At 34.8% G+C, this 288,358-nt stretch overlaps 3 protein-coding genes and 1 long non-coding RNA gene across 5 annotated transcripts in view; all 4 read right to left on the reverse strand.

Annotated features, from left to right (window-relative positions):
* Positions 1 to 27,697, reverse strand: part of LOC136026311 (uncharacterized) — a 40,681-nt gene extending 12,984 nt beyond the window's left edge. Inside the window, exons 1-2 of the mRNA XM_065702732.1 lie at positions 27,677 to 27,697; positions 5,588 to 5,677 (exon numbers count right to left, since the gene is read on the reverse strand). Coding sequence (XP_065558804.1) covers positions 5,588 to 5,671 — 84 coding nt within the window. The 5' untranslated portion in view covers positions 5,672 to 5,677; positions 27,677 to 27,697. The remainder of the gene's footprint in view (positions 1 to 5,587; positions 5,678 to 27,676) is intronic.
* A 14,335-nt stretch (positions 27,698 to 42,032) lies between these two features.
* On the reverse strand, positions 42,033 to 104,146 carry LOC136026314 (myosin-9-like). Of its 2 annotated transcripts, none has more exons than XM_065702735.1 (9): positions 104,112 to 104,146; positions 78,814 to 78,903; positions 74,667 to 75,104; positions 71,974 to 72,113; positions 68,390 to 68,570; positions 63,747 to 63,958; positions 60,924 to 61,187; positions 52,359 to 52,534; positions 42,033 to 43,185 (listed from the first exon to the last, which is right to left on the reverse strand). In XM_065702735.1, exons 1-8 carry the CDS (start codon positions 104,118 to 104,120, stop codon positions 52,390 to 52,392), a joined length of 1,479 nt encoding a protein of 492 aa, XP_065558807.1. In that variant the 5' UTR covers positions 104,121 to 104,146; the 3' UTR covers positions 42,033 to 43,185; positions 52,359 to 52,389. The 2 variants fall into 2 exon arrangements, with proteins under 2 accessions (XP_065558807.1, XP_065558808.1); XM_065702736.1 differs by lacking the exon at positions 104,112 to 104,146 and adding an exon at positions 103,982 to 104,109.
* A 7,769-nt stretch (positions 104,147 to 111,915) lies between these two features.
* On the reverse strand, positions 111,916 to 242,999 carry LOC136026312 (eukaryotic translation initiation factor 4 gamma 3-like). The gene is made up of 17 exons (XM_065702733.1): positions 242,887 to 242,999; positions 228,484 to 228,573; positions 213,164 to 213,432; positions 208,687 to 208,950; positions 198,522 to 198,676; positions 189,992 to 190,170; positions 181,803 to 181,908; positions 170,229 to 170,410; positions 167,532 to 167,730; positions 164,103 to 164,239; positions 162,037 to 162,321; positions 152,410 to 152,547; positions 148,435 to 148,742; positions 145,621 to 145,780; positions 127,800 to 128,099; positions 113,762 to 113,931; positions 111,916 to 112,286 (listed from the first exon to the last, which is right to left on the reverse strand). The coding sequence occupies exons 1-17, from the start codon at positions 242,947 to 242,949 to the stop codon at positions 111,986 to 111,988; spliced, it is 3,306 nt and encodes a 1,101-aa protein (XP_065558805.1). The 5' UTR covers positions 242,950 to 242,999; the 3' UTR covers positions 111,916 to 111,985.
* A 25,657-nt stretch (positions 243,000 to 268,656) lies between these two features.
* LOC136026315 (uncharacterized) overlaps positions 268,657 to 288,358 on the reverse strand; it is an 83,542-nt gene continuing 63,840 nt past the window's right edge. Inside the window, exons 2-3 of the long non-coding RNA XR_010617261.1 lie at positions 286,885 to 287,028; positions 268,657 to 270,961 (exon numbers count right to left, since the gene is read on the reverse strand). This is a non-coding gene — a long non-coding RNA (uncharacterized LOC136026315). The remainder of the gene's footprint in view (positions 270,962 to 286,884; positions 287,029 to 288,358) is intronic.

Here is a 288,358-nt window from a genome sequence, read left to right on the forward strand (position 1 = left end):
AGTGTGAGCCAAAAGACATACAATACCTGTTGATAAATCTAATATTGTAAAATCTCTTCGACGGTTAAAGTCAAATTCTTGTGAGTTTGATGATATTTGTGCGGCTCATCTTGATTCGAGGTCAGCTGAACTTCTATAGCATCTTCAATTATTATTTCAGATGTGCCTTTCAAGATCTATTGTTCCTGATTCATTTTTATGTATAATTCGTACAGGCTGATTACCGGCACCTGTATTCTAAGTAAATCATTTGGGTATGTCCTACTTCAACATATCGATGAACTTCTTAATTATGAGGCTAACTAGTTCGGCTTCAGGTCTGGTCTGAGCTGTCAACATGCTAATCGTGTTTTGGTGCAGCTTATTAAGGAAGCCACTCGGAGTAGTTATAGTCTTCATTTTTGCACCCCCGATATATCTAAAGCATTCGATAGTGTTTGCCATGGTCAAGCTTGGTATGCTCTTAGTCAGCTTGGTGTAAATGCGTCTGATTCTAGTTTTGAAGTTTTAGTATTCAAAATCTTATTTAAGATTAAAGTCAGGAAATGGTGATTTTTTCGGACATATACCAGTCAAGTGTAAAGTTAGACAGGGGAGATTTCTCTCTCCTCTTATCTTTAATGCTTCCAATAAAATGTTTTGTCTGGTATAAGTGGTTCTTGTTTTACAGGATTCACAGACGTGTCATACTTAGTTATGCTGACGACTTGCTTCTTATTAGGCGAACTAAGGCCGGTTTAGCATGTTCTGTGCGATCCGTCGCTGATGCATTTGCAAGAATTGGATTATTGCTAAACGTAGATAAATGTGAATTTCTTATATATAATGGGGTTAGTTCGCCTCATCCTTTGGATAGTAGTTCTTTTTCCGTACCACAAGTCACTTCTTTTTGATGGCTTGGGATTTCTGTTTACAATTCCTTAATTTCTTTTCGCTTTCAGACAATTCGGGATATGCAATTTAAGATAAACTGGGGTATTCTAAAATTGCTGGAAATCGTAGAAATTTCGGGGGACAAGCACTTACAAAACTGTACTCGAGTTTTTGCGACCATTCTGTGTTATTTTGTGCTGGGTTTTATATGCTTCTGAATAAAGGTGACGTAAAGAGGGTCAAGACGGATTACTATCGGTATTGTAAGTTCTTACTTTATATACAACGATCATTTTGGAACCGAAGGTTAATTAGTAATTATCAGCCACAAATATTTTTCATTTTTCTCGGATATTTTTCTCTCAGTGGAAAAACTAAGTTCAAGATTAATTGACAAGGCGCCAATCCGTCTTGGTCCTAACAATAATCTTATTCGCCTTTAAATCTTTAATTTTCTCCTTGTACTCCACTTTTTCCCTTTTGTAAGTGGGTAAGAAATAAATTATTATTTACCATTATTACTTCTCGCTGACACGATCCTGATTTATGAATGGGACCTAAGCACTTCTTCTGGTTATTGCATCGTATGTCAAGTGGAGATCCAGCGTTTGCCATACTTTTTTTTTCGGCATTCATCTTAAGGCCAAAAGGTTTGGCAGCGTCCCTGACTTGATTAAGGCAATGCTAGAGCTTTTTTTTGAAGGACTCTAGGAAGCTGATATAGTAAGCGAAATCAAAATCTCCGAATCTTTTATTATCCAACTGGACTCCATGTCCGTCGCAGGTCCAGATAATATAATCACCGATAAGAATAAACAACAGTGGTCATATCACACAACCCTGTTTCACAACTATCTTGGTAAAAAAAATAACGGTTAATCCCGTCACTTGTCTTCACGCAGCATTCTGTGTCTTTGTAGAAAACTTCATGATTCGAGTGAGCTTATCAGGAATACCGCAGTATTGGAGAACCGCCCAAAGTATTTGAAAATCTGCCGAGTCCAAAGCTTTCCTGAAGTCTATAAAGAACTACCAAAATTTATTGCGTCATTCATTCGCTTTTTCTAGCAGCATTCTAAAAGTAAATACAAGATCAGTGCATGATCAGCTTGTCTGAAATCCATGCTGCTCCTCTCGGGGATGTTCGTTCAACGTTGGTTGGATATTATAAAGGAGTATAGTCGCCAATAGTTTGCTAGGTATGGATAAGAGGCTGATACCTGTGCAGTTTTACCCCTTTGAAGTAACGCCTTTTTTTAATATTTTGACAAGATTAATTTTGGTCCAATCCTTAGGAACTACTTCTGTTCTCCAAATTATAGAGGAAACGTAACCTATACAGTTATACATGCAGCTACTGAGCATTTAATTATTTCAGCAATTCGGTCTTTCAAAGGGGACTTTCCAGACGTCAGATTCTTAGCTGTCTTTAATATCTCCCCACTTGAGGGTTCTTTAATATCAACGGATAGACTTAGAAATGGGGTGTGTGGTATATCTGTATTTCTTGCAGGTGGTGGTCTATTTAACAACTTTTTGAAATGCGTCACCCAGGCTTCGTTCACTTTATCAGGGTTAGTAAGAAGTCGTCCAAATTCTTCTTTGACGGGTGCATCTGTCAATTGGACATTTTTTAACTATCTCATTGGTATTGCAATACACTGACCGTCTAGCAGCTTATTCAGCCTTCTGAGCTTTCTGTTCAAGGCAACGGCGTTAATCAGCACGGACACTCTTCTTCATAGCCTTATCAAGCATAGCAATACTCTAATCCAACAGGGTGTCTCGCATCAGAGGAAAGAGTGTTGAGAGATTTCATTTTGCTAGTCCTCTTCCTGATCAGATTCCACGATTCGATGGAGATCCATTCATCCTTTGGCGACTTTTTTCTACCGAGTGTTTCGTAGGCAGTATTATTGTAGGCTTTTCTGATAGCAGTTCGAGCTGTATCTGGACTTTCATCTAACATCGGACCCAGGGTTTCAAATCTGTTGGTCAGTTTTAACACCAACTGTGACCGAATTTCTAAGTATCTCAGTTTCTCGCAGTCATAGGGCCATTGCCTAGCTGTCCTTGCTTTTCTTTGGGCTGACAACTTTACTCTGATTTTTACAGCCATCTGGCTATGGTCAGATAAGAAGTCATCACATCTAAACGCGCGCACATCACATAACGACGTCTGCCACTTCTTACCAATACCAAAGTGGTCAATCTGGTCTTTGTGAGGCCATCAAGAGGAATAAAAAATTTTTATTTCTAAACAAGTTCACAACGATATTAACAAACCTGTAAACCAGTCAGCTGAATCCTTGTGCAAAAATAAAAGATTAATCAGACAACAATTAGAGTTTTAAACAGTTGCCACAGTTGCATTTTAGTCCCGTTTTCAGAAAAGAAGACTACTTTTTTAAATTGTATAATTTAAGGTGTAAAATCAAGAAAAATACTAACTTTAAGATGTATTAATGCATTTTCTGTCTCTTTAAAGTAAATTGTGGAATTGCAGTTTTTCAGAATAAGCTAACGTTTTGGACTGAGTCCATTGGTGAAAAAAGCCTCGATATAGTCGGAATTGACAAATTCAAAAAAGATTAGTTAATTCTTTTCAGTGCAGATTTTGATCAGTCTTAAAGGACACAAAACCTCTAGTTAAGATTAACAAATTTGAAAATCCCCTCTAATACTTGATGATCTTGGTCTTTTTTATTCTTACATTTAGTCTATAGTAACAAATACATAGTCGAGACGATCTGGACACATTTGATTCAAGTTTACAAATTGTTTTTATTTTAATCAAGCACTGAGACACAATACTGACTTGGGTATAAATAGCCTATATATAGGCGCCCAGGGATTTTCTTACCCGAAAACAAGAGCCAAGAGCTTATATGGCACTTGTGATGAGGCCGGAAGAGCCAAGAACTTCTTCCCACCAAGTTTCATCACGATTTTCCCACTCTAACTGTTTTCCAAGATTTCCGGTTTCCTCCTCCAATTCTTTCTAATGTCACCAGATCCGGTCGAGATTTAAAATAACAGCTCTGATACACAAAGTCCTTCTGATTATCAAATTTCATTAAGATCGGATATCCCGTTCGGAAGTTGAAAATACCTCACTTTTTCTAATTTTCTGAATTACCGAATTATGTACCCCCCAACTCCCCCATGGAGAGTGGATCCGGTCCGGTCTTGTCGATCACGTGTCTAGGACTTGTGCCTATTCTTCCCACCACCACCAAGTTTCCTCTCGATCTGTCCCCTCTAAGCATTTTCCAAGATTTCCAGTCCCCCCCCCCCCAACTCCCCCCAACGACACTGGATCAAATCGGGATTTAAAATGAGAGGCCTGAGTTACGAGGTCCTTCTAAATATAAAATTTCATTAGGATCTGATCATTCGTTCATAACTTAAGAATACCTCACTTTTTTCTATATTTTCTGAATTAGCCCCCCCCCCCCCCCGCAAATCCCCCAAAGAGAGCGGATCCGTTCTGGTTTTTAATCACGTATATAGGACTTGTTCTTATTTTTCCTACCAAGTTCATCCAGATCTCCCCACTCAAAGTGTTTTCCATGATTTCAGATTTCCCCCTCCAACTCCCCCAATGTCATGGGATCCTGTCAGAATTTAAAATAAGATTTCTGAGACACGATATCCTTCTAAATATCAAATCTCATTAAGATCCGATCACCGGTTCGTAAGTTAAAAATACCTTTTTTTCTAATTTTTCCGAATTAACCGTCCTCCCACTCTCCCCTAAATTGTGGAATCGGGGAAACGCATATTTTTAATTTAATTTGGTCTGGTCCCTGATACGCCTGCCAAATTTCATCATCCTAGCTTATATGGAAGAGCCATAACTAGCAAAACCAGGACAGACAGAACTACAGACCGACAGAAATTGCGATCGCTATATGTCACTTGGTAAATAACAAATACCATAAAAACCACTTAGGTCACGAGTTTCAAATAAGTCGGTTAGAACCCTAATTTTGGGGAAAAAACTCGTGTGACGTTAGCGACGACGAAAAACTGAGTGAACTTATGTTTATGTAAATTTCAACAGCATAATTCAAATCATGTTTCCCCTGTGAGTGGTCGCATCGGTTTTAGCATCTATGACGAATGCAAAATTACACAAGAGGGTAAAACAATTTGAAAAAATAAAGAAGAAGGCATGGAACAAGGAACAGCAAAAATCACTCTGAACAGCTAGAGAAAAAGGCATTGAACAAAAAACAGCGAAGATCACATTGATTTGCAAACGAAAATGCTACACAATAAAATCTGAAGTTAGAATTGCAAAACTACAATAGATTCAAGAAAGAGAATTCTTAACTCGTCTGTGACCGATAAACAGAAAGGATGAATTAATTTTTAGTGTTAGTGACGTGTTCAAAATTACAAAAGATGACACATGACTTAGAAAAGTAAAAGAAAAGGACATAGAACAAGAAACAGCAGCAAATCATCACATTGAAATCCAAACGGAAATGTGACTTAAAACTAAAAATAACACAATAATTATTCTATTGCATAATTTAGATAGCTCAAAAATTACAATAGAATAAGGAAAAAAGTGGAAAGGCAGGCAGAATCGTCACTAGAATAACACGAAAACAATGTTAAAAAGTAATAAATTGAAGAAACCAATAATTTGCCAGTTATTAAAAAGGATCCGCAAAAAAAATAATTGGCAGAAAAAGCAGCTTACCTCTAAGATTTTTTCACTGGCAAGGATTTCACGAACAATTGATGTTCCATCCGCTGTAGGTTGATTTCTAATAGAACTATCCATCCTTAACTGTAAGAAGAAACAGTAAAAAGAGATCGATTAGGAAAATACTTTGTTTCTAGCCGTTCTTTCATTTTTTGTTGTTGGGGGAGGGAGTAAGCCCAGTCTGGTTTTATATGAGGGTCCTCGTGGCTTGGGGTCTTTAGGGTGTCTTCAACTGACAAAATTCAAACTGTTTACTGGTCATTTCGTGGCCTCCTAAACCCTGTCAATCAAAAACAAGAATTCTCTTAAATCTATAGTATAATTCTGAAACTTATAATTCAAATAAACTGTCGAGACAAATTGCACCTGAATGGTTTTCTACTTCAACCCATCTGCAAATCCTGACACTTGTGGGTGTCAGTTTCAAATCAGCAACTGAAAAGCTCCTTTTTTGCCCTCTTATTGGGTCCTCTACAGCTGTCTTCCCTCTTCTGTGAAAAATTACTATTCCTTTATTCCTGGGAATGATTGCTAAAAAATTTTACCTAGCCAAGTCTCGAACAGCCAAGCTAAACATGCCCATTTTTTCCTTTTTTTAAATAAGATTTTTTCTACCAAAGTTAGCGTGGTTTTTTTATGAAGGTTCTTACAACACTTTCTAAGGCTCCACATCTATTTTAATTGCAAAGTGTTTGCTTTTTTTGTAAAGATAAGAGTGTTCACTTATTCAGCAGTATATTTAATATTCCCAACTTGGACTTGTTTCTTCTTTGGATATTTGATCTTTTAAATTTGATAAATATTGATTTTTTTTCTTCTTTTAATGATTTCTTAAAATTTAGAGCTCTTTTTCAGTGGCTCAGTTTGTTCATTCCATCATTTTAGATAATACAAAAGAGATGTGCAATGGGACCCGCCTTATTATAACTGAATTATGTAACAACATAATTAAGGCAAATTTAATTACTGGAGAGAAATCAGGAAACGAAGTTTGAATTTCTCGAGTTACAGTCTAATCTAATAAAGTTAAAGTTGGATGTATTGTTCAATGACATCAACTTCCACTTTGACCCGCATATGCCATGACTATGCATAAGTCGCGGGGACAAATTTTTGAATTTGTAGGCGTTGAATTTAGTTCTCTTGTTTTCAATTTTGGTATACGTGGCATTTTCTTGTGTGAAAAAACAATGTACCTTAAAACTTCTGCTACTTCCTGAAAAACAACCGATGAACATATTATGAATTGTGGAAGGAGGTCCTGACAACAGCCAAAAAAACTTCTTCTTATTAGAATTATGTTTATTTTCCTATTTAAATAAATGATTAATAATTATTTATGTATATGTTTATCGATTTTTCCTTTAAATTGGTTACATATTGACATTTCAGGTCACAAAAATGATCTAAACAGGTCAAAACTTTATGAAACAATTTCTGTTTTCCCCAGGTGACGCCTTATTTTACCATCAAACCTATGGTGACGCCCTGACATCCAGAAGAGGCTGTGGTTAGAAGACAAATGACAATGAGAAACCACATACAGAAGCCTGTCGTGTTTTGAGTGTCAGGGCCCAGTAGCAAAGCCGCCGTACTCTTGGTACTATCAGTATATGTATATTAAACTGTCAATCCATTTTCATTTGTTTTTGTACAGTAAATTGCGATTAAATTTTTGGTCTTCAGAAGGCATTTGTGGTGTCAGTCCTTTAGTTTTATAGCTCTTTACTTTTCTTTGAAAAGCTTATTTTCTAGAAAAGTTTTTTTTTAATAATTTATGTTATTTGTTTATTAACGTATACTTTTTTATGAAAAAAACAAAAGAGAATCAATGACAGTCTGTAAAATATTGTCTAAAATTTGAATCTGTTTTCATTGCAGGATCCGATACATACTGTCTCCAGCAGCAGCTGATAAAATAGAATTTCGAAATTCCATGTTTTGGTAATTTTTATTGGTCTAAATGTTGTCCATGCCATATAATTCTACCCATAAACTAAAATTTCGACCCTCTATTGACATCATATTTAACTTGGATGCAATAATGCGATAAGCACGCTTTCCGTCAGGATCTTCAGATAAATTAATTCGTCACGTATCCCGAATGAAATACTCTGCGGACTGATTTTTGAATCTTTACCAAAGACCTCTTGGATCTGCAAGATTTCCAAATACAAGAATCTGTGTGAAGAGTATTCGCATTACAGAAGGCATTATGGACAGGGCCGATTCTACGAATGCATCAAACCACTGTTCCTCGTCGAGTTCAACTCCACGAGCCAGGCATGTAGAATAAAGATGCTTTATAAGTAGAATGATATCCATATCATCATTAGTTACAGCAATCATAATGATTGTATTGATTGTATACATTAATTTATTTGCTCTTAGTTCAAAATCTGCAACAGCTAACCCTGAAAGATCCAACTTACTAATGTAAGTCGTTCCTGAGGTATTGTTGTGTCACCCTTTTGACAATCTACATGCTCAGAGTTCGTTTTTATTTATTTCAAATCTGTATAAGTATTTTATGAAATTAGTTCAATATCCTCCATGACAAACTCTGTAAGTTCTAACTTCTCACACCAAACTGCTCTCTAAAATGTTTCTATTTTGCCGTTTTAACAATTTGCATGCATACTGCGTTGTGTGGTTCAGTTCAATTTTCTTCCTCAATATTTCTTAAAAATTTCACCTTGATACTAGTTGCAGCAGAAGCATTAACATGTTGGCTTTTGGTCAGCTAGACATCCTTCTCAACAAGCTCTGGAAGTTTTACTTTAATACTATTAGCTGTTCATAGAACATTGCCGATATGTCCTTCTGATGACCACTATAACCATAGTTCTAATGTAGTTCAACTTCGGCCTCAGAACTTCCTGAAATTTTCATCTTAAGACTCTTAGCTTTACAAGAAGCTGCAAAAGAAGTAGCAATTGGAGTAGCAGTAGTAGTAGCAACAGTTTTGGTGATAGTAGCGTGCATATATTTTCTTTTGGTCAATTGATCACCCCTTTTAAGCATTCTATGAAAATTAAAACTTGCTACTCAAATCCATTCTTCAGATATGCATTTTTGACAATTTGCATGCATATAGTGTCTCTTGATTTAGTTCAAATGTTTTCTCAATATTATCTCAAATTTTCAAATTTGTATACTTTGCCTCAATTGTACTAGTATCACAGTGGTAATGGTTGTAGTAGCATTAGTAGTGTCGTATTAGTAGTAGCAGTAACAACAGCGGTAGCAGTATTAATAGCAGTAAAATTATGACCATGATACCTTTTGGGCAGGTGAATATCCCCTTTATGATACCCCGAAAATTTCATGTTGATACGGCCAAAAACTCCAAAAATACTGCTGATGCACCCTTGTAACCCCCTTTCACCTTAATATTCTTAGCTTTATAAGTGGTTGTAATATAAGCGGTAATATGAATAGTTTAGCAGTAATAGTAGATGTAGTAAAACCATCAGTGGTAGCAGTATTAGTAATTGCAAGAACGTAGTCACTTTTGGTCAATTGATCTCCCGCTTTAACAGGTCTCTGAAAATTCAACCCTACTGCTAAAATTCATTCTTGAAATACGCCTTTTTGACAGCTTGCATGCACATAAAGTGTTTAGATTTAGTTCAAATTTCCCCTCAGTAGTCTGGCAAATTTTCACTTTTATAAAATTAGCCTTGATAGTACTAATATTATAGCAGTAGTTGTAGTAATAGGAGTAGAAGTAGCAGTAAGTGTTGTATTAGTAGCAATTCTAACATTAGTACCAGCAGTGTTAATAGCTATAGTTGCATGCACATGTTACCTATCGGTCAGTAAAAATTCACCAAGATTCATCTTGATACCGTAAGCTGTTCAAAAATATTATTGATATGCTCTTTTGACAATCTGTATACACGTAGTATGTTTTAATTTAGTTCAACTTTCCCTCCACATTTCCTCAGATGTTCATTTGAATATACTCAGCCTTGGAAGAACACGCTAAAGAAGAAAAAGTTTCACTGGTAGTGATCATAGTGGTAGCACGAGTAGTAGTGGTAGCGTGCAAATATTGACTTTTGGGTCAACTGAACATTTTCTATATCATTTCCTGAAAATCCCAAATTAATATACACAGTCACTCCTGAGTAACGACCTTTTGAAAACGCGTTTGCACATAAAATATTTTGATTTAGTGCTACACTCTCCTCTAAATTCTCTGAAAGGCTCACATGAATACCTTTTTCATTTTTGGAAAGTAAAGATCAAGCATAAACACTTTTCTCAATAGCATATACTATATGCAAATGGATGAATTACATAAATTACAGCCCATGCCCTTTGAGCAGTGGGGGGTAGGTTTGACATACCCAAAGACACAGTTATTGGACCTTTCAACCATGCTAAACAAAGTAAATCTCAAAATTTACATTGGACATACTTGGGAAAAAGTATGGGGACTGGTTGCCCTTCAATCATGTTTGACTCTTTAAAATAGGACTTTGAATTTCCAATCGAATGAGCTCCTTTTGAAGTTTGTAAGACAACTCCCTCTGTTCAAAGTGCTTTAGTGAAAAGAAAATAATAAAACAAATAATGCAATATGCCCACATTGCTCTTTACTTAGAAAGGACTATAGCGCTGCCTATGATTACTTTGTGGGCTTTAGATATCTATTATATATATATAAATAAGTTGTGTGTCTGTCTGTCGACTAACGTCATGTTTGTGTGTCGACTGACGTCATTATAAGGATTGAGCATTATGCCGTCATGAAGTTGTTTGTCCTTTCACGTCATGTTTTTCGACTGACGAAATTACAGACCGAGACACAGATGACGGCCGGGACACAGGGAATATAATTTATCTATCTATATATATATAAATAAGCTGTCTGTGGATGTGTCTGTCAGGTGACGTCATGTTTGTGTGTTGACTGACATCATGAAGTTACTTGTCGTCATTGTTGTTATGACGTTGACGTCATTAAAGATATTTAAGACATGTCGTTCACGTAGAAATCTATTAATATTTAACTTTAAAATGACTGATGAACTTACAATGGCAACAGCCGAGGAAGATGCTCAAAGAGTCTATACCAAAAAACTTGCGGCTGATAGAGAAAGTCAGAAAAGAAAGCGAGCCGAGGAATCAAAAGAACAGCAAGGAAACATGCTTGAGGCTGATAGAGAAAGAAAGAACAGAAAGCATGCCGAGGAACTACCAGAGCAACACGAAAGCAAACTTGCTGCTAAAGGAGAAAGTGAAAAAAGAAGGCGTGCCGAGGAACTACCAGAGCAACATGAAACCAGACTTGCTGCTAAAAGAGAAAGTGAAAAAAGAAGGCGTGCCGAGGAATCACAAGAACAGCAAGAAATCAGGCTTGCTGCTGATAGAAAAAGTAAGAAAAGAAAGCGTGCCGAGGAATCAGAGCAACCTGAAAGTTATCGTCTGGCATTCAGGTACAGCCCAGTCGATGATTATAGCTTGAGTAAATGTGTTCAAATCGGGACTATGTCTAAAATTTGTCCCTATTGCAAGGCCTTGAAATTCAATGGTGAAACAATGGAAATGTGTTGCGCCTCAGGAAAAGTTAAACTTCCTCTATTGGCTGCACTACCAGAGCCATTGAAGACTTTCCTTACTGGAACTACATCAGAATCTAAGCGTTTTTTGTCACAAATCAGAAAATATAACTCATGTTTCCAAATGACGTCGTTTGGAGCCCAAATCGAAAATACAGATCAATTTATGTCTACTTTCAAAGTAAAAGGGCAAATTTATCATAGAGCAGGGTCCCTTCTACCATTCTCAGGCAAGAATCATAAATTTTTACAATTGTACTTCATCAGTGATAGAAATTCTGAATTGAATGCACGTTGCGAAATTTCTCCCAACGTTGTAAGGACAATCGTTTCCCAATTACAACATCTTTTCCACGAAAATAATAATTTAGTGCGTCTGTTCAAAACAGCCATCGATTTGATGCCTACTGATACGCATAAAATTGTTATTTCCGCTGTCAAAACGCCTCCTGGCCAACATGTGCGTAGATACAATGCTCCAACTATCGACGAAGTGGCAATCGTTATGGTCGGTGATAAGTTTTTACCTCAAGATATTATTCTTAATAAGCGAAACGCTCAGTTGTTAAGAATTGCTGAAACTCATCGATGCTACGATGCCCTACAATATCCTATCATTTTTTGGGGTGAAGCCGACGGCTATCACTTTAATATTAAATTGATGAATCCAACCACTAACAAAGAAATGAATAAGAAATGCAGTGCAATGCATTATTATTCCTATAGACTAATGATTCGGCAGGATGAAGAAAATTATATTTTAAAATGCCGTGAATTGTTTCACCAATTCGTCGTTGATATGTATGCTAAAATTGAATCAGAACGTTTGCTATATATCCGCCTGAATCAGACCAAGCTCCGCTCTGAACAATACATTCATTTGCGAGATGCAGTTATAAATGACGGTAATACCACAAACGTTGGAAGATTAACAATTTTACCTTCGTCATATGCTGGCAGTCCCCGTCATATGCATGAATATGCTCAAGATGCTATTGCGTATGTTCGTCTCTATAGTCGTCCAGATATATTTATTACATTTACATGTAATCAATCTTGGGACGAGATACTGCAGCTTTTGCTTCAAGGACAATCGGTTTTGCAAAAAAACTGCTGTATACTGAAGTGCCTTCGTATTACACGTGGAATACTAAAAATAAAGTATTTGAACGTCGAAAACAGGGTAAGTCAGTCGACGGCCAACCTACCATCTTCAAAGATACCACGATAGGAAAACTCTACACCGTTCACCCCAATCAACAGGAATGCTTCTTTCTACGCCTGCTTTTGGTTAATGTACCCGGTCCGACATCCTTTGAGTATTTGAGAACTGTAAACGGTACTATACATGATACTTACCGTAGTGCATGCCAAGCTCTGAATTTATTGGAGAATGACCAACACTGGGATAACTGCATCAATGACGCGTGCGAAACGTCAACCCCAAGTCAAATTCGTGCATCGTTTGGCATCATTTTAACAGCTTGCTCTCCATCAGCTCCTACAGAGTTATGGGGAAAATATAAGTCAAAAATGTCCGAAGATATACTCCATCGAAAACAGTTAGAGACGTCAGATATGAATTTTGATTTTACATCAGAAATTTATAACTACACTTTAGTTATTATAGAAGATTTGTGCGTACGTATGGCAAACAAACCTCTTCAGGATTTGGGAATGCCTTCACCTAACCGTATCGCTGCTGTTTCGACATGTGTAGAATTCGATCATGAACAAAGTTACAGTACGAGTGATCTATTGTCGTATGTACAAAATAACATTTCCAAGTTAACGTCGGAACAAAAAGAAATTTATGATACGATAATGCATTGTGTCGATAACAACGTTGGAGAAATTTTCTTTTTGGATGCGCCAGGAGGTACTGGTAAAATGTTTGTGATAAAACTGATTCTGACATCAATTCGATCAAAAAGTGATATAGCGTTGGCAATTGCGTCGTCCGGAATAGCCGCAACATTGCTGCCTGGTGGAAGAACTGCTCATTCCGCTTTGAAATTGCCTCTGAATTTGCATTCTACAGAAACTCCCACGTGCAATATTTCCAAATCATCTGGGATGGGTAAAGTATTGCAGCAATGCAAACTTATTATTTGGGATGAGTGCACAATGGCACACAAAAAATCGCTCGCGCCTCTGGATCAATGCTTGAAAGATTTGCGAGGGAAGTCGAAACCCTTTGACAGCACATTAATATTGCTTGCGGGAGATTTCAGGCAAATATTACCTATAATACCTAGATCAACTCCTGCAGACGAAATGAATGCTTGCCTGAAAAAATTCTAATTTATGGGCACACTTAAAAACATTAAAATTAACTACAAATATGCGTGTCCGATTGCAAAACGATGACTCTGGTCAAACATTTTCAGATCAATTGCTGGCAATTGGAAACGGAAAGCTCCCAGTAGACTCAATTTCAGGACGTATACAACTACGTGCTGATTTCTGTAATTTAGTGACGTCCAAAAATGAATTGATTGAAAAAGTATTTCCGAATATTCTAAAAAATTATAAAAATAATAAATGGCTAAGTGAAAGAGCGATTCTCGCACCCAAAAATATAGACGTCCACGAAATCAACAATATTGTTTTGACCAAGATTCGAGACCAAGCATTCCTTTACAAGTCAGTCGACACAGTTTTGGAACCAAATAAGCGGTTAATTATCCATCTGAATTTTTAAATTCCGTGGATCTTTCAGGGTTTCCACCACACGTGATACAACTAAAAATAGGCGTACCAATAATACTTTTAAGAAATATCAACCCACCAAAGCTTTGCAATGGCACGCGACTTGCCGTAAAAAAAAACAATGGAAAACCTAATAGAGGCCACAATCTTGACAGGGCCTTTTGAGGGTGAGGCTGTTCTTATTCCTCGCATTCCCATGATTCCAACGGATCTGCCTTTTCAAATTAAAAGATTGCAATTCCCAATTCGATTAGCATTTGCAATCACCATTAACAAAGCTCATGGTCAATCATAAGAAAAATGTGGTATAGATCTTAATACTGATTGTTTTTCCCATGGGCAATTGTACGTTGCATGTTCGAGGGTCGGTAAACCTGACAATCTATATATATGAAGCGACAATTGGACAGCAAAGAATGTTGTATATTCGCAAGTTTTACGCAGTTAATTTGTATTGTGTCTATCTATCTGTCTATCTATATAAAAACGAGTTGTGTGTATGCATGTTTGTTTGTTTGTAAAAAGAGCGTTTGTATATGACGTCATTATTAGTACATACGGCTTTGTATATGCACAAACAATGGGAAAGCAAAGAAAGTTGTATATTCGCAATTTTTACGTAGTTTGAAACAAATATATAAATCTATCTTAATTCACAGGTGGGACACAACTACAATGGCACGCAACTAATATGGCGCGTAACGACTTACGCGCGCGGGTTTTTGTAGTTTTTACCTTCTTTTTAGTTTTTTTAGTTTTTTTTTTACTTATGTCCTGGTCGTCATTTATACTCCCTGTGTCCCGGTGCTTTGTTGATTGCTAATCGAACATTCCTTTTGTCCCGGTCGCTTTCTCTTTGAGTGTCGTCATTTATTTTTTTCTTTTTTAGTTCTTACCTTTTTTAGTTTTTTTTAGTTTTTTAGATGAAAATTTTTTTTTCGTTTTTTTCCTTTTTTTCTTTTTAGTTTTTTATTGGTTTTTACCTTTTTTTTTAGCTTTTTTAGTTTTTTTTCGTTTTTTCTTTTTACTTTTTTTTTTTAGTTATTATTTTTTTTATTTTTTTTTATTTTTATTCTTAATTTTATTAGTTTTCTTTTTCTCTTCTATTTTTCAGTTTTTTCCTTTTTTTTTAGTTTTTTTTTTAGTTTTTAGTTTTTTTAGTTTTTTACCTTTTTTTAGTTTTTTTAGTTTTTTTTAGTTTTTTAGCCTTTTTAATTTTTTTTTATTAGTTTTTAGTTTTTTTTGTAGTTTTTGCCTTTTTTTAGTTTTTTCAATTTTTTTTTTTAGTTTTTAGTTTTTTAAAATAAGTTGTGTGTCTGTCTGTCAGGTGTCGTCATGTTTCTGTGTCGACTGACGTCATGAAGTTAGTTGTCGTCATTTTTGATATGACGGTGACGTCATTAAAGATATTTAAGACATATGTTCACGTAGAAATCTATTAATGTTTAAGTTTAAAATGACTGATGAACTTACAATGGCAAAAGCCGATGGAGATGCTCAAAGAGTCTATGCCAAAAAACTTGCTGCTGATAGAGAAAGTCAGAAAAAAAAGCGTGACGAGGAATCAAAAGAACAGCAAGGAAACAGGCTTGAGGCTAAAGAACGCAAAACCACGTAGTTAGATGAAGATCCACCTGGACAGCGAGAGGCAAAACATATCAAAACTGAAAATGATAGCGATGATGATTGGGTTTGGGATTTTGACTTGGATAAGGTCATCAATGCCTACCAGATTTTAGTTAAAAAAAACAAAGGTTCGGCGATATGTATTTCATAGTGAAGCTGAAAAATAAAGAAGAAAAAGAAAACTGAAAAAAGAAAAAATGTAAAAAACTAAAAAATACTAAAAAGAAAAAACACTCAAAGAGAAATTACAGACCGGGACACAAATGACGACCGGGACAGAGGGAATATAAATAACGACCGGGAAACTCAAAGAGAAATTACAGACTGGGATACCGGGACACAAATGACGACAGGGACACAGGGAATATAAATGACGACCAGGACACAGGTATTTAAGAATATCGTTCAAAGACAAATTTTTAATTGTAAGAAGACCGTTGAAAGAGAAATTTCTAATTGTAAAATGACTGGAGAACCTACTATGGCAACGGTATCACCATCGAAGTAGATAACCAGTGGGTTGTTCCATATTCCCCATTATTATCAAAAACATTTAATGCACATATAAACGTTGAATACTGTAACTCCGTAAAGGCAATCAAATACATACGTAAATACGTCAACAAAGGCAGTGACATGGCAGTTTTTGGCTTGCAGCCCGAAATCAAAGATTTCGACGAAATCGTACAATACCAGGCTGGAAGATACATAAGCAGTAATGAAGCTGTTTGGCGAATTCTTTCATTTCCGATATATGAACGTAGTCCAGCTGTTGTTCACTTAGCGGTACATTTACAGAATGGTCAACGTGTTTATTTCTCGGAAACCAACGTGCAACAAAGAGCCCTGAATCCACCGGATACAAAATTAACAGCTTTTTTTCGCTTTGCAAAAATGATTCTTTTGCAAAAAAACTGCTGTATACTGAAGTGCCTTCGTATTACACGTGGAATACTAAAAATAAAGTATTTGAACGTCGAAAACAGGGTAAGTCAGTCGACGGCCAACCTACCATCTTCAAAGATACCACGATAGGAAGACTCTACACCGTTCACCCCAATCAACATGAATGCTTCTTTCTACGTCTGCTTTTGGTGAATGTACCCGGTCCGACATCCTTTGAGTATTTGAGAACTGTAAACGGTACTATACATGACACTTACCGTAGTGCATGCCAAGCTCTGAATTTATTGGAGAAGTGACCAACACTGGGATAACTGCATCAATGACGCGTGCGAAACGTCAACCCCAAGTCAAATTCGTGCATTGTTTGGCATCATTTTAACAACTTGCTCTCCATCAGCTCCTACAGAGTTATGGGAAAAATATAAGTCAAAAATGTCCGAAGATATACTCCATCGAAAACAGTTAGAGACGTCAGATATGACTTTTGATTTTACATCAGAAATTTATAATTACACTTTAGTCATTATAGAAGATTTGTGCGTACGTATGGCAAACAAACCTCTTCAGGATTTGGGAATGCCTTCACCTAACCGTATTGCTGCTGTTTCGACATGTGTAGAATTGGATCGTGAACAAAGTCACAGTACGAGTGATCTATTGTCGTATGTACAAAATAACATTTCCAAGTTAACGTCGGAACAAAAAGACATTTATGATACGATAGACCCAATTTCAGGACGTATACAACTACCTGCTGATTTCTGTAATTTAGTGACGCCCAAAAATGAATTGATTGAAAAAGTATTTCCGAATATTCTAAAAAATTATAAAAATAATAAATGGCTAAGTGAAAGAGCGATTCTCGCACCCAAAAATATAGACGTCCACGAAATCAACAATATTGTTTTGACCAAGATTCGAGACCAAGCAGTCCTTTACAAGTCAGTCGACACAGTTTTGGAACCAAATGAAGCGGTTAATTATCAATCTGAATTTTTAAATTCCATAGATCTTTCAGGGTTTCCACCACACGTGCTACAACTAAAAATAGGCGTACCAATAATACTTTTAATAAATATCAACCCACCAAAGCTTTGCAATGGCACGCGACTTGCCGTAAAAAAAAAACAATGGAAAACCTAATAGAGGCCACAATCTTGACAGGGCCTTTTGAGGGTGAGGCTGTTCTTATTCCTCACATTCCCATAATTCCAACGGATCTGCCTTTTCAATTTAAAAGATTGCAATTCCAAATTCGATTAGCATTTGCAATCACCATTAACAAAGCTCAAGGTCAATCATTAGAAAAATGTGGTATAAATCTTAATACTGATTGTTTTTCCCATGGACAATTGTACGTTGCATGTTCGAGGGTCGGTAAGCCTGACAATCTATTTATATGCAGCGACAATTGGACAGCGAAGAATGTTGTATATTCGCAAGTTTTACGCATTTAATTTGTGTTGTATCTATCTATCTATCTATCTATATAAAAACGAGTTGTGTGTATGCATGTTTGATTGTTTGTAAAAAGAGCGTTTGCATATGACGTCATTATTAGTACATACGTTTTTGTATATGCACAGACAATGGGAAAGCCAAGAATGTTGTATATTCGCAATTTTTACGTAGTTTAACTCCTGCAGACGAAATGAATGCTTGCCTGAAAAATTCTAATTTATGGGCACACGTAAAAATATTAAAATTAACTACAAATATGCGTGTCCGATTGCAAAACCATGACTCTGGTCAAACATTTTCAGATCAATTGCTGGCAATTGGAAACGGAAAGCTCCCAGTAGTGGGAAAGCCAAAAATGTTGTATATTCGCAATGTTTACGTAGTTTGAAACCCATATATAAATCTATCTATATTCACAGGTGGGACACAGGGACACAACTACAATGGCGCGTAACTAATATGGCGCGTAACGACTTACGCGTTCGGGGGGGCTTGGGGGGTGCGAAGCGCCCCACCAACTAGGTGGGTGCAACAGCTAGTATATATATATATATATATATATATATATATATATATATATATATATATATATATATATATATATATATATATATGTATATATATAGTTGCCAAACCGTTGTGAAATGTGGCATTTACTTTTGATTGTTGGCTTACTGTTATTATCACATAGAATATTTATAGACAGAAGCATACTTCACAATGAAAAACTTCATTGTTTGAAGAAGCATCGAGGCATCGAGGCATTAGCTTGGTCTCTATAGATAGCAAATTAAATAAAAAAAAACTAGTTTTTTTAACTGAAAGTAGGGAGCGACATTAAAACTTAAAACGAACAGAAATTACTCCGTATATGAAATGGGTTGTCCCCTCCGCAGTCCCTCGCTCTTTACGCTAAAGTTTGACTCTTTGCCACAATTCTACTTTTTAAAACAATTAAAAACTTTAGCGTAAAGAGCGTGGGACTGCGGAGGGGACAACCCATTTCATATACGGAGTAATTTTTGTTCGTTTTAAGTTTTAATGTCGCTCCTTACTTTCAGTTAAAAAAACTAGTTTTTTTTTATTTAATTTCTGAACGTTTTTGAATTAATGCATGCTTAATTTTGGCTCTCCGCACATAAATTATAGAAATGAAATTAGTATATTAATTTTTTTTTGGCTAAATGGCTTTCTCTTAGTTTTGATCAGACGATTTTGAGAAATAAGGGGTGGGGAAGGAGGCCTAGCTGCCCTCCAATTCTTCGGTTACTTAAAAAGGCTACTAGAAATTTTAATATTCAACGAACGTTTTTATTAGTAAAAAATATAGGTAACTTAAGAATTAACTTACGTAACAAACTTTTATATTCTTATATTTTTATTATGTGTACGAGGGGGTTTGTACCCTCGTTACTACCTCGCTCTTTACACTAAATCGTAAGTTTTGTCCCAATTCTTTAAGAATGACCCCTGAATCAAAAAGGCCGTAGAATAAATAGTTGAAATCACTAAAAATATTTTAGCATCAAGAGCGAGGTATCTATCTCCTCCTAAATACCTCGCTCTTTATGCTAAAGTATTTTTAGAACCCCTCATATGCGTAATTATCTCTGTTCGTTTTAAATTTCAATGCTATTCCTTACTTTCATTTGAAAAAACGTTTTCATGTTTATTTTTTCATTGTTTTTTTTATAGTAATGCTAGAAAATCCTGCGCCCTTTTCATTGAATTTTTCTTCCCCCGTGACATATTCCTCAAAGGAAAGATCCTCCCACAAAGCCCTCTCCCATCAACCCCACCCCCCAAACCAAAAAATCCCCATGAAAACGTCTGTACACTTCCCAATAACCATTACTATATGTAAACACTGGTCAAAGTTTGTAACTTGCAGCCCCTCCCTCAGGGATTGTGGGGGAGTAAGTCATTCCCAAAGACATAGTTATTATGGTTTTCGACTATGTTGAACAAAAGGGCTATCTTAAAATTTTAATCTGTTGACTTTTGGAAAAAAATGAGCATGGGAGGGGGCCTATCTGCCCTCCAATTTTTTGGTCACTTAAAAAGGGCACTAGAACTTTTCATTTCCGTTAGAATGAGCCCTCTCGCGACATCCTAGGACCACTTGGTCGATAAGATGACCCCTGGGATAAAAAAAAAAAAAAACAAATAAATAAACACGCACCCGTGATTTGTCTTCTGGCAAAAAATACAAAATTCCACATTTTTTAGATAGGAGCTTGAAATTTTTGCTATAGAGTTCTCTGATATACCGAATGCGATAGTGTGATTTTCGATAAGATTCTGTGACTTTTAATGGATGTTTCCCCCTTTTTTCCAAAATAGGGCAAATTTTCTCAGGCTCGTAACTTTTGATGACAAAGACTAAATTAATTGAAACTTAACATTTAGAATCAGCGTAAAAATTCGAATCTTTTGATGTATCTTTTAGCATCAAAATTCCGTTTTTTAGAGTTTCGTTTACTATTGAGCCGGGTCGCCCCTTACTACTGTTCCTTACCACGAAGTGTTTGAAAAGAAAATAATTCGGTATTTCGGGGCTTCTGACATTATTACTCCTTTGCGGAAGTTAGGCTCAAAATTGAAAAAGGATTATATTTTTTCTCTGGGCCCCTTCCACCTCTTAGTTCGTTTATTTTCCCGTTAGTTTTCACCTGTTTTCGCTTTATAGTTGTGTTATCTTTTAGCAGTTCTTTCGTTAGTTGAGTTATGGTTGTGGTATATATGTTTTATCGCTCGTATAGTTGTGTTATTTTCAAATTATACTCCATAATAGAGAGGCTCTGAACACCCAGCATTGTATATTAAGCTCTTAATTTGACATTTTTTTCTAACGTGACCAGATTCGTCCTGCGCCCTTTTCATTGAATTTTTTTCCCCCATGGCATATTTCTCCAAGGAAAGATCCTCCCACATAGCCCCCTCCCTCAACCCTACCCCCAAAACCAAAAAAATCCCCCTGAAAACGTCTGTACACTTTCCAATAACCATTATTATATGTAAACACTGGTTGAAGTTTGTAACTTGCAACCCCTCCCCCAGGGGCTGTGGGGGAGCAAGTCATCCCCAAAAACATAGTTATTATGATTTTCGACTATGCTAAACAAAATGGCCATCTCAAAATTTTGATCCGTTGACATTGGGAAAAAAATGAGCGTGGGAGGGGGCCTAGATGCCCTCCAATTTTTTTGGTCACTTAAAAAGGGCACTAGAACTTTTCATTTCCGTTAGAATGAGCCCTCTTGCGACATTTTAGGACCACTTGGTCGATACGATGACCCCTGGGAAAAAAAAAAACAAAAAAAAAAACAAACAAACAAATAAACACGCACCCGTGATTTGTCTTCGGGCAAAAAATGCAAAATTCCACATTTTTGTAGATAGGAGCTTGAAACTTCTACAGTAGGGTTCTTTAATACGCTGAATCTGATGGTGTCATTTTCGTTAAGATCCTACGACTTTTAGGGGGTGTTTCTGCCTATTTTCCTAAATAAGGCAAATTTTCTCAGGCTTGTTACTTTTGATGGCTAAGACTAAACTTGATGAAACTTATATATTTAAAATCAGCATTAAAATGCGATTCTTTTGATGTAGCTATTGATATCAAAATTCAATTTTTTAGAGTTTTGGTTACTATTGAGCCGGATCACTCCTTACTATAGTTCGTTACCACGAACTGTTTGATATGACACATTTTAGACTGAGATGTGCTGTAGACAAGCTATAAGAGAAGAACAGTGCGGTCTTAGAAAGGGTCGACGATGTGTCGACCAAATTTTCACTTGTAGGTTAATAATTAAGAAGTGCCTAAGTTATTGAACACCTTTGGTGCTCAGTTTCATATATCTTGAGTAAGCCATTGATTCTGTTGATAAAAGAGATTTAGCGAAGGTCTTATCCTTGTATGGTAAACCATACAAATAAATTAAAGTGATTAATGCAGTGTTCAAGGATAACACTGCTGCGGTTAAAGTAGCAAATGCGGTTAGCAGCTGGTTTAGTATTAAATCAGGAGTTTAGCAGGGTTGTGTTCTATCCCCCTTTATATGTATCATTTTTATGGACTTTGTCTTAAGGACAAAGGAAAAATAGGGGAGGAAAGACTTTCCTGGACTTAGATTACGGTGAAAATTTAAGCATCCTAGATGAAAGCGTAAGCAAAATGAATGAACACCTTTAGAGGTTTTGCAAGTTCAGGAAGCTAAAAAAAGTTTTGCACAGATAGACCAGGCGGTTCCGGTAAAAAATTTGCTTATAAGAATTTATACCACTTTCTAAGTGGAAAAAAATCACCAATTAAAATTTTTGGCCTATACAGGAATAGCAACAACTGTATTGCCATTTGAACAAACAAAATACAATACCTTTGTCTTGAAAGTCCCCCTTTCCTCAAATTCAATTTTCGGCATAAGACCTGATTCAAAGAAAGGTTTATAATTGGCTCAACTAAAAGTTTCCCTAGTCGAAGAAGCAGCCGGGCTTCCCACAAATGGCTTACAAAATATGAATTAGTTGTTACGGTCCATTGTAAATCCAAAATTGCCATTTGGTGAGGAAATTCTAATTGCTGGAGGTGATTTCCGATAGTGCTTACCAGTTCAACCTCGAAGAAACTGCAGTAAAACCCTCGATTTGTCATTAAAAAAATCATCTTTGGAAGTATTTCAAACATACTTTCCTTTGAAAAAACTTTGCAGGTCGATCTTGAACGGAAAAAAAATATAGAGGTTGATACTGAACAGAAAAAAAAGAGGGGTCGAAGCAGAACACAAAGTATTTCAAAAAGACATCCTCAAACTGGGAAATGAACATTTTTCTGAAAATGACCTTATTGATATCAAATTACGGGAAGACATAATTTCCGGCGGCAATCTAATTGAGAAAATTTTGAAGAATGTTTGTCTAAACAAAGTATTAATTTAATGAAGGATCGACTTAATTCTAGTTTCAATCAACAAAGAAGTTAGTAAAATAAATGTGATAATTGTGAATCACCTCGCAGAAGAATACAAGTCATATGGGAGTTACGATTCTGTAAAACATAAATAAAGGAGGTATTGAATTTACTCCAATATTCCTAATAAAATAAAGAAAAATAAACCACTTCACATAAAATTAAAGAAAAATACTACAGCTATGCTTGTGCGTAACTGTAATATTTACCACCACTTGATATAAAAATAAGGATAAATATTACAGTTATGCTTTTGTGTAACTTAGATACTACAAAAGAGATGTGTATTGGGACCCGCCTTATTATTACTGAATTATGTAACAACTTAATTAAGGCAAATTTAACTACTGGAGAGAAATCAGGAAACGAAGTTTGTATTTCTCGAGTTACAGTCTAATCTAGTAAAGTTAAAGTTGGATGTACTGTTCAATGACATCAACTTCCGCTTTGTCCCGCATATGCAATGACTATGCATAAGTCGTGGGGACAAACTTCTGAATTTGTAGGTGTTGACCTTAGTTCTCTTGTTTTCAATTATGGTATACGTGGCATTTTCTTGTGTTAAAAAACAATGTACCTTAAAACTTCTGCTACCACCTGAAAAACAACCGATGAACATATTATGAAGTGTAGAAGGAGGTCCTGACAACCACCAAAAAAACTTCTTATTATTAGAATTATGTTTATTTTCCTATTTAAATAAATAATTAACAATTATTTATGTATATGTTTATCAATTTTTCCTTGAAAATGGTTACATATTGACATTTCAGGTCACAAAAATGATCTAAACAGGTCAAAACTTTATGAAAGAATTTCTATTTTCCCTAGGTGACGCCTTATTTTACCATCAAACCTATGGTGACGTCCTGACATCCAGAAGAGGCTGCGGTTAGAAGACAAATGACAATGAGAATCCACATACTGAAGCCTGCCGTGTTTTGAGTGTCGGGGCCCAGTAGCAAAGCTGCCGTGTTCTTGGTACTATCAATATATGTATATTAAACTGTCAATCCATTTTCATTTGTTTTTTTACAGTAAATTGCGATTCAATTTTTGGTCTTCAGAAGGCAATTGGGGTGTCAGTCCTTTACTTTTATAGCTCTTTACTTTTCTTTGAAAAGCTTATTTTTTCATATAATAATTTATGTTATTTGTTTATTAACATATACTTTCATATGAAAAAAGAAAAGAGAATCAATGACAGTCTGTAAAATATTGTCTACAATTTGAATTTGTTTCCATTGCAGGATCCGATACATACTATCTCCAGTAGCAGCTGATAAAATAGAATTTAGAAATTCCATGTCTTGGTAATTTTTATTGGTCTAAATGTTGTCCATGCCATATAATTCTACCCATAAACTAAAATTTTGACCCTCTATTGACATCATATTTAACTTGGATGCAATAATGCGATAAGCACGCTTTCCGTCAGGATCTTCAGATAAATTAATTCGTCACGTATGCCGAATGAAATACTCTGCGGACTGATTTTTGAATCTTGACCAAAGACCTCTTGGATCTGCAAGATTTCCAAAAACAAAAATCTGTGCCAAGAGTATTCGCATTACAGAAGGCATTATGGACAGTGCCGATTCTACGATGGCATCAAACCACTGTTCTTCGTCGAGTTCAACTCCATGAGCCAGGCATGTAGAATAAAGATGCTTTATAAGTGGAATGATATCCATATCACCATTAGTTACAGCAATCATAATGATTGTATTGATTTTATGCATTAATGCCTTGCGCTTAGTTCAAAATCTGCAACAGCTAACCCTGAAAGATCCAACTTACTAATGTAAGTCGTTCCTGAGGTATTGTTGTGTCACCCTTTTGACAATCTACATGCTCAGAGTTCGTTTTTATTTATTTCAAATCTGTATAAGTATTTTTTGAAATTAGTTCAACATTCTCCATTACAAGCTCTGTAAGTTCTAACTTCTCACACCAAACTGCTCTCTAAGATGTTTCTATTTTGCCATTTTAACAATTTGCATGCATACTGCGTTGTGTGGTTCAGTTCAATTTTTATCCTCAATATTTCTTTAAAATTTCACCTTGATACTAGTAGCAGCAGTAGTATTAACACGTTGGCTTTTGGTCAGTTAGACATCCTTCTCAACAAGCTCTGGAAACTTTACTTTAATACTATTAGCTGTTCATAGAACATTGCCGATATGTCCTTCTGATGACCATTACAACAATAGTTCTAATGTAGTTCAACTTCTGCCTCAGCACTTCCTGAGATTTTCATCTTAAGACTCTTAGCTTTACAAGAAGCTGCAAAAGGAAGTAGCAGTTGGAGTAGTAGTAGTAGTAGCAACGGTTTTGGTGATAGTAGCGTGCATATTTTTCCTTTTGGTCAATTGATCACCCCCTTTAAGCATTCTATGAAAATTAAAACTTGCTACTCAAATCCATTCTTCAGATTTGCATTATTGACAATTTGCATGCATATAGTGTCTCTTGATTTAGTTCAAATGTTTTCTCAATATTATCTCAAATTTTCAAATTTGTATGCTTTGCCTCAATTGTACTAGTATCACAGTGGTAATGGTTGTAGTAGCATTAGTAGTGTCGTATTAGTAGTAGTAATAACAGCAGTGGAAGCAGTATTAATAGCAGTAGTATTATGACCATGATACCTTTTGGGCAGGTGAATATCCCCTTTATGACACCCCCAAAAAATTCATGTTGATACGGCCAAAAATTCCACAAATACTGCTGATGCACCCTTGTAACCCCCGTTCACCTTAATATTCTTAGCTTTATAAGTAGTTGTAATATAAACGGTAATATGAATAGTTTAGCAGTAATAGTAGCTGTAGTAAAAGCATCAGTGGTAGCAGTATTAGTAGTTGAAAGAACGTAGTCGCTTTTGGTCAATTGATCTCCCGCTTTAAGAAGTCTCTGAAAGTTCAACCCTAATGCTAAAATCCATTCTTGAAATACGCCTTTTTGTTAGCTTGCATGCACATTAGATTTAGTTCAAACTTCCCCTCAGTAGTCTGGCAAATTTTCACTTTTATAAAATTAGCCTTGATAGTACTAATATTATAGCCGTAGTTGTAGTAATAGGAGCAGAAGTAGCAGTAAGTGTTGTATTATTAGTAGTTCTAACATCAGTAGCAGCAGTGTTAATAGCTGTATTGCATGTACATGTTACCTATCGGTCAGTAAAAAATCATCAAGATTCATCTTGATAACGTAAGCTGTTCAAAGATATTATTGATATGCTCTTTTGACAATCTGTATGCACGTAGTATGTTTTAATTTAGTTCAACTTTCCCTCCACATTTCCTCAGATGTTCATTTGAATATACTCAGCCTTGGAAGAACTCGCTAAAGTAGAAAAAGTTTCACTGGTAGTGATCATAGTGGTAGCACGAGTAGTAGTGCTAGCGTGCAAATATTGACTTTTGGGTCAGCTGAGCATTTTCTATATCATTTCCTGAAAATCCCAAATTAATATACACAGTCACCCCTATGTAACGACCTTTTGAAAACGCGTTTGCACATAAAATATTTTGATTTAGTGTTACACTCCCCTCTAAATTCTCTGAAAGGCGCTCAATAACATATACTATATGCAAATGGACGAATTACATAAATTACAGCCCATGCCCTTTGAGCTGTGGGGGTGGGTTTGACATACCCGAAGACACAGTTATTGGACCTTTCAACCATGCTAAACAAAGTAAATCTCAAAATTTACATTGGACATGCTCGGGAAAAAGTATGGGGACTGGTTGCCCTTCAATCATGTTTGACTCTTTAAAATAGGACTTTGAATTTCCAATCGAATAAGCTCCTTTTGAAGTTTGTAAGACAACTCCTTCTGTTCAAAGTGCTTTAGTGAAAAGAAAATAATGAAACAAATAATGCAATATGCCCACATTGCTCTTTACTTAGAAAGGACTATAGCGCTGCCTATGATTACTTTGTGGGGTTTATATATATATATATATATATATATATATATATATATATATATATATATATATATATATATATATATATATATATATATATATATATATATATATATATATATATATATATATATATATATATATATATATATATATATATATATATATATATAGTTGCCAAACCGTCGTGAAATGTGGCATTTACTTTTGATTGTTGCCTTACTGTTATTATCACATAGAATATTTATAGACGGAAGCATACTTCCCAATGAAAAACTTTTGTTAACTACTGCTAAAAAAAATTCCTGAATAAATAATCTGCAAAATTTTTACCGATTTCTAAAATTTGTTGACTTCTAAATCTTCTAATCCTTGTTGGCTAAAAGACAAGCTATTTGAAAATACTAAAGTTCAAGTAAAATTTGTAATACAAAACTTAGACTAACTGATAAGATAGCCATGGTAACATAGATAAAATGAAAGTGATACATATGTTTGGTTAAATATGTTGTTTTTTTATAGTACTTCAGACCAATAAATCCTTTTGAACTGAAAAACAAAATTGTTTTGATGTACTTCATTAAGAACACAAACCCATCAAAGTGATATGCTGAGTTGACTACAGGTTAGAAAACTGCTTCTACTAATGACTGGCGAATGGCAAGTGTATATAAATATATATATATATATATATATATATATATATATATATATATATATATATATATATATATATATATATATATATATATATATATATATATATATAAATATATATATATATATATATATATATATATATATATATATATATATATATATATATATATATATATATATATATATATATATATATATATATATTTATATATTTATATAGATAAATTTAATGACTTACCTCACTTTCCTTTTGTCCTAACCTGATTCATCAGTAAAAAAAAATTTGTACAAACCCTTTTTTTTCTGTCTAATATTGGAGCTACATTTCTCTATTTTTTCCCTAAGAAAAATATATTACTGCACGAACTAGTTTCCGCAAAATTATTCCACGTATCTTATACATTGTCGGATTTGGAGCTTTTCCCTTCCATATCCAACTATTCCTGGAAATTTTCCTCTGAAATTTACGTCCTGTAGTCTACAAATGCCAAAACTTCCCGGACACTAGCAACAACTTCCTAAATGATTAGTGTTTTAAAACATTCAAAAGAGAAATTTAATTCAATTAAAATTATAAATATTATAAATTTTAAATATTATAAATTCAAAATATTGGTTTGTTTTCAGTTTTAGTGCTTCAAAAAAACTAGCTTAGACAGTTAGAATCGTAAAGTAATTAAAAGCTATCGAGAATCAAAGTTCATTAGGAAGCAATAGTGATCAGCCCTATGTTGGATTATAAGATCGTATCAGGGGCGTATCAGCTCCACAAGGAAGGTGATATGTTTGGCCATTTCAGGGCGCCTTAAAAGGGTGGAGGGGAGCATCTAAACCCCAAGAAATTACAAAGTCTAAGTTTTTTATATTAAACAACAATCAAATGACCTAAACTTTATTGTTTCTCTTCTGTAGTGCTTAAAGTGCCACATGAGAGATTATTTTCAATGTCCTAATTCCTTTGATTTAAATAACCCCGTCTTTCTGACTGTTAAAAATCTTTTTGCACTTTCTCATTTGGTATTAAAATAGACAGAAACGTTCATGAAGAATAAGAAAGCTATGAATACATCTTAAAATAAAATGTAAAAGATGGAGGACAATGTTGACAAGAACGTTCTCATAGAAAAATGAACTTAAAAATAGAGAAAACTTACGAAAGGAATATGTCATTTGAGTTCTGATATATTTTGGGGATTGGTTTTCCCTATGGATCTATCCAAAGAAAATTGAAATATTAATTCAGCCTTATCTATTCTTAAGAATGTGTTTCTTTCATCACCAGTGACATTTACCCTTTCAGTCCAAGACGGAGCGACATTTAAAGCAATTATTGTCATTGTCGTCGTTTTTACCATTGCTTTGACATCGGTTGTTTGGGTCTATTGTATCTATCGCTCAAAAAACAAAGAATCGTACCAGACAAAATGCTACCACCGGGTCTGAAGCTCCTTTACCTGAATTTACGATGTTTTATCCAGAAATGGTATTTTACTCCTTATGTCTAATGTATTGCTAGTGGTGTTGGTAGTGTTGTTAGTTTTGTTACACTAACCTTTGTTTTATTAATATAAAAGCAATTTTTACCTTGGGACCCTTAAGATAATAAAAATTTTTGCCTTTAGGTATAATAATTTGTTTATATTCATATAGTACAAGGTGCTTATATTATAGTCTTAAGAAAAAAAAATCTGAAAAAAGAAATAAAGGTGGTGGTTCAGGGGCAACGTTCACAAACTTCACGGATCACTTCCCTGTCCCCTCGATTTAGCAAAAAAGCTTGCTTGCTTGGCATTAGTCACACAGAGCATCTAAAACCTTATTACCGTAAAACCTTTATTACCGGCAAGAGGTGCCGTATTATCATGCCTAGTCCCCAGTACACTGCATATCATCATGGCACCGTTTAAGCGAAATAATGAATACGAAATAAAGTTAACCTACATCAAGGATTCTGAGGAGGAGAAATGGTGGCTGCTGCAAAAAAAAATGCGTTGATATCTATTCTAAAAGCAAAAGAAACAAGCCAAAACTGCACATGATCAAGTGCTGTTTTTTTAGTTTTCCCCGGATTCTTTTTTTTTGTTCTGTGATTTTTTTAACCTAGGATTTTTGATAGCCAGCAGTGGGCTTCTGCAGGGGAAACTACCAAAATTGTGAATAAACTTCAGTAAAAAAAAACAAGCACCTCCAATAGCCTAATAAGGACAGTAAGTTGGCTATATTGCTAATCTTAAAGTTATTCACATAATTTTAGAGAGCTTCCATATAAACAGGAATCAATGTAGGATAGGCCTAAAAACTTTAAATTTTGTTTACACATTGCAGGCTTTTCAAAATTTCAAGAAATATCACAGCCGTTGCTGCCAATAAAATGGCATTACGGAGGTGTGTCACGTAAATAAAAACTGATGTCTTTGGGGTATCCTTCCTAACGAAATGGGGTAAACAATTTTGTGAATTTTCTTGTAACAAAAGTTTGCTTTTTTTCACAGTGACAGATTTTAAATTGAAAAATGCACAGAAAAGTGAAAATGGCAGGGGAAAATAGAGCCTAACCCAAAAAATTACAGTGGGAAAATACAATCGCTAATACTAAATTTAGGTTTTTCCTATCATTTTTTGGAATCTTCATCAGTGTTTGGTCACTAATAGCTTGTTCACGCTATCCATTTTTTTGTAGTTATATCTAGTAGTAGTTATATCTAGAAAAAGTATCTATAAAAAGTATCTATATCTATAAAAAGTAGTTATATCTAGTCTTTATTTATTCTGGGCCACATTCGAAATATATTGGTAGTTTTTAATTTTCTTAATGGTACTTTTTTTTAAAACCAGTGCCTACTACCATTTTTCTCAATTTCTTTTCATTTTCTGCCCTTCTGATTTATTGGTTCAGACAGATATCTGACACTCAACTCTTTACATTTTCTAAAGAAGTGGGTAGTCTTCATGTGTTCTAAAAGATGAGAATGCTAGATAGTTGCCACCTCAGCAATTATGAAAAATTACATCTCCCCAATACTGAATTTTTTTTTCTTTTTTTAGCTTTAGACCCTCCATAACAAAAAAATAGCTTTTACCAAAGCTGAAAATAGTTTAATTCTTAGTAACACTTTTTTACAATTTTCCTTGTTCCGTGGGAATACACTATATGCAAGCTAAAAAAAGAATCAAGGCAGTTTGAATTTTGAAGGTACCCAAATAATTTTCACCTTCTTTCCTCCCCAAGAGAAAGTAATTAGTGATGTCTTTGTCTTCGGTTATAATTACCGAAGTTTTGCCAAAGTTTAATTTTGTTTCATAATAGATTCCCACTCCCCTCCCCTTCCTTTTTTGCAAAGCCTAACCATACAAATTGGGTTTTGTAGTAAAAATAACTAAAGCGCGTTTCAAAACCAAATTTTGAAGATTTTGAAGACATGAGGACTAGGTTTGGAAAAAATGCATCGGATTTCATGTACATCAGTTGTTTTTATTAGCCCATGGGTTATTTCTTTATATCAAATATCTATTTTTCACAATTATTGAGATAATGTGCACAAAGGCCCTGAGATAGGATGTTGTCTGGAAAAGGGGAGGGAAAAATGAAAAAGGAAACAAATGGTAAACTACTGTTAATATGAACATGAATAAGCTCTACGCTTGTCGGTTCTGTAGGGGCATACACTACTATGGCTGAGACCTTGCGCTTTTTAGTCCCAATTGAGCCATTAGCATTCTATGACTAAGACCTCCCCAGTTTCAGCAAGATTTAGAGATTTTGTTGTTCATTAAAAGCCCTAATACCCATCTATGCACCTCAGCTTTCCGGCCTGATTAAATAATTTCTACATCACCTAATTTCATGTTTTCTATTCCTGGGTTGTGATCCGTCCATGGAGATGCAAATGTTCAGCTAGAGCTTACCTCTTATTTTGCTAATATAGGGAAGGCAATTGCTTCCTCTGCAAGCTTTGCAACTTCTCGTTGTGATTTCAGAGGCTATCTTGGACCCTCATGTTTAAAGTGGATGGTCTTGAATTCTCTTTCTGAATTCAAGGTAGCTCGTATCATGAATGCTCTTAAAGGATCATCCTCTTCAGGACCAGAAAAAATTCCCACAAGGGTTATCCGTGCCATTCTGCCTGCTATTCTGTCACTATTGATTAAGCTTGTCACTCTATCTTTCGAGAAAGGAATTTTCCCGGAATCTCTCAAGGGAGCTAAGGTTAGAGTGCTGTATAAAGGTGGTTCTCGGATTGATTCTGCTAATTATAGGTCAATTTCTCTCCTATCTGTTTTCAGCAAAATTTTTGAGATGGCTATTCTATCCAGGCTTCTTAGTTTTCTGGATGCAAAAGAAATTTTGCATGATTTCCAGTTTGGATTCCGAGCGGGTCACTCTACGGAGCATGCTCGCGCAGCTTTCTCAAATTTCATTCATTCGGCAATAGATTCTGGTCATATCCCGGCAGCTTTATTTTTGGATGTTCGTAAAGCTTTTGACTCCTTGACTCATCGGATTCTTCTTTCGAAACTATCGCATATTGTTATAAGATCAAACGCTTTTTCTTGGTCTGATTCATATCTTTCTGGTAGGCTTATTTCAATTGATCCACTTTTCCGGAGCCCTTCTGAAGTATATTATGGCGTTCCTCAGGGATCTGTTCTTGGTCCCATTTTATTTCTGATTTATTTTAATGATCTGAATTCGGCGTTAAAAAACACCAGGCCTCTGGTATGCTGCAAGCTGTGTCATCTTGATGTTCAGTCGTGTTCCAATACTACTTCTAATGAAGATTTTCTTGTTGCTTGTGCTGATGATACCTCTCTTGGGACCCTTGGGAAGACGGAATGTGATATCAAGTCTAACCTTGTGGCACTATTCGAGAGAGTTATTTCATGGTTTAATTCGAATTACTTGGCCTTGAATGTTGGTAAGTCACATTTTCTTATTTTTTCTGGAATTGGTATAGCTTTCCCTCAGCTTAAACACCTTCAGGTGTCACAAGGCTCCTCATGTAGACCATAGAATCGGGTGGTCCGGTTTCTTGGTAACCTGCTTGATGAGAACCTTTCATCCAGAAACCCTATAGCCATGATTAGGGTTAAGGTTTCACGGAGTTTGGGTATCATTAGAAGACTTAGACACACATTTCCTGGTTCGACGAACCACAAAACAATCTGAAAATCCAGATGGATCATGGTATGGGAGTTGGATACACTGAGATCTTTTAAAAAGAACATTAGCAAACATACGTACAGCAAATTGATGGGCTCCCATAACCTTAGCCTCTTCCACTACTACATTATGGTTAAGACTATCAGAAGCCTTCACTATATCAGCAAATAATGCATCAACACAAGCCCCATTTTTTTTAAGGATGCTATCTAACAAAGCAACCGAATAATGAACAGTACTATATCCGGGTCTAAATCCAAATTGTTGGGAATCTATGTTATCTTTTATGTCCTCAAATAAACAATAAAAAATAAAACTTTCAAACACTTTTGAAAGAGCCGGTGTTTTTTAAATCGGCCTCATATCAGTAATATCCTTCGGGCCCTTACATTTGGGGATTGGGGTATATTATATACAATTGTATTTATGTTGTATCAGATCCCGAATATCTTGAGTAGTCCATGGTTTTTCATTAGATTTCACATATTTTGTTTTTGTGGGAAAATTTCAGGGTATTTTTCGAGCAGTTCCCAACAAAATAAACGTGCCATTTCGCCACCATCAGACAATGAGAGGATATCATGCTAGTCACGATTTTTGAGCCATTTCTTGTAGAGATTTACTAGCTCAGGGATATACGGCCTGTACACCACACTATTTTTGTCCATTTGGGATAAAATGATTAGGTACCCAAGCAACACACAGCTGGTCACTCATATCTAGTGGGGGTCATGTAACTGGGTTAGTATAATATTCCGTACAGTTTCTAAAGATGAGACCTAACATGCGGTCACCTCTTGTTGGCACATTAACAATCTGCTTAAGTGACCGTGAATTGCTTATCCATTTGAGATCCAAGTCATTAATGTCACCAGTCATTATGATACCAGCGTTAGGATACAAGGATCGTACATTGTCAGTGCAATTCAATAAGTAATTCACAAGGTCTTTACAACAAGGGCCACGGGGTGGATAATAAACAAAACATATCACCATTGATGCCACTTCCTTAGGTAGCCTATTAGACCTGCATCACAACCATAAGATTTTGAAACCGTGTTTATTTGGTATACTGTTGAAATTGAGAACTCTATTTCTTATAGATGATCGACAAATAATACTAACACCACCACCTTGTATTACTGTAATATCATCGGGTGTCATTCTTGGTTTAAAATAGGTATCATATCCATCAAATGCAACATACTCTTCAGTCGCAGACCACTATTCACAGATACAAGCAACATCAATAAGTTTATTTTTCAACCATAGTTCGACCTCTTCTATTTTGTTCATAAGTGACCGGACAAGTGACACTAGTATTTTCGGAAAGGAATAAGGATGAATTAAGGGCTTTACACTGCGGTATTGACTTAGCTTGCCAGCACACTGAATCGGTTCCAAGTTGGAAAACACGGTTTGAATGGTGGGTGAATCTTTGATTTCTTTAAAATTCCAACTTCGTTGTTTGTTTGGACCGGACAAATTGTCGAAAGGCTGTCGAATTGTCGAAAGGCTACTGTTGGTTCTTGCTTGTTTTTCCAAGGTTTCAAGAGGGGAGTCTGATATGATGGACGAAGGATGTTCATTGGCTGATTTAAGACAGGCGGTATGAGATTCCAACTCATTAGAGGGACTGGATATGCCTGTCTTTGGCAGCCCTGCATCAAGTTTTTGGCACCAGTTTTTGGACTTTGCAATTCAGTCTTAAAAACTAGCTTCTCTGGAAAGTCAGATTTACATTAGGACAACAATTCATGAAACAAAATCCATGAACAAACTTTTTACACAGAGATTTGTGTGGCAGAAGACAACACCCTTCATGACAGCTACCTTTAAAAAAAAATCCAGCAAATATGAAGTAACGTGCAATTCTCCCCCTTTCTGCAGCCTCCACTAATTTGAAACGCTGGTTTAAGCACTTTTCACAAGTAAAAAGAAAGAATCATTATGAGGGCTTCTGCAGAGCAAGAACTGTGTCTGCATCAATAGCGTCAAAGGCCGCATGATGCGGTGTAAGCATTGTTGACAATGAAACGAGTGGCTATCTTTAGTCGTTCCGTCATATATGAGATAACTCAAATCAGAACCTGGACAGTCTTTTCTTTCCACCGTTACATTTTCTACGGCAGCCAAAAGTCTTGGTGCTATGCCAGGAGCCGCTGGTGATTTGTCAACACGTTTTCACTCGGGAAAATAATATTCGTTTTAAACTGATCATGGTTCTTCTCGTTATTATTTGGCTGTCTTGGACTGTAAGTTTTTGACTTCAATTCAGTCAGGATATAGTTTTTCGGAGAACCTTTTTGCGCACAAATTACGCAAACAAAGGTCTTCTTCAAGTCATTTGAGTACTTAGTATTTCCGCAACTAAAATGAGACAATTTATTGTATTTAATACACTGCATGTCACTTGTTTTGCTGGTTATTCTTTTTGAGCAGATGCCGCAATATTCTGGATCCTTAATAGATTATAATACTATGCACAATGAGTTCAGTTGAGTTCAATGCTCTAAGTTAATTAAATCTCTTAGTCCAAGTCTCCGCAGTTAATAAATCACTAAATCCTGAGGGAAGTTATAATAAGTAGCCGAAATGTCAATAGCAAGTAAAACAATAATCTGATCATAAATGTTTCTGGGAAAATCACACAGGTTGAATCTTACTTTATTAAAAGGTTATTTTTTTTGAAAAGAAAGAATAGTAAAAGTCTAGGACACAAATCAAACAGTCCTGAATGTAGAAAATCAAATAAACAAGAGCTAAGAGCTTATATGGCAATTCTGACTAGGTCGGAATAGCCAAGAGATCATATGGCATGAACTCTAGCAAAATTCTAAGAATCAATAGACTGATTTAAAAAGTAAATCAGAGGCTTAATGCCGGGCGGGATTTAAAATAAGAGCTCTGAGACACGAGGTCCTTCTATATATCAAAATTCATTAAGATCCGATCTCCCACTCGTAAGTTATACATACCTCATTTTTTCAAATTTTTTCTCTCCCTTCAGCCCCCCAGATGGTCGAATTGGGAAAAACGACTTTATTAAGTCAATTAGTGCCGGTCCCTGACACGCCAACCAATTTTCATCGTCCTAACATGTCCAGAAGCACCAAACTCGAAAAAGGCCGGACCTCCCACTAACTCCTCCAAAGAGAGCAGATCCAGTCCGGTTACATCAATCGCGTATCTACGAAATTCACTTATTTTACCCACCAAGTTTCATCCCGATCTCTCCACTCTAAGTGTTTCCCAAGATTTCCGGTTTCCCCCTCCAACTCCCCCCAATGTCACCAAAACTAGTCGAGATTTAAAATAAGAGCTCTGAGAAATGAGTTCCTCCTAATTATCAAATAGCCCCCCCCCACAACTCCCCAAAGAGAGCAGATCCATTCTAATTATGTCAACCACGTATCTAGAACTTGGTCTTATTCTTCCAATCAAGCTTCATTCTGATCTCTCCTCTCTAAGCGTTTTCCAAGATTTCCATTTTCCAAAATTTCGGTTTCCCCCTCCAATCTCCATGTCCCATATCCGATTTGAATTGAAAATGGAGCATCTGAGACATAAGATATTTCTATATTTTCAAGTTCATCAAGATCTGATCACCCATTCGTAAGATAAAGATAACTCAATTTTCACGCTTTCCATGATTTCCGGTTCCCCTTTTAACTGTGTCAATGTCACCGGATCTGTTCGGGATTTAAAATAAGAGTTCTGAAGCACAATATCCATCTAAATATTAAATTCCATTAAGATCTGATCACCCGTTCGTAAGTTAAAAACACCTCCTTTTTTCTAATTTTTCCAAACTACCCCCCCCCCCCCAAAAGAGAGCGGATACGGTTCAGTTATTTCAGTCACGTATCTTGGACTTGTGCTTATTCTTCCCACCTAGTTTCATCCTGATCTTTCCACTTTAAGCCTTTTCCAAGATTTCTTGTCTTCCCCAGCTTCCCCCAATGACACTGGATCTGGTCGGGATTTAAAATAAGAGATCTGAGTTACAAGATCCTTCTAAATATGAAATTTCATCAAGATCTGATCACTCCTTCGTAAGTTAAAAATACCTAATTTTTCAAAATTAACCTTCCCCCAAACACCCCCAAAGAAAGCGGATCTGTTCCAGTTATATCAGTCACGTATCTAGGAATTGTGTTTATTTTCCCCACCAAGTTTCATCCTGATCCCTCCACTCTAAGCGTTTTCTGATCACCCGTTCCTGAGTTAAAAAATACCTCATTTTTTCTAATATTTCCGAATCAACCATCCCCCAACTCCCCCCCCCCAGATAGTCGAATCAGGGAAACAACTATTTCTAATCTAATTTGGTCCGGTCCCTGACACGCCCGCTAAATTTCATCGTCCTAGCTTATCTGGAAGTGCCTAAACCAGCAAAGCCGGGACCGACAGACCGACATAATTTGCGATCGCTATATGTAACTTGGTAAATACCAAGTATGATAAAAATAATCAAATCATTGGAAAATGGTTGGTCAAAATGTATGGCAGTACTTTCAAACTTTTAGGAAAATTCTTTTTTTAGAGTCATTTAAATTTCTGTTGTTTTAACTAAACGTTTTTGCACTGGTCTAGGGAAATTCCACACATATTAACTTGTTTACTTCAATTCAAAACCTTGAACTTTGTAATGAAACTTTTCTCCTGAAAGAAAAAACATGATTTGAAAAAATTTAACTTAACGTAGATATTTGATGTGGCTTCTTTCTTTCAGCCAGAAAATTTTGCTTCATCTCTCAACAGTAGGTTCTCACGTGTACATACAAGAAAACCCGTTGTTTTGGCCTCTAAGAGCATTACACAAGTACTTTCAAAGCACAATGTACTATATATCAGTCTAGCTTGAGGTCCATACTTTCTGTGTAAAACTAACAAAGGTTAGACTCCACTTTTTTGTGATAAACTGGAATTGTTGCCAAGAAAAAAAAAAGGCAAAAGCCAAAACACTGGTTCCTTAACATTACTAACTTAGTCCTTGATTCTCAAAGCATTGAGTTAAAAAAAAAAACATTTTATAATCTTAAATTTTTTAATATTTAATATAGTAGGTTGATACTTTTAAATAATGATAGAAGTATGAAAAGATAGGGGAAATATCTCCCCTTGTAAATTTTTGTTTTAGTTTCTATTTGGTTAAAACTCACTTTTTTAGTTTTAATTCGTTTGTTGTATCAAATTAAGGTTTATCCTAATATGGGATGCTTTTCCCTTATTCCCTTAATATATTTATTTTCAATGTCAATGTTTACATAACAATGTCCTTAGAATTATAAATATTCGTTGAAAGTGTGCCACTCAATAGAATCTTTTCTTGTGTCTGTTTATGTGTCTGAGCGAGGGTTCGAAAATGCCGTGAATACATGTTTTAAATATTATTTGTGCTTTTATACGAGGGGTTCTTTGAGTACGTTTCGTCCAGACAGCAAGCTCCTGTTCCGGGTTGTTTATTGGGCTCTTGTTCCCGTCTCCTGTTCCCATTCTTTGCTAATAAGCACACGAAAAGGATATTTCCATTTAGAATCAAAACGTTTTTATAATAACTAGGAAGCTGCCAAAACTCAGTACCAGCATTTTATATATTCATTTTATATATATTTTTGACTAATATTTGAGCTACATTTCCATTTTTCCTCCCTAAGAAAAAATCTATTACAGCACAAACTAGTTTCCCCAAACTGATTTCACGCATCTTCTACATTGTCAGATTTAGAACTAATATCCATATCTAACTATTCCTGGAGAGTTCCTCTTAAATTTACATCCTGTAGTCTATCAATGCCAAAACTTCCCGGACGATAGCAACAACTTCCTAAATCTTTAGTGTTTTAAAACATTCAAAATCAGAAATTTAATCCAATAAAATTGTAAATATTTCAAAATATTAGTCTGTTTTCAGTTTTAGTGCTTCAAAAAAACCCTAGTTTCAACAGTTTGTATCGCAAGGTAATAAAAAGCAATCGAAAATCAAAATTCATTAGGAACCAATAATGATCAGCCCTATGTTGGATTATGAGTTAGTATCAGGGGTGTATCAGCTCCAAAAGGAAGGTGAAATGTTTGGCAATTTCAGGGCACCTCAAAAGGGGGTGGAGAGGATCTAAACCCAAAAAATTACTAAGTTCAAGTTTTTTATATTAAACAACAATCAAATGATCTAAATTGTATTGTTTCTCTTCTGTGGTGCTTAAAGTGCCACATAACCGATTATTTTCAATGTTCTGATTTCTTTGATTCAGACAACTCCATCTTTCTGACCGTTGAAAATCTTTTCGCACTAATAATAGAGAAAATTTACGAAAGGAATACGTAATTTGAGTTCTAAAATATTTTGCGGATTGGTTTTCCTTTTGGATATATCCGAAGAAAATCGAAAAGATTAATTCCGTTCTATCTATTCTTAAAACTTTGTTTCTTTCAGCACCACTGAAATTTGGCCTTTCAGTCCAAGACGGAGCGATAATTGCGGTAATTATTGTCCTTGTCGTCGTTTTAGCCATTGTTTTAACATCGGTTGTTTGGGTCTATTGTATCTATCGCTCCAAAAAACAAAGGACCGTACCCAAAGAAACGCTACCACCGGGTCTGAAGCTCCTTTACTTGATTTTACGATGTTCTATCCTGAAATGGTATTTTATTCCTTATGTCTAATGTAAAGCTACTGTTTTTACATTAACCATTGTTAGTGGAGCAACACCATTAGTGCTTAGGTACCAACGACATTAATATAGAACAATTTTCGCCCTCGAACCCTTAAGGTATAACTCTGAAGATGATAACAATAACTGCCTTAAGGTATAATAATGTGCTTATATTCATATAGTACAAGATGCTTATATTATAGTCTTTAAAAAAATCTGAAAAAAGAAACATTAGAAAAAACGCGTTGAGATCTATTCTAATAGCAAAAGAAAAAAGACAAAACTGCACATGATCAAGTACTATTTTTCAATTTTTCCTCAGTTTCTTGTTTTTGTTCTGAGAACAGCAAAATATCGGCAAACAAGTTTCCTCTAGTTTTAAACAATCTTCTTTTTTTTAATTCGTATTTCATATTTTAATTCTTAACAAAACTACGTATATCTGGTAATAATTATTTAAAGCTTCATAAAGCATGAGGCACGTCACCAGCAAAGTTCTAGTGCAAAATAAATCATTAAGAACATTTCAAGCAGTACAGCAGAAATTATACAGAAGCTATGAGTGCGTCTTAAGCCTAATAACAATTTAAAATTTGTCATTGATAAATCGTTTATTATTAATTTGAAAATTTCGAATACAGCCATTTGTAAATCACTTTAAGATAGCGTGCCACCGATCAATTTAGATAGCACAACGAACAACATTGGACGTGAAAAAAAGCATATGAAAAAAAAAAAATCACTTTCAAATAATAAGCCCAAACTAAGTGAGAGCATCCTAGCCTAACATTTAATATTAGAAGTCAAGTACGGGTGGAAAACCATTTTAATAGTAACAAGGAAATGATTTTATCAGGAAGTAACCAATTCCCTGATACGCATCAATTGTTGACAAAAACCCCAGTCATCTATAAATCATTTGTAGATAGTGTGCTGTCTATTACTGTGGATAGCACAGCAAACAACAATGGACATGAAAAAACCTCCATCAAATTAGGAGACAGAAGGAAAATAAAACTTTAAATAATAAGCCCAAAACTGAATGAATGCATACTAACTTAATATTGCAATAGAAGATCTCATATGCTAGTACAAAACGGCTTTGATTTTTAATAGGAACAAGGGAATGACTTTCCCAGGAAGCAATCAGTTCCCCGGGATTTATATGTCTTTATAACAACCTTATCAATCTACTCTCTAAAGCCTAAAAGATATACTATACATTTTATCACTATTAAATTCTAACCAGTTAGTCAAAAATCACATTTACTGAAAATATATTTTTTCTATTCTCTTCCATATTTTCAGTTATATATTTTAGAGGATATTTTGTTCGATTGCTAAACTTTATGTGAAGATGATTCTACATTTTTCCGATTAGTAATTTATTCTTTACTTTCCCAACAGTCTTGAAAACAGAATGCAGAAAATTGAATGTGAATCCTTTGATTAAGTATACCACAAACAGGATGCAGTAGCTGTTTTTACAGGGCTGTATCGATCATTTTATTTCTCAGTTTCACTTTTTTGGTGATTTTGGACAGTATTATTTTTTGTACTTGCCACCCTTTTTGGAATAGCCTCTTTTGATGAATGAACAATCAAGAATATTAAACAAAAATAGTTGGAAGAAAAAAAATATTTGATATAATGTGTAATATCCTTAAATTAATACCAGAGTTTTATTTCAAAGAAAGGAGTCGGAAACTTTCACTTTGGGATTTCTCTATCAATAGCCAATTTGGCTGAACATTCAACCTATGAATGATTTAAATAAAAAAAACTAAGTTTTTTAGCTGAAAGTAAGGAGCGACATTAAAACTTAAAACGAACAGAAATTACTCCGTATATGAAATGAGTTGTCCCCTCCGCAATCCCTCGCTCTTTACGCTAAAGCTTTTGATTGTTTTAAAAAGTAGAATTGTGGCAAAGAGTCAAACTTTAGCGTAAAGAGCGAGGGATTGTGGAGGGGACAACTCATTTCATATGCGGAGTAATTTCTGTTCGTTTTAAGTTTTAATGTCGCTCCTTACTTTCAGCTAAAAAACTTTTTTTTTTATTTAAATTTCTGAACGTTTTTGAATTAATGCATGTTTGGTTTTGGCTCTCCGCACATAAATTATTAAAATAAAATTTGTATATTAATTCTTTTTTTGGCTAAATGGCTTTCTCTTAGTTTTGATCAGACGATTTTGAGAAATAAGGGGTGGAGAAGGAGGCCTAGTTGCCCTCCAATTTTTTGGTCACTTAAAAAGGCAACTAGAACTTTTAATTTTTAATGAACGTTTTTATTAGTAAAAAATATACGTAACTTAAGAATCAACTTACATAACAAACTTTCATAACCTTATATTTTTATTATGTATACGAGGGGGTTTGTACCCTCGTTAATACCTCGCTCTTTACACTAAATCGTAAGTTTTGTCCCAATTCTTTAAGAATGACCCCTGAATCAGAAAGGCCGTAGAATAAATAGTTGAAATTACTAAAAATACTTTAGCATAAAGAGCAAGGTATTTATCTCCTCCTAAATACCTCGCTCTTTATGCTAAAGTATTTTTAGAACCCCTCATATGCGTAATAATTTCTGTTCGTTTTAAGTTTCAATACTACTTCTTACTTTCATTTGAAAAAACGTTTTCATGTTTATTTTTCATTGTTTTCTTATAGTAATGCTAGAGAATCCTGCGCCCTTGTCATTGAATTTTTCTTCCCCCATGACAGATTCCTCCAAGGAAAGATCCTTCAACATAGCCCCCCCCCCCCAAACAAAATAAATTCCCCCTGAAAACGTCTGTACACTTCTCAATAACCATTACTATATGTAAACACTGGTCAAAGTTTGTAACTTGCAGCCCCTCCCCCAGGGATTGTGGGGGAGTAAGTCATCCCCAAAGACATAGTTATTATGGTTTTCGACTATGCTGAACAAAATGGCTATCTCAAAATTTTGATCCGTTGACTTTGGGGAAAAAATGAGCGTGGGAGGGGGCCTAGATGCCCTCCAATTTTTTTGGTCACTTAAAAAGGGCACTAGGACTTTTCATTTCCGTTAGAATGAGCCCTCTTGCGACATTCTAGGACCACTTGGTCGATACGATGACCCCTGGGAAAAAACAAACAAAAAACAAACAAATAAACACGCACCCGTGATTTGTCTTCTGGCAAAAAATACAAAATTCCACATTTTTGTAGATATGAGCTTGAAACTTCTACAGTAGGGTTTTCTGATACGCTGAATCTGATGGTGTCATTTTCGTTAAGATCATACGACTTTTAGGGGGTGTTTTCCCCTATTTTCCTAAATAAGGCAAATTTTCTCAGGCTCGTAACTTTTTATGAGTAAGACTAAACTTGATGAAACTTATATATTTAAAATCAGCATTAAAATACGATTCTTTTGATGTAGCTATTGATATCAAAGTTCAATTTTTTAGAGTTTTGGTTACTATTGAGCCGGGTCGCTCCTTACTACAGTTCGTTACCACGAACTGTTTGAAAATTCAGTCCTTTTATTAAGTCTAAAAAAACATGGTGCGTTAGCTGTTTCCACAGAGATTTGTTGATTATTTTATTTCCTGATTTTGCTTTTCAGTGATTTTGGCGAATGTAATTTTTTGTACTCACAGCCCTTTTTTCAATAGCCTGTTTTTTTTATACCGCAGAATATCCTTAAATTAAGACCAGAGTTAATGGAAACACTTTCATTTCAAAAGAAATGAAATTTCATTTCATTTCTAAAAAAACTTTCATTTCAAAGAAAAAAATTGAAAATGTTTCAGTCAAGATTTCCCTACAAATAAAGAAAAAAATAGAGTTGAAAAAATAAAGTTCAAGTTAGAACATTTGAATTTCTTTTGGCACATCTTCACCTGGTTCAAACATCACATCACTATAATACGAGCCAATTCAAGCCAATTCTGAATCCTGAAAAATAAACAGCTTCAATTAATTAGTTTATCTTTTTCTAAGAGAAAGACAATTTATGCATTGCTTTAATTGCGTATGAGACACTTTACTAATTGTATAACACAGTTAACAAACAAAACCCAATTGTCATGTAAATTGTATCAATTAGCTAGTGAGTTTTATTGGCACCAACTGGATTTTCAAATTACCACCCAGGTCTTATTTGAGAATTCTGTAAATTTAAAATTAGAATTAATCAAAAAAATATAATTGAACTTATATTTACTAAAAATTAGGACCTGACCGATATATCGACCGACCAATATTATTGGGCTGATATGAGGGTCAGTGTCATTATCGGATATCGGTAAGAGATAATCGGTTATCGGCCGTTTTTTTTTATCCGTAACTTGTCCAGAAGACGGCATCAGATTTCCTCAGGTAATTTTTGCCCGTCTAGTCTTGGGGGGCGGAGCCACCAGCTAAGTCTGCCCACGGTTGAGAGAACAGCAGAGGTGGGGTGAGTCAAATGAAGTCAAAATATATTTGTTGTCAATACACACCCGGTGCAGAAATGTTCTAAATGTATGGTGACTTCAAGAACGTACATCTTCTATTAAAACAACTAAAAAGAATACAATAAACCATACAATTCTGTTTGATGCATGTTCCCTTGCGTGGGTGAAAGATCCAAGGTTCAATCGGTTAAAACCAAAATGTCGAGTCAAGGGCACAGTTAAAGGAGAGAGGGGATGTTGTAAGGGGGAAGGAAGAGTTCCAAAGTGTCACCATCACGTTTCAAAACCTTGGAAGATTTACCTATTTACCTTCGAAATTTAGCTCGTGTGTCTGCATTTGTCAGCATACTTGACGATTTTGTCAACATATTCCTTAAATCACTCCTCAAAACTTAAACTCTAGCTCTACCCTTGCATCCAATGGTATTGAGTCCCTGGTATTGAGTCGTTTGCGGTCAGTTGACCAAACTGTTACCATAAAATCCAAAGGAATTTGACAACCGGTTGCATTAACAATCTTAGTTTTATATTATCCCAACTGGGTTTGGAGAACTATGCTCCAACCATGAATAGCATATTGTGCACAAAGGAAAAAACCTTTTACTTTTTCTTAACTGGAACCTAGTAAACAGCGAACATACATTAATGATGGCTGTGCTTCCGAAAATACCCTTTTAACATAAACTGTATCCCCTGTTTGAGATGGGCTTTCTGTCTATTTTAGCCCTTCCTCATACATTTCTTCAATATTTACGTCCTGTACCCCTCCCTTTTTTGTTCTTGTGTTTGATTCTTCGCGTCTTTTTCCAATGATTTGTCCAAATTTTGCTTATCTTGCTCCTGTATTGATCCTGTGTTTGCTCCTGCATTTCCGTGCAGGATTTGAATTTCAGATTCCATGCTAGGCAGAAAAACGTTTGATCTTACATTAAGTTCAAATATTAGTAAGTCCTCTTTTCTTAGTTTCAATTATTAGGTGTTGACAGCGGTATGATGTCCTAATAACTGTTAGTGGTTTCATGATGAAAAGTAGACAGTTCAATGACAAGTGTTGGTTTTGTTATTATGGAAGGATTGTGTTCTTGAATAGGTGTTGGAACAATGGTCCTAATTATCAGACTAACATCCTTTTCATAACTTAACTCCCTCTCTAAAGTTAGTGCTCATGCATGGACTTCACTATCAATTAAATTTAAAAAAATAAGAGTTTTTTTTTAACTGCAAGTAAGGAGCGACATTAAAACTTAAAACGAACAGAAATTATTCCGTATATGAAAGGGGTTGTCCCCTCCTCAACACCTCACTCTTTACAATAAAGTTTGACTCTTTGTCAAAACTTTACTTTTTAAAGCAATAAGAAAACTTTAGCGTAAAGAGCGAGGCGTTGAGGAGGGGACAACCCCTTTCATATACGGAATAATTTCTGTTAGTTTTAAGTTTTAATGTCGCTCCTTACTTGCAGTTAAAAAACTTGTTTTTATAATTTAATTTCTGAACGTTTTTGAATTAATACATGTTTTGATTTTGGCTCACTGCAGATGAATATTTAAAACATAATTTGCATATTAATATTTTTTTGGCTAAATGCACAGTTTTGATCGGGCAGTTTTAAAGAAAAGGGTGGGGGAGGAGGCCTAGTTGCCCTCCAATTTGTGGTTACTTAAAAACAAACATGAACTTTTGTTTTTTTTTGAACGTTTTTATTAGTAATAAATATACGTAACTTATTTATAACGTAACGAACTTCTAAATTTATATATTTTTATTACGTATATGATGGGGTTCGCCCCTTCGTCAATACCTCGCTCTTTACTCTAAAGCTTGAATTTTGTCCCAATTCTTTAAGAATGACACCTGAATCACAAAGGCCGTAGAATAAATAGTTGAAATTACTAAGAATACTTTAGCGTAAAGAGCACGGTATTGTGGAGGAAACGAAACCCCTTATATACATAATATTTTCTGTTCGTTTTAAGTTTTAATGCTGCTCCTTACTTCCAGTTGAAATAATTTTTTTGTATCTATTTTCTTATTATTATTTTTTTTTTAATAATGCTAGGAAATCCTGCACCCCCTTCATGGAACTTTTTTCCCCTCATGATGAATTCCTCCATGGAAAGATCCTCCCACGTAACTCCTTCCCCGACCAACCCCCACCCCAACACAAAAAAGTCCCCCTGAAAACGGCTGTACACTTCGCAATAACCAATACTATATGTAAACAATGGTCAAAGTTCGTAACTTGCAGCCCCTCCCCGGGGACTTTGGGGGGTTCAGTCGTCCCCGGAGACATAGTTATTAGGTGTTTCGACTATGTTGAATAGAATGGCTATCTTAAAATTCTGCTCCGGTGACCTTGGAAAAAATGAGCGTTGGCCTAGATGCCCTCCGATTTTTTTGGTCACTTGAAAAGGGCACTAGAACTTATAATTTCCGTTAGAATAAGCCCTCGCACAACATTCTAGGACCACTAGGTTGATACAATCATCCCTGGAAAAAAAAATAAATAAACACGCATCCGTGATCTTTCAGCTCGTAACTTTTGATGGGTATGACTAAACTTGATGAAACTTATATATTTAAAATAAGCACTAAAATTTGATTCTTTTGATGTAACTATTGGAAGAAAATTTCCGGTTTTTAGAGTTTTCGTTACTTTTGAGCCGGGTCACTCCTTACTATTGTTCGTTACCACGAACTGTTTGATTAAATATCATTTTCCATAACTTTGAGCAGAGTGTAAATTCAAGCCCATTACTCCCTTTGCCGTACCAATCTTTAAAAAAAGCAACAAAGTAAAATAAGGGTAAAAATTCGAACGGACAGTGACCCATCCAACTGATTATAATATTAAAATTTTCAAATTTTCTAAAATAAATTAACCACACTGATACGATTGTCGAAACATAGGTGTTATAAAGAGTCTTTCGAAGAAGCTCAAAATTCTCCTCGCAAAACATGATCTTTAATTAATTTTTTTATAAAAAAAGAAAGGAGGTCTTAGTTTCCTAAAGTTATTAGTTTAGAAGATGGATCGACTACTATTAAATCGGAGAAAGGGGCTGATATTTTGAATACTTATTTTGCTAACATAGGAGAGGAAATTGTTTCATCAGTAATGAGCCAGTTTGATTCCCGTAGTAATAAACATTTTTCTTCATACCTTCTATCTCCTTAAAGTAATTCATTTTTTCTCGGGTCTATTTCCCAGTCTGAAATAACAAAAATAGTATGTGATCTAAATCCAGGTAATTCAGTGGGAATTGACGGGTCTAGTTCTAGAATTGTTAAAGAAATATTGTCTGCAGTAATATTACCATTACATCATGTCATTAATCTTTCATTTAAAACTGGACTTTTCCCAACTGCTTTTAAAGAAGCGCGGATAATTCCGCTTCACAAAGGTGACTCTCCTGGAAACTCATCTAGTTCCTGCCCTATTTCTATTTTGTCAGCATTTTCTAAAATATTTGAGAAGGCAATTTATAAGAGGTTTTATGACTTTCTTAAATCGTCTAATTTCTTCACAAATTCCCAGTTTGGTTTCTGGTCTGGACACAATTCTGAACATACTATCGTTGCTCTCATCCAATATATTCATGAATGCTTAGATAGAGGTGATATTCCAGCAACAACATATTTCGATTTTAAAAAAGCATTCGATACAATATCTCATTGTATTCTTTTTTGTAAATTGGTTAATTGTGGTGTGCATAGACCGGCGTTGGATCTAGTTAAATCTTATCTTAATAAGAGAAAGCAACGATTAGATGGAGGCAATCTCCTCTCTGTACCTCAGTCTTCGAAGGTTGGGGTACCTCAGGGCTCTGTCCTAGGTCCTTTGCTTTTTTTAATTTATATAAAAGATCTTCACCGCGCGTTTAGAATCCGTGTCTCAACACACATTTTGCTGATGATACGGCAGTTTCAATTTATGAGAGGAATGACGAAGAGTTGGATGCAAAACTGGATAATGAATTTTCTAATGTTCTTGATTGGTGCTCTTCAAATTTTATTGCTTTAAATGTATCAAAAACTAATTTCGTAATTTACGGCAGAAAGTCAAATATCTGCCCTCGTATTATCCGAGTTACTTCTTCAAAGTATCTATTATCAATATCTCGGGTGAAAACGATAAAGTACCCTGAACTTGTCATTGATGAAAGCTTATCTTTTAAAACACACATTCAAAATCTACGCTTAAAGATTTCAAGGTATGTTGGTTTAATGCGAAGGTTGAAGCTTTATTTGCCCTACTCTGCTTTACGAAGTATTTATTTTGCTCTGATTCAGACTAATATTAATAATTGTTCTCTAGTATATTTATTTACATTTAAAAGCCATATTAAAATAATACAGATTTTACAAAATAAAGCCCTAAGAATCCTTAAGCTTTTTATTCAATTACCTATTGAACTTCCAAATAAGTCTTCTACAGCATCGTTATATACTTATCTAGATATACTTCCAGTTTCTCAAAAATTTACTTTGGGAGCAATTCTTTTCAAATTCAATTATGACATTAAGAAATTACCGCCATATTACCTCAATCAAAGTTTGTTCTCGCAATCACAAGATTTACTTAATTATAACACTCGACAAAAAAGAGTATCTACATTGACAAGTATAGTACTGAGAGATCTAAATTCGCTCCGTTTGGGTCAATAGCTCGGTGCTGGGATGCTCACAAGCATCTTATTGATAAATTTTTCTCTATCCATTTAATAAAAAGGAAACTTAAATTTTATTTAGATCGGTATTATTTTTAATTAAGCATCTTATTAATAGGGCAAAGTTATTTGTATGGTTTGTTGCTGTCATTTGTGTATATAGTTATTGCCGTTTGTATATCTATATATATAAAAATAAGTTGTCTGTCTGTGGATGTGTGGATGGATGTGTGGATGGATGTGTCAGGTGACGTCACCTGAAAAAACTGGATTAGGTGACGTCAAAACTGAAAAAACTAAAAAAAGGCAAAAACTACAAAAAAAACTAAAAACTAATAAAAAAAAATAAAAAAGCTAAAAAACTAAAAAAACTATAAAGGTAAAAACCAATAAAAAACTAAAAAAAAAACTGAAAAAACTAAAAAAAGGCAAAAACTACAAAAAAAACTAAAAACTAATAAAAAAAGTAAAAAAGCTAAAAAACTAAAAAAACTAAAAAAACTAAAAAAAGGTAAAAAACTAAAAAAAATAAAAAATAAAAAAAAACTAAAAAAAAGGAAAAAACTGAAAAATAAGCTAAAATAAAGGTAAAAACCAATAAAAAACTAAAAAAAAAAAGGAAAAAACTAATAAATGACGACACTCAAAGAGAAAGCGACCAGGACAAAAAACTAAAAAAAAAGGCAAAAACTACAAAAAAACTAAAAACTAATAAAAAAAATAAAAAAGCTAAAAAACTAAAAAAACTAAAAAAAGGTAAAAAACTAAAAAAACTAAAAACTAAAAAAAAACTAAAAAAGGTAAAAACTAAAAGAACTAAAAAAGAAAAAAATAAATGACGACACTCAAAGAGAAAGCGACCAGGACAAAAGGAATGTTCGATTAGCAATCAACAAAGCACCGGGACACAGGGAGTATAAATGACGACCAGGACACAAGTAAAAAAAAAAATTAACAAAACTAAAAAGAAGGTAAAAACTACAAAAAAACTAAAAAGAAAAAAAAACTAAAAACTAATAAAAAAACTAAAAAATCTAAAAATCTAAATAAACTAAAAAAGAAAAAAAAAGGAAAAAAATAAAGGAGAAAAACAAAACTAAAAAACGAATGTATATACAGACCGGTACACCGGGATACAAATGACGACCGGGACACAGGGAATATAAATAACGACCGGGACACAGGGACACAACTACAACGGGGACACCGGGGGAAACAGGGGGATAACCTGACAATCTATTTATATGCAAAGACAATGGGACAGCAAAGAATGTTGTATATTCGCAAGTTTTACGTAGTTAAAACCATATATATATATATATATATCTATATTCACAGGTGGGACATAGGGACACAACTACAATGGCGCGTAACTATTATGGCGCGTAACGACTTACGCGCGCGGGGGGGCTTGGGGGGGGCGCGAAGCGCCCCCACCAACTAGGTGTTGGGGTGGCGCGAAGCGCCACCCCAACAGCTAGTATATATATATATATATATATATATATATATATATATATATATATATATATATATATATATATATATATATATATATATATATATATATATATATATACACACATATATATATATATTTATATATATATCATCAGTAAAAAAATACTGATATCATCAGTAAAAAAAAATTTGGATATATATTTTTATATATATATATATATAAATATATATATATATATATATATATATATATATATATATATATATATATATATATATATATATATATACATATATATATATATATATATATATATATATATATATATATATATATATATATATATTTATATATATATATATATATATATATATATATATATATATATATATATATATATATATATATATATATATATATATATATATATATATATATATATATATATATATATATATATTTATATATATACATGTATATATATATATATATATATATATATAAATATATATATATATATATATAAATATATATATATATATATATATATATATATATATATATATATATATATATATATATATATATATATATATATATATATATATATATATATATATATATAATATATATATAACATATATATATATATATATATATATATATATATATATATATATATATATATATATATATATAAATATATATAGTATAGTTAATATATATAGTATAGTTAACTATATATATATATATATATATATATATATATATATATATATATATATATATATATATATATATATATATATATATATATATATTTAAATATATATATATATATATATATATATATATATATATATATATATATATATATATATATATATATATATATATATATATATATATATATATATATATATATATATATATGTATGCATTTTTTTAAGTTCTATTTTTTTAGTAAACTTAGTAGTCTATAATATATCCAGAAATGTGGCAAGTTTAGTGAAAGCACCTTGGAATCCTTTTTTTCCACCCAGTTTTTCTACTAGTTTGTTTAAATTACGAGCTCCTCCTGCACAAAATATTCATGGCAACTAGCTGGATTTACTCATAATAATCTAAACCCTGTTAAATGATGTATATGACGTTCCAACCTATATTGCAATTCAAAGTCACTCAAAGATCAGTCTTAGCAGTTGTAAATTCAGCCACTGTGCCTTCTATCTCAGATTAAAATTCTTTCTCAGCCACTCTTAATCAAAATTATCCCTTCAATGTTTTTCAAGCAGTTTCAGATTTTTTCTTCTCTTCGTCATCTGGTTAGGTTCGGTTTCCTGTTTCTCTATCAAAACCTTCTTGAAACATTAATCTCCGTTTCAATCTTTTTTCAGTTACTACATATACATCTTACCCCCCTGTAAATTTTTACTCCCTTCTAAATTTCTTTCATTTCGGTTTATTTTACCCTTTTTTATCATTTTGCTTTAACTTAAATTAATTAATGGTTTCTGTATTATTTTCTCCAATTTCTTTGGAAAATTGTTCTTTTACATAGTCATAAGCCAATGAGAATTGTATTAAATCTCAGTGTGGCATTAAATCCAATCACTGATACAGAGTTCCATAGTTATTTCCAGTGATTTAGAAACAAACCAACTTACTTTTATCTTTTTCATCTGTAACCGCACATTTTGTAATTTCTCCAATTCTATTTTCAAAACATTATCTCGAGCGAGGGCTTCTTCAAATGCATGAACTGTGGCAGTGTTTTTTTCCTGAAGTTCGTCGTACAATCTTTAGAATTCATAAATGTTCAAATTGACAAAAATTGATAAGCTAAGCAGTAAAAAGATGAACATATCATTATTTAAAGTAGTATAACTAGGCATAAGCCAAGAATCTTAATGTAAGAAAGGGAAGATGATTAACAATTAAGAGACCTTATTAACCACGAAACCACCTAAAAAGTGAGCAGTCTTATGAGTTTTTTATGCCTCAAGGGAGGGGGAAAACTGAGATCTGTTAATCTATGGGCATAACAAGATTATGGGAGTAGGACAAAAAGGTTATATAATATCCAGCAGGGGAAATGCAAATGATTTCAAACTATTTAGGAAATGCAAACCCCGCGCTTGTTATAGCTCATTTCAATCAATTACAACTAGTTCTCTTTATCGACAGCTTACTAAAAACATTCTCTTTCAAAAAGAATAATTTTTTTTCAAAGGAAATATTTTATCTTATCCCCCTGTAAATTTTCACTCCCTTCTACGTTTCTTTCATTTCGGCTCATTTTGTTTTAACATGAATTAATTAATGGTTTCTGTGTTACTTCTCCTAATTACTTTGAAAAATTATTCTTTTAAGTATTCTTAAGCCTATGAGAATTGTATTAAATCTAAGTGAAGCATTAACTCCAAACACTGATATAGAGCTCCGTAATTATTTCCAGGGATTTAAAATAAACCTTCTTACTTATATCTTTACTACTTACTACTTTATCATCTACATTACAACAATACTTGATCATCTTACTTAGGATCATCTTACATAGGGCTTCTTCAAGTTAACCCTCAGTTTTTTCCAATTGAATTAGAGAACTTTCTAATGAAGACTTTAGTTGACTTGCCTCTGTTTGAGCTTGTTCTAACGCATGAACTGTGGCAGAGTTTTTTTCCTCGAGTGAGGAAATTTCTTCTGTGTGTTTGTAACTGAAATAAAAGATCATGGTACAATCTTTAGAATTCATAAATGTTCAAATAGACATAAATTGATAAGTTAAGCAGTAAAGAGATAAACATATCATTAGTTAAAGTAAAACAACCAAGCATTAGCCAAGAATCTTAACGTAAGAGAAGGAAGATGATTAACGATTAAGAGATCTCCATGGCAACAAAATCACCTACAAGTGAGAACTCTTATGAATCTTTTATACCAGAGGGGAGGGGGGGGAATAGAGATCTGTTAATCTATGGACACATCAACATTATGGGAGTAGGGCAAAGAGGTTATATAATTTCCAACAGGGATAATGCAGATATTTTCAAATTATTTATGAAAATGCAAACCCCGAGCTTGTTATAGCTCATTTCAATAAATTGCAACTAGTTCTCATTATCGACAGTTAATGAAACCAATTTCTGTCAAAAGAACAGTATTTTTTCAAAGGAAATACTTTTCAGCCAATGAAACAAATTCCCTTTCGAGAAGAATACCTTTTACTTGCGGTGAGTGACAAAATAAAATGGAATTGAGTGAATTAAGCTATTTTTAATTGGATGAGCAGGAGCTAATGGGATGGATGGATGAGCAGTATGTGACGCTAAGTTTAGAAAAAGACAAAATAAAACTAGATCTACGTTGCATTGGCAACGTGAGGTGTTACAGCAACGTTTGTCAACTTCGCCGATCAAAGTGTTGCTAGAGTAACACTTTGGTTTTCTTTCCTCGCTTCAATTAAACGCTGAAGTTGTTAATCTGTAAGGATTTTATAATAAATACTAGGTACACCAACTTACGAAAGTTGCAAACCCCTCGTTTCCGAAGATGATTATGAGCTAATAGCCGACTGTTGCTTAAAACTCCCCTAAATGTCTCACAATTGGTATCGGCCTATTTTTAGTTTTAGTGTGTACCTTACAATTGAAGTTGTCAACCCCTTTAAACTTTCAAACTGGTATATCTCATGAAGGAGTTTTTCAACCAGAAAATGGATGAAATATACTTTGATCAGCTTATCAAGAGCTATCGACTGCCGTCCAAAAAAAATCTTTATATATTAGTTCAAAAGTTGACTTTCTTACCGTAGGCCAAGTTTCTAACGTCATCACTTAGAAAGGAGCAAAGGATAAACCCTTTATTTCTTAGCAATGAGAGAACTTTTGAAGTTTAAGAGAAACATCTGATACCATTTTCCTACCGCAATCCGAAGTGCAAAAAACCGAATGATGAACTCAGCTGAAATCACGAACAGAAATGGGTAGAAACAATAGATGGCAGCACTTTCGGACAGTGGGAAAATGCCACTTTTTTGTTTCTATAAATTTTTCTACTTATCACTCAAAGAAGATATATTGGCTGTGGGGCCAGGTAACTGCCGCATATATTTAACACTTATAGATTTTAGTCCATCTTCAGTTTGAAACTGGTGCCTCCCTGCTTGCCAGCTAGAACGGAGCTTTCCACTCGAAAGCAGAAACATGGTTTGATGAAACTAAAGCTTGACTGCATAACTTCAGATAGTTCTTTCTGACACAGGCTATAAAAACTCCTCTTCATTTCACACCCTATAGGCTCTGGCTCAAGGAAAAGCAAAAACCATCCTTTTTGGCTCCAGGCAAGAGTTCTACGAAGCTTTACAAAATGCAAAGTCATACTCATCATTCCGGCCTAAGGTCCACACTTTCCGTAAAAACCGCAGAGGTTAGACCCTTACCAATTTCTAGGAATATGCTAAAATCGGGGTGCTAGGAACAAAAAAAAAAAACACGACAATACCAAAGTATTTACTGAAATAAAACCACCCTTCTCCAACTTCATGGTCCTATTTTGCTGTATATCTGACTTCAGAATCCCTTTCTTCTTCTTTATTACACAGAAGGATTTGTTTTTTGTTTTTGTTTTTTCTTATCTCTGGTACGTGAAGTTTTCTGTTTGATAAAATTGGTTTCGTTTTTTTATTTATTTTGCGTTTCCAATTTTTCTTTAGAAGCAACACTCAAGCGTTGCCTATAGTATACAGCATAAAGCTTAAGTGTATTATCCTTCACTTATTTTTTTCACGAGTCATTTCATATGAAAAGAGTAGGGAAAAAAATTATTTTGAAATGGAAAACGTTTAAAAACTTGTATCTTTGGCAATCGAAAATGAAAAGATATTAATTAAAAAACTTTCAAAAAAGAAGTTTTTCTAAGAATAATTAAGAGCCATATTAAACTTCAGACCAGTAGAAACATATTAATATACAAATTCAAACTAAAAACAACCAGAAAGAATACATGAAGCAGAAAACAAACAGAAATTAAATAAGCAATCATAGCCAACATTCATAAAACAGGTTTTTCAGTATTTATGTTTAATATCCAATATAAATGAATTAATTAATTTTAAAACGAGTTGAACTTAAATTGAATATTCAAATAAAACTAAACCAAACAAAATCACTACAAACAAATGTCTATTTGCTGAATCCTTTCCTAGCTGTAAAAGTCTAAAATCTACTGCGTCATTGCTGCTTCACTGAAAACTATATATGTCTTGAACAGTCCTTAAAAAGAAATAATAAAATTAAACTGAATATTTAATATTTAGTCAAAATAATTAATGAAAGCTCAGCAGTTGAAGATTCTTTCCCCGCCATTTTGTTAATAATTTCAATATTGTAAGTACAAAAGAATATATTTGCAATATGAGTTGTTTTCAGTAAAGTGCAGATGACGCATTAGGCTTTAGACTTTTGCAGTTAATGAAGGAACTAGTAGCCAAACTCTTTTTTTTAGTGATTTCTGTTCGTTTTAAGTTGTATTTATTCATTAATATCAATAAATATAAATATTGAAATGATTTTTTTTTTTTTTTGATCGTATGACTGTTTCTTTGATTTCAATTCGTTTAATCTAATAGTAATTTCAGGTGTTTTTAAGCTTGGTTTATTATAAAAATTTAATTCTACTGGTCGTTTTTAGTTTGAATTTGTATACGAATTTGTTTCTACAGGTCTTAAGTTTAATATGGCTCATTACTATTCTTTGCAAAACCTCTTTTCCGGAAAGGCTTTTTTTATTAATCTAAATCAAAAGACACCATATGCGTCCAAATTATCAACAAGGTGTCTCTGCAATATCTTACGAACAGGCACGGGTATCAAGTTGAAACTATCAAGACAATTACTACTACAACTGCTTCTGCGTTGTTCAACTACTTACGAATGTGACTAAAATTTCTTTCTATGGCGACTATCTGCAACTATGACTATTTAAAACTTGACTACTTGTGATTGCGATGATACGCAACAGTGACTGCAACTACTTGCGACAGTGACTACTTTGACATCCAAAAACTTTCAGGAAACTTTTAGGGGGATATTGAACAAAATTGATACCACAATGTGCATTCTGTTAGTGAAAAGGTCGAATCAGCAGTATCTCAGCCTTCGATGAGTTATTGCTGATCTCATGGCTGATCCGAAAAAGAAGTTTCATTATGATCAAGCTTTCATAGCAAATTAAAGAAGACGCTAGAAAATGACCAGAGACCAGCCAGTCTCTCCACAACTTGCACTATTTAGATGGCCCTCCCAAATACTGATAGAAATTTTGATAACAAAACATTTTATTTCTGAAGGCAATGTTGAGGGGGGTGCTGAACTGAACACCAGACACTGTTTTCATCCAGGCTACCAATAACAAAATCTGTAATTACTTCGGAATGACTAAGGATCTGAACTTGAAACTTTTAGAGTCATTAACAATACTACTACTACTACTGCAACTGCAACTGTGACTTGTTATGACTGCGACTGTGACAAATTGTGACTGCAAAAACTTGCGACTGTGGCTACGACTAGTTCTACCAGAGACAACTTTAAGAAAATGTAGCATACTGATTGTCCCTCATCCAAGAGCAAATTAGGTTCTTAAGCTGAAATTTTCAGGACCTGTTGAACAGTGCATAGAAGCCAAATAGCCACCTTCCCCTTTTTGGACATCCTCCCCCCTAAACACTAATCCAAATTATGAAATATCCACTTTGTTTAAAATAGTCTAAAGGTCTAATTACAGAGAGAAGAGTTGTAAGTTATTTACATCAATGATTCGTCATTGATAAACAGGGGAAAAGTTTGATCCTGAACGTGTGAAAAAGGGTTAAAGGCATTAAGGTGAAGTTTAAGCAAACGTTGAGAGAGATTTTAAACTAAATCAAAAGACCCTATTTGCATCCAGCTCTTAATCTGAAAATTTCAGGGACCATTATTGCTAGAACAACTATGACTACAGCTGTGCCTAGTTGCGAACCCGACTATTTCCGACTATAAATACTTGTAACTGCAGATACTAGCGACTACAACTAGTCTTAACTATGAGTGCAAATAGGGCTTAATGCGATTGTGACTGTGACTACTTGCGACTACCACTGATTGTAATTCCGACTATTTGTGACTGCCTCTGTAGCTACTAACGAACAGTTGCAATTGTGACTGTGAAAACCAGCGACTTAAAATAAAACACTTTGTGACAGAAACTGCTGCAGCTTCCAGATTAGTACTGCTTATTCTACTGCAATTGCTCGTAAAAGGACTTTTACACAATAGTTCACGAATCTGCAATAACTCAAGAATGGTTAAGGTTCAAATTTTCAGGGAACATTGAGGGAGGAGAGGGGGGGGACGTTGCGACTATATCCAAAGATACTATATGTATCTAAATTATTAAAAGGGTGCTGTCAAAATGGCACATGTGCAAAATCTCACTATCGCCTAATTGTACTAAGCTGAAACTTTCATGGGATGCCGAACTTGATCAAAATACAGCTTGTTAAAATGGTATGTGCAACATCTCAGGCATTGTTGAAGGTATCAAGTTGAAATTTTTTGTGAATACAAAAAGAGGACGGTGAAGTCAATCAAAAGATGCTATGTGAATCCCATTTATCAAAAGGCAGTATCTGTAAAATCTTAGGAATGGTTGTTGACAATTAGTTAAGAATTCAAGGGAATGTAGAGAGAGATGATCAAATTAATCAATAGACACTAATTACGAACAACAAACTAGAATCAGATATCAGATTACTAGATCCGCAATAATCGATTTTGTGATGTTATGCAATATGTTATCTAATTTTTTGTACAGGTGGAGGGCTTACCTATGGGATTTCCGTTAAGTCAGTTAATAGAACATGTTTTTATTGAAAATGTAGAAACAGTAGCGTTACTCATTTTTTTTAACATAGATTCTAGGGACGTTATATCAACAATATAAAACCATTGCGGAATTCTTGGAAGGAAGAATTAGAATATTTTTTGGGAATATCTCAACTTTGTAGGGGGGTGGGAATTAAAATTTACAGCTGAATTGCTAAAGAATGGGTAAGTTTCATTTCTTGATTTTCTTCTACTAAAGAATGAAAGTAGTCTGTTGAAATCTACAGAAAAACAACTCACAACAATAGATATTTGTCATTTTTGTCAAGTCATGCTCGCCAAATCAAAGTTGACTTGTTCCTTTCTTTAACAGACTGTATTTTTAGTATCTTCTCTCCGAAATTTGTAGAGGAATTATTTTCTCTTAAAGAAGTGCTAATAAGTAAGGGCTATGCATACTGGTTAATTAACCAGGCTATTTCAAGAAAAACAAGGAAGTTCAGGAGGTAGCTTATGTTCCAGGACTGGGTGAAAATCTAAAATGAATGTTACAAACTAATGTTTAAAGGTTGGATTGAAAAGAAGTAACATTTTAAATAGTTTTTTAAGTTCTGGAAAAAATCGAGCTTCAGTGGAACATCAAATTGGAGCTTCTCAGATTCCATGCACTTGCGAAAGTTGCAATGTAGAATTGTACCAAATTTAACTATGTAGTTGTACCAATGTTGTACCAATATACCAAAATTTAAAAATTAGATTTGTAAAACATCAAGATTGTATTCCGTCAACCCTAAAGAAAAAACCTGAAAGTTTCACGTATGTTATTTTTAAACGCATTTTAAATTTCCCAGAGCATTTTGTCATATTAACAAATTTTTAGGGCCATTGAGATTAAAATAATCAAACAGTTCGTGGTAACGAACTGTAGTAAGGAGCGACCCGGCTCAATAGTAACCAAAACTCTTAAAAATTGAATTTTGATATCAATAGCTACATCAAAAGAATCGCATTTTAATGCTGATTTTAAATATATAAGGTTTAAAAAGTTTAGTTTTACCCATCAAAAGTTAAGAGCCTGAGAAAATTTGCCCTATTTAGGAAAATAGGGGGAAACACCCCCTAAAAGTCGTAGGATCTTAGTGAAAATGACACCATCAGATTCAGCGTATCAGAAAACCCTACTGTAGAAGTTTCAAGCTCCTATCTACAAAAATGTGGAATTTTGTATTTTTTGCCAGAAGACAAATCACGGGTGCGTGTTTATTTGTTTGTTTTTTTTTTTTTTTTTTTTTTTTTCCCAGGGGTCATCGTATCGACCAAGTGGTCCTAGAATGTCGCAAGAGGGCTCATTCTAACGGAAATGAAAAGTTCTAGTGCCCTTTTTAAGTGACCAAAAAAATTGGAGGGCATCTAGGCCCCCTCCCACGCTAATTTTTTTCCCAAAGTCAACAGATCAAAATTTTGAGATAGCCATTTTGTTCAGCATATTCAAAAACCATAATAACTATGTCTTTGGGGATGACTTACTCCCCCACAATCCCTGGGGGAGGGGCTGCATGTTACAAACTTTGACCAGTGTTTACATATAGTAATGGTTATTGGGAAGTGTACAGACGTTTTCAGGGGGATTTTATTTTGTTTGGGGGTGGGGCTGAGGAGAGGGGGCTATGTTGGAGGATCTTTCCTTGGAGGAATTTGTCATGGGGGAAGAAAAATTCAATGAAAAGGGCGCAGGATTCTCTAGAATTACTATAAGAAAACAATGAAAAATAAACATGAAAACGTTTTTTCAAATGAAAGGAAGAAGTAGCATTGAAACTTAAAACGAACAGAGATTATTACGCATATGAGAGGTTCTAAAAATACTTTAGCATAAAGAGCGAGGTATTTAGGAGGAGATATATACCTCGCTCTTTATGCTAAAGTATTTTTAGTAATTTCAAATATTTATTCTACGGCCTTTCTGATTCAGGGGTCATTCTTAAAGAATTGGGACAAAGCTTACGATTTAGTGTAAAGAACGAGGTATTAACGAGGGTACAAACCCCCTCATATACATAATAATAATTAAAGAATATAAAAGTTTGTTACGTAAGTTAATTCTAAAGTTACGTATATTTTTTACTAATAAAAAAAATCATTAAAATTAAAATTAATAGTTGCCTTTTTATGTAACCGAAAAATTGCATGGCAACTAGGCCTCCTTCCCCATCCCATATTTCTCAAAATCGTATGATCAAAACTAAGAGAAAGCCATTTAGCCAAAAAAGGAATTAATATGTAAATTTCATTTGAATAGTTTACGTGTGGAGAGTCAAAATCAAACATGCATTAATTCAAAAACGTTCAGAAATTACATACAAAGAACTAGTTTTTCTTAACTGAAAGTAAGGAGCGACATTAAAACTTAAAATGAACAGAAATTACTCCGTATATGAAATGGATTGTTCCCTCCGCAATCCCTCGCTCTTTACGCTAAAGTTTGACTCTTTGCCACAATTCTGCTTTTTAAAACAATTGAAAGCTTTAGCGTAAAGAGCGAGGGATTGCGGAGGGAACAATCCATTTCATATACGGAGTAATTTCTGTTCGTTTTAAGTTTTAATGTCGCTCCTTACTTTCAGTTAAGAAAAACTAGTTTTTTTTATGTAATCGTGTTCAAGCACCAGGCTTTAAAGAGAGATGCAGGTGGATTTAGCTTAAATTCGACTTATGATAATTTACTACAGTAAAATAAAGTAGATTTTGTTTCTTTCAATACCAATGACCTTTTGTTGCGTGATAAGGAATGTTCACACAAAAATCAAGTCACTGGCCAGGAAATTAGGCAGTTAAAGAGATTTGCATCTGTAAATGCTATGAAGATAATAAGAGCATTAAGCAGTATGTAATTAATTTTTCATTTTATTTAATTATCAATGTTTGATTTGTATTATTTTAGTTTATCTGCTGAAGACGATTACTGTGTATGTGATAAAATATCCAGATATTTTTTTTTGTATGTCACTGTCAAATTAAGCGATTTTCAGTTTTCACTATTGAACTGTTATTTATATGTGAAAAGTTATTTAATTTTTTGAAAATTGTCATTATACCTTCCATTACGGACAGAAAATAAGTTAGTTGTAAATAGCTTTGATGTTTGAAATACAATTTCAAAGTTCAATATGCGTCACAGGAAAATCTAAGGAATGGTTTAGGAAAATCTATGGGGCGCTTTGCCCCATTAGCACTATCCTACCTGTCTTCGTCTTTCTTTGTTACGATCGCAGATAGTTGGTCTTGTAATTCCTTCAATTGTAACTTCAAAGAACTCTCCCGGTCAAGAGCTTCTTCAAGTTGACCCTTACTTTTTCCCAATTGAACCAAAGCACCTTCATTCTTCGATAAAGAACTTTCTAAGGAAGACTTAAGTAATCTTGCCTCTGTTTGAATTTGTTCTAACGCATGAGCTGTGGCAGCATTTTCTTTCTCAAATGTGGAGATTTCTTCTGCGTGTTTGGAACTAAAAGATAAGGCCGTTGTACAATCTTTAAAAGTCATAAATGTTCAATTAATTGAAAAGAAATTGACTAGTTAAGTAGCAAACATCCACAGTTGAAGTGATATAACCAGACGTGTAAAATGAATATTAATGCAATAGGTTTTGAAAAAGACAAAATGACAAAATGAAATAAAACTTCCTCTCCTCCCTCACACAATCATAATTTGCTGTACGTCTGACTTTAGAATAATGTTTCTTCGGTTTTTTTAAAAAGGAAATTTTTTCCTTATGTTTCTTTTATTAGAGAGGCCTTTTTTTTAATCACTTGCATAGGTAATTTTCTGCTTGTTAAAATTTACTTCGTTTTTCAATTATCTTTATTGTATCTATATTAGAATTATCTTCATTGTATCTTTATTATCTATATTGTACTTTTTATTGTTTTTTCAGAGGCACCGCTGCAGCGTAGCCATTAGAGTTACTTAAATGTACTTCGATTTTCAATTATCTCTATTGTATCTATATTAGAATTATCTTTATTGTATCTATATTATCTAAATTGTATTTTTTTAATGTTTTTTCAGAGACAACACTGCAGCGTAGCCATTAGTTAAGAGCCATAATGTTATAAACACTTTATATAGTTTAAGAAAATGTTTAGAGGGATGTAGAACACAATCAAATATCACCTGGTGATTTGGCCGGTTTTCAAAAAGGATGTAAGAGTAATACCTACGGAACAACTGAGGATATTAAGTTAATACTTTCAGGGTATGTTGAGGAATGATCGAATGACAAGCGGCCCCTTGCCTCTTTTAGCTGCTCTTTTCCTAAACATCGACCGGAAGTTTGAAAAGGCCATTATGATCAAAATAGTCTAAAATCTAATAAGGATGGCGCCGGGGATGTCTTTTCAGCCACAACATTGAGTCAGGGATTATAAATTATACAATTTAACCATTGTTTAAACGCAGAATTTAACATTGGGAAAAGAGGGTAATAATGATGCTAGGTCTCTACAAAGCCTTAGGATGCTAAAAGTTTGAAGAAATGTTTAGAGGGATGTCGAACACAATTAAAAACCCCCTATATGCATGCTGGTTGTCAAAGGAACGATTCGGCAATATCTAAAGAACAGATAAGCATATTAAGTTGAAACTTTAGGATATTTTAAAGGGTGATTGCAGGGCAACTAGCCCCCATACCTTACAGTTTTTAGATACCCTTCTCCTCAATACTTATCAAAATTTTGAAAGAAACACCTTGTTCAAAATGGTCAAAAGGTCGAATAAGTAAACCTCCGAGGATGCCATAGCCCCCGAAGCCCCGGGACAACGAATAAGTTTTTCAATTGTTAAGATGCAGGATTTATCATTAGGAAAAGGCAAAACATTAGTTCTGGGTGTATCTGAGAATGCCAAACGAAATAATCAATGCGCACCCAGTCTATTTAAAAGGTGTCTTAGCAATATCATATGAATAACTGAGGATATTAATAGGTAAACTTTAAGGCAGGTTGAAGGAGATGCTAAAAAGTTGTTGGAGGCCAAAAAGTTCTAGTAGCCTATCAGCTGATTATTACTTGCAAGTCCCCAACATGTCTTACTACTGGAACCAAATTGGTCTTACCATCATATACACCAGAAACAAATAATAGGCACCCCAACTAGCAAAAGTTGCGAACACTTCATTGCCAAAGATAATATGAACTAACAACCGACTGTTGCTTAAAACTCCCCAATATGTCTCACAATTGGTATCGGCCTGTTTTTGGTTTCAGTGTGTGCCTTACTATTGAAGTTGTCAAACTTTCAAACTTTCAAACTGGTATATCTCACGAAGAAATTTTTCAACTAAAATATAGATGACATATACTTTGATCAGCTCATCAAGAGCTATCGACTGACGTCGAAAAAAAATCTATCTGTCTCAGTTCAAAAGTAGACTTTCTAATGTCATTATTTAGAAAGGAGCAAAGGATAAACTCTAATTTCTTTAGCAATGAGCGAACTTTTAAAGTTTAAGAGGTACATCTGATACCATATCTCTACCGCAATCCCAAGTGCGAAAAGCCGAATGATAAATTCAGCTGAAATCACGAATAGAAATGGGTAAAAACACAAGGGAGGTAAGCCTCTGTCTTGTTATTCAAATTGTTACTGGACTTTTTTTAGCGATGCATTACACAGCGAGAGCGTTTTTTGTTTTCATGTTTTTTTCGCGTTTTAGAACAAAATGGAATTACAGAAATAAAGAAACTAACTCAGGGATTTCTTAGTTGGTTTTCACATTTTTCATTTTTGCGTGTTTTCGTGTATGAACAAAAATGAACGCTCGAAGATGAGGAATTTCTTAGTTAGTTTTCGTATAGTTTTCGTTTTGTTTTTTAATCAGTAGAACAATTTCCACCAAAAAACAAATTAAACCATAATTTTCCTTTTTATTAGGCTTAGCGTCTCAGAGCAATATAAATATACATCTGTACTTCTTTTTTCTTAAACAGCTAAAGGCTTTGCCACTACCTAATCTGTGTTTTGCCACTACTGAAATACAAAAAAATAAAAAAGACCAAATTAATACCTTTCAAGAGCCAGCTCATTCTGTACCCTGTTTAACTCATTTCGTAGGCTGGTTATTGCTGTCCAATCCATTGCAGTGTTTCTTACGCTTTCCTTTTGTACTTTCACCATTTCAGCTCTTGTTGTTTCAAGCTCAGTCAAAGCGTTTTGCAGGCAGATTTTTGTAGCCTGTTGTTCTGCATGGCTTTCAAAATTTTCTTTTAGTTTTTCCTGCAAAAAAAAAAGAAAAATCACTAACAGAATGTTATATGAAATACAAGACAGTATACTATCTGGAGAGAGTAGTACAGTCAATGAAAATTCATTTTAGGGGTTATTTCAAACAAATTGCAAAAGTTTTGATTTTGGTTTCATTTGAAAAGGAAAGAAATTCTCTAGAAGAAATAAAAAATCTATCAAAATCTACCATTCTACCAAATTGACCTTTTATGTCTTTTCTTCTAAAACAACGACTTAAAAAAAAACTTATGCATTTAAAAAGTCAATGACAGGAAAATCTGGTACACAGACCACGAGTTCGAACGGATTTCTGTGTTTTGACCATCCCTGAGTCGTTTACCTCCCCCCCCCACAAACACAAACACATACGCGCAAGATAAAGCGTACATTAATATACGTTGGATATAACACAAAATCAGATCCACACAGTAAAAATTTACACTTCTTATACGGAAAAGCCAGGAAAAAATCGTGTCCTGGAATCTTGCATCCCCCCTCCACACAAACCCAATAAAATAAATGGGTTTGCGCACATCTCAAAGTTGCCTGGCATCTGAAATGTTCTTCAACCCTCTTGCTGAGAAATTATTCAGTAGATGCGATAATGCTCAAGAACAAACTGACCCATTTTGCCGACATTCGAGTTTGATAAAACGTGTAAGCAATACACTTATTGATCAATTTTGGCTTCTAGTAGTTTTTAGTTACATTCGAGATCCAAGGTACGTTTTGCCAGTATTTAAAAACCAACAAGGATAATTAAGAACTGCTAAATTCACTGACTTCACATGAGAACCTGCTAACGTTTCCACACTCTAGCCTATACTTGCTTCTAAGTGAATGTGAATGATAAAAGTGAATGATAAAAAAAAGAAAGATAAATTAAATTAGACGAAGTTTAGTTTTTTTTTTTATTTTTAGGTGAGGTGGTTATACGTCCGGGGAGGGAGGGGGAACCCTATGGTGAAGATGATATAATGAGAAGGCGTGTGGTTGTGTCGAAGAGTGAAGTGGGAGCCGTTCTGCGTGTTAGTGAAGAATCTTTTATGCTTATGGATCTCAACGTGAGTTTTGTCACAGAGCAGTGTACTTTATGTTTAGTTATTTCCTTTTTTTAATTAATTAAACCCAATTCAACCTTAAAAGCGAAATGTTCGTCGTTAAGGACTGCAAAGACACAAAATTAGTTATTGACTTTTTTGAACGTCTCCTTTCATGGGTGATGCCACGTCTCCTTTCGTGGGTGATGCCACGTCTCCTTTCGTGGGGGATGCCACGTCTCCTTTCGTGGGTGATGCCAAGGTAATGGCATAAATGCTGCAGAAGACATGAGCGCCTATAAAGCAGTGGAAGTCGGGAAGAAGATTCTTGACGAAATGATAGGAAAATTGCTAAAGGAGCATTCGTTCAAAAGGAAGGATCAAGCAGTCCTTATGATGACAAAACAAAAGATGGGGGTGAAATCCACCGTTTAGATCCTTCATTGCTGTTTCAACGTCTTATAACTGTATCCGAAAGACTGAACATGGACAAAGAACTTCGCTCCTATCCTGCGTCACTTTTGGATGTTTCTGGCTTGTTCTGAAAGCCATTTAAACAAGAGCTAGTAAAAGCTATCAAGCGACTTTCAGAGATTGATACCATTGTGGGAAAAGTTAGTTTGACTTGCATCTACGTCTTCGACAGGGACGCTTTGCTTCATAGGATTCCCTAGATGAAGAAACAAACGTATTTAGAGATCTTAGACCGATACTGGACCTACGCTCAGATCAAATATCCAGATACCATGATTGTTTTTAATGGCTAAGACATCGCTGCTTCAATAAAAGGTAATAATCACCTTAAGCAAAAAAATGTCACTGGAATGGAAGCATTGCTTAACAGGAAATGAGACTGGCCACCAAAAAGAGGAATTTCTTCAATGCAAAAAGAATAAAGCCCGGTTTGTCAATACACTTTCTGATATTTATGAAGCAAAGGTCTGAGAACCATCCAAGGTAAAGCTGATGCTTACTTGCTTATTGTGCTAACAGCGATTGAGTGTTCGAAGACTTGGGACACTGTAGTTATCGGTAACGATACCAACTTGTTGGTGTGGTTACTTTATCGCTATATTCCTGAGCACTACAAGGTACACCTGCACAGTGAGACTAAAACAACCACTTCAGGTACAACTTGGGACATCGAACTATGGGACATCCATTGTTAAGAAGATTGGGATTGATCCCTGCAAACTGAATCCTTTTTCTCATGCAATTCTTGGCTGGGACACATATTTCCGTCAACATGAACTTGGCGAAGGGATTTCGCTTAAACGACTGAGAGACAACGATCACTTTAGGGAAAATGCTTCAAAGTTTTCTCGATTCGATGCTTCGAAAGAAGAGATTAAAGCAGCGGGAGAGGTTGCACTTTCTATACTGTAAAAGCTGAAAGACACCGAGTCATTCAGCACAAAAAGCAACGTCTAAAACTTTCTTCCATCTCCAAGACCTACCCTCTACTTCAGCAGGGGCAAAATTTCACACTTTCGCAAACTATGTTCAAGTTCAAGATTGGATTGGTTTTAAGACCCCTGCTCTTGATCCTGAGCATAGGGAATGGAGACTCCAGAAGAGCAGGCTGTATCCTATCCTCACGTATCCTATTCTTATCGGCACCAAAGAAAATTCTCACCGTCGCGAATTGTGTTTGTAGAGTTGTAAGGGGTTGTAATTGTGTTTGTAGAGTTGTAAGGGATTGCATCTTCCAGTGACACCAAAGAAAATTCTCAACGTCGTGAATTGTGGTTCTAAGGGATCCTGTAATAGTGACCGGTGCAGTTGTCATCGAAATGACATCAAATTTGACATTACTTGCAAATCTTGCAAAGAAACTAGTTGCTCTAATGATCAAGTACAAATCGAGGATGACATATGATTAATTAGATAAATCTCCAATCCTTATGCAATTTTAAGTTATCGGTGATTTTTCTCAAATTGAAATCAATGACTTAGCTATTTGTGAGAAGTTGCTTTTTGGATTCTAAGAATTTGTGGTGGTCACGTTAAGTGTGCAGCGTGGGGGGGGGATTAAAATGGACGGGACTTCCTTTCTGCATTAACAGTCCAGTTTTTCTCGTAATCTTCGCGTAATCTTGCTCTCAGACTTGTGCCAACGTTTGATTTATTAAAAGAGTGGGTGGGAAGGGCAACTGAACATGACGCAAACGCAAAACAAAAATAAAGTACATATTCGGGATCTACGCGTCAGATTTACCTATTATCGACTTTCTATAAGTGTAAATTAAGTTGTTTTTAAAAAGTCATCATTTTAGAAGAAAAGACGAAAACGGTCAATTTCGCCTCGTCCGATTTTGGCAAAATTTTTTATATGTTGTAGAAAAAATTTTCCGATTTGAATGGTACCAAAATCATATAGGGTATAATCCTCCAGCTTTCATCGGGAAATTTCAGATATATGTAATGATCTCATCTTAATTAACAAAGTTGTTTATACAGTTCATAGATATTTTTTCTTTTTTTACTTTACTTAATCTCCCGCAAAAAAAATACACGAAATATATAGGACAGAATTTAGTAGAATCTAATAATCTGCATATTTTGGGAGGGGAGTTATATTTTCAACAACGACAACGACACTTTTCAAGGATTAACAACAAAAGAAAAAGTTCGTCAAACCGCAACACCCATCAGAAAATCAGCTCATTTTACTAATCCCACAATTTACCGGCTATTCAAATTGTCTTTCTTACAAGTAACCAACTGCACAAAATTACCTATGAGACAAGAGCCAATTTGAACATCTTCTCTATATTAAGACATTATCAGAAAAAATTTGCCGGAACTAAGTTCAAAACTTGCATAGAATATTTAGAATTAAACTGAACTTCTCTATTTTGCTAAAAAGGTCTTAGTTCCATATTTTCCTGTAAACACCAACAAAGATTATCACCTCAAATCTAATATTACCATATAAAGGTTTTTTTTCTGTACTATTTTGTAGCCTCGTCCTTAATTATAGAGTAATATTGGAGCCTAAATATTTTTCTTTTTAGTATCAATTGGATATCCTAAGACACTGTCCGCAATTATTTTAAAAGATCCCATATTGCATCTGAGACGGAACATACCTTACCCTAGAAAAATTTCGAAAAATTCCACTATGTGAAATAATTGGCAAAGAATTTGAATCCCAGACAAAATCCTCATGAATTTGCCTAACGGTTATAAATAAAACTTTTCTCAAATAGCCCATCTGAAAGTACTTTGCCCACCAGAGATGTATAATATCAATATGGTAGTTTAGATTAACAAAAAAAGCCCTAAAAAACCCTTCGGTTAATCTTTAAAATAATTTCGAAAGCTAAAGACAAAACAGAACAAAGATAGAAAAAGAAAAGAAAATAATAGATTTCAGACTCACTGCTTCCATGTATTCCAAAAACCATTTTGGCGGCGAATCAGCGAATTCTGCCTTGATTATCCTATGGAAAGCTTCCAACTTTGTTTCCATTGCATCTAAAATACTCTTCAGAAGAGGCTGAGTTAAACATGACGTTGAGGCTGATTGTTTTCGTAGATTTTCATTACAAGTAGAATTACACCTAGAAAGGGATCAATGAGAGCTACAATAAAGGCTAAACTGACAAGAATCATGCAATGTAAACGAACTGAGAAAAACCATTTAATTTGAATAAAGAAACTGATACCTGAATGGTAGATTCTAAAAATGAACAGAAAAAAACCGATATGTCAAAGAAAGATTTAACCAAGAAAAGCCCAGAAGTATGTTTATCATTTTTTAGTAATTCCAGGCATATAGGCCTTAGATATCTATCTTCGGGTAAACAGTATCTTCATTTGTGCGATTCTTAAGCCTCAGAGCAAAAAATTGTCGATATTCAACAGCAAAGAATGGGCCGTGGAATGAAATCCGATTAGTCTATTACAATGCTACAATTATTCAAGGTTCAAGTTGTGAGAAAATACGAGTCAAAATTTATTTTCAGGTCGAAAAGACAAAACTTGTTCGACTTTAGACAAACAAACACAGGCAAGAAATTGCCTGTTTCAAATACAACTTCCAGAAGAACAATATAAAACCGAATGTTTTTCCACCCCAAAAGTGGATGCAGAATATAAAAATTCTTGATTTCAAAACAGTCCCAAAGCATTTAATAGTCATCAAAAACGTTGTGGAGCCCGTGAACAAAATTTAGAAAATGAGAAAAAAAATCTCAAAATAAGAGGCAGGAATTGTAAGCATCGTAACTTTATGGAGTAATTTTGACAGAGACACACGAGCTAGCGCATACTGTCAACTAGATGTAGAATTTCGATAATTAGTTGGCATATAAACACATACAAGAACAATACTACCTAAATCAACTGCGAGGTATATATCTCTAGATTCAAAACAACTAAATCTAAATTTCTTATTTACAGCTTCAAATTCACAAAGAATTTTTTTGGTTCAAAAGCAAACTATAGATAAGAGGCAAGAATTGTAATTCGGCCACAAAATTAGCATGAGAAAACAAAACTTTCTAAAAAAAATAACACAGATTTCTCACTGATAGCAATATGATACTCGGGGTAATGTAAATGTTTAATCGTGTGTTTTTTCTAAAATCTCCCCTTAGCCGGTTTTGAATAAATGAGAGCATCCAGAGGGGAAGGGAGTAACGTTTACCATCTAAACCCCCCTCCTTTCTCCAAGATTTAGAAAAATGCTTGCATCTTCACTAATTTTTCAGGTTTTGAAGAAAAAAACTGGAAAAAAAACTAAATTGTCCACCAACTTCCGTTAAATATTAATTAAAAGGTCTTTTCGAAAAGAAGTTTTAAACTAGGTATTCTTTTCTCACGCCTTAAACTAGGTATTATTTTCCTAGACCACACTACCGTTCTTTGACGAATAAGTAAATTTTCAAATGGGGATACATTCATTTATTTAAACAGTGAAAAAACAGGTACAAAAGTCCAGATATTTCAATCAGATATGCAGCGACAGTCATCAGTAGTATTACTAAAATAATGTAAATGAAACTAGCCTATTATACACAAAAATAAATAACTTTTCGGGTCATTCACAATATAATGAGCTTCTGGATTATTCACTAGATTGTTTTCAGAGAGAGTTCACTGACAAAGTTTATTAAAAGTCTTGATGTAAATTTCTTTCTTTAACCTTGCCCAAAAGTAAAACAAATTTCCAATGAAGGAGGCAAATCTTTCCGTGTCTTCTAATTGCAAACGAAATGTTGGGTATATAGTTGTTCACTTGGATGGTCTTTAGACACGTCGACGTATGACACGTAACTTTTCTCATCGAAAAGTTGCGATTTTTCCATAATATTGCTTTCCATTATCGCAGACTGTTTTCGTAAATCCCATTTCTTTTTTGTATCTCCTGTCTTTTTTGCTTTCCTCCAATTCCTTTGTTGTGCAAAATAAGTCATCTTCAACTTTTAATTTGACTCTAATGTCAATTAATTATCAATTCCTTGGGTTGAATCAAACACCATTCAACACAAAGAATTAATAGTTGTTTTTTTTCTGGTCATTTTATTCACGCTACATAGTCATTCAATAAACGGATTAGTCAACTACGAATTCTGTCGGCTAACACCCTTACAGGATTATAAAATAGCTTTCTCAGTAAACTCTCTGAATTTGGTAACCAGCAATACTTTTGAAATTTAAAAACATCATGGTTATTCTATATGTGAGAAAAATTTTCCAGATGGAAGTAAATTTTCAATATTAAATGGAATTCGATTTGCATATTTTTTCCGACTCAGCATATATAATTAAAATTAAGTAATCGAGTAATTTATAGAAATGTCCTAAAGGAACAACTTTAATCAGTTTGAGATAAACTCTCTTGTAGAAAGCACGAGGTTCGCAAAAAGTTTATGTTCCTGTTTTCGATTATCGTGGTATCGTGGTGCATTATCGTAGTTTTCGATATATGAAATGAGGGAGAATTGTTGGGGGGATTTCCCGGAGAATAGTTGTCTGTAGGGGAAATTCTCCAGGGAAATTATTTATTAATATATTTAAATTTAGAATTACGATCATTATTAATGCGCGGTGGGAATTGTTCGCAGTGAAGAGGGCAGTTTCCAAGGGGGAGAATTTCCCGAAAAAACTATCAGCTGGGAATTTTACTTAAACATGAGGTTTCCTGCAAGAGCAGGGTTCCTACGCTTTTCTTGAAATAATTTTTCAGGACTTTTTCATGACATTTTCTGTTGCTAGTCCGTCATGACACAAGTCATTACAACTAAGTCTTGGCAACATACCGATAGTATTATAATATCGGAATATATTTTAGAATAGATATGATATTGTATCTATATCATACTATTGGTATTATACTTCTGAAGGAATTGTCATCTTTAACAATCCCATCAACTTTCCTTACTAGAAATGTAACACAACTAACACAGAAGTTAATCTCTTCTTTAGTTCTTACACAGCTATTTCACTTTACGGTATCAGTTTAAAGGTTCAATCTCTCATAGTAGATATGTGTTTAGTTTTTATGAAATGAACGTATTTTTATAAAAATAAAAATTTGTATAAAACTATAATTTTTTATAAAATAAAAATTTTTATCGATTACTATTGTTAAAAGATGTTTAAAAAAAATTCATGTGTTAAATGTTTAACCCGTTTGCGTTCATTCAAAAAGAAGGAAGACTATATTCCAGGACAACTGAAATGTTTCCAGGATATTTTAATTTTATCTTTGCTTTTTCCAGGTGTTTTCTATGACTGGAAAATTGGTTTTTAAATTTCAAGATTTCCGGTAGGCGTGAAAACTCTGGAGGAAGACTTTGCCAACGGGGAACTCCCCTTGAATTTCCTTTTTTTAAGATCGTCGTAACATTTGATGGGCATACTAGTAGCACTTATAATTTTAAATGTTTTATCCCTAACTATGTAACATTCCATACAAATAAATCAAAAAAAAAGAAAAAATCCAGTAAAATTTCGTACCCATTCACCATTTCAAATTCTTGTCCTTGGGCACATCTAACATCATTTTCACTATCAAACTGTACAGCGTTATCCATGTAACTTATTTCAGAAGCAGGAAAGCTATCAGAGCTATGAAAACAATTTTCTTGACTATTACTCTACAAAGAGAACAAAGTTTCTGATAATCCTTATATAAGAAGAATCTAGAAATAAAAATACAAAGATATCAAACATATACAAAATTTACTTGTGTTGGAGAGGAAGAGTACATTATCGTCACTGTTTGCCTTGTAAAGTCCAATCTGACATTTTCGAATTTATGAAATAATTGCCAAAAACAGTTTGCTAAGGTGCATTCAAAAGTAGGATCTGTAGACCAATTGAAAATTCAATGAAACTTAGATCTTCCCGGTCCGGTTAATCCTGTCTTCGACAAAGCTGAGCAACAGTTTTTTTATGCAACTATCTAAGAAGTGTGAATATGACCTTTAGACGTAAGAGCGACGACAGAAAAGTTTGGAATGCAACAGTTTTATTAACTTGATTTCGAACTATTAGCTTCCAAGCTTCAGAGACTCCATTAGGACTGAAAATTCGTAGAAATGCTAGACGAGGAATTTTTTTTTTCATTTGTCAATTATTTTTTGCAGAAAAAATTAAGGAATATACCACCAGGGTGAGTAAGAATTTTCGGCACCGGTTACCACGTCCCCCCTTGCATAATAATGATTTTGTGGCTCCAATAGGTTAGATTTAAACTTTGTGGAACACCTTTTCGTCTATATCTGCTAACGTGCTCCGTCCCTCCTTATTCTTTAGAAAATTACAAAAAACTGCTATAATTTCAGCATTCTTTTGGTGGTGCTGGTAGCTGGGTAACTGATGACAGTTAACTGATACTTTTGGGCAATTAAAACTGTAAGTTGCAAAATCAGCTTATTAGATGCCTGATTTTCAACTCAAAGATTACATGTTTTAAAAATGCAACCCAGAATATCCCTTTAGGCATTTCTAAGAGATATCTAGACTGTTTAAAAAGTGCTTTTCAACATCACGTAGAAAAAAATAGGCAATTCTTACTCGGAATCGACATTTGTCAAGGAAATGGGTTTTTGTCTAGAATCAACATTTACATGTTTTGATATTAAACGCATTCATCTTTAAGATATTCCACTATGTGAGTAACCTGTAATATTTAAGTTGTTGGTGATGTGGAGATGATAAGTCAATTTATCAAAGACAAAGACATATTACTAAACAGGAAAAAAATAGGCAATTCTTACTTGGAATCTGCACTAGTTAAAGATAGGGGTTTTTTGCCGAGAATCAACATTTACTTGTTTTGATATTAAACACATTCATCTTATAGATATTCCACTATGTGACTAACCTGTAATATGTAAGTTGTGGGAGGTGTGGAGATATTAAGCCAACTGATCAAAGACATATTACTACACAGGACAGCAAAGGGGTTACTCTCCTATATGATGAGATAGATTCTAAGAAAGAGGATATTTGGAAGCGCGATTCAAAAGACTGGGCCAGTTTTTGAGTACTTTCACCCCAGCCTACCACCAAGCGCGTCGGTCTTAAGTGACGTTATGAGTAGACGCGCCAAAAGGCTGTTTCCCAGATATATTAAAATTTGTAGTGGCCTCCTCTTTTGCAACTATAAAGCTCTGATTAAAAACCTTTTGATATATTTATTTCATTTAAGCCAGAGCTAAAGTCAGGGTTTATAACGTAGTCAGGGTTTAAGTCCTTATTTTAGATTTTTTATTCTTGTAATAGTTGTTTCTTATTTTTTTATATTATATTTTTTTATACAATTATATATGTATATACTATAAAAAGAAAAAACGAGCTTTTGAAATAACCAGTATGGTCCAAAAACGTAATTAAAAAAGATGATGGTTTAAATTCAAGCTGAATCTTACAGACTTTTAGCAACAGTGCCATCGTGCCATCTATACTAAAACTTTCTCATTCTAAATTAAATAAGTGACGGTGATAAATAAACTTGTTGCACAAACATCTCATATTTAATGTTTCACAGTAAATGATAGAGATATGAGATAATACGATATATAAAGTGAAAACAGCACTTATTTCAAAAAACGTTGGATTCCGAAAAGATCAATAATACAACCGATTTTCTAATTATGTTTATATTATATATAACACAATTTGTTTGTGTTATATATAATCAACACAATTTGTTGATTAATTTTGAACCTTATCTGGGACTTTCAGATTTGAAAGTATTTTATTCCTTAAGTACATTGAAAATCAGGACTGGACAAACCTTATTTCTAGAGTGGGGCTTGATGCACTTAGAAATCAAAGGATGTTCCAACATGAACTTCACTAGCGAAAACGTGGGAAGAAGAGAGGTAGTATATTTCATATATCAGCTCTTCCTTCTACCCCCCCCCTCCCAAAAAAAAATATGTGACAAAGTTAGTTGTTCTTTCCACTTTTCTGTGACTTTCAAATAATTTAACAGATTTGGCAGATGCACATCTTCCCCTGCTGCAAACTAAACTCCAAATATATTTTGTTATATATTGATGCAAACTGGAGGTCAAGTCCATAAACAAAAGTGGTACGATGCTTCTTTATGAGTACATTTTTTTGTATTTGCGTGGGTTTATTTCTAATAATACCATTTAAGTTAATCCCTAGAAAACAGAATAAATCTTTTAGTGTACCTTGTTCATTATTCTCCCAGCACCATGACCATCCATTTCTATATCCAATGAATCTAATCGCTTTAGCTGGTGCTCATTTGAACTCTGTTCTTGATTGACCACCCATGCTAGTACCTCGAAGGATTTACTAGAAGAAGGTGATGATGGTCTCTCTGATGCTAGAGACCTTTCTTCAAAAAGTTCCTTGCTTTTATGATGTTCAGTCAACAAATCATCAACATCAGCTTTTTTAAGCTCTATGTCAACAAAAGATGGAATTTGACCATCAAACAATGGGGCCACAGTACCACCCGACGAAACAATTCCATTGCTGATTGGATCTGTTATTTCTTTTGTCGATGAATGAAGCCATATGCCAAACGACGTTTCTCGAAGATGAGCAGGGAAAACATTTACTCGCACTGTCTCGTTTGTTGACGAAACACATTCAGCAGCAGTCTAAAAAAAGAGCAGATCTTCCAGGATAAAAACTAAACAATTACAACAAATAAATTAATAAATAACATAATAAATATTATCCAATATTAAAATAATAGGATAATATCATGAACAAAATATACAACAAAGAATATATATATAACAATATCATCAAACTTTAAAATATATAATTTTAATTAATAGACGAAAAAAATGCTTTTTATCAATGACGATATTTTTTATACGTTTTTTTCGTATAATTTACTAAATTTCTTTTCAGTTTTTGCCCATCCTCCTGACATGTATATTTTCTTGTTTACAAAACTAATTAAAGCCTTAAACCTTTTCAGGTTCATTGTTCCTATTCAGCTAAAATGTGGCATTTATGAGTATCACAAAGAAAATTGCATAATTTCGGAGGCAGAGTCAAACTTAAAGTTTCTTGTTGATCGAGAAATATAGAATACGATTTCTTGATTTAAGAGCCAATCAGCTTTTCGTTTACGATAGAGGAGAAAATCTCCAGTCTTCATAAAACATCATACGCTGGGTTTTTTCACATGTATTGTTTGACTGGCTGTTTGGCTAGAAGACCTTACCTTAGACCTTAGATCTTCCTGTGCCTTCAGAGGCGCTTAGGACATCTAAAAAGAGTCGCCAGTCATCTCTTATTGCACCGGCCACCCAGACATCTTCCCATTCAGGTTGGATTGAGGCATTGAAGTTTGTGTGGTCAGTAGCTTCGTCGTAGGTTGCTTTTGGGGCGTCCTCTTCTTCTGGTACCACGTGACTACCACTGATAAACGACCTTCGGCAGTCGAGTTTAGGGCATGCAGATCACACGAAAGAAGTATCTCTACTTCTTATATTTAATCATTTTGGCTACCAGAGGCTGAGATGTCTTCTGTTGTATAGTAGCGTTTGTTACCTTGTGGGACCAGTGGATATTTCGAATGCGCCTTAAACACATATTTTCGAACGCAAGGAGTTTCTTTTCAAGTATTTGATCTATTTGCCAAGTTTCATAACCATAACAAAGCGTTCAGAGGACGTTGCTGTCGAACAGCCTCAGCTTGAGTTTGAGAGAGTACATCCGGCTGCTCCAAATTTGAGACAGTTTCCTGAAAGATGCATTAGCCTGGCCAAATCTTAGCTTGACTTCTCGCTGACACAATCCTGAGTTGTGGATGGCACTTCCTAGGTACTTGAACTCTACGACTTGCTCAATCGTCTGATTATTGCATCGTAGGTCGAGTTGAGATCCAGTGTTTGCCATACTTTTCGTTTTCTTGGCATTTATCTTAAGGCCAAAGAATTCTGCAGCGTCCCTTACTTGGTTAAGGTAATGCTAGAGCTTTTGCTTGAAGGACTCTTAGAGGCTGATATAGTCAGCGAAATCAACATCTCCGCGTCTCTTATCATCCAATTGGATTCCATATCCGTCACAGGTCCGGAGAATGTAATCAATGATAAGAATAAATAGCAGTGGTCATAGCACACAGAATAGTTTAACCCATGTCATGATACAAAAAAAAACGGATACTCCCGTCACTTGTCTGCACGCAGCATTCCGTGTCTTTGTAGAAAGCTTCAATGATTCGTTTGAGCTTATCAGGAATACCGTAGTATTGGAAAACCTTCCAAAGCATTTGGCAATCTACCGAGTCGAAACCTTTATTGAAGTCTATAAAGACCTAGTAAAGCTTATTGCGTCATTCATTAGGCTTTTTCTAGCAGAATTTTAAGAGTAAATACAAGATCAGTGCATGATCAGTTTGGCCAAAATTCATGCTGCTCCTCTCTGAGATGTTCACTCAACGCAGGTTGGATTTTGTTAATGAGTATAGTCGCCAATAGTTTGCTAGGTATAGATACAAGGCTGATACCTGTCCATTTTTGGCACTTTGCAGTGTCACCTTTTTTTAATATTTTGACGGGAGTACTTTTTGTCCAATCCTTAGGAATTTCTTCTGTTCTCCAAATTATAGAGAAACGTGGTTCATACAGTTATACATGCAGCTACTGAGCATCTAATTATTTCACCAATTCAGTCTTTCCAAGGGAACTTTCCATACTTCAGCTTCTTAACTGTTTTTCGTATTTCCCCACCTGAATGTTCTTTCATATCAACGAATAGATTTAGAAATGGCGTGTGTGGTATATCTGGAGTATCCGCGGGTGGTGATCTATTTAATGAATTTTTGAAATGCACCGCCCAGGCTTCGTTCCCTTTATCAGGGTTAATAAGAAGTCGTCCAACTTCTTCTTTGACGGGTCCATCAACTATCTAATCAACTATCGTAGCCAACAAACTATCTCATTGGAAACTATCCCATTGGTGATTTCCCCGTCTAGCAGCTTCTTCAGCCTTCTGAGCTTTCTGTTCAAGGCTACGGCATTTTTCAGCAGGGACGCTCTTCTTTATAGCCTTATCCAGCATAGCATACTCTAGTCCAAGAGGGTGTCTCGCATCAGAGGAAAGAGTCTTAAGAAGAGATTTCTTCTTGTCAGCCCTCTTCTTTATCAGATCCCACGACTCAAAAGGGATCCATTCATTCTTTGGCCAATTTTCATACCAAGCGTTTCGTAGGCAGTATCACTGTAGGCTTTTCTGTAGCAGTCCAAGCTGTATCTGGACTTTCATCTCGCAGCAGACCCAGGGTTAATAAAAAAAATTAAAAACGGATTAATTAATTCTTTTCATTGCAGATTTTGATTAGTCTTAAAGCACGCAAAACCTCTAGTTAATTATAACACATTTGGAAATCCCCTCTATTACTTGACGATCTAGGTCTTTTTTATTCTTACATTTAGTCCTTATTAATAAATACTTAGTCCAGACGATCTGGACACTTTTGATTTAAATTTACAATTTTTTTTTTACTTTAATCAAGCACTGAGACACAATACTGACTAGAGTATAAATAGCCAATATATATAGGCACCTAGGGATTTTCTCACCTAAATAAAACATAAACAAATTTAGATAGGTCACGAGTTTCAGATAAGTCGGTTAGATTCCTAATTTTGGGGAAAAACTTGTGTGACGTTAGCGACGACAAAAAACTCAGTAATGTTATATTTATATACATTTCAACAGCATAATTTAAATCATTTGTCCCTTCGGAGTGGTTGTATCGGTTTTAGTATCTATGACGAAAGCAAAGTTAGAACAGAGGGCAAAATAGTTTGAACAAATAAAGAAGAAGGCATGGAACAAGGAACAGCTAGAGAAAAAGGCATCAAACAAAAAAACAGCGAAGATCACACTGATTTGCAAACGAAAATGCTACACAATGAAATCCGCAGTTATAATTGCAAAATTACAATAGATTCAAGAAAAGTGTACTTGGCGCGTCTGTGACCGATAAACAGAAAGGACGAATTAATTTTTAGTGTCAGGGACGCGTTTAAAATTACATAAGATGACGAACAACTCAAAAAAGCAAAAGAAAATGGCATAGAACAAGAAACAGCAGCAAATCACATTGAATTGCAAACGGAAATGTGATTTAAAACTAAAGATAACTGCACAATAATTATGCTATTGCATAATTTAGACGTTAAAAAATATCAATAGAATAAGGAAAACAGCGAAAAGACTTGCAGAATTGTCACCAGAATAACACTAAAACAGTGTTAAAAAGTAATAAATTGGAATAAACTTAATAATTTGCAAATTATCAAAAAGGATCCACAGAAGAAATAATTGGCAGAAAAAGTAACCTACCTCTAAACCTTTTTCACTGGCTAGGATTTCAAGATTAATTGATGTTCCATCTGCTGTAGGTTGATTTCTAATAGAACTATCCATCCTTAACTGTAAGACCATAAATAAATGGTAAAAAGAACAAAAAATAACACAATGAACAAACTGAGCCACTGAAAAAGAACTCTAAAATGTAAGAAATTATTAAAAGAAGAAAAAAAAATCAAAGTAAAACTATCTGTGCAGAAAAGCAGCAATATTTATAGAAATGAATCAAATTGAAACGATCAAATGCCCAAAAAAAAGTAAGTCCAAGTTAGGAATACTGCAAACACTACTGAATAAGTGGCCACTCTTATCTTAAAAAAAGCTAAGGTTTTGCAATTAAATAGAAACAACACTAGCTTTGGTAGAAAAAATCTAAGCAGAAAAAAATGGCCAAGTTTAGCTGGGCTGTTCAAGACTTAGCTAGGTAAAAATTTTTAGCAATCATTCCCAGGAATAAGGGGATTGTAATTTTTCACAGAAGAGGGAAGAAAGACGTAGAGGACCCAATAAAAAGGGTTGCCACAGAGCTATTCAGTTACTGGTTTGAAACTTACACCCAACCATTCAATCGTTATTTGTCTCGACTGTCTATTCGCCTTGAAAGTTTCAGAATTATACTATAGGTTGAAGGGAATTCTTGTTTTTGAAAGAGGGGGGTTAGGTGGCCACAAAATGACCTGTAAACAGTTTGAATCTGGTCAGTTGAAGACACCCTAAAGACCTCAAGCCACGAGGACACTCATATAAAACCAGGCTGGGAATCCCACTCCCCACAAAAATAAAAAAAAACGGCTGGAAACTAGTATTTTTCTAATCAGCCTGAAATGTATATCCCCAAGTCCCTAGAACTAGAACATGCTAACATAAAACAAAACGGAAGGAACCAAATATTTTCTGGTGGAATCTGCAACCGACACTCCCACACACCCTGAAACTTCCTAGCAATGCTCATAAGACCTGCCTTACCTTTCAACCTCTGTGCTGTTAGGTATGTGAATGAAGTATTTTATGCTGTAATTGAACAGTTGATTTTTGAAGAAGGGGAAGTAACTAACGATTTTAGGAAACCCCTAATTACACGTCTGTATAAGAAAGGTGCTAAGAGTAAGTGTAGTAATTTTCGATGCATTAGCCTGGTCTCTGTAGGTAGAAAGTACAATACTTTTTCGACGGAGATTTACTGTAGACAAAGTTATAAGAGAAGAACAGTGCGGTTTTAGAAAAGATAGAGGGTGTGTCAACCAAATTTTCCCTCTTAGGTTAATAATCAAGAAGTGCCTAAGTTATTGAACACCTTTGGTGCTCAGTTTCATATATCGTGAGCAATCATTTGATTATGTTGATAAAAGAGCTTTAGCGAAGGTCTTATGCTTGTGTGGTAAACCAGACAAATAAATAAAAATGATTGGTGCAGTGTACAAGGATAACACTGCCACGGTTAAGGTAGGAAATGAGGTTAGCAGCTGGTTTAGTATTAAATCAGGACTTTAGCAGGGTTCTGCTCTATTCCCCATTATATGAATCATTTGATGGACTTCGTCTGAAGGACCACAGGAAAAGCAAATGGGGGGGGGGGGGGGGGCACAGAATCAAATGGGGAGGAAAAAGTTTCCCAGAATTAGACTATGGTGTGGATTTAAGCATCCTAGACGAGTGTCAGCAAAATGAATGAGCCTTCAGAGGTTTTGCGAGTTCAGGGTGCTAGAATAGGTTTGAAAATTAATGTTCAGAAGACTAACTCACTAAGGCTAGGAATACGTGACAATCAAAATGTGATGTTGGGTAAGAAAAACATTGTATCGGGTAGATAGCTTCACTTACGCTGATAGTATTATTAGTAAAGATGGTGTGAGCAGTGAAGATTTTAAATATAAAACAGCTAAGGTTCAGGGTTTTTTCATAGTTGAAAAAAAAAAGTTTGGAAGAATAGGAAGATAAATATGGAAACCGAAATTAGAATATTTTAAGCTAAAGTGATGACAGAGGTCAAATATAGTTCAGGGGACAGACTCATTTTTTTCGTGTCTGAGGCCGCCGTTTAGAGAGGGCCCAAGGTCCAAGGGTCACGCCTTGAGCTGGCACTCACGCGACTGCCCTATCCGATGGTGAATGTTTATCCATACACCTAGTAGCCATGGATTGAAAACCAGCTGTGCGTTGGGGACTCCCTCCAGGCCATGCTGTGTTCCGATTCTGAAAATGCTTTGTTGCTTAAAATGACAGTTAAAGAATCCCCTTCCACAGGGGCTATGAGCGTGAATGAGGAGTGACTGAAAAGTGACTGTGATTTCTCGTCAGCTTGCATGTGCTCCCAGAGCCAGGAGCAAGAAATAGTGGAGGGCCAAAAAAAATCTTGAGGCTGAGACAAGCGGATACAAAACAAATTGGTGCTCTCACACAGAACGGAGCAAGCCTGAATTGGGGGTAACCCAAGTCAATAATCATTTGTTATTTAATTAAATATTTGAAAACCCGTCATAACTTACATATAAATCCGCCAAATCTTTAATCCTCGCACCCAATAATTTTGACAAATTTCAACTTTGCGATTATATTTTGCAGCTTTTTAATAAATAGTAAGTTCATTATTTCTGAAAAAATTGTTTCCATGAATGCGTCGTTAAGATTTTTTTAAAATAATTTTAAAAACTTTTGCTTATTGCTACATTCTCGTACTGATATTGGAATTGAGTTCCAAATTTTTGACCCAGTATGACGGATGCTGAAACCCGTTCTTGACGTAGGACGAAATTCACATGAAAAATCTGAACAATGAACGGTTGGATTGTTATGAAATTGGGAATTACTTGAAAAAATACCAGAGAAATTTAAAAGTAAACTATTATATACATAATCATGCTAAATATTAGAAATAAAAATTGTATGAAGTTGATCCAAAGAATAAATTCCTAAATTCCAATATAAGTGTCTAAAGAAAGATCCATGCTCAACATTAAAAAGAATTCTCATTGCTTTATTCTGGAGTATTTGGAGAGATTTGAATACAGATGGAAAAGTAGAAGCCCAAACAGAAATACAATAAAGAAAATATGGGTGGGCAAAAGAATAATAAATTGCTTTTAGAATATTTTTAGGAAAAAAATAACAAAGACATGATAGAATACCAATATTTCGGGAAATTTTTAACGACAGTGTCTTCATATGTTTATGAAACGACAAATTTTCATCTAAAATAACACCAAGGTATTTAAACTGATCAACCCTTTTTAATTCAAGACCATTCAACAAAAGAGAGAATCCATTTGAAATGACCAAAACAGTTCGCAAAAACAACATATATTGGCATTTTTTCTCATTAAGAGCTAGTAAATTCCTTGAGTACAAAAAAGATACACCTTGTAACGTGCATTCAAGGCTATGGAAAAGAACTGCTAAGTCCCAGTGAAAGGAAAAAATTACTACATTATCAATTACAGAAAAACCAAATATTTTGAAACCTTTATTCTTTTATTTGATTTGTATTTAATATTAATTCTAAATTAGTTTCAATTCTAAAGATTTAAGAGAATAAAATAAAATTAGTTTTAGTATACTTTAATGTCAAAAGATTGAAATCTGCCCAATCAAAAATCTCAGTCATTGCATTTATCATTTTATCAAAAAGTAGGTCGATTGATGGAGCAGCTACATGTAAAAGGGTATCGTCTACAAAAAGGATTATACCAGCCTCTCACAAATAATATTTAATCCCATCTATAAAAATTAAAAATAGAAGAGGACCGAGCAGAGAACCTGGGTTATCTGCAAGCTATAGCACAAGCCGCAGAAGTAAAACACCCATTCACTACAATTTGCTTCTGGTCAATTAGATAAGATTCAAATTAAGACAAACTCTTTACAGTCACACTGATTTTTTCCAGCTCAAGTAATAACTGTTTATGGAAAAGCATGTCAAAAGCCTTCTTCAAATCTAGGAATAAAGTGGCTGGAATCAGTCCCGCTTCAAACAACGTATTTATCCAGTCAACAAGTTTAATAGTTGCCATTTTGTTTTCTATAACCAAATTGGGTATTTATAAGAATTTTATAATTTTTAATGTAATCAGTTAGCCTGGATCCTTTCACCTTTTCATACATTTTTGAAAAAAAGGGAGGATAGAAGTGGGTCTTATGTTTGAAGGTTTGTCTCTCTTACCTCCTTTGTGCAATGGTATTATTTTAGTCGCCTTCAAAACTTCCAAGAAAATTCATTTTTCCATAGATTTATTAATCAAATTACATATAATTGGTGTTATAGCTGATTTAGCAATTTTAAGAGAAATCCTGTATAAACCAGTTGAATTTGATTGTATTCTACTGATATTTTTACTCATTTCAATTATAGTACAAGGATTAAAAACCAACTGATTTTCTATTGGAACTTCCAACTGAACTATTTTGGGAGGCCACTTAATTCTTTTCCAAGCATCATTGCAAAGTTTTGCTCCCTCAATAGAAAAATATCAATATTAATATCTTGCAACATCCTTTGGAGTAGTCCAATCCCCCCTCCTCTGATTGTAATTTATTAATGACTTCTATTTTATCCTTTTGACCTAGGAGTGAATTTATCATTTTCCATGTTTTTTTATATCATATTTGTGCTTCATAAATTCATTTTGTAAATGCATTTTTTCAGCTTTCCATTGAAATCCATTTGAAGTATTCTGGCAAATATTGAACTGCTGAAAATTAATGACAAATGTTTCACATAGGTATATTTTATACAATTCATTTTTCCAACTTGTAAAATTCAGAATACCCTGTGTAATCCATTGTTTCTTTGGGAATTTTGTCCTACCCCTTTTGATTCTTCTAAGAGGGCATTTCTCATTCAATAACATTGCAAGAAAAATATAATACACAACCAACAGGTTATCTTCTTCAAAAACTGGAATAAAATCTAAATCACCCGTTTCTTTCTCAAATTTTTTTTAAGTTATCTTTCCTTAATTCACAAAAAATGTTTTATTTATTTGACCAACCTTATATTTTACTAAGAGAACAGAGATGGTTGGATCCATCTATAAGTAAAACATCAGGGTATGAACTTTCAAGCAGCTTTCCATTCACAAATATTTTATCAATCAGCATTGCAGACTTATCAGTTACTTGTGTAGGAATAGTTACCAGGGGGTATGGAATGGTGAAATCATTAAATTAAGAAAATCCAGATGACTTGTACTTTTCAGAAGGTCAATAATGAAATCACTCATAACTAGTTTATATTCATGCTCACTATTAAATTTCTCCATCTCAATATAGACATACTTATTAAACTATGATGTCTTATAGACCAAACCAACAACTACGTTTTTTATCAGATTTAACGTTGATTTCAATAAGAAGAGTCTCAAGCCTTCCTTCAAGCCACAGCAAGAGATTTTCCCTCACCCAATACAAAACTCCTTCCTTTATCAACAAAGCCAGACTCCTGTTACGGGGGGGGGGGGTCTTATAAAGTTATTAGATTGTAGGGTTTCTTATAAAGTTAGGTTGGATTGTGGTATGGGAGCTTTATAGTTAAGGGACATGGAGTGAGAGGGTTCTATTGACAAATTTCTATAACCATGAAGACAAAATCATTATCATGACGTTCAGGTCTCCCGAGTTGGGCAGATTCCCTTGGGAACGATCCAGTAGACAATAGGAACTGTACCTGGTACCTTGACTCAAAGACAAACACAATTATCGACAATAATTTTATTTTCTTACTTCATATACAACTTCAGGTAAAATGACTTCAATGAACGATAGCAGTATAATGTGCATCAAAGACTGAGTACAAAAAACTGAATCTGTACTGAATTAATACTGAATTAAGACTGAATAATACTCCTAGCTTTTGGTCTACCTTATATATCCAGAATCAACCCGGATTTCTAAATTAAGCACTGGGTAGACTGACCTCAGAAATGTTGCAATACAACTCTTCTTTTGATTATACAACATATGGCCTAACCTCCTTGCAAAGATTTATTACAGCAAGGGTTTTCACCTCCAGTTTGTTGACCAGACCAGAAATAGAAATCTGGTTTCTAATTGGCTTTACTCAAAAGTTTGAATCCAATTTTGGTAGTCTAAAAAGTATCATTTTTTGCTTGCAGTAAGATTTGTACCAAAGGTAAAAAGTATCATTTTTTGCTTGCTATAAAACTTGTGCCAAAAAGCACAAATCCTATGAGATAATGAATTTACACTTTAAAATCTTTATATGTATAAGAGATTCTTATTTTAAAACCTTCTAAAGTGAATGAATGAGAGATTTGGTTTTGAGTTCTGAAAGGGGGAGGGGGGTTGCTGGTCCATATGTTACATATCCCCGATCCCGCAGTAGATTGACGCCCTCGTCAATCAGAACATTCCCTGTCCTTAAATTTTATCTTTCTTAAAATTTCTTATTGTCAAAATATTTTTATTTTAATTCTTTCACCTCAAAAATGATTATTTAAAGAAAACGTATATATTCCTACACCTTGTATTGACCCTACACCTTACATTTGAATTACATTAATACATCACTTGACATGAATAAGGTTTATACGTGAATACCTGGTTTCAACATTTTTTTTTTATTTATTTATTTAGTTTTCAATTGATCCCAGGTATTCTTACAATAAAGTTTAAAATATACAACCTTATATAAAAAAAATTACCACTTGTACTTTTATTAAATTTAAATTATTCACTATATGGCACTTTTTAATTGTTCATCACTTAGTATTTTGGAATATTACACAGCTATCACAATTCTCGTGTCCTTGCCCTATTTACTGATTGAACTAATATAATGTCATTCTTTAATTTATCACCCGTAAGTTTTTTTGTTTCTTGAAAATTTAGCAATCGTAAAGTCTGTCTTGTTATTACGCTTTTACAAAATGGGAAGTGCAGGACTTGGAACACCTATCCCCAGCAGTTTAAGTACAAAAGTACAGCCGGTACTACGGCCCTTCCGTTCCTTTCCTGCTCTCTTCTGCATTTTAAGCGTTATTCTTATTGTCTTTAATTCATTCGACTGAGGTAGTATTTAAAACCTTACTTTGTGGTTGATTCCAAAGTTTATAGGATTAGGAATTAGAATGTTCTGTTCTAAATCTTCATCTAGGTCTGATGTTGCTGATATTGGGTCTCCATGTTGAATTAGGTTATCATCTATGGTGTCTTCGTGGGTATGTTGTGGTTGTACCTGCTGGCTGGATGTCTTCTCTAGTCTACGGTGTTTAGTCAGAAAGATAAAAATGATTGTAGTACGGTAGATGGCGCTATTTGAGGTGTCATGTGGGTGATAGCCTTCTGGTTGAACCTGGTGTTTTCGGGCATTCTTCGGCGGTTGACGAATCATGATAGGTGTTTTCCAGTTTTTGACCATGACGTATCTTCGGCCAATGTCAAGAATATGCCAAATTCTGTATTAAAAAATTTCCAGGCAGAATCATATGGTTATTAAACAGAATAGCAATAATAGTATATAATTATAAAAGCGATGGTATAGAATATTGTAATTAACATTATTTATTGTGACATTTAATTGCAGTTTTTTCAAGAATGAATGAGTATATGATTATATGATTAAACAAGTAACACTGTTTAAAAGCGTTGATTAAGCACATGATTAATTTGGAGGTTTTTTTGTATATTTTTAATTCTTCATACTCCCAACGCAAGACTTTGTAGAAAAGTAACGTCTTTTTATAGCGTCATAGCCTTTCTATTGCCATGTATTAGGAATATTCAGTTTAGGAACAAAATATCGAAAATTACAAGAGACAACCTCCATTCTCTTGTTTATATTAAAAAGGAACAAGTGATTAAACTTGTCAGAGGTCTAGATTTTACATAAAAATTTTCTGCCAGATATTTATATTTTTGATGTAATTCCGCCAAAAAGAAATACAATTAAATTGTATCTTAGCCTTTTAGCTGTAATACACCAACAATATTTATTAAAGCAGGGACTGGATATATGAATATATGGGAAAAAGACCTCGATTTTCCTATACTGTTATATCCTCCCTTTATAATGGCTTAAATATCATCAGGAGCTGTAGGGTTTAATTGATGCATTTCTTGAGCATCAATTGCGTCGTTTTTTATCGTTTTTCGTCTCAAGAGCTTTCCATAATTTACTGTGAGTAGCGCTCTTATTGTTAGAGATATAAGAAATACCATAAATATGGTGATTATTATATTGTACCAGGAATTTGGTGAGAATAATCCATATTGACTTTCCACTTACTTTAATCTTTGGTCTTCGGTTGTGAACAACGGTATTTGTAGGTCTAATGCCTCTTTTATTTTTGCTAACTGCATAGTACCCTTAATTTTCTCTATCTTGGGCCATATTGATATTTTTGATTCTTCGTTGTTCATGTTCGGTATCGTATAAGACAAATTTATTCCTTGGAAATTTATTATTTTTGGGCTCATAACGTTTGTGCTAGTTGTGATCAATGGTGTTTGTACAGTTGTTTCCTTTGTCACGAGTCGGCAACCTTGTTTTATTGTTATTGTTCCAACATCCTGTAATAGTATTTCAGTTCGATAACTGGGGTCAATCTTTTCTGTATTGTTATAGCATGATAGAGTTCCTACTGTCTTTCTAGGTACTGTAAAAAGCCATAAGTCATTTCGTAAATTAATGAAGATTTCTCTTTTTGTGCTTCCTACTAAAGCATCACATGAGTTAGGAATATCTTGTTGTTGCGATTCCTTTAGGAAGAGATCTAATATGCATGATCCGATTTTTACATTATATATAGGTAGCGTTAGTTGGCAGACTAAATTTTTAAAAGAGACGCATTCTTTTAAATCCGGTGAATTGGCTAGTGCATATTTTCTTCTGTCTTGATCAATTAGCATATATTCTGCTTCAGGCGTAATGCTCATGAAGGAGTTGGTTTCTTTAATATTAATTGGAAAAGTAGATATTCTGTATAGATCAAATATGGACTGTTGATTAATTAATGGGATTGTTACGACAGCAAACAGTTGTTCATTAATTTCGGTGATATGCACCTTTAGTTTGGTATAATATAAAAACAAGTTAGCTACTTCTGGTTCTACTGGTAAGTGGAGACCAAAGGTTAAATGAGTTTTTATTTCGGTTAGGATGTTCTTAAGGTCAGAGGGATCTACTAAGTCGTAAGACAGGGATCCTCCGGTTAATTCAAATAACGCGAATTCAAATTTACTGACATCAGTAGCTAAGTTCAACAAAGACATAATAACAATGTCGAGTGATACCATTGTTAGGCTGGAATCGGAGATCACTCTGTCTACTTCATTTTTTAAATAATTCATTGTATTGACTGTTCTTGAGATTTTTTTCGATATGGCTTCAATTTTGTCCTTTTCATAGTTGGCGATGCTTGCTTGTATTTTTTGTACATGGAGTGTTGAATTCATGGCTGTGTTGAGCCTTTTAACATTATCTCTTAATATATTTAAATCTTCTTCGGTTGACAAACCGAATAATCGAGATGCAAGCTCCCCTACTATTGGCATTAAACTTGTTGATCTTTTATATTTACTCCTACGGAAAAATACTTCAAATATACGTGTTGTGCTTTGTTTAAGTTTTTGTATTTCTGTATTGAATAGTTCAAATAACGCTTCCAACCTTTGTCTATATAATATGAGGAAGGCCTGATGGGTTGATATTTTATGAGCATTTTCCATGGTTAATTCCGGGAGGGGTTCTAATTCAGTCTTTGCTGGTTCGTCAGCCATAGCCAGTCGTGCGCAAGTTTTTTTACCGTCTATAGTCCAACATTCTCTCCAGTGGTTTTCATCTTGGCATTTTTTGTCCCCTTCCATGCATTCTGTTCTGCTATAATCGGTGTCGACGAAAGGGATTTGCCATCTAACATGTATTCTGCCTCTTTTCTTTGACGTCCAAATTAAACTAGTTAATCGACATGGTTGCCTTACTGTTATTTCTGTAGTAATTTCTGACATTGAGGTGTCTAATTCTATTGGTTGTGGGTCAGTAATCGGGGGGTTTGATGTGGGGAATGTTTCTTCCATTTCTATTATTGGGGTATGTTCAGTTTCGATCGTTGTTGGAGTAAACTCAGTTTCTGCTGTGGTTTCCTCGTTCTGAGTATTGTACTTCCAGAAGGTCATCGTTTCATATTTCCTTGAAGTGCTTTTAGAAGTCTTCATTATTTCGTTTAAGTTTTCTTCGGTATTAGAAGTAAGACGTGAAATATGGGAGGTCGTGTTTATTTTGGTAGCTTCTGTTGTAACGTTTATTATTCTACAGAAGTATTGACATTTAAATTTGTATTTCGGTTTGCTGGTACCATTAGTGGAATTTGATCCTACTTCAATATTTTCTATACCCCTTATTATCTCTGGTATTTTATTTGTTCGTGTTACAAGGTCAGATACAATGTTTGTTGTTTGGGTTTCAATTGCAGCGGTTTGTTGTGTGTTTGGGGAAATATGTGTTATATCTTTCTTTTCAACTTCTGTTGGCTTTATTTCAGAAAAATTTATTTCTCCTTGTAAGGGTTTCTTCTCAGCCTTGATAGCTCGTTTTGGTCCATTCCATAGTTCTTTGAAGAAATTCCATACTGTGGGCAATTCGTTTAATAATGCATACTGTCCATCGTAAAATTTTCCTTGTCTAAGTTGGGTCTTATTTGGTTTAATTATGTTTTGGGTCTCTTTATCGGTATCTGATTTTTGGTTTTCATTAATAGTCTCTTTTTTCTTTTTTCAATGGCTTTTACGAGTCCTATAGCTTTATCAATTTCGGCCATTTTTGCATCAAAATCATCAACTATTTTCTTTATTTTGACTTTGGGATAGGTAGGAGATGGATAGGTAAGGGAAGGTATATCTTTCTTTTCTTTATGGTTGCTTTTGCTTGCTTGCAGTCTCTTGTCCGATTTTAGAAATTGAAAGATTGATTCCTTTAAGTCATAGGTATTTTTCTCTAGCCGTATTACTTGTTGAAATAAAGTTTCGAATGGTTTAGGGTCTAGTTTCATAAATATTTTCCACGCGTTGTTACTGGTCAGAAGTGAGTTTTCATGCTTGAAAATCTCTCCATGTTTTATGATATCTTGTGTGTTGGAATGGACGCACAGGGTCATCAATATTGTTATCAACTTCATTATTTCTAGAAAAGTTATTTCAGTGATTAGCATAAATAAGATTTTTTTTTTATTTATTTATTTATATATTTTTTTTTTTTGGGGGGGGGGGTAAACTTTGTTGGAGCTATACCACCTTAATATTTTTTTCCTTTACCACTTCCACCAATATTAGGTGTTAATATCATTAGTATATAACACAAACCGTATAAAGTAAATTCATTTTCTCTTCTCCAAGGAATTATGTTATTCTTCTCTCTTTAAATTAAAGTTTAAAGTTTTTTTACAGATTTTTTATTATTTATATTAAAGATAGGTACTTTTTCATCAATTTCTTTAAATTCTGATTTTAAAGATTCACTGGTTCTAAAATTTATTTCTAGTATATGGTCGCTGTTTTTTATATTAATATACATAAGATAATCTACAAGACATTTTGGTATTTTAAAACTTTCTAATGTATGGTTAATGTTAAATTTTTGCATAATCGTCCGTATTTTGTTTCTACATAGTCCTTTTAAACTTGATTGATTAGTTGTATTGCAATTTATTTTATATTTTAATAAATTATAACCAAAAGAAGGATTGACACATTCTACTATAGTTTCAGATACGATGACGTCTGTTCCCGGAAAGATTTTTGACCATAAGTATTGTTTACTTTGGTACAAATGTACCGTTAGTTTCTTTAGTGCATCGTAATCTTCTCTATGTAAAACGGGACATCCTTCTAAGATTTCATTTTCTAAATTATTATTGACGTATTTGTTGTAAACTGAGAGAATTAAGTTTGATTTAATAGATAATTTTAAGTCTTTTTCTACTAATATTAATATGAGATGTAAAGGCCAGATAATTGTGAAGTCATTTACATCACAAAAAATATCTAGATGTTCGATAATTAGTTCTCCTATTAGGGGGTAATTCTTATTGATGATTTTATCAAGTATTGTTTTAAATGTTATTGATGGAAATTTTCTTATATACTCATAACCCTCCCTGACTACTTCTTCTGAAAATTAACAATTTAATATTACATTCATTACATCCCTAATTAAATAGCTTTTAAATGTGATTGGTGTTCTTAAAAATTTATAATTTAGATTTCTCACTGCATTAATAATCAAGCTGTTCCAAATTCCTTCGTTTAATTCATAGTTAAACCTGTATAAATCAGGTAAACTATAATAGTCTTCGTGAGAACCAGGTTTTATTTGGTCTAGGAGGTTATATTGTGTTTCATTTTTTTCGAGATTAGGGTTACTCCTTGTTCTTCTTATAGGCATTTTGTTAGTTTTATTAATTCAAGCAAAATATAATTTATATTTACTTGTTATTGTGGGATTAAGTTGTGGCTTATCTAGAAATTGTATTATATTAATTTTTTTTTTGAATTTAAATTAATTTATTTCTATAGTCTTTTATTAAAAAGTATTTAACAAAGTATATTATTATTTTTATTCGCAATTCCAACGAAATCTTGCTTCAAGGTAATAGTGGTCTGATCCATTTTGACTATTAGGTAATGGTCCTATTTTTAAGCAGTCCTTGTATGTTGGGAGACGAAGCCTTTCTAATAGTATTAGTTCTTGTTTTTCATGTTTGTTCAATTTTTCGTCAATATTACTGTAGAGAATATAGTCAACTAAGTTGTGACAAGTCGAATTCAAACGAACTTTTGGAAATTTATCTGAATTATAAACACTTTTAAAGGCAAATTTATGCGTTAATGTACCGGATGAAAAAATTGCTTCTTCAATGCAGTTCTTTTGTTCTAGTTCTTGTAAGTATTGACAAGAATCAGAAATATATAGCTCCTTTGGAAGAAAGATTTTCCCTATTTTTTTGGAACCATAGCCAGTTAGTTTTTTTATATCTAGGTGTTCATACTTAAGCCTTCCTTGGCTTAAAAAAGAGTATAATTTGCTTGAAGGGGTTAAATTTAAATCACCACAAAGAATAACTGGAAAGTAGTTAGTATTTTTGCAAGCAACGCGGTTAATTTCTGCAAGAAGTATTTGGAGTTGGGCTAAACGCACATCTTCTCTTTTACGGTTGTATAACAAATGCGTGTTTACAATGCATATTTGTTTATCCGGGTTCTTAAATGGGGTGAGAATAGAAATAAGTGCAATGTTATCTCGATTAAGTAGATCTATTCCATTCTTTAGACATTCTAAGGAATGATCTTCTTTTAGGCTAAATTTACATTTCTTAAAAAAGGTGGCACATCCATCAATCTTTCCTTGGGTTTTTTGTTTAAACACTCCATCATACCCCTGAGATTGAAAATACGATAAGTAGGTATTATAATAATAGTCAGCCTCCACTTCCTGTAAGCATACAATATCTGCGTTTGACATTTTGAATTGGTTAAAAAGTCTTTTTTTCCTATCTGGCCATTTCAAATTTTCTTCGTTACAGTTATAGTACAAATACGGCATTGTTTCGATATACCCTTGAGCTAGAACATTATATGACATAATTGTAAAATTTAAAGATTGATTTTCTTGGGTTTGTTTTGGCCCTTGACAATTTCTTGAAGTTTCCCACTTTCTGATTTCCGTCAGATTCATTTTCCTAAAATCTTTTCCTCTTTTTTTGAATTTTTAAATATTAGTACCGATTTGTTTTTTGACTATTTTGGATTTCTTAGTGTTCTTAGTAATTACTTGTTATTAATTGGTAATACTATTAAGCAGTATATAAGTTTAAGGTTACCTGTTCGGCTTGGTATTCAGTTGATGATGATCTGGAAATATCATGGTGTTAATTTATTTATGTCAGAAGGACTTAAGGTATTTTATTTCTTTATGCAAAAAAAAAAAATTTTTTTAAGAAGAAAAATTGTTTTGTGCAGCGCATTATACCCTTATAAGAGTTTTTATACATTGCATTATTTATTTTATATAATGAATTAAGTATTTTTGCGTGATTGTTAGAAAATTTTTGCGGCGCACAATATGGTACAATGTGGCGTAAGGAACAGCGCTTTTTTTTTTTTTTACTCACCGCGTCGTAACCATTTAATGGACATATTTATTAAATATATAACGATGTCTTGAACTAGTTAATATTTTAAGTGTTAACTAGGTTATTAGGTAAACCTAATAGTTTCTATTTAATGAATATAAAATGATTACACTTTTTAATTTTTTTCTTGAATATAAACGAAATTATTTGACAAAATAATTGGGTTTCAGATGAATATAAACCTACCACTGAGATGTATCACTGTGATAGGTTATTTCTTTAAATGCCTCCGGGGAACCTTCATTGTAATTGGTTAATTCAAAAGATGGGTGGTAACTTTTCTTGACTTTGAAATCAGCTAGGCGGTCTTTTGGCTATAATTTAAAACTCTTTTAAAACTGCTACAGGTTTTTAAAGTGTAATTATTCCTTACACTTTTGTTATGCAAAAGGCACTTGTAGGGTGTTATAATTGAAGTTCATTTCTGGGTCGTAAAAATCATTTGTCCATTTGCAGACGTATCTTAAGGGTTAATTATTATACAATGCATACATTGTATGTTTTATGTGTTACGAGTCTCTTAGATGAAATGTCTATTTGTGAATTTCACTTTCGCACGTCGCGGCTAGCAATTTTGCCCTTCAGAGATCTGTACTTTTGCCAGGTACCGAAAATTGTTAGTACGCATGGATTGAAGCGCTTATACTTTAAGTTTTTAGGATATATGATTATTGCAGAATTGGCATTTTTTTTTGTGACAAGACGAAGCTAAAATTTGGTAAGATTTAAATTTTTGCGCTTTTATTTTTTTCGTAAATATATATATATTATTTTAAAAAGATAAGAATTTTTATGCATACACACAAAAAGGAGTTTAATTTAAAAGATACTCTAGGGTTTTTTAAGGCTGGCTTTTATAAGTATTAGGTTGATTAGTCTTATTCACTGACATATTTGGTTTGCGAGATACTTATTTTTATACTTGTAAAGAAAATTTTAATTGTAATAAAAGACATACATAGGTTAGTCGCTATGCCATTAGTGGCGTTAAGAGTCATTAAGCTTATAGCAAAGATATATTACCTGTTAATTGTATATATTATATTTTCTCGTTCTAAATTCTTCCAGATATCTTTAGTTGTTTTTTTTTCGAATTTAATTTCAGATAATATTTGATAATAATTTTCTTCGTTTTTTGGACCGCTCATTGAACAGAATTGAACGCTTTCTGCGATTTCGACTCCAAATTTCATATTTTTAAAAATAGCTGTTATTGATGGTTGTAGTTTTTTCGCCATTCTTCTTAGCCTAGCGACTTTTCTGAGATTTACTAAAGTCAAATGAGGCTTCCAATATTCCTGGTTTGCGAGTTGTATTCCGGTTTTACTGACTTCTTCAGTAATTCTTTCTAAAAGAGGACTTAAGCGAGCTTTAAATTCTGCCTCATTATTTAACTGGGCATACAAAATTTGTTCTGAAAATATTCCGACGCCTTGGAAGTCGAGTATTATTTGATTCTCACTGAGTTCTTGTTGAAAAGCAGATATTGCCCTCGCGAAAGCATTTTTCGTTAATTCGACTTCACTATTATTTTTTAGGTGGATAACCATTAGTTTAACGTGGAAAGTGCTGTGTTGAATTAGAGCCTGCGATGTACTAGGATCTATATTAATTATGTAGTTTTGAATCTCCGAGGCCTTTCTCTTTATTTGCGCACTTTTGACTTGAATTGCGAAAAAATAATTTGGTGGATGGTTACTCATTTTCCTTGACTCTCTTGGCAGATATCACCCGGTTTCTAAAAAAAAATTAAGTTATATTAACTTAATGGTTTTTAGGTTTGTACTCTAATTCAATTATTTTGAACTTCCAACGCATATTTTGTCGAAAAGTAATACATTTTGTATCATAGCCTTTCAATCATTATGCGTTGGAACATTTTCAACTCGGAACCAGAGTAGTAAAAGCATGGGAGACGATTTCTTAGATCGTTGCACATTAGAAAGAAAGAAACGAGTAAAAGGAACTAATTGATCGTTAATTTACTGTTTAAAAGTGATATTAGTTAGATAAAATTTGAACAATCTAATTCATGGTCATTTGAAATACTTATTATTGGCCCTTGGCTCGAAATCTGATTTATTTCAGATTTTAATAGGTGTGGAGTCATAAATGTCAATCGATATTCTTGGCTGTTATTTCCATGAATATCTTCTATGTGTAGTAAATACCGTTTTAGGGTTTCGGGGAGTGTTAGGTTAGCCAAAGTGTAGTGAATGTCTGTTTTTTTCATCATTAAGCGTATGTTTTTTCTGCACAACTCCTTTAAACTGGGGTTATTTGGAGTAACACAAACTCTTTTGAAAATCAGTTGTTTATGAAAACATAGCGGGCTTATGCAATTTATTATTTTTTCATATATTAAAATATCTTTTCCTTTTACTAGTTTTGACCCAATGTTTTCGTCTATTGTATAAAACTTACTAATTAAAGGTTTTAATAGTTCGTACTGTCCTAGATATAAGTAATGAATCGAGTTATTAATCCAGTAATAATTTATATTGTTATTTTTGTAGATTTTAAGGAGTAGATCTTTGTTAAATAGCCTATAATCTACCTCCATTAGCATTTCTAGGAACTTCGAAGGCCAAGGCAACTCGAAATTTTCCTCTTCAAGTGGTGTTAACCAAAAATTTTCACATATTAGGGACGCAACTAATGGATATTTCCTTTTGGGGATTGAGCAAAGAAGTACTGTAAAATTGTATAGGGCGAATCTATGCCTGTATCCGTAGTCTTTTCTCATTACCTCTGGCGAAAAATTAGTAATATGACCATTATTTCAATTATCAAATTGTCACTAGGAATAATTGGAACGTGTAGTAAGGAACGAAGTAAATCGTAACGTAATTTTTTACTGCATTTTTTACAGCTGATTCTAAGATTTTTTCGTTTGTCTCATGGCTTATTTTTGAAAGATCTGGTAAGCTCTGGGTTTTATTTGGAAGCCAAAAGTCTTGTCTTGAGGGTATGTGGTTTTTGACGGGTTCTAGGGGTCTTAGAACATTAGGACTTGTATTGTGTAAGGTTCTATTATACGACATTTCCCCGGTTAGTATAAGCTGTTAGTTGAGTGAATTTTTACCTGATTTGGTTTCCCTCTGGCTACGGATCTAAAATAAATATTATTTGTACTTTAGAATTTAAAATTTTTGGAAGGCAAGTTGTTTTTGTATGCGTCTTTTTTAGATTGTTTAGATTTTTTCGTCTTAAGAAGATTTTATCCCCCTTAACGGCATATTCTTGTGTACTCGGGTCGTATAAAAATTTTGCGTAATGCAAGATTTCGTCTAATGGATGATGTACCCCTTGATATTTAGTACAATTTTCATTTGCTTCGATTTTATAACATATTTTTGGGTTTTTGCATTTATCAATTAGAAGAAGGTCTGTTTGAGTCGGGCCCTTACAAAACCAGTAGCAGATATTAAATTTTCTCTGTAGTTTCCTTATTGTTAATTGTAAACTTGTTAAGTTCTTCCCTTTTTTGCTTTTATTTGAGTATTTGATTTTTACTTCTCTTCTTGCGGGTCGATATTTTGGGGAGTTTGCTATTTTTAGCCCAAATTTATACGTGTGAGGTTTAAATTTTGTCAAATCATAATTTAGGTACCAACTTTCTGCGAATATTTCCTTACCATTTTCATCTTGAACTAACATAGCAGCTGAGTATATTATATTTTCTTTAGCGTGAATAATTGAAATAAATTCTGTGTCTATAATTCCCTTTGCCATAGTTACGGAAAAATATGTAAGAAAATGATTTTCAATCTCCGAGGCCTTTCTCTTTATTTGCGCGCTTTTGACTTGAATTGCGAAAAAATAATTTGGTGGATGGTTACTCATTTTCCTTGACTCTCTTGGCAGATATCACCCGGTTTCTAAAAAAAAATTAAGTTATATTAACTTAATGGTTTTTAGGTTTGTACTCTAATTCAATTATTTTGAACTTCCAACGCATAATTTGTCGAAAAGTAATACATTTTGTATCATAGCCTTTCAATCATTATGCGTTGGAATATTTTTAACTCGGAACCAGAGTAGTAAAAGCATGGGAGACGATTTCTTAGATCGTTGCACATTAGAAAGAAAGAAACGAGTAAAAGGAACTAATTTATCGTTAATTTACTGTTTAAAAGTGATATTAGTTAGATGAAATTTGAACAATCTAATTCATGGTCATTTGAAATACTTATTATTGGCCCTTGGCTCGAAATCTGATTTATTTCTGATTTTAATAGGTGTGGAGTCATAAATGTCAATCGATATTCTTGGCTGTTATTTCCATGAATATCTTCTATGTGTAGTAAATACATAGAATAAAAAATACATTTTTTATCAAAATGAAAAAAAAAATATTTAAGCGCGATCTTAACACCGCAGGGAGGATTAAGTAGATTTGATGCCAAATATAAATGCCTGTTAGATATCGCAAGTTATGGCTATATTAATGTCGTTTTTTAGCTACGAATTAATTTATTCGAAGCCACTAAATTTATTTAATAGTAGGAAGACGAACCAAGAATATGCCCGAAAGGAGTATGACAATAAAAAAAATTGCAAAGTAAATTTGAACAAGTTTGGCTATGACCACAATTTACGAAGACGCTTGTTGTCACTTGACTTTGTAATAATTTTTTTGTTAAGGTTACTAATGAGTTTTAATTGACTATTATTTTATGGTTATCTCTATAAGCTTTATGTTTTGCAATATTTTAGTTTTTACGGTAGATAAGGGGACAGCGATTCCTATAGGGCAGGTGTTAGTTATAGTTGTGTTAATAAGCTTTTGCGTTAAGGAATTATTATTGCGGTAGACTATAGTAACAAATTTTTTTTTTCGTTATTCTTGTTTAAATAAAATAGTTTGGGACCTACTTACAATATTGAGTTCTTTTTGATGAAGCAGACCAATTTTTCAATTTTTGATTAGGCAGAATTCCTGAAAAGTATTTTCTTCAGGGACTTTTTATTACGGGATGGTTTCTTAGCGAAACCAATTAACAATTAGCAAAAAAAATGACTATTTTATTTGTCTTTTTTTTATTTTTACCCAAGGCTGATAGATTTTTTTATTAAAAATCTAATTTATCTGGTTTTTTGACAACCCGGCCGGATCTTGTTGTTATCTGTTCTTCTTTAGGCTCAGTTTTCTTTTTTGGTTTTGCTAGTGATATTAAGTCGAATTTTTAATACTGTTTCTTCAGAAATTTTTGACCTTTTAGTTGTGCTCTTTTTGCGTGGGCCGTTGCACTGTGTGGTTTTATTCCTTCCACGTCTTTGAACTTATCTGCTCCTGATTCACTCTCAGTATCTGAGGAACTAGTAGTTGTAGATTTAGTATCTGGTTCTCTTGAAGTAGAAGTTTGAGATTTAGGCGTCGACTCTGCTTGTGCTTCGTAAATTTCTTCTCGCGAAGTAGAGGGCTTACTAATTGATTCGTCCTGTTGATTTCTGGGCTCGGAAGAATTGAAGGATTCTTGGGAGCTTTGGGAGGATTCGAGTGTCTTCTTGGGGTGCCTCCATTACTCGAAAGCCATATCTTTCGGGGGGTGGGGAATTGTTTGCATTAAGGTTTCCTTCCAAGATACCCAGTCCTTTGGTTTTGCCTTTGAGACGGTTATATCGTGATATTGTTGTTCATCAGTAGCTGGATTAGTATAAAATGTACTCTGTCTAGTCTTAATTGGGTAATTAATGATATCCATTGCTTCTCTTAATGTTTGTTTTTAGGGCTGTTTGTCCCTTTGTGACTCTGTGTCCCCAGGAGTCTGTATAGCCTTATTTAATTCATCGTGTAACGATAAAGGTCTGTCTATTGGTGAAACAGGGTTCACCAAATTGTCGGGGAAACGTTTTGGGGGGTAAGGGGTTGAAATTTTATCTGGAAAAAATTGTGACTTTGGAGAAATCGTATAGTCCAATGCTTCTGACTCCTCACTGGAAGATGAATCACTATTCCTCCGTCTCCGCGTAACGGGGGTACTTTTTTGGGGGGTAACCATATTTGTCATGGTTAGAAATTCATTAAATTTTTCCTCGTCACTACTATTCTCAAAATATCCTTGTTTAAAATTAAATGGTTTAAGTTCACTTAGTCTAGAGCGAGGTGGTTCATTTTCGTCCTCCGAGGTATTTGATGTTGAAGGTTGAGGGGTCCATGTTTCTGTGAATTTTGCCCTTTTTATACGACTAACATGGGTTTTATAGGTTTTTCCCGTTTTTGGTTTTAATAGTTTAAATGTAACATTATTATCATATCTCTTAATTATTCTTAAGGGTCCTAGGTACCGATCAGAAAGCTTCTTGCCGTCCGATTTGTTTTCATTTTTTAAGTAAACGCAATCTCCTACTTGGAAATCGAGTTTACCTTTGACGTTATGAATACTTTTTGCCTCTTGCTTCCTTTTTGATTTTTCTATTTCTTGTTTTACAAGTTTATAAGTTTTCCTCATTCTATTGATAAATTCCTGTTTATAATCTCGAGAATCATTATAAAATTGTCTCGACTCTATAATTTCATTATAGGGGATTCTAAACTCTCGTCCGACTAATATATAAAATGGGTTATCCCGTATAACATGGGAATAAGCTGTATTAATTACATTTGTTAAATAGGGTAAGGTTTCGTGCCAATCCCTGCGATTTTCTTTTGTATATATGCTTAAAATATTGGAGAATAGTTTGTGTCTGTTCTCGATTTTCCCATTGGCCTGGGGGTGATAGGGGCTCGATACCAATTTACTTATTTGAAGAAACAACATTAAATCCTTTGTTACTTTTGATACGAAATTAGGGCCATTATCGCTTAATACTGTATTAGGAATGCCGAAATTAAGGAATATTTTAGCAAGAGCTTTTGATGTCGCATACGCGCTTTAATTTTTTAATGGTTTAGCAAATGTGAAACCGGAAAAGTGATCGATTACTGACAGTACACAGGTGTGTCCTTCATTAGACGTGGGTAATCCTCCGCTAGTATCATATAAATCAAAAGAAACTATATCAAATGGAAACCGGGCCCTAGGCGTTCTTCCTATCGTTGGATTAGGGTAGACTTGAGGATTTTTTCTTAAATTACATGTTTCACAATTATTAACGTAATTCTTTAACTTCGTTAAGGCTGAAGTAACGAAAAAGTATTGTTTTAATCTATGGAAAGTCTTATCTATTCCCAAATGACCTCCCACTTCAGAATGAAAAAATTCAAAAGCGGGTTTTTCCAAAATTTGGGGTAACACTGGTACAATGGAAGTTTGATTTCTTTTATCGCTATCGGCCATTATTTTACATAGTATTTGTTCATCTAAATCGTAATAATAATTATCAATTTCTTTTTTAAAAGATTTCATTTCATCGGGTAGCTGTTTATCATATAAGAAATATTCTATTAGGGCAGCACAAATATTGTCTTTCTTTTGATATATTTTTATATTATTTACAGATAGTGGGCTGTCTTTGTGTTTTTCTTCTACCAAATTATTGGTCTGCATTTTTAAATTTTTATTTTTTGGAGCATGTTTTCCTTTTATCGTGTTAATTTCTTCATTTTCATCTTCTAATGGGGCATGAATGCCAAAATGAATCCCTTACTCAGTGATGCTTTTTTGTGTGATCCATAAAATAATACTTGATAAGATTTTCCCTCCTTGATGCAGTTATACTGACTATTTGAACAGGCCACAAAGGATGGTTGTAGAATTTGCCAATTGCAGCATCATTAACTCTGTGAGATATGTCAAACTTGATAATGTCTAATTTCCTGATGCTCAATAATGTCTAATTATTGATGCCAACCCGTCAAACAGATTTTTACATAGCAAGTGTTTATCAACAGCTAGCTATTACACAAGTAATGTAGTCTATAAATAATAATCCAATTATTCCACTTTTTTGAAACTTCTATAATCCCTGAAGGTCACTGAGTCCAAATAGTTCAAACTGTTGATAGTGATAAAAGGCTGTAAAATATAAAAACAGTAATCCTTTGTGAAACCCTGGCTAAACAATAGGCCTATACACTGGATCTTAACAGGTCAAAGGCAGATGAAAGACTGAGTGTAATCATTAAGTGTCAATAATTTTGCAAAATGCTAATAATAGTCAGCTTCAAATTAAGAGAAGTTTCAGTATATTCAACCCTCAAACTTTTATGACACTATACAGGACAATAGTATGCCTAGAGGTAGAATATTAGGGCAATATTTGAGTCATTTACCATATCAGCATCAACTGCAATGTTTAGGACTCCCTTCCTAGCAGTTTGGACAGGACTGACCTGATCAAAACATTCTGTATTATGAAGGGTGTTGATAATGTGGATTGGGCTGATTTCTTCAAGCTTAGTCATTACTCAGACACTTGACAAAACTTGTATAAACTGTGTCAGCTGCCAGAGTAAACAACTTGTATTAAACTATACAGGACAATATTATGTCTGGTGGTAGAATATAAGCGCCATATTTGAGTCATTTACCATATCAGCATCATCTGCAATTTTTGGGACTCCTTTCCCAGCAGTTTGGAAAGGATTAACCTGATTAATACATTCTGTATTACAAGAGTGTTGATAATGTGGAATGGGCTGATTTTTTAAAGCTTAGTCATTACTCAGCCACATGATAAAACTTTGATAAACTGTATCAGCTGCCAGTGAACAAGAAAACAGGTGAATGTAGCTTTATTGACTAAGCCACAAAACTTTGCAATAGTTTAGCAGATACCATAGTTGCTGCACAAATGGTGAAAACATTTAAGCCAAATGTCGTTGAAACTTGAGTTCTATGAAAACAGTTTCTGTAATGTAGTTAGTTGTATAGTTGTTTTTGCTGGAGGATTCTTTCTTTATTTTTGTTTTGCAGTGCACTGTTGAGCTGTCATTTCCTGTATTTGTATTTTAACATTTAAACTTTAAACATTTAAGCCAAATGTCATTGAAACTTGAGTTCTATGAAAACAGTTTCTGTAATATAGTTAGTTGTATAGTTGTTTTTGCTGGAGGATTCTTTCTTTATTTTTGTTTTGCAGTGCACTGTTGAGCTGTCATTTCCTGTATTTGTATTACAAAAAGCCTATGGCTTTCTCCTGTTTTGAATAAAATAATAAATAAATAAATAATTCATTGCATCTTCTGGCATTTTGTGCCCCTAGGGTTGAATCCAGTGCATCTACTTGTAAATCCTGGCCTGGCTATCTCATAAGTTTCAACCAGCAGCAAGTTGCTCTGCATTGGGGCAAAATTAAACCTTTTTTGTCAAAAATGGATGAAAACACTACTTTCCCAAGAGACAATAATTTAAAACTTAAAAACAACACTAGGACTTTTAGTTTCTATTCAAATAAGCCACCTTCTTATCTTCAAGGATCAATGATTTAAACTGGCTAAACAATTGAGTGCTCTCTAGATTATAGCTAGTATTGTAATAACTACAAATTCTCTTAATTTTCATTATTGACAGCAAATGAAAATCTACTTTTTAAGGAGAAAACAGTAGGCTGTTTACTGGCTCTTTGATACAAATAGGCCTAGAGTAAAATTCTAGTTTAGCTACTTTTTGCTATCTCAGAAAGGGGTTAGGTTAGAAAAACAAAACCTTCAGTAATGAATCCAGGATTGAAAACATACTCTGTAAAGGAATTAGGCCTATCAAGCTTCTATGTAAACTCTCTTCTGATTCTAAGTCTTAGAAATTCGCCTGATTGACAGGTTTATACCTATTGAAATTTTGACAAACCAACATTTACCCTAATTTTAAGTTATTGGTTTCTTTTCCTCTAGCTTTAGTTCTTAAAATGTAATTTCTGTTATTTGAGTGGAATTTTCAGCCTTATCAATGTTTTTTTTTTTTAGACTGGGTCCTATTTGAAAATCTTTGAAACCTCATAAATTGGGATTGAGCAAAGCTGTGAACCTGAAAACAGTTGTTTAAATAATTTAAGAAGGTGATCTATTTTTTAATGTTAATGACAAGAATTTTAAGAATTTAATGACAAGAATTTTAAAGGTCATGGCCCTCTAGAGGGAGAAGGAGTAGAGGTGGGTACTTGAAAAGGTAAAACTGGTGCAAACAGTATTACTGGCTTTCATATAAAGTGAATATACCACTCAATGCCTTTTTTATGCTTTTTACAAATATAATAATTGCTTCTGCCTTAAATTCAAATTTAAGCACTTTTTAACCTACCCTTGCCTAAACTTACCTTATTATAAATGATTTTGGCACTGAGGAAATGTAGCATTATTTTTTGAAAACAATGGAAAAGATTGTGCTGAGAAAACATAGTATTATTTTGTGGAAAATGAGTTATAAGTCATACTTTAATTGAAAATTTGTCATTTTTAAGAGCTCAAAAAGTTCTTAAATTTGAATTGGCATTAGAAATGATTATTATATTGGTAAAGAACATAAAAAAAGGCATCAAGCAGTATGTTCAATTTATTGGTAAGTCAGTAATATCAATTGTCATAATTTTTTGAAAAATTGACATTTTTAAGAACTTAAAAAGTGCTTAAATTTAATTTAAGGTAGAAGTAAAGATCATAAAAAAGGCATCAAGTAGTATGATTACTTTATTGGTAAGTTAGTTATATGAACTGCTATAATTTTACTCTTCAAAATACCTTCCAAGGACATAGGCTACTTTAGTCTGTAGACCTATCCCTAAAAGTTTCATTTTTCTAACCTAACTCCTTTCTAGGATGGCAAACAGTAGCTAAAATAGAATTTTATCTTGATTGTTATAGCTTAGTTGATAACAGGGCTAGAATACAGACTAAATTACTACTTCAAGCAATTAGCTTGAAGGATGAGCTAAACTAGGCATAAGATTCAGAATTAGGCCTAGCCTAAGTTATTAGCTTAAATTATGTAAAGTAGGCTATACAAAGACCAGAAAAATACACTAAACAGTTGTTATTTTTTAAACTAGGATTTTTTAAAGCCAACATTGGGCTTCTGCAGGGGAAACTACCATAATTATGAATAAACTTCAATCAAAAGCACCTTCAATAGCCTAATAAGGGCAGTAAGTTGGCTATATTGCTATTCCTAATATGTTCACATAATTTTATAGAGCTTCCATAAAAACAGGAATCAATGTAGGATAGGCCTAGAAACTATAAATGTTGTTTACATAGGGCATGCTTTTCAAAATTTCAAGAAATATCATTGCCGTTGTTGCCGATGGAACGCCATCACGAAGCAGTGTCAAGTAAGCCAAAACTGATGTCTTTAGGATATACTTCCTAACGAAATGGGGTAAAAAAATTTATGAAATGTCTCGTAACCAAAGTTTGCTTTATTCACAATGACAGATTTTACATTGAAAAATGAACAAAAAAGTGAAAATGAAAGGGGAAAATAGAGCCTTAGCGGAAAAAATACAATCGCTAACACTAAATTTAGAATTTTCTTATCATTTTTCGGAATCTTCATAAGTTTTTGGTCACTAATAGCTTGTCCAGGCTATCTGTTTTTTGGACAACTGGGGCAGAAAATTAAAAGTAGTTATATCTAGTCTTTGTTTATTCTAAGCCACATTCGAAATTTATTAGTAACTTTTAGTTTTCTTTTCCTGACACTTTTTTGAAAACCAGTGCATACTGCCGTTTTTTTCAATTGCTTTTTATTTTCTGCCCTTCAGATTTATTGGTCTGGAATAAAAGTTCAGACAGATATTTGCCACTCCCAGCAACTCGTTGCATTTTCTGAAGAAGTGGGTCGTCTATGTGTTCACAACAGTAGCTTTTACAAAAGCTGAGAATAGTTTAATTATTAGTAACAGTGCTTTTACAATTTTCACTGTACCGTGGGAGAACATGATACGCAAGCTAAACAAAAAGGGATCAACACAGTTTGTATTTTGAAGGTGCCCAAATAATTCTTACCTTCTCTCCTCCCCAAAAGATAGTAATTAGTGACGTCTTGGTCTTCGCTTATAATCACCGAAGTTTTGCCAGAGTTTCTTTTGTTCCATAATGGATTCCCGCTCCCCCGCCCTCTTTTTTTTGCAAAGCCTAACCCTACAATTTGGGATTTTAGTAAAAATATCCTAAGCGCGTATCAAAACCAAATGTTGAAGATGTTTGAAGATATGAGGACTAGGTTTGGAAAAATGCGTCTGATTTCATATACAAAAGATGTTTTCATTAGCCCATGGGTTATTTCTTTATATGTGATTTCTTGTATACCATGTACATTTCTTTATATTTGCATCTGATTTTATGTACATCAGTTGTTTTTATTAGCCCATGGGATATTTCTTTATATTAAATATCTATTTTTCATAATTATTGAGATAATGTGCTCAAAGGCCCTGAGATAGGATGTTGTCTGGAAAAATGAAAAAGGAAACAAATGGTAAAATACTGTTAATATGAACATTAATAAGTTCTACGCTTATCGGTTCTGTAGGGGCATAATTTACTATGGCTGAAGCCTTGCGCTTTTTAGTCCCAATTGAGCAAATAGCATTCTATGACTAAGACCTCCCAAGTCTCAGCAATATTTAGAGATTTTGTTCTTCATTATAAGCCCTAATACCCAACTATGCACCTCAGCCTTCCATCCTGATTACATAATTTCTATATCACCTAATTTCATGTTTTCTATTTCTGGAATGTGAGTTTCATAAAATACCAACAAGAACTGTTCAAGATTTCCGGACTCATTAGTCAAAATATCAATATAGTGGACAGCAGTTTGTTAACGTTGTAAAATTCCAAGTTGCAATTTCACGTGATTTCAATCATTAAAATTGTATGTCCTCCGTAAAGGATATGCTTCCAAACACTGTAGGACAGTGAAAATTATATCTTTTCATGTCTATACCAAACACTTAAGCGGGATTTAATCCAGACAATAATAAGTTCCTCGGACCTTAAGCAGGAATGAAAGCTTCGCTAAATACTAATACTATCTTGTTAATGGCGTGATTTTTCACATTTGGTTATGCTCTTTTATAAAGAAAAGTCAAAATCGTGCACATACAATCCCGAGCCTTCTATTTAACAAGTTGTTAGGAAGCAGTCTATAGCAGATAGATTAGATAAGAAAAATTTGATGCCCAACAAAGCTAACTCAAATAAGCAAAGCTCGACTATTTTATTTTCAGGTTGAATTCCAAAAGAATTATTAAACAGTGAGAGTGGAAGTGTTGAATCACAACTGTAGATCAGTCGATTGCTTTACCAACTAGGCCATCGCGGCATGCATGGAGAGTTTAAACATTCTTTTTGTGTTTCATTTGACAGGCTTCTGGTCACGTTTCAAATGACACGTGTTTGGATTTCTTCCCAGAACTCCTAATAACGGATTTTCTTGGGAATAAAGCCAGGGCTAAGAAAAATGATCTATTTGCACCTAAGTGTTTTGATTCTAAAGCAGCTGATCTTGAAAAGAAATTTAAAAAATTAGATGAAGTTATGATTTTAGTTTATTGAAAAAAAAATAAAGATAAAATACATTATTTAGATATTGAAGTCGACTATCTACTAAAAATTTAATTAATACATTTTATAGATAGTATAGGAAAAATGGAATATAATTAAAATCTTTTTTCACAAGACCTGTTTTGTTCTTAAGGCCCGGGATGGGAAACTGTAAAAATGTTGAAAATTTTCATGTATATTGGTGTGAATTCTATTGAAAATAGGGTAAATTGATGGGGTGACATAAGTGGGGTCTAGAACCCGTGTTTACATTGTGAAAAAGAATAAAAATTAGACCAAATATGATTTCCAAGAACCTGTTTTCGTTTTAAATGTTGGGATGGAAAATTGTAAAGATGCTGGAAATTTTGTTTGAAATAATGCAAATTCGTTTGAAAAGGAGGTAAATTTAATTGATTTGATGAGTGGTCCAGAACATACATTTACTATACTGCTCAAAAACGGGGAGAAGACATGTAACACCGAAGATGTGAGCGAGTCAATAAAAATTAACCTGGACAGTGAGAATCAAAACATGCCAAAATTGAAAATTAGAGCAATGATAATTGGAATTAGGATTTAGTCATGGATATGGTCATATAAAAACAAGAAAGGGAATAATATATGAATAGAGAAAAATCAAATCGGTGAAAACCGAGGATTTTGATAGCCAGTAGAAAAAACGAAGATGAAAATCAAGCAAATATTTCGACAAGAACCTCCGCCAAAGACTTCCTCGTTTTTCACCTATTTGATTTTTCTCTTTTCATTTATTTTTTCCTTTCTTGTTTTCATAAGTCATGCATAGCCAGTATGATAAGGTCATCAATGCCTATCATTCATTTGTTAAATAAATAGAGGTTCACCAATATAGATATTTCATAATGGAGAAAGACAGGCCAAGATAAACTCAACCGAACAAATTGGAAATAGTAGGGATGATGATTGGGTTTTTGATTTTAACATGGACAAATGTCCCACTACCTGAACAATTAAAAGAAACCAAAGGATATACGATAGGTCTTTCACAATGAAAAAAGCCAATTGGAGGCAAAGGAAGAAGTTTTGTCCCTCCACTTAAACCATTAAAAGAAACAAAGATGTTCATCAATGCCTACCATAATTTTGGAAATCAAAAACCTGGACTAGATAAATTTTTGGAAGAAAAACAAGTTTTTGTCCCACAATCTGAACAATTTAAAGAGACAAAGGTTCGGCGATATGCCTTTCATAATGACAAAAGACAAGCCGAGGAAAAAGTTAAAGGTCAAATAAAAAAACTATTTTAAAAAGGCACTACTTCTAATTTAAGGTCAATTTGGGCGTCATGACGTTAAGAAGAGTTTCAAATTGTCTGCGTTTAGAGTACAGACGACAGTGAGAATCCGTATATAGAGACCTGCCTTGAGTTGAGTGCTGGGGCACTGATAAACTACCCTCTTTAATATTTTTGAGCGGGGCTAAGGTTTGGGCTTATCTGGTCTTTGAATTATTTAAAAAACCTCGCATAAGAACTTTATATGACCCCGGACGTATGATACAACATTAGCTCTTTGGTCTATTTTAAACAAAATAAAATCTCAAAATGTGATTGGACGCATTAAGGATAAAGTCGGCTGATAGGGTGGGGGGCTGGTCGCCATCAGATTACCTTTAACTGTCAGAGAGGGAACTAGAACTTTCAATTTCTAGTCATTTGAGTCCCTTCCAAAGTTTATCTTTTCCCTTAAAAACCTTATATACCCCCAGGCATAAGTTATAACCCTTGCTCCGGGGGTCTGGAGCGGTATATTGACCCCGATTTTTTTGTTATCTAACCGTTGAACTATTTCAAACAAAATGTCTATCTCAAAATTTTGATTGAATGCGTTTGGGGAAAAAAGGGTGTGTGTGATGGGAGAGGGGGGAAATATTTTCCGTTAACTTTTGACTCTTAAAAAGTATTTAAAACTTTCCATTTCTAATCAAATGAACCACCTCTGAAGTTTATGCTACCACCCTTTACATAAAAACCTCATGTGCCCCCGATGCATTACTTACAACAGCCGGCCTTAGGATTTGGGAGGTCGTGTCATCCTTATCGTTTTTGCTATTTTAGCTTTAGACTATTTTGAATAAAATGGCTATCTCAAAGTTTTATCAGATGCAATTGGGAAAAAGGCTCTTTGGGGGGGGGGAGGAAGTGGGACTATTGGCCCTCCGGTTAATTTTGACTCTTAAAAAGAGCAATGGAATTCCGATTTACAATTGAATGACCCCACTCCAAAGCTCATGCTACCACCCCTCCTATAAAAGCCTTATTAAAGCCTAAAAGGCCTTACCCTGAGGGCATAATTTGCAACATTTGTCCCGGGTTCCGGGGGGCTGTGTTATCCCTGGAGTTTTTGTTGTACAATTTTTGGCCAATTTTAAAGAAAATGATTATACAAAAATTTGATCAGACGAATTTGGGGAAAAAAGGGTTGATGGGGGGGGGGGGCTATTTGCCATCGGATCACTTTTGACTCTTGAAAAAGGTAAAAGGGACCTAAAACTGCATTAAAAGCTCTATGACTGGAATGAATAGAATTCTAGTTATTTGAGTCCCTTCTGAAATTGAGACGTCCATCTCTTCCATAAGAAACCTTAAATGCCCCCTGGGCAACACTCAAAAACCTTATATGTTGACCATATAAGGTATGTTAACCATGAAGTTTAGCCGCTGATAAATTTTGATGGGTCTTAAAAAGATAATTAGAACTTTCAATTTCCAATCAAATGAGCCAACAGTGATGTTTATACTACCAACCCTTACAAAAACCTTATATGCCCCCGGGCATAACTTAAAACACTTCCCCCGATCTCCGGAGGTTGTGTCAACCCCTGAGTTCTTGTTATTTAATCTTTAAATTGTATTGAACAAAATGACTATCTCAAAATTTGGATTGTATACATTTAGGGGTATAGGCCTTGAGGGGGAGGGGGGCTAGTTGCCCTCTGGCCACTTTTAAATCTTTAAAGGACACTAAAACTTCCGATTTCCAATCCAATGAGCCCCCTTTAAAGTTTGTACGACCACCCCTTCCAAATGAAGTGCCTCTGAAAAAAACTAATAATAATATTAAAACGTTGGAGCAGTATGGCTTTTAATATAGGCAGTGCTAAAGTGGTGCCTCTGATTAAACCTCTCTACACATTTCTTGAGAGCTCCAACAACACTTTTTTATATATATATATTACTTATTTTTTGTATATTTTAATTATACAACAACACTTTTTTTTATTATCATAAAAGAAAACAGTAACGAAAAGTAACAGTAATTTTTCCTCATGATTATTGATTTGAATTCTACATTCTAACCAAAAATAGTTCAGTAACCAAAAACACTTCATAGTAAATGTAAAACAGTGAAAGTAAAACAGTAAAACAACAATTTTTTCGCCTTATAGGTAATCTCATTGTGTCAAAGCTAATACACTGAAACACTTGAGGCTTTGTTCACAAAATTTCGTTTTCACTAGTACAGTTTTGGTTCTATCAGCGTAAGAAGGAATTGGACCACAAACATGGAATATCTACTAGTTACAATACTTTGTGTCTATTTTTGTCTTCTATGACCGTCATTTTCACGAATGTTCTATTTTTGTTGGCTCTAAGGAATATTTCATTGAGAAAGACAATCGTAAATGACATTATGAAAGCAACCTGTACTCTAGATATATTAACAATATTTGGAATAATTTTTCCTTGGATTTACCGTCATATGCTTGAGATGAATATGATATTTTGCCATATTTTTCCCATTTGTGGTTTATTAATCATTTACATAATCTTATTTGCCATCTCAGTATCTCTTTGTCTCTTTACTTGTTTTGCTCTCTTGAAATATACGAAAAGGATTCAACGATGGTCAGATAAAAAATTAATATTAACTACCATATTTATTAACTTTTTGCTGTTGCTTCCTTACTTATTTTCTTTGAAATACTACAAGAGTTATAAGATATACAAGATTTGCGCAAGTATTTTAAACGAAAAGCTTGCTGTTGAAGAAAATATAGACCCATTGATATTGTTCTACACTCCTCAGTTAATTCTACTTTTTCGTTCTGCTTTTCTTGCCGGAATTGAAGTACGGTTAAAAATCAAGTAGATATTTATATTAGATTTAGGCAACAAAATATTGTCACAGCAAAGGTTCAATTTTTAAACGGACATTGTCTGATATTCCTGAACGCATTAAGTACTGCAGTGCGTCATCTCGCATGTAGAAAAATTGAGAAGAAAAACTAGATGCAGTGTCTAGCCTTCGTGGGTTATATACCCCAATACTTTGGTTGTTTCTTACCACTTCTTACATGGATAATTTTTAGTAAGACAATTCGTCTTTATTGTAAAAACTATCTAAAATCCCTTTTTGGAAATGGAAATAGTGTTGAAACGTTTTAACTCTAAGATACAATTCTTTGTGGATAGTAATAAATTCGAAGTTCTTATTACGCAAAAAGTTCTTAAACAACTTTATATTTTAAAAGTGCAAAGTTCTGTCAAAGTAAAACTTGTCATAGCATGCTTCATAGACAGATTGTATGAATGACCTAGTGAAAGATATATTATGCCCAACTTTAATTACAATTGAAGCATACCTTGGCACAACACTTAGGAAAGGCGTCCGTTTTCCTTAGCGAAGAAAATGAGAACCTGATGAGATAAGAACATTGAGACTTTAGCCGGGCTTTAAAAGGACTGGAAAGTATCAGAGCCACTGATCGTGCAGTTTCAGAGCCACTGACCTGTATATATTGAAAAATTAAAATGACCTAAGAATATAATTTATTAGAATTTTGGGTTTGGTTACAGATTGAATTTTGATGAAAAAAAAACAAAAACAAACGTAATAAAACAAGAGAAACAGAATGACTTTCTGCCAGTAGAAAAAACAAGAGTGAAAAGCAAAAAAAGTATTTCGGCAATGACCTTGCCAAGTTACCTCAGTGCTCAAACACGTGAATAAAAAAAAAAAAAGTGAAACCTAGCAATGCAGAAGACACACTGAAACAAACTAAAAAGCAAATCAAAACAAAGGAAAGACTATTCTTTCATTTGTTATTTCTTCCTTTTTTTGTGATGACTTTCTTCATCACAAAAATTTCCTTTTCTTCAAAAGGTATATTAATTTTATTCTGCGTTTGAGCACTTAAGATGGCTTGGCAGAATATCTTGCTGATATTTTTGTTTTGTCTATTTTATTTCGTTTTTTCAAATTCCTGGATTTTACTCTTTGTTTTTTTGAGTAATAGTTTTATAGTTTTGTTTGTTATCAAACTTCATGTTTTACAAATACGGTATTGAAACTTATTTAGGCTTAGTTTATTTACATTCAAACTAGATTTTTGTGACAATAGAATTTTTTTTGGTGCTTATGAAATGGTTTTATTTATTTTAAAACAGAAAGGCTAAATTTCAAGGCAACAAAGGGGCTAGTCAAAACTGAAATCCGCATAAACATTAATATTGTGACCTTATGGAAAAATTGGCTTTTTATTTTCTATCTCATATAAAAATTAAAAACATATGACAACGAATTGGGAAACTACATTACTGTACTATTACACCAAATAGAAGCTGCATACAACCCCTCAAAACAAAAGCCGGTAAGATCTTCGTTTCATTCCCTTCTTCGGTAAGATCGGGCTTGCCTTTTAGTTCTGATTTAGCTTGGAAAGGTACTTGTTCAGTTGTTGGAGTCGCAGCACCCTGTCGCGATAGTGAGCTTTCCCTGGAAGCCTGCTGACTCCGAGATCGTGTAAAGCTACGACTTGCTTGAACAGCCTTTTGACGTTCGGTTGGAACAGGTCCCATTGACTCGGTTGCAGCCCCTCTGTGGCCCATAGAACGACTGGAATAAACCACTGATTACAAAATGCACAGTGCGACGCTTCAAGAATGTTTTCAATGATTTTAAATTCTCTTTTTTCAATTATAGCGTGGCCACCATCCATTCTCATTGTGTGAAAAATTCCACCTTTTCAGGAGAATGGACAAAACTAATCAATCGCTTTTTTGATGTCTAATCAATCGACTACTAACATAATATGAAATATTTTTCACAGAAATTTATCAAATGGAACTAAAAAACACTCTATATACATAGTGATTGTTTAATATCGCAAAATTATGTAGGGACTATATATTAAAAAAACATGATTGAAATGTTATTACTTATTTAAAAAAGAATTTTCAACATATCCTTTAGGTGTGGGTTTCGGTGTTGGAGAAACTAGAGTTCCAAGTCAGTACTCTAACCACACATATTGAAAACTTATACACGAGTATCGTTCAAACAAGGTGAAATCAGCCTACCTTTCACTACAAAACTTGGCAGAGAGAGAGGTAGATGGAGGGGTCACGGATCCAATTTTCGATTTAGTCTTACATATTGAAGAATATTTCATGTTTACAATTTAAACGAGATAATACCCTTCTACCTTCTACGGGAAACGGGATTGCACTAATTAGAGCTTGGCTTTCATTTGTTTTTGTTTCAAACAAGTCCGCAGCTTAGATAAGATATCTCACGAAAATTGAATGTATCACAAGTCTTGACGGGCCAAATTCACGGCTTTAAGTCTATATATATAAAAAAGTTTACAGCGTCTAGTAAGACGAGTAAAACTTACTGAAGCCAAATTTTTGTTTAACAAAACATGTTACAGTGCAAACAAGAAAACAATTAAGTGAAGCGTAGTTGAGTCTAATATAGCGATATGGTATCACAAAGGAGCAAAAATAAGAAATAAGTTAAAACAGATAGCAATGTAAGAATTATCAATACATGAAACGTAAAATTTTTTTAGGGGCCTGTTTATTTCAGGAGTGTAATAAGATCTATAAGCACTTTATCACGTACTCCGTGTCTACAGGTCAACGCTAGTGCTTTGGGTCTAACCGAAAGCGAAAAATAAGCAATTGCATAAATAAGAAAGTTCAAACTTGGTTTGTTCACCCGGTACCATTAAATTCAATACCCGAAGCTTTGTTTAGTTATGGTCCATGCTGCATTTAGGAGCTATCGCACTAAAAGGAATATCTATTAACTATGGTGAAATTCCATTGATTGCTTTGAAATTTAATTAATTATTTTGATTGTCGTCCTAGATTCTTCCTGTCACTAGCTCAGCAATGTTACTGCCTCATATCCCGGCCCAAAACCTCTCAACTGGAATCCATATGTTTAGCCTAGGATTTATATCTTTATTAGACGGAAAAAACTGTTTAAGAAATTTGTAGCACTCACACTAAGAATTAATACTTTTATTTTATGCGTTCAAGCCCGGAGAGAAGTCCTTGCTAGGAATAGAGTAATGAACTTACGGTGGTCCAAGTCTAATATTAGTCACACTTGGACTGGATACAGAAGAACCCTCATCATCTAATAGTGCTGAGTACCTTCCACCACCTGTTTGTACTGCCGTTGGAGTCAGGCCAGCCCCTTTACTCCAGGCTTTTGTTGGCCCCAGTTTCATTTCTCGTGGCTGACTGGTCTAAAAAGAACAGCACCAATTATTCAGTAAAAAATAAACGATAAGAATCTCAGAAAAAATATATAATGGACCATTCCACAATTATTTTGGTTGGAATGACTATCACTGAACTTATTCAGCAATGAAGAGCAGAAAAACTAATTATCTTCAAGAAGAAGAAAAAACAAATTATAAATTTCACTCAAGTTTCATATGCAGCCTGTCCGTTATCACAATAAAAGCACAGGCATCACAATAGCAGGAAACTGAGTAAAGAAGAAATTTGGCAAAATGCATATTATTTTTTTCTGATCTAGGCACTTCGTATAGAAGTTGTCGTAGAAATTTCGAAAGGAGCTCATTCGATCGGAAATTGAAATTTCTAGTGCCCTTTTTCAGAGGCAAGTGATTGGAGCCCCACCCCCTGCCCTTCATTTTCCTAAGAATATCATATCAAAATTTTGAGATAAGCATTTTGTTCAGCATAGTTGAAATGTCCAGTAATAATGTCCTTGGGAAGGTAACCCCCCCAGCCCTCAGGACAAGGGCTAAAAATTATGGTAGATGCCTATTCTCAACAAATCACGTTTTTATGAAAGGAGTGATCGTAACTTGGGTGATCATGAATTTTGGTGGGGGCTCATTCAATGGGAAATGGGAAGTTATAATGCCCTTTTTCAGAGTCAAAAGTGATCGGAGGGCAGCTAGCCTGGGGGACAAGGATTGTAAATTATTCCCCGGGAGCATATAAGGTTTTTTTTTTAAATAAAAGGAATGGTCTTATAAACCATGGAAGGGGCTTATCTTATTGCAAAATGAAAGTTCTAGTTCCCTTTTAAGAGTCAAAAGTGATCGGAGGGCAACTAGGTCCTCCCCCCCATTCTCCTTTCTACAAATACATCCGATCAAATTTTTCAGATTACCGTTTCGTTCAAAATAGTTTAAATATCGAACTCAGGGGGAAGGATTGCAAGTTATGGCTCGGGGCAAATTAGGACTTTATGGAATGGGTCGTCATATGCTTCGGAGGGGGCTCATTTTTATTGGAATTTGAAGTCCTGGTGCATTATTTAAGAGCTAAAAGTGGTCGGAGGGCAGGTAGTTCCACCTGAATACCTGCGGAGCATACACACCTTACCTGAATCCAAATGAAAGACCATAATGCAACAGAAAATGTCCCATGTGAGAGGCAAGCTTTCTCAGCGCCATTTTTCGCCTCTCAGTAAGTAATGATGCCCTAAGCATACTTGAAGAAAACAGCTCTGAATGTATCAAGATCCTTTAAGGACCATCCAAAGAGATGTAATTCACAGCAACACCCAATTACAACGCACTATTAGACATCAAAGATCCTTAATTTTTATCGCAAAACATACAATCTGCCTTAATAAAGAGTGAACTATTAAAAAAAAACATAGTTTTAAAGGTGATTACTCAAATGAATAGACCGAACATCCTTTCTAAGATAGGCTCATACACAGGAATTCATTTTTGGGAGGACGGAGGATTTTTAAAGAGAAAAAATATATTCGGTTAAATTTTGGCTACCTCTTGACATAGGCGGCGTAATAGTACTTCCTAAGAAAGGAGCGATATTGCTTATTGTCTTCTTGGTATTCAAAGTCTAAAATTCAAGTTACCTGGAATGGCCAAATATCTGACCCAGTAAAAATTAATAAGGGAGTTCGGCAAGGTGCCGTATTGTCTCCTAGTATATTTAAATGCGTGCTTGCATCGTGCCTGCGTCCCCTTAGAAGTTCTGTTTTTTACGGTAATACTGGTTTGTCTTCTATTGCATATGCAGATGACGTTCTTCTTGTTGCCCGGACTCGCCGTGGATCGCTTTCTAATTTTACTATATTAACCAATGAATTATCTAATATTGGACTGTCAGTTAATGCGTCTAAATGCGAGTTTATTTGTTTTAATAGCCCTTATGCGGTCGCTCCATTCGTTGCTGGGACTGCAATTCTGCCATGTTCTTCTTTAGTTAGTAGGCTTGGTCTGTGTTTCGGCCTAACACTTTCCACTACCTGTTCATCCCTAGTGAATCAAGCCGTGAAAAACCTACGCGTCGCTTACGGAAAAATATCCCCAAACAAAAGCCGTTACAGCCGCAACGGTTTGTGCATGATTTATAATGCTTATTGCGCCCCTGTGCTTTTGTTTTTATCAGGCATGGCTCATCTGTTTCATAAGAAAGATCGACATACTCTACGTACGGCTTATTTCAGATATTGCAAATTCCTGCTTCGGCTTCCTAGATGGCACCGAAACAAAAAATAATTGCTCGATTTGGTATAGTAGATGTGCCTTCTCGGATTCGGTCTTCCAGTGACGATTTATGTAAAAAGACTGTCAACTTTATTCACGTTTATGACCCTCTGCAGCCTTTTTTCCATATTGATACTGGTTGATTAGTCCATGTTGTCTTTTGTTAGTTTGAATTTTGTTTTTCTTCGCTGTTTATCGTATTTGTTTTTGTTTATTTATTTATAATACTCCGTACTTTGTGTTTTTTATACTTTACGGGTAATAAAGTTCATTCATTCATTCATATTATTATCGAAACTCAATCTAGTATGTCTAACTATTAGTAGGTCATCAGCATTAGCAATATAACTAACACCAGCATTTTTAAAAAACGTAGTAAGAGACAACATTTACAGACAATCAGCAAACACACTTAGAGATATAAATGGATAGTAGACCCCCTTGCCTGACTCCCTTCTATACTGTGATTGGCTAAGATATATCTGATATCAATTTCAACCAAACACACGAATTTCAATACCAATATTGGAGAACCTTTATGACAGAATCAATGGCTGTTCAAATTAGGCAATGAATTCTTTGCGAATGGACGACATTGTCAAATACGCCCGAAATATCCACCGTGCAAAAATAGGTTTGTTATTAAGTTTGTAGTTTGTTACATTCCAAAAAGTTTTCCGAAAAAGAAATTTTTATATCTCATTTTCTATACAAGTTTGTCTGGCCAATTCCACATCCCCCACTATTATAGAAGTCACTTCTTGGGATTGGAGATTTCTGATATGTCCAAACTCCCCTCTTATGAGAACATTTTCTGCAAGAGTAGGTACTAAGCCTACCTTTATTGTTTTTCTGGGAACTTCGTCGTCTTCCTTAGCTATTCCTATTCTAACCCGAGCTGCCGGGTAGGGGAATTATCTCCATAAAAGCATAGTGTGGTGACTGTGTCTGAATAGTTAACTTCTTTTTTAGTAACTAAATTACTTTGTAAGTAAGTCTGATCACTATAGGAATTGACGACCATATCTTCCGACTGTCCATTTAATTTACCGAATATCGTATGTGACTCTGAGAACCAATAATTTAACTTATTTTTTTTTTATTGGACACACCATATACAAAAATTGTACCAGAACAAAAATTATCTCAATTATCATCAGACTCAATCTTTTAATTAGTTCCATTGAATTTTTCTTTCTAAATCCGGTCATACAATTTCCAACTCTTGTAAAATATTGTCAACGCTCCAATTAATTGTGCGTATTTCACAAGCTCTGTAGTGACCTGTAACCATCTAATTTTAGTTTTTAAGTATATGAGTTTGTAAGATTTGGCGTGAGCCCAGCAACTTTCCCTGTGTTTTGCTTAAATACAATGTGGATTAACCACACCCAAAGAATTTTAAATTTTGTTGAAGTTAAAAAAGTATATATTTATTTATGTATTTTTTCTTGAAAACATTTCGGGAAAATTAGTATCCTGGGATTTTCTGGCCTAAAAAACGATCTATACATGTCAGAAGTTTAAGAAAATTAGCTAAGAGCCTTAATTTTGCGAGAAAGTCGTGGGTAATGTCATGTTTATGAGCATAAATACATGTTTGCCTCAATTGTGGTTGTATCGTAATTAGTGTTTATGATGCAAGAAAAATTACGCAAGAAATATAGGATTGACAAGAAACATCATTTGATTTATGTAATTTTTATTATCATATTTCAAGAGAATCAATTACATCATTTCCTCGCTTCCCCTTTCTAAGGAGTAATTGCATTGTTTATATATATGTATATATATATATATATATATATATATATATATATATATATATATATATATATATATATATATATCATGTTTGTTATGACGATGACGTCATTAAAGGTATTTAAGACATTCGTTCACGGAAAAATGTTTAATTGTAAAATGACTGAAGAACATACAATGGCAACAGCCGAGGAAGCTGCTCAAAGAGTCTATGCCAAAAAACTTGCTGCTGATAGAGAAAGTAAGAAAAGAAAGCGTGCCGAGGAATCACAAGAACAGCAAGAAAACAGGCTTGCGGCTAAAGAACGCAAAACCGCGCAGTTAGATGAAAATCCACCTGGACAGCGAGAGTCAAAACATATCAAAACTGAAAATGATAGCAATGATGATTGGGTTTGGGATTTTGACTTGGATAAGATCATCAATGCATACCAGATTTAAGTTAAAAAAACAAAGGTTCGGCGATATGTACTTCATAGTGACGCTGAAAAATAAAGAAGAAAAAGAAAACAGAAAAAAAAAATGTTAAAAAACTAAAAAAAACTAAAAAGAAAAAACACTCAAAGAGAATTTACAGACCGGGACACAAATGACGACCGAGACAGAGGGAATATAAATGGCGACCGGGAACCTCAAAGAAAAATTACAGACTGGGACACCCGGACACAAATCACGACCGGGACACAGGGAATATAAATGACGACCGGGACACAGGGACACAACTACAACGGGGACGCCGGGGGCACAGGCGGGATATATAAATGACGACCGGGACACAGGGATTGTTCGAATAGAAATTACAGACCTGGACACCGGGACACAAATGACGACCGGGACACAGGGAATATAAATGACGATTGGGACACAGGGACACATCATTAGAATAATGAGGCATAGATCTGAATACGGATTGTTTTTCCCATGGACAATTATATGTTGCATGTTCAAGAGTCAGTAAACCTGAAAATCTATTTATATGCACAGACAATGGGACAGCGAAGAATGTTGTATATTCGCATGTTTTACGTAGTTAAAAACATATATTTATATCTATCTCTATTCACAGGTGGGACACAGGGACACAACTACAATGGCGCGTAACTAATATGGCGCGTAACGACTTACGCGCGCGGGAGGGCTTGGGGGGGCGCAAACCCCAACAGCTAGTATATATATATATATATATATATATATATATATATATATATATAACGCATGCAACATTACAATGGGAACATAGCTAAGTACAAATAACAAGTGGAATTGGTCTATCTACACAAGCCATTTATAGTAGTTCCATAGTGCCTAGAATACAAATGAACAACCTAGACCATTAAATTTGACAAGACCAATCCAAGCAGCTAAGTTAAAGGGTATTGAAAAAATGTCTTATGCAATGTTAAATGAAAATACAGAAAAAAGAAATATACAGTCATAATGCTTGCGTCATTGACAATTACAACGGGTCAAGAACAAAAGTGAACAAAGATTTTTTGAACAAAAGTTTTTGACTATATATGGATAATATATTGTATATTATAGATGGAGATTGGGGCCACTGTTCAGCAGGGGGTTGGGCGTGGCTACAGTTTTTCTGTGGTACAATGTTTTTAAGTTATTTATTAATTTTTCCAAGTTTCTACGAGAGTTTCAAATTTATTACTGGGATAGTAAAATGGCGAAATAAACTCATCAATTGGGACTTTCATAAAGCTCTTCTGGTCGACTAATCAGACCCCTGGATGAGGCAACTTCACATATCTCTTGATAGAGTTTTGTGGTTACTGTGGTTTTTTCCCTTCATATGTTCTAGGCTAGGCTTGGAGAGTCTCTGGCACATGAGTCTAAGGGTCAGAGGTCAGTGATTTCTCTTGAATTGCACTAAAAAAGTTTATATAAAAAAAAATATTTCTAATAGTAATTCATAAAAGTTAAGTTTATAAGGTAAATAGTGTTTCTTGTAAATTTAAATTCTAATGGATGCGTGCACAATGCATATTCCATAATGAGGTTGTGTTTCTGTTGGCGCCATCTATAAATTTGAATAAGTTAGCAAGGGGGCATATGGTAACAATAAAGGTGGTGGATATTTATATGTGGATTTAATTTCCAGTCATTCTTATTGGAAATGTTAACAACATGCTTAACGACATTTGTTTTTCTGCTAACCCAAATAGAAATTGCTGCTAACTATTGTCTAGATCTACAATAAATGAATAAAAGTAAATCTGATAGTTTTGTAATCATTTAATAATTAATCACCCAATTTTATGTTTTACATTTTTTATATTCATTTTTTTTTCATGTCCCAAAGCAATTCTCATTACTGTTTCTAGTGTCTGTGTTCATTAGTTAGTTAGTTATTGTTCAAAGGGTTAGCTAGTTAGTTTGTTATTGATCATCAGTGTTGTTAGTGTTAATGTTCATGGTATTAGTGTTAATTACTATAATTAATGTTGTTGTTCATTAGTAAGTTAATTATTTGTCATTATAATGTTATTGTTAGCAATCATTAGTGTTCCTAACATTGATCTACTTTTTAAGGTTTTATTTTGAAATTTTACGACTAATCATGTGATCCTCAGAACTGCTTATCTGAATGCCCTTTGTCTTTTTGGACACTAAAGGTCAAAAATGCCCACCTTTCTCAATAAGAAATACAATATTTAAACAACGGGCGAATTACAAAACTTAAAGTCCTTGCCCTGGGGGCTTGGTAGGGGGGGGGGGGGGTGAGTGGACACACTTATTGGACCTTTCAAGCTTCAACTCTACCAAATAAAAAGTCTGTCTCAAAATTTTGATTGAATGTGTTTGGGAAATTAGTGGTAATGGGAGCGTAGACCCTCCAATCGTTTTTGAAATTTAAAGAGGGCAATAGGACTTTTATTTGCCAATCGAATCAGCTCCTTTTTAAGTTTCTACAATAACTCCCTCCATATAAAGACCCTTGGTGGTATGCCTGCATTGCTCTTTACTTAGACAGCGCTATTGCAATGCTTATCTTGTTCATATTGTATTGGACACATATTGTATTGTTGGATTTGTTTGTGTACCTCTTCAAATGTTCCTGAAAAATAAGACATAATACTGTTCCCAAAACATTGTATCTTTGCTGTTTCTAAAACCTGGATGCACTTACACTCTTTTAATTTAGTTTAATTGTAAAAGCAAAAGTAGCAATAATAGTAGCCCTGAAAATTTCAACTTAATACCCTTACTTGTTCTTGAGGTATTGCTGAGACGTTTTATTTGCAGTCAGCCTACACAGAGCACCTTTTGATTTAGTTCAAAGCCACAAAAACTCTCTGCAAAAGTTTTAGTTGTAAGCAGTAATGGTTATTTAAATCTAAGCAGTAATGTGCCTTTTTGGTCTAGTACAAAATCAACTACTAATAGCACAATAGGTTCAACTTAGTACTTTAAGCACTTTTTGAGATATTTCTGATACATCGTGTTAATAACCTGCATTCGTATAATGTGTTATGATCTGGCCTAATATTCCCTCAATAGTACCTGAAACTTCGACATTAATACATTTAGCCTTTGTAATATTAGCATTAACACAAGTAGTAGCACTACTATTACTAAGAGTAGTAGTATGCACATAGTGAATTTTCATTAACTGAAAATCTCTCTAAGCATACTATTTAAGAGTTTTCATGAAATATAGCGTGTTTCAATTGAACATACCATCCAACATTATATAAAAATGTCTCTTTAATACTCATAGCCGTGAGTAGTATATATATTTTGTTGGCTTAACATACCACATAACATACACTGAAAGTTTAAACTTAATACTCGGTGTTATTCCTGAGAAATGTTCCATGCATCCTTTTGGTAACTTGAATGCACACTGTGTATTTTATTTCACCGTAACACCCCCCTAAGTGTTCCATGAAAGTTTCACCCTAGTATCTTTAACCTCGATAGAAGTTGTAGTCGTAGCAGATGTAATAGTAACAATAGTGGCAAGGGGGCAAGGGGAGCAAGGATTGTAAGTTATTCCCCGGGGGCATATAAGGTTTTGTATAAAAGGAATGACCTTATAAAGCGTGGAAGAGGCTTATATTATCGCAAATTGAAAGTTCTAATTCCCTTTTAAGAGTTAAAAGGGATCGGAGGACAACTAGGCCCTCCCCCTACACCCTCCTTTCCCCAAATACATCCGATCAAATTTTTTAGATAACAATTTTGTTCAAAATAGTTCAAATATCATAAAGCAATGCCTCCAGGGTTACAAAAAGCCCCCCACCCTCGAACTCCAGAGACAAGGATTGTAAGTTATGGCCCGGGGCAACTTAGGACTTAATGGAATAAGTGGTCATATGCCTCAGGGAGGGCTCATTTTTATTGAAATTTGAAGTCCCAGTACCCTTTTTAAGAGCTAAAAGTGATCGAAGGGCAAGTAGCCCAACCCCAATACCCGCAGAGTGAACGCACCTTACCTGAATCCAAATGGAAGACCATAATAAAGCAGTAAATATCCAATGTGAGATGTAAGTTTTCTCAGCCACTTTTTGCCTCTCAGTAAGTACTGACGCCCTAAGCATACTTGAAGAAAATAGCTCTGAATGTATAAAGATCCTTTAAGGTTTATGATCCCTGTTCCGATTTCCCATGTTAAATTTCTGGAAGCTTCTATTTCTTTGTACTTCACCACAAGATTAAGATAGAGATACCATTCGATAGCGAAGACTGTGTTCTTGAAAATCTCTATCTTAGATTTTTTTTTAGTTTTCCTTATTTTTTTTTATCTTTCAAAAACCTTGTAAATACTTTTGAAAAGTAGGGTCTCATTAAAAATTTTGTATATCTTTATTTTCGATCAAAATAAAAAAAATATACACACCGTTGTATTCAGAACTTCCTGATCTATTTACTTGCGTGGTTAAAATTACAATATTGCTTAAATTTGTCTTAAAAACGCAGTTTAAAGTTCTATAAAAAACAGAAAATTGAGAATATTCAATGAATCCGAGAGGGCGCACAAGTGCTGAATAAACATCCCTTATGTTCCAGGATTCGTTCTTTAGAATAGGAACAAAAAGTTAAACTTAGCGTAAAGAGCAAGCCTAAGATAAGGATTTTATTAAGCACCAACTTTTGTTTATCTTATATTTTTATGTTGCTACTTATTTTCAGTTTAAAAAACTACTTTTTTTAATTAATTTCTTGTCATTTTTCCAAATATTGTTAAGAAATTTGCCACCTCTTTTTCAAGGGGCTTCCTTGGAGCACCCCCCCCCCTCGTATTAAAACCCCTATTAGAGAAAGTTCCTACTGTATAAAATCCTCCCCTGTAAATTTTAATAACTATTCTTTTTTCCTACATTCGAGCATTTTGCACAAGAAAATCTTTTTATGTCATAGAATAATTTCCATAGAATAAGGCTACTTTCTTAAACGGTTAGAAAAGTTTTGCATAGAACAGTGTTATTCATACGAGAGGATACTCTAATGTACTTACTCTATTGATCATGTGCGTGATTAGTTCGAAAAACTGCTGAGCAATGCCAATGGCAGGCCTAATAAATTATTTTAGATCAATTTAGACCAATTGATAGTTCATTCAGGCAATTAAATAAAAAAAAAAAGTTTTTCCAACTGAAAGTAAGGAGCGACATTAAAACTTAAAAAGAACAGAAATTATTCCGTATATGAAAGGGGCTGTTCCCTCCTCAGCGCCCCACTCTTTACGCTAAAGTTTTTTACTGTTTTAAAAAGTAGAGTTGCGAGAAAGAGAACTTGAAAAAAAACTTAAGCGTAAAGAGCTAGGTGTTGAGGAGGGAACAGCCCCTTTCATATACGGAATAATTTCTGTTCTTTTTAAGTTTTAATGTCGCTCCTTACTTTCAGTTGGAAAAACTTTTTTTTTTTATTTAATTGCCTGAAGAGGAGAAAACCCCTTTCATTCACGGAATAGTTTCTGTTCGTTTTAAGTTTTCTTAAAACTTAACCTTACTTGCAGTTAAAAAAAATTGTATGTTAATTTAATTCGGAATGTTTTTGCATTAATACATGTTTTGACATGGATACTTTTAAAAAAAGGGGTGGGGGCGGCCTAGTTGCCCTCCAATTGTGGTTACTTAAAAATACAACTAGAACTGTTTTTTTTTCGAACGTTTTTATTAGTAATAATATACGCAACTTGCGAATTAACTAAATTAACGAACTTCTATTTTGGTATATTTTTATTACGTATATGAGGAGGCTCGCCCAATCTTCAATACCTTTGTCTTAACACTAAAGCTCGAATTTCATCCCAATTCTTTAATAATAACCCCTGAATCACAAAGACCTCGATATAAATAGTAGAAATTACTAAAAAATACTTTAGGTTAAAGAGCAAGTTATTGTGGAGGAGACGAACCCCCTTATATACATAATATTTTCTGTTCGTTTTAAGTTTTAATGCTGCTCCTTAATTCCAGCCGAAAACATTTTTTTTTATCTATTTTTACCTTATTTTTTAATAATGCTAGAAAATCCTGCCACCCCTCTCTCTTAATGGAAATTTTATTCCCTCATGATACATTCTTCCTTGGAAAGATCCAACCCAGCCCAACCCCACTGTGAAAAATTCCCCTGAAAAGACGGCTGTACCCTTTGCAATAACAATTACTATATGTAAACAATCGTCAAAGTTTGTAACTTGCAGCCTCTCCCCCCTGGGCCTGTGGGGGATTGAGTCATTCCCAAAGACATAGTTATTAGGTTTTTGAATATGCTTAACAAAATGGCTATCTCAAAATTTTGACCCGTTGACTTTGTGAAACTTTTTTCACAAAAAGTTTCTCAGAAAAAAGAAATTTTTTTTTCTTTTCGTTATACAGTTACAGATCGCTTATAACGATTAAAAAACAGCAGATCCAGTTTTCCTGGATGTGCTTCAGAAGTAGATCAGGAATGGGGCAAGAAGTCAAACTTTAGATTAAAGAGCAAATTATGAAACAGGTAGCAACCCCCCTCATATACGTAATAGTTTCTATTATTTTTAAGTTTTAATTATGCTCCTTACTTTCAGTTGAAAAAAAAACTGTTTTTATATTTAATTTGTGATCGTTTAGATTGTACTTGTATTACAAGAAATAAATTTCTATGAAATTCTTTTAAAAGTAAACGAGATAATAAAAACAAAAAAAGACAATAATTCTTATAGAAATAAAACATATGCTCTTTTGTTAACCCTGCTGATATGCTTATTTTATCTCGAGTATTAGGTACAGTCTATTTCTACCGATTCTTCTTATAATTATTCTGGTTATAATTATATATATTTCTACATATTCGCCAGACTCTGTTTAACCCGGTTACATAAGAATGATATTGATCACTTCCCAATCTATGTACGAGTATTCATTAAAAAATAAAATTACATGTGGTAATTCCACGTGTTGCTATAAGGATTTCAGTTTTTCAGGATTAAACTTAGGAGGGACAGTGTCATTTTTCAGAATTAACCCTTTCCCCAAACTCCCCCAAAGGGAGCGGATCTGTTCCCGTTATGCGAATCACGTATCCAAGACTTTTCTTTATTTTTCCCACCAAGTTCCATTCCGATCTCTCCGTTCTAAGCGTTTTCCAAGATTTTTCCAAGACAAAAGCTAATCACGTATCTAGGACTTGTGCTTATTCCCCCTCCAAGTTTCATCCCGATCCCTCCACTGAAAGCATTTTCCAAGATTTTAGGTCCCCCCAACTCCGCCAAATGTCACCGGATCCGGTCAGATTTGAAATAAGAGCTTTGAGACACGATATCCTTCCAAAAATCAAATTTCATTAAGATCCGATCATTCCTTCGTAAATTAAAAATACCTCATTTTTTCTATTTTTTCAGAATTAACCCTCCCCCCGAACTCCCCCAAAGAGAGCAGATCCGTTCCCGTTATGCGAATCACATATCTAAGACTTGTTTTTATTTTCCCCGCCAAGTTCCATCCCGATCCCTCCACTCTAAGCGTTTTCCAAGATTTCTCCCCCCCCCCAACTCCCTCCAGTGTCACTGGATCCGGTCAGATTTATTAGAAGTGCTCTGAGACACGATATCCTTCAAAACATCAAATTTTAATAAGATCCGATCACTCCTTCATAAGTTAAAAATACCTCATTTTGTAGATACCAAGTACTTAGTATCTACAGTGTCACTTGATAGATACCAAGTGCCATATAAAAGTAGAAAAACAATAAATTTTAAAATGCACTCTATGCATGTCGTCACAGTTTCATAAAAATGGGCATTTTATGCTAGAGAATTACGGTGCTCATTTGCTCTTCACCCGTCGATAACCAAGCTTTGCAAGACGCAGACGAATATATTACTATTTCTCTGCTGAAGGACATATTGGAACATATGGACATTTCCAATAAGACACTGTAAGTTTAAGAGAAAAAAAAAATCTCTTGCCATTATCTAACTAAATACCGCTGACGGAAATTTTGTCGTAAATTCTAATCAGAAGAAAACTCTGTGTAAAAATATCAATCTTCGAAGCTTTAGACAAAAATTAATTTCATTGGTTTATTTAGGCCCGCCTTACATTTTGCTTTTGACCAATAAGGAAAATGGGGTGAAATTTTAAAAAGTTCAATCAGCACTTCCTAGCGGAATTTGTTTGACTTGAGACAAAGGTATAATAAACCTTAAGAACCATCCAAAAAGATTTAATTCACAGCAACACCCAATGGCAACACACTATTAGACATGAAACATATTCCCTAATTTTTATAGGAAAACATGCAATATGCTTTAATAAAGAGTGAACTATTCAAGAAAAACGAGTTTAAAAGGTGATTTCTCAAATGAATAGACTGAACATTTTCTATGATAGGTTCAAACGCAGGAATACATTTTTTTGGGGAAAAAGGATTTTTAAATAGAAAAATATATATGGTGTAAAATTTTGTCTATGTCTTGATATAGGCAGCGTAATAGGTCTTCCTAAGAAAGGAGTGATATTGCTTCAATATATGATTACTTTTCAGGCCACTTCATATAAAAGATGTTATTGACCCTTCGAAGGGGGTTTTATTCGACCGTAAATTGAAATTCCTAGTGCCATTTTAAGCACTCCCAGGTCTTTTTGAGGCTCTAGCTTCCCCATCCTTCAACTTCAAAAACATCCGATCAAAATTCGAGCCCATTCATTACCAGTAGTTAAAAGGCCTAATAAAAATGCTTAAAGGATGACAGGACCCCCCCCCCATATTTTCTGGGGCAAGTGCTGTAAATGATGCAGTTGCCTCATTGCTTAGATATTGTTTTTATTGTTAGGAAAGAGAAGTATGCTTGATCCTTGGTGTGCGAAAAGACTAACGATATTAAGGTGAAACTTTCATGGAATAAGGTGGTGTGGGGGGATATTGATGATATTGCAACATAATATTTATAAAATTTCTGGTGAAGCACCAATGCTGCTCTGTTCTAATTCTGTTTGTGCTAATTTGTATTCGTTTTAGGATGGGCTCGGTTATTAATTATAATTTCAGTTTTGTTCGTTTTTGGTCTCATTTATTCATTGATAGTGATTTCTTTTCATTTTAAGCTTGAATTGTTATTTGGCTCTATTTTTGCCGTCTTTGGCTGAATTATAGTTTAACATTTTATAAAACAAATTTAATAGAAGTGGTTACGGTTTAAAACTACAAGTATGTTTTTGAATTAGAAAAGGACACAACAACCCCACATTTAGGCATCCAAATTATGAATTTATAATTATAGTTGTAATGCCTAGACTAATCTTGTAATACAAGTAATCTAAATGCACTCAGTTTAAGAACTACACAAGACAGAATTTTGTTAAATTTAAGACAGGCCAAAGCGAAGAAGAATAAAAGCAAAAACTTACCATTTTAGGAGGCGGGCGGTAAGAAGACTGATCATCACCCCGTCCTTCTTTTTCTAGCCTTTCTTTTTCCTTTGTTTTCTTTTTCGTATTTTTCTTTGTCTTTGGTTTTTCTCCTTCTCGGTATGGCACCCACCGATTTTGCTTCAAGTTAAGAACGTCCATTAACATAGATCGAATAGGAAACGACAAAACTTCGCTCTGGCTCAATTTCCTCATTTCATTGAGATAAACATCGAGCTTCGTCAGCTGAAACTGCATTTGCTTTCCCGAACTTTTAGATTCAGCAACTGCTCTTCGGAACTAAATATAAAATAAAGGTGGTTATTACTTTTTGTTGATTTCTTTATCGATGCATAAAAATCAGGGGCAGAACACACCCCATTAAGATTCAAACGATGAATAATAAAATATAAAAAAAATACTTCACTGGGATTCTTAAAAGTCGCGTGTGATTCCTTAACCAATTAAATAATAAAAAAAAAAGTTTTTTTTAACTGAAAGTAAGGAGCGACATTAAAACTTAAAACGACCAGAAATTACTCCGTATATGAAAGGGGATTTTTCTACTCAACGCCCCCCTCTTTACATTAAAGTTTGACTCTTTCTCTTAACTCTACTTTTTAAAAGAGTAAAAATTTAGCGTAAAGAGCAGGGCGTTGAGCAGGAAAATCTCCTTTTATATAAAGAGTAATTTCTGCTCGTTTTAATGTCGCTCCTTACTTTCAGTTATAAAACTTTTTTTTTATTTAATTTCTGAACGTTTTTGAATTAATGCATGTTTTGATTTTGGCTTTCCACACATAAATAATTAAAACGAAATTTGCATATTATTTTTTTTTAGCTAAATGGCTTTCTCATAGTTTTAATCGGAAGATTTTAAGAAAAAAGAAGCGGGGATGGAGGCCTAGTTGCCCTCCAATTTTTGGTTTACTTAAAAAGGGAACTAGAACTTTTAATTTTTTACGAACATTCTCATTAGTAAGAAATATACGTAACTTATGAATTAACTTACGTAACGAACTTCTATATTCGTATGTTTTTACTACATATATGAGGGGGTTCATCCCCTCGTCAATACCTCCTTCTTTACACTAAAGCTTACATTTTGTCCCGGTTCCTTAAGAATAACTCCTGAATCACAAAGGCCGTAGAATAAATAGTTGAAATTACTAAAAATACTTTAGCGTAAAGAGCGAAGTATTACGAGGAGTTGAACCGCTCATATGCTTAATAATTTATGTTCGTTTTGTTTTAATGCTGCTCCTTACTTTCAGTTGAAAACACTTTTCATATTTATTATTTCATTGTTTTTTGTTTTTTTTTTAATGCTCGAGAATTCTGCGTCTCTTTCATTGAAATTCTCTTCCTCCGTGACAAATTCCTCCATGGAAATATCCTTCTAAGTATTCCTCCATGGAAATATCCTCCTACGTAACCCTCCCTCAACTTATCCCCCCCCAACCCGAAACCAAAAAATCCCTCTGAAAACGTCTGTACACTTCCCAATAGCCATTACTATATGTAAACATTGGTCAAAGTTTGTACCTTGCAGCCCCTCCCACGGGGACCGTGGGGGAGTAAGTCGTCCCCAAGGACATAGTTATTAAGTTTTTCGACTATGGTGGATGAAATAACAATCTCATTATTTTGATCCAAAGACTTTGGGGAAAAATGAGCGTGGGAGGGTTCCTAGGTGCCCTCCATTTTTTTTGGTCACTTAAAAAGGGCATTAGAACTTTTATTTTCCCTTAGAATGAGCCCTCTGACGATATTCTAGGACCACTGAGTCGATCCGATCGCAACTGGAGAGAAAAAATAAAATAAACACGCATCCGTGATATGTCTTCTGGCAAAAAATACAAAATTCCACATTTTTGTAGATAGGAGCATGAAACCTCGACATAAGGGTTCTCTGATACGCTAAATCTGATGGTGTGATTTTCATTAAGATTGCATGACTTTTAGGTGTTGTTTCCCCCTATTTTCTAAAATAAGGCAAATTTTCTCACGCTCGTAACTTTTGATGGGTAAGAGTAAACTTGATGAATCTTACACATTTACAATCAACATTAAAATGCAATTCTTTTGATAAAACTATTGGTACTAATGTAACTGTTGGTAACAATTGATATCGTTACTACGAACTGTTTGATAAATGACGTAATATTAGATGCGGGTTTTTCGAGAGTGGCTTTTGTAGGCTTTTGAGAGTGGCTTGTAATTTGGCCCATACTTCTAGGTCTTCGACCCCAAATAAGAGCTTAAATTCGTCGAAAAAGAGAAAAGCTACCCTGGCTGTGGGCCAGGCTACGTCCCCATCAGTCCTGTGTCAACGTTAAGTACTCTTGGGCCTAAACTTTCCAATTCGATCCCTGAATAAGTTTCCTGGTCAGCCCCGGTACACAAACTTTCCTATGCCTATTTCCGAAGCTTCATTTCAGTCTAGTAATCACCCTAGTGGTCACCCTACTACTAGGCAAATTGATCTTGAGCCTACCCATAGTACCCCCATCTCTGCTAAATATTATAAGCCTCAGTCACCCCCGGAAAGTATCCATAGACCTTCTTACCCTCTAACTCCTTTTTCAAATCGTTTGGCAATTACAACGAGTGTTTCTGGTCCTCATATTAGTAAACATAAGAATAATAAATTACGTTACCATTTCCCTAGGTTGATATTAAGTAATGCAGAAAGATTTAATTTGAAAAACTTTACTGAGCTTGAAATTACGGCGAATAAACTAGCATCAGATTTAATTTGTATAACTGAGGTTCAGTCCCAAAACCTGGATACTCTGAAGACGGCTTATTTTAATGAGCTATTAAACTGCGCCCACATGATTATTACCATAGTAAATAGTGTGGAGGGGTAATAATTTGTCGCCAAATGAAAGTAAATGTTCCAGGAATAGATGAGTAGGATGAAATAATTTGGATTTAAGTTAAACTGAAAGTTCTACCACGCACATTAACTAATATCATTGTCGGTTCTTTTCAAAATTCATCCGGCCAAAAATCAAAGCAACGTAAATATTTCTTGGAAAAACTCCATCCATCGCTTGATTAACTTCAATCTAAACATCCAAATACTGGGATCCTACTTACCGGTGACGGAAATGAAGTAAATACAAGTCATCTTTGGCGTGAAGCTAATGTGAAACAAGTTGTTAATATCCAAACCACAAAAGGTGATAGTTCCCTTGACATTATTTGTACAAAGATGCATAAATTCTATCAAAGACCCAAGTCCCTCCCCCCAATTGGCGGCAGTTACCATTTTACGCTTTCGCTGAATCCGATACAAGATCATATCCACAAGTATAAATTTGATGTACTTAAGTACCGATCAATTACTGATAGTGATCTGCTCAATTTTGGAACATGGCTTTCAGTAGAGAAATGGCAAGATGTATTTGCTGCCGACGAATCGAATAAGAAAGCCGAAATTTTTCAAGAAAAACTTGTCAATAATTATTAACTTCTTTTTCCAGAAGTGAGAAAGATAAGATGTCCTAATGATAAGCCGTATATAAATGATGCAATAGAAAGTTTAATCCAACAAAAATTAAGACTGTTTCGCCAAAGAAAAACTGAAAGAAGCTAACCTAATAAGAAAATCTATAAAAAAGCAGATTCAGAAGGCTTCGGCCCAGTGTTACCGTAATAAAGCAAGTGAACTCTTTAAAGCACGACCGAAACAGTGGTATAATATAGTGAATAAAATCAGTAGTAAAACAGTAAAAAAAAAATTTTGGCTTTGATCTTGATGTTCCCTCTGGAACTACTGCTATCTCAATTAAATAAACACCTTGCTGCTATTGCACAAATCTTCCTTGCTCTCTCATATAATATTCCCCACCCCCCAGTTAAAGACCAGGATATCCCTGTAGTACAGCATGTTGATGTTGAAGCAAAAATACGTAAACTAAAGAGAACTTCAAAATGCCCCCTTGACATCCAAATTCATTTAGTAAAAGCATTTCCTGATAAGTTATCAAAACCGTTATCAAGTATTTTTAATATAAACTAGAAGTGGTTCATTCCCTAAGTGCAAGAAAAAAGGTTATATTACAATAATACAGAAGAAAGGTGTTACATTGGATTTTTATGGAGTTCGACCAATTATCTGAACACCAATATTCTCTAAACTGTAAGAGGGTTTCGCAGCAGACAGGCCTAAGAAGACTTTTTTTTGTACTTATTGATGAACAACAGTTCGAAAGCATGAAAGGTTTATCAACGACGCATTACCTGGCAAGTTTCCTTGATACTGTTTATAGATTACTTGATAAGCCAGGTACCTAGCTCAATCTCCCTTTTATTGACCTCCAAAAGGATTTAAATCAATTTAGTCATGATGGTTTAGTTGAAAAATTGCTGAGTGAATTTACTGTATCCCTTTTTCTAGTCAATATTATTGCATCTTTTCTGTCAAATAGAAGTCAATTTGTTAATAATGAGAATCACTCCCTATTTCTTAGGGAGTTCTGCAGGGCACGCTCTTAGGTCCTTTACTATTTTTGGTTATGATTACCAATCGTGCTAATGAATGAGCCGATAAATGGAAGTTTCCGGATGACATGTCGTTGCTCGAAAAGTGCAGAAGAAATATTAAGAGCAGTGAAGTGAAAATTCTCGAAGACGTTGCAAGTGAAGCAGCCCAGTCAAAAATGAAAGTGAACCCCCACAAAACTCGTATTATGACCTTTTGTTTTCTTAAATCTAAGCCATCATTTATTACCCCAATACCAAATGAAATAATTACAACAAAAACTAAACTCTTCGGGGTCACACTGACTAGCAATTTGAAATGGGAGGCCCATATTTGCTCTATTGTTAAACAGGCTAGTAAATCTCTGTCTCTCCTTTAGCTATTTGCAAGTTTTTCATGCCCAAAAGCACATATCCTCCGCAGTGGCACCATTTGGGGAAGGCAGGGAGCCATGGCTACCCCTGAAGTCGGGAGGGCCCCAATCTCATCCACATAATTCTTTGTTTGTTTGTACTTGCTCTACTTTATTCTCTTATTTTATCGCATTTCTGCTGTGAAATATTATTATTATTATTATTAATTTATTACCCGTCAAAAACGGAGTATATAAAAGAAAAAGAAACAAAATGAAAAAGAAAAAGCACAAAAATTTAAATACACTTCCACTACAAATATTATAAAATAACATTAGTCCAGGGTGGTTGGCTCTTAAAATACTGGTACTGAATTTGGAGATACTTCTCTATGGCCATGGAAGGGTTGGTGACCTTATATTTCCTAGAAATGTCGCCATTGCTGTGCCACAAAGGGAGACGCAGGAGAAACTTAGCATATCTTTAGAATGCGCTGCAAATGGCTTTCTTTTCGGTAGCTGTGAATATTTTCCAAAAGTAGTAAAAGCATTGTATAGCCGGGCAAAGAGAGGACGGTTGAAATGATACTTATTGGCAACAAGTAATCCGTAAGACGCTCGTAGACGGGAACAGAGGTGGTTTATCAGTGCTGAGTGTGTGTCCTTCAATGTAGAAGAAATAGGAAGGCCTAGATAGGTAAGGGATTCACAAGGCTTAATCAGAGTGTCGCCAATTTCAACGGAGAGGTTAATTGATAGCTCATTTTTTGAACCATTGAAGAAAAGAAGTTCTGTTTTAGATTCGTTGAAGGAAAGTCCGATCTGCTTGTATGCCGCTGCAAGTGAGTCTTAATTTTGTTGAAATAAAGATATCGAACGAGAAACATGAAGAATGTCTTCAGCGAAGTTCAGCAGCGAATACGACGGCTTTATTACTTGTTGTGCTTTGATGATAGCGTTATTAAACAGTGACGGTGAAGTTTTGCCACCTTGACGTACGCCTTTCTTGACACTCAGCATTTCTTGAGAAGGAAAAGTGCCGGATAGAGAGGGGATCAGGATGACAGCCGAGAGCGTTTTGTACATACTGTCAACAGGGGAAATGATGCAAGAGGAAACACCTCGCTGAAAGGCTTTGAGCAGGATATGGCAATGGATGCCAGAATTAAAGGCTCTACTAGCATCAAGCACTCCAAAGACGAGAAGATCACTATTTTTATCTGCATCAATAAGAAGATTTGCAAGAACGCTGTGAACGTGTTCCCGTCCTGAGAGCTTTTTGAACCCGAATTGGTTGTCCAGAGTAGTGCATCGAAGTACAATTTCATCCAAAATAAGGGATTCAAATAGCTTACAAAAAGTAGTTGAAACAGTGATCGGACGATATTAAGCGCACTGGTCAGCTGGTTCCTTTTTTGAGAATAGGATGGACCAATCCAACACCAAAGCTGTCAGGAACGATGCCAGTAACGAAAATCATTTGAAATAGCAGAGAATGGTGCTCTAGGAGCAGATTGCTGGCAAAGCTTAAATGGGTACCAGATATACCATCGATGCTCTTAGATTTCTTTTTTTTTTAACTGTACAATTTTGGAACGCATTAAGGACGGAGTGACCAGGACACCAATATCCTTAACTGCAAACTGAAGCTCCTTATCGAGGGCCGGGCAAAAGGTGTTGTATAGGTAGGAATTAGGGGCTGAAAATTGGTATCTGAAGTAGTCGCACCAGTCTTTTTCTGGCATGCAGGGTGGGCTATTGGAAGATTTGTTCTTAGCTCGAAGACGCAATAAAGCAGGAGGTGAATTATCGACAATCTCGCGGGTACGGGCAATTTCATTAGCCTTATGCTGTGCGATGGCTTTGGAAAATTTACGTGTCGTGTAAATACGAACAGCACTGACTACCCCGGAGCTCGGCGTTCCACAATCTGTTCAAAATTGTAGCCAGAATTTTGATGAATCACAAGCGGCCAGGAGATTAGGATTATTCCGCCAGTTACGCACTTCCGTGCCTTGGCGAATTTTGCGGACATGAACTGCAGTTTTCTCAGCTGTATGGATAGCATGCGTAATCTCAGAACAGTTCGACAGCATGTAGTCACATGAACTCTGGTAGGAATTGATGTTAGCAGCTTCCCAGTTGAGGCTGGACAACCATTTAGGTGGGGAATTTGTGGGTGAAGTTTGCGGCAAGATCTTTATTTGAAAAGAATTACAGATCGGTATGTGGTCGGATATGGAGTAATCAAGAAGAACCGTAGTATTAGAGGTGGGTTTAATCATAGAAGAACAATAGAAATAGTCCAACTGATACACGGAGCCAGATTGATGGATGTACGTAAAATCGCGATCATTTCCAACATTGGTGAGACTTGGACAAGCATGGAGTAAGATCTGAGATATATTGTTTTCAGGGTCAGACAGTTCACAGTTAAAGTCACCATACAGGAGACAACTTAGGCATATATATATATATATATATATATATATATATATATACATATATATATATATATATATATATATATATATATATATATATATATATATATATATATATATATCTATATATATAAAAATAAGTTGTCTGTCTGTCTGTGGATGTGTGGATGGATGTGTCAGGTGACGTCACCTGAAAAAACTGGATTAGGTGACGTCAAAACTGAAAAAACTAAAAAAAGGCAAAAACTACAAAAAAAACTAAAAACTAATAAAAAAAATAAAAAAGCTAAAAAACTAAAAAAACTATAAAGGTAAAAACCAATAAAAAACTAAAAAAAAAACTGAAAAAACTAAAAAAAGGCAAAAACTACAAAAAAAAAACTAAAAACTAATAAAAAAAGTAAAAAAGCTAAAAAACTAAAAAAACTAAAAAAACTAAAAAAAGGTAAAAAACTAAAAAAAATAAAAAATAAAAAAAAAATAAAAAAAAGGAAAAAACTGAAAAATAAGCTAAAATAAAGGTAAAAACCAATAAAAAACTAAAAAAAAAAGGAAAAAACTAATAAATGACGACACTCAAAGAGAAAGCGACCAGGACAAAAGGAATGTTCGATTAGCAATCAACAAAGCACCGGGACACAGGGAGTATAAATGACGACCAGGACACAAGTAAAAAAAAAAATTAACAAAACTAAAAAGAAGGTAAAAACTACAAAAAAACTAAAAAGAAAAAAAAACTAAAAACTAATAAAAAAACTAAAAAATCTAAAAATCTAAATAAACTAAAAAAGAAAAAAAAAGGAAAAAAATAAAGGAGAAAAACAAAACTAAAAAACGAATGTATATACAGACCGGGACACCGGGATACAAATGATGACCGGGACCCGGGACACAGGGAATATAAATGACGACCGGGACACAGGGACACAACTACAACGGGGACACCGGGGGAAACAGGGGGATGTAAATGACGACCGGGACACCGGGACAGGGAATGGTCGATTAGCAATCACCATCAACAAAGCTCAAGGGCAATCATTAGAATCATGAGGTATAGATCTGAATACAGATTGTTTTCCCATGGACCATTATATGTTGCATGTTCAAGAGTCGGTAAACCTGACAATCTATTTATATGCAAAGACAATGGGACAGCAAAGAATGTTGTATATTCGCAAGTTTTACGTAGTTAAAACCATATATATATATATATATCTATATTCACAGGTGGGACATAGGGACACAACTACAATGGCGCGTAACTATTATGGCGCGTAACGACTTACGCGCGCGGGGGGGCTTGGGGGGGGCGCGAAGCGCCCCCACCAACTAGGTGTTGGGGTGGCGCGAAGCGCCACCCCAACAGCTAGTATATATATATATATATATATATATATATATATATATATATATATATATATATATATATACATATATATATATATATATATATATATATATATATATATATATATATATATACATATATATATGTATATATATATATATATATATATATATATATATATATATATATATAATTATATATATATATATATATATATATATATATATATATATATATATATATATATATATATATATATATATATATATATATATATATATATATATATATATATATATATATATATATATATATATATATATATATATATATATATATAAAAATAAGTTGTCTGTCTGTGGATCTGTGGATCAGGTGACGTCATGTTTCTGTGTCGGCTGACGTCATGAAATTAGTTGTCGTCATTTTTGCTTTGACGATGCTTAGTATATTGTAAAACACATTAATTTGGTTAATAATATACAATTTAAAACACCAAAATGAACATGCTGGAGTAGTCACTCGGTGAGAGAGGGTGTCAGAACGGAGAATGAAGGTCCCAGGTTCAAATCCTGGTTAGGCTAAAAAAGGTAAAAAACTAAAAACTAAAAAAAAACTGAAAAAACTAAAAAAAGGCAAAAACTACAAAAAAAACTAAAAACTGATAAAAAAAATAAAAAAACTAAAAAACTAAAAAAACTAAAAACTAAAAAAAAAACTTAAAGAAAGGAAAAAACTGAAAAATAGAAGAGAAAAAGAAAACTAATAAAATTAAGAATAAAATAAAAAAAATAAAAAAGATAAAAACGAAAAAAAAAAGTAAAAAGAAAAAACGAAAAAAAACTAAAAAAGCTAAAAAAAAAGGTAAAAACCAATAAAAAACTAAAAAGAAAAAAAGGAAAAAAAAACTAAAAAAACTAAAAACTAAAAAAAAAAACTTAAAAAAAAGGAAAAAACTGAAAAATAGAAGAGAAAAGAAAACTAATAAAATTAAGAATAAAATAAAAAAAATAAAAAAGATAAAAACTAAAAAAAAGTAAAAAGAAAAAACGAAAAAAAACTAAAAAAGCTAAAAAAAAGGTAAAAACCAATAAAAAACTAAAAAGAAAAAAAGGAAAAAACTGAAAAATAGAAGAGAAAAAGAAAACTAATAAAATTAAGAATAAAAATAAAAAAAAATAAAGATAAAAACTAAAAAAAAGTAAAAAGAAAAAAAACGAAAAAAACTAAAAAAGCTAAAAAAAAGGTAAAAACCAATAAAAAACTAAAAAGAAAAAAAGGAAAAAAACTAAAAAAAATTTTCATCTAAAAAACTAAAAAAAGGAAAAAAACTGAAAAATAAAGGAGAAAAAGAAAACTAAAAAAATATAAATAAAATAAAAAAACTAAAAAGATAAAAACTTCAAAAAAAACTAAAAAGAAAAAAGAAAAAAACTAAAAAACCTAAAAAAAGGTCAAAACCAATAAAAAAAACTAAAAGGGGAATACTGGGACACAAATGACGACCGGGATACTGGGAATATAAATGACGACCGGGACACAGGGAATGTTCAATTAGCAATCACCATCAATAAAGCTCAAGGGCAATCATTAGAATCATGAGGTATAGATCTGAATATGGATTGTTTTTCCCATGGACAATTATATGTTGCATGTTCAAGAGTCGGTAAACCTGACAATCTAAATAAATGACGACACTCAAAGAGAAAGCGACCGGGACAAAAGGAATGTTCGATTAGCAATCAACAAAGCACCGGGACACAGGGAGTATAAATGACGACGACCGGGACACAGGGACATAACTACAAAGGGGACGCCGGGGTGCACAGGGGGATATATAAATGACGATGGCGACTCAGGGAATGGTCGATTAGCAATCACCATTCGCAAGTTTTACGTAGTTAAAAACATATATATATATATATATATATATATATATATATATATATATATATATATATATATATATATATATATATATATATATATATATATATTCACAGGTGGGACATAGGGACACAGCGCCACCCCAACAGCTAGTGTATATATATATATATATATATATATATATATATATATATATATATATATATATATATATATATATATATATATATATATATATATATATATATATATATATATATATATATATATATATATATATATGTCATATATGTCATATATATATAGTCAAATATGTAATAAAAACATACGAGTATAGATGTTCGTTAAGTAAGTTAATTCATAAGTTACGTATATTTTTTACTAATGAAAATGTTCGTAAAAAATTAAAAGTTCTAGTTCCCTTTTTAAGTAACCCAAAAATATCTTCATATTTTGATACTAGCTTGGCAATAGATGTACATGCGAGAGAGAACTTCCTCTCAGATATATCATTACGGTAGTTAGTAGGAAAACAAACTACGAATATGACCACATTCGAAACTTTATCCGCAAGGAAACTGTCAGACTTAGTAACTAGATTACCAAGTAGCTCTTTCCGTATCATCAGGGACAAACCACCTGAAGGCCTACCACGAGTGGACTTAGCATGGTGGAACAACAGATTATGAGAAGACGTGAACTCCAACAGTTGACGACTATCGCTTGATAAGAAGTGTTCCTTGAGACCAACCATGTCAAACAGCAAGCAAAGTTCAGACAGTAGGTGATGTTTCGGTAGAACTTCCCCATTGATATTCCACGATACAATTTTTAAGGTTTCTTCAGGCATTAGAATTCTTTAGAAGAAACTGATCGACAGGACATTTAAAACTGTAACATGGGTGGTCGGAGGAGTTGCAAAGAGCACACTTAAGTGCCTTGGTACAAGGATTATCTTTGGTTGTGGAGTGGCTAGCCTCCCCACACCTGGAACATTTTCGGGTACCTGAGCACGCAGACGCAAAATGACCATATGACTGGCAAGAGAAGCATTGGGGTGGCAAGCGTTGAAATATACTAACGGGGAGTTTTTCGTATCCTATGATGGGCAGAAAGCAAATAGAAGACTCGAAGTCCTCTTTTGACTCAAAAAGAAGCTTGAACGAACGGGTGTTTCGGATTTGAGTTGCTTTCAAACAGTTGGCAATCAGGTCACATTGGCTATTTTTGTTCAGGTCTTCAGGAACATAACGGATAATACCGAAAAAGGAGGGGCATTGGAGTTTAGGCTCGACTTCAGGGTTATTCCCGGTTATGCGTGACATAATAGATTTGGCACCAGTTTTATCCTTTGTGACTACTTTCCAGGTGTCTCTACGGGGACGAAGCTCGATTATATTCCCATACGGGAACCACAAACGGGGGAAATGACTTCCAGAACGATCACTACCGATTTGTCCGTGAATCCGGATAATAACCTCTGCCAACCAGTTTTGACTGACTATCCCGCCAACACCATCGAGAATCGCAAACAAAATTTAACAGCTCATACTTCTTAGCATACCCATGGCTCGAATATTCGATAGAACAGGACTCAGTGTTCTGTTTCAATTGCCGACATTTCAGTGGATCTTCGATAAGATCAGGTGCAAGGTATGGAGCTAGAACATTTATTTACGTAGGATTTAGAAAGTGGAAAGGCATTTCTGAAATGATACGGCATCACGAAAGCAGCGACCAACACAAGGCATATACCATTTCTTTGACTTAGTTTAAAGCTATTAAGATGGAAGCAGCCGAATCTGTTGCGTCATGCTTCTCCAAAGAACACGAAAAGGAAATATTAGAGAATAGGCAGTCCGTAAAAACTCTATTAAAACCTACAGCATTACTTCGACGGCAAGGTATTGCGTTTCATGGCTATGATGAAGGGGACTCTAGTGCCGATCAAGGGAATTTCGTAAAGACAGTACGTCTTTTAACAGAAATCAACCCGGACTTGATGAAAAACTCTCGTAAGGCCTATGGCAATTACATGTCACACGAGTGCCAAAATGACTACAATGAGGTCATAGGAAATTAAATAAAAAGTTATATCACCAAAGAAGTCAGAGAAGCAAAATATTTTGCCAGTCTTGCTGATGAGATAAAAGACCTTTAAAAAAAAGAACAACTCGCGATCTTAGTGTGCTATGTTCATGACCTGAAAATCAAAAAAAGGGCTATAGGTTACTACCATATGAGCAAGGTTGACGCTGAGAGTTTGGCCGACTTCATGTACAACAGAATAAAGGATATTGGCCTTGACTGGTCAAAGTGTGTTGGACAGTTCTATGACAGGGCCTGTATAATGAGTGGACACTTTTAAGGAGTACAGGCCCGTGTCTAGAAATAAGCACCACAATTGGTGCACACACACTGTCATTCCCATATACTTAATATTGTCATTGGCGATTGTATGCAGCAAATGCAAAGAAGTTCATCAGTATGTTCAGTTGTGCAAACAGTTTACATTTTCGTCTCCAACAGCAACACTCGATACCAGTCGTTCTTCAAAGCCCAGAAAACTGCCAATGTGCCTGTGCTAACCCTCGAAAGGACAGTAGTGACACGTTGGTCTTACTGGTATAGATCAGTGGCTAAGATCTTGGTTAGATATGACTGCATACTCGCAGTTCTTTCAGTAATTCAAGAATCTTCTGAGAGGGAGGCAGCGGCAGAAGCTACGGGCCTTAAGAACCAGCTAGAGTTGTCTCCCTTCATATTCAGTTTTCATTTCATTCACGAAGTTCTTGCAGTGATAAACCCTCCTTCTGAACGACTACAGGCAGTAGATTTGGTCATCTCAGAAGCTTGCACTTTAATCAGTCCAACAAAGAACGAACTGAGGAAAATGCGTAAATGACGAGTATTTTCGTGTCTCATACAGAAAGTCTAAAGAGATGGTCATTAATATTGGAGCTGGTCTGTCGGAAACAAGTGGTCTCTCTTCAGACATACCAGCTAAATCAAAATGAGTTCAGAAGGTATCCGGAAAACTATGAGACTACTAGACGACAACAAGAGTTGAGAAGCACAACATTGACTCCGAAAGCACAACAGTGGAAGACAAAATGCGGAGAGAGTTCTACGAGGTTTTGGATAGAGTTTTATATGAGTTTGAAGAGTGTTTTTCTATCCAGCTGCCAGAGCTAGAAGCCAAACGTTGCCTTAACCCCATATCCAAAGATTTTGTGGCCTCGGATTTACTTCTTGTGATCGCGAAACACTTTGATCAGGCGGGAATCGATGCTATGCAGCTGAAGTGTCAAGCTTTAATAGCTCGTGCATTTTTGTCACAGCTCCCACAGAAACCGGCAAACACTTTAGATGTCTTTGAAAGCCTGGGAAGATTGAAAGAAGCTTATTTTGAGCTTCATGAGGTTGTCAGGGTAGTCCTCACACTCCCACTCACAACGTGCTCAAATGAACGTTTTTTCTCTGTGTTGACGTTTGTCAAGGACTAACTCCAGACAATGATGGAAAACGAGCAACTTTTACATTTGCTGCTTATATTCTCCGAGAAAGCTGCAGTGAAGGAGCTCTATTTTGAAAAGCTTGTCGACGACTTCAAAAAAATGACGTAAAGGAGATATCCATTGCTGAAGTAGCTGTACGTAAGTTTCTGATTTATACAACAAATATTCCATTTTGGTACTGTTTTTGGTCCCTAAACAAGCTGCAAAATGCGAACCCCAAAGGTATTACGTTACCTAAAAGCATCTTCGAAAATTAAATTTTAAGGCTGAATGGGGCCCAAAATCGATGTTTGCCCCCCCTTAAGGTTTTTTTGAAATGGCGCCATTGATCATCCGCCTTTATATATATTTTATCCGTCCAAAGCTTGAGTATGCTTGCCCGGTGTGGTATTTTGGTCTTACGATGGATGAGTCCGATAGGCTAGAAATTATCCAGAAGAGGGCTCTGAGAATTATTTACGGTCAGGGCAAAGTGCCTTACATTCTCCTCCTCAAGGAATTTCGCCCCTCTACCTTGGCAACCCGGCGTGTTACTCTTTGTACCAATTTCGGAAATAATCTGCGTTGTAACCCATGCTTTCAATGTATACTCCCAGTCCCTTATTGCCCTCCAAAGCCCCGTTTACGCCGATCAAAAGTACAAAAAATCCCAGTTTTAAATCTTATTAATGCAAAAGTTAAGCACAACAGAAAGAGCTTTGTGCCAGCGTTTGCTGAAATCATAAGTAAATGAAATTTGTAATACATCACGTTAATGTGTCATTTGTATTGTTAATGTGTTAGTTCTTTTTGTTTCATTTTTATTTGACAGGCCAGTTGGATTCATCGCTGTATGTTTTTTATAATATACTTGTGTTTTTACATATTCGGTCATTTTCATTCATTTTTCTTATATTAATTACTTTTACTTATTTTACCCACATTTTACTTATGTACTTCTGTTTGGGTACTTAAGTACTAATTTTTATTTATTGTATTCATTGTACTCATTTTATTTGACAGGCCAGTTTGGTTCATTGCTGTAGGCAATGTTTTAATATTTCACTTATGTACCTATGTTGTTGTTTTCTTGTATACAATGTAGGCTTGCTGACTGAAGGCAACAAGTTCTGCAGTTTTTATATTGTGAGAATTTGCTTGATAATAAAGTACTATTCTATTCATTATTTCCATTTCGTTAAAAATCTTGATCCTAAGATTGAAAATAAACTCTCCCAAGTTTCTCTCTTTCTACGCAAAGACTGTTAGCCAAAATAAAGCACAGACCATATTTCATTGTTTAATTCCCTCACTCTTTAGATGCATTTTGGTCAAAACATGTTTTTCAGAAATACCAAGGGGATCAAAGAACAAATATATATGACATAAAAAACCTCATTCTTATTTTTGTCTCACTTTTTGAAAAAAGAACCATATCAGTATTAAGTGACACTACAGCACCAGACAAGTAATAGTAGAGGTAAAACCGCTAGAATGAAAGGAATTTCAGGCATTAGCCTAAATAGAATTATTCAAATGTAATAATTTTAAATATGAAAAAGCCATATTCTTTAATCATTTTGAGCCACAGACATATGAAAGGTAACGAAGTTAGAAATTACAAAAATCAAAAGAAATGAAATAAAAGAGAAAAACCCTATAAAACAGAAATAAATTTGCGTGAAATTAACTGTTTCAGAATTTAGAAATTATGAATTATAAGTCAAAATATCCATAGTGCTTTCAGACAATCAAGGGATCTAGGTATTATAGGGATTAGACAAAATAAAAATTTGTTGGATGCAATCGGTTGATTAAAATTAAAAAAAAACATGTTATTCTTTAATTATTGTAAACCACAGCTAATTGAAAAAAGAAGCTTAGACAAAAACGCTAAGAAAAGAAAATAAGAAAAAATTAAATAGAACAAAATCAAATAAATTTACGGAGGAGGTGACACAGTTTTGTAAACTTAATGCAAACGACATGATTAGACAAAAAAAATGAACAAAACATTCAAACCTTTGGTGTCAAAGTGAAACCACATCCCTTAGTTTCCCAGAATAACTGTACTTCTTAGAAAAAAATACGTGCCACAAAAAAAAAAAAAAAAAAAAAAAAAAAAAAAAAAAAAAAAAAAAAAAAAAAAAAAAAAACCTGATTAATATACAAACAAATTTGCACCACATAAAAGATAAGACACAAAAAACACTAATCTAAAAATCTCAAATCTTATAAAAGCCATCAGAATCTTTCAATCAAGACTATAAATAGTTGAACTGAACGCAATAAGACACAATATGGAATTTATGAGTTACTGAAAATATAAGAAACTGAATGTGAAATAGAGACATCAAAAAGGGTTCTTGGCTCTAAGACACCCAGGATATAACCCCACCTCTGCATGGATGGACATAGCATGAAAATATTTTATAATATATCACTACAAACGGCTGATAAGTAGCTGAGAGTAACTAATAAGTGCTACGCTTTACTTTGACAAAAAAGGCAAACACTCGCCTTGTCTGGAAACTTGTATAGAAAAGAAGTTCAATTTTGGTATTAAATGCAGTAAATCTTTTATTCTCTAGAGCAATGGTTCTCAACTGAGGTACACGTAGCTCTTGGGGGAACGCAAAATTATTATGGGGTACACGGTCAACCTCACCCCCCTAAAAAAACCAAGGCAAATTGAACAGCCCTTTAACTTTAGGACGGGCAATGCTATTTATATTTAGCTATAGTTTACTTAGTACCGGTAACTGATAGGGGGCACCTAAATTTTCTGTGGGTGAAAAGGGATACAGTGTCTAAGTAAATTTCAGAACCACTCCTCTAGAACACAAGATCGACCAAGTTTCAGTCAACCAAAAATATGAGTACAGTCCCTCCATTGACACACACTCTATGGACAGTGAGTCGAGTCCAAAAAGCGACCTTCCACATTTATTTTTTAGAAGTTAATGAGTTTTTTTTAAAGTTTGTTAACTTAACATCCGAACTATTATTTGATATTTTTCAGGCAATGCACGAGAAAACAGATAAAAGTATAATAGCTAACTCAATCAACGAAAAGGAAGTAAAAAAATGTGATTAAAATACACTGAAACGACAAAACTAGAACTGGTCATCTTTAGACAGGAGAGTACTACTTAAATAAATACATTAGTAAGTAACAAAAGAATTGTATTAAATATAATAGGCTTTCCAGGAAAATAAAATCAATACCTATTAAACTATTTACTAATCTAAAGAGTTGAATTCTGTTAAATAAATAGGTTTTATTAAATCAATTTCTTCTAGTCTCTCCAAACTTACGTAATGGCTATAAAACACATTTTATTGTTATTATTGTCAAATACTTGACTTTAAAAAAATAATTTTCAATAAATTTCTTTAATGTTCAACCATATTTTATAGGGAACCTTCTTAGAAAAAAAAATACTTAATTCCTTGAGCGATTTTTTCAATTTGTCATGGATTTTCTCGTTTTTATATCAGTATTTTGCATTAGCTTAATTTTTTCTTGTCAACAAAGTTTGTAGTTCCTAGTATTTGAGTAAGAATTTTATATTTTTGTTTTTTGTTTGTTCTTATTTAAATAAAACAAAATCAAAAATAGAGAAATGCAAATTTAGCAATGTTTGCTGGTAAAGTTGGTTTTCAAAATAAAACCATTGCACCTTTTATGTTCTCTTTTTGAGGGAGGGAGTAAATCTGCCATTACATTTATATATTTAGAAGAAAACAATAAATAAATTTAATGAGTGAGTTATCTCGCATAAATAATGGTGAACTTACTTTGGCATCATATTCTTCTTCATAAGTTTTACCAATTGTGGAAATTAATTTGCAGAGACATTCCAGCTGCTCCTCATCACGAGATTTAAGGAGTTTCGAAATACAAAAATTCATAATTTTAATTGTCAGCATCCGTAATTTGAATAATTCACCGATGAATCTGGGAAAAAAATTATATTAAAAATACTTTCTATAGACAGGAGCTAAAGGACTACCAAACTTTAAAAAAGTGTCTATCTCTTTTTTTTTCTTCTTTTTTTTTCTTAGAACAGCTGATTGAGCAAAGAAGCTTAAGGAAATTATGGAAATGAAAATTCCGATTAAGGTAAGGACATATCCTTAAATTTTGATTTCCTGACTAAGGAAACAAAGGAAAAGAAACCCTAAAAGATCCTTAAAACGATTTCTTAGCAGGATTAAGGAAACAACAACAGAACCTTTTAAATTTTACTTGGTAATCAGACTAAAAATACATTCTAAGACCACACTGTTTATACACGACGTTCAACAAAAACGTAAAATATGAAAAAACTAAAATAAATAAGAAATCAAAAGAGTATGATTTTCAGAAAGAGAGTATAAATAAAACAAAACCAACAATCTTGGTTCGTTTTTTACTTTCTAATTTGCATCTCCCTCGTCTTTCCCCTCAAAAAACCTTGATTTAAGAGGAAACTTTTGATTAAAGAAATAAAAGGAAAGGAAAACTCAAAAGATTCTTGAACGAGGGTGATTTGCAGCTAAAAAAAAAAAAAAAAAAAAAAAAAAAAAAAAAAAAAAAAAAAAAAAAAAAAAAAAAAAAAAAAAAAAAAAAAAAAAAAAAAACAATGAAGGTATTTTGACAAAGTAGAGAGCTCAAAGAAGGAAGGAAAGAAGTTTATATGAAACAAAAACTGAGAACCTTAAAGGGTCAATTTTTATTTTGTATATATCTTGTTTTTTCTTCCTTTTTTTGAGCACTGAATACGCATTGGTGGAGATTAACCAGCGGTATTTTCGTTGTTTTTATTTATTTTTTTTACACTTGTTGAAAGTGTAAGAGCAAGAATTAAAACTGGTGATTACTTTGCACTGGAAAAACCTTGGTTCTCTGGCCCCGTCCTACCATTATTAACTTCCACCAACAGATATATAATCGAGTATATCTTTTTTCCTGAGGAAAGACATAAGTAAATGTTATGCCCCAACAGAAATTTCCACCATAATCCCTATCGGAGTTACGGGGTGAGAGGAACCCGTTGCAACCTTGCTTGTACCAGCTATCTTCACAAAAGCTTCACCCAGAAGTCAGTTATCACGTTGAACAAGATTCCAGCCAAAGCATCCCGGCACAAGAAAGTCATCTTTAGGGTAGTAACTTCTCAAGACAACAGCTTGAAGGTGATAGTTTAATTTCTAATACTACAAGTATGGCAACTTCAAATGGTACAACGAATTTTGCGCAGTCACGTACGCATACTTTGTTTTGTTAACGGGGGAGGGCGATAATAAATAACGTTCAAGGGGGTAACCAAAAAACACAATCTATTCAATAATTTAAATATAAAATTAAACATAAAAGTTCCCGTCATTCAAGAATATTTAGGAATTGGAGGGGGTGGTAGCAACCCCCTCCCTGTGAATGACCCTGGTTTTAAATAGTTTTTCTTTATTTTCTTTAGAAACAACCTGTCATCTATACAATTGATAATCTTTCTATAGAAAATACGGGTTTTAAAGCCTTTTTAGAGATTATATAGTCACAATGTAACTTCAACATTTTGGTGATTCATTAAGAGTGTATCAACATTGTGGCGCGTAAACCCGAACGTTCTAAGGCGCAAAAACTCAATAATTCCATGTTTAATACTACAATTCCTAGTACTGAGCTAAGGAGGCAATTACACCACACACCACTCTATTCTAAATGTAAATTATCCAGTGTTATTCGCTTCATCTCAAATCTTATAAACGCCATAAGAGTCTTTCAATCAAGACTAAATAGTTGAACTAAAAGCAAAAAGATGCAATATTGAATTTATGAGTTATTGAAAACATAAGAAATGATATGCAAAATAGAGATTTCTAAAAGGATTCTTGGCTCTAAGACCCCCAGGATATAACCCCACCTCTGAATCCAGGATATAACACTTTTCGATTAATGCGATCCATTAAGTGTATCAGGATTGTGGCGCATGAACGCATTGTGCGGCATAAACCCGAACGTTCTAAGGCGCACAAACTCAATGATTCCAAGTTTGAATACTACAATTCCAAGTTTGAATAGTACAATTCCTAGTGCTGAGATAAGGAGGCAAATACACCACACACTACTCTATTCTAAATGTAAATTATCCAGTGGTATTCGCTTCATTTTGTATTTAACTCAATAACCGTTTGCTTTGAAAAATTGTTTAGTTTTTACAAGAGAAACCACAGACCATTACTAAGAACAGACACGTGCACAGAAGAAGGAGCGTGGCTCAAGGTCTGAAAATCCTGACATCACTTAATTGGCTAAGACCTTAATCATAATATCCTATATTTCCTGAAGCTATAGCATTTTTGATATACCTCATCCTTACCCCCTCCCCCTCCACAAAATGTATTAATTTTAACACGTAAAGAGTAACACCTTTTTTACAAATAAACGTGTTATTTTCCAGGAGCTGAATCTCAAATCATAACTGTAATGAGCATTGCACTTGAATTCACAGCAATTCTTCACATTAAGTAAACAAAGGAATAGTTTACATTATACTAAATATGTAGTTTATAATAAGTATATAAATATATAAAGTAGTTTTCAGGTCAAGAAGTTATTTGATAATTTACCTGATATTCCCTAACATAATACGTTTTGTTTTTGCTATCCTCTCGTTCAATTCCATTTGTAATTCTTTCTTTTTCTCTTCTGTATCGGCTTCTTCTAAGGCTTTCTGTTTAGATACAATTTCTTCTTCGTCCTTTTTCTCCTTTTCGAAAGTCTGCTGACATCTGTCGAGCAAAAGTTTTCGGAAACTGACTTTCCCAGTTCCACTAGCCGAGGGTACTTCTTTCTCAAACATCAATTTACACAGTTCAGCGTAAATTTGAGCATAAATATTTGAGCAAATTGGAGCATAAATTGGATCACCAACGGCCTAGATAAAACGATTTGTGTACGTCTTTACAAATATGCAAAATGTTTAAATAATGTATAACATGGATAAAACAAGAAGAAATACGGTTTCTGCAAGCCCAGCAAAATTATATTACTTGCTGTAACGGAATTAATATATTTTATTTATTAAACTCAATAATATTATAAGCGAGACAAATTTTCCTAGCCTTTCTTTTCACTTTAGGGAGGATGAGATGTTTCTTTCAAGAAACTACTATCACAAGCCCCGAAGGGCCGAAGTCGTATCTCGGGTAAATAAATAAAACAGGGCATACAAAAAGTATAAATAACAACAAAAACAAAACAAAAAAAACACCAAAATTAAAATTATCAGAATCAAAATGCATTCATTAGTCATTAATTAAACGGATGACCATATCGCAAAATAATAAATATAAATATTTTTTTAAGGAACATTAAAAAAGGAATTAAGTTCGGTATAAAATCTAATTAGAAGTCTTTATAATCACTCAATAGACTTTTGGAGTCACCTGCTCAAGAGTTACATATAAAAAAGAAATAGCTAAAATGAGAAGAGCAAACGAAAAAACTGTCAGCTATATTTATTTTTCAGTCGTCCTTTTAATAATTAAATAAAAAAACAAGTTTTTTTAAATGAAAGTAAGGAGCAACATTAAAACTTAAAACGAACAGAAATTATTCCGTATATGAAACGGGCTTTTCCTCCTCAACGCCCCGTTCTTTACGCTAAAGTTTGACTCTTTCTCTTAACTCTATTTTTAAAGCAGTAAGAAACTTGAGCGTAATGAGCGGGGCGTTGAGGAGGAAAAGCCCCTTTCATATACGGAGTAATTTCTGTTCGTTTTAAGTTTTAATGTTGCTCCTTACTCTCATTTAAGAAAACTTTTTTTTTATTTAATTTCTGGAAGTTTTTGAATTAATGCATGTTTTGATCTTGGCTCTCTGCACATAAATAATTAAAACGAAATTTTCATATTAATTAATTGCAATTAATCGGAAGATTTTGAGAAAAATGAGCGAAGGAGAAGGCCTAGTTGCCCTCCAATTTTTTGATTACTTAAAACAGCAACTAGAACTTTTAATTTTTTACAAGCGTTTTCATTGGTAAAAATATACGTAACTTACGAATTAACTTACGTAACAAACTTCTATATTCGTATGATTTTATTGCGTATATTAGAGGGTTCATCCCTCGTCGATACCTCGCTCTTTACACTAAAGCTTAAATTTTGTCCCAATTCCTTAAGAATGGCCTCTGAATCACAAAGGCCGTAGAATAAATAGTTGAAATTACTAAAAATACTTTAGCGTAAAGAGTGAGGTATAACGAAGAGGTAAACCCCTCACATGCGTAATAATTTCTGCTCTTTTTAATTTTTAATGCTGCTCCTTACTTTCAGTAGAAAAACTTTTCATATTTATTTTTTCATTGTTTTTTTCAAATAATGCTAGAAAATCCTGCGCCCCCTTCATTGAAATTCTCTTCCCCCATGACAAGTTTCTCCATGGAAATATCCTCCCACGTAACCCCCCGCTCAACTCTCCCCCCTAAACCAAAAAAATCCCCCTGAAAACGTCTGTATACTTCCCAGTAACCATTACTACATGTAAACACAGGTCAAAGTTTGTAAAGTTTGTAACTTGCAGCCCCTCCCACGGAGACTGCGGAGGAGTAAGTCGTCCCTACAGACATAGTTATTAACTTTTACGAATATGGTGAGTAAAATGGCTATCTCAGAATTTTGATCCGGTACCTTTGGGGAAAAATGAGCGTGGGAGGGGGCCTAGGGGCCCTCCAATTTTTTTGGTCACTTAAAAAGGGCACAAGAACTTTTTAATTTCCGTTAAAATGAGCCCTCTCACGACATTCTAGGACCACTGAGTCGATACAACCACCCCTGGGAAAAAAAACAAAAAAAAAACAAATAAACACGCATCTGTGATCTGTTTTCTGGCAAAAAATGCAAAATTCCGCATTTTTGTAGATGGGAGCTTGAAACTTCTACAATAAGATTCTCTGAAACACTGAGTCTGATGGTGTGATTTTCGTTAAGATTGTATGACTTTTAGGGGGGTGGTTCCCCCTATTTCTAAATTAGGTAAATTTTCTCAGGCTCGTAGCTTTTGATGAATATAGCTGACCTTGATGAAACTAATATATTTAAAATCAACATTAAAATGCGACACTTTTGATGTAACTATTGGTATCAAAATTCCATTTTTTAGAGTTTCGGTTACTATTGAGCTGGGTCGCTCCTTACTACAGTTCGTTACCACGAAGTGTTTGATGGGTCTTTGTAGGACTATTATGCCAAATTGAGACCCTTGTGATTGTACGTGGGAACAATGACAAAAGGAGTAGAAACTCATTGGAGGAAGTGAGTAGATATAGGAATGAAGGAACGCCCTGGGCTTACAGATTTCAGGAAAGGCATGAATTCCAAGACAATGCTAGATCTATGTTGTATGGGCAATGTGAGGTGTTGCGGCAACATTTGTTCAGCTTTGCCGAGCGCAAAGTGTTGCGAGAGCAACACTTTTGTTTTTTTCCTTGCTTGGATTAAACGCTGAAGTTGTTATTCTGTAAGAATCTTAAAATAAATACTAGATATACCAACTCGCAAAAGTTTCAAATCCCTCATTGCAACTAGCGAAAGTTACAAACTTACCACTGGAACCAAATTCGTCTTACCATCATATACACCAGAAACAAATAGTAGGTACACCAACTAGCAAAAGTTGCAAACCCTTCATTGTTGAAGATGATTATGAGCTAACAGCCGACTGATGCTTAAAACTCTCCTATATCTTTCACAATTAGTATCGGCCTATTTTTGGTTTCAATGTGTACTTATTACTGAAAATGTGTACCCCTTTAAACTTTCAAACTAATATATCTCATGAAAGAATTTTTCTAGCAAAAAATGGATGACATATACTTTGATCAGCTCATCGAAAAAAAGCTATCTGTCTTAGTTCAAAAGTTGACTTTTTTACCGAAGGTCAAGTTTCTAACGTCATCATGTAGAAAGTAGTAAAGGATAAACTCTAATTTCTTCAGCAATGACAGAACTTTTAAAGTTTAAGAGGCATATCGGATACCATTTTTCTACCGCAATCTCAAATGCAAAAAAACTTAATGATAAACTCAGTGAAATCACGAACAAAAACGGGTAGAAACAATAGATTTTTGGCCCCAGGCAAGAGTTGTACGAAGCTTTCCAAAATGCAAAGTCTTATTTATCAATCCAGCCTAAGGTCCACACTTTCCGTAAAAACCGCAGAGGTTAGACCCTTGCCTCTTTCTAGGAATAAGCTGAAATCGGGGTGCTAGGGAAAAAAAATTCCTTGTGTAAAACAAGGAAATGTATTTGAAAAACATGTTGTAAAAAATATTTCTTGTCGGAGTGAAGGGACTTAGGAAGTAGTAGACTTAGGAAGTAGAAGGGACTAAGTAGATTTAATTTTTATTTTGGTTGAGTTTATGCTCACATTGTGATTGCCTCTGCTTTTTCTGTCGTTGAATAACTTCGAAAGTAGACAGTAAGGTATAACATCTGAGGGAAAATGCTTGACTCAATACACAAATAATTCCGACATATTTTAACTTCATACAAATCACAAAGAAAAAAAAATCTTCATTCATTCCATCTTAAAATATTTACCTTGTCAAAGAAGATTTGAACTAAAGCACTTAATCTTTCCTCTGTGTCAACCTCCATATGCAAAATGTTCTTGGAAATTTTATCATAATTTTCAGGCGTCAGCTTATTTAGGTTCCGTCTAACAGATTTCTTTAGATCCTGCGTAAAAGAAACCATCATTAAGTACAATTATTTAAAATAAACTGAACACTCAAAACAACTAAATAAAATCAGCCCTGTTAAGCAGGAACCATCATGGCATTGGTCTGGTCATAAATGTTAATTTTTATCATTTCAGCGACAAAATAACTGAGTCAAACGAGACTCAAAACAGTCCATTGATATAAAAAGATATTTTACAAAACTTAATGCTATAAATCCATTTATGAGGGGAGGAAAGGGACAGCAAGCATTCTGCGTAGCACATGTGATCGGCAGAGGCAAATGCTCAAAAATGTTAGAAAACCAATTTCAACAGTTACATTGAAATTTCTATCCTTAGCCGAGGGCTGAGAATCAGGAGATCGGCACCTGCGCTACGCGAACCCTAATCGGTTTGCATGCGAAAGTTTGCTTTTGCTTGCTTGCAAAAAGTTTCAAGTAGCATTTTTGAACATTATAGCGTGTAAGGCTAAAAAAGACTAGTTCTGATAATTATAACTTCTGCCCAGATACTTAATTAAAGTAATGTCTATAATATTATTTATTCTGTATTTGTTTATGTATATTTGATTCTAAAAGATATGTTACAGCATATGCTTACAATCTTCAATCTAACTCAAAAACAAAATTATGAAAATACAACATACGACTTTAGTTTATGATCACGGATTTCGTTTAGGATCAATCTATATATATAAATAAAATAAGTTGTCTGTCTGTGGATCAGGTGACGTCATGTTTCTGTGTTGACTGACGTCATGAAATTAGTTGTCGTCATTTTTGCTTTGACGGTGACGTCATTCAAGATATTTAAGACATACGTTCACGTAGAAATCTATTAATGTTTAAGTTTACAATGACTGATGAACTTACCATGGCAAAAGCCGATGAAGATGCTCAAAGAGTCTATGCCAAAAAACTTGCTGCTGATAGAGAAAGTCAGAAAAGAAAGCGTGCCGAGGAACTACCAGAGCAACGCGAAAGCAGACTTGCTGCTAAAAGAGGAAGTGAAAAAGAAGGCGTGCCGAGGAATCAAAAGAATAGCAAGGAAACAGGCTTGAGGCTGATAGAGAAAGAAAGAACAGAAAGCGTGCCGAGGAATCAAAAGAACAGCAAGGAAACAGGCTTGAGGCTGATAGAGAAAGAAAGAACAGAAAGCGTGCCGAGGAACTACCAGAGCAACGCGGAAGCAGACTTGCTGCTAAAAGAGAAAGTGAAAAAAGAAGGCGTGCCGAGGAATTACAAGAACAGCAAGAAATCAGGCTTGCTGCTGATAGAGAAAGTAAGAAAAGAAAGCGTGCCGAGGAATCACAAGAACAGCAAGAAATCAGGCTTGCTGCTGATAGAGAAAGTAAGAAAAGAAAGCGTGCCGAGGAATCAGAGCAACCTGAAAGTTATCGCCTGGCATTCCGGTACAACCCAGTCGATGATTATAGCTTGAGTAGATGTGTTCAAATCGGGACAATGTCTAAAATTTGTCCCTATTGCAAGGCCTTGAAATTCAATGGTGAAACAATGGGAATGTGTTGCGCCTCAGGAAAAGTTAAACTTCCTCTATTGGCTGCACCACCAGAGCCATTGAAGACTTTCCTTACTGGAACTACGTCAGAATCTAAGCGTTTTTTGTCAAAAATCAGAAAATACAACTCATGTTTCCAAATGACGTCGTTTGGAGCCCAAATCGAAAATCCAGATCAATTTATGTCTACTTTCAAAGTAAAAGGGCAAATTTATCATAGAGCAGGGTCCCTTCTACCATTCTCAGGCGAGAATCATAAATTTTTACAATTGTACTTCATCAGTGATAGAAATTCTGAATTGAATGCACGTTGCGAAATTTCTTCCAACGTTGAAAGGACAATCGTTTCCCAATTGCAACATCTTTTCCACGAAAATAATAATTTAGTGCGTCTGTTCAAAACAGCCATCGATTTGATGCCTACTGATACGCATAAAATTGTTATTTCCGCTGACAAAACGCCTCCTGGCCAACATGTGCGTAGATACAATGCTCCAACTATCGACGAAGTGGCAATCGTTATGGTCGGTGATCAGTTTTTACCTCAAGATATTATTCTTCATAAGCGAAACGCTCAGTTGTTAAGAATTGCTGAAACTCATCGATGCTACGATGCCCTACAATATCCTATCATTTTTTGGGATGGAGCCGACGGCTATCACTTTAATATTAAATTGATGAATCCAGCCACTAACAAAGAAATGAATAAGAAATGCAGTGCAATGCATTATTATTCCTATAGACTAATGATTCGGCAGGATGAAGAAAATTATATTTTAAAATGCCGTGAATTGTTTCACCAATTCGTCGTTGATATGTATGCTAAAATTGAATCAGAACGTTTGCTATATATCCGCCTGAATCAGACCAAGCTCCGCTCTGAACAATACATTCATTTGCGAGATGCAGTTATAAATGACGGTAATACCACAAACGTTGGAAGATTAACAATTTTACCTTCGTCATATGCTGGCAGTCCCCGTCATATGCATGAATATGCTCAAGATGCTATTGCGTATGTTCGTCTCTATGGTCGTCCAGATTTATTTATTACATTTACATGTAATCAATCTTGGGAGGAGATACTGTAGCTTTTACTTCAAGGACAATTGGCGGTTCATAGGCATGACATTACGGCCCGTGTCTTCCGGCAAAAGTTGAAATCACTGATAAACTACATTGTAAAACTTAAAGTGTTTGGGTCAGTGCGATGCTGGATGTACTCTGTGGAATGGCAAAAACGAGGTTTGCCACACGCACATATACTAATCTGGCTACATAAAAAAATTACTTCGAACGAAATTGATGATGTGATTTCCGCTGAAAGACCTGATAAAAATGTCGATAAGGGGTTACATGATATTATTGTAAAAAATATGATACATGGACCTTGCGGTGCACTGAACGAAAATTCACCATGCATGGCCAAAGGAAGGTGCACAAAGCAATATCCTCGACTTTTAGTATCAAACACAATTACTGGCAATGATGGTTACCCACAATATAGAAGAAGATCTACTGAAGATGGCGGTAAAACAGCAATAATAAAGAAGCGTAACGGTACCACCATCGAAGTAGATAACCAGTGGGTTGTTCCATATTCCCCATTATTATCAAAAACATTTAATGCACACATAAACGTTGAATACTGTAACTCCGTAAAGGCAATCAAATACATATGTAAATACGTCAACAAAGGCAGTGACATGGCAGTTTTTGGCTTGCAGCCCGAAATCAAAGATTTCGATGAAATCATACAATATCAGGCTGGAAGATACATAAGCAGTAATGAAGCTGTTTGGCGGCCAACCTACCATCTTCAAAGATACCACGATAGGAAGACTCTACACCGTTCACCCCAATCAACATGAATGCTTCTTTCTACGCCTGCTTTTGGTGAATGTACCCGGTCCGACATCCTTTGAGTATTTGAGGACTGTAAATGGTACTATACATGACACTTACCGTAGTGCATGCCAAGCTCTGAATTTATTGGAGAATGACCAACACTGGGATAACTGCATCAATGACGCGTGCGAAACGTCAACCCCAAGTCAAATTCGTGCATTGTTTGGCATCATTTTAACAACTTGCTCTCCATCAGCTCCTACAGAGTTATGGGAAAAATATAAGTCAAAAATGTCCGAAGATATACTCCATCGAAAACAGTTAGAGACGTCAGATATGACTTTTGATTTTACATCAGAAATTTATAACTACACTTTAGTTGTTATAGAAGATTTGTGCGTACGTATGGCAAACAAACCTCTTCAGGATTTGAGAATGCCTTCACCTAACCGTATCGCTGCTGTTTCGACATGTGTAGAATTGGATCGTGAACAAAGTTACAGTACGAGTGATCTATTGTCGTATGTACAAAATAACATTTCCAAGTTAACGTCGGAACAAAAAGACATTTATGATACGATAACGCATTGTGTCGATAACAACGTTGGAGAAATTTTCTTTTTGGATGCGCCAGGAGGTACTGGTAAAACGTTTGTGATAAAACTGATTCTGGCATCAATTCGATCAAAAAATGATATAGCGTTGGCAATTGCGTCGCTGCTGATTTCTGTAATTTAGTGACGTCCAAAAATGAATTGATTGAAAAAGTATTTCCGAATATTCTAAAAAATTATAAAAATAATAAATGGCTAAGTGAAAGAGCGATTCTCGCACCCAAAAATATAGACGTCCACGAAATCAACAGCCAAGAATGTTGTATATTCGCAATTTTTACGTAGTTTGAAACACATATATAAATCTATCTATATTCACAGGTGGGACACAGGGACACAACTACAATGGCGCGTAACTAATATGGCGCGTAACGACTTACGCGCGCGGGGGGGCTTGGGGGGGCGCGAAGCGCCCCACCAACCAGGTGTTACCACCAACTAGTAATCTTATAATCATTTAATCGAATAGAGCCATATTTCAGCACCAGCTGACGAAAAAAACTCCTATCAGCTTATTAATTTGGTCTTAACTTGCAGCCAAAAACGTAGGATTCTTATTCAGAAGAAATATTTTATGATAAGACAATTAAATGGTCTTACAAAAGGGTAGGTGCATAAAGACTAAATATTCCTTCTTGGGGGATTTCTTATTCAAAGACAAAGCGGAATGAGTGACGAGCATATTCAGTCACACAAATGTAGCATGTTTATAAAAAAAAAGCCGAGATTTACGACTGGTTTATGTTCTTTCTTCATTTCATATGTTCTTTCTTAGTTTTTGCCCTAAATCAACTTGTTGATTTATGGCAAGAAAGAAACATCTTGCTTTTGAAAGAAACAAATATGCTTTTTTGAAAGAAACATCTGTATGTTAGACAGAAAGAAAGGTCGTGTAATAAGATACATGCTTAAAGACACTAAATATTCCTTCTCAGGAACTTTCTTCTTCTTCTTCTTGACATACTGGAATGAGTGAAGAGAGAAACGAGTGTTACACTGGTGTCAAACATATCAATAAAAGAATCCGAAATTTATGACTAGTTTATGTTCTTCTTCATTTCAACCTCAAATCTATTCTATAGACGTGAGAAGCAGAAATGATAAGAACATAATTGGAAAAGCTTTTTTAGACTAGTTTGTTCTAAGCATATTCTAATGAAACTTTGTCAATTTTATCATCTAAATGACTAAAACTATAAAAAAACTTAAATCTTCACTCTTATTTACAAATCATATTTAGTGTTCGTGCAATGGGATATGAGCATAAAGACACTAAATATCCCTTCTCAGGGGCTTTCTTCTTCTTCTTAAATACACTGGAATGAGTGAAGAGTGTACAGAGTCACACTGATGCCATATATGTCAATAAATAAAACTGAAATTTATGACTGGTTTACATTCTTTCTCTATTTCAGCCTCAGGCCTGCTGTACAGATGTGGAAAGTAGAAATGGTGTAAACATAATTGGAAAAGCCTCCAACACTAATATGTTCCAGTTATATTCTAATGACACATTGTCAATGTTACAATCTAAATCAAACTAAAAACTAGAAATAAACAGATATCTCCACTGAAAAAAAAATCATTTGAAAAGTGAACATAGTCCGAACCCCAATATGAACTTAAAACTTGAGCAATCTCAGTTTTCAGTAAAGCGCTTTTTTCAGAATTTTGTAAATATAGAAAATCCAAGTCAGTTTGTTTGAGTCAGTGATGTAGACAGGTTTTTTTATAAGCCACAAGCAATAATTTTGAGCGTTTAATAGATCCATTTTGCCATTTACTTCCATCACAGAAACCGTACATTTTTTTTAGCCCTTTATAACTGTGTATTCACTATTCTAACTATTAACTGGCTGTTTTAATTACTTTAACTTATTAATTATCTTTATCAACTCGTTAGTTTTTGATTTCCTTAGACGTACAATACAAGCCTTATCAGAAGATTTAATTTTAACTTAGGCTATGAAGCTTTAAAGTCCAAAATGAGTTTTTATTGAATAGGCTAGTAAATATAGGTTTTACCTCCTACCTCTTAAGGGTTCAAACAAAAATACATACACATGTCATGAGAAGTATATTATCGAGCATATTTTTGAACATTTGCAGACAATTACGGATAGAATTTTTTTTATTAAGTATCTCCATTCAATAACATTATGTTTTCTATGTTACGCATCAGGTTTGCTCATTTATTGCATAGCATCAAGAAAATTTGTGCAAAAAGCACTGCTTATATTTATAGTCCTCAATTCCAGGCTTTTCAGTCCTGAAGTGTACTTTATTTAGTGAGGGTACTTTGTATCCACGCTGAAGTCACCCTTAAATAACGTTACGGTTTCTATAAAATATATCAAGAAAACTTGTGCAAACACTCCGCTTATGTATACAGTTGTCAATTCTAGAATCACAGTCCAGGGGTATCCTTTATTTAGTTAGTGTACTTTCAATTTAGTCTGCAGTAAGCCTTGATTAACATATAGTTTTCAATGCAAAACACAGAAGGTTTCTTCACTTACTGCATAGTTAAAGAAAAACTTCTGGAAAAAGTTCCACTAGAATTTACAGCATAATTATATTCGTGAATTCCATGAACATAATTTCATCAAAACCAAATAACTTAGTTCTGACAAAAAAGAAAGAAAAAAAGACAATTAGACTCTTTCCGGGTGTGAGATAAATCCATTATTATATATTAAATATCGACTAAATATTAGATTTGTAAAATTTTTAAGAAATAAAAGCTAGAAAGTGAAAAACATATTCTAGACCCCACCGTTCCTAAATTAAACATTACACCTACCACCCATTTAAACACAGGCTCTTCAGATAAACTTTATTTTGTATTTCAAAGAGAGCAAGGTGAACGAAATTTAGTTAATTAATAAGAATATAATTCCTGAAAATTTCAACTTTCTTTTGCGATTCTCTTTGATTTTCAAAATAATGAACTTTAAATCTCCACTGAACGGGCTTTTGAAGCACGGTAAATCGATTAGCTTTCTAAAACGTTTGACCCTCTTTCGGACACATTTGATATTCATGAAAAAAAATGGCAAGAAAGATCAATTTTTGTGACACTATCTCTTCTGTTACTTAAGAAAGACATGAAGTTTTGCAATTTGGTTCAATAATGCCCTATAAAAATATTCTACAGCCACTTTTACAATACGATTAGTCCTGAGAAAAAGGGGAAAACAAGAGACATAAGTCCTATCCATACAAAACTATGATTTCCCTAGTTTTTTTTTCAAGGTGAGTGTACTTTAGCCCTGCAGTATATAGCTTTCGACGATGGTGATTTAAGTTGCATTACTCTTTTACTTCGACTTGAAGTCATTTTCGATGGGTTTCAGGCTCTTTTCTTAAACTCTAAGAAATTTGTTTCAAACAGTTCGTGGTGACGACTGTAGTAAGGAGCGACCCGGCTCAATAGTAAACGAAACTCTAAAAAACGGAATTTTGATGCTAAAGTATACATCAAAAGAATCGGATTTTCATGTTGATTTTAAATATATAAGTTTCATCAAATTTAGTCTTTGTCATCAAAAGTTACGAGCCTGAGAAAATTTGCATTATTTTGGAAAATAGGGGGAAACACCCCCTAAAAGTCATAGAATCTTAACGAAAATCACACCATCGCATTCAGCGTATCAGAGAACCCTATAGCAAAAATTTCAAGCTCCTATCTACAAAAGTGTGGAATTTCGTATTTTTTGCCAGAAGACAAATCACGGGTGCGTGTTTATTTGTTTTTTTTTTTGTTTTTTTTTCCCAGGGGTCATCATATCGACCAAGTGGTCATAGAATGTCACAAGAGGGCTCATTCTAACGGAAATGAAAAGTTCTAGTGCCCTTTTAAAGTGACCAAAAAAATTGGAGGGCACCTAGGCCCCCTCCCACGCTAATTTTTTCTCCAAAGTCAACGGATCAAAATTTTGAGATAGCTATTTTGTTCTGCATAGTCGAAAACCATAATAGCTATGTCTTTGGGAATGACTTACTCCCCCACAGTCCCTGAGGGAGGGGCTGCAAGTTACAAACTTCGACCAGTGTTTACATATAATAATGGTTATTGGGAATTGTACAGACGTTTTCAGGGGATTTTTTTGGTTTTGGGGGTAGGGTCGAGGGGAGGGGGCTATGTGGGAGGATCTTTCCTTGGAGAAATATGTCATGGGGGAACAGAAATTCAATGAAAAGCGCACAGGATTTTCTAAAATTACTATAAAAAAAAACAATGAAAAAATAAACATGGAAAAGTTTTTTCAATTGAAAGTAAGAAGTAGCATTGAAACTTAAAACAAACATGAGGAAGAGAGGAATTCCCTCATAAGTTATGAGGGAAGAGAAACTCAATGAAAAGGGCGCAGGATTTTCTAGCATTACTATAAAAAAAAACAATGAAAAAATAAACATGAAAAGTTTTTTCAATTGAAAGGAAGGAGTAGCATTAAAACTTAAAACGAACAGAGATTATTACGCATATGAGGGGTTCTAAAAATACTTTAGCATAAAGAGCGAGGTATTTAGGAGGAGACAAATACCTCACTGTTTATGCTATAGTATTTTTAGTAATTTCAACTATTTATTCTACGGCCTTTCTGATTCAGGGGTCATTCTTAAAGAATTGGGACAAAACTTACGATTTAGTGTAAAGAGCGAGGTATTAACGAGGGTACAAACCCCCTCATATACATAATAAAAATTTAAGAATATAAAAGTTTGTTACGTAAGTTAATTCTTAAGTTACGTATATTTTTTACTAATAAAAACATTCATTAAAAATTAAAATTTATAGTTGCCTTTTTATGTAACCGAAAAATTGCAGGGCAACTAGGCCTCCTTCCCCACCCCTTATTTCTCAAAACCGTCTGATCAAAACTAAGAGAAAGCCATTTAGCCAAAAAAGGAATTAATATGCAAATTTCATTTTAATAATTTATGTGTGGAGAGCCAAAATCAAACATGCATTAATTAAAAAACGTTCAGAAATTACATAAAAAAACTAGTTTTTTATAACTGAAAGTAAGGAGCGACATTAAAACTTAAAACGAACAGAAATTACTCCGTATATGAAATGGGCTGTCCCCTCTGCAATCCTTCGCTCTTTACGCTAAAGTTTGACTCTTTGCCACAATTCTGCTTTTTAAAACAATTAAAAGCTTTAGCGTAAAGAGCGAAGGATTGCAGAGGGGACAGCCCATTTCATATACGGAGTAATTTCTGTTCATTTTAAGTTTTAATGTCGCTCCTTACTTTCAGTTAAAAAAAACTAGTTTTTTTTTTATGTAATCATTTACTTGAAATTACTACTACTACTACATGAAATTACAGCTAAATCTGAATCACTGTTTGTTGCAAAATATTTCTGACTAGATAGTTTCTAATAAAAAACACTTATGATTTCTGTTAAAATAGGCCAAGAATCACATTTTACTATATTAAAGCAATTGCCACAACCATTATAATCAAATATTTATTTGAGTAAAAAATAAAACTTACAATGGTCTTCTGTTCTTCCTTATCAGTGACTTTCTTCTTGGCAAAGGTGTCAGGAACCCGAGCATTTTCAACTTTTGGAAATGCAGCCTTCGATTGAGCAACAGGAATATTTATCATAGTAGTAGGTCTATGCATGCCTTTACCCTGGCTCGAACGCTGAGGCAAAGGGGCTCTATTTCCTTGCATTGAAGAGCGAAGATAAGCAGGGGACATTGTGTCAGCTCCTGCAGTGTCAAAATGTCCTTGATTCGTCTGTTTTCGTCCTTGATTCCAACTAGCAGGTTGCTGTAAAAATAAATCCTAGTCTATCAAATACTTTAGTATACAAAGAAACAGTAAACTATGCTAATGGAAGCGTTTCCTAATAATAATAGCTTAAGACTTGATTGAACAGAAATAGCGTGGCAGCCTAAGCTAAAGCACATTTGTGCTGTCTTGTCTTTTATGTGGGTTAGATTGGGGAAACATGGAATGAAAGTGCTTGGACTGAAGCTAAGTTCGTCCAAAGCAGAATCTACTCCATTTGATGTTGCATAATTTGGAAGTAATAGTTTTATGGGTTTAATGGATTCACTTCGCTCTTTAATTCCATCACAGAAGCTGTATAATTTTTTTTCTCTTTTTAACTATTCTAACTATTAACTAACTTTTAAAACTAATTTGATTTATTAATCATTTTTTATTAGCTCATTAGTTTTTAATTTTCTTAAATATACAATTTATACAGAGATTAGATATAAGCCTTATTAAGAAGATTTAGTTTTAATTTAGGCAAGGAAACTAAAAAGTCCAACATGAGTTTTTATTAAATAGGCAATTAAATATAGGTTTTACCTCCTACCTCTTAAAAGTTCACTAGTAGGTTCACCTTAAGTCGATTATTAGATATTAAATACGGAAGAAAGGTTAGATTTGTGAAATTTTAGGAACAAATTATCAGAACAGAGGAAAATAATAATCTAGTCCCCCAAAGTAAATATAGCTAAAGCGCATTGTAACTGTGAGTCTTTGGTCTGAATCTAAGCTCGCTCAAAGCAGAATCTGCTCCAACATTAGGCAAATCTGTTTTTTTTTGCGTTAACTAATTATCTTTTTAACATAAAGATACTATTTATCAATGCATCAATATATGCAAGACAAAAACAGACAGACTTTGAAATAGCCATAGTCTCTTAGAACATCATAATATATACGACGGTAAAAGTAAATTTGATTATAAATGACATTAACAACATAGAAACACACACAGTTACTTGGCAAAAAAAAATAATTATTCTAAGCAAATATGCAAAATTGCCAGGAAATATGGTCATTTTATTATCAATAGTCAAAAGATAAATGTCTCGCGCAGCTAAATTTTTAACTAACAAAAATTTTAAACTATGGTGTCTCAACCTATTTTGAGCCACGACCATCAAGAAGAGAAATTTCAACCCATAGCCCCCTTATTACAATTGATAATTTGATACTAATTTTCTTTTTCACCAGTAGGACCTAATTATCTCACTCAATTTCGATTGATGCACGAGTCTTTGTTTTTTTTTCTTTGTTTTTTCTTTTTTGCATTTATATGTATATTTAACTGAAACTTCTTAATTGATAAAACATTCTTTAATACAAAATCAATACATTTTATCAACCAACTCCAACACTTGGTATACACATATGACCATATTCCTTTGGGAGTCAAGACCACCTTGGTCGAGAAATAGTAATATGAAATAAAATACGTGGGTCCCACATTCCTCACAATCATAACTGGCTTCTATTCCGTCTAACCAACAAAAATATTAGACGTAGACAACTTTAAATAGCGATCTTTCGGCTCCTTTGAAAAAAAAACTTCCTTGTTGTCCTTTACTGAAAAGTTTAAAATCATCTGTTAAAATTAATAATCCGTGATAAGACAGAGAAAATAATTGGATTTGTCCTAAGTAATCCATTAGTAGCGCTTATCTTATTCACAATTACTAGCATTTGTATAAATCGAATAATCTAAAACAAAATAGCACATGTCAATAAATAAACAATCAAACAGATAACAAAGAAAAGATTTAAAAACTTACTTTGAAAGCTTGACCTGTAGAGGAGATCTCGGCTCGGATGTTGGGAGTTATTTTGGCCAAAGGCGAACCTTGTATCATCTTCAAAAATTCCCTGTCGTATTTCTTCGTGCCGCCGGGATTTAAAGGGCTCCATTGACCTGAAAAAAGCGAAGCATACATGATTTTTACCATTTATTATTTTACCATGATTATATTACCATTTTAACGGATTTCTACATCAGCAAATATTAGCGTAAATCATAAATCATCAAGGAATGTACAGGATGATAACACAGAATTCATTCATCATTTATCAAATTATCCATTTTCTAACATCAAACAAAGTGACGCCTGCATTTGACAATAACACAACATTATTAATACAGACCGGGTGGTTAAGGCAATGAACTTGGTTCCACCCTAAAAATACTACAAATTGGGCTCTGGAACCAACAATAATTGGCTATGTTTTTTCAGTCTTTTATAACATCCTCCTTTTGTGCTGGGGTACCCATTTATCATATGCTCCACCGTCTCATTTGCAGTTCTGGGGTAAATTTTGACCTTAACTTTATAAACTGGCAAACGCATAAAGCTTCGGAGCAAATTCTGTTTTTTTTTTTTTTTGGACTATAAGGATAAAATCTAATTCGATATTTTGCCAAACTCCTGGTTTAAATGTAGAGCCTAATGGGCTGTATCTAAATCCATAAAAAAAAAAATCATATTAGCCAGTCCTTAGGCCAAGATAGTTTCAATAAACCACTTTTTTTTAAGAGCGAATCCCCCCAAAAAGATCTCAAGGGGCGATTAAAACCTCCTTAAACTCCACCTAGAATCTTGCATCCAAATCGAGGGACAAAATCTCTATAAAAAAAAGACGATAAATGGATTTTATGCCGTATTTCTTGCGGATTATTCTAGAGCTTCTAGTTTCATAGCTGTGAAAATCACTATTTGCGCAAGAGGACAGTTTTTTGTCTTTGATCAGTTTCAACCTTAAAGCTGTAAGTCCTTGGGCTATTATCCTTCTAGTAATAAATACCAAAAAGTCAATGCAATATCTATAATGATAAATTGTGCCTGGGTTGTTTGCTGAATTTCCAGCCCAATATTCCTGAACCCTATAGTTTCATAAATGAAAAAAAAAAAAAACTATTCATAAAAACGCATAAAAATACGTTGTGTCCTTGTTCAATTTAAAATTTACAGCAGTGTCTTTGAAAAAAAAGTTTAAATAATAAGTTCTTTACAGATCAGATCTAATTTGTTAATTTATATAAATTGCAACAAACTTTTGGGCATTAAAAAACTACTTGAAGTTTAATTAACTAGTTGATAAATTGTCATATGTTTATGCCAAGTGTACTCTTCTGTTTTTCTTTTCTATGTACTCTTGATTTTTTAGGTTAATAAAGCGTTTGAATTGAGTTCAAGATAATGTTAAATCCAAAACCCTCAACAAAGGACAAAAAGCGTAAATCAATATTTTGAAATACATTTTAAATACAGAAATAGACGAAACTGTTTTGAATGTACGATTTCATATGCTATACTCACCTGAAGACAAATTCTCGAATCACTCAATATCTCAGGTATGAAGAGGGAAAGAAAATCAGAGAGGCAGGTAGAGAATAGATTTTTTATTTTCTAAGTAGAAGCTGAAGTTTAGCAGAGCAAGAAGTTCAAAAGGTGACGAATATAAGCTTTAAAAGGATACGAGGGTCACCTTTATATATATACGAAGGTGAAGAAGTATGAAGGTGACGACATGAATAATCGACAGTGGGTTGAATTTCTGTAACTTGCCTTATGGCTCTTGCCAGGACGGTGTAAAGAACGATGAGACCAGGCACATCCAGGCTGAACCATTGCTTGCCAAGCTCGCGGTTTCTTCCCCTGGAGTGCGAGCTTTGGCAATGAATTCTTTGACATTCTGTCATCCATCTAGTAGGGGAGTGATACTCTGGGATGTTTCCATCTGTATAGGGTGGGGCCAAAGTCAAAGACAACACGTACTCGGGCGCCATATGACAGACGAAGGAGGTGGCCACTCCGGCAAAAATTGTGCTGGGCAAGCTACGTCGAGAAAGGAGCTTGTGAAGTACATGACAGGAGAGTCTGGTTGGTAACTGTCAGTCCAGTGAAAACCCTCGATTCTTCGAAGATGCATGGTCAGTACGGCATCAAAGGTGTATAGGGTAGATTTTGCGACTGGTTACGCCATTCCTCCATACAGTAACACGGTACTGAGTGAAGTGTTGTAAATATGAATCTTAGTATGGCGGCTTATACTTGGTTTTCACCAAATGCTATTCAGCCAACCAACAACTGCTAACACTGGCTATTCGGGATATAAGCTTTTATGTGATCGAGCCATCCCTCTACAGTGTGGATCCCAGGTAAGTGAAGTCCTCAGCCACATCTATTGAGGTGCTCGTGATGTCGACTTCCTTTACAGAACAATTTTTATTGAACTTGACTTTATTTCCCACACCTTCCATAGTACCTAAGCTAAAATAATTTTATTCTGAAAAGACATTTCTAAAAAAATGGTAATATTAATACTCTTCTGAAAGTTGATATCTAAAGCCCTATGGGTTATTATCAAAGATTTTATAGCCTGATAATAGGTTGTTAGTATTTAATTTTTTTATTCTTTATTAAAATTTTAATAAAGAAAAGAAAGGTATATTTTTGAAGAAAATACTACTTTATATGATACGATTTACTTGGTAACCTACAGGCAATTAAGTCTGTTAAAGGTAATCTAACATATAGTCTATCAAAAAAAATATTGGGTATTATGCCGGAAGTTCTACTTCTTTTTTTTTTAACTTTAAATAGCATGAAGTCCAAAGAACCAAAAAAAAAGGAAAAATATTGGGTTTAATGTCTAATGTCGAAATAAAAAAACTATCTACCTGAAAGGACAAGTTTTTATTTATTTAAACATAATTTAGAGAATATGAAGTCTAACTAAAAAAAAAATGTTGGCTATTGTACCTAAATTGAAGAGGTACCTATTTTGTACTTTCTTTTTAGCTGCTCAGTTTTGCGTGTTGGGGAACTTTACGCGGGGGTAGAAGCTGGCTCTCCCTGACTACTTTGGTCTATTCTCTACTACAGATAAGAATGAGTGAGTAGGTTGTCAACTAGAACGTAGGTTGTTTCTCCCACTAGTTATAAAAAGATCCATGGTTGCTAAGTGGGCATAAAGACAATAAGCGATTTAGCTAATTTTGGACTATTTTAAAATAGTTATCGAGATATTTAGTCTAATTCCAAATATAATCTTACATTTATGATATAACCCAACATAATACAATCTAATATTTGAACTATCCTGTAATCTAATATAATATTATTAAACATAGTATAATCTTATATTTAATAACATTCCAAGAAAGAAAACCAAGCATTCATTTTGTAATAAACAAAAAGACAAACCTTCTTTGTAGGGATATATTAGCTTTACAGATAGATTTTCGTACTGTTCAATTTCAGGGAGTGGAGATTCAGGCGGGGAGTGAGCTGGGAAATTAGATTCTTTCCCTTCTTCCAAATCTGGTTCACGTTTAGTATTTTGTGGTATTGGAATTGATTCCTCTGGTGCAGCAGCAGATGTTTCAAGAACAGGAGGAGGCACCTTAAAAATAAATTAAGCAGTACTCGCAAAAAAAAAATTAAAAATGTGATGGCTGAACTTGTATGGAGTTTCAGATAAAATTTGGCATCAATGATGAATTCAGGATGATAACGCAGATTGTTTATTCATCATAACATACACACACTTTTACACGCCATGGGTATGGGAACTTCAATTTTTTTTCACTGGAATTATTTGTTATTCTAATGATTGGTTGCAGATATTAGAATGTGACAAAAAAGTGGTGGTTAACGTTCGCAGTTATGGCGGTTTAACAGAGCTATTAGTTTGCACCTTTATCTTCGTACAAACATGAAAAGCCAAATATATAAGTATCTGCCCTACTATGATAGTTAATACTGTCTCGAATGGCTTACCAAAAAGGACTTGCATAGGAATCCTTCCATTGAGTCTCTTACGTACCACCTACAATTTTCACTAAACTACAAAACTACTACTAACAACTCACTACAGTACCAAGCCGCCTGAGGCCGATACTGTTACACCGGCTCCGCCTCCATACCAATCTATTCAAAGCCTCCCTCTTAACACCCTCTGAGGAAGTTCCCATTTCCTTTACATATTTCTTTATGACATCCTCCTACCCCAACCATGGACGACCTGCTTTCCGTTTAGCCCTAGACAGTTGGCCAAAAAGGACAATCTTCGGCAATTTGTCAACGCGCCCTAGCTATCTCAACCTATCTCTCATTATAGCCCTAAAAAGCGGGATCGGATTGAACCACACTTTTCGTACAGCCTATTGTTTGAAATACGGTCGGTCAGCCAGGTAGCGAGAGCAATCCGCAGGGAAATTTCTCTGGAAAGCATCTAGTTAACCTTCATCCGCTTTTCGGAACGCCCATGCTTCAGAGCCATTTTTCACCACTGTGGCTTCCCATATTCTAATCTTGGTTTGCAAACTTATCTTCCTATTCTTCCAAACTTTTTATTAACTGTGAAAAAACACCCAAAGACTTGGCTATTCTACTTTTAACATCTTCACTGCTCCCACAGTCTTTACTAGTATTACTACCAAGATAAGTCGAGCTCTCTACCGGATAAATCTTTTCGTTACCCAATGTAAACTTTTCATCTTCACTTATCCCTAAACTTAGTCACTTAGTCTTTTCAACTTTAATTTTGAAACCTATTCTAGCATCCTGAACTCGCAAAGCCTCTTAAAGCTCATTCATTTTGCTCACACTTTCATCTAGGATGCTAAAATTATCAGCATCATCGGATTATAGGAGAGTTTTTCCTCCCCATTTGATTCCTTGTTCTCCCTTTGTCTTTCCCGTACTCCTTAAGACAAAGTCCATCAAAATGATCCATATAAAGGGGGATAGAACACAACCCTGCTTAACTCCTGATTTAAGACAAAATCAGCAGGTAACATCATTTCCTACCTTGATAGCAGCAGCGTTATTCTCGTACATAGCACTCATCACTTTAATGTATTTGTCTGGTATCAAACAGTTCGTGGTAACGAACTGTAGTAAGGAGCAACCCGGCTCAATAGTAACCAAAACGCTAAAAAATGGAATTTTGGTACCAATAGCTACATAAAAAAGAGTCACATTTTAATACTGATTTTAAATATATAAGTTTCATCAAGTTTAGTCTTACCCATCAAAAGTTACGAGCCTGAGAAAATTTGCGTTATTTTAGAAAATAGGGGAAAACACCCCCTAAAAGCTTTAGGATCTTAACGAAAATCACACCATCAGATTCAGCGTATCAGAGAACCAAACCGTAGAAGTTTCAAGCTCCTATCTACAAAAATGTGGAATTTTATATTTTTTGCCAGAAGGCAGATCACGGATGCGTGTTTATTTGTTTGTTTGTTTTTTTGTTGTTTTTTTTTTCCAGGGGTGATCGTATCGACCCAGTTGTCTTAGAATGTTGTGAGAGGGCTCATTCTAACGGAAATGAAAAGTTCTAGTGCCCTTTTTAAGTGACCAAAAAAATTGGAGGGCATCTAGGCCCCCTCCCACGCTAATTATTTTCCAAAAGTCAATGGATCAAAATTCTGAGATAGCCATTTTATTCACCGTAGTTGAAAAACCTTATAACTATATCCTTGGGGACGACTTACTCCCCCACAGTCCCCGTGGGAGGGGTTACAAGTTCAAAACTTTGACCAGTGCTTACATATAGTAATGGTTATTGGGAAGTGTACAGGCGTTTTCAGGAGGATTTTTTGGTTGGAGGCAGGGGTTGAGAAGAGGGGGATACGCTGGGGGAACTTTCCATCGAGGAATTTGTCATGGGGGAAGAAAATTTCCATGAAGGGAGCGCAAGATTTACTAGCATTACTTAAAAAAAAAATGAAAAGATAAATATGAAAAAGTTTTTTTTCAGCTGGAAGTAAGCACCAGCATTAAAAGTTAAAACGAACAGAAATTATTACCCATATTAGGGGTTCACCTCCTCCTAATATCTCGCTCTTGATTGATTACGTTATAAATTTCTGTTCAAACAGATATAAAACCAACCTTAGAAGTGGATTCACTCCTACTCCGACTAACCAAATCGGGTGATATACTCACTTCCTCATTAGTATTCGGATCGACAATTGCATGTAGCATTGTCTCCCTGTTTTGTGGAATCGGCTTCTGTGTTGCGGGTAGCACTTGAAGAGGCACTTTACCATTTGTATGAGGAAAAGGTGTAAAATCTGTAAAAACAAAAACAAATATGAGTGATTACGCTTTTAATTAATTCTAGTGTATCATATTTTCTCACGGCTACCTTGTAAACATTTGGTCCGACTGAACCCACTCCAGAAGAAATTGCTGTCTGTCTTGTTATGGTGTTTTAGTCCCGTCCCCACTTAAATTATCCTATTGACATCCCCCAACCAAAAAAATTTTCAATATATATCCTTTATAGAAACAAAAGCTTATGGATTTTGTATTTTATAGCACCATTAGACCTGTTGTAGTTCCCTCGACCTCAGGCTTATTCTATATCTTTTTTGGGATATAGGAAAATACAGGACAACTAAGAATAAGAGGAGAAATTAGATGATAAGAGGAAATTGACACTCAAATGCGAGAAACAGTTACAGAAACACCACAAAGGCATTAAGAGCCTAATAACATAAAAGAAAATGAAAAAAATTATCGTATTCCAAGAGGAAGAGGATTAAAGTCTGAGTTCCCTCTAACTAGGCGTGGCTTCTTGGTACCCCTTACGCAACTTAATATCTGAGAGAAAAGCATGAGCTTACTCTAAGCACTGTATTTGAGAAAAAAAAATCGGAGTAGTACTGTTAGGTGACGAATGGACATCTACTGACTATATAGCGGTATGCGAGTTTGGCAATAATAAAGATTATAGTAGCATATAATTGTATCCATATTGGCAAACCCTGTGAAAAGGAAAGCTTAGAATTCGTTATTTTATTCCAAGGCATGTTTACACAAGGCCAGAATCCAGGGGACAGCCATATCTCTAATGATACAGAATCTCAAATGATGACAATGCTCACCCTAATGAATGGTCAGTTAGCAGAAATAGACTCAATTTCATCAGAAATAGCGAGAATAAATGGGGGACTGGCCCAGTTATCAACTAAGTTGAAGGGAGCAATTGCTGAAGTTAGGGCAGAGAATATAAATACGCAGCAATAAGTGGATTCTCTGAGAACTGAACTGGAGAAGATGCGACTTAAAATGACTAATATGGAGGCTGATTCGAAACGAACAAATGTGATTTTGTATAACTTTGATCCGTCAAGACGAGCAGAGACATTACTTGAAGATGTAGTTGCCACTTTTAACCAGTTTAGTCCGAACGCCTCGATATATCTTAGTGACACAAAAGACGTTTTCCGTATTAAGTGTAATCAAAACCCCACCCCGTTTTGGTTAAATTTACGAGCGCTTTTTGCCGCGACCTTGTTCTGAAATCAGGTCAACATCTTAGACACGCAAGAAATTTGAATTACATCTGACTACACAACACGAGAAGTACTTTCAAGAAAGAAAATGAAATTTACCTTTGAGGCAGCAAAGTCAGTGGGAAAAGAGGCGAAGTTGTGGGATATGAAATTGTTTGTGGAGAACAAGAGGTTTATTTACAATTTTGGAACTGATGCAATAGAGGAGCACATAGTACTTGGTGGTGAATATAGAAGGGGAGATGCTAGTCCGTACCAGGTATCGGCTGTTGGAGGTTCAAACATAACGTTGAAAGATGGTGGAAGACCGAGAGCGGATTCGCGGTCATCAAACTCAAGCGTCACATCTATGCAGCCATTCGGTGGCGGATTTAGTGATTCTGTACAATTGCAAAATGAAATCAAAGTGCATAAAACACCCTTGTCTGTTGCTGCGCCACAAGTTGAAAGGGGCGCTCCAAAGAGAGGATATTCTGAAATTATTAGCCAGAATGATAGTGTGCGAAATACAACACAGCCACCTTTTCTTAGAGGTAGAGCCACAATAAATGAAAGGCAGATTGCACCTCGTAAGCTATCTTTCCAAAGCTATCCGCAAGCTATCAAAGTAATCGTCTGAAAAAATAAGGAGACCAGGGCCATGGTGTTGCACAGGAAAGAATAAATATAGTGCATTGGAACATTCAAGGATGGAGTGAAATGAAAATTAATAGTCTATTGGTATCTCAGTGTATGTTTAATACTGTAGCATTATCTGAAACTTGGTTGGAAAATGAAATTCAGTTTGAATGGTTTCGGTATTTCGGTGTCCATCGTAAAATATCTAAGAATGGATGAACTTATGGTGGAACCGCATTTTTTGTATCTGATATTTTTTTATCTCAGCAAAAAGTCTAACGACTGAAGAGTGTTTCTTGTAATTTGATATGGTCAATGATAGAGTCAATGATATGGTCTTTGATAGAGTCAAAGCCAAAGGACACTGTATTATTTTTTGTGCAATTTGTATCCTTCCAGAGTCGAGCTCTTACAACGAGGAGGATACGCGCTGTATATTAGAGGCTAAAAAAGGCAAATTTTCTATTCAGTTTCCTTCTGATTCGTTTTGTCTTATGGGGAACTTTAATGGTTATGCTGGGGTTACTCCAGAAGTTTTGATGTCACCTCATGCCTGTTCGGAAGAAGCTGCTTGGGAGGTTTGGAATGAATTAGTAATCCATCTCCCTCCGAGGGTAAGTAAGGACCATAGCAGACGAAAGAATAATTGGGGCCGTAAAATTTAAGATTTTTGTGGTAAGGAAAATTTTGTTATTTTGAATGGAAGAGTTGGAAAGGATGGAGGTATGGGAAATTTCACTTGTTTTTCTGGGGCTTCTTCTAATTTAACTGATTATATTTTGGTGGATATTCCTCTTTGGCATCTATGTGCAGATTTCCAGGTGATGGCAGTGGTAGGTTCAGATCACTTGCCTGTTATGGCTACTTTTGAGTGGGTTAGCTCTAAGAAACTAGCGACTAATAGTGTTAGGAAGAAAAAACGCAGGGAAACTGAGGATTTAGGGATTAGAAAGGCACTGAAAGTAACAAAAGAGAAAGAGAAAAATTTTCAGAGTATGATGACGAGTGAAAAAGTTCAGCAGGATTTAGAGAAATGTTTGGTTTTACTAGGTGATAGAAAAATAGAGGAGCTGTAAGCATTCATAAAGGATGTTGTTTGCTGCTCCCATCCAAGTAAGTGAAGTTTGGGAGACAATGAAAGGAATGAGAGGTGGGTCCGCACAAAACGCACTTAGGAAGTGGGAACGGGTGTGGCTGCTGCCTGTTGTAGCAGGGATGTTTTCGAGTAAATTGAACAGTTCAGAATGGCTCTTGTCTTGGGCTACATCTGTTCTAGTGCCGTTAGTTAAAAAGGGGGATAGATTAGACCACAAAAATTATAGAGGCATAAGCCTAAGTAATGTGCTTAGCAAGGTTTTTGCTCAGATATTATGTTGCAGGATAGATAGTTGGATAGACCAAAATAAATTTTATCAGATTCGCAGGCAGGGTTCAGAAAAGGCTATAGTCCTATAGATCAGATTTTTATTATGGCACTTGGTATTAACCAGGTTTCCGGTTAATTCGGAAAAAATAAAAAAAATGAGGTATTTTTAACTTACGAAGGAGTGATCGGATCTTAATGAAATTTGATGTTTGGAAGGATATCGTGTCTCAGAGCTCTTATTTTAAATCTCGACTCGATCTGGTGACATCGGGGGATTTATGGAGGGGACCTAAAATCTTGGAAAACGCTTAGAGTGCAGAGATCGGGATGAAACTTGGTGGGAAAAATAAGCACAAGTCCTAGATACGTGATTGACATAGCCGGGACGTATCTGCTCTCTTTGGGGGATTGGGGGGGAGGTTAGTTCTGAAAAATTAGAAAAATGAGGTATTTTAAACTTACGAAGGAGTGATCGGATCTTAATGAAATTTTAAGTTTTGAAGGACATCGTGTATCAGAGCTCTTATTTTAAATTCCGACTGGATCCGTTGACGTTGGGAGAATTGAGGGGGGAACCTAAAATATTGGAATACACTTAGAGTGGAGGGATCGGGATGAAACTTGGTGGGAAAAATAAGCACAAGTCCTAGATATGTGACTGACATAACTGGGACGGATCCGCTCTCTTTGGGGGAGTGGGGGGAGGGTTAATTATGAAAAATTAGAAAAATGAGGTACTTTTAACTTACAAAGGAGTGATTGGATCTTAATGAAATTTGATGTTTGGAAGGATATTATGTCTCAGAGCTCTTATATTAAATTTCAGCCTTATCGGGTTAAGATGATGTTGGGAGGGGGAACCTCAAATCTTGGAAAATGCTTAGAGTGGACGGATCGGGATGAAATTTGTTGGGATAAATAAGCACAAGTCTTAGATACGGGATTGACATAACCGGAATGGATCTGCTCTCTTTGGGGGAGTTGGGGGTGGGGGAGGTTAATTCTAAAAATGAGAAAAAATGAGGCATTTTTAACTTGCAAGAGTGGTCATATCTTAATGAAATTTCATATTTGAAAGGACCTCGAAACTTAGATCTCTTATTTGTATCCTGACTAGTTCCAGTGTCATTAGGGGGGGGGGGGGCGGGGACCAAAAATCTTGGAAAACGCTTAAAGCGGCGAGATCAGGATGAAACTTGGTGGAAAGAATAAGCACAAGTCCAAGATAGGTGACTGAAATAACAGGACTGGATCCACTCTCTTTGGTGGAGTTGGTGAGGGGGGAGTAATTCAGAAAAATTAGAAAAAATTAGGTATCTGTAAATTACGAACAAGTTAACAGATCTTAATGAAATTTGATATTTAGAAGGATCTTGTGCTTTGAAACACTCATTTTAAATCCCGACCAGGTTCGGCGACATTGAAGGGGGTTCGAGGGGGAAGCCGGAATTCTTAGAAGACATGAAATCGAGGTATCTTACGAATGGGTGATCGGATCTCAATGAAACTTAATAGATAGAAGAGTCTTATGTCTCAGATGTTCCATTTTCAATTCGAATCGGATCTGGGGACATAGAGGGGTGAAGGGGGGAAACAGAAATCTTGGAAACTAGAAATCTTGGAAAACGGGTAGAGTGGAGATATTGGGATGAAACTTGATGGGAAGAATAAGCACAAGTTATAGATACGAGATTGACAAAATTGGTGCGGATCCGTTCTCTTTAGGGGAGCTTGGGGTTGTTAATTTGGAAAAGTTAGAAAAATTTAGGTATTTCTAACTTAAGAACAGGTGACCGGATCTTGATGGAATTTGATATTTAGAAGGAGCTCATGTCTCAGAGCTCTTATTTCAAATCCCGAACTGATCTTTTGACATTGCGGAGAGCTGGGGGGTGAAACCAGATATCTTGGAAAATGTTTGTAAATGTCATAGATACGTGACTGACGTAACCGGACTGGATCTACTCTCTTTGGGGGAGTTAGATGGTGAGGTTCAGTGCTTTGGCGAGCTTGGTGCTTCTGCACGTGCTAGGACGATGAAAATTGGTAGGCGTGTCAAGGAGCTGTACAAATTGACTTTATAAAGTCGTTTTCCCCGATTCGAACATCTGAAGGGCAGAAGGGAGAGAAAAATCTGAAAAATTGAGGTATTTTTAACTTACGAGTGGGTGATCAGATCTTTATGAATTTTGATATTTAGAAGGACCTCGTGTCTCAGAGCTCTTATTTTAAATCCCGACCGGCATTAGGCCTCTGATTTTACTTTTAAAGCAGCTATTGATTCTTAGAATTTTGCTAGAGCTCATACCATATGAGCTCTTGGCTCTTCCAACCTCGTCACAAGTGCCATATGAGCTCTTAGCTCTTGTTTTATAAGGGATGATTAGAAAACAGGTTAGGAGAAAAGAGGGAAGGAAAGCTATTTGTTACATTTTTAGATTTAAAAGGGGCGTTTAATGGAGTGGATAGAAGTTTAATGATAGAGTCGTTGTTAGCATTAGGGCTACCAAGCGTACTTGTTAAGATTATAGCATCTGTGTATAATATAGTTAAGATTGTAGTATGGGTAGGCAAGGATTTCTCTAGGGTTATTAGGAGTAGACCTGGTGTTAAGCAGGGATCTACAATTTCCCAAAGGATATTTTCATTGTATATTAATGATTTTGAAATATATTTGATAGGCAGAGGCGCCCAAAAAATTAAGCTTTCAAGCACAGGCGTTATCGCATTACTTTTTGCGGATGTCACAGCATTAGTAGCGGAAAGTAAAGAATACTTAAAACAACTAATACATCTAGCATCTTCTTATTTAAGGAATAAGAAACTAGTATTAAACATAAAGAAGTCAGTGGTAATGGTTTTTAGGAAAAGTGGAGAACAGATAGATTCGCAGTGTCAGTTTGCGTATGAAGGTAGGACACTATACTATGTAGATGAATTTCAGTACTTAGGTTGTAGGCTTTCGTCAGATGGGAAATGGAAGAAACATCTCAAGATAGTAGAAAGTAAGGGAAATGGACTACTAGGATTGTTAAGTAAAAGTAGTATTATTGAAATTAGGGATGTAGGACTACTAAAGTATGTTTTTAATGCTAGGGTTAGATTGGTTTTGCGCTACGGGGTGGAGCTTTGTGGGTATAATAAAGGGTTAAATTTAGAAAGAATGAAGTTGAGGCTTTTAAGCGTATATTAGGCCTTGATAATAAGTTTAATGGGTTAGTAATGGGAGGTAATATAGGAATAAAGTGTATGAGATAGAGGAGGTTAATTAGTATGGTTAAATATTGGGAAAGGGTGTCATCGATAGAAGATAATACGCTAGTTAAATAAGCATTTTTAATGATGCTTTAAGATAGGAGGAAGGATTCGTGGCCAAATTAGGTGAAGAATATATTAGACCGTGCAGGGCTAGGGAATTGCTGGAATGAGGGAAAGGGGATAGGAGAGATGGTAGGGACTGTATCTAGGTTGGTTGCTACTAGGCTAGAATCTCAGGAAGCTCAGGTTTGGCAAGATGAGAAGGCCAACTCGCCGTCCCTTGGGATATATGCGGAGGTCAAGGAGAGCTGGGGCGAATTTACCTAAAAACGGGACTAGCTCCGGATGATTTGAAATGGGTAATGTATGTAAAGGGGAATTTTATGCCTCTTGGAGAACGTAGGAAATATTTAGGAAAAAATAGATTGAGGGATGGTCCTTACAGTTGCCCTATGTGTGGAGAGATGGATGAGTCTTTGCATCATTTTTAGGGGATTTTATAGAGTGGAGGGAGTTGCGCTTGGAAATATTTGGTAGGGAGGTTAGGGGGAGAGATTGGATTTTGGAAATTTTCTAGAAGTAGGTGATACTTAAGTTTAGATAATTTTTAAAAGTTCGTCTGGATAGGTATGAGGTATCGTGATGTTTTCTTAAATAATTACATTAATTTCTTTTCAGTTTATGTTTGTTGCTGTATTTTTTTCGCTTGTTTTGTGAATGTCATCATGGCCCAATTGAGCTTTCGTGTGAAAAAATCTATCTATCTATCTATCTATAGTGCGAAATCCTCACTAGGTAGGATGGCCTTAGGTACCCCTTGTGTAATGTCATGTGGTTGTTTTCCAAAGCTAAAAGCTACGAGCATTAGCGAATTATATAAAACATGATTAAGGATGATAGATTGCCAAAGATTGTACATAGAAAGATTGTGCATAGAAGTAGGTTGTCACAGAATGAGGCAAGGACCGGTTATAAAAAAAAAATTAAAGGAAATTATGACTAAATGTGAGGGGTAGAGTGGGGTTTTGAATAGATAGGGTCGGAGGAGGAACATGTGAAGCATTGTTAGCCTAAGGTAGCTTGGTTCTATAGTGAATACCATATACACAGAAGTAGCATGTCCAACTTCGTATTATAGCAGAAGTAGTATATATCCAAGCTTCAGCTGCATTACAAAGTTTTATCAAACAGTTTGTGGTGACCAATCAAACAGTTCGTGGTAACGAACTGTAGTAAGGAGCGACCCGGCTCAATAGTAAATGAAACTCTAAAAACTGGAATTTTGATACCTATAGTTACATCAAAAGAAACGTATTCCAACTGTTGTTGGAATGTGTGCTGATTTTAAATATATAAGTTTCATCAAGATTAGTCTTAACCATCAAAAGTTACGAGCCTGAGAAAATTTGCCTCATTTTAGAAAATAGGTGTAAATACCCTCTAAAATTCATACGACCTTAACGAAAATCACACCATCAGATTCACCGTATCAGAGAACCCTATAGTAGAAGTTTCAAGCCCCTACCTACAAAAATGTGGAATATCGCATTTTTTGCCAGAAGACAAATCACGGATGCGTGTTTATTTGTTTATTTGTTTTTTTTTTATTCCAGGGATGATCGTATTGACTCAGTGGTCCTAGAATGTCACGAAAGGGCTCATTCTAACGTAAATTACAAGTTCTAGTGCCCTTTTTAAGTGACCAAAAGAATTGGAGGGCACCTGGACCTCCTCCCACGCTCATTTTTCCCAAAACTCACCGGATCAAAATTCTGAGATAGCCATTTTATTCGCCATAGTCGAAAGACCCTAATAACTATGTCTTTGGGGACGACTTACTCCCCCGCAGTCCCCGTGGGAAGGGCTGCATTTTACAAACTTTGACCTGTGTTTACATATAGTAATGGTTACTGGGAAGTGTACAGACGTTTTCAGGGAGATTTTTTTGGTTGGGAGGGAGTTGGGGGGGAAGGTTAACGTGGGAGGATCTTTCCATGGAGGAACTTCTCATGGGAGAAGAGACTTTCAATGGAGGGGGAGCAGGATTTTCTAGCATTATTTATAAAAACAATGAAAAAATAAATATGAAAAGTTTTTTCTACTGAAAGAAAGGAGCAGCATTGAAACTGAAAACGAAAAGACATTATAACGCATATGAGGGGTTTATCTCCTCGTAATACCTCGCTCTTTACGCTAAAGTATTTTTAGTAATTAAAGCTACTTATTCTACGGCTTTTGTGATTCAGGGGTCATTCTTAAGGAATTGGGAAACAATTTAAGCTTTAGTGTAAAGAGCGAGGTATCGACGAGGGGCGAGCCCCCTCATATACGCAATAAGAACATACGAATACAGAAGTTCGTAAGTTAATTCGTAAGTTATGTATATTTTTTACTAATGACAACGTTCGTAAAAAATTTAAAGTTAATACCTTTTTAAGTAATCAAAAACTTGGAGGGCAACTTGGCCTCTTCCCTCGCTCCTTTTTTTTCTCAAAATCTTCCGATTAAAACTATGAAAAAGCCATTTAGCCAAAAAAAAATTAATATGCAAATTCCGTTTTAATTATTTATGTGCGGAGAGGCAAGATCAAAACATACATTAATTCAAAAACGTCCAGAAATTAAATATAAAAAAACAAGTTTTTTTAAATGAAAGTAAGGAGCGACATTAAAACTTAAAGCGAACAGAAATTACTCCGTATATGAAAGGGGCTTTTCCTCCTCAACGCTCCACTCTTTACAATAAAGTTTTTTACTGTTTTAAAAAGTAGAGTTAAGAGAAAGAGTTAAACTTTAGCGTAAAGAGCGGGGCGTTGAGGAGAAAAAGCCCCTTTCATATACGGATTAATTTCTGTTCGTTTTAAGTTTTAATGTCGCTCCTTACTTTCATTTAAAAAAAACTTGTTTTTTTTTGTTTAATTGTAGTAAGGAGCGACCCGGCTCAATAGTAAATGAAACTCTAAAAAATGGAATTTTTATACTAAAAGATATATTAAAAGAATTGGATTTTTATTTTGATTTAAAATATATAAGTTTCATCAAATTTAGTCTTAATCATCAAAAGTTACGGGCCTGAAAAAATTTGCCTTATTTTGGAAAATAGGGTGAAACATCCCTAAGAGTCATGAAATCTTAACGAAAATCACACCATCGTATTCAGCGTATCAGGAAACCTTCCTGTAACGGTTTCAAACTTCTATCTACAAAAATGTGGAATTTCGTATTTTTGTGCCAGACGAACGAATCACGGGTGCGTGTTTATTTATTTATTTTTTTTTTTTCTGTTTTTTCCAGGGGTCACCGTTTCGACCAAATGGTCCTAGAATTTTGCAAGAGGGCTCAGTCTAACGGAAATGAAAAGTTCTAGTGCCTTTTTTAAATGACCAAAAAATTAGATGGCGCATAGGCCTCCTCCCATCCTCATTTTACCCTAAATTCAACAGAGCAAAATTTTGAGATTGACATTTTGTTCAACATAGTCGAAGAACATAAGAACTATGTCTTTAGGGATGACTTAAGCCCCCAAAGTCCCCAGGGGAGGGTTGACAAGTTACAAACTTTGACCAGTGTTTGCATACAGTAATGGTTATTGGTAAGTGTACAGACGTTTTTAGGGAGATTTTTTTACTTTTTTTGAGGGGGGGGGGGGTTGAGGGGAGGGGCTATGTGAGAAGATCTTTATATGGAGGGGTATGTAATGGGGGAATAGAAATTCAATGAAGGCGGTGCTTAGGATTTTCTAGTATTATAAAAAAAAAAAACAATGAAAAAAAAAATATGAAAAAGTTTTTTCAACTGAAAATAAGGAGCAGCATTAAAACTTCAAACGAACAGAGATTATTACGCATATGGTTCTTCGAACCATAGCATATGGTTCCTCTAACACCAGCGAGGTGTTCTCCAAAATACCTCGCTCTTTACGTTAAAGTATTTTTCGTAATTTCAACTATTTATTCTACAGCCTTTCTGATTCAGGGGTCATTCTTAAAGAATTGGGACAAAATTTTAGCTTTAGCGTAAAAAACGAGGTATTAATGAGGGGACAAACCCCCTCATATACATAATAAAAATATACGAATATAGAAGTTCGTTGCGTAACTTAATTCTTAAGTTACGTGTATTTTTTACTAATAAAAACTTTCGTTTTTAAGCAACCTTTAAGTTAAGCTAACCGTAAGTTAAGTTCCTTTTTATGTAAACAAAAAATTGGATTGCAACTAAGCCTCCCCCACCCCATTTCTCTCAAAATTGTCTGATCAAAACTAAGAGAAAGCCATTTAGCCAAAAGAAAGAATTAATATGCAAATTTTCTTTTAATAATTTATGTGCGGAGAGCCAAAATCAAACAAGCATTAATTCAAAAAATGTTCAGAAATTAAATAAAAAAAAATCTAGTTTTTTTAACTGAAAGTAAGTAGCGAAATTAAAACTTAAACGAACAGAAATTACTCCGTGTATGAAAGGGGCTGTTCGCTTCTCAATGCCCCGTTCTTTACGCTAAAGTTTTTTATTGTTTAATAAAATAGAATTTAGAGAAAGAGTCAAACATTAGCGTAAAGAGCGGGGCGTTGAGAAGGGAACAGCCCCTTTCATATGCGGAGTAATTTCTGTTCGTTTTAAGTTTTAATGTCGGTTAAAACTAATGTCCTTACTTTCAGTTAAAAAAACTAGTTTTTTTATTATTTAGAAAAAAACTATTTACTTTTATTATTTAAAATTTATTATTTATTTATTTTCTGTAAAGAATTGTCAGGACTCGTTAGCCTATCATTAATCAAACACATTTTAAATATTTGCGCCAAATGAGGTGTAAAAGGGTCCGTGGTGACTGATGTCTGCTAGGTCAATGTTCTGTTCTTTCCTCAAGTGAGTATTTAATTATCCATCATTTTTTTTAACATTACAAAAAAAATTTAAACTTACACTGTGCAGGATTTTTTGAATGGGAAAACCTCGGCTGAACGAATGGCGAACTTTGATTAGCGTATCTAGGAAATTGAGGCCGAATTTGAAGAATTGCAGCAGGGAACTAGAAAAACCAAGAGATAATTTTTATCGTTCAAAAAGTACTAGAAAAAAGAAAAATATGAACACAAGAAAAACTTTAAATTCCTCTTACTACTTTATCAAATATATCTTTGCTCTACCACGCCCACGCAATTACGCCTGCTCCTCTTCCATACCTATCAGTTCAAAGCTTCATTCTTGATCTCCAGCAATAGAGTTCAAATTTCCTTTAAATCGTTTTTTATAGCCTCTTCGGACCTAGTTCGGGGATGACCTGCTTTTTGTTTGGTCCCACAAATAAAGCCAAAATAAGCAATCTCAGGCTAGGCAATATCCATCATCCATTAAATTTTTCCCAGCCATCTTATACTTTCTTGAACTATATTCCTAGAAATTGGGATGGCACCAAATTTTCCAAATATCTTATTACTAAACATACGATCAGTCAAATATAGACCTCAAACGATCTTCGACAATCGATCTGGAGAACATTAAACAAATCTTTCTCGACCTTTCAAAGCATCCATGTTTCAGGGTCTTACCTAACCCTTTTCATTACCATGGCTTTCAATGTGCAGACCTTTAATATTTTCATATTCTTCCAAAGCTTTTCCAAATGCGAAAAAAATAACTTTTTATATGGCTATTCTACTTTTCACATCTTCACAGTGAAGCTATTCCCTTGATTAAGCTTCTCATTACCTAACATCACCTTATCACCCTCATTTGTTTCAATTCTAAGCGACTTCGGTCTTCTTAATATTAAATTTAAAACCTATTCTTGCAACCTGGACTATCAAAACCTTCACAAGTTCATTAATTTTGCTAGTACTTCATATCTAGGACAATCCAATCATGTTGATAAAAAAAGGTAAAAAAAAACATAACTAAAAGAAAAAACAAGAGTGATAAAGAGAAAGATTGTGCGCATTGAAATACTATTAGGAAAGTAGAAAAACACAAGCACCAAGTCACCCGGGGACAACACAGCCAAAAACTTTTTTCTTCCCCCCCTCAATCTCTTTAAAGTTTCACTCTTCACCCCCATCCCCAATTTTTGAAATCTAAAATTATTCCAACCCAAATTGTTATCGAACATGGAAAGAAAATTATCATGTGGCAATAAAGACTTCTGATACAGTAGAGACAATAAATCATCGATTGATAGCAATAATGTTATACTGATATAGGCGAAATTTAGATACAACACTGTCTAGCATTACTTTGTATACGCTTTTTAGTGGTATTAAATAAAAAAAACAAGTTTTTTAAAAAGAAAGTAAGGAGCGACATTAAAACTTAAAACGAACAGAAATTACTCCGTATATGAAAGGGGCTTTTCCTCCTCAACGCCCCGCTCTTTACGCTAAAGTTCGATTCTTTCTCTTAACTCTACTTCTTAAAACAGTCAAAAACTTTAGCGTAAAGAGTGGGGGGTTGAGGAGGAAAAGCCCCTATCATATACGGAGTAATTTATGTTCGTTCTAATCTTTAATGTCGCTCCTTACTTTCATTTAAAAAAAAACTTGTGCTTTTATTTAATTTCTGGACGTTTTTTTATTAATCCATGTTTTGATCTTGGCTCTCCGAACATAAATAATTAAGCCAAACTTAAAACGAACATAAATTTCTGTTTGTTTTAAGTTTTAATGTCGCTCCTTACTTTCAGTTGAAAAAACTTGTATTTTTTTTTCTTTTTTTTGACATCAGGATCGCATTTTTCTTGTCCTGAAACCCAGAGAAAACTTTTAAACTATAATCCGTTAATAACAATCGAAAACACAAAATTGTTAAGTTATTTATTTTCTTAGATAACTTACCCCCTTTGGATTCTCATAGTTGATATTCACATCAGCATAATTTTAGGCTTTTGTTGCATCAGAAGTCTGTACTGCCGTGCAATAATTTATTATTTTTTCTTTTTTTTTGTAATAACATTTCTTGTTGTTGTCTCTTCTAGTTGTATTTCGGTAATTTATATCAAGAAGGTCGTATCTGCAATTTTTCAAATTTTGAGAAAAAAAACTGAAAGAAATAATTTTTGTTGAGCTGAATGTAAGGTGGATAGAAAAATGAATTAAACGCCTATTTAAAGCAGTTTGTCTGAGACATGCCGGTAGAAAATTAGTCCTGTCGGGTGAAATTTACTACGGCAAAGGCCAAACGAAAACTAGATATGCCACTTTTGTCCTTCTTTTTGTCTACTAAGATGGTTACATGTAAAGTGGAGGACGGTGCTTGGGGTCTTTTTCTACTGTGTTGCAACAGTTTGTAATCAAGGTCTTCCCGGCAATAGACAAGGTTTATCTTAGGGCTCAAACGCGGTGTTTCATACTTTTTGCCAGTTATCATTTAAACTGGTAACGACCAAGCAAGGTAATTGATTAGGCCTTTACTGAATATCTTCCCCCTTTTTGGCTTTTTTTTTAGGGGGGGGGGCTGGTGGTTGTAGCTCCTTTTCCTGGGAATGCTTTTTGTACTGCAGTGGGTGAGCAGTCGTTGGCTTGACCGCTGTCGGCAAAAACGGTCTTGTACTGAAGAGACATGAACTTGCAAACTGACGACACGCATTCGATTTTTTAATAGAAATAGCAGATTTGCGATCCAATGGCTTTAGGACCACAAGAAACTCAACAACCTCTGTGGAAGAGGCACCTTTCCTTGCTTTAAGTTTATCCTCCCCAACAATGGTTATTTCAGTGACTGATTCTTAAGGATACGAACGTTTTTAATTAATGTTTTGATCTTGGCTCTCCGCACATAAATAATTAAACCACATTTGCATATTGTTTTTTTTTTGGCTAAATGGCTTTCTCATAGTTTTAATCGGAAGATTTGAGAAAAAAGCAGAGAGGGAGGAAGCCTAGTTGCCCTCCAATTTTTTGATAATATAAAAAGGCAACTAGAAATTTTAATTTTTTTACGAGCATTGTCATTAGTAAAAATATACGTAATTTACGAATTAACTTACGTAATGAACTTCTATATTCGTATATTTTTACTGCGTATATGAGGGAATTCACCCTTAGTCGATACCTCGCTCTTTACACTAAAGCTTGAATTCTGTCCCAATTCCTTAAGAATGACCCTTGAATCACAAAGGCCGTAGAATAAATAGTTGAATTACTAATAATACTTTAGCGTTAAGAGCAAGGTATTACGAGGAGGTAAACCCCTCCTATGCGCAATAATTTCTGTTCGTCTTAAGTTTTAATGCTGCTCATCACTTTCAGTAGAAAAAACTTTTCATATTTATTTTTTCCCTGTTTTTTTAAGTAATGCTAAAAAATCATTGGAAGTCTCTTCCCTCATTAGAAGTTTTTCCATGGAATGATCCTCCCACGTAACCCCCTCCCCACCTCAACTCTCCCTCCCAAGCCAAAAAAGTCCCCCCGAAAACGTCCGTACACTTCCCAGTAACCATTACTATATATACACAGGTCAAAGTTTGTAACTTGCAACCCCTCCCACGGGGACTGCGGGGGAATAAGTCGTCCCCAATGACATAGTTATTAGGTTATTCGACTATGGTGAATAAAATGGCTATCTCAGAATTTTGATCTGGTGACTTTGGGGAAAAACGAGCGTGGGAGGGGGCCAAGGTGTCCTCCGATTTTTTGGTCACTTAAAAAGGGCACTAAAACTTTTAATTTCCGTAAGAATGAGCCCTCTCGCGGCATCCTAGGACCACTGGCTCGATATGATCACACCTGGGAAAAAAACAAAAAAAAAACAAAAAAATAAAAAAATAAAAACATCCGTGATTTGTCTTCTGGCAAAAAAATGTAAAATTCCTCATTTTTGTAGATAGGAGCTTAAAACTTCTACAATAAGGTTCTCTGATACGCTGAATCTCATGGTGTGATTTTCGTTAAGATTGTATGACTTTTAGAGGGTGTTTTCTCCTATTTTCTAAAATGAGGGAAATTGTTCTCAGGCTCGTGACTTTTGATAGGTAAGACTAATCTTGATGAAAGTTATATATTTATAATCAGCATTAAAATGCATCTTTTTTATGTAACGATTGGTATCAAAATTCCATTTTTTAGAGTTTCGGTTACTATTGAGCCGGGTCACTCCTTACTACAGTTCGTTACCACGAACTGTTTGCTTTTGACTATTAATATTAAAATGGCCATATTTCCTGGCAATTTTGCATATTTGCTCAGAATAATAATTCTTAGCCAAGAAACCGTCTGTGTTTCATTGTTGTTAATGTCATTTATAATCAAATTTACTTGTATCTTCGTATATATCGTGATGTTCGAAGAGATTATGTTTATTTCAAAGTCTGCCTATTTTAGTCTTGCATATATTGATGCATTGATAAATAGTATCTTTATGTTAAAAGGATAATTAGTTGACGCAAAAAAAAGATGGAGCCTAATGATGGAGCAGATTCTGCTTAGGGGGAGCTTAGATTCAGACCAAACACTCTTAGTTACAATAAACTTGAGGTATATTTACAATTGGGGACTAGAATAATGTTTGCCTCTGTTTTAATAATTTTTGCTAAAAAATTTCACAAATCTAACCTTTCTTCCGTATTTAATATCTAATAATGGACTTAGGATAAACCTATTAATGTGAACCTTTAAGAGGTAGGAGGTAAAGCGTGTATTTAATAGCCTATTTAATAAAAATTCACGTTGGACTTTTTAGTGTCAGTGCTTAAGTTAATAGATCAGTGCTTAGTTATATAAATTGTACCTCTAAGAAAATTAAAAACTAATGACCTAATAAAAAAGATTAGTAAGTTGAAATAGTTAAAAACGTTAGGTAATGGTTACAATAGTTAATACATAGTTAAAAAGAGTAAAAAAAAAAATATAGACAGTTTCTGTGGTGGAAGTAAACGGGAAAGTGGATCCATTAAACGCACAAAATTATGCAACATCAAATGGAGTAGATTCTGCTTTGAGCGAACTTAGATTCAGACTAAGCACTCATTCCATGCTGTCCCAATCTAGCCCAAACAAGTCAAAACAGCACAAATGGGCTTTCGCTTAGGTTCCAATACTATTTCTATTCAATAAGTCTTAAGTTGTTAAATTACAAAACACTGTCAGTAGCATAATTTACTGTTTCTTCGTATACTAACCTCTATGTGTACCACATTTCCTCTTGTGAATTCCCAGGAAAAACAATCCCTACTTGGAGATTGCCTCAGAGATGTTTTGATTGAATTAAGTGAGTTCGACGTGTACAAGGAACTAAGAAAAACAAAGACGGGAGTCTCACCTTTTCCTGGCGAGATCCCTCCTAAACTTATTCATTAATATACTTTATTCCTTGCTCTCCCACTCTCCATTTTGATTAACGAATGCTTTGTGTCCGGTGTGTTTCCCTCAAAGTATAAAAAATCGTACATACGGGTCATTTCGAACCCCCCTCCCCCAAACAGCTGTGATGACTTGAGACCCATTTCCTTATGCCCATGGTTTGTAAAAGTGACAGAGTCTTTCACACTCCGCTGCCTGTCGTCTCAAATTCGTGAATCCATAGACAAATATCAATAAGAAGGACTACCAAAGTGTAGAACTTCCGTATATCTTGTAAGAGTCTTCGACCGCATTTTAATTCGGCTTGAGACCCAGGGTCATTTTGTTGATCTAGCTGCGATCGATTTTCGAAAAGCGTTTGACCTTCTATCTCACCACATTGCATGCCTAAACTTAAAGCAAATGGGAGCTACTCGTCAAACTGTCAGCCATTAAATAATTAAATTGTGCTATATGACCAGCTTAAAAAATTTGGCGTAAATTCAACATGCCCAAACATGATCAAGGACTTGGCCACCAAACCCAGTTGTTTCACTCTCCATTGTTTAATTGCAAGAGGCATAAAAAGCACAGCATAAGTAAGTAAATTCAGAAATTATCACACAAAATCAATTAAAACGGCAAAAAAGAACAAAAAAGACAAAACCACTTAAAGGAGTTTACTAAAATTTGCAGCAAGTGAATAAAACAAAAAGACAAAGCAGATATTTCAGCCGACTGTAAACATAGTTTTATGTAAACATACTTTTCATTTTACTTATCTTCCATTGGCTGAAGATCACCTCCTCTTCTTGATTTCTGATCTATGTTCATACTTTTTTTTTTTTTTTTTTTTTTTTTTTTTTACGTCATACATAGCCAGTGCGGTCTTAGAACGTATTTAAAGAAGAATCCTAAAAGTTTCAAAAAATCTGATCCTGTCTTATTCAAATATTACAAAATTCAGAATTATTATTGCCCCCTCCCCTATGTTTACAACATGTAACAGTCTGTAAACTTCTACTTGGCAAAGCCACCCTCAGTGCAAAAACTAAACTTTGAAGAACCTGGTGCAGATGAAAAAAAAAGAAAAGAAAAACCATTCAAAATCTTGATGGTAAATGAGTTACTTCCCTGGCAATTTTAATGTATATTTTCCAACTGAATTGATTTGTATTGGTAAGAAGTACTTGATCTTTTTTTTAATGAGAAAGAATGTGCGTCGTATCTATTTTTATCTAATTTATCATGAATATAGAGTTTACGAAAGCATATTCAGTACCTCTCTTTAAAGGTCTTTACACTTTCTTTTTTTATGATTTTTACTATTAGTTCAATTACTTCCCTAAAAAATTATGATAAACCATTTACTGTGGAAACTAAGGTTAATTCATCAAAAAGACCAGGGTATTCAAAAGGGAGGAGTACTAAGTTGGTGTTTTCATAGGAAAATGTTACTCTATATGGGTCACCAAACGAATAGGATCAGTTCTGTCTTTCCTGGGACCGAAAAAAAGTTCGCCTTCAATTTTTCTTGTGGGAGGGAGGGGGGATTATATTACCGTATAAAAAACTTTATTGCTGAGTCTAAGGATACATGATTTGTCTTTAATGATTTCTTTTCAATAATTTGGTCAATAAAATGGAGGGGGTAAACATAACCAAATAGGTTTTTTTTATACAATTCAGCCACGCCTTATTTCACAGGAGGAAAGAGTTTTGGGGAGAATTTTAAACAACGATACTTTGTCAGTTGGTGTTCCGTATTGCCAAAACAGTTTGAGAATCTAGCTATGTTCATCCACACCAATACTAAAAAAAAACTGGAATGGTACCCCTACAAGATGATACTTGTCATACATTAAAAATATTAGAAAACTCAATAAAGAAATAAAATAAAAAACATAAATGAATAGATAAATACAAGAAAATAAATAGAAGCATAAATTCGTGGATCCAAAGCAAGTTCCGAGTATTTTCAAGGGAGTTGGAGGGGGTAAACATAACCAAATAAGTTTTTTTTATACAATTCAGCCACTCCTTATTTCACAGGAGGAAAGAGTTTTGGAGAGAATTTTAAACAACGATACTTTGTCAGCTGGTGTTCCGTATTGCCAAAACAGTTTGAGAATCTAGCTATGTTCATCGACACCATTACTAAAAAAAACTGGAATGGTACCCCTACAAGATGATACTTGTCATACATTAAAAATATTAGAAAACAAACTAAAGAAATAAAATAAAAACATAAATGAATAGATAAATACTAGAAAATAAATAGAAGCATAAATTCGTGGATCCAAAGCAAGTTCCGAGTATTTTCAGGGGAGTCATCAATATGAACAAGTAAAAAGTTCAACTGGGAGTATGTTTCCAGCAGAAATTTTAATTTAACACGTATTTACTTCAAATTTGATACAAATTTGCAGCAAACAAGAAACGGTTTGTTAAGTAATTCCTTAATAAGTATTATAATGATTATCAAAATATGCATGTTTTTAATGAGCCATGAGAAGAAAATGAAAGTATTAATGAATTGATAGGAATTAATTCTCATAAATTCGATCATTATCCTTCATTTTTCGAAACTTGATGATGATTTTGTAGAAATTAATTCACTAAATACGCTAGTTAACCGTATTCACAAAAAGTTAATGCAAATTTAATATCAATTCCATTTCAGCAGTTAATTCACTCTTACTTGGAACAAAAAATTCAATTTTTATTTAAAATTAACAACTTTTTGTCGCACTTAGAACACGCTCTGGAATCTATTTACTTTCTCTCCGCAGCTTCTTCTCTACATGCATGATTAAATTAACAGATACTTGGAACAAAACTTACAACGACAGCAGTAGGCACAGTTAGATCAGCAATTGGCTCGACCGGCAAAACTGGATTTGACAGTATTTTGGAGTTAAATACTTGGCTAGTAGATACTTCAGCCACTTCAATCGTTTCTTCCTTTTCAGCTACATATGATGGAAGAGTGACATCTTGGACAGGCACCTGACTGTGCTCTTCTGAAATAATACAAATCATGAGAAATAATTCATTTCGTCCGATTCTAAGTATTTTAGAGTCTATATGTCTGGCATTGAAATTACACGTAGACTATACAATAGAAGAATGAATAATTGAACTTCAGGGCAAAATATCGTTTCAAATACTTTATATTAGGAAACAAAAACAACAACAAAACGAGTATGGATTATTGCAATCGGTTGCGAGTGATTTCTGTCACTGGCGGCCAATGAGAACTATTATTTCTGAAAGAAAAAGAATTTCAGCAGTTGTCAATGACGAAAATGAAGTGCAATAACCAATATTCAACTAAGGACATGTTTCACTATCTTTCCGCACAATACTTGTACTCTCAATACTACAATACTCCTGGCTGACAGATGACCCGATAGCTAAGTGCTAAATATATATTTTTGTAAAGAATCTATAAATATAAGGTAAAGTGAGGGAGCAAAAGGAATTAAGCTTTACATAACATATTTATCAAATTTATTTAAGTTATAAATGAAAAAAATGAAGAGTAGGCTAGTTGAGAAAACGAGCTAAAATGATCAATTTATTCAAATCTAAGCCTGTTTTGCGCCCTCATTTTCACTTATATCTATAGATTTTAGATTTAAAACAGCATTTTCTACATTAGGTCTATTTTGAAAAATATCAAATTTTTTATTTATTTGTTAGTTGTTTTCGAGTGTTTAGTTTTCGCAAAGACTGAAGCATGTAGCCTCCTCAAAAAAAAGAAAAGAAATTGACTAATATAAGATTCAAACCAACCTGATCCCAAACTTAAGGCTTTTAAGATGTTCGCCAGAATTTTATATTCATGACCATGTTCTCAATGTCACACCTCAAAGCTGTATCCAATGTTTTTAAACTTCTAAGACAATTGCCGAAAATAAAAAACCGTACTGAGAGATAGGAACAACGGAAGAAATTCTGCAAAATTATACTTCAAGCCTCCTGATTATTTTACTATGTTGATTTTCTTTCTGAGATCACCTTTATCACCGCTTATTGGCACTAAAAATACCCAATGCGGCATTAGGGATATAATATAAGAAGGATATAAGGATATAATAAGAATATATAATAATTGTCGCATTGCCCTGAACTGATATTAAATAAAAAAAAACAATTTTTTTAGCTGAAAGTAAGGAGCGACATTAAAACTTAAAACGAACAGAAATTACTCCGTATATGAAATGAGTTGTCCACTCCGCAATCCCTCGCTCTTTACGCTAAAGCTTTTAATTGTTTTAAAAAGTAGAATTGTGGCAAAGAGTCAAACTTTAGCGTAAAGAGCGAGGGATTGCGGAGTGGACAACTCATTTCATATACGGAGTAATTTCTGTTCGTTTTAAGTTTTAATGTCGCTCCTTACTTTCAGCTAAAAAAATTGTTTTTTTTATTTAATTTCTGGACGTTTTTGAATTAATGCATGTTTGGTTTTGGCTCTCCGCACATAAATTATTAAAATGAAATTTGTATATTAATTCTTTTTTTGGCTAAATGCCTTTCTCTTAGTTTTGATCAGACGATTTTGAGAAATAAGGGGTGGAGAAGGAGGCCTAGTTGCCCTCCAATTTTTCGGTTACTTAAAAAGGCAACTAGAACTTTTAATTTTTAACGAACGTTTTAATTAGTAAAAAATATACGTAACTTAAGAATTAACTTACGTAACAAACTTTCATAACCTTATATTTTTATTATGTATACGAGGGGGTTTGTACCCTCGTTAATACCTCGCTCTTTTCACTAAATCGTAAGTTTTGTCCCAATTCTTTAAGAATGTCCCCTGAATCAGAAAGACCGTAGAATAAATAGTTGAAATTACTAAAACTACATAGCCCCCTCTCCTCAGCCTCACCCTCAAACAAAATAAAATCCCCCTGAAAACGTCTGTACACTTCCCAATAACCATTACTATATGTAAACACTGGTCAAAGTTTGTAACTTGCAGCCCCTCCCCCAGGGATTGTGGGGGAGTAAGTCATCCCCAAAGACATAGTTATTATGGTTTTCAACTATGCTGAACAAAATGGCTATCTCAAAATTTTGATCCGTTGACTTTGGGAAAAAATGAGCGTGGGAGGGGGCCTAGATGCCCTCCAATTTTTTTGGTCACTTAAAAAGGGCAATAGAACTTTTCATTTCCGTCAGAATGAGCCCTCTTGGACATTCTAGGACCACTTGGTCGATACGATGACCCCTGGGAAAAAAAAATAAATAAATAAACACGCACCCGTGATTTGTCTTCTGGCAAAAAATACAAAATTCCATATTTTTGTAGATAGGAGCTTTAAACTTCTACAGCAGTGTTCTCTGATACGCTGAATCTGATGGTGTCATTTTCGTTAAGATCCGACGACTTTTAGGGGGTGTTTCCCCCTATTTTCCTAAATAAGGCAAATTTTCTCAGGCTCGTAACTTTTGATAGGTAAGACTAAACTTGATGAAACTTCTATATTTAAAATCAGCATCAAAATGCGATTCTTTTGATGTAGCAATTGATATCAAAATTCAATTTTTTAGAGTTTTGGTTACTATTGAGCCGGGTCGCTCCTTACTACTGTTCGTTACCACGAACTGTTTGATTAAGAAAAGCAAAAAGATGGTTTTTACTCGAGGGAGTTTGAGGAAGTATCGGAATGTCCGGCAAAAACATGGCACATGATTAAATAACTACTTCAGCAGCCAACAGAAACGATCCCACTTGAAAGAGTTAACGAAGAAGGTGAAATGCCAAAAAGTGCTGATGATGTCTCGAAGGCATTCGGAAATTACTTCTCAGTGATAGGAAAGCGTGTTGCTGAGGGAATCTGTCCGATGTTACATGATCCAAGCCTTTTTGATTACCTTCGTCATTTTAGATTTGATGTTTCTACAAAATGAAAGTGCTTCGCTGCTCGTCTTTATGCATGTTTAGTGCGTCGTAATGTGTTAAATCTTACCCAATCCAGATTTGGTATGGTTACACAACAGAACAAACGGTTGCCTATCTAAGCAGCATAGTCAGTGCTAGATGAAGGTCTCATGGTTTTAGCTATATTTTTTATATAATTGAAGCTTTCGAAACAGTAGATCATCTATCTCCTACTTCTAAAGTTTGTGTCTTATGGCCTAAGAGGTCCTGGGCTTAACTTTCTACGTGCATTGTTAACAGGGCACCTACAGTATGTTCACATTGACTCAAAGCGTTCATGAAGATTTCCTATTACATGTAGAGTTCCACAGGGCTCTGTTCTTGGACCGCTATTATTCTTAATTTTTGTAAATGACCTAACTCAAACCATGTCTAATATCAAAAACAATTCAGTGAATTATTCAATGATCGACAAGAAGTGACAGTATGACACGTCGCTTGTTTGTCTTGCAGGAATTGAGAAGGGATTACTTGAATTAAGTAAACAATCGTTAGACAGAGTTTCAACTTGGATGCGTGTAAACAAACTATAAGTTCACCCAGCTAAGAGTAGTTTTATCATATACTCGACAACAGCTACGTATTATCCATGGATTTCTCGATTAAGATAAAGTTATGACGAGATTGAAAGGGATTTTTGTGTCAAGTATTTAGGTATTACACTTGATGAAACTTTGTCGCTGAGAAAACATCTCAGCGATTTTACCACAGAACACCAGAACTCTTAGAAACCCACACACTTTGTCCTGCATCGCATTTTAAGGTACTTGTATCTCTCTATAATACATCTGTTTATTTTAAATTGTTCTTTCGTATGGTTAGGGACATTTTCGTTTCTAGTGAATCTAATTCGAGTTCTCTAAAATAATACAATCCGTTTAGTCTGCGATATATCTTATAGTGATTGTGCGAGATTGGAGTATGGAAGACAACAAATTTTACCAGCTGCTGGCTTACGGGACTTTTATTACCAGTTATTTATGTTCAAGTATAATAATAATAATAATAATTTACCTTAATGCTTCTCAGGCATGTTTCAAGTTAGGTCTAATTGCCACAATTACAATACCCGAACAAGCAAGGCACTGTTTGCTCCAATTATCATCACTACAAGGTCTGAAGTTCTCCTTTATTTATCAGGGAATAAAATTATGGAATAGTAATGGTAAATCAATTAATGACATAACAAGATTTGAAGAATTTAGAAATAAAGCTAAGGAAAAATGTATTTTACTTACGAATTTTAAGTTATTATTTGTCATATTTATTTGTATTTTATTTATAAATCTATGGACAAGTTATAATATGATAATAAATAACATAAAAGGGTTTGAAAAATTTAGAAAAAGTCAAGGAAAAAATGTATCCTTTTAATGAGTCCTAAGATATTATCCGTCATTTTTTTTCTTCATCTTCTTTTGTTGTTTGATGCGAGTAACGAGTCAAGTGGATTATTTGGATAGTCTTCTGTTTTTTATGGCACTTGGCATTTTACCAAGTGCCATATAGTGATCGTATTTTCTGTCCGTCGGTCTGTCTGTCGTTCTGCTGGTCCCGGTTCTGCTAGTTTGGGAATTTCCAGATAAGCTAGGACGATGAAAGTTGGCATGCGTATCAGGAACCGGACAAGATTAAATTAGAAATAGGTGCTTCCCCGATTCGACCATCAGGGGGGGGGGAGTGGAGGGACGGTTAATTCAGATAAATTAGAAAAAACGAGGTATTTTTAACTTACGAACGGGTGATTAGATCTTAATGAAATTTGATATTTAAAAGGATCTGGTGTCTCAGAACTTTTACTTCAAATCCCGACCGGATCCGGTGACATTGGAGGGAGTTGGAGGGGGAAACCAGAAATTTTAGAAACCGCATAGAGTGGAGAGACCGGGATAAAATTTGGTGGGAAGAATAAACACAAGACCTAGATACGTAACTGTCATAGTCAAAAAAGATCCACTCTCTTTCGGGGAGTTGGGGGAGAGGGGGGGGTGCTTCGGTTAATACGAAAAAATTAGAAAAAATGAGGTATTTTTAACTTACGAACGGGTGATTGAATCTTAATGAAATTTGATATTTAGAACGATCTTTTGTCTTAGAGCACTTATTTAAAATCGGGACTGGATCTGGTGACATTGGGGGGAGCTGGATGGAGAAACCGAAAATCTCGGAAAACACTTAGAGTGGAGAGATCGGGATGAAACTTGGTGGGAAGAATAAGTGCAAGTCCTAGATACATGATTGACATAACCAAAACCAATTCACTCTCTTTGTAGGACTTGGGAGAGGGGGGGGTTAATTCGGCTAATTAGAAAAAATTAGAAAAAATGAGGTATTTTTAACCTACGAGCGGGAAATTGGATCTAAATGAAATTTGTATTTAGAAGGATATCGTAACTCAGAGCTCTTATTTTAAATCCTGACCAGATCCGGTGACATTGGGGGGAATTGGAGGGGAAACTGGAAATCTGGGCAAACACTTGGCAACCGGAGAGATCGGGGGTAAAACTTGGTGGGAAGAATAAACACAAGTCCTAGATACATGATTGACATAACTGGACTGGATTCGCTCTCTTTCGGGGAGTTGTGGGGGGATTTCGAGTGCTTTGGTGACACTGGTTTGGTGACCAGTAGACACTGGTTATACATCATAGCCAAGGGCGTGGCCAGGAAGGAAGAGCATGCGTGTATCAGCCTTATAGGAATTTCGCCGGGGTACGAGGCTTTCCAAATATCTAGGTGTTCGAGTTTTTCTTGGACCTGGGAAACTGTGATGACAGGGATGGTTTCGATCGGACCATTCTGTGGTAAAGTCTTGAGGGGAGGCTGTTGGCGGCAAATATTTGAGAAGTGGGCATTAATTATTTCTGCGGTAAAATTCTTTCCTTGCTCGTCCCTCAGAATGGATTTTGACTTCTGCTGTCCCATTAACTTCCGTACAGTTGTGTGAAACTTCCTTGGATCACTGGCTGAAAACATAGCGAATATTTCGTGTCCATACAGACGCCTAACTCGCTTTAGTAGTCTCACTACTATATTTCTCTTCCGTTTATATTCATCAGAGTGGGGCTTTTCTCGTAAAGCATGTCTCGCTCTCTCATTGCAGCTTTTATGTTCGGAGTAACCCATGGTTTGCTCTGCGCCTTAATTGTAACTCGCTTCTCAGGGAAGAATCGTTCGTACTCTCGAGTCGTTTTCTCATAGAAGAGTTCGGTCATGCTGTTTGCACTTTTGTCTTTGAAAAGGCGGAACCAGTATACCGAGTTGAGCCATTCTCTGTAGCCAATTATGCCTTCCTCTGTGAGCAGACGGTAAGTGAATTGGGTTGGTTTACTAGGTTCCACTGTTGATTTTGATCGCAATAGAAGTGGTGCTTCCGCCGAGGGATCTAACTAGAAATCACCAAGTGTAGTGAAGATCAAGTCGAGGGTGTTTTCTCCCCATGTTTTTACTTTAACTATTAGACGACGGGCTGTAGAGCTTTCGATCCAGTTCGGCTTCAGGTCGTTGAAGTCCCCACAAAGAAAGATTCCAGCATATGGGTATTTAGTTCTGATGATGTCGCAACTTTGTTGGAGATATTCCACTAGTTGTCACCGGTATGTTCCTCTTGGAGGGAAATATACCGTGGCATATATCAGTGATGACACTTGACGAGGAAGGCCTTTTGGTCGTGCCCACAGCCATGAAACTTCGATGTCATGGGTCTTTGGCACTGCGACATCCAGGATCCTGTGAAGTATGTTTTCTTTGCAGTAGAAACCGACACCGCCACCGTACGTCATAGGCTCACCTGATGCGCTGCAGCGTGGGGAAATGTAACAGGAGTACCCGTCGATAATGGCCAAATCAGAAGACGAAATCCATGTTTCTGTCATGCACATGACGTCAATGTCGCGCTTCATTAAGAAAACTTCCGTGTCTTCTGTCTTGTTGTTGAGAGAGCGAACATTCGACAGGGCTATTGTTGGAAAGCGGTAAGTTTGGGTTGGCTTCGTATTAAAATCTTTTTTCTTTTTTCCTCTTTCCAGGTTGTAGGAAGAAGAATCAGGAGTCTCTAGCCTTAGACCTTGAGTATTTATTGAGGTGGAGGTGGTGATGTTGCATTTTCGATTTGTTTTGATTTGCTGTGGCCAGGGGAGTCCCTTTGTGGGTAGAAGATTATGTGACAGAGTCGATTTGGTTTGGGATTTTTCTCCCTTTTTGCAGGTCGTCGTGGCGATTGTCAGATGGGTTCTGCAGGTTGCAGAACGCTGGGCTGGAGCTTTGTTGGTCTTGCTCCCCATTCGACAGATTAGATGGTGAAGGTATGTATATATACCTTCGTATATATATATATATATATATATATATATATATATATATATATATATATATATATATATATATATATATATATATATATATATATATATATATATATATATATATATATATATATACATATATATATTATGTATATATACATATATATATTATGTATGTATATATATATATATATATATATATATATATATATATATATATATATTATCAGTATTTCTGGTACATTTAATTTGTGCTTATAACTAGTAATAATATTCTCTTTTTTTCTTCTATTCCTGGCACACCCCTAGGACAACTTGCCTTTGCAAGATCATGAGCAGGCTAGAAGATTTAGTTAAATGACTTTGCTTTTCATGTATTATATATATTATGTATTTGTTAAGTTTTATTTTTATCAAAAAACTTAAAAGTCTATGACATATCCAGAAATTTGGCAAATTTAGTGAAAGCACATTGGAGTCCTTTTTTCAACCTTGTTTTTCTACTAGTTTGTTTAAAGTTCGAGCTCCTCTTGCACAAAACATGCATGGCAACTAGCTGGATTTACTCATAATAATATATACCTATTAAATGTCGTATATGACGTTCCAACATAAATTGCAATTCGAAGTTGCTCAAAGATCAGTCTTAGCAGTTGTAAATTAAGCCACTATACGTTCCATCTCAGATTAAAATTCTGTCTCAGCCACTCTTAATCAAAATTATTCCTATTATTTGAATGTTTTTCAAGCATTTTCAGATTTTTTTTGTCTCTTCGTCATCTGCTTAGCTTTGGTTTTCCAGTTTCTCAATCTAATCCTTTTTGAAACTTTAATCTCCATTTCAATCTTCTTTCGGTCACTATATATACATCTTATCCCCCTGTAAATTTTCACCCCCTTCTACATTTCTTTTATTTCGGTTCATTTTAACCCTTTTTTATCATTTCGTTTTAACTTAAATTAATTAATGGTTTCTGTAATACTTTCTCCAATTACTTTGGAAAATTGTTCTTTTACATAGTATTAAACTTATGAGAATTGTATTAAATCTCAGCGTGGAATTAATTCCAAACACTGATGAAGAGTTCCGAAGTAATTTCCAGTAATTTAGAAACATACTTACTTTTATCTTTTTCATCTGTCACGGCACATAGTTCATTTTGTAATTTCTCCAATTCTATTTTCAAAGCATTCTCTCGACATAGGGCTTCTTCAAGTGCATGAACTGTGGCAGCGTTTCTTTCCTCAAGTGAGGATATGTCTTTTGCATGTTTGTAACTGAAAGATAAGATCATTGTACAATCTTTAGAATTCAGAAATGTTCAGATGGACAGAAATTGATAAGTTAAGCAGTAAAAAGATAAGCATATCATCATTTAAAGAAGTATAACCAGGCATATGCCAAGAATCTTACTGTAAGAGACGGAAGATGATTAACAATTAAGAAACCTTTATAGCCACGAAACCACAAAAAAGTGAGCACTCTTATGAGTCTTTTATACCTCAGGGGAGGGGGTAATTAAGATCTCTTAATCTATGGATAAAACATGATTAAGGGAGTAGGACAAAAAAGTTTATATAATATCCAACAAGGATAATGGAAATGATTTCAAACTATTTAGGACATGCAAAGCCAGCACTCGTTATAGCTCATTTCAATCAATTACAACTAGTTCTCATTATCGACAGCTAATGAAAAACATTCTCTTTCAAAAGAATAATTTTTTCGAAGGAAAGTACATTTCAGCCAATGAAACAATTTCTCTTTCAAGAAGAAGAGCAACTTTTAATTGCTGTTAGTGACAAAATAAAAGACAGTTGACTGCATTAAGCTATTTTTAATGAGATGGGCAGGAGCTAATAGAGTGGATGGATGAGCAGGATGTTATACAAGGCTTAGAAAAAGACAACGTAAAAAGACTTAAATGAAACTACTCTTCTGCAACTTCATTATCCTATTTTGCTGTGCTTCTGACTTCAGAATTCCTTTCGTTTTCTTTATTGCACAGGAGGGTTTGTTTTCGTTTTTCCTTATCCCTCTTAAGTGAAGTTTTTTGTTTGATAAAATTTGTTTCGCTTTTTTTCTTTATTTTGCGTTTCCAAATTATTTTCAGGGGCAATACTCAAGCGTTGCTTGTAATAAAGAGCCATAAGGCTTAATTGTATTATCCTTCATTTATTTTTTTCCACTTCATGAGATAGGTGGGGGAAAAAATATTTTGAAATGTGAAACGTTTAAAAACTTGAATCTTTTCAATCAAAAACGAAAAAACATTAATTAAGAAACTTTCAAAAAAAGAAGTTTTTCTAAGAATAGTTAAGAGCCATATTGAATGTAGCACCAGTAGAAACAAATTCTTTTACAAATTCAAACTAAAGGCTACCAGAAAGAATACATCAAGCACAAATCAAACAGAAATTAAATAACAATTCATAACAAACCTTCGTACAACAGGTATTCCAATATTTATATTTGTTATTCAATATCAATGAATGAATAAATCTTAAAACAAATTGATTTTAGATTGAATATTCAAATAGAACTAAAACGAAAAAAAATCACTAAAAACAAGCGTCTAATTACTGAATCCTTCCCTAGCTGTAAAAGTTTAAAATTTACTGCGTCATTGCTGCTTTACTGAAAACTATATGTGTCTTGAACAGTCCTTGAAAAGAACTATTAAAATTAAACTGAATATTTGATATATAGTCAAAATTAATTAGTGAAAGCTCAGCAGTTTTCCCAATAATTTAATTTTTATTTTCAGTATTGCAAGTATATAAGAAAATATTTGCAATATGAGTTGTTTTCAGTAAAGTGCCAATGACGCAGTAGGCTTTAGACTTTTGCAGTTAATGAATGAACCAGCAGCCAAACTCTAGTTTTTAGTGATTTCTGTTCGTTTTTAAGTTGTATTTATTCATTTACATTAATAAATATAAATATTGAAATACCTATTGTATGATTGTTTATTTGATTTATGTTCGTTTTGGGTTTCATTCATTCTTTATTTATTTATTATTACGAATAGCGGCAAGCATCAATGCTTGTCGCAAAAACACAAAATCATAATACTAATCTAAAGTAAATTGGCAACGACAAACTAAACAGCAAAAACTTCTAAATAACACGACACTACACAACAAAAGCGTCTAAATAAAAAGGCGTATTTACTAATGCACTCTTAAAAATTCGAACACTCTCTGCCTCGACAACCTCCAAAGGCAAACCATTCCATGGTCCGGCAACTCTACTGACAAAAGATAATTGACCAATTTTTTTCAGTTGTTTTGGGGGATATAATTTATAATCATGCTGACGAGTAGAGTGATAATGGCTAAATTTAAAAAATAAATTTGGATCAGCATCATCCACTCCTTTAATTATACGAAACACATTTACAAGGTCATTGCGACGTCTACGAAACTTCAACGACGGGAGTTGAAGCCTAGAAAGTCTCTGCGGATAGGAAAGATGCTGAAGGTATGGGACCAATCTAGTGGCCCTTCTCTGAACCTTTTCTACCCTATGCTCATCCGTTAGACTTAATGGAAACCAAACACAAGTATTATTCTCAAGAAGAGGGCGGACCATTGATTTGTATAGTAGTAAGAAATTACGCAGGTTGAACCTACTAAAGCTTCTCCTTATAGACGATAAACGATAATTTGCATTCTTTACAATTTCCGAAACATGCTTGTCAAATTTCAATTGGGTATCAAAGTAAACGCCAAGGTCCCGCACTATTTCGTTATAAGGGATTCGTATGCCAGACAGCTGGTAAGTATGCACAGGTGGGAGTTTACGAGCATAGTGTAGAACAACACACTTAGAAGGGTTTATGAACACGGAATTAGATTCGCATCAATAAGTTAGAGAGTCAAGATCCTCCTGTAAAAGTTGCACATCGTTTTGGTCTCGTACTGGTAGATAAAGTTTTATATTATCCGCAAACATCTTGACAGTAGAATGCTGAACAGAGCAAAGCAGATCATTACTAAATAAACAAAATAAAATTGGACCCAGGCAGCTACCCAGGGGGACTCCGCTTAACACTTCAATTGAGGATGACATAGCTTCACCGACAACAACCTGCTGAGTTCGTCCATTTAGATAATCAGCAATAAATGCAATTGTTTTTTTACCCAATTTATAAGCTACACATTTTTTAAGAAGGGTGGGTATTGAGACTTTGTCGAATGCCTTCGAGAAGTCGATGTAAATGCAGTCAAAGGGTATAGCTAAATCGGCAAAACGTTGAAAGTCCAAAACAACCTCAAGAAGCTGAGTATTACAAGACCTATTTTTTCGAAAACCATACTGAGCAGGATTCCAAAGATGATTTCCGTCAAAATACTTTTGAATGCGTGAAACAATCAACTTTTCCATCACTCGGCAAAAAATAGACGTGATTGAAATTGGCCGATAGTTTTTAAAATCTGGCCTGGAGCCACTTTTGTGAAGTGGCTTTACCAAGGCCTTCTTCCACCCTGACGGGCACAGTCCATCAAGTGGTTCTGCAATATCATTAGCGATTTGTCTTATCATTATGTTCGGGAAACCGTCTATATCAGGCGCTTTAGACGTATCCAATTTTATAAGAATAGTATAAACATCAGTCAATGAGAAATCTGAATCATCAAATGGAAAGAGAATATCCGACGACGCAATCGACTCTACTTGAGATTCAAAATTAGCTTCATTTGAATGAATTGGCTGTGTTTTAACAAAAACTGAAGAAAAAATTTGGTTAAAAATAAGAGCCTTCTCAGAATCATCATCAATCTTTTGGTGTGTATCCTGATGTGTGAACGTAGATGAAGATGGTGCAAGGTTAGGCTTATTCCTATTTACATATTTCCAAAATATTTTAGGTGATGCGGTGCTTGAGTGAATAATATGCGACTCAAGCTCTTCACAATTAGCCCTAATGAGCCGAGTGACCTTGTTTCTCGCTAGTGAATATGTAGGCCATTCACCTGAATCCTCTTGGAACTGAGTATCCAAATGCCCTTGTCTGACTACTTTACTATGTCGTGACTCAATATAAGACCGCCAAAGACCATTTTTTTTCACGTATTGCTTGGATTATGTGTCTCGGAAGTTTAGGATTATTTCTGCGACCGGAAAAATTCTTCAACAAAGGAACAAATTTATCCCTACATTCCCTCAACACTTTTTTTTACAAAATCAAACGCGGTGTCCGGAGAAACATGATTATTTTTTAGTTCATACATGATATTAATAGACGAAATAAATTGTCGCATTGATTCATAATCGGCTTTAGCATAATCATGCCGATAAAACTCAAAACCTCTCTGTTGAGCATCAATATTCATGAAAATATCTAACATAACATGATCACTTTTACCTAAAGGCGGACGGAAATCTATACTCAAAATATCATCGATTGACTTGGTAATAACCGGATCTAAAATCGATGGAATAGCATCATTCCTGGCTCGAGTTGGCCTATCAATATGTTGGTGTAAGTACAGATCATCCAATCTATCTAAAAATTGCTGCTCATACGATGAAGTGGAAAACTTGTACTATGCGCACTCCAATCAATCAAAGGTAAATTGAGGTCACCTAGAATAAGGAACTTTGAACTACGACCAACAAGACGAGAAATACACGCTAGAATATGGGCATTATTAGCTGGACTCGATAAATTCACAGTAGGACTACGACAAAAAGCTGCAATACACATGATAGTACTATGATAAGGCAATTTAACATTAATCAAAAGACACTCCGACACTGAGTTAACGAATCAACAACCACAGAAAACTTAATAGAACAATGAATATAAATACAAATCCCTCTTTTAGCTGAATTATGAGACACTAAATTATATTGTGGTAGCGGCTGAAAATAAATAGACGGGTCACTGAAATGTTTTGGTAAAACTTCGGTAACAACAACTAAATGTGGTTTACGTTGCTTTATTAGCTCACTAAACTCTTCCCATTTAGATGACAGGCAGTCTGCATTTGTATATGTCACCAAAAATTTATCACTCAGACACTTCAACTTTTTTAGGGAGTCACTCTTCGATGCTCGCGTAACTATTTGGGGTTTCACGAAAAGAGTTATTATTCACGGGGTTAGTCCGTTTTTGTTACGTTTTATTTTCCAGTTAGTTTCACCAGCGTTCAATTTCGATTTCAGCTCCTGTTTCAGGGCATCGTACTTCTTTTTTCCAACACTTCAATGGTAGTACGATCATGAGAGACTTTGAATAAGGGGTATGTAGCTTTGATACTAGCAGTCTCGGACATCAGAAAGAAACAAGCTGTATCTCGTTCTACCGGTGTCTTAAACATCAACTTAATAGTTCTGATCTTACCAGGCGTATATTTACCAAGTCTAACTGAGTAGCTACATTTCGCAGGGCAAAGTACAAGTAGCTTGTCGTTGAAAAATTTGCAATCGGTCTCGTTTTGTTGTCTACGAGATGACAAAGTAGCGTCTTCAGCTAAACCAAACACGATCAGATTTTGTTGTTTTTCCACAAAATGTGACACATAAAATGAACTTAAGTTCGAGCTACTGACACTGATTTCCTCGTCCTTTTTCACAAATTTTTCAGTTAGGCTTTTTTCCAAGCTCTGACACTTCACTCCTATTAGGTTCTCAGTAAAATACTGGACATCGGAAAGTGTGCACTTATTTTTCAGGTCATTCTCAATTTCAGCTACTTTTCGTTGGATAGGCTCTAATAAAGCGCAAAACTTATCCTCCATCGCCTTAAATGACGTTTGAATTTCACCCCTCAAAATATCTTTAATTTCTGCAGATGTCAGCCCTTGGTTGATCGTGTTTTTCTTTTGTTTACATACGGGGCAGAACCAAAGTGACCCGAGCCTCCGAGTCATTTTTGTGAATAAGTTGTATTCCGGCTCTGCCATTTCCAAGCATACGATGCATACCCAGGATTCGCAAGAGTCGCAAAGCAATGCAAAATCGTCATCTTGCAATTTGGAGTCACAACCTTTAAACTCATCAACACCTTTTTTGGGCGAATGTCTTGGTCTTCTTTGGGCAACTGAGTTAGACGATCCTTTATTTTTCTCCATAACTCTATCGTTCTAATAGTGACAACAGTGCACGCGCGCTAATTTTGAAACTAAGCGTAAACGTGGGCTAATTAAAACAAGGTCAAACAAAAAAGTCCTTAAATAACAAGATGGACTTTAAAAATGCGAGTTAGGATAATACACCACTCTATAGGGTCACTTATTAGCAAAACAGGTAAGCAGATTGATACTTATTTCCTCTGTTTTTTGAAGTATTTTGGATTACACTTAGTTAAGATAAGAAAACAGCGTTGCCAATCGTTGCTCTAATCTAATCTAAGCGTTGCAATCTAGCGCGCCAATCTTTAGTAGTAATTTCAGGCGGTTTTTAGCTTGAATGATTCTAAGGATTTATTTCTGCTGGTCTTAACTTTTATATTGCTCTTTACTATTCTTTGAAAAACTTCTTTTTTCGGAAAGGCTTTTCTTTAGTAATGTAAACAAAAGGACACTATATGCGTCCAGGTTATGAACAAGGTGTATCTGCAATATCTTAGGAACTGGCATGGGTATCAAGTTGAAACTTTCAAGACAATTACTACTACAACTGCTTCTGTGTTGTTCAACTACTTACGACTTTGACCAAAATTACTTTCCATGGCGACTACCTGCAACTACGACTACTTAAAACTCGACTACTATTCATTGCGATGATACACAACTGTGACTGCAACTACTCACGACTGTGGCTACTTAGACAAGCGACAACTTTCAGGAAATGTTTAGGGGAATATTGAACAAAATTAAACCCACAATGTGCATTCTGTTCGTCAAAAGGTCGAATCAGCAATATTTCAGCTATCGATAAGTTATTGCTGATCTGATTTGCTGATCTGAAACAGAAGTTTCATTTTGATCAAACTTTCATAGCAAATTCAAGAAGGCGCTTGAAAATGACCTGAGAGCAGCCAGTCCCTCCACAACTTCCCCTATTATATAGGTCCTCCCAAACACTGATGGAAAATTTGATAACAAAACAATTTATATCTTCAAGCGTTGTTGAGGAAGTTGCAGAACTAAACAAAAGACACTGTTTGCATCCAGGCTACCAATAGCAAAATATGTAATTACTTCGGAATGACTAAGGGCATGAACTTAAAGCTTCTAGAGCCATTAATATTACTACTAATACTACTGCAGCTGCAAGTTGTGACTGCGACTGTGACAAATTGGGACTGTGGCAACTTGCAACTGTGGCTGCAACTACTTCTACCAGTGACTACTTTCAGAAAATATTCCATGCTGATTGTCCCTCATCCATGAACAAATTGGGGTGTTAAAGCCCTGAAATTTTCAGGGCTTGTTGAAAAGTGCTTAGAGGACAAATGACCACCTTTCCCTTTTTGGACACCCCCCTAAACACTGATCAAAATTATGAAACAACCACTTTGTTCAAAATATCCAAAAGATCTAATCACAGAAAAAATGTTGTAAATCATGCAATGGGCCCATTTTTTACATCAATGATTTGTCATTGGAAAACAGGGGGAAATTCTGATCCTGGACGTGTGAAAAAGTATTAAAGGCATTAAGGTGAACCTTAAGGCAATGTTGAGAGGGATTTTAAACTAAATCAAAATATCCTATTTGCATTCAGGTTTTAATTTGAAAATTTCAGGGACCGTCATTGCTACTACAACTATGACTGCAACTATTCCTACTTGCGAATAGGACAATTTGCGACTATAACTACTTGTAACTGTAATTATTAGCGATTACAACAACTCGTAATTATGAGTGCAACTAGGGCTTCCTGCGTTTGCGTCTGTAACAACTTGCGACTATCGCTTCTTGTGACTGTGACTACTTTCACTGCGACTATTTGTGACTGCTACTGGGGCTACTTGCAGCCGTGATCAATTGCAACTGCGACAGTGAAAACCTGCGACTAAAAATGAAACACCTCGTGACAGAAACTCCTGCAGCTTTCGGATTAGTACTGCTAATTCTACTGCAATTGCAATTATGATTCCAAATACTACTGCAACTTCTACTATTACAGCTATGACTATTGAACTAACTCAAAAGAGCTGAACTGCCGATTGCTCGTAAAACGGGCATAGTGAATGCAGGTTGTCAGAAGGAATAATCTGCAATAACTCACGAATGGCCAAGGTGATTCAAATTATAAGGGAATATAGAGGGAGGAGGGGGTGAGTATGGTGCGACTAGGTCAAAAGACACTATATGTATCTAAGTTGTCAAAAGGGTGTTGTCAAAACGGCGCATGTGCAATATCTCGCTAACACCTAATGGTATTAAGCTGAAACTTGCACAGGATGCCGAATATGGCTAAAATAGACCATGTAAATTCAGCTTGTCATCTCAGGCCCTATTGAGAGTATCAAGTTAAAACTTTCCGAGCTTGATCAAAATACACCATTTAAATTCAGAAACTTTTTGGAAATTTAGGAAAGGATGGTGAAGTCAACCAAAAGACGCTATAAGCATTCTATTTATCAAAAGGCCATATCTTGAATATCTCAACAATGGCTGTTGACAATTAGTTAAGACTTCAAGGAAATGTAGAGAAAGAAGTTCAAATAAATCCAAAAATACTAATTGCGACCGGTAAATTTGAATCAGCTATCAGATTACTAGATCCATAATAATGGATTTTGAAATGTTGTGCAATACGTTATCTTTTTCAAAAAAGTGGATGGATTACCAATGGGAGTTCCAAGTCCATTATTAGAAAATATTTGTATTAAAAATTTATAAACAGTAGCGTTAGACTCATTTTTTCTTAAGCATTGATTCTGGGGACGCTACATCAACGATATAAAACCATTTTGGAATTCTTAGAAGGAAGAATTAGAATTTTTTTGGAATATCTCAACTTTGTAGGGGGGTGGGAATTAAAATTTACAGCTGAATTGCAAGAGAATGGGAAAGTTTCATTTCTTGATGTTCTTCTACCAAAGAATGAAAGTAGTCTGAACTTTAAAATCTATAGAAAACCAACTTATACCCATAGATATTTGTCATTTATGTCAAGTCATGCTCGCCAAATCAAAGTTGACTTGTTCCTTTCTTTAACAGACTGTATTTTAGTATCTTCTCTCCGAAATTTATAGAGGAATTGCTGTTTTTTTCTGAGAGAAGTGCTAAAAAGTAAGGGCTAGGCTTGTTGGTTAATTAACCCGGCTATTTCAAGAAAAACAAAAAAATTGTAGGAGGTTTCTAGGGAAGTTTAAGGTTTCTAAGAGACAACTGGAGAGAAGGAAGTCTTTTGTACGTCTCCTTATGTTCCGGGGTAGGATGAAAATGTAAAACAAATTTTACAAACTAATCTTTAAATTAAAAACTATTTTTAAACTACGGTAAAAAGAAATAATATTTTAAATTGTTTTTTTTAAGTTCTGGAAAAAATCGGGCTTCAGTTGAACATCAAATCGGAGCCTCTCAGATCCCAAGTACTTGCAAAAGCTACTTTGAAGTAGTACCAAATTTAACTATGTAGTTGTACCTATATACCAAAATTTAAAAATTAGATAAGCACAACATCAAGAATCTATTTCGTCAACCCTATAGAAAATGTTATTTTTAAACGCATTTTAAATTTCCCATAGCGTTTTGTCATAGTAACACAATTTTAGGGAAACCGCTGAGATTGGAAAAATCATGTTAGAGAACCTGGCTTTAAAGAGAGATGCAGATGGATTTGGCTTAAATTCCACTTATGATAATTTACTACAGTAAAATAAAGTAAATTTTGTTTCTTTCAATACCAATGACCTTTTTTACGTGATAAAGAACGTTAACATAAAAATCCACGCCTGGAAATTTGGAAATTAAAGAGATTTGTATCCGTAAATGCTACGAAGAAAAAAAGAGCATTAAACAGTATGTAGTTAATTTTTCATTTTATTTAATTATCCATGTTCTATTTAAATTATTTTAGCTTATCTGCTGAAGACGACCATTGTGTAAGTGAGAAAATATCCAGATATTCTTTCGTATTTCACTGTAAAATTAAACGATTATCAGTTTTCACTAATTTAACAGTTATTTATGCGTCTGATAAGTTATTTAAAATTTTTAAAATTGTCACGATACCTTCCATTACGGACAGAAAGTAAGTTAGCTGTGAATACCTTTGATGTTTGAGATACTGTTTTTAAGTTCAATAGAAGACATAGGAACGTATAAGGAATGGTTTAGGAAAGTCTATGGGGCGCTTTGCCCCATTACTGTTATCTTACCTGTCTTCATCTTTCTTTTTGACCATCACAGATAGTTGGTTTTGTGATTCCTTCAATTCTAGTTTCAAAGAATTTTCCCGGTCAAGGGCTTGTTCAAGTTGACCTTTAGTTTTTCCCAACTGAACCAAAGCACTTTCATTCTTGGATAAAGAACTTTCTAATGAAGACTTTAGTAATCTTGCCCCAGTTTGAATTTGTTCTAACGCATGAGCTGTGGCAGCATTTTCTTTCTCAAATGTGGAAATTTCTTTTGTGTGTTTGGAGCTAAAAAATAAGATCTTTGTAGAATCTTCAGTATTCCTAGATGTTTACAAGAAAAGAAATTGACAAGTTAAGCTTGAAAAAGTAGCAAATATCCACAGTTGAAGTAATATAACCAGACGTGTAAAAAGAATATTAATGCGAGAGGGGAGACGATTAATGATTAATAGGCTTTTTCAACCTCGAAACCTATGATCTTAAGATCTTAAGAAACTTAAGATCTAGTATCCTATGGACACAACAAGATAAGTGACATGAGAGTAGGACGAAACGAAAATATAATATCCAACTGGGATAAAACGAATGATTTCGAACAATTTTGGAATTAAAAACTCCAACCTTATTACAGCTCATTTCTATTAAGCACAATTGATTTTCATCATCGGCAGCTAATGCACATCATTCTCTTTCAAAAAGAATAATTTTTCGCCAAAGAAAACTCACTCTTCCAAAGGAAATAGTTTTAAGCTAATGAAAACCAGTCTCATTCAAGAAGAATAGTTTTTATTTGGTGTCACTGACAAAAATAAATTTAAATTGGTAGGATAAAGCTATATTGAATGATATGAGTCGTAGTAAACAGGATGTGACGTTAGGTTTGACAAAGACAAAATGACAAAATAAAAACAAAACTACCTTTCTTTCACTGCACTATCCTATTTTGCTGTACATCTGACTTTAGAATAATGTTTTTTCCCTTTTTTAAAAAAGAAATTTTTTTTCCCTATCTGTTTTATTAGAGAAGACGTTTTTTTCTTGTCTCTTACATCGGTAATTTTCTATTTGTTAAAATTTACTTCGTTTTTGAACTGTCTTACATTTTTTTCCCCCTTTAGATAAGAGCCATAACGCTATAAACATTTCCTATAGTTTAAGAATATATTTAGAGGGATGTAGAATACAATCAAAAATCACCTGGTGATTTGGCATGCTGGTTTTCAAAAGGGTGTAACAGTAATATCTACAGATGAGCTGATGATATTAAGTTCAAACTTTCAGGGAATGTTTAGGAGTGATTGAATGAAAAGCAGCCCCCCTTGTCCCTTTTAGGTGTCTTTATCCTCAACACTGACCAAAATTTTGAAAAGACCATTATGATCAAAATAGTCAAAAATCTAATAAGGATGGCACCGGGGATGTCATTTCCGCCACAGCCCCGAGTCAAGGATTGTAAATTATGCAATTTGGCCATTGTTTGCATGCAGAATTTAACATTGAGAAAAAAGTGTTTGCTCGTCTCCAAAAAGTCTTTGGATCCTACAACTTTGAAGAAATATTTAGAGGGCTGTCGAACACAATTAAAAACAACTATAAGCATGCTGGTTGTCAAAAGAACGATTCGGCAATATCTAAGGAACGGATAAGCACAGTAAGTTGAAACTTTCATGATATTTTAAAGGGTAATTGCAGGGCAACTAGCCCCCACCCTCCCTTACCGTTTCCAGGCACCCCTCTCCTCAATACTTATTAAAAATTTCAAAGTCATTTTTTTCAAAATGTCGAAAAAGTGAATCTCCGAGGATGCCATACCCCCCGAAGCCCCAGGACAAGGACTGTAAATTAAAGATGTTTCTATTGTTTACATGCAGGATTTATCGTTAGGAATAGGCAAAATATTAGTTCTGGATGTATCTTAGAACGCTAAAGGAAATAAGGTAAAACTTTGGGGAATGTTGAGGAGTACACTGAACTATACGGAAAGACACTATACGCACTCAGTTTATTAAAAAGGTGTCATAGCAATATCATACGAATAGCTGAAGATATTAATGTAAACTTCAAGGCAGGTTGAGGGGGATGCTGAAAAGTTGTCGGAGGGAAAAAAGTCCCCCCCCCCCTTAAATCCCCTTTTCAGCTGCCCTCCCCCAAAAGGCCATCTGAACAAAATTTTGAAACAACGGTCTTGTTCAAAATAGTCTGAAGGTTAAATAACTATGCCTTCGGGCTGACAAGGTGAAAATTTAAGGAAGTGTTCAGAGGGATGTTGAACACAATCAAAAAACGCTATGTACATGCTGGCTGTCTAAAGGGCGTATTGTCAATATCTAAGGAATAGCTTAGGATTAAGTTGAAACTTTCAGGTGATGTCGAGGAGTGGTCGGAGGACAATCTCCCGAGTCTTATTTAGGTGCATCTCTCGTCAAAACTGAAAAAAAAATTAAGAAAAATAATTTGTTCAAAACAGGCAAAAGGTGGTTTGCCTCCGAATATGCCGTACCCCCACAGCTACGGGATAAGGGTTGTAAATTGTACAATTTTCCCATTGTTTAAATGCAGGATTTATCATTAGGAAAAGAAGAACTGTTTGATTTTGGGTGTGTCAGAATAGGCAAAGGGTATTAAGATGAAACCTCAGAGAATGTTATAGGTTAAGTTAAAATAAATCAACACACATAATGAACAGTTTATCAAAAAGGCATCTGAGCAAGATCTTAAGAACGGCTGAAGGTATTAAGTTGAAAATCTTTTGTCATATTAAGGGGGGATGTTGCAAAGTATTCGGAGGGCAACCAGCTCCTCTGATCCTTTAGATACCCTCCTCCCCTATCACTGATAGAAATTTTGAAAAGTCGTTTTGATTATAATAGTTAAAGGGTCCAAAAATTATTCCTCCAGGGATACCAGCCCCCGCACAAGGAATGTCAGTAATGCAATATGTAAATTTCCAAAAAATAGAGGATTTATCTTTGGGAAGGTTAGGAGGGAATGCTTTAATTATATGTGCTACAAAAAAGGCATAGGGTATTGACGTCAAATTTTAAGGAGTGTTGAGCTAAATAAAAAAAACTGTATGCGCCGCAGTTAACAAAAGATATATCTGCAACATCTCGGAAAAAGGTATCAACTTAAAACTTCCAGGGCCATTGCTGCTGCAGCAGTTTCTGTGACCTATTATAGCAGTTACCGGCAAAACTGATCAAAATGTTTACTGTATCTTTAGGAACTGTTGGGAAGGATACTGAACGAAATCGAAACATACTCTGTACATCCAGATTACCAATAGAGGGGTCTGCATTATCTTATGAACGGCTAGGGGTATTAAATTGAAACTTTCCGATCCACTGCTACTACTACCTCTATTACTACAACTGCAGCTGCAACTGTGGCTGAGGGTGACAACTTGCGACTGTGACTGCAACTACTCCAAATTGTGGCTAAATTTTATGAAATGTTGAGGGTGGTGTTAAACAGAATAAAAAATAACTACGTGCATCCTGATTTTCAAAATAGCAATTGTGAGATATTGCATCAGCAAAAAAGATTTTATTGCTGAGAGCAGCTGAAGGTTTTAACTTGAAACAGTCCAGACCATTATTTAACTGCTACTGTGACTGCAACTGTAACTATTCGCGATTATAACTAATTATGACAACAAATACTAGCAACAGCGGCTACAATCAGAGCTACTAGTGATTTGCGACTGTCACTACTTGAAATTACCTCTGATCGTGACTCCGAATATTTGCTACTGCAATTAAAAAACGCAGCACGCTGTAAATATTTGGAGTTTTTTTTTTTTTTTTACTAAAGTAAAATTTTGAATTAGCTGATACATTGAATATTCCCCAATTGATTTTCAATACATTTTAAGGTAATGCGTATAGAAGAAGGCATTGTTGAAGATTATAAAACCACACCGTTTGTTTCGAATGTAATAAAATATAAAAAAGAAATTCCTGGAAGATTGAATGGTTTCAACTTTCACTGTTACGATGTTACGATAGTACCGAACACATGCTAATCAACCGTGAATTGTTTGAAGGGGCAGTAGCCTCGCTTGTATTTGTTGTCATTTCTGTTTCTTTGGAGCTTGATGGTTTAACTGGTTTCACCTCAATTTACGTTTTAATAGGGTTCCTGATATTTCTTCTAAAATTGGATATTTTTAAACAAATTCTGAGAAAAACAAGACTGTTTCTTTGCGAGCCTGTTTGAATTAATATGAAAACATGAATAGTTGACTGACAGTACTTTTTAAGGAGGTAACCTAACCGAGATGATATAGGCAAAACAAAACCTAGTGCAAAGATTTAGGATTGCTTTATCAGCAGTACAGTTTCCACCACAAACTAAATTAAAACCACAATTTTCTTTTTTATTAGGCTTATGGTCTATAAATGCCCATCTGTGCTTTTTTTCTTAAACAGCTAATAACTTTTCCACTACCTAATCTGTCAATAAAATACATAAAAAGTAAAAAAGACCAAATTAATACCTTTCAAGAGGCAGCTTTCTTACGCTTTCCCTTTGTACTTTTATCATTTCAGCCCTTGTTATTTCAAGTTCTGTCAGTGCGTTTTGCAGGCGGATTTCTGTAGTCTGTTGTTCTGCACAAGCAGCTTTTAATCTTTGCTGTTTATCTGACTCAGTCTTTTCAAGAAATTCATCCATTTTTCTGACCTGTGAATACATTTGCTGACGTATATGACGTAATTCTCCGATAATTGTGGATGGTACTTCTTCTTTATCACCGTTGAAGCGACACTGAGGGTTAGATATTTGGTTATCAAAACTCTGTTTTACTTTTTCTTGTTAAAAAACAAGTTTTCAGTTTTTCTTGTTAAGGGGGTGATTAAGTGAACTGATGGAACTCGAAAATATCATGTTAAATTGAAAATTTATATTTAAAAAGTACTCAAGTATTCATTGGCGGAAGATGCCGCTTTTAATATCAGGCCATAGCTTCTTGAAGATGCTACAAAATGTTTGAAAGGATTTTGTTCTATTTCCTCTAATTGCTTAGAAATCTTAAAAAATGTCTAGGTATTTTTCACAAGTGTACTCTATGAAGGATATCGCTTTTGGAACAAAATTGGTACTATCATGTGCAGAAGACAATAACCTATAAGATGACTGGAACCATTTTTTGATGTATTTTCCTGTTTTCTAACAGTCCCCTAGAATATTTTCAGCTACCTGAAATTTTTACAAGTCGGTTGCCGTAAAGAATCGTTTCAGATCGCCGATAATAACCCCTAGAGACGAAAATGACAAGCTGGAATAATCAGCTGCTTGTTAATAGTGTGAAATTTTCATAAATTATTTCAATGCAATGAAGAAACATAGAAATGAGAAATAGTCAGGAGCCTTCAGGAAAGTTATGCACACAAAGCCAAAATCATGGGGAAAATTAAATCAAAGCGAGGTATGGAACTGCGAAACTGCGAGAAATTTGGGGATAGGCTAGTGGATAAAGAACCGAAAAGAGTCTAAGGCAGACTATTGCATGGAAGTTGGAAAGAATGGACTGGTCAACCCCAAACGAGGCCACGACTACTTTTACCAAGTACAATCAGTCAGCTTGAATGTGCTCAGCTATATACTTGCTTTTTCATGATTTTTACCCAGAAAGACTTCTACATTGAAAAGATAGACCGCAATCCAGGCTTTTGGACCGAAAAGATTTTTCCAAAGCTGAAAGGATTCTTCATTGATGCTTTGATCCCAAAGTTCCACAGGGGGTTCCAATACAAGAGCCGTACTTATAAGATTAATCGTCTAGTACCGGTAACAGGAAAATTCATTTTCCTTACATTCTATCCTTCTTTGTAGTTACATACTTAATTGTATTGTCATTTGAAATAAAATACATTTGTTTATATTGCTTGTCCTCCAACTTTATCAAACAGTTCGTAGTAACGAACTGTAGTAAAGAGCAACCCGGCTCAATAGTAACCGAAACTCTAAAAAATGGAATTTTGGTATATAAAATATATTATTAAATAAAATTTTTATTTAAATATATTAAATAAAAAAACAAGTTTTTTCAACTGAAAGTAAGGAGCGACATTAAAACTTAAAACGAACAGAAAATACTTCGTATATAAAAGGGGCTGCTTCTTCATCAACGCCCCGCTCTTTACGCTAAAGTTTGACTCTTTCTCCCAACTCTTCTTTTTAAAACAGTAAAAAACTTTAGCGTAAAGAGCGGGGCGTTGATGAGGAAGCAGCCCCTTTTATATACGAAGTAATTTGTGTCCGTTTTAAGTTTTAATGTCGCTCCTTACTTTCAGTTGAAAAAACTTGTTTTTTTATTTAATTTCTGAATGTTTTTGAATAAATGCATGTTTTGATTTTGGCTCTCCGCAGAGTAATAATTGAAACAAAATTTGAATTTTTTTTTTTTTTTTTTTGCTGAATGGCTTACTCATAATTTTGATCGAATGATTTTGGGAAAAAAGAGCGGAGGAGGAAGCCTAGTTGCCCTCCAATTTTTTGGTTAATAAAAAAAGGCAACTAGAAATTTAATTTATTACGAATGGTTTTATAAGTAAAAGATATACGTAACTTATAAACTAGCTTACGTGAAGAATTTTTTATTCTCATATTTTTATTACACATATGAGAGGGTTCACCCCGGCGTCAGTACCTCTCTCTTTACACTAAATCTTAAATTTTGCCCCAATTCATTAAGAATGACCCCTGAATCATAAAAGCCGTAGAATAAATAGTTGACATTACTAAAAATACTTTAGCGTAAAGAGCGAGGTATTAGGAGGAGGTGAGCCCCTCATATGGGTAATAATTTCTGTTCGTTTTAAGTTTTGATGCTGCTCCTTACTTCCAGCTGAAAAAAAACTTTTTCATATATATTTTTTCATTGTTTTTTTTTTAATAATGTTAGTAAATCCTGCGCTCCCTTCATGGAAATTTTCTTCCCCCATGACCAAGTCCTCGATGGAAAGTTCCCCCAGTATATCCCCCTCTCCCCGACCAAAAAATTCTCCTGAAAACACCTGTACACTTCCCAATAACCATTACTATATGTAAGCACTGGTCAAAGTTTTTAACTTGTAACCCCTCCCACGGAGACTATGGAGGAGTAAGTCGTCTCCAAAGACATAGTTATAAGGTTTTTCGACTACGTTGAATAAAATAACTATCTCAGAATTTTGATCCGTTGACTTCGGGAAAATAACTAGCGTGGGAGGGGGCCTAGGTGCCCTCCAATTTTTTTGGTCGCTTAAAAAGGGCACTAGAACTTTTTATTTCCGTTTGAATGAGCCCTCTCGCAACATTCTAGGACAATTTGGTGGATACGATCACCCCTGGAAAAAAAACAAAACAAAAAAAAACAAATAAACACGCATCCGTGATCTGCCTAAAAGTCATAGAACACTACTGTAGAAATTTCAAGCTCCTATCTGCAAAAATGTGGAATTTTGTATTTTTTGTCAGAAGGCAGATCACAGATGCGTGTTTATTTGTTGTTTTTTTTTCAGGGGTGATCGTATCAACCCAGTGGCCCTAGAATGCTGCAAAAGGGCTCATTCTAACGGAAATGAAAAGTTCTAGTGCCTTTTTTAAGTGACCAAAATCTCGGAGGGCACCTAGGCCCCCGTCCCACGCTAATTATTTTTCCAAAGTAACCGGATCAAAATTCTGAGATAGCCATTTTATTCAGCGTAGTCGGAAATCCTTATAACTAAATCCTTATAAGTGTACAGACGTCTTCAGGGGCGTTTTCATTTGGTCTGGGGCAGGGTTGAGAAGAGAGGGATATGCTGGGGAAACTTTTCATGGAGGAAGAAAATTTCCATGAAGGGAGCGCAGGATTTCCTACTATTATTAAAAAAAAAACAATAAAAAAATAAATATGACAAAGTTTTTTCAACTGAAAGTGAGGAGCAGCATTAAAACTTAAAAGGAACAGAAATTATTACGCATATGAGTGGCTCACCTCCTCCTAATACCTCGCTCTCTACACTAAAGTATTTTTAGAATTTCAACTATTTATTCTACGGCTTTTGTAATTCAGGGGTCATTCTTAAGAAATCGGGACAAAATTTAAGCTCTAGTGTGAAGAGGGAGGTACTGTTGAGGGGGTGAGCCCCCCTCATATATGTAATAAAAATGTGAGAATACAGAAGTTCCTTACGTAAGCTAATTTGTAAGTTACGTATGTCTTTAACTAGTAAAATTTATTTTTACTAATAATTTTACTAATAAAAAAATTCGTAAGAAATTAAAAGTTCTAGTTGCCTTTTCAGGTAACCAAATAATCGGAGAGCAACTATACCTCCTTCCCCGCTCCTATTTTTTTCTCAAAATCGTTTGATCAAAACTATGAGAAACCCATTTAGCCAAAAAAATAAATACCCAAATTTCGTTTTAATTATTCATCTGTGGAGAGCATAAATCAAAACATGCATTGATTAAAAAACGTTAAGAAATTAAATTAAATAAAAACAAGTGTTTTTAACTGAAAGTAAGGAGTGACATTAAAACATAAAACGAACAGAAATTACTTCATATATGAAAGCGGCTGTCTCCTCATCAATGCCCCGGTCTTCACGCTAAAGTCTGACTCTTCCTCTTAACTCTATTTTTTAAAACAGTAAAAAACTTCAGCGTAAAGAGCGGGGCGTTCATGAGGAAGCAGTCCCTTTCATATACGAAGTAATTTCTGTTCGTCTTAAGTTTTAATGTCACTCCTTACTTTCAGTTTTATTTTTTTTAATTTAAATTGTAAGAAAACTTTGGTTTTCTAAGAATCCTCGAAGAAAGCTTTCAACTAAGTTCGCTGTTTAGTTTCGAATTAATGAAATGAGGTATTTTAAATAGCCTATCCCTAGGAAATAAAGTGGAAAAAACAATAAATTTTAAAATGCATTCTATGCATGCCGTCACAGTTGCATATACATGGGCATTTTGTACTTGAGAATGATAGTGCTCTTTTGCTCATTTTCTAATCTCCCTTGGTCGGTAACCAAGCTTTGCAAGACACTGTCAAATATATTATTATTTCTCGGCTGAAGCATCTCACCAAAGGAAGCTGTCAATCAAAACCTTTGACAAGACTTGATAATTGGTGCTATTTGAAGTTTTGACAATCGACGATCTCTAGAGAATTAAAAGACAGAAGGGTAACCTTACTTCAATTCTGAAGCTCGATGTTTTCAAGTTCACTTAATCACGGCCTTAACAAAATGGTATATAAAATACAGGACAATTCATTATCTGGCCATAGTAGTACAGTCAATCAAATTAATTTTAAGGGCTGCCTCAAACAAATTGCAAAAACTTTGATTTTGGTATCATTCGAACGGGAAAAAAATACTCTAGAACATCTACAAAATCTATCAAAGCCAGTCGAGGCAAAATTGACGTTTATTGTCTTTTCTTCTAAAATAATGACTTAAAAAAAATTAACTTACGCTTTTAAAAAGTAGGTGACAGGAAAATGTAGTACGTAGATCACGAATATGAACTCAGTTCTATGTTGTGACCATCCTTGAGTCGTTTGCCTCCCCCTCCCATGCACTCACACACTAACACATACGTGCAAGATAAAGCGTGCAATCTAATACCTGGAATATTACATGAAGTCAGATACATGCAGAGCAAATTTACAATTCCTATGCGGAAATGCCAAGAAGATGTCACGTCCTGGTATTTTTCATATCCCCCGCCACGCTCACCCAGTCAAATAAATGCCTTTATACATTTCAAATTTGTAAAGCATCTGCAATGTTCTTCAACGTTCTTGGTGAAAAATTATTCAATAGATGTGGAGACGCGCAAGAACAAGTTGACCCATTTTACCGACATTCGAGTTGGAAAGAACGTGTAACCAGTACACTTATTGATCAATTTTGACTTCTAGTTAAGTTTTTAGTTACATTCAAGATCCAAGGTAGGTTTTACTGATATTTAAAAACCAACAACGATAATTAAGAACTACTAAATTCACTGACCTCACATGAGAACTTGCAATCGTTTCAATCCTCTAGCCTATGCTTGCTTCTAAGCGAAACGTTGGTCAGTAAAGACACAACAGTGAAAATCAATGCAAGGGGATACGCAATTGTACAAGCTGTGTGCCCTTGCATACTCATTTCCCCTTTGCTACTTGGAGTGGCACTTCAAATGCATCATCACTATTCCTCCAAAGTCTTGAGTGATACCTTAAATTCGCCGGGGTTTTACTCCTCCGATTTTGAAGTTTTAAGGTCTGAGTAAAATGCTGCCAGTTATTACAAAATCAAACTGCAACGAATCACTTCTGACTGTCTGGTCCGACGCATGGCCGACAACATTGATCACAACATATATGATTTGGATGGTAAAAACACCTTTCATGGCATGGACATTGTTCCTGCTGTAGCCCATGGGCTAAAAGTCACCTTAGAGAGTAACCATAGGAGGGAGATTACCGCTGGGGAGATAAAAACAGCTAAATGAATCCGAATCGTCCATAGAAAGTCAAACGATTCTGTCCTTTCGACAATGAATTATGATATTCTTCATCCAGGATTCAAAGAAGATAAGACTTCAAACTTAGATGTCCTTTGGCTTACGCCGGAGTATCTCAAACAACCTAGGCCAGATTGGAGTAGAACCATGCAATCAGTCATGGTCAGAGACCATCCCGGTAAAGCCAACGTTTTCTTTCTTCCTACGATCGATTTTCCTTCAAGCGACGAGAATTGTATCCTTTCCACACTGACATTTATTGCCTATCAGGGCAAACGGTACGGATTTATTAAGGTTGTAACCTTTGACCAGCCGTTGGGGTGGAAGTCCATGAAGAATAGTACTGCAGAAGGACCAGGAATTAGCGTTGCGAAAGTATTGGTTAGACTAGACGGATTCTACACCCTCATGAGTTTTGTCGGTGCCATTGGATCTTCAATGGATGGATCTGGACTAACAGAAATTTTTGAATTGATGTACGCTTCCAATACAGTGGCTCATCTTCTAGGTGGTAGACGCAGCTGTTCACTCAAATCTGATAAAAAAAAAAAAACTTGTAGACGAAGGTTCAGATACAGAACTTGAATTGAATACATAACTTTCATTGAGTACGGTTAAACTTAGTGAAATCAAAGACCTATGTGAGTAAGTAATGGATGAACGAGCTTCTCTTGAACATATCCCCAAATCTTAAAGTCACGTGATGGTCAAATCTTCTCTGTCAGCTCTTAAATCAGAATGAAGTCACAAGACTTGAACAGGAAAACTGTGGATGCAGTATAAAGACATGGTTACCATTCTTTGATATTTTATCAGAGCTAAATGTAGAAGCCAATGAAAGCTTCTTTTGCAAAAAGTTTCTGACATGCCCCTTACCTCACAGCAGCTGGTAACAACAACTACATGAAGACGGCAAGGCTGTACCTACAATGAACGATGACGATGAAATGAACAGACTTTAACATACAAGCCCAACACTTGTCCAATTTTCCAAAAAAGGTTTGCACGTTCTGAGAAGATCGGGCAGATTTTAGGCCGATTTAGCTATATATATGGTCATAGTACAAGAACTGATGAGAAATCTGAAAAAGGCAACCTGATTGACTACAAGTAGAGGAATGACAGAAGTACAGACTTCAGTGGGGAATGGGACGTCCAGCCTGTGCTCACGTTAATCTTCTTAGGAAAGAAACGCAGCACAAACACAGCGTTTCTTCCAGCAACTGCGTAGTAGAGCTGACTTTGTTCTCTGCAAATTCCCAAACGCCGGTATTTTCATAGTAGGTGATTGCTGTTTCCTTTTTGAAGGAAACAACAGCTCAACTTGATTATTTCATTTTTAAGAAAAACGAATTTAGTAATAAGCCTGAAATAGGAGTAAATAACCGAGTTAAATACAATGTAGATTTGATCTTTTGCAACCGGTTCCATAAATTCAAAACGTAAATTCCGTAAATTCACAAATCATAATATTGTGATCATAGCATTTTGCCCCCCCCCCCAGCATCTCAGGATCGTGCAATTTTTCATGTATTTTCTTTTATCTAAAGTTGGACCCGGGTTAAATTATGTTTTGCTACCCCCCCCCCCCAGTATCTCAGGATCGTAAGACTTTTCATGTATTTTCGACGTATTTGAAAATACATGAAAAATCTGTTGCAAGCTCAGGTACAGACAATATGTACCTGAGATTGAATGTATACAAGCCTAAAATAGTAAAACCATGACTTACTTCCGTGGGAAATAAGGAAACTTTCCTTAAAAAAGTTAATTAGACTTAAAATTAATTTTTTCAGAATGGTATAACATCTGAAGCTAAATCACTGCGTAAACATATAAGAAAAGAAACACGTGAATCTGCTTCTGCATATTAAAAATGTAAAGTTAAGGATTTGTTGTCTACTAGGCCGAAACAGTGGTACAATAGTATAAAAAACTTGTGGAAAAACACATAATAATATAGATTTCCGTTTACAAGAAGAGCCCCTTGTTACAACTAATGATCTGAATAAATTTCGTTCCTCCATAGTTCAAAGCCTCCCTCCCCTCTCAATAAATACTGCTTATGATCTACACCCTCCCAATTTCCCTATTATTTTACCCTCAGATGTTAAGGCACAAATTAAAAATATTGAAAAGTGCAGCACATGTCCGCTAGACATCCCAATTTTACTAATTAAAGCCTTTGCAGACATCCTTTCAGAACCTTTGTCAGTACTTTTTAGTGAAATTACCTCTACTGGTAAGTTCCCTGATTGTTGGAAATTAGGTTTTATTTCTCCCGTAAAAAAGAAGGGTAGCGAACAAGATTTTTCTGGTGCCCGGCCCATTACTCTTACCCTGGTATTTTCCAAGTTACATGAAAGCTTTTTAGCTGATTGGTTGAAAGTAAAAATAATCCCCAATTTTGACCAAAGGCAATTCGGAAATTTGCCCTCTACCACACACTATCTGGTTCACCTTTTGGACATTATATGTAATAAACTTGAAAAACACTCTCAGGCCCAAATTTATTTCTTACCATGATAAACAATCTTAGTGTCGATTTCCCGGATAGATGGAAATTCATTGACGATTTAACTGTCTTAGCAACATTTTTCAAAAATCTAAACAGTAACCCAATGGACATCTTGGAGTCAATATCAGATGAAGCTATTGCTAGTGATATGAGAGTCAACCCTTTAAAGTCAACAGTTATAACAATTAGTTTCCTAAAAACTCTCCCTTCTTTCTCCTGTCCTACCCCCCCCCGCCGAGATGTCTGTTAACACTATGAAATTACTGGGTGTTATCATCTCAAGTGACTTAAAATGGGATTGCCCCGTTAAGGATTTATTAAAACGTACAAATGCTGCAAATGCTCTCTTCAAACTTCTTCATAAATTTAAATGTCCCAAATCGCATTGTTTGAGGATTTTTCTCTCTTTTGTACGTCCTACCCTCGAATGCGCTTATCCTGTTTGCCATCCTGGCATCTCCAATGAATTATCGGACAGAAGAGAGGCAGTTCAAAAAAGGTGTCTAAGAATTATCTTCATTGAGGTTAAAGTGCCTTACATTTCTCTTCTTCGGAGAGCAAATCTAATCACCCTTCAGGAAAACAGAGCCCAGATTTCCTTGCGTTTTGCCCATAATGCCATGCATAACCCTCATACTGCTTCTCTTATCCCTAGTGATCATTTACCTCCCCCCCCCCCAAAAAAAAATTCCTTCTTGCCCCAATAAGAGTTTCCACTGAAAGATATAGAAGAATATTAATCCCTCACATAGTTGAAATTTTAAAGTAGTAAACCCCCCCCCCTTCTCACTCTGCTTTTATCTTAAGAGCTCTAGTATTTATTTTTCAATTGCGTACTTTGTAATGCTTAATAGATGGACTTTTGTTGCAATTTTATAATTTTGTACTGACACTAAAGTGTGAATTCGGCCCTTTTGGGCTTGTGATAGCCACTCTTTTAAATAAAATTTTACCTTATCTAATTGACGGATATTTCTTGTCAAACATGCAATCTACAAAAAGTCTGGTTTTGAAGGCAGCAGAGGCACTGCAAAGACACATAAATACTTATTGCCTTTTTTAACATTCGTCTCCGTACGAGGGTGATCCACCGCTTTGAAAAAGATTCTTGACAGAATGGCAGGAAAATCGCTGAAGGAGCATTTGTTCAAACGGAGGGATCAAACAGACCTTATGATTACAAAACAAAAGTCGGGGATGATATCCACTGTTTAGATCGTTCATTGCTATTTTAGCGTCTTATAACTGTATCAAAAAGACTGAATATGGACGAAGAATCTTCTTTTAAAAATGAACTTCGCTCGTATCCAGCGTCACTTTTTGATGTTTCTGGTTTGATCTGAGACCCAATTAAGCAAGAGCTAGTAAAAGCTATCAAGCGACTTTCAAAAATTGACACTATTGTGGGAAAAGTTATCGGTGACGATACCGACTAGTTGGTGTAGTTACTGTATCGCTTATTCCTGAGCACCACAAGGTCCACCTGCATAGTGAGACTAAGGCATCCGCTTCAGGTGCAACTTGGGACATCGCAGCCATTGTTAAAAAGATTGGGATTGAAAACTGCAAACTGCTTCCCTTTCCTCACGTAATTCTTGGCTACGACGAAAACTCCTGTCAACAAGAACTTGGCAAAGCGGTTTCGATTTAACGGTTGATAGATGACGATCAGTCTAGGAAAAATACTTCTACGTTTTGTCAAATTGATGTTTCGAAAGAAGAGATTAAAGCAGTGGGAGAGGCTGCACTTTCTATATTGTAAGGTGGAAAAGCTGCTGACAATCTTTACAGTTATCGACACTGAGTCTTTCAACACAAAGTAGCAACGTCTACAGCTTTCTTCCATCCTGGAGACCTACTACTTCAACAGCAGCGAAATTTCACTCTTTCGGAGCCTATCATCAAGTTCAAGATTGGACTGAGGTTAAGACTCCTTCTCTTAATCCTCAACATTGGGGATGGAGACTCCAGAAGAGCACGGTGTATTCTATCCCTACGCATATTATCCTCATCGGCACCAAAGAAATGACAAAAAAACTAAACAAAACAAAACATAGTACATATTCGGGATCTATGTACCAGATTTCCCTGTTATGGACTTTCTACAAGTTCGCCTCATCCTTTGGATAGCAGTTCTTTTTCCGTACCACAAGTCACTTCTTTTCGATGGCTTGGGATTTCTGTTTACAATTCTTTAATTTCTTTTTGTTTTCAGACAATTCGGGATATGCAATTTAAGATAAACTGGGGTATTCTAAGATTGCTGGAAATCGTGGAAATTTCGGGGGACAAGCACTTACAAAACTGTACTCGAGTTTTTGCGACCATTCTGTGTTATTTTGTGCTGGGTTTTATATGCTTCTGAATAAAGGTGACGTAAAGAGGGTCAAGACGGATTACTATCGGTATTGTAAGTTCTTACTTTATATACCACGATAATTTTGGAACCGAAGGTTAATTAGTAATTATCAGCCACAAATATTTTTCATTTTTCTCGGATATTATTCTCTCAGTGGAAAAACTAAGTTCAAGATTAATTGACGAAGCGCCAATCCGTCTTGGTCCTAACAATCATCTTATCCGCCTTTTTTTCTAAAATTGTTATTTCTTTTTCTTGTAATTTGTGTTATTTGTAGTTCTTTGTTTTTTCTCCTTGTACTCCACTTTTTCCCTTTTGTAAGTGGGTAAGAAATAAATTATTATTTACTATTATTACTTCTCGCTGACACGATCCTGAGTTATGGATGGGACTTCGTCTGGTTATTGCATCGTAGGTCGAGTGGAGATCCAGTGTTTGCCATACTTTTTTTTTCTTGGCATTCATCTTAAGGCCAAAAGGTTTGGCAGCGTCCCTGACTTGGTTAAGGCAATGCTAGAGCTTTTGTTTGAAGGACTCTAAGAGGCTGATATAGTAAGCGAAATCAAAATCTTCGAATCTCTTATTATCCAACTGGATTCCATGTCCGTCGCAGGTCCAGAGAATATAATCACCGATAAGAATAAACAGCAGTGGTCATAGCACACAACCTTGCTTCACAAATATCTTGGTAAAAAAAAAAATAACGGTTAATCCCGTCACTTGTCTTCACGCAGCATTCTGTGTCTTTGTAGAAAGCTTCAATGATTCGTTTGAGCTTATCAGGAATACCGCAGTATTGGAGAACCTCCCAAAGTATTTGGAAATCTGCCGAGTCGAAAGCTTTCTTGAAGTCTATAAAGACCTACCAAAGCTTATTGCATCATTCATTCGCTTTTTCTAGCAGCATTCTAAAAGTAAATACAAGATCAGTGCATGATCAGCTTGTCCGAAATCGATGCTGCTCCTCTCGGAAATGTTCGTTCAACGTTGGTTGGATTTTATAAAGGAGTATAGTCGCCAATAGTTTGCTAGGTATGGATACAAGGCTGATACCTGTCTAGTTTTACCACTTTCAAGTAACGCCTTTTTTAAATATTTTGTTGAGAGTACTTTTGGTCCAATCCTTAGGAATTACTTCTGTTCTCCAAATTATAGAGAAAACGTGATCTATACAGTTATACATGCAGCTACTGAGCATTTAATTATTTCAGTAATTCGGTCTTTCAAAGGGGAGTTTCCAGACGTCAGATTCTTAGCTGTCTTTAGTATTTCCCCTCTTGAGGGTTCTTTAATATCAACGGATAGATTTAGAAATGGCGTGTGTGGTATATCTGGATTTCTCGAAGGTGGTGGTCTTTTTAACAACTTTTTGAAATGCCAATTCTTCTTCGACGGGTGCATTTGTCATTTTGGAAATTTTTCAACTATCTCATTGGTGTTGCGATACACTGACCGTCTAGCAGCTTCTTCCACCTTCTGCGCTTTCTGTTCAAGGCCACGGCGTTTATCAGCAGGGACACTCTTCTTCATAGCCTTATCAAGCATAGCATACTCTAATCCAACAGGGTGTCTCGCATCAGAGGAAAGAGTGGTGAGAGGAGATTTCTTTTTGCTAGTCCTCTTCTTGATCAGATTCCACGATTCGATGGAGATCCATTGATCCTTTGGCGACTTTTATATACCAACCGTTTTGTAGGCAGTATTATTGTAGGCTTTTCTGATAGCATTTCAAGCTGTATCTGGACTTTCATCTCACATCAGACCAAGGGTTTCAAATCTGTTGGTCAGTTTTAACACCAACTGTGACCGAATTTCTAAGTATCTCAGTTTCTCGCAGTCATAGGGCCATTGCCTAGCTGTCCTCACCTTTCTTAGGGCTGACAACTTTACTCTCATTTTTGTAGCCATCAGGCTATGGTCAGAGAAGAAGTCATCACATCTAAACGCGCGCACATCACATAATACCAATACCAAAGTGGTCGATCTGGTCTTTGTGAGGCCATCAAGAGAAATAAAGGAATTTTTATTTCTAAACAAGTTCACAACAATATTAACAAACCTGTAAACCGGCCAGCTGAATCTTTGTGCAAAAATAAAAGATTAATCAGACAACAATTAGAGTTTTAAACAGTTGCCACAGTTGCATTTTAGTCCCGTTTTCAGAAAAGGAGACTATTTTTTTAAATTGTATAATTTAGGTGTAAAATCAAGAAAAATACTAACTTTAAGATGTATTAATGCATTTTCTATCTCTTTAAAGTAAATTGTGGAATTGCAGTTTTTCAGAATAAGCTAACGTTTTGGACTGAGTCCATTGGGGAACAAAGCCTCGATATAGTCGGAACTGACAAATTCAAAAAAGATTAGTTAATTCTTTTCAGTGCAGATTTTGGTCAGTGTTAAAGCACGCAAAAACTCTAGTTAAGTTTAACAGATTTGAAAATCCCCTCTACTACTTGATAATCTAGGTCTTTTTTATTCTTACATTTAGTCTATAGTAACAAATGCATAGTCGAGACGATCTGGACACATTTGATTCAAGTTTACAAATTGTTTTTATTTTAATCAACCACTGACACACAATACTGACTTGGGTATAAATAGCCTATATATAGGCGCCCAGGGATTTTCTTGTCCAAAAACAAGAGCCAAGAGCTTATATGGCACTTGCGACGAGGCTGGAAGAGCCAAGAGCTTCTTCCCACCAAGTTTCATCAAGATCCTCCAACTCGAACTGTTTTCCAAGATTTCCGGTTTCCTCCTCCAACTCTCCCAAATGTCACCAGATCCGGTCGGGATTTAAAATAACAGCTCTGAGACACAAAGTCCTTCTAATTATCAAAGTTCAGTAAGATCTGATAACCCGTTCGTAAGTTAAAAATACCTCATTTTTCTAATTTTTCTGAATTACCGAATTACGCCCCCCTCCAACTCCCCCATAGAGAGTGGATCCGGTCCGGTCTTGTCTATCACGTATCTAGGACTTGTGCTTATTCTTCCCACCACCACCAAGTTCCCTCCCGATCTCTCCCCTCTAAGCGTTTCCCAAGATTTACGGTACCCCCCCCCCCAATGACACTGGATCAGGTCGGGATTTGAAATGAGAGGCCTGAGTTACGAGGTCCTTCTAAATATAAAATTTCATTAGGATCTGATCATTCGTTCATAACTTAAAAATACCTCTTTTTTTCTTATTTTTCCGAATTACCCCCCCCCCCCCGCAACTCCCCGAAAAAGAGCGGATCCGTTCCAGTTTTTAGTCACGTATATAGGACTTGTGCTTATTTTTCCTACTAAGTTTCATCCCGATCTCCCCACTAAGCATTTTCCATGATTTCAGATTTCCAACTCCCCCCAATGTCAGCGGATCCGGTCAGAATTTAAAATAAGATTTCTGAGACACGATATCCTTCTAAATATAGCATTTCATTAAGATCCGATCACCGGTTCGTAAGTTAAAAATACCTAATTTTTCCGAATTAACCGTCCCCCACTCTCCCCCAGATGGTCGAATCGGGGAAACAACTATTTTTAATTTAATCTGGTCTGGTCCCTGATGCGCCTGCCAAATTTCATCATCCTAGCTTATATGAAAGTGCCCAAACTAGCAAAACCAGGACAGACAGACCTAAAGACCGACAGAAATTGCGATCGCTATGTCACTTGGTAAATATCAAACGCCATAAAAACCATTTAAATAGGTCACGAGTTTGAGATAAGTCGGTTAGAGCCCTAATTTTGGGGAAAAAAACTCGTGTGACGTTAGCGACGACGAAAAACTGAGTGAACTTATGTTTATATAAATTTCAACAGCATAATACAAATCATGTTTCCCTTGTGAGTGGTCGCATCGGTTTTAGTATCAATGACGAATGCAAAATTACACAAAAGGGCAAAACAATTTGAACAAATAAAGAAGAAGGCATGGAACAAGGAACAGCAAAAATCACTCTGAATAGCTAGGGAAAAAGGCATTGAACAAAAAACAGCAAAGATCACATTGATTTGCAAACGGAAATGCTAAACAATGAAATCTGAAGTTAGAATTGCAAAACTACAATAGATTCAAGAAAGAGAATTCTTAACTCGTCTGTGACCGATAAACAGAAAGGATGAATTGATTATTAGTGTTAGTGACGCGTCCAAAATTACAGAAGATGACACATGACTCAGAAAAGCAAAAGAAAAGGACGTAGAACAAGAAACGGCAGCAAATCATAACATTGAATTCCAAACGGAAATGTGACTTAAAACTAAAAATAACACAATAATTATTCTATTGCATAATTTAGATAGTTCCAAAATTACAATAAAATAAGGAGAAAAGTGGAAAGGCAGGCAAAATCGTCATCAGAATAACACTAAAACAATGTTAAAAAGTAATAAATTGGAAAAAATTAATAATTTGCCAATTATTAAAAAGGATCTGCAAAAGTAATAATTGGCAGAAAAGGCAGATTACCTCTAAGGTTTTTTCACTGGCAAGGATTTCACGAACAATTGATGTTCCATCTGCTGTAGGTTGATTTCTAATAGAACTATCCATCCTTAACTGTAAGAAAAAATGGTAAAAAGAACAAAAAAATGATGCAATGAACAATCTGAGCCACTGAAAAAGAGCTCTAAATTTTAAGAAATTATTAAAAGAAGGAAAAAAAGTCAAACTAATACTATCTACGCAGAAAAAGAGCGATATTTATAGATATGAATCAAATTTAAAAGATCAGAATTCCAAAGAAGAAACAAGTCCAAGTTGGGAATACTTTAAACACTGCTGAATAAGTAAGCACTCTTGTCTTTATAAAAAAAAAAATAAGATTTTGCAATTCAAATAGATGCAGAGCCTTAGAAAGTGCTGTAAAAACCTGCATAACAAAAACAACGCTAGCTTTGGTTGAAAAAATCTTAGTACAAAAAAAAAGAAAAATGGGCATGTTTAGCTGGGTTGTTCGAGACTTGGGTAGGTCAAAAATTTTAGCAATCATTCCCAGGGATAAAGGGATTGCAATTTTTCACAGAAGAGGGAAGAAAGCTGTAGAGGACCCAATAAGAGGGCAACAACAGAGCCTTTTCAGTTACTGGTTTGAAACTTACTCCCACAAGTGCCAGGGTTTGCAGATGGGTTGAAATAGAAAACCATTCAGGCGTAATTTGTCTCGACTGTCTATTTGCCTTGAAAGTTTCAGAATTATACTATAGGCTGAAAAGAATTCTTGTTTTTGAAGGAGGGGGTTAGGTGGCCACAAAATGACCTGTAAAAAGTTTGAATCTGGTCAGTTGAAGACGCCCTAAAGGCCCAAAGCCACGAGGACACTCATATAAAACCAGGCTGGGAATCCCACTCCCCACAAAAATAAAAAAAAACGGCTGGAAACCAGTATTTTCCTAATCAACCTGAAATGTATATCCCTAAGTCCCTAGAACTAGAGCATGCTAACACAAAACAAAATGGAAGGAACCAAATGTTTCCTGGTGGAATCTGCAATCGCCACCCCCACACACCCTGAAACTTCCTACCAATGCTCATAAGACCTGTCTTACCTTTCAAACTCTGTGCTGTTAGGCATGTGAATGAAATATTTTATGCTGTAAATGAACAGTTGATTTTTGAAGAAGGGGAAGTAACTAACGATTTTAGGAAACCCCTAATTACACGTCTGTATAAGAAAGGTGATAAGAGTTAGTGTAATAATTTTCGGGTTATTAGCCTGGTCTCTGTAGGTAGCAAATATGATACTTTTTCGACGGAGATTTGCTTTAAGAGAAGAACAATGCAGATTTAGAAAGGGTAGAGGGTGTGTCAACCAAATTTTAACTCTTAGGTTAATAATCAAGAAGTACCTAAGTTATCGAACACCTTTGGTGCTCAGTTTCATATATCGTGAGCAATCGTTTGATTCTGTTGATAAAAAATCTTTAGCGAAGGTCTTATACTTGTATGGTAAACCAGAAAAACAAATTAAAGTGATTTGTGCTATATACAAGGATAACACTGCTACAGTTAATAATGTTAGCAGCTGGTTTAGTATTAAATCAGGAGTTTAGCAGAGTTCTGCTCTATCTCCCATTATATGGATTGTTTGATGGGCTTTGTCTGAAGGACCACAAGGCAAGCAATGGGGGATACAGAATAAAATGGGGAGGAAAAACTTTCCTGGACTTAGATTATGGTGATGATTTAAGCATCCTAGATGAAAGTGAAAGCGAATTGAATGAGCCTTCAGAGGTTTTGCGAGTAATGGGGGGACACAGAATCAAATGGGGAGGAAAAACTTTCCTGGACTTAGATTATGGTGATGATTTAAGCATCCTAGATGCAAGTGAAAGCAAATTGAATGAGCCTTCAGAGGTTTTGCGAGTTCAGGGTGCTAGAATAGGTTTGAAAATTAATGTTCAGAAGACTAACTCACAGAGGCTAGGAATAAGTGAAAATCAAAATGTGATGTTGGGTAAGGAAAACATTGTATCGGGTAGATAGCTTCACTTACCTTGATAGTATTCTTAGTAAAGATGGTGTGAGCAGTGAAGATTTTAAAAATAAAATAGCCAAGGTTCAGGGTGTTTTTCATAGTTAAAGAAAGTTTGGAAGATAAGTATGGAAACCAAAATTAGAATATTTTAAGCTACAGTGATGACAGAGGTCAAATATAGTTCAGGGGACAAACTCATTTTTTCGTATCCAAGGCCACCGTTTAGAGAGGGCCCAAGACCCAAGGGTCACACCTTGAGCTGGCACTAACGCAGTTGCCCTATCCGACGGTGAATGTTTATTCATACACCTAGTAGACATTGGATTGAAAACCAGATGGCTGAGGGTGTGCATTGGGAACTCCCTCGAGGCCATGCTGTGTTCCGATTCTGAAAATGCTTTGTTGCTGAAAATCAAGATTGAAGAATCCCCATCCGTAGGGGCTATGAGCGTGGATGGGGAGTTGTTGAGAAGTGACTGTGAATTCTCGTCAGCATGCATGTGCTCCCAGAACCCAGAGCCAGAAATGGCGAAGGGCTCAAAAAACTCTGAGGCTGAGACAAGTGGATATAAAACAAATTGGTGCTCTCACACAGAACAGAGCAAGCCTGAATTGGGAATAACGCTAGTAGCAATGACAACTGGGAGAATCCCAATCACAGAAAGAAACCCAGCCAGAGGGAGAAAAGGGAAGCCAGAGGGCTTGGGGCAGGTGGTCTGCACCCTCCATGGACCAACTCCCCCTCAAGATAAATTATTAAGAATATTTTATCCCAAAACTTATGAGAACTGACCCACGGCCCTCCATGGCCTGAATTCCACATCCTCCAAAAACAATATAAGCAATATTTTATTCTAAAACTTATCAGAGCAGACCCATGGCCCTTCAAGGGCACCCACCCCCCCCCCTCCCCAAAAAAATATATATTGATGAATTTTATTCCAGACTTACACGAGGTAAGCCCTGGCCTTCGATTGCACGACAAAAAAAAATAATGATCTTATATTCCAGATTAATGGGATTCCACCACTGGGTCTCCACCCCCCCCCCCAAAAAAAAAAAATATATTAACAATGTTTTATTCTAAAATTTATGGGAGCTAATCCTGGACCAAACCCCCCCCCCCCCCCAAAAAAAAAAATTAATAATGTTTTATTCTAAAACTTATGAGAACTTACTCCTGGCCCTCTATATCCCCTCCCCCCCCCCCCAAAAAAAAAATATATATGATTTCTTTTGGAATATATTATTCTAAATCTTATGGGGGCTGGCCCCATGGCCTTCCAGGGCCCGAAGCCCCCCCCCCAGGAAAAAATAATGATGTTCTATCCTAAAACTTAACTGAACTAGCCCCTGGGCCTCTATGACCCGACCCCCTCCCCCCAAAAACAATATTCCATTCCAAGATTATGGGAGCCAATCCCTGGCTTTACATAACCCGACTACATCCCTCCTTTCAAAAAACTATTAATGATATTCTATTCCAAAACTTATGGGAGCCGAAATTCTGGCCCTCCATACCCCCCCCCCAATGTACAAACACAAAAATTGTAACAATATTTTATTTCGAAACTTTTAGAGTTAACCCCTGGCCCTCCATAACCTGACCCCTCCCAAAAAAAAAATACCTAAGTTATTAACAATATTTCCTTCCCAAACTTATGGGAGCTGACCCGTGACCCTCCCTGGCCCCACCCCTTCCCAACACACAGGAGTGGTTTTCTGGGGGGGAATACATCTAGTACCACGAGATAGTTTGGAAGATTTGGTATTAGACATGCACAAAAAAAAAATTAAAAAAGGTCTCTAAAACTATACGTGTCTTGAAAAGTCTTTGAAAGAACTAACAAAATTAAACCAAATATTTGATATATCATAATATTAATTGCTAAAAGCTCATCAGTTCAAGATTTTATTAATTCTCTCACACAACAGCCATACTTAAACTGAGGTTAAAATACTTGCTTTGCACTAAATATTAAGCTAGTTTTTGCCATATACAAATCTAAAACTATTGGCGTCATTGACGCTTTACTAAAAACGAATTACATTACAAATATTTTTTATGCACTCATTACAAAATTGAAAACAAAAAATAAAAATAACAGTGAAGTTTAATTTTGAACTGGTGAGCTTTTGGCAATCAATATCACTATACCATCAAATATTCAGTTCGATTTTACTATTTCTTTCCAAGACTATTCAAGATAAATAAATTTTCATCACAAACAGTTTGGCTACTCCCCCTTTCCTAGCTGTAGAAGTCAAAAGCCTACTGCATCAATGGTGCTTCACTGAAAGCCATCTGTGTTACAAATATTTTCTTTTCCAGTTATTACAGCATTGAAAATGAAAATAAAAATTACAGTGAAATAAAATCTTGAACTACTAATCTTTCAACAATTAATGTCACTATGTATCAAACATTAAGTTTAATTTTATTAGTGTTTCCCTAGACAGTCCAAATACAGTTTTCCGTGAGGCACCAATGACATAGAAGGTATAGCACTTTTACAGTAAGTGAATGACGCAGTACCCAGACTCTTGTTTGAGCTGATTTTTGTTCATTTTAAGCTTGATTTGCACATTCAATTTACGTTTTATGATTTATTTATTCATTTATATTAGTTTCTGTAGTATGTTTGTTTGCTATAATTGTTTATTTAGTTTCTGTTTGTTTTTGGTTTCATTTATACTTTGCATATTCAATTTAAGCTTTATTCGTTTTAAGATCTATTTATTCATTTATATTAGTGCCTGCTGTATATTTTTTGCTATGATGGTTTATTTAACTTCTGTTTGTATTGGGTCTCATTTATTCTTTAATAGTAACTTCTAGTCGTCTACCTAATACCTAAACCAGGGAAAGAGGAATACTCAAACCCTGGTCAAACAGAATGATCACATTTCCCTCCTTTCAATTGAAAGTGATGAAAAAATTGATTTGTTGGATTTTAAAAAGTAATCCAGAGCCAATATCCAACAAAATATCTAAAAAGTGAAGTGAATTTATTAAAAAGTGAATTTATGACAGGAGGCTCTAAAGACACTACAGTTCACCAATTGGTGTGGCGGGTAGAGCAAGCCTTAGAAAGAGCAATTGATAATGCTACTTTTGAATCCATAGAAATGGCCATAGAGGAAGCAAGATTAGATAGATCTGTTCCAAAATCAAATTCCCATATGCTTAGTGGCAGGGGGGGGGGTAATCTCCCCACACATGTGGAACCAGGCCATGATCAGCCTGCTAAATTTAAGAAAATAGCAATCTGTATATAGCCAGACATATGTGAATGACCTACTATCCTTACTGAGAGGAAAATATCTAAGGACAATGTTTGAACTGGGACAGCACATGCTGGACAACATTCAAATATGTTCACAGAATCATAAACTGTGTTTAGCACCTCAAAAGAGTGAAGTAGTATTATTCACAAAAAAGAGGAAATGGCAAGCTACTTTTACGCTAAAGATATATGATCACCCATTATGCCTGAAAAAGCAGGTGAAATGCCTAGGGCTAATGATCGATCATCAACTTTGCTGGAAAACACATTGTCTTGATAAGGCAAGGAAACCCCAGCTTCACTAATTCAATGCCGTCAAATGGTGGGAAAGAACTGGATCTTGACTCCCAATAAGATCATGTATTTATATAGGACAGTAATTAGACCTATTTTATTATGTGGATGCAAAGGCTAGCATGCCTAATAATTATATGAGCATTTCATGAAACCACTACTGCATCTATAGAGTTTATACTGGGACTTCAGCCCATAGACAATATTCTAGAAGAATAAGCAGTGAAAAATGCTGTCAGACTACAAATGAACTGTCAATGAACCCAAAGCCGTCCTGGCTAAGTGGTTGGGGCGCTGGTGTGAGAATTCTTTGTCCAAGGGCAAAGGTTCAATTCCAGTTGTGACCAATTACATGGTTGGGGACGGGGGTCAGTGGTGTGGGTCAGCTCAGCCAGAGTCGACCCAGCTCTAAATGGGTACCTGGAAAAAATCCGAGGAAGGTAAACAGGAAGGTTGTATGAAAACACAGGATGGTTGGCCCCAGCCCCCCATTGCACTTCCTGGCTGAAGGGACATGAAACAGGGGTCAGCACTGCTGGTTTGGACATTAAGGGTCTAGTGCTGTCTTACTTACTTACTTCTTAAAATGAACCCAAAGACAGCATATACAAAATAGGAAGAGTAAAGAACATGTTGGCACCTGTAGCTTGTTGTTTCAGTGCAAGGAGCTGCAGAAGCCCAAATATAAAACTATCCCAGCAATAAAAACAGAGAGGCAATTGGCAGCAGGTGACAGTCTTCTCTACCCTACATAGTGCTACATACAAACATATAAACTACATACATATACATAAAAACATACTATTCTTTAGCAATGAAAAAATTTTTAACTGCAGCCTTGAAGGAAGCCAAATGACTCAAAATTCTTATTTTAATTGGAATAATATCCCATACAGAGGCGGCAAAATTTCAAATTACAAAAGAAGCTCTAACCATATTTCTAAATGGGTGCACCAGATTTGATGCCCCTCATGTATCATGGCTCTGGACATCACTATTAACGGGAAAAAATCGAAAGAAGAGGGAAGGATATTATTGATAAACTTATATGTGAAAATACTAACTTGGTCTTGTTTTTGAAATATCAAAAGTTGATTTTTAGTGTAAAGTTCATTAATATTATGAGTAAACAAAGTTTTAGGTGACAAAAGTTTAACAGCTACATGTTGAATTTTTGCTATAACAGGACACAAAATTACTAGCCCATACAGAGTAACCATAACAAATGTATGAGAAAAAAAAGTGAAATAAAGCAATCAAAGAATTTTCTGGGATACTAGGTTTTTAACTCGGCGAAGCAAACCCAGAGATCTGGACAACTTTGAAGCTATAATATTTGAAAGTGTTTTCCATGATAGATTTTCATCAATTCAGAACCCACATATTTTGTTAACTTTACTCTTTTTATTTCATTTCCATTTAATATTAATTCTAAATTAGTTTCAATACTAGAGATTCGAGAGAATAAAATGTAATTAGTTTTAGTATACTTTAATGTCAAAAGATTGAAATCTGTCCGCTCAAAAAACTCAGTCATTGCCATTATCATTTTATCAAAAAGTAGATCAGCTGATGGAGCAGCTACATGTAAAAGGGTATTATCTACAAAAAGGATTATACCAGCCTCTGACAAATAATATTTAATCCAATCTATAAAAATTAAAATAGAAGAGGACCGAGTAGAGAACCTGGGTATCTGCAAGCTACAGCACTAGCTGCAGAAGTAAAACACTAATTCACTACAATTTGCTTCTGGTCAATTAAATAAGATTCAAATTAAGACAAACTCTTTCTAGTCACACTGATTTTCTCCAGCTCAAGCAATAACTATTTATGGTAAAGCAAGTCAAAAGCCTTCTTCAAATCCAGGAATAAAGCAGCTGGAATCAGTCCTGCTTCAAACAAAGTATTTATCCAATCAACAAGGGGAACATGATAAAAAGTTGATTTTTAGTGTAAAGTTCATTAATATTATGAGTAAACAAAGTTTTAGCAACAAAAGTTTAACAGCTACATGTTGAATTTTTCTATAACTGGACACAAAATTACTAGCCCATACAGAGAACCCATAACAAATGTATGGGTAAAAAATAGTGTAAAAATACAAAAAAAAAATAATATGGCTAAAAAAAATAATTTACTAGGATACTGGGTTTTTAACTCCAAGAAGCACACCAGGACATCTGGACAACTTTGAAGCTATAACATTTGAATGGGTTTTCCATGATAGATTTACTTCAATCATAAAACCCAAATATTTTGTAACCTTTATTCTTTTTATTTGATTTCTATTTAATATCAATTCTAAATTAGTTTCAATTCAAGAGATTCGAGAGAGAAAAATGTAATTAATTTTAGTATATTTTAATGTCAAAAGATTGGAATCTGCCCCATCACAAACCTCAGTCATTGCCTTTATCATTTTATCAAAATATAGATAAGCTGATGGAGCAGCTACATGTAAAAGGGTATTGTCTACAAAAAGGATTATACCAGCCTCTGACAATTAATACTTAACCTCATCTATAAAAATAAAAAATAGAAGAGGACCGAGTATAGAACCTGTGGTATCAGCAAGCTATAGCAATAGCCGCAGAAGTAAAATACTCATTCACTACAATTTGCTTCTGGTCAATTAAATAAGATTCAAATTAAGACAAACTCTTTCCAGTCACACTGATTTTCTCCAGCTCAAGTAATAACTGTTCATGGTAAAGCATGTCAAAAGCCTTCTTCAAATCCAGGAATAAAGCAGCTGGAATCAGTCCTGCTTCAAACAATGTATTTATCCAATCAACAAGTTTAATAGTTGCCATTTCTGTGGACATTTTTTTTCTTTAACCAAATTGGGTATTTATAAGAATTTTATTATTTTTAATGTAATCAGTTAGCCTGGATCCTATCACCTTTTCATATATTTTTGAAAAAAAAGGGAGGATAGAAGTGGGTCTTTTTGTTTGAAGGTTTGTCTCTCTTATCTCCTTTGTGCAATGGTATTATTTTAGCCACCTTCAAAACTTCCAAGAAAATTCATTTTTCCATAGATTTATTTATCAAATTACATATAACTGGTGTTATAGCTGATTTAGCAATTTTAAGAGAAATCCTGTATACACCAGTTGAATTTGATTGTATTCTACTGATATTTTTCTCACTTCATTTATAGTACAAGGATTAAAAACCAACTGATTTTCTACTGGAACTTCCAACTGAACTATTTTGGGAGGCTGCTTAATTCTTTTCCAAGCATCATTGCAAAGTTTTGCTCCCTCAATAGAAAAATATCCACATAAATAACTTGCAACATCCTTTAGAGTAGTCCAATCCCCCCCCCCCTCTGATTGTAATTTATTAATGACTTCTATTTTATCCTTTTGACCTAGGAGTGAATTTATCATTTTCCATATTTTTTTTATATATCATATTTGTGCTTCATAAATTCATTTTGTAAATACATTTTTTCAGCTTTCCATTGAAATCCATTTTAAGTATTTTGGCAAATATTAAACTGCTGAAAATTAATGACAAATGTTTCACATAGGTATATTTTATACAATTCATTTTTCAAACTTATAAAATTTAGAATACCTTGTGTAATCCATTGTTTCTTTGGGAATTTTGTCCTACCCCTTTTAATTCTTCTAAGAGGACATTCTCATTCAATATCTTTGTAAACATTGCAACAAAAATATCATACACAACCAACAGGTTAACTTCTTCAAAAACTGGAGTAAAATCTAAATCACCCATTTCTTATTCAAATTTTTTTTAAGTTATCTTTTCTTAATTCACAAAAAAAAAATTATTTATTTGACCAATCTTACATATAATCCTGTAAGATTTTTTTATTTTACTAAGAAAACAGAGATGGTTGGATCCATCTATAAGTAAAACATCAGCGTATGAACTTTCAAGCAGCTTTCCATTCACAAATATTTTATCAATCAGCATTGCAGACTTATCAGTTACTTGTGTGGGAATAGTTACCAGAGGGTACTGGAAAGGTGAAATCATTAAATTCAGAAAATCTAGATGGCTTGTACTTTTATGATGGTCAATATTGAAATCAATCATAACTAGTTTACATTCATGATCACTATTAAATTTCTCCATCTCCTCAATATAGACATCCTTATTAAATTATGATGTCTCGTAGACCAAACCAACAACTACGTTTTTTATCAGATTTATCATTGATTTCAATAAGAAGAGTCTCAAGCCTTCCTTCAAGCCACAGCAAGAGATTTTCCCTCACCCAATACAAAACTCCTTCCTTTATCAACAAAGCCAGACTCCCTTAATCCTTAACATGACATACTGATCACTGAGTGACCTAATTTTTGAGATGGCTGAACTGTTTTCCAGCTTGGCTAGTACATAGCCACCATCAGTCCAGACATTCCTAACTCCCCATTTATCATGTGCCAGATTTAGCAGTTACTTGCCATTTGGGGTTAAATACTTGCATATAAACACATTCAATCTGGCCAACTTCTTTTTGTTCATGATGCTTTGCATAATTAAAAGAATAAAAAGTGACAGAAATGGGCAGGAGAATATTCTCTACTGAACTAACTCAAGTATGTAAGCATTCAGTTGATTTGATGTCACTAGCAAGCACACAGATCCTCATCTTAGTATTGAATAACTTTAGGATGCTACTGGGCAGTGTTTCTCTACCTTTCTGAGACAGTCCATGGATTAGAAAAATGTTCAATCTTCTATCCTGTTCCAAATTTTTGTTGCAGTATTCTAGAATTTTGACAAAATTTTTCAGCACTATTATTTGACCTTGAAACCCCTTGAGCATCTTCAAATATTTGCAAATTTCTAACTGTAATCAACTCTTATTGCCTTATAGATCTTGGTGACAATAGTCTTAATTGCTTGTTCACTGATCATGCTTTTGCTGCCTAAACATTTCTCAATCACCTGTTTGTAATTATCCTGACAAAGATTATCTTTCAATTTGACAATTTCACTCTGCAACTTTACTAGGGCAGACAAGAGTGAAGATACACTGTTTGTTGAAGCAGCACCAGCAATTCTGATTATTTATTTGATACACATCCAGAAATATGCCAAGTTCAGTAAAAGCACCTTGAGCTCCTTTTGTTAGTTTTTTCTTCAAAGCTTTGGCAAAATTCACTGTGAATGGCAAAATGAATCCCTTACTTGGTGATACTTTTTTTTGTGATCCATAGAATAATACTTGATAAGATTTTCCCTCCTTAATGCAGTTATACTGACTATTTGAACAGGCCACAAAGGATGGTTGTAGAATTTGCCAATTGCAACATCATTAACTCTGTGAGACATGACAAACTTGATAATGTCTAATTTCCTGAAGCTCAAGAATGTCTAATTTTTTATGCCAACCCGTCAAACAGCTTTTTACATAGCAAGTGTTTATCAACAGCTAGCTATTACACCAGTAATGTAGTCCATAAATAATAATCCAATTATTCCACTTTTTTGAAACTTCTATAATCCCCAAAGGTCACTGAGTCCAAATAGATCAAACTATTGACAGTGATAAAAGGCTGTAAAATATCAAAACAGTAATCCTTTGTGAAACCCTGGCTAAACAATAGGCCTAAATACTGGTATTGATCTTAACAGGTCAAAGGTAGGTGAAAGACTGAGTGTAATAATTATGTGTCAATAATTTTGCAAAATGCTAATTATAGTCAGCTTCAAATTAAGAGAAGTTTCAGGATATTTAACCCTCAAACTTTTATGACACTATACAGGACAATAGTATGCCAAGAGGTAGAATATTAGGGCCATATTTGAGTCATTTACCATATCAGCATCAACTGCAATGTTTAGGACTCCCTTCCTAGCAGTTTGGACAGGACTGACCTGATCAATACATTTTGTATTATGAAGGATGTTGATTTCTTCAAGCTTCATCATAACTCAGACACTTGACAAAACTTGTACAAACTGTAGCAGCTGCCAGACTAAACAACTTGTATTACACTATACAGGACAATATTATGTCCGGTGGTAGAATATAAGAGAAATATTTGAGTCATTTACCATATCAGCATCAACTGCAATGTTTGGTCCCTTCCCAGCAGTTTGGAAAGGATTAACCTGATCAATACATTCTGTGTTATGAAGGGTGTTGATAATGTGGACTGGGCTGATTTTTTCAAGCTTAGTCATTACTCAGCCACATGACAAATCTTTGATAAACTGTATCAGCTTCCAGTGAACAAGAAAACAAGTGAATGTAGCTTTATTGACTAAGCAATAGTTTAGCATATACCATAGTTTTTGCACAAATGGTGCAAACATTTAAGAGTGCTCTCATTGAAACTTGAGTTCTATGAAAAACAGTTGCTGTAATATAGTTAGTTGTATAGTTGTTTTTACTAAAGAATACTTTTTTTATTTTTTGTTTTTCAGTGTGCTTTTGAGCTGTCATTTCCTGTATTTGTATTACAACAAGCCTATGGCTTTCTCCTGTTTTGAATAAAATAATAAATAAATAAATAATTCATTGCATCTCCTGGCATTTTGTGCCCCTAGGCTTGAACCCAGTGCACCTATTTGTAAATCCTGGCCTGGCTATCTCAGAAGTTTCAACCAGCAGCAAGTGGCTCTGCATTGGGGCCAAATTAAAACTTTTTGTCACAAAATGGATGAAAAAACTATCTTCCCATGACACAATAATTTAAAACTTAAAAACAACACTAGGACTTTTACTTTCTATTCAAATAAGCCACCTTCTTATCTTCAAGGATCAATGATTTAACCTGGCTAAACAATTGAGTGCTCTCTAGATTATAGCTAGTATTGTAATAATTATAAATTCTCTTAGTTTTCATTATTGATAGCAAATGAAAATTTACTTTTTACCAAGAAAACAGTAGGCTATTTACTGGTTCTTTGATACAAACAGGCCTAGAGCAAAATTGAATGTAGTAAAATTCTAGTTTAGCTACTTTTTGCTATCTCAGAAAGGGGTGAGGTTAGAAAAATAAAACTTTCAGTAATGAATCCAGGATTGACAACATACTCTGTAAATAAATTAGGCCTATCAAGTTTCTATGTAAACTCTCTTCTGATTCTAAGTCTTAGAAATTTGCCTAATTGACAGGTTTATACCTATTGAAATTTTGACAAACCAACATTTACCCTAATTTTAAGTTATTGGTTTCTTTTCCTCTAGTTTTAGTTCTTAAAATGTAATTTCTGTTATTTGAGTGAAATTTTCAGCCTCATCAATGGTTTTTTTTTTTAACCTCATAAATTGGGATTGAGCAAAGCTGTGAACCTGAAAACAGTTATTGTTGCAAATAATTTAAGAAGGTCATCTATTTTTTCATGTTTCACTTTTAGAAGACAAGAATTTTAAAGGTCATGGCCCTCTAGAGGGAGAAGGAGTAGAGGTGGGTACTTCAAACGGTAAAATTATAGCAGTTCATATAACTAGGGCGAAGGAGTAGAGGTGGGTACTTCAAACGGTAAAATTATAGCAGTTCATATAACTGGCTTACCAATGAAGTGAATATACCACTCAATGCCTTTTTTATGGTTTTTACAAATATAATAATTACTTCTGCCTTAAATTCAAATTTAAGCACTTTTTAACCTACCCTAACCTAAACTAACCTTATTATAAATAATTTTAGCACTGAGGATATGTAGCATTATTTTTTGAAAACAATGGAAAAGATGATGCTGAGAAAACATAGTATTATTTTGTGGAAAATGAGTTATAAGTCATACTTTAATTGAAAATTTTTCATTTTTAAGAGCTCAAAAAGTGCTTAAATTTGAATTGGCATTAGAAGTAATTATTATATTTGTAAAGAACATAAAAAAAAGGCATCAAGCAGTATGTTCAATTTATTGGTCAGTCAGTAACATGAATTGTCATAATTTTTTGAAAATCTGTCATTTTTAAGAGCTCAAAAAGTGCTTAAATTTCAATTTAAGGTAGAAGCAATTATTATATTCATAAAGATCATAAAAAAAGGCATCAAGTGGTGTGATTACTTTATTGGTAATTCAGTTAGCCTATATGAACTGCTATAATTTTACCCTTCAAAATACCTTCCAAGGACATACTTTAGTCTGTAGACCTATCCCCAAAAGTTTCATATTTCTAACCTAACTCCTTTCTAGGATAGCAAACAGTAGCTAAAATAGAATTGTATCTTGATTGTAATAGCTTAATTGATAACAGGGCTAGAATATAGACTAAATTACTATTTAAAGTTATTAGCTTGAAGGATGAGCTTAACTAGGCTTAAGATTAGGAAATAGGCCTAGCCTAAGTTATTAGCTTAAATTATGTAAAGTAGGCTATACAAAGACCAGAAAAATACACTAAACAGTTGTTTTTTTTAAACTATTATTTTTTAAAGCCAACATTGGGCTTCTGCAGGGAAACTACCATAATTGTGAATAAACTTCAATCAAAAGCAACTTCAATAGCCCAATAAGGGCAGTAAGTTGGCTATATTACTAATCCTAATATGTTCACATAATTTTATAGAGCTTCCATAAAAACAGGAATCAATGTAGGATAGGCCTAGAAACTATAAATTTTGTTTACACAGGGCAGGCTTTTCAAAATTTCAAGAAATGTCATTCCCGTTATTGCCGATGGAACGGCATCACGAAGCAGTGTCAGGTAAGCAGAACCTGATGTCTTTGGGATATACTTCCTAACGAAATGGGGTTAGCAACTTTGTGAAATGTCTCGTAACCAAAGCTTGCTTTTTTCACAATGACAGATTTTACATTGAAAAATGAACAAAAAAGTAAAAATGAAAGGAGAAAATAGAGCCTTACCTGAAAAAATACAATCGCTAACACTAAATTTATAATTTTCTTATCATTTTTCGGAATCTTCATAAGTTTTTGGTCACTAATAGCTTGTCCAGGCTGTCTGTTTTTTGGACAACTGGGGCAAAAAATAAAAAGTAGTTATATCTAGTCTTTATTTATTCTAAGCCACTTTCGAAATTTATTGGTAACTTTTAGTTTTCTTTCCATGACACTTTTTTTGAAAACCAGTGCATACTGCCGTTTTTTTTTTCAATTGCTTTTTATTTTCTGCCCTTCTGATTTATTGGTCTTGAAAAAAAGTTCAGACAGATATTTGACACTCCCAGCAACTCCTTGCATTTTCTAAAGAAGTGGGTCGTCTTATGTGTTCACAACGGTAGCTTTTAAAAAAGCTGAGAATAGTTTAATTATTAGTAACAGTGCTTTTACAATTTTCCCTGTTCCGTGGGAGAACATGACACGCTAGCTAAAATAAGGGATCAAGACAGTTTGTATTTTGAAGGTGCCAAAATAATTCTTACCTTCTCTCCTCCCCAAAAGATAGTAATTAGTGACGTCTTTGTCTTCGGTTATAATCACCGAAGTTTTGCCAGAGTTTGTTTTGTTTCATAAAAGATTCCTGCTCCCCATCCTTTTTTTTGCAAAGCCTGACCCTACAACTCGGGATTTTAGTAAAAATATCCTAAGCGCGTATCAAAACCAAATGTTGAAGATGTTTGAAGATATGAGGACTAGGTTTGGAAAAATGCGTCTGATTTCATGTACATCAGATGTTTTAATAGCCCATGGGTTATTTCTTTATATCTGATTTCATGTATATCATGTACATTTCTTCATATTTGCATGTGATTTTATGTATATCAGTTGATTTTATTAGCCCATGTGATATTTCTTTATATAAAATATCTATATTTCATAATTATGAGATAATTTGCTCAAAGGAGCTGAGATATGATGTTGTCTGGAAAAAGGGATGGAGAAATGAAAAAGGAAACTAATTTTAAAATACTGTTAATATGTACATTAATAAGTTCTACGCTTGTCGGTTCTGTAGGGACATAAATTACTATGGCTTAAATATTGCGCTTTTTAGTCCCAATTGAGTAATTAGCATTCTATGACTAAGACCTCCCAAATCTCAGCAAGACTTAGAGATTGTGTTCTTCATTATAAGCCCCAATACTCAACTCTGCACCTTAGCCTTCCAGCCTGATTACATAATTTCAATATCACCTAATTTCATGTTTTCTATTTCTGGAATGTGAGTTTCATAAAATACCAACAAGAATTGTTCAAAACTATCGGACTCATTAGTCAAAATGTCAATATAGTAGACAGCAGTTTGTTAACGTTGTAAAATTCGAAGTTGCAATTTCACGTGATTTCAATCATTAAAATTGTATGTCCTCCGTAAAAGATACGCTTCCAAACACTGTACGACAGTGAAAATTACATCTTTTCATGTCTAGACAAAACACTTAAGCGGGATTTAATCCAGACAATAACAAGTTCCTCGGACCTTAAGCACGAATGAAACCTTCTTTAGATTTGAATTCAATCTTATTAATGACGTGATTTTTCACGTTTGGTTATGCTCTTTTATAAAGAAAAGTCAAAATCGTGCACATACAATCTCGAGCCTTCTACCTTAGATTCGTTATATCACCATACGATAAATATTTAACAACTTGTTGGGAGGCAGCCTATAACAAATAGATTAGATAAGAAAAAATTTTGATGCCCAAAACAGCTAACTCAAATAAGCAAATCTCGACTATTTTATTTTCAGGTTGAATTCCAAAAAATAAATTAAACAGTGAGAGTAAAAATGTTGAACCAAAACTGATGATCAGTCGATCGCTTAACCAACTAGGCCATCCCGGTATGCATGGGGAGTTTATACATTCTTTTAGTGTTTCATTTGACGGGTCAGGTTTCAAATGACGCGTGTTTAGATTTCTTCCCAGAATTCCGAATAACGAATTTTCTTGGGAAGAAAGCCAGAGCTAAGAAAAATTATCTATTTGCAGCTAAGTGCTTTGATTCTGAAGCAGCTGATCTTGAAAAGAAATTTAAAAAATTAGGATAAAGTTATGATTTTAGTTTATTGAACGAAAAAATAAAGATAAAATAAATTATTTAGATATTGAAATCGAGTATCCACTAAAAACTTAATTAGTACATTTTATAGACAGTATAGGAAAAATGGAATATAATTAAAATTTTTTTTCACAAGACCTGTTTTGTTCTTAAGACCCAAGATGGGAAACTGTAAAAATGTCAAAAATTTTCATCTAAATTGGTGTGAATTCTATTGAAAATGGGGTAAATTAATGGGGTGACATAAGTGGGGTCTAGAACCCATGTTTACATTGTGAAAAAGAATAAAAATTAGACCAAATACGATTTCCAAGAACCTGTTTTCGTTTTGAATGTTGGGATGGAACATTATAAAGATGCTGGAAATTTTGTTTAAAATAATGCAAATTCGTTTGAAAAGGAGGTAAATTTAAATGATTTGATGAGTGGTCCAGAAAATACATTTACTATACTGCTCACAAACGGTGAGAAGACATGTAACACCGAAGATGTGAGCGAGCCAATGAAAATTAACCTGGACAGTGAGGATCAAAACATGCCAAAATTGAAAATGATAGCAATGATGATTGGAATTAGGATTTAGTCATGGGTAGGGTCATATAAAAACAAGAAAGGGAATAATAAATGAATACAGAAAAATCAAATAGGTGAAAAACGTGGATTTTGTTAGCCAGTAGAAAAATATGAAGATGAAAATCAAGCAAATATTTCGACAAGCACCTCCACCAAGGACTTCCTCGTTTTTCGCCTATTTGATTTTTCTCTTTTCATTTATTTTTTCCTTTCTTGTTTTCATACGTCATTCATAGCCAGTATTATTAGGTCATCAATGCCTACCATACCTTTGTTAAATAAATAAAGGTTCGGCAAAATAGATATTTCATAATAGAGAAAGACAGGCCAAGATAAAATCAACCGAACAAATTGGAAATAGTAGGGATGATGATTGGGTTTTTGATTTTGACATGGAGAAGGTCGTCATTGCATACCACGCCTTTGAAAATCAGAAACTTTGACTAGATAAATCGGTTGAAAAATGTCCCACTACCTGAACAGTTAAAAGAAACCAAAGGATCGGCGATAGGTCTTTCACAATGAAAAAAGCCAATCGGAGGCAAAAGAAAAGTTTTGTCCCTCCACTTAAACAATTAAAAGAAACAAAGATGTTCATCAATGCCTACCATAATTTTGGAAATCAAAAACCTGGGCTAGATAAATTTTTGGAAGAAAAAAAAGTTTTTGTCCCACAACCTGAACAATTAAAAGAAACAAAGGATCGGCTATATGCCTTTCATAATGACAAAAGACAATCCGAGGCTAAAGTTAAAGGTCAAATAAAATAAAAACTATTTTAAAAAGGCACTACTTCTAATTTAAGGTCAATTTGGGCGTCATGACGTTAAAAAGAGTTTCAAATTGTCTGCGTTTAGAGTACAGACGACAGTGAGAATCCGTATATAGAAGTCTGCCTTGAGTTGAGGGCTGGGGCCCTGATAAACTACCCTCCTTAAGATTTTTGAGTGGGGCTGGGGTTGGGCTTATCTGGTCTTTGAAGTATTTAAAAAACCTCGCATAAGAACTTCATAAAACCCCGGACACATTAAACAACATTCGCTCTTTGGTCTATTTTAAACAAAATAAAATCTCAAAATTCGATCGGACGCATTAAGGGTAAAGTTGGCTGATAGGGCTGGGGGCTGGTCGCCATCAGATTACCTTTAAATCTCAGAGAGGGAACAAGAATTTTCAATTTCTAGTCATTTGAGTCCCTTCCAAAGCTTATCTTTTCCCTTAAAAACCTTATATACCCCCAGGCATAAGTTATAACCCTTGCTCTGGGGGTCTAGAGCGGTATATTGACCCCGAATTTTTTGTTATCTGACCGTTGAATTATTTTATACAAAATTTCTATCTCAAAATATTGATTAAATGCGTTTGGTGAAAAAAAGGGTGTGTGTGATGGGAGATGGGGAAAATATCCTCCGTTAACTTTTGACTCTTAAAAAGTATTTAAAACTTTCCATTTCTAATCAAATGAACCACCTCTGAAGTTTAAGCTACCACCCTTTACATAAAAAGCTTATATGCCCCCGATGCATTACTTACAACAGTCGGCCTTAGGATTTGGGAGGTCGTGTCATCCTTATCGTTTTTGCTATTTTAGCTTTAGACTATATTGAATAAAATGGCTGTCTCAAAGTTTTATCGGATGCAATTGGGAAAAAGGCTCTTTGGGAAGGGAGGGAAGGAGGGGGACTATCGGCCCTCCGGTTAACTTTGGCTTTTAAAAAGAGCAATAGAATTCCGATTTACAATTGAATGACCCCATTCCAAAACGCATGCCACCATCCCTCCTATAAAAGCCTTATATACCCTGAGGGCATAATTTACAACATTTGTCCTGGGTTCCGGGGGGGGCTGTGTTATCCCTGGAGTTTTTGTTGTATAATTTTTGGTCAATTTTAAAGAAAATGATTATACAAAAATTTGATCAGAAGAATTTTGGGAAAAGAGGGTTGGTGGGGGGGGGGGGCTATTTGCCATCAGATCACTTTTGACTCTTAAAAAAGGTAAAAGGGAACTAGAACTGCATCAAAAGCTCTATGACTGGAATGAATAGAATTCTAGTCATTTGAGTTCCCTTTGAAATTGAGAAGACCATCTCTTCCATAAGAAACCTTAAATGCCCCCTGGACAACACTTAAAAACCTTATATGTTAACCATATAAGGTATGTTAACCATGAAGTTAACCCGCTGATAAATTTTGATGGATCTTAAAAAGATAATTAGAACTTTGAATTTCCGATCAAATGAGCCAACAGTGATGTTTATACGACCAATGCTTACAAAAAACTTTCTCTGCCCCCGTGCATAAAATACTTCCCCCAAGCTCAGGAGGTTGTGTCAACCCCTGAGTTCTTGTTATTTGATCTTTAAATTGTATTGAACCAAATTACTATCTCACAATTTTGATTGGATACATTTAGGGGTAAAGGCCTTGAGGGGGAGGGGGGCTAGTTGCCCTCTGGCCACTTTTAAATCTTTAAAGGGCACTAAAACTTGCGATTTCCAATCCAATGAGCCCCCTTTAAAGTTTGTACGACCACCCCTTCCAAATGAAGTGCCTCTGGGAAAAAAAACTAATAATAATATTAAAACGTTGGAGCAGTATGGCCTTTAATATAGGCAGTGCTAAAGCGTTGCCTCTGATTAAACCTCTCTGCATATTTCTTGACAACTCCAATAAAACTTTTTTTTATTATTTTTTTATATCTTTTTATACAACAACACTTTTTTTTTATTATCATAAAAGAAAACAGTAACGAAAAGTAACATTTATTTTTCCTCATGACTGTTGCCTTAAATTCTACGTTCTAACCAATAATAGTTCAGTAACAAAAACACTTCATAGTAAACGTAAAACAATATAAGTAAGACAGTAAAACAACAATTTATTTCACCTTATGGGTAATCTCATGGTGGCAAGGCATGGTGTCTGAAACATTTGAGGCTTTGTTGACAAAATTTCGTTTTCACTAGTACAGTTTTGGTTCTATCAGTGTAAGAAGGAATTGGTTCACAAAAATGAAATATCTACTAGTTACAATACTCTGTGTCTATTTTTTGTCCTCTATGACCTTCATTTTCATGTATGTTCTATTTTTTTTGGCTCTAAAGAATATTTTCATTGAGAAAGACAATCGTAAATCAAACAGTTCGTGGTAACGAACTGTAGTAAGGAGCGATCCGGCTCAATAGTAACCAAAACTCTAAAAAATTGTATTTTGATATCAATAGCTACATCAAAAGAATCGCATTTTAATGCTGATTTTAAATATATAAATTTCATCAAGTTTAGTCTTCGCCATCAAAAGTTACGAGCCTGAGAAAATTTGCCTTATTTAGGAAAATAGGGGGAAACACCCCCTAAAAGTCATAGGATCTTAACGAAAATGACACCATCAGATTCAGCGTATCAGAGAACCCTACTATAGAAGTTTCAAGCTCCTATATACAAAAATGTGGAATTTTGCATTTTTTGCCAGAAGACAAATCACGGGTGCGTGTTTATTTGTTTTTTTTTTTTTTTTTTTTTTTTTTTTTTTTCCCAGGGGTCATCGTATCGACCAAGTGGTCCTAGAATGTCACAAGAGGCTCATTCTAACGGAAATGAAAAGTTCTAGTGCCCTTTTTAAGTGACCAAAAAAATTGGAGGGCTTCTAGGCCCCCTCCCACGCTCATTTTTTTCCCAAAGTCAACGGATCAAAATTTTGAGATAGCCATTTTGTTTAGCATAGTCGAAAATCATAATAACTATGTTTTTGGGGATGACTTACTCCCCCACAGTCCCTGGGGGAGGGGTTGCAAGTTACAAACTTCAACCATGGTTTACATATAATAATGGTTATTGGGAAGTGTACAGACGTTTTCCGGGGGATTTTTTTGGTTTTGGGGGTAGGGTTGAGGGAGGGGGCTATGTGGGAGGATATTTCCTTGGAGAAATATGCCATGGGGGAAAAAAGTTCAATGAAAAGGGCGGGGGACGAATCTGGTCACGTTAGAAAAAAACGTCAAATTAAGAGCTTAATATACAATGCTGGGTGTTCGGAGCCTCTCTATTATGGAGTATAATTTGAAAGTAACACAACTATACGAGCGATAAAACATATATACCACAACCATAACTCAACTAACGAAAGAACTGCTAAGAGATAACACAACTATAAAGCGAAAACAGGTGAAAACTAACGGGAAAATAAACGAACTAAGAGGTAGAAGGGGCCCAGAGAAAAAATATAATCCTTTTTCAATTTGAGCCTAACTTCCGCAAAGGAGTAATAATGTCAGAAGCCCCGAAATACTGAATTATTTTCTATTCAAACAGTTCGTGGTAAGGAACTTTAGTAAGGGGCGACCCGGCTCAATAGTAAATGGAACTCTAAAAAACGGAATTTTGATGCTAAAAGATACATCAAAAGAATTGAATTTTTACACTGATTCTAAATATATAAGTTTCAATTAATTTAGTCTTTGTCATCAAAAGTTACGAGCCTGAGAAAATTTGCCCTATTTTGGAAAAAAGGGGGAAACATCCCCTAAAAGTCATAGAATCTTAACGAAAATCACACTATCGCATTCGGTATATCAGAGGACTCTATAGCAAAAATTTCAAGCTCCTATCTAAAAAATGTGGAATTTTGTATTGTTTGCCAGAAGACAAATCACGGGTGCGTGTTTATTTGTTTGTTTGTTTTTTTTTGTTTTTTTCTCCCAGGGGTCACCTTATCGACCAAGTGGTCCTAGAATGTCGCGAGAGGGCTCATTCTAACGGAAATGAAAAGTTCTAGTGCCCTTTTTAAGTGACCAAAAAAATTGGAGGGCAAATAGGCCCCCTCCCATGCTCAGTTTTTTCCAAAAGTCAACAGATTAAAGTTTTAAGATAGCCATTTTGTTCAGCATAGTCGAAAACCATAATAACTATGTCTTTGGGAATGACTTACTCCCCCACGATCCCTGAGGGAGGGGCTGCAAGTTACAAACTTTGACCAGTGTTTACATATAGTAATGGTTATTGGGAAGTGTACAGACGTTTTCATGGCGATTTTTTGGTTTGGGGGGTGGGGTTGATGGGAGAGGGCCTTGTGGGAGGATCTTTCCTTTGAGGAATATGTCATGGGGGAGAAAAATTCAATGAAAAGGGCGCAGGATTTTCTAGCATTACTATAAAAAAACAATGAAAAAATAAACATGAAAACGTTTTTTCAAATGAAAGTAAGGAATAGGAATGAATGGGAATGGGATAACTTTGACCAGTGTTTACATATAGTAATGGTTTTTGGGAAGTGTACAGACGTTTTCAGGGGGATTTTATTTTGTTTGGGGGTGGGGCTGAGAGGAGGGGGCTATGCTGGAGGATCTTTCTTTGGAGGAATCTGTCATGGGGGAAGAAAAATTCAATGAAAAGGGCGCAGGATTTTCTAGCATTACTATAAGAAAACAATGAAAAATAAACATGAAAACGTTTTTCTTCAAATGAAAGGAAGGAGTAGCATTGAAACTTAAAACGAACAGAGATTATTACGCATATGAGGGGTTCTAAAAATACTTTAGGATAAAGAGCGAGGTATTTAGGAGGAGATAAATACCTCGCTCTTTATGCTAAAATATTTTTAGTGATTTCAACTATTTATTCTACGGCCTTTTTGATTCAGGGGTCATTCTTAAAGAATTGGGACAAAACTTACGATTTAGTGTAAAGAGCGAGGTATTAACGAGGGTACAAACCCTCTCGTACACATAATAAAAATATAAGAATATAAAAGTTTGTTACGTAAGTTAATTCTTAAGTTACGTATATTTTTTACTAATAAAAACGTTCGTTGAATATTAAAAGTTCTAGTAGCCTTTTTAAGTAACCGAAAAATTGGAGGGCAGCTAGGCCTCCTTCCCCACCCCTTATTTCTCAAAATCGTTTGATCAAAACTAAGAGAAAGCCATTATCCCATTCATAGAGAAACCTTGTAAAGAAACTTTCCGACTCCTGTTTTTGAAATAAAATTCTGGTCTTAATTTAAGGATATTCCACAGTATATAAAACATTTTTTCTTTGACCAGTGTTTACATATAGTAATGGAAGGAAATCTGATGCCCTCTTCTGAACAAGTTAAGGGTATAAAAATATTGGGCGATTACCGATAATCTCTTCCCGATATCCGATAATGACAATGACCCTCACATCAGCCCGATAATATCGGCCGGTCGATATATCGGTCAAGCCATAATTTTTAGTAAATGTAAGTTCAATTATATTTTTGGAGGGTTATTCTAATTTTACATTTACAGAACTCTCAAATAAGACCTGGGTACCACTACCTGAACAGTTAAAAGAAACCAAAGGATCGGCGATAGGTCTTTCACAATGAAAAAAGCCAATCGGAGGCAAAAGAAAAGTTTTGTCCCTCCACTTAAACAATTAAAAGAAACAAAGATGTTCATCAATGCCTACCATAATTTTGGAAATCAAAAACCTGGGCTAGATAAATTTTTGGAAAAAAAAAAGTTTTTGTCCCACAACCTGAACAATTAAAAGAAACAAAGGATCGGCTATATGCCTTTCATAATGACAAAAGACAATCAGAGGCTAAAGTTAAAGGTCAAATAAAATAAAAATTATTTTAAAAAAGGCACTACTTCTAATTTAAGGTCAATTTGGGCGTCATGACGTTAAAAAGAGTTTCAAATTGTCTGCGCTTAGAGTACAGACGATAGTGAGAATCCGTATATAGAAGTCTGCCTTGAGTTGAGGGCTGGGGCCCTGATAAACTACCCTCCTTAAGATTTTTGAGTGGGGCTGGGGTTGGGCTTATCTGGTCTTTGAAGTATTTAAAAAACCTCGCATAAGAACTTCATAAAACCCCGGACACATTAAACAACATTCGCTCTTTGGTCTATTTTAAACAAAATAAAATCTCAAAATTCGATCGGACGCATTAAGGGTAAAGTTGGCTGATAGGGTGGGGCGCTGGTCGCCATCAGATTACCTTTAAATCTCAGAGAGGGAACAAGAACTTTCAATTTCTAGTCATTTGAGTCCCTTCCAAAGCTTATCTTTTCCCTTAAAAACCTTATATACCCCCAGGCATAAGTTATAACCCTTGCTCTGGGGGTCTAGAGCGGTATATTGACCCCGAATTTTTTGTTATCTGACCGTTGAATTATTTTATACAAAATTTCTATCTCAAAATATTGATTAAATGCGTTTGGTGAAAAAAAGGGTGTGTGTGATGGGAGATGGGGAAAATATCCTCCGTTAACTTTTGACTCTTAAAAAGTATTTGAAACTTTCCATTTCTAATCAAATGAACCACCTCTGAAGTTTAAGCTACCACCCTTTACATAAAAAGCTTATATGCCCCCGATGCATTACTTACAACAGTCGGCCTTAGGATTTGGGAGGTCGTGTCATCCTTATCGTTTTTGCTATTTTAGCTTTAGACTATATTGAATAAAATGGCTGTCTCAAAGTTTTATCGGATGCAATTGGCAAAAAGGCTCTTTGGGGAGGGAGGGAAGGAGGGGGACTATCGGCCCTCCGGTTAACTTTGGCTTTTAAAAAGAGCAATAGAATTCCGATTTACAATTGAATGACCCCATTCCAAAACGCATGCCACCATCCCTCCTATAAAAGCCTTATATACCCTGAGGGCATAATTTACAACATTTGTCCTGGGTTCCGGGGGGGGCTGTGTTATCCCTGGAGTTTTTGTTGTATAATTTTTGGTCAATTTTAAAGAAAATGATTATACAAAAATTTGATCAGAAGAATTTGGGGAAAAGAGGGTTGGTGGGGGGGGGCTATTTGCCATCAGATCACTTTTGACTCTTAAAAAAGGTAAAAGGGAACTTGAACTGCATCAAAAGCTCTATGACTGGAATGAATAGAATTCTAGTCATTTGAGTTCCCTTTGAAATTGAGAAGACCATCTCTTCCATAAGAAACCTTAAATGCCCCCTGGACAACACTTAAAAACCTTATATGTTAACCATATAAGGTATGTTAACCATGAAGTTAACCCGCTGATAAATTTTGATGGATCTTAAAAAGATAATTAGAACTTTGAATTTCCGATCAAATGAGCCAACAGTGATGTTTATACGACCAATGCTTACAAAAAACTTTCTCTGCCCCCGTGCATAAAATACTTCCCCCGAGCTCAGGAGGTTGTGTCAACCCCTGAGTTCTTGTTATTTGATCTTTAAATTGTATTGAACAAAATGACTATCTCACAATTTTGATTGGATACATTTAGGGGTAAAGGCCTTGAGGGGGAGGGGGGCTAGTTGCCCTCTGGCCACTTTTAAATCTTTAAAGGGCACTAAAACTTGCGATTTCCAATCCAATGAGCCCCCTTTAAAGTTTGTACGACCACCCCTTCCAAATGAAGTGCCTCTGGGAAAAAAAACTAATAATAATATTAAAACGTTGGAGCAGTATGGCCTTTAATATAGGCAGTGCTAAAGCGTTGCCTCTGATTAAACCTCTCTGCATATTTCCTTACAGCTCCAATAAAACTTTTTTTTATTATTTTTTTATATCTTTTTATACAACAACACTTTTTTTTATTATCATAAAAGAAAACAGTAACGAAAAGTAACAGTTATTTTTCCTCATGACTGTTGCCTTAAATTCTACGTTCTAACCAATAAAAGTTCAGTAACAAAAACACTTCATAGTAAACGTAAAACAATATAAGTAAGACAGTAAAACAACAATTTATTTCACCTTATGGGTAATCTCATGGTGGCAAGGCATGGTGTCTGAAACAATTGAGGCTTTGTTGACAAAATTTCGTTTTCACTAGTACAGTTTTGGTTCTATCAGTGTAAGAAGGAATTGGTTCACAAAAATGAAATATCTACTAGTTACAATACTCTGTGTCTATTTTTTGTCCTCTATGACCTTCATTTTCATGTATGTTCTATTTTTTTTGGCTCTAAAGAATATTTTCATTGAGAAAGACAATCGTAAATCAAACAGTTCGTGGTAACGAACTGTAGTAAGGAGCGATCCGGCTCAATAGTAACCAAAACTCTAAAAAATTGTATTTTGATATCAATAGCTACATCAAAAGAATCGCATTTTAATGCTGATTTTAAATATATAAATTTCATCAAGTTTAGTCTTCGCCATCAAAAGTTACGAGCCTGAGAAAATTTGCCTTATTTAGGAAAATAGGGGGAAACACCCCCTAAAAGTCATAGGATCTTAACGAAAATGACACCATCAGATTCAGCGTATCAGAGAACCCTACTATAGAAGTTTCAAGCTCCTATCTACAAAAATGTGGAATTTTGCATTTTTTGCCAGAAGACAAATCACGGGTGCGTGTTTATTTGTTTTTTTGTTTTTTTTTCTTTTTTTTCCCAGGGGTCATCGTATCGACCAAGTGGTCCTAGAATGTCACAAGAGGGCTCATTCTAACGGGAACGAAAAGTTCTAGTGCCCTTTTTAAGTGACCAAAAAAATTGGAGGGCTTCTAGGCCCCCTCCCACGCTCATTTTTTTTCCCAAAGTCAACGGATCAAAATTTTGAGATAGCCATTTTGTTTAGCATAGTCGAAAATCATAATAACTATGTTTTTGGGGATGACTTACTCCCCCACAGTCCCTGGGGGAGGGGTTGCAAGTTACAAACTTCAACCATGGTTTACATATAATAATGGTTATTGGGAAGTGTACAGACGTTTTCAGGGGGATTTTTTTGGTTTTGGGGGTAGGGTTGAGGGAGGGGGCTATGTGGGAGGATATTTCCTTGGAGAAATATGCCATGGGGGAAAAAAGTTCAATGAAAAGGGCGCAGGACGAATCTGGTCGCGTTAGAAAAAAACGTCAAATTAAGAGCTTAATATACAATGCTGGGTGTTCGGAGCCTCTCTATTATGGAGTATAATTTGAAAGTAACACAACTATACGAGCGATAAAACATATATACCACAACCATAACTCAACTAACGAAAGAACTGCTAAGAGATAACACAACTATAAAGCGAAAACAGGTGAAAACTAACGGGAAAATAAACAAACTAAGAGGTAGAAGGGGCCCAGAGAAAAAATATAATCCTTTTTCAATTTGAGCCTAACTTGCGCAAAGGAGTAATAATGTCAGAAGCCCCGAAATACTGAATTATTTTCTATTCAAACAGTTCGTGGTAAGGAACTTTAGTAAGGGGCGACCCGGCTCAATAGTAAATGGAACCCTAAAAAACGGAATTTTGATGCTAAAAGATACATCAAAAGAATTGAATTTTTACACTGATTCTAAATATATAAGTTTCAATTAATTTAGTCTTTGTCATCAAAAGTTACGAGCCTGAGAAAATTTGCCCTATTTTGGAAAAAAGGGGGAAACATCCCCTAAAAGTCATAGAATCTTAACGAAAATCACACTATCGCATTCGGTATATCAGAGGACTCTATAGCAAAAATTTCAAGCTCCTATCTAAAAAATGTGGAATTTTGTATTTTTTGCCAGAAGACAAATCACGGGTGCGTGTTTATTTGTTTGTTTGTTTTTTTTGTTTTTTTCTCCCAGGGGTCACCTTATCGACCAAGTGGTCCTAGAATGTCGCGAGAGGGCTCATTCTAACGGAAATGAAAAGTTCTAGTGCCCTTTTTAAGTGACCAAAAAAATTGGAGGGCAAATAGGCCCCCTCCCATGCTCAGTTTTTTCCAAAAGTCAACAGATTAAAGTTTTAAGATAGCCATTTTGTTCAGCATAGTCGAAAACCATAATAACTATGTCTTTGGGAATGACTTACTCCCCCACGATCCCTGAGGGAGGGGCTGCAAGTTACAAACTTTGACCAGTGTTTACATATAGTAATGGTTATTGGGAAGTGTACAGACGTTTTCATGGCGATTTTTTGGTTTGGGGGGTGGGGTTGATGGGAGAGGGCCTTGTGGGAGGATCTTTCCTTTGAGGAATATGTCATGGGGGAGAAAAATTCAATGAAAAGGGCGCACGATTTTCTAGCATTACTATAAAAAAACAATGAAAAAATAAACATGAAAACGTTTTTTCAAATGAAAGTAAGGAATAGGAATGAATGGGAATGGGATAACTTTGACCAGTGTTTACATATAGTAATGGTTTTTGGGAAGTGTACAGACGTTTTCAGGGGGATTTTATTTTGTTTGGGGGTGGGGCTGAGAGGAGGGGGCTATGCTGGAGGATCTTTCTTTGGAGGAATCTGTCATGGGGGAAGAAAAATTCAATGAAAAGGGCGCAGGATTTTCTAGCATTACTATAAGAAAACAATGAAAAATAAACATGAAAACGTTTTTCTTCAAATGAAAGGAAGGAGTAGCATTGAAACTTAAAACGAACAGAGATTATTACGCATATGAGGGGTTCTAAAAATACTTTAGGATAAAGAGCGAGGTATTTAGGAGGAGATAAATACCTCGCTCTTTATGCTAAAATATTTATAGTGATTTCAACTATTTATTCTACGGCCTTTTTGATTCAGGGGTCATTCTTAAAGAATTGGGACAAAACTTACGATTTAGTGTAAAGAGCGAGGTATTAACGAGGGTACAAACCCTCTCGTACACATAATAAAAATATAAGAATATAAAAGTTTGTTACGTAAGTTAATTCTTAAGTTACGTATATTTTTTACTAATAAAAACGTTCGTTGAATATTAAAAGTTCTAGTAGCCTTTTTAAGTAACCAAAAAATTGGAGGGCAGCTAGGCCTCCTTCCCCACCCCTTATTTCTCAAAATCGTTTGATCAAAACTAAGAGAAAGCCATTATCCCATTCATAGAGAAACCTTGTAAAGAAACTTTCCGACTCCTGTTTTTGAAATAAAATTCTGGTCTTAATTTAAGGATATTCCACAGTATATAAAACATTTTTTCTTTGACCAGTGTTTACATATAGTAATGGAAGGAAATCTGATGCCCTCTTCTGAACAAGTTAAGGGTATAAAAATATTGGGCGATTACCGATAATCTCTTCCCGATATCCGATAATGACAATGACCCTCATATCAGCCCGATAATATCGGCCGGTCGATATATCGGTCAAGCCATAATTTTTAGTAAATGTAAGTTCAATTATATTTTTGGAGGGTAATTCTAATTTTACATTTACAGAACTCTCAAATAAGACCTGGGTACCACTACCTGAACAGTTAAAAGAAACCAAAGGATCGGCGATAGGTCTTTCACAATGAAAAAAGCCAATCGGAGGCAAAAGAAAAGTTTTGTCCCTCCACTTAAACAATTAAAAGAAACAAAAATGTTCATCAATGCCTACCATAATTTTGGAAATCAAAAACCTGGGCTAAATAAATTTTTGGAAGAAAAAAAAGTTTTTGTCCCACAACCTGAACAATTAAAAGAAACAAAGGATCGGCTATATGCCTTTCATAATGACAAAAGACAATCCGAGGCTAAAGTTAAAGGTCAAATAAAATAAAAACTATTTTAAAAAGGCACTACTTCTAATTTAAGGTCAATTTGGGCGTCATGACGTTAAAAAGAGTTTCAAATTGTCTGCGCTTAGAGTACAGACGACAGTGAGAATCCGTATATAGAAGTCTGCCTTGAGTTGAGGGCTGGGGCCCTGATAAACTACCCTCCTTAAGATTTTTGAGTGGGGCTGGGGTTGGGCTTATCTGGTCTTTGAAGTATTTAAAAAACCTCGCATAAGAACTTCATAAAACCCCGGACACATTAAACAACATTCGCTCTTTGGTCTATTTTAAACAAAATAAAATCTCAAAATTCGATCGGACGCATTAAGGGTAAAGTTGGCTGATAGGGCGGGGGGCTGGTCGCCATCAGATTACCTTTAAATCTCAGAGAGGGAACAAGAATTTTCAATTTCTAGTCATTTGAGTCCCTTCCAAAGCTTATCTTTTCCCTTAAAAACCTTATATACCCCCAGGCATAAGTTATAACCCTTGCTCTGGGGGTCTAGAGCGGTATATTGACCCCGAATTTTTTGTTATCTGACCGTTGAATTATTTTATACAAAATTTCTATCTCAAAATATTGATTAAATGCGTTTGGTGAAAAAAAAGGGTGTGTGTGATGGGAGATGGGGAAAATATCCTCCGTTAACTTTTGACTCTTAAAAAGTATTTAAAACTTTCCATTTCTAATCAAATGAACCACCTCTGAAGTTTAAGCTACCACCCTTTACATAAAAAGCTTATATGCCCCCGATGCATTACTTACAACAGTCGGCCTTAGGATTTGGGAGGTCGTGTCATCCTTATCGTTTTTGCTATTTTAGCTTTAGACTATATTGAATAAAATGGCTGTCTCAAAGTTTTATCGGATGCAATTGGGAAAAAGGCTCTTTGGGGAGGGAGGGAAGGAGGGGGACTATCGGCCCTCCGGTTAACTTTGGCTTTTAAAAAGAGCAATAGAATTCCGATTTACAATTGAATGACCCCATTCCAAAACGCATGCCACCATCCCTCCTATAAAAGCCTTATATACCCTGAGGGCATAATTTACAACATTTGTCCTGGGTTCCGGGGGGGGCTGTGTTATCCCTGGAGTTTTTGTTGTATAATTTTTGGTCAATTTTAAAGAAAATGATTATACAAAAATTTGATCAGAAGAATTTGGGGAAAAGAGGGTTGGTGGGGGGGGGGGCTATTTGCCATCAGATCACTTTTGACTCTTAAAAAAGGTAAAAGGGAACTAGAACTGCATCAAAAGCTCTATGACTGGAATGAATAGAATTCTAGTCATTTGAGTTCCCTTTGAAATTGAGAAGACCATCTCTTCCATAAGAAACCTTAAATGCCCCCTGGACAACACTCAAAAACCTTATATGTTAACCATATAAGGTATGTTAACCATGAAGTTAACCCGCTGATAAATTTTGATGGATCTTAAAAAGATAATTAGAACTTTGAATTTCCGATCAAATGAGCCAACAGTGATGTTTATACGACCAATGCTTACAAAAAACTTTCTCTGCCCCCGTGCATAAAATACTTCCCCCGAGCTCAGGAGGTTGTGTCAACCCCTGAGTTCTTGTTATTTGATCTTTAAATTGTATTGAACAAAATGACTATCTCAAAATTTTGATTGGATACATTTAGGGGTAAACGCCTTGAGGGGGAGGGGGGCTAGTTGCCCTCTGGCCACTTTTAAATCTTTAAAGGGCACTAAAACTTGCGATTTCCAATCCAATGAGCCCCCTTTAAAGTTTGTACGACCACCCCTTCCAAATGAAGTGCCTCTGGGAAAAAAAAACTAATAATAATATTAAAACGTTGGAGCAGTATGGCCTTTAATATAGGCAGTGCTAAAGCGTTGCCTCTGATTAAACCTCTCTGCATATTTCCTTACAGCTCCAATAAAACTTTTTTATTATTTTTTTATATCTTTTTATACAACAACACTTTTTTTTATTATCATAAAAGAAAACAGTAACGAAAAGTAACAGTTATTTTTCCTCATGACTGTTGCCTTAAATTCTACGTTCTAACCAATAATAGTTCAGTAACAAAAACACTTCATAGTAAACGTAAAACAATATAAGTAAGACAGTAAAACAACAATTTATTTCACCTTATGGGTAATCTCATGGTGGCAAGGCATGGTGTCTGAAACAATTGAGGCTTTGTTGACAAAATTTCGTTTTCACTAGTACAGTTTTGGTTCTATCAGTGTAAGAAGGAATTGGTTCACAAAAATGAAATATCTACTAGTTACAATACTCTGTGTCTATTTTTTGTCCTCTATGACCTTCATTTTCATGTATGTTCTATTTTTTTTGGCTCTAAAGAATATTTTCATTGAGAAAGACAATCGTAAATCAAACAGTTCGTGGTAACGAACTGTAGTAAGGAGCGATCCGGCTCAATAGTAACCAAAACTCTAAAAAATTGTATTTTGATATCAATAGCTACATCAAAAGAATCGAATTTTAATGCTGATTTTAAATATATAAATTTCATCAAGTTTAGTCTTCGCCATCAAAAGTTACGAGCCTGAGAAAATTTGCCTTAGTTAGGAAAATAGGGGGAAACACCCCCTAAAAGTCATAGGATCTTAACGAAAATGACACCATCAGATTCAGCGTATCAGAGAACCCTACTATAGAAGTTTCAAGCTCCTATCTACAAAAATGTGGAATTTTGCATTTTTTGCCAGAAGACAAATCACGGGTGCGTGTTTATTTGTTTTTTTTTGTTTTTTTTTTTTTTTCCCCAGGGGTCATCGTATCGACCAAGTGGTCCTAGAATGTCACAAGAGGGCTCATTCTAACGGAAATGAAAAGTTCTAGTGCCCTTTTTAAGTGACCAAAAAAATTGGAGGGCTTCTAGGCCCCCTCCCACGCTCATTTTTTTCCCAAAGTCAACGGATCAAAATTTTGAGATAGCCATTTTGTTTAGCATAGTCGAAAATCATAATAACTATGTTTTTGGGGATGACTTACTCCCCCACAGTCCCTGGGGGAGGGGTTGCAAGTTACAAACTTCAACCATGGTTTACATATAATAATGGTTATTGGGAAGTGTACAGACGTTTTCAGGGGGATTTTTTTGGTTTTGGGGGTAGGGTTGAGGGAGGGGGCTATGTGGGAGGATGTTTCCTTGGAGAAATATGCCATGGGGGAAAAAAGTTCAATGAAAAGGGCGCAGGACGAATCTGGTCGCGTTAGAAAAAAACGTCAAATTAAGAGCTTAATATACAATGCTGGGTGTTCGGAGCCTCTCTATTATGGAGTATAATTTGAAAGTAACACAACTATACGAGCGATAAAACATATATACCACAACCATAACTCAACTAACGAAAGAACTGCTAAGAGATAACACAACTATAAAGCGAAAACAGGTGAAAACTAACGGGAAAATAAACGAACTAAGAGGTAGAAGGGGCCCAGAGAAAAAATATAATCCTTTTTCAATTTGAGCCTAACTTCCGCAAAGGAGTAATAATGTCAGAAGCCCCGAAATACTGAATTATTTTCTATTCAAACAGTTCGTGGTAAGGAACTTTAGTAAGGGGCGACCCGGCTCAATAGTAAATGGAACTCTAAAAAACGGAATTTTGATGCTAAAAGATACATCAAAAGAATTGAATTTTTACACTGATTCTAAATATATAAGTTTCAATTAATTTAGTCTTTGTCATCAAAAGTTACGAGCCTGAGAAAATTTGCCCTATTTTGGAAAAAAGGGGGAAACATCCCCTAAAAGTCATAGAATCTTAACGAAAATCACACTATCGCATTCGGTATATCAGAGGACTCTATAGCAAAAATTTCAAGCTCCTATCTAAAAAATGTGGAATTTTGTATTTTTTGCCAGAAGACAAATCACGGGTGCGTGTTTATTTGTTTGTTTGTTTTTTTTTGTTTTTTTCTCCCAGGGGTCACCTTATCGACCAAGTGGTCCTAGAATGTCGCGAGAGGGCTCATTCTAACGGAAATGAAAAGTTCTAGTGCCCTTTTTAAGTGACCAAAAAAATTGGAGGGCAAATAGGCCCCCTCCCATGCTCAGTTTTTTCCAAAAGTCAACAGATTAAAGTTTTAAGATAGCCATTTTGTTCAGCATAGTCGAAAACCATAATAACTATGTCTTTGGGAATGACTTACTCCCCCACGATCCCTGAGGGAGGGGCTGCAAGTTACAAACTTTGACCAGTGTTTACATATAGTAATGGTTATTGGGAAGTGTACAGACGTTTTCATGGCGATTTTTTGGTTTGGGGGGTGGGGTTGATGGGAGAGGGCCTTGTGGGAGGATCTTTCCTTTGAGGAATATGTCATGGGGGAGAAAAATTCAATGAAAAGGGCGCAGGATTTTCTAGCATTACTATAAAAAAACAATGAAAAAATAAACATGAAAACGTTTTTTCAAATGAAAGTAAGGAATAGCATTGAAATTTAAAACGAACAGAGATTATTACGCATATGAGGGGTTCTAAAAATACTTTAGCATAAAGAGCGAGGTATTTAGGAGGAGATAAATACCTCGCTCTTTATGCTAAAATATTTTTAGTGATTTCAACTATTTATTCTACGGCCTTTTTGATTCAGGGGTCATTCTTAAAGAATTGGGACAAAACTTACGATTTAGTGTAAAGAGCGAGGTATTAACGAGGGTACAAACCCTCTCGTACACATAATAAAAATATAAGAATATAAAAGTTTGTTACGTAAGTTAATTCTTAAGTTACGTATATTTTTTACTAATAAAAACGTTCGTTGAATATTAAAAGTTCTAGTAGCCTTTTTAAGTAACCGAAAAATTGGAGGGCAGCTAGGCCTCCTTCCCCACCCCTTATTTCTCAAAATCGTTTGATCAAAACTAAGAGAAAGCCATTATCCCATAAGAGGGGACAACCCATTTCATATACGGAGTAATTTCTGTTCGTTTTAAGTTTTAATGTCGCTCCTTACTTTCAGTAAAAAAAACTAGTTTTTTTTATTTAATAACATTATGAAGGCAACCTGCACTCTAACTTTCTTAATAATATTTGGAATAATTTTTCTTTGGATTTACTGTCATAAACTTGAGATGAACATGGGATTTTGCCATATTTTTCCCATTTGTGGTTTATTAATCATTTACATTAGCCTATTTTGCCATTTTCTTTGTCTGTTGACTCGCTTTTCTCTCTTGACGTTTACGATAAGGATTCAACGATGGTCAGATAAAAAATTAATATTAACTACCATATTTATTAGCTTTTTGCTCGTGCTTCCTTACTTATTCTCTTTGAAATACTAAAAGAATCATAAAATATTTAAGATTTGAGCTGGTATTTTAAATGAAAAGCTTGCTTTTGAAGAAAATATAGACCCATTGATGTTGTTCTACACTCCTCAGTTAATTCTACTTTTTCTCTCTGTTTTTCTGGCCAGAATCGAAGAAAAATCAAATGCAGTAAATAGCTTTCGCGGGTTATATACCCCAATAATTTGGTAGTTTCTTACCACCTCTTACATGGATAATTTTTAGTAAGACAATTAGTCTTTATTATAAAAACTATTTAAAATCCCTTTTTGGAAATTGAAATAGTGTTTAACCGTTTTAACTCTAAGATACTACTCTTTGCAGATAGTGATAAAGGCAAAGTTCTTATTAAGCACAAAGTTCTTAAAACAACTTTGTATTATTAAAATCCAGAGTTTTGTTAAAGTAAAATTATTCATAACATGTTTCATAGAGAGATTGTATGAATGACCTAGTGAAAGATATAGTATGCCCAAGTTCAATTACAATTGAAGCATACCTTGGCACAATAGTAAAGAAAGGCGTCCATTTTCCTTAGTGAAGAGAATGAGAACTTGATGAGATAGAAAATTGAGACTTAAGCCGGGCTTTAAAAGGACTGGAAGCTACCAGAGCCACCAATCGTGCAGTAGTAACCTGTACACATAGAAAAATTCAAATGACCCAAGAATATAATTTATTGGAATTTTGGGATTGGTTAAAGATTGAAGTTTGATAAAAAAAAAACAACAAACGTTTGTTATCAAACTTTATGAATTACAAACGCGGTATTAAAACTTATTTAGACTTAAGTCTATTTATATTCAAACTATATTTTTGTGACAATAGAAATTTTTTTAGTGCTTATGAAATGATTAAATAAAAAAAAACTAATTTTTTTAGCTGAAAGTAAGGAGCGACATTAAAACTTAAAACGAACAGAAATAACTCCGTATATAAAACGGGCTGTCCCCTCCGCAATCCCTCGCTCTTTACGCTAAAGCTTTTAATGATTTTAAAAAGTAAAATTGTGGCAAAGAGTCAAACTTTAGCGTAAAGAGCGAGGGATTGCGGAGGGGACAACCCGTTTTATATACGGAGTAATTTCTCTTCGTTTTAAGTTTTAATGTCGCTCCTTACTTTCAGCTAAAAAAATTAGCTTTTTTTTATTTAATTTCTGAACGTTTTTGAATTAATGCATGTTTGGTTTTGGCTCTCCTCACATAAACTATTAAAATGAAATTTGTATATTAATTCTTTTTTTGGCTAAACGGCTTTCTCTTAGTTTTGATCAGACGATTTTGAGAAATAAGGGTTGGAGAAGGAGGCCTAGTTGCCCTCCATTTTTTTGGTTACTTAAAAAGGCCACTAGAACTTTTAATTTTTAACGAACGTTTTTATTAGTAAAAAATATATGTAACTTAAGAATTAACTTGCGTAACAAACTTTCAGAATCTTATATTTTTATTATGTATACAAGGGAGTTTGTACCCTCGTTAATACCTCGCTCTTTACACTAAATTTTAAGTTTTGTCCCAATTCTTTAAGAATGACCCCTGAATCAGAAAGGCCGTAGAATAAATAGTTGAAATTACTGAAAATAATTTAGCATAAAGAGCGAGGTATTTATCTCCTCCTAAATACCTCGCTCTTTATCCTAAAGTATTTTTAGAACCCCTCATATGCGTAATAATCTCTGTTCGTTTTAAGTTTCAATGCTACTCCTTCCTTTCATTTGAAGAAAAACGTTTTCATGTTTATTTTTCATTGTTTTCTTATAGTAATGCTAGAAAATCCTGCGCCCTTTTCATTGAATTTTTCTTCCCCCATGACAGATTCCTCCAAAGAAAGATCCTCCAGCATAGCCCCCTCCTCTCAGCCCCACCCCCAAACAAAATAAAATCCCCCTGAAAACGTCTGTACACTTCCCAAAAACCATTACTATATGTAAACACTGGTCAAAGTTTTTAACTCTCAGCCCCTCCCCCAGGGATTGTGGGGGAGTAAGTCATCCCCAAAGACATAGTTATTATGGTTTTCGACTATGCTGAACAAAATGGCTATCTGAAAATTTTGATCCGTTGACTTTGGGAAATAAAATGAGCGTGGGAGGGAGCCTAGATGCCCTCCAATTTTTTTGGTCACTTAAAAAGGGCACTAGAACTTTTCATTTCCGTTAGAATGAGCCCTCTTGCGAAATTCTAGGACCACTTGGTCGATACGATGACCCCTGGGAAAAAGAAAAAACAAAAAAACAAACAAATAAACACGCACCCGTGATTTGTCTTCTGGCAAAAAATACAAAATTCCACATTTTTGTAGATAGGAGCTTGAAACCTCTACAGTTGGGCTCTCTGATACGCTGAATCTGATGGTGTCATTTTCGTTAAGATTCTACGACTTGTAGGGGATGTTTTCCCCTATTTTCTAAAACAAGGCAAATTTTCTCAGGCTCGTAACTTTTGATGGGTAAGACTAAACTTGATGAAACTTATATATTTAAAATCAGCATTTAAATGCGATTCTTTTGGTGTAGCTATTGATATCAAAATTCAATTTTTTAGAGTTTTGGTTACTATTGAGCCGGGTCGCTCCTTACTACAGTTCGTTACCACGAACTGTTTGATTTCATTTATTTTAAAACGGAAAGGCTAGGTTTCAAGGCAAATAAGGGGCCAGTCAAAACTAAAATCCGCAAAAACATTAATATTGTGATCTTATGGAAAAATTCGCGTTTTTTCCATCCGATATAAAAAATTTAAAGATATGACAACGAATTAAGCCTAATAATACAATACAAATAGCTGAGTTACCTGCGCAATACTCGATGCCACAGATCATTTTTTTTCCTTTTAGCAGTGGTTAACAACTGATTTTTTTAGAGGTGGAAACAGTGAATACCCTGTGATACATAAGACAACAGAAGAATTTCACTTTTACATTTTCCCTTGCCACAAAAGTTTCATCGATTTTTTTACGTTTTTCTTAAAAGTTTTTAACTTTTTTTTAAAAAGTTTTACGATTTTTTTTTCTCTCCAATTTGTGTCACAACAATAAAGTTGTCAAGCCCTGGAAGTTTTCAAGGATTTGCATTTCTTAGGAAACAAGCGTATTTTGAACACCGTACTAATTCCGCTTTTATAAGGTCATCATGAAAAATTTAGCATTATTGAAACCCAAAATAAATGCGGCACTGTTTATAAGTTGATTCTCGAAGAATAGGAACATAGTAAGTGAAATAGAAGAATAGTAAGAATAGTAAAAGTCTAGGACACAAATCAAACAGTCCCGAACGTTGAAAATCAAATGAAAAACTATCAAATCACGGGAAAGTGATTGGTCAAAATATATGTCTCTTAATTTTCTGTTGTTCTAATTAAATATTTTTACACTGGGTTAGGAAAATTCCACACATATTAACCTGTTTCGAGCTTAATGTTACGTCAATTTGAAACCAGCACCTATTTATGTTCTTTTCCCTTAGTCCCTTAATTTATTTATTTTCAACGTCAATGTTAACATAACAATGTCTTGAAAATTATTAAACAGCCGACAAAAAAATTGTCGGTTGAAAGTTTGCCACTCAACAGAAACTTTTCTTGCGTCTATTTACGCTTATGAGCGAGGGTTGTAAAATGTCGCGGATAAATTTCTGTATCATTATTTGTGCTTTTATAGGAGGGGTTCGTAGAATAAATTTTGTCCAGACAGCACGCTCCTGTTCCGGTCTGTTTATTGTGCTCTTGTTCCCGTTCTTTGCTAATAAGCACATGAAAAGAATATTCCCTTTTATAACAAAATATTTTTATAATAACTAGGAAGCTGTCACCATTCAGTACTGATATTGTATACTTATTATAAATTAATAATTTATTGACTTCCATCGCTTTCCATTTGTCTTAATCTGATCCATCAGTAAAAGAGTTTTGTACAAACCCATCTTTTTTTGTACCAGGCCTCCGCTTCTTTGGCTAATATTTGAGCTACATTTCCATCTGTTCTCCCTAAGAAAAAATCTATTACAGCACAAATTAGTTTCCCCAAACTGATTTCACTCATCTTCTACATTGTCAGATTTGGAACTAATATCCATGTATAACTATTCCTGGAAAGTTTCTCACAAATTCAAATCCTGTAGTCTATCAATGCCGAAACTTCCCGGACGACAGCGACAACTTCCTAAATGAGTAGTGTCTTAAAACATTACAAATCAGAAATTTAGTATCACTAAAATTGTATATATTTCAAAATATTAGTTTGCTTTTAGTTTTAGTGCTTCAAAAAAACTAGTTATCGTAAGTATCGTAATGTATCGTAAGGAAATGAAGCTATTGAAAATCAAAATTCATTAGGAATGAATAATAATCAGCCCTATGTTGGATTATGAGTTCGAATCAGGGGCGTATCAGCTCCACAAGGAAGTGACATGTTTGGCAATTTCAGGGCACCTCAAAGGGGAGGGGGGAGAGGATCTAAACAAAAAAAATGACTAGGTTTAAGTTTTTTTATATTAAAAAACAATCAAATGATCCAAACTTTATTCTTTTTCTTCCATGGTGCTCAAAGTGGCAAATGACCGAATATTTTCAATGTCCCGATTTGTTTGATTCAAACAACTCCGTCTCTCTGACAGTTGAAAATCTTTTCGCACTTTCTCATTTGGTACTAAAATCGACAGCAACCTTCATGAAGAATAAGAAAGCAATTAAAACCGTTGTTATTGGCGCTACACAATTGGTGTTCAGGTACCAACGACATTAAAATAAAAGCAATTTTCGTCCAGGAACCTTTAAGTTGTTACTCTTAAGATAATAACAAGTTTTGCCTTAAGGTATAATCAGGAGCTTATATTCATACAGTACAAGATACTTATAATATAGTCCTAAAAAAAATCTGAAAAAAGAAACATCTGAAAAACACGTTGAGATCTATTCTAATAGCAAAAGAAACAAGACAAAACTGCACATGGTCAAGTGCTATTTTAAAATTTTTCTAAAGTTTCGTGTTTTTGTTCTGAGAACACCAAAAGCCGTTCATCTTGAGAACGCACCTGCCAAGTGCGGTAGACCGGCCACTAAGTTTCCTCTAGTTTTAACCGATTTTCTTTTTTTGTTTTATTTTATTAATTCATTGCCAATAGCCTCGATCATAGATTTTATTGTTTCAATTATCAAGTGTTTTATAAATTTATGTATTTTCACTCTTAACAAAACTAGGTATATTTGTTAATAATTATTTAAAGCTTCATAAAGCATAAGGCACGTTGCCAGCGAAGCTCTAGTGCAAAATAAATCATTAAGAACATTTTAAACATTAAAGCAGAAATTATACGTTAGCTATAAGTTCGTCTTAACCCTAATAACAATTTAAGATTTGTCATTGATAAATCGTATATTATTAATTTGAAAATTTCGAATACAGTCATTTATACCAATCAACGTGGATAGGACAACGAACAACATTGGACATGAAAAAAAAAGCATATTGAAAAAAAAATCACTTTCAAATAATAACCCCAACTAGGTGAGAGCATCCTAGCCTAACATTAAATATTAGGAGTCACGTGCGGGTGGAAAACCAATTGAATAGTATCAAGAAAATGATTTTATCAGGAAGTAACCAATTCCTTGATACGCATCAATTGTTGACAAAAACCCCAGTCATCTATAAATCATTTGTAGATAGCGTGCTGTCTATCACTGTGGATAACACAGAAAACACCAATAGACATGAAAAAAACAATCAAGTTAGAAAACAGAAGGAAACTAAAACCTTCAAAAATAAGCCCAAAACTGAATGAATGCATACTAACTTAACATTACAAGAGAAGATCCCATATACTAGTAGAAAACGGCTTTGATTTCAATAGGAACAAGGGAATGACTTTCCCAGGAAGCAATCCGTTCCTCGGGATTTATGTATCTTTTCAACAACCTGATCATTCTACTCTCTAAAGTCTAAAAAATATACTATACATTTTATCACAATTAAATTCTAACAGCTTTGTCAAAAACCACATTTACTTAAAATAAGTTTTTCCAATCCAACCCCTATTTTGACCAATTCCTTTTAGCCAATGTTCCAGCCGATATGATGTTAATATATGATTTTGCATTTATTACAAGAGAGCCGTTTCGCATTAGAAAAAAAGCTAATACAGCCCTATTTAGGTTTTACCAAAGTAAACACTTTGGAGTAATCAGGGTTGCAGCTGTAGAAGCCACCTAGTAAGAGATTACACAAAAGGTTGAACACGTATCTGATTAATACGTATTCTAAAGCATATAAAAATTTAGGCTACTATTTTACGACTGAAAGAGTTGTTAAGTTCAAATTCTATTGTTAAATTCCATTTACATAAACTAATACAGAGCTTTTTCTTTTGAGTATTATAGTAGGTTAATATCTAAATCCAAGACTAAAACATGTGTCTATACATTCTGAAGACTTAGCCAGAGTAAAAAATCAATGAATTTAGCCTACATTTTTTTTTTTTACAAAAAAATAAAAAATTTGGCTTCTTGATTTGCATTTTTGTTGTGTTTATTAATATTTCTTTTATTCTCTTTCATATAATCAGTTGTATATTTTAGAGGATATTTTGTTCGACAGAGCTTTTTCTTTTGATTATTATAGTAGGTTAATATCTAAATCCAAGACTAAAACATGTGTCTATATATTCTGAAGACTTAGCCAGAGTAAAAAATCAATGAATTTAGCCTACATTTTTTTTTAAAAAAAATAAATAAATTTGGCTTCTTGATTTGCATTTTTGTTGTGTTTATTAATATTTCTTTTATTCTCTTTCATATAATCAGTTGTATATTTTAGAGGATATTTTGTTCGATTGCTAAGCTTTATATGGAAATAATTCTACATTTTCCGATTAGTAATTTATTCTTTATTTCTCCAACAGTTTTGAAAACAGAACGCAGAAAACTGAATGTGAATCCTTTTATTAAGTATACCAAAAACAGGATGCAGTAGCTGTCTTTGCAAAGTTGTATCGATCATTTTATTTCTCACTTTTACTTTTTGATGACTTTGGAGAATCTTATTTTTTGTACTTGCAGTCCTTTTTGGAATAGCCTGTTTTGATGAATGAACAATCTAGAAAATTAATTAAAAATAGTTGGATGAAAAAAATGTTTTATATACTGTGGAATATCCTTAAATTAAGACCAGAATTTTATTTCAAAAACAGGAGTCGGAAAGTTTCTTTACAAGGTTTCTCTATCAATAGCCAATTTGGCTGAAAATTCAATCTATGAATGAAAATTCAGTCCTTTAATTACATTTACAAAAAACATGGTGCATTAGCTGTTTACTCATAACCCTTATTGGAATAGCCTGTTTAGCTGAATGTACCACCAATCTTTATATTGCACGTGAACTGTTTAGAAAATAAAATTAAAAAGCACCGGAGATGCAATAAGGATTCAACATACCACAAAATATACTAAAATTAAGACCAGAGTTAAAGAAAAGAGTTTCATATCAAAAGAAATGAAATTACATTTCATTTTTAAAAAAAAACTTTCACTTCAAAGAAAAAAATTGAAAATGTTTCGGTCGAGATTTCCCTATAAATAAAAAAAAAAATAGAGTTACAAAAAAAAGTTCAAAGTAGCTACATTTGAATTTCTTTTGATACATCTTCACCCGGTTCGAACATGACATCTCTATAATACGAGCGGATTCAAGCCAATTCTGAATCCTGAAAAATAAAAAGCTTCAATTAATTAGTTTATCTTTTTCTAAGAGAAAGACAATTTATGCATTGCTTTAATTGCGTATCAGACACTTTACTAATTGTATAACGCAGGTAACACTCAAAACCCAGTTGTCATGTAAATCGTATCAATTAGCTAGTTAGTTTTATTGCCACCAACTGGATTTTCAAATTACTACCCAGGTCTTATTTGAGGTTCTGTAAATGTAAAATTAGAATTACCCTCCAAAAATATAATTGAACTTACATTTACTAAAAATTATGGCTTGACCGATATATCGACCGGCCGATATTATCGGGCTGATATGAGGGTCATTGTCATTATCGGATATCGGGAAGAGATTATCGGTAATCGCCCAATATTTTTATACCCTTAACTTGTTCAGAAGAGGGCATCAGATTTCCTTAGGTAAATTTTGCTTGTCTTGTCTTGGGGGCGGAATCACCAGCTAAGTCTGACCATGGTTGAGAGAGCAGCAGAGGTGAGGTGAGTCAAATGAAGTCAAAGTATATTTTCTGTCAATACACATCCGGTGCAGTAATGTTCTAAATGTAAGGTAATTTCTACCAGAACAACTAAAAAGAATACAATAAACCATACATTACATATCTGTTTAATGCATGTTCAACTCCGTGGGTGAAAGATCTAAGGCTCAATCGGTTGAAACCAAAATGTCCAATCAGGGGCACAGCTAAAGGAGAGAGGGGCGTTGTAAGGGGGAGTTCTAAAGTGTCACCACCACGTGTCAGCACCTTGCAAAATTTATCATGGATATTTACCTCATGTGTCTGCATTTGTCAGCATACTGGACGACTTTGTAAGCACAATCTTTAAATCACTCCTCAAAACTTAAACTCTAGCTGTATCCTTGCATCCAATGTCCCTGGTATTGATTCGCTTCTACTCATTTGACCAAACAGTTACTATAAATTCCAAAGGAATTTGACAACCGGTTGCATTAACAATCTCAGTTTTATGTTATCCCAACTGGGTTTGGAGAACTATGCTCCAACCATGAATAGCATATTGAGCATAAAGGAAAAAATATTTAATTTTTTCTTAGCTGGAACCTAGTAAAGAGCGACCTTAGGTTAATGATGACTGTGCTTCCAAAAGTACCCTTTTAACATAAACTTTGTCCCCTGTTTGCTCAAGTGATGGGTCTTGTGTCTATGTTAGTCCTTCGTCCTGTTCTTCTTCAATACTCACTTCTTGTACCCCTCCCTTTTTTATGCTTGTGTTTGATTCTTCCTGTCTTTTTTTCCAATGATTTGTCCGAATTTTGCTTATCTTGCTCCTGTATTGATCCTGTGTTTGCTCTAGTGTTTCCGTGCAGGATTTGAATTTCAGATTCCATGCTAGGCAGAAAGACGTTTGATCTTACATTAAGTGCAAATATACGTAAGTGCTCTATTCTTAGTTTCAATCATTAGGCTTTGACAGTGGTATGACGTCCTATAAACTGTTAGTGGTTTCATGATGAAAAGTAGACAGTTAAATCACTTTTGTGATTTTGACAGTTATTTTTTGGTACTATGGGATGGATTATTTTCTTTAACAGGTATTGGACCAATGGTCCTAATTATCAGACAAACATCCTTTTCATAACTTAATTCTCTCTCTAAAGTCAGTGCTCAAGCATGGACATCACTATCAATTAAATATCATTTAGTGTAACATCAAGCTCATTACTCCCTTTGCCGTATCAATCTTTTAGAAAAAGCGACAAATTAAAAAAAGGGTAAAAATTCGAACGGACAGTGACAAATCCAAACGGCAAAGGCGGCTATAGAGATAAATTGTTTGCTAAGACCCCATTGATTCCCATACTCATGTACTTGAGACCTTCGGTGAAGCACAGTCATTGGTCAGGACCTCTTTGTCTGCTTTTGCTTTAGTCCTTTTCCTGCCTTCAAAAAGACTAATAGTAAATATCTTGCCCTTTTAAAGTGCCTATATATTATCTGTCTTGAATAGGTTATAGGTTTTGGGAAGTTGACCAATTTCAGTAATAAGAAGTAATTCCATTACTATTGGGATATCTTCTACGAGAGAAGATATTTAGAGTTATGACTCTAATGATCAGACCAGCTTTAAAAAAGAAGTTATTTTTTCAGTCTATGCAGGAGATGTTCCCCCAAAAATTGACGCATAAAGAGACAGTCTTTGAAAGATTTTTTCCTAGGAGAGTGGAATTGATACGTTACAACAACCTAACCGTAGAGGCCGTAACTTATTTACGTTCTTTAACTCATAGTTTAAAGGAGTAGCATCAGCATCACTCTACCTCCCTCTATGAAACAGAGTGATCACTCTCCGTTCATGGAGGTTTAAGGAGACATAAAAAAGCAACATATCTTCAAGGGAAGTGCTTCGTTAATGTAAATCATAGGTCGTGCAATAGCGCTGCCTAAGTAAGGGAGCGATGACCGAACGGGAACCAACCCCCTTCTTAGGCCCAATAATTTCCCAAACACATCCAATCAACATTTTGATATAGTCTTGTGTTCAGCTTAGTTAAAAGGTCAAAAGACTGTGCCCCAAGAATGACTAAGTACATTAATTTGGAACTTGCAGGAAATGATAAGGGGGTGATAAATTAACCAAAGAGGAAATGTTTACAGGCTACTACTACTACTAATACTGCTACTCCTATAGCTACTACTACTGCTACTAATACCATCAATTCTACTTCTACAGCTACTACCACAATAACTAATGCTTCTAAAGCGAGTACTACCAAGTTTTAAAATAGTGAATTGAAAATTTGAGGAAATGTTGATTGGGAATTTTAACCAAATAAAAGAATACTACGTGTATACATATTGTCAAAAGGCCTATTGGTAATGTCCTTGGAACAGCCGACTGTATCAAGCTGATAGTTCCAGGGCATCTCTGACCATGAAGGGGATGTTCAACAGACCAAAAGGCAACATGTGTATACTACTAATGCTATTATCAATACTGTTACTACTAATACGAAAACAAGACTGCTGCTATTGCTACTGCTCTTACTAATACCACTACTACTAAGATATTAGCATTATTAAGGCTAAGGGATCGAAGGGGAAAATTACGATAGAATATTGAAGGGAAATGTGAGCTAAATCAAAACACTACGTGTATACAGATTGTCACAAGGGTACTTGAAGAATACTTAAAGGGACAGATCGGTTGACCAAAAGGCAATGTGTGCACACTACTACTAAAACTACTACGACTACTACCACTACTAATGCTACTATTATTATTAATCTAAATACTACTTCTATTGCAACTGCTCCATGGCTAAGAGTATAAACATGAAAATTTCAGGAAGTATTGAGGGGCAAGTAGAACTAAATTAAAACTATGAATATACAAATTATCAAAAGGGCATATCAACTATGTCATAGCAACGACTAATTGTATTAAGTTTATATAATACTGCTTAAGTTAATACCATTGCTGCTTCTAGTACTATTGATATTACTATTAAACCTAGTACTAGTGCCACAACTGGTACTCCAACTACTACTGATGTGACTACTATTAAAACTGTGCCTACAGTTAATACAGGTTGTCAAAAGGGCACAACGACATTATCTTAGGAAAAGCTTGTACTACTACTGCTAGTACTAATAATGCTACTAAAGCTAAGGTTACTAATACTAATTCTGCTGCAACTACTACTACTGCTAAAAGTTAAAAGCGTTAAAGGGAAAATTTTGGTGACTGTTAGAAACAGTGTTGAACTAAATCAAAATACACTAAACGCGTACAGTTTGTCAAGAGGACGAAGCAAAACAAAGGCGATATGTGCATGCTATTATTTAAGCTACTACTACTACCAAAACAACTATTATTACTACGCAAGTTAAGGATGTTAAGACGAAGCTTTCAAGGAATTTGTAGCATATGTTGAACTAAATCAAATAGAACTATGAGCCTGTAGATTGCCAAAATAATATTACAGGATGTATCTGAGGAACGGTTTACTTTATTAAGTTGCAACTTTCAGGGTATGTTGTATCGGATTTTGAGCTAATCAAAAGGCACCATGTGTATACAAGTAATACAACTGCTACGACTGCTGTAACCAATGTGGCTAAAAGTATCAAGGTGTAACTTTTAGGGATAGTTTAGGAGAAGTTTCAATTAAATGACACAATTATATGCACACAGATTTTCGAAAGAGCATATAAGCAATATAACAGGCAGCGCAGGACTATCATAGACAGCAATATCATATATCGTTTTTAAGGGAGCCAACACGGGTGGAAATTAAAAGCTCTAGTGCCCTTTTTAAGATTCAAAAATGATTGGAGGGCAAGCAAACCCCCCACTCAAGCCCATTGATTCATCAATCTTTGTCCTTTATGACGTCATTTTCGTGAATGTTCTATTTTTGTTGGCTCTAAGGAATATTTCATTGAGAAAGACAATCATAAATGACATTATGAAGGCAACCTGTATTCTAACCTGTATATAAGCAATATAACAGGCAGCGCAGGACTATGATAGATAGCAATATATTAATTTTAAGGGAGACAACACGAGTGGAGATTAAAAGCTCTAGTGCCCTTTTTAGAATTCAAAAGTGATTGGAGGGTAAGCAAACCCCCCACTTAAGCCCATTGATTCTATATAAACGCCCTACCAAAATTTTGAAATGTTCATTTTGTTCGTTAAGCTGAAAGGTTCTGTTAAAATGTTTCTGGGAATGCTGAGGAGGTCATCCCCTAATAGTTGCAATTCATCAATAGTGTACATACAGCATTTGTTATCAGAAAAGAGAATATGTGACCTTTGATGTTCAAAAAACCAAACGCATTCAAGTAAAGCTCTTGGAGAATATTGAGGGGAGTATTGAAAAAAATCAAAACATTCTATGGGCATACAGGTTGTCAAATGGGGGAAATTCAGGTATGACTAAGGATATGATTGAAATTTAAAGGAATAATAAAGAGGGTAATCAATTGACCAAGAGCAAATTGAGGAGAATCTTGAACAAACCAGAAGTCACTATGCTCATGTTACCACTATTGCAAATATTACAACTGCTACGACCACTACTTCTACTGAGGTTGAAACTTTCCCGGAGCACTTAGGAGGGTGTTAAAGTAAAACAAAATACACTGTGTGCATACAAGTTGCCAAAAGGATGTATTAAACATTTCTCAGGAATAGCACCGAGCATTGAATTGAAAATTTCAGTGTATGTTATGTGGGATATTGAGCCAACAAAATATATATACTGCTCATGGCTAAGAGTATTAAAAAGACATTTTTAGATAATGTTGGATGATATGTTAAATTAAATTGAAACCCGCTGTATTCATGTAAACTGTTAAAGAGCGTTAAAAATGTTAAAACTGTTTGAATAGAGAGATTTGCACATTATGAAAATTCACTATATGTATACGACTACTCATAGTAATAGTAGTACTGCTACTGCTGTTAATACTAATGTTACTAAGGCTAAATATATTAATGGGGAAGTTTCGAGGACTATTGAGGGAATGCTGGGCTAAATCATAACACATTTTTGCGACTGCAGGATGTTATCAGGACGTATCACAAATATCTCAAAAAGTGCTTAAAGTACTAAGTTGAAACTATCATGTTATGAGCAGTTGATTTTGTACTAGACCAAAAAGGCACGTTACAGCTTAGATTTAAATAAGCATTACTGCTTACAACTAAAACTACTATTGTTATTGCTAATACTACTCCTACTGATCCTACTATTACTTCTGCTTGGGTATCGGGTATACCTATACCCTAGAATTGGGTATAAAAAAACTTGTAGAGTTTTTGGGGCTTTAAACCAAATCAAAAGGTACTGTGTGTATGCTGATTTCCAATAAGACGCCTAAGCAATACCTCAATAACAACTAAGTGTATTAAGTTGAAATTTTCAGGGCTACTAAGATTACTACTTTTGCTCTTACAATTAAACTAAATTATAAGAGTGTAAGTGCATCCAGGTTATAGAAAGAGCAAAGTGCAATGTTTTGGGAACTGTATTATATCTTACTTTTCAAGACATTTGAAAAGGTACACAATCAAATTAAACGATACTATATATGTCCAAGAAAAGCATTGCAATAGCACTGCCTAAGTAAAGTGCAATGGACACATAATGTATTTTTTTTTCTCCAAGGATCTTTGTCAGGAGGGAGTTATCGTAGAAACTTCAAAAGGAGCTGATTCGATTGGCAAATTAAAGTCCCAGTGCCCTCTTTGAATTTCAAAAATGATTGGAAGGCAAACAGCCACTATGCTTCCATTAATTCCCCAAACACATTCAATCAAAATTTTGAGACAGCCTTTTTGTTTAGTAAAGTTGAAACTCGAAAGGTCCAATAAATGTGTCCCTACAAAGCCCTCAGGGCAAGGACTTCAAGATTTGTAATTTGCCTGTTGCAAAAATATAGTATTTGTTATTGAGAAAGGAGGGCATTTTTGACTTTAAGTTTCCAAAAAGACAAAGGGCATTCAGATAAACAGTTCTTAGGATCTCATGATTGGTTGTAAGATTTTACCACTGTAAAATTACAAATACCATGAACACCAATGAACATTAACACTAACAACACTAATGATCAATGCAACTTACAAACTAACTAACTAATGAAACACACACACTAGAAATAGTAAAGAGCATTGCTTTGGGATATGACAAAAAAAGAAATGAAAATAATATATGCAAAACACATAATTTGGTGCTTAGTTATTAAATGATTAAAAATCTATCAGTTTTATTTTTATTCTTGAAATACGTTGTACCTAAAGGGATCAAGGATCATTTATAGTAGTTGTTAAAAGCATGTTGTTAACAATTTCAATAAGAATAGCATGAAATCAAATCCATATATAAATATACACCACCTTTATTATTATCACCTGCCCCCTTGCTAACTTAACAAAAAATATTCAAATTTATAGATGGCGCTAACAGAAATCTAATCTCATTATAGAATGCGCATTGTGCACGTTTCCATTAAAATTTAAATTTACACGAAGTCATCAAACTTAGAAACTTGCCTTTTATAAATTTAAGAGAAATGTTTTTTTTTATTTATAATTTTTTTTTTGGGTGCAAGCCAAGAGAAATCACTGACCTCTGGTCCTTACCCTCATTTGCCAGAGAGTCTCCAGGCCTGGCCTATAACATTTAAAGAAAAAAAAACACAGTAACCTGAAAAATCCATCAAGAGATATGTGAAGTTGCAACCTCCGGAGGTCTGATTAGTCGACCAAAAGTTTTACAAAAGTCCCTATTGATGAGTTTAGTTCGCCATTGTACTATCCAAGCAATAAATTTGAAACTCTCGTAGAAACTTGGAACCATTAATAAATAACTTAAAAACACTTTACCACAAAAAAACTGTAGCCACGCCCAACCCCCTACTGAACAGTGACTATATAATCCAAATCTCCTGCATTGTACAACGATCTAATAGTCAAGTATTAATAAGTCTCGTTCACGGTAACTAAATTCGATCCATAAACGGTCAGTCTATGGAGAAACTATCCCGCTAACACTCAAGAGTCCAAACTTTGTTTAAAACATTATTCCGAAGTGTGTCAGACCAACATAAAATGCCTAAGCATCAATGGGAAAAAATTAAAAATACTCTTGACCCCAATTGTTCTATTATATTTTTATAAAATATAATATAAAACAAAATATAAAATAAAAGCAAACGGTTCGCGCCACACCAACACCTAGTTGGTGGGGGCGCTTCGCGCCCCCACCATACAACCCACATACGACAATAGATCAATTGTGTTGTAACTTTGTTCACGATCCCATTCTACACATGTAGAAATAGAAGCTGTACGATTAGGTGAAGGCATTCCCAAATGCTTGAAAAGTTTGTTTGCAATAGATAAGCACAAATCTTCAATCATAACTAACGTGCAGTTATAAATTTCTGTTGTAAAGTCCAAGGTCATATCTGACCTTTCTAGCCGTATTCGGTGGAGTACATTCTCGGCCATTTGCAGTTTGTATTTCTCCCATAACTCTGTAGGAGATGAAGGAGAGCAACTTTTGCCGGAAGACACGAGCCGTAATGTCATTTCTATGAACCGGCGATTGTCCAGGATGTAAAAGCTGTTGTATCTAATCCCAAGATGGATTATATGTAAATGTAATAAATGACGAATCATTAATCTATAGGCATAATATTTCATTGTGCTGCATTTCTTATCCATTTCTTTGTTAGTGGCTGGATTTATCAATTTAATATTAAAGTGATAGCCGTCGGCTTCATCCCAAAAAATGATAGGATATTGTAGGGCATCGTAGCATCGATGAGTTTAAGCAATTCTTGTCAACTGATTGTTTCGCCTATAAAGAATATTATCTCGAGGTAAGAACTGATCACCGACCATAACGATTGTCACTTCGTGGATAGTTGCGTATCAGTAGGCATCAATTCGATTGCTGTTTTGAACAGAAGCACTAAATTATTATTTTTGTGGAAAAGATGTTGCAACTGGGAAACAATAGTCCTTTCAACGTCGTTTTTTTTATCATCGGTATCACTTTCAAGTTGTTTGGTTTGTTTTACCTTGGCTTGTCTTTCGTCACTATGAAATACACATCGCCGAACCTTTGCTTTTTAACTAAAATCTGGAAGGCATTGATGACCTTATCCAAGTCAAAATCCCAAGCCCAATCATAATCGCTATCATTTTCAGTTTTGATACGTTTTGAAGCTCACTGTCCAGGTTTATTTTCATCTAACTGCTCGGTTTTGCCTTTTTTAGCTGCAAGCCTTTTGGCATTAACTCTTTGAGCAGCTTCCTCGGCTGTTTCTTCTGCAATTGTAGGATTTATAATAAAATTTCTCTTTGAATTAACTATTTGAGCAGCTTCCTCGGCTGTTTCTTCTGCATTTTCAGTTTTGATACGTTTTGATTCTCGCTATCCAGGTTGATTTTCATCTAATTGCACGGTTTTGCGTTCTTTAGCCGCAAGCCTTTTGGCATTAGCTCTTTGAGCAGCTTCCTCGGCTGTTTCTTCTGCCATTGTAGGATTTATACTAAAATTTCTCTTTGAATTAACTATTTGAGCAGCTTCCTCGGCTGTTTCTTCTGTCATTTTAAGATCTATACTAAAAATTTCTCTTTGAAACGCCTTCTTATATACTTATAATGACGTCATATACAGAGCCTTTGACATTATATACAAACATACAAAATACATATATGACGTTATAATGCTCAATCCTTATAATGACGTCAGTCGACAAACAGCTTATTTATATATATATACTAGCTGTTGGGGTGGCGCTTCGCGCCACCCCAACGCCTAGTTGGTGGGGGTGCTTCGCGCCCCCCCAAGCCCCCCCGCGCGCGTAAGTCGTTACGCGCCATATTAGTTACGCGCCATTGTAGTTGTGTCCCTATGTCCCACCTGTGAATATAGATAGATATATATATATATATATATGTATATATATATATATATATATATATATATATATATATATATATATATATATATATGTTTTTAACTACGTAAAACTTGCGAATATACAACATTCTTTGCTGTCCCATTGTCTGTGCATATAAATAGATTGTCAGGTTTACCGACTCTTGAACATGCAACATATAATGGTCCATGGGAAAACAATCCGTATTCAGATCTATACCTCATGATTCTAATGATTGCCCTTGAGCTTTGTTGATGGTGATTGCTAATCGACCATTCCCTGAGTCGCCATCGTCATTTATATATCCCCCTGTGCACCCCGGCGTCCCCTTTGTAGTTATGTCCCTGTGTCCCGGTCGTCATTTATATTCCCTGTGTCCCGGTCGTCATTTGTGTCCCGGTGTCCCAGTCTGTGATTTCTCTTTGAGTGTCCCGGGCGTCATTTATATTCCTTGTATCCCGGTGTCCCGGTCGTCATTTATATCCCCCTGTGCCCCCCGGCGTCCCCGTTGTAGTTGTGTCCCTGTGTCCCGGTCGTCATTTATATTCCCTGTGTCCCGGTCGTCATTTGTATCCCGGTGTCCCGGTCTGTATATACATTCGTTTTTTAGTTTTGTTTTTCTCCTTTATTTTTTTCCTTTTTTCTTTTTTTTCTTTTTTAGTTTATTTAGATTTTTTAGTTTTTTTATTAGTTTTTAGTTGTTTTTTTCTTTTTAGTTTTTTTGTAGTTTTTACCTTCTTTTTAGTTTTTTTAGTTTTTTTTTTACTTATGTCCTGGTCGTCATTTATTTTCCCTGTGTCCCGGTGCTTTGTTGATTGCTAATCGAACATTCCTTTTGTCCCGGTCGCTTTCTCTTTGAGTGTCGTCATTTATTTAGATTGTCAGGTTTAGCGACTCTTGAACATGCAACATATAATTGTCCATGGGAAAAACAATCCATATTCAGATCTATACCTCATGATTCTAATGATTGCCCTTGAGCTTTGTTGATGGTGATTGCTAATTGAACATTCCCTGTGTCCCGGTCGTCATTTATATTCCCAGTATCCCGGTCGTCATTTGTGTCCCAGTGTTCCAGTCTGTAATTTCTCTTTGAGCGTCCCGTTCGTCTTTGTTTGATGGTGAGCTTTGTTGCCCCTTGAGCTTTGTTGATGGTGATTGCTAATCGAACATTGCCTGTGTCCCCGTCGTCATTTATGTCCCCCCTGTGCCCCCGGCGTCACCGTTGTAGTTGTGTCCCTGCGTCCCGGTCGTCATTTATATTCCCTGTTTCCCGGTCGTCATCCCGGTATACATTCGTTTTTGAATTGGTATATGATGAAATAAATTTTTAATTTTTTCCCTTTTTTTCCTTTTAGTTTTTTTTATTGGTTTTGACCTTTTTTTAGGTTTTTTAGTTTTTTTCTTTTTTCTTTTTAGTTTTTTTTGAAGTTTTTATCTTTTTAGTTTTTTTATTTATATTTTTTTAGTTTTCTTTTTCTCCTTTATTGTTCAGTTTTTTTCCTTTTTTTAGTTTTTTTTTTCTTTTTTAGTTCTTTTAGTTTTTACCTTTTTTGTTTTTTTTTAGTTTTTTAGATGAGAATTTTTTTTAGTTTTTTTCCTTTTTTTCTTTTTAGTTTTTTATTGGTTTTTACCTTTTTTTTAGCTTTTTTTTAGTTTTTTTTCGTTTTTTCTTTTTACTTTTTTTTTTAGTTTTTATCTTTTTTATTTTTTTTTATTTTTTTTTATTTTTTTTCTTAATTTTATTAATTTTCTTTTTCTCTTCTATTTTTCAGTTTTTTCCTTTTTTTTAAGTTTTTTTTTTAGTTTTTTAGTTTTTTTAGTTTTTTTAGTTTTTTTATCTTTTTTATTAGTTTTTAGTTTTTTTTTGTAGTTTTTGCCTTTTTTTAGTTTTTTCAGTTTTTTTTTTAGTTTTTAGTTTTTTTCCTTTTTTAGCCTAACCAGGATTTGAACTTGGGACCTTCATTCTCCGTTCTGACACCCTCTCTCACCGAGTGACTACTCCAGCATGTTCATTTTGGTGTTTTAAATGGTATATTATTAACCAAATTAATGTGTTTTACAATATACTAAGCATCGTCATAACAAAAATGACGACAACTAATTTCATGACGTCAGCCGACACAGAAACATGACGTCACCTGATCCACAGCCAGACAGACAGACAACTTATTTTTATATATATAGATATATAGATTATACCTAAATATATTAACAAATTTATTGATAAAAGCAAACGTTATTTGCAATAAGATATGAAAGCTTGTATTTTTCAACGATGACGAAAAATATTAGTGACAGTAGGGAACATAATTACTGGTGTATACAGAATTTTCATAAGAAAGTTGTCAAACAGTTCGAGGTAGCAAACTGTAAGTATGGAGTGACCAAACTCAATAGTAACTGAAACTCTAAAAAAAAAAAAAAAAAAAAAAAAAAAAAAAAAAAAAAAAAAAAAAAAAAAAAAAAAAAAAAATGATACCACCCCTAAAAGCCATAGAATCTACAGGTAATTCCCACCAGCATAACAAAGAGCTCAGCATAACCACAAAGAGCTCAGCATAACAAAGCAGCATAACAATGCGGTGTTTTTGTATTTTTTGCAATAAGAAAGATCATGGAGGCGTGTTTATTTATCTTTTTTTGTTTTGGTTTTTCAGAGGTGATCGTATCGACCTAATGCTCCTAGAACACTGTGAGACGGCTTATTCGAGCGGATATTAAAAGTTTTAGTACCCTTCTTAAGTAACTCAAAAGATTGGAGGGAAAAAAGGCCCCCTTCCACGCCTCTTTTTTCTCAAAATCCTTCGATTAAAATTTTGAGATTCCCATTTTTTTCAGCATAGTTAAAAGGCCGAATAACGATGCCTTTGGAGATAACACCAACCCCCATAGCCTGTGGGGAAAGGTCTTTAGGTTATAAGATTTGCTCATTATTTATGTATAATATTTGTTATTGGGAAGCATGGACATATTTATGGGTGAGGGAGACAAATTTTTTATTTCGGGGATTTTTCATGGGGAGAACTTTCCTTGGAAAGAGAATTTTCCAAGGGGAAAATTTTTCGGAATAGATTTTACACTGGGGGATTTTTCTAGAATTCCTATACTAATTCTTCCTTTGTCTTGCTCTCTTTTTGTCTACTCAATTTTACGCATGGAGATCTTAAGGGTAATTGTCCAGGGTAAATTTTCACCAGGATTAAATTGTTCAGAGGATATATCTGTGAGGAGGAGGGATTTCTCAGTGGTTGTGGAGCAAAATTTCCTGGTATTATTTAACAAGAGCTCATATGGCTCTTCTTAGGAGGTCGGAAGAGCCAAAAGCTAAGAGCTCATACAGCATGAGCTCTAGCAAAATTCAAAGAATCAATAGATTGATTTTAAAGGAAAATCAGAGGCTTAATACCGGTCAGGATTTAAAACAAGAGCTCTGAGACACAAGGTCCTTCTAAATATCAAAATTCAAGAAGATCCAATCACCAACTCGCAAGTTAAAAATACCTCTTTTTTTTAATTTTTCCTCTCCTTTCAGCACTCCAGATGGTCGAATCGGGGAAAACAACTCTATTCTGTCAATTTGTGCAGGTCCCTGACACACCCACCAATTTTTATCGTCCTAGCACATCCAGAAGCACCAAACTCGCCAAAGCACTGGAACCCCCCTAACTCCCCCAAAGAGAGCGAATCCAGTCCGTTTACGTCAATCACGTATCTACGACATTTGCTTATTCTATCCACCAAGTTTCATCCCAACCTCTCCACTCTAAACGTTTTCCAAGATTTCCGGTTTCCCCCTCCAGCTCCCCCCGATGTCACCAGATCTAGTCGGAGTTTAAAATAAGAGCTCTGAGACATGAGTTCCTTCTAAATATCACATTTCATTAAGATCTGGTTACCCTTCTTAAGTTAAAAATACCCCAACTTTTCTAATTTTTCCGAATTAATACCCTCCCCAACTCCCCCAAAGAGAGCGGATACCTTCCAATTACGTCAATCACGTATCTAGAACTTGTGCTTTTTCTTCCCATCAAGTTTCCTCCCAATCTCTCCACTCTAAGCGTTTTCCAAGATTTCCGATTTCCATTATTTCTGTTTCCCCCTTCCAGCCTCCTATGTCCCAGATCCAATTCAAAATTCAAAACGGAGCATCTGAGACATAAGATCTGTCTATATATCAAGTTTCATTAAGATCAGATCACCCATTCTTAAGATAAAGACACCTCAATTTTCACGTTTTCCAGGATTTTCCGTTTCCCCCTCAAACTCCCCCCAATATCACCAGATCTGTCCAGGACCTGAAATGTGGGCTCTGAAGTACAAGATCCTTCTAAATTAAAGTTTCATTAATATCTGATAACCCGCTCGTAAGTTACAAATACCTCATTTTTTCTAATTTTTCCGAATTACCCCCTCCCTCCCACTCCCCCAATGAGAGCGGATCCAGTCCAGTTATGTCAGTCACGTATCTTGGACTTGTGCTTATTCTCCCCACCAAGTTTCATCCTGATCTTTCCTCTCTAAGCCTTTTCCAAGATTTCCGATCCCCCCAACTCCCCCCAATGACCATGGATCTGGTTGGGATTTAAAATAAGAGATCTGAGTTACGAGGTCCTTCTAAAAATGGAATTTCATTAAGATCCGATCACTCCTTCGTAAGTTCAAAATACCTCATTTTTTCTAATTTTTCAGAATGAAACCTCCCCCCAACTCCCCCAAAGAGAGCGGATCTGTTCTGGTTATGCAAATCACGTATCTAGGACTTGTGCTTAGTTCTTCCATCCCGATCCCTCCACTCTAAGCGTTTTCCAAGATTTTAGGTTTCCCCCTCCAACTCCCCCAATGTCACCGGATCCTGTCTGGATTTAAAATAAGAGCTCTGAATCACGATACTCTTCTAAATATGAAAGTTCATTGAGATCCGATCACCCGTTCGTAAGTTAAAAATACCTTATTTTTTATAATTTTTCCAAATTAACCGTCCCCCCACTCCGCCCCCCAGATGGTCAAATCAGGCAAAATACTATTTCTAATTTAATATGGTCTGGTCCCTGATACCCCTGCCAAATTTCATCTTCCTAGCTTATCTGGAAGTGCCTAAACTAGCAAAACCGGGACCGACAGACCGACAGAATTTGCGATCGCTTTATGTCACTTGGTTAATACCAAGCGCCATAAAAAACGATCAGAAACTAAACTAAAGAAAACAATTTTTTAGTAAGAAACAATGTTAAAACTTAAAATGAATAGAAATTTTTACGTATATGAGGGGTAGCCCCTTCCTCTACACCTCGCTCTGTAAGCTATAGTTTGAATTTTTTCTCAATTCTTTAAGAACGACACCTGAAATATAATGTTCGTTTAATTAGAACAATAAGAAGCTTTTCAAAAGTACTCAAAAACTTTAGCATGAAGAGAAAGGTGTTGATAAGGGGAAAACTCCCACCATATACGTAATAATTCATATGCAATAGAAGTTTCAATGTTGCTCATTACTTTCAGTTAAAAAAAAAACTAGTTTTTTTTTATTTAATTGCTTCAAAGGACCTAGTTCTGGCTCTTTCAGAAAAGATAAGAATTAAACAGCTTATGCTAGCTTTGCCTCTCACTCAGACTGTGCCTGCCTTGGCTTTGCCTCTAATTTGCCAATGGCTTGATGACAACTTGATTTTAATTCATAACTAACAGACGCTTAAATTCGACACATGGAAACCCAAATCATCAAGATTCGTAATTCATACGTTTCACCATCTTCATATTTCGTAGGTGTGTTATAAATAATTTTCTTTGTGTGAGCTCAGCCCCAACTAGTCAATTTATAGCCACTTGTGATCATATTGCAATTTTGGTTTTTTACTCAGTTTCACACTTGTTACTCATTTTCATTGGATAGAGGAAATGAGACATATAAACAAAAAAAATAATCAAAACAAAACTAAATTAAAAAAATCCAACTATTAAAAAATTAAAGCTATAGTTTACATAAATTAAAATTCAAAATAATTATATAATTATATTTCAATGTAATCAAAATTATTCATTAGATATTAAATAATTACAAGTAAAATAAAAGCAGAACAATAATTTATTGGCTAAAAAGGAATAATAAATGAACTAAGGTTAAATTTTAAAACGAAACATGAATGTAAAAAATATAACGTTGATATTTTTGCTCGTTTCAGGTGATGGAATGGTGGAGCGGTTTCCTTTAGGGCAAAGAGTGGGGAGATAATACGTTTTATTGTAAAAAAGGGGGGTGGGGTGATATTGCGTTTGAGAGCAGAAACAGAGACAGCTTCAAACGTTATGTAGAAAAGGTGTAATTTAGTTTCTTTGTTAATTTAATTTGTGTATATTTGTACCTTTGGAAACCTAAAATTAACTTTAAAAAAACACACTAACTTGAAACTGTTCAAAACAAGTTCGCCATAACGAGAAAGAGTCTTAACAAAAATCTTGCTATTGTATTTACATACCTTTTTTAGTTGATTTGTGAAATGAAGACTTTTCAGCAGACAAGTAATATAGCAGAAGACACCTTAATCTGACCAATCTTCATAGCCAGTATGCTTCTTTGAATCCAAATTGATGCCTTGAGGGACTTCGGCTACCAAATGGACCTGTAAAAATTTCTCTTCTCATTAATGACTTATCTTCTACTAGGAACAGCTGGTCCCTCTTTCCAATTTATAAAGTAAGTAATTAAGTAAGTATCACCCATGATATCGGAAAAATAAAAGGGGAAAAAAAGAAAAATAAATACTACAAGGAATACATATAAAAGCACAACATAAACAAAAAAATATATAAAAAACTACATCACTGTGTGAACTATATCCACACTATACCAACTTTACCAGATCAGGGATTAACTAACCAAGAAGATGACTGGTGGTCATCCTTATCGGGGAATCAGCCCTCAGATCTTTAGGGGTTTCGTAAAGCAGTACCAGTGGGGGGAGGGCGAGTCCAAAACAAATTCGGCTGCAACCATCTTGGTAAACACATGCTATCTTAGTAAATATAATACCCTCCATCTTGGTAGATAATGGTAAAAACCATCTTGGTAGATATAATAAAAATTTAAAGTATTTAAAATAGCCTCTCCTTAACTGAAGGAGGTCTTTATTCTACATTAAAGGCAGGAGACCAGAAAGAAACAGAATTGTTGGAGAGCAAAAACTATTGTGATTTACACAAACCACGAGAAACACTACTTTCCAAACTCTACACAAACCTAAGTATCAGAACGTATCAAAAATGAAAGTGAAGAAGAAAATATTACGTTAGAAGAACAAAACCGTCAAAATCTTCGACGCAAACAAAATATGGCGCGAAAGTACGAACATACAATGATGTCAAACCCCACAATTGTTGTTTACAATATATTTGGATCCTTCAACGCTTTATGTATTCCCTGGGGACCCCTCCATTTTCCTGAGGAAAGATAACAAACAAAAGTGACTGATTTAAAGGTTGCTACTAATAACGAGAATAATTTTTTTTTTTTTACCGGCATATTAACATTTCTGGCAACTAAAACGATCTAAAAAGGTCACAACATTAAGGAAGAACTTGCATTTTTCCTGCGGTGGTTATATCGAACATATGTTCACGTTACGACATAAAAAAGAGGCTCAAATTATCTACAGTAAGAAGATAGGTGACAAAGAGAATAAATTCATACAAACATGCCACTTAGCCATGCCGGCACCCGGCTTCAAAATCAGCTACATATTTTTTTCTTAAAACTAGCACATTGATATTTCTGGCTACAAAAACAATTTAAATATGTCACAGCTTTAATGAAGAATTCGTATTTTGCCCAGGGTGGTTGAATAGAAACTATGGCCACGCTATTACATCAAGAAGAGGCTCACACTGTCTCTAGTTAGAAGATAAGCAACAAATATAAATAAAAATATACAAGCCTGCCAAGCCTAGACATAA

The sequence above is a fragment of the Artemia franciscana genome, chromosome 4 (genome assembly GCF_032884065.1).
Source record: "Artemia franciscana chromosome 4, ASM3288406v1, whole genome shotgun sequence".
Classification (NCBI taxonomy): Eukaryota; Metazoa; Arthropoda; class Branchiopoda; order Anostraca; family Artemiidae; genus Artemia; species Artemia franciscana.

Coding starts and splice junctions, on each gene's coding strand:
- LOC136026314 (XM_065702735.1), bottom strand. Junction 75,105..78,813: donor CCAGTGAAAAAGGTTTAGAG/GTAGGTTACTTT, acceptor CTCTTTTTTTAG/ACTGCTGCTGAATGTGTTTC. Junction 68,571..71,973: donor GAATTTGAAATGGTGAATGG/GTACGAAATTTT, acceptor ATCCCTTTCTAG/GTGTAATTCTACTTGTAATG.
- LOC136026312 (XM_065702733.1), bottom strand. CDS start 242,949: ATGAAGATTCCGAAAAATGATAAGAAAATTATAAATTTAGTGTTAGCG. Junction 213,433..228,483: donor CCAGTGAAAAAACCTTAGAG/GTAATCTGCCTT, acceptor TCTAACCCTCAG/TGTCGCTTCAACGGTGATAA. Junction 181,909..189,991: donor CTGTGCCTACTGCTGTCGTT/GTAAGTTTTGTT, acceptor TGGTTTTTCTAG/TTCCCTGCTGCAATTCTTCA.